This window comes from Poecilia reticulata, chromosome 16 (assembly GCF_904066995.2).
Source record: "Poecilia reticulata chromosome 16, P_reticulata-male-v2, whole genome shotgun sequence".
In the NCBI taxonomy this organism is placed as follows: domain Eukaryota; kingdom Metazoa; phylum Chordata; class Actinopteri; order Cyprinodontiformes; family Poeciliidae; genus Poecilia; species Poecilia reticulata.
Window position 1 is genome coordinate 14840047 of NC_088845.1, and position 236221 is coordinate 15076267.

A 236221-nucleotide genomic window follows, 5' to 3' on the forward strand; every position below is an offset into this window, starting at 1 on the left:
ATTGGAAACTTATTTTTGTCTTACTTCAAGTGTACAAAAGAAACTAGATGGAAAAATTTGTAAGATTGTGTTTTTGCAGTGACCATACTGACAGAATTACCAATAATTTGTTTATTAACCATGCTATCACTGACCTAGCCTAAATAAACCCCAGAGTATCTGTGGAGTTTTACCATGGAGATGATGACACTCCATGCCACTCTGCATTAATCCAGTAACTAAAGCAAATACTGTATAGTACATGGCAACATTTCTGTATTAAAACTTCTGAGAAAATGAATATTAGATCACAGAAAATGACCAGAAACAAACACTTGGCTTATATGTTCTCAGTTTTACTCTGATTTGTTGAGATGCACCTATGGCTGCATTGTGTACACTCTGAAATGTGTGGGTTTTTTGTTGCATTGAAGAGAAAATGCTGATGGTGAAAGAGTCAAACAGATCAAGCAGATAAAATGTCTCAAACCCTAATATTAAGATTTATTTTACATGTTTATTACGTCATCACAAACATGAAGGCGCCATAATATCTTTGAGAGGTTAACTTAAAAACATTTTATTTGTAAAGAGAGTCAGAGACCAGTTCAATTGCATAGCAATTTAATCCATGTCCAATAAGGACTCTTTCCCTTACACAGGGAGAGGCCCTGTGGTCACTCTCAATCACGTTTTAATCGACCAAGACAATATCAATAAAACTATTGATAAGCGCTCACTATCTTCAATAGTGACCATATTCAACAGGCATTGTAGGGTCTTAAAAGAAGCCGTTCCTACACACCATCACTAAATGTCCACTGAACGTCCCCGTTCTAAACCACCAAATTACAGAAAATACAAGATGGGCACCATAACAATCTAAATCCAAGGTTTGTTTCGTGTCGAGTCAAAAGGCTTCCAGGCTCATGTTGGGCAGGTGGTACAGAGAATCATTGTTGAAACGGAAAAAGGAAAAAAAATAAAAATAAAAATTATATGAGAAACATGCATGGGGGGGTAGAGGGAGGGTTGGGCAGGCTTTTCCTAATGCCACATACTGAGTGTGCACACAGACGCGGATCTCCAACGGGAGCCTTCCCAGCTCGTGCAGCGTGGCAACGTTTGATCGGACCCACAGGGTGTTTTTTTTTTTTGTTTGTTTTTTTGTTTGTTTTGTTTTTGTCGAAAAAGAAAAAGCACTACACGAGGAGCTAGGGCTTCACATTGAGATGCAGCCTATACAGACACCGGTCTCCGTGTCGGGAGAGGGTTTCTACTACACATCACAATCTCTATCCACAGTTTGGAGTTCAGTCTCGGAATGTCAACAGCAGCACGTTTTGTTTTTCTCTGTCCTTTTGCGTCCCTCTGTGTGTGTCACTGCAAGTCTCTGTCCTCGAGGTACCTGTACTCGAAGGTGAACCCCTCTTTTTTCCTCTGGCCCCATTTCTCATAGTCGAAGTAAATGTAAGTGCCCTGGATGGAGAGAGAGAGAAACAGAAAAGGACGTTAATAAGCAGGAGAATGAGAGAATCTCAGGTATAGGGAGTAGAGAAGGAAGTTATCAATTAAATCTCATTGATTAATTGATAAGTGGTCATTTTCTAGGGCTATTTTTCATAATATGCTGAATTAAAAAAATATTACATTTTATTATTTCGTGTATGCTGCGCCAGTCACAATAAGCATGCAATTAAATTAATCGGATGAAAAATTTAAACAAGCTCAATAATTTCCATTTGAATGATTTATCATTTCTTTTTCCACCAAAACCTGAATGACTAACATCTTCAGTCTGTGTCATTAGTGTATTTATCAACTAGCCCTTTTTTGAAGGACAATTTTTTTTACAGAGATTTCCTAATTCATATTACTAGACGTTTATGTTTTATTTTGGATATTTGAAATGTCTTTCACTTCCAGTGTTAAATGTTCATTCGAAATTAAAGTTTAATAATCTTTGAGAATGGGTTTTTGCTTTTTTTATGCCATCATCAAAATACTTGAAAATAGTCTCATTATATTTTTATTGCAAAAACTGTTGGGAAAAATTTGTTATCGTGCCATCTTTATTTCTGTACCAACTGACTCTGCGTAAGAGTGACAGGCTGCGCCCTCTTCTGGACAGCAGCCAGACTGCAACACTAAAAGAACATCTAAGCCGACATTATTAGTTAATCTATTGGAACCAATTTTAATCTCATAAACAATCGACAATCACAAGTCGATTAAGTGTTTGCATCCCTCTTAGGGAGGATGGCAATGAGCTTGGAAGCTGCACCTGTTCAAACTCATCAGTGATCGTCTTGGGCTCTTCGTGCCTCTGAAACCACATCATGTACTTGGTGTGAAACCTCCATGATTGTTTCTTCAGAGCCTTGGCAGATAGATACTGAGCCTTGGTGCCCTGATGGAGAAAGAGGAAACAGTGCATTAACATGCAGCGGACAAAAAAAAGAAACCAAGCACAGCTAGCCAAGTGTATGTTTACCTCCAGGTAGTAGAAGATGAAGAAGAGCGTTTCTGTGGAGAGCCTCTGGTAGAACTCGATGGTGTCAGAGTGGTGCGGCGGGACTTGATGGTGGTATGGCAAAGTAGGGCAGGGATTCCTCATCAAGTATTGTCTTTAACACAAAAAAACCCCCACAGAACTCATTACAGAATCTATTTCGAATCATACATTATTTTGATTCATTACACAAGGAGCTAAAGTGCTCATTTTTTAATATTTTGGATGATTATGGCTAATCAATAATTCAGCGTAAACTCAGAATACCCTTTTAAAATATATAATATGCTTGGATTAAAAAAGAAAAAAAAATTTTTTTCACATGGTTTCCTAAATGTTTGACTCTAAATGCGATTCTCGCTGCCATCTTTACTCCTGCATCAACTGGCTCCGCTTAATGATGACTAGTTGTGCCCTCTTATGGTCTGCAGCCAAACTACAACATTAAAAGAAAGTCTAAACTGATGTTATTAGTTAATCTATTGGAACTAATTTTCATCTAAAATATTTTCCTTCCACCTAACTTTCCAACTAGAATGGTTGGACATGACTCTGCACAGCCAGTTTGTTTAACAGCAGTATTTTGTGGCCCCACTGCTTGAGGAGCCGTTAACGGCTGAAAAACTGTAAAACTGTAAAACCCAGTTCTTGGTTTTCAGAAACAATTCTATAAATTAACAGGACTAATCAGATACTTTCCCATTATTATCTTTGCTTAATAATGTGGTAAAATCTGTAAGAAACGCGTCACTCTGATACGAGTCACATGTAGTACTTTTAAAATGGTAATTTTTCACTCTAGAAAAAGTTCAATTTAACAGTTTAAATTGGATGCAACAGCTTTAATTGGCAGAAAAGAAAGTCATTTATTCTGCGAGAGCCGTTGCGATGATGTGGAAAATACACGTACTAAATCATAAATTAAACTGGGACTGCAGGTGAAACCCTCACCTGATCCTCTCGGAGTCAGAAGGGTGTGGCATGTGTGTCCACGCCGCCTCCTGCATGGCCTGCTGGTACAGCTGGTCTTTGGAGAGAGGGGTCGGGCCCAGCGGACAGACCCCGAGCGAGGGGGGGATGCTGACCTCCGACACGGACGGCTGAGGAGCGGCGGGCGTGCCGGGCGCTGCCGACGAACCAGAGAAGATGTCTGCAGGTAAAGGGTTGACAATAAGGGACGGCATTGCTGAGGTCGAGCTTTATGCCTCTGAATAACCAAACCAGACATGATCACTGATTGGTTCATTCAAAAGTAAAACTCTTAACTTTAGGTCAACAGAACCAAAGATTGAACCTGAAGTATTTAACTTTACTCATTTCATTTCATTCACTAAAATATAAATAGTTAATGTAACAAAAAGAAATCATGAACAAAAAGGAGCAGAAAGATTAAACTTCTAATATCTGTCCTCTATTCACATGAAAAGAAAATTAGCAATTAAACACAAAAGACTATTAGACACATTTTAATACACAAAAAGCAACAAAAAGTACAAAAATATTTGTATTGTATCAATTCATGAAGTCTCAATAAGTGTATAAATATTATATATTTGTGTGATCTCTGTATTCACTTCCACTTATGACTAACAGCAAAAGTAAAATACAATATATCATATGAAACAATCAGTGAGTTAAACAAAATATAGTCTGTTTAATAATTCATTACTTTACTATATAAATAATATAATTCTTAATGTTTTTCTTTGGTAAATGTGCATATCATGAGGATTATCTGACACTTTTTCTTAAAAAGTGTTTAAAAAGTGAACAAAAATGTAACCATATCAACTCCAGAGTGTAGATAAATATAGGTCTAACTGCATCAATTTCCATCTATTCCTTTATATAAAAGGCAATTTGAGGTATGTCAAAAACTTGCTTTTGAATTAACTAATTCGTTTGTTTTCTATGTAAATGAAAAAAATAAAAATAACAGAACGGATGTATTGTACATAAAATGTTAATGTTGTCAGAGGAAAATATTTTCTGTTAACTGAGCGGATGAAGAGTGGAACTGCTGCCTGACCGTTTACATGCATGTTGGAAATCTCTCCGTCTAATCCCGATCCCAGCGCTGCTCTCTCAGCCATCGCCTTCAGAGAGCTGAGGGGCTCAGGAGCCTGAGAACGGAGAAAAAGATGCAAACTTACCGAAGGGAAAAATAAGCTCAACGCTGCTGACGTTTTGGAGCAGAAGGACTTCAGTTAGATCTGATTGATCTCAGATTATCATCTTGCTTAAACTAAATGTAATCTCAGGCTAATCCTTAGACATCAGTGACTGAAGCTGCAGTTTGTGAAGTAGAAAGATGCTTTCAGATCAAATCCAGAATTGTTTCCAGCTCTGTGTGCTGCTGCATAACTGCAGGTAATTAAACGTGTTTAGCAGCAGGAGTTTGGGATATTTTAGGTATAATATTTAAAGTTCAGCCTACAGATACTCATTTGTAAAGAAGCTAAGTAAAAACTACACGTCAGGAAGTTGATAATTAAAAAAAGGAAGCAATGTCTAGTGTCCAGTCCTGGAGAGACACCAGCCTGACACTTTTAGAGCCGGTTCTGGTCCCACACACCTGAACCACATGAGTGGCTAATCACCAGACCTCTGCAGAGCCCGGTGGAGTCCTGAGGAGGTAAATCAGCCATATTTGATTCAGGTGTGTCAGAGCAAAGCGGCAGGACTGGAGATCCCCGTTTCTTTTTGCTACAGGTGACTTTTACATAATTAAAACGGACCAAATTCAATCTACACGGCTCAGTTCAGCAGAGAAACCATCAAGCTGCTTCACAATTATTTATACTTGCCGGACCTGTGAGCTTTCTGCTGAGAAAAGATACAATGTCTGCTGGTGGAAACAACTGATCAGCTTGAAGAGGGTAATTCAGCAAAGCAACCTGGGATTCCTGACCACCGGCTGATCGTCTCCAAGCTGCAGTGATGCGGTCGTTCATGCAACAGGGCGCACATAATGAACTAATGTTTTCAGTAGGTTTCTGTCTTAGAATACTTATGTAATATTTGATTTTCTAAAATTATACTTTGGGTTTTCATGATTTAAATTAATAGAAGTAAACAGAACTCTGTCACTGTGAAATCTGTTAATTAAGTTCTCCCTTGTTAAAGTGGTGTTGTATTTTACTGATCACCTGAATGGCTAAAAGAAGTTTTTACTTTATAAATCACAAACTATTAACACATTTTCTTTCAAAAACTTTCCAGACTCCCACTTCTAGATTATTCTGACAGGTTTTATAATAATTTGGCATTTACTTCTGACTGCATCAAACACCACAAGGCTGCAGCTGAGGCAGCAGCATGTTCTGACCAGCTCTGTTGCACAATCTGTAACGCTTTGACCTGTCAAACCTGGACCAGACCGTCCCAACCTGCTCTGTAAATTGCAGGTTGTGTTGATATATCTCTATCTATGCTGACACAAAAAAGGACAGAGTTTCATTTCACCTAGATCCAATTTCAGAACCAAAGACTGAGTTTAAAGCCTTAATCTGAGAGGATATGATGCAAAGAAACTGACTTTTTTTGGCATTTTAATAATGGGGCTTTCAGTAACTAAAAAAACAAAAACTTGTTAATTGGATAAACATTTAAGTTATAAACTGACAGTAAAGGACCTCATATAAAAATGCAAAAAAATACTTCCCACTCTGAAAGTTAGGTATTTTAAAGCAAGAAAATATGGAATAAAGCTCCAAGACCCACATTTTATCCACATTTAGCTTGAGATAAAATCCTATTCCACGCATTTTCAAACTGCGTATTTGTGAAGATCGGTTCATATTTTTGAGCTAAAGACGAAGCAGACATCGGCTAAGTTCGCCCAGTTTAAATTCAGGCTGTCGCTGCTTCCTGGCTCACCTTGAGGCCCTCAGAGGCCTGCGGATACGAGTGGGGCCCGTTGAGGAGGCACCCTCCGCCCGGTGTGCTGTCTGAGAAGGAGGGCGAGGGAGAGCTGGGGGGCAGTGTGATGGAGCTGATTAAGCTGGGGCCGTTGTCCATCCTGCACAAAATGAGTTGGACCAGCACAAATAAAAAACATAGAATTTGAGAATTTAAACAGCAAAACGAGTAGGAAAATGAGGCTGGGTGATGTGGCTTGGAAATAAACTCTCCGATTTGATTTTCTTTGCTTTCTTTTCTAGAAAAATTGCTTTTATTTCTTTTAGCTGTACAGCGGAGCGTTAAGGCCAGGATATGAGAGTTTTTGTTAAATTACGAGAACAAAGTCATAATACCAGCAAAATAAAGATGCGTTTTATTCTGAAAAAAAAAAAAAACAGAAAAAAGTCCTGAAATTACAAGAAGTTATTTTAATGAGCTTCTAGAGTTAAGATCTGACATGACGAGCTCGTTGCTCAAACGTTTCAAAGTCCTGCTACTGATAATAAATTGATTGTGATGTGTTAAAAGATTAAGCATTTCTATAAGCGTTATCAGTAAAAACAGTACCATAGAGTAACTTCATAAAATGCTCTACAGTTTTCATTTTACTTTATTTTTTGTGTTGGAATTATAAAAGTATGGCTTTATTCTCACAATTAAAATTTTAAATTCTTAACTCGACCTTAATATTCTGTCAGAGTTGAACTGAACTCAAAGTCTAAATAAAAAGGAGCTATAAATCATGTTTGTCAAACAATATGGCGGGCTGACATCACACTGAACTACAGAAACCCCCAGAGCGCTTTGGTGAAAAATAATCCAGATTTTCTAAAAACGTAATCTCGATGTCCCAGGTCTGGAGGAAGGTAAAGAGGACGACTTACGGCTGGCTGGTTGAGGAACTGAGTGACGAGGTTTGGCTGCTCTGCGACTGGCTCGGTGTGCTTAGAGCTGATTCTGTGGAGCTCTCTGCCACTACAGCGCTGTAACCTGAGGGCGGGCGAGGGACAAGTTGGAGATCGCCTTTCTTCAGAAAATCCACAGTAAAAAGTCACAAATCAACACTTTGACCTACTTGGGCTTCCGTTCTGCTTCAGTCCGCTCGGTGGTCTGGCAGGAGCAGCGTTCACTCCAACCACACCGGCGCTCCCTCCGTTTCCCACCATCATGCCGACTGATCCGGGGGCGGAGCTGGCGGGACTTGAGGGCACCTGTGATGTGGCGGGGGTCACGCTCTGCCCAGGGACCAGACTCAGGATGCTGCCAGTGAGAGAGTTGTGGGCCGGGCTGGAGCCCAGCAAGCTGAGCCCCGACCCCGCTCCGTTGGTGGTGACCCCGCTGGAACTCGAATTGGAGATGGAAGTGCTACTCTCCGGCAAAATGCTGGACTGAGTGGTGCTGCTCAGACCCAGGCCCCCAGACGCCGCCGCATGCGCGTAGAGGGCCGACGTGGAGCCTTGGATCAGACTGGCCATTGTGTTTAAAGGAGTGCTGTGGCCAGCCAGGCCTAAACTCGGCATCTGGTTGGCACTGCTGGTCCCGCTCATGCCGCCTTTCCTTAAATCCAAGCCCAGCCCCAGTCCTAGGCTGGACGCCGGGGTCGGCCCGGTGCTGGACTGGGAGTTGGGAGCTGTCAAACTGGGTGTGCTGGGCGTGGAGAGTGACGGGGTGGTGGACGCTGGGAGAAGTGGGTTGCCAGGTGGGCTGGGATTGTTGTTGTTTGAGGGAGCTGACGGTTTTGTTTGAGGCAGCTGCTGTTGCTGCTGCTGCTGTTGCTGCTGCGACGGATTCGACGGCTGAGATTGTTGCTGCTGTTGTGCAGATTGATGCTGATGTTGCTGTACTGCGCTGCTGAAACTTCCTATGAGGCTGCTGCTGGTGGGAACGGCGGGAATGCCTCCGACGACGCTCGCCATGGAGAGGGAAGAGGAAGAAGAGGACCCGGAGGTGGCGGAAGAAGAGAAGGAAGATTGCAAGGATGGGGCACCGTTCTTCACAGGCGACTAAAAACAGAGGAGCAGAATCTTAATTAGTCATAAACCAACTGAGTCTGTAAGTTTGTTGTAATTATGATAGACTAGCAGTACAAACTAAATCAGGAATGTGCAGCCGTGGCTCTGTGAGCCTCTCACCTGACTAACTTGACTGTCTGTCGACCGTCCCCTTTTCTTATCGTCCTCTGAGTTCTCCTGTTGGAGGAAACACTTTGCTATGACAATCCGCTTTAAAAAGCTTCATTCAGCTTTGAGTTGATTAAATACAGCTGCCTCACAAAGGTTTGCATACCTATTGAACTTCACAATTCCTCAAGTAACTCAAGATAAATAAATTAATTATAATTAAATTAATTATCGACATCGCCAATGTAATGCAATTAATTTTGTTACATTTTGAAATTTTCTTGAGGCAAATTATCTGTCTGGAAGTTTTATTAAGTCATGTTTTACCACTTGTTCCAGCTGTATAATTAATCATGTTGCATAACGCTCTCACTTCCGCCAATGAGTTGTTGACGAATGCTAAGTGTTGTTAGCATGACACAGGGTGGCCCAACGTCCTCTTTTCCTCGGACATGCCCACTTTTCACATTCAGTCTGGGGGAGATTTCATTGATTGATAAAAATGTCTGGGCTTCCATCAGTTTTGGGGAACCAATAGGCATCCTTAAATCTTAAATTAACTGAAAATATACATGCAATACTGCTAGCCTCTGGTTCGGAGCGCTGCAGGTGTGACTTTTATTTACACACCTGCAGCGGAAACACAGCGGGCTTCGTTCCAGCTCTATAGCTGATACTCAGCACAAATGTAGCTTTAGTGACAAACTGGAAAATAAATTTCCCACCAACTCAGCTATGGAAAAATAAAGACTGGAGTATCCACATTTTGTGGAAGTGTCTTTGTGATCCTGCTGCTTTATTATTTTTATTGTTAAATTGAATATGATTTCAGATTTTTGTGTAATTTTGTCCAGGTTTGCTTAAACTGTGAGTCATTATTGATAAAGCTATAGAAAATTAATCGTTTGAGTTGCACAGAAATGAAAATTTGACATCCAATATTAATACAACTGTTATAGCAGTACTTAGCAATATTTTATCTATTTTTTTATTCAATTACTCAGTTAACTGTCAGAATAATCAAGATTAATCGATTACTAAAATAATGGTTTACAACAGCTCTTGTTAGGGCCAACACAACAAAAAGTGGAATGGTGAAATGGAAGAAAGGATTTTAGACTTATTTGCTACAAACCTTGAAAAACACATATTTTTCTTCCATCTCACATTTACACACTTCCTTGTGCTAAATATGAGGCAGTTCAAGGGTACTACTAGCTTTGCAAAGCATTGTACATACATAAAAGGGAGATAGCTGTAATATTACAAACTTTACCGCCACCAAAAAGCTCAAATGACGCAAAGCAGAACTTACAGCAGTGCAAGTGGCCGGAGATGGAGGGATGGGCGAAGAAGATGTTGTTGAGGTGGGAGTGCTGCTGGAGTGGAGATACATGTCATCTTCCACGTTGCCTGACGGAGACGTGGCGACTAACGCTGGAGCTGAAAGATAAATGAAACCGTAAGGAAGAAATAAGAGCATCTTCAGAATTGATCATTAGCGTTTCTCTCACGGATGTCTTCCAGGTCTAAGTCGTCATACAGGAACTCGTTCTCCTCAAAGTCCGGGTCTTGACAGGAATCAATGTAGTACTCGACGTCATCCTTGATCTTCTGGATAGAGTCCACCGGTACAGAGTCGTTGTCCAGCATCCGTAGAATAGTCTCCAACATGCGAATGTGGTATCTGTGCCTCTCAATCAACCGCTTTAGTTCATCGATGCGATCTTGCTTCTGCGAGACAAACGGAAGAAAAAGGCTGTTTGCAAAAAATGCTTACATCACAGTACGGAGTGTGTTTATATCTCTATGTATAGCATGGGTGTTAGCTGAAAGAGGAAGGAATTACCTCTTTGTCACCCTTCTTTTTTCGCGTCTGGACTGAAAGTGACTCCACTTCGCTCTCAAACTGATCCACCTGCATATTTAGTGTGTCTATTGTATTCTGAAGAGGACAGGAGAAAAGGGTTGATAGATTTCACAAATTGTTGAATTGTTTTTTTTTTTTTTTGGTCAACCTAGCAGGAAAAAAAATAATCCTTCAAGCCAAGAAAATATTGGATTTACCGTTAGCCACTGTCCCGTTTCCTCCTTTTCCCTCTGAGCCGGATCCACCTTCTGAGCAAGTCCTAAGCCTTCTTTAGAGTAGGCTTTTGTTTTTGTTTCACGTTCCACCACTTTGAACCGCTCCATTTGCTAAGGAAAGGAAAATCACACTGAATCTCAAATATTTTCACCCTGACAAAGTCTGCAGTAGGTTTTGAGATTACACTTTTACTCATGTAAAACTGGCGCTTTAATGGCCACTGAGCCATTTTTATAGTTTGGCTGCTGCACACACTTCTTTGTGAAAGCTCCTGATTTTTCAAACAGGCATAAAATAACAGCTGTGTTGCAAACAATCATACCATCAAAACTGATCAACTTCATAAAAGTGAAATTGTAGGAGAAATGCTTCATTGTTGAGCAACCATACTGTTGTATTTTTGACAGAACTGGTTACAACAATGACACGGTGAAGCATTTACAGAAACTGGATGTTCCTGTAAATGCTTTTTTTTTTAAATAAAACGTTTTTTTAGTCAAAAAAAAACTTTGTTTTTTTTAACTAAATCCAGTGCCAAAAAAAGCACTTATTGGCCACTTTATTAGGTACACTTTCGCAGCATAGGTTCAACCAGTTGTAAGAAACATTCCTCAAAGATTTTGACTTGTACTCATATGGTAGCTTCAGGATGCTACGGATTTGTTGGCTGCCTGTCTATGCTGCAAATCTTCCACTCCACTACATCCCAAAAATATTCTATAGGATTGAATGCTGTCATTGTCATCTTCCAGAAAATAGTTGATTAAGCTTTACGACATGGTGCATTATCCTGTTGGAAGCAGCCATCAGAAGATGGGTCCAATGTAGACTTAAAGGAATGGACCTGGTCAGCAGTGATGCGAAAGCAAGCTGTGGAGCTCAGTCACAAATAAGGAACCCAAAATGTGCCAAGAAAACATTCCTCACACCATTACAGCACCACCATCTGCCTGAGCTGTAGTTAACAGGTTGAAAAGATACATGCTTTCACCTTATTTAAAGATAATTTTGACTCTACTATCTGCATCACACAACATGCTAATTATTTCCAAAGACTTATATTCCAATTTGAAGCTTGCACAAAAATCTGCTTCAATTTCCAGTTTGTGTGGTTTCCTGCTGCTGGAGCCCGTCTGCTTCAAAACCCCACGTGTTGTAATTCATATTACTTGATTGTAATAAAAGGTTGTTTCAGCTACTATTATCTTTCCATCATCTTTCCATAATCGGTGCGTTCTCGTCTGTCATCAACAAGGCATTTCCGTCCACTCAGCTGCCGCTCACTGAGAGTACTTCAACCTGACTATATAAACCACAGGGATTACTGTGACTGAAAATCCCAGTAGATCAGCAATTTCTGAAATATTCAAAACATAACTTTCACCAACACCCATGAAACATTCCAAATCAGGAAAACACCCTATTTTTACACATTCTGCTGGACAGATTAAACTTCAGCATATCATCTTCACCACAAACAGATAGCCAAATTGCTGCCATGTGACTGGTTGAATCAGTATTGAGCAGATTTACCTAATAAAGTGGCCAGTGAGGGTATTTGCAAGTTGCTTTGAAAACACTCATGTTTGAGGAAAAGTGATGGAGTTATTATATTAATCATACTTCCAGAAAAAAACCTATGAACATATAACAAAAGGAGGCGTACCGTCTCTATTAGTTTTCGGTTCTCTACTAGCTGCCGTTTGTCTTTGATCTCGTTCGAGGCCACCCATGTTTTTATTTGATCTCTCAATCGCTACAGAAACACAAATCATTAAAATGCAAGTTTACACTCTGAATATTTTGTTTTTTCAGGTTTTTTTGTACTTTTCCAACTCTACCTGTAATTTTTTAATCTCTTTCTTGAGGTCAGCTTCATATTTTTCCTTCTGGTTCGCATTAGCTGCATTGTGGAGCTGAGAAGTAGAAAAAAACAAGTGGAAAGTTGCGCATATCTGAAGGCTTCAATCACAGCAGAGAATCCCAATAAAGCTTGAAAATCTCTTACTTTTTGCCAGATGTCCTCAAACTGTTCAACACCTTCTGCTACTTTTTTCAAACATCTGTCAATTTCACCTGCAAAAAATGAAAAAGAAGATTAGATTGCAGAAGTACAGTAACATTTAATCAAAATAAATGACAACAATAATAGATGACGTCTCTTTGTGGGGCAGCATGAACACTTTCACAGACAGAGATAGTTACCTTGTAGTTTTCTTTTATCAGCCATGGCTCTGACTACGACAATTTCCACATTCCGTCTGTCAAAAAGTGATCTAAGTAAATAAACCATACACGCATCACCTCACTGAACAAAAGCAAGCAGAAATCGGCAGACAACTGAAAAGCCGTACATCGGTTTGCAGAGACTGAAACTGACGTTAACACCGACTAAACGGACAGCTGACATTAGCCACACATATAAAACCCAGCCACAAAGCAATTAAACCACATTCACAATAAAATCCCACGCGACAGTCACTTCATCAGTATACTTCTTAAAGTTAAATGATCCCGCTAATACCAACGAATATGACTGGCTTGGCAGTCAGCTAAAATTAGCCAGCTAGCGAGCTAACGTTAATACTAGCCTAGCTCGTCCACTTCACTCGGTTACTTACTATCCCTTTCTAGAACAAACACCATAACTTATGTTGGCCGATTTAACTCATATACATGCATCATCATTCCGGGCTCCATCGGAGCTTTTATAAAGACAGTTTTGCGTGTTGAAAGGTAATATATAAGAGAAACCGTTCCAATCGCCGAAATGCTAGCTAATACCTAAAATGCTAGGTAGCAGCTCAGCTAGCCAAATTAAGGAAAAAGGGAAACTGGGTTAACCCGACCATGTATATTTATACTTGTGTGAGACATTTACCTAGGGTATGGGCTTTCGTTTGTCTTATTTCAAATAAAGCCAAAGCTAATTCCAGAAAATCTTCTTTACTTCCAAAATATATTTTCTTTTCGACAGGCTCGCTCACTGTAATGTAGCTGAAGATGGACGGTAGCTAAAATCCCACCTCCACGTTTAGGACCCGCCCTAAATCCATTCTACGAGATCTGATTGGACAGGAATCACGCCTGTCACCAGGGCACATCCGCTGGATTGGAGGCCGGTCATTGGTCGTACTGTTGGATGACTGATGATCGATTCTTCCTCTTTTCCCTCTGGTCCATTACCATTTCAAATCATTATCATATATTCAGAGGTGAGTCGAGTAACAAAAATTGTACTCAAGTAATAGTAGCACTACTTCACATATTTTTACTGAAGTAAAATTATAAAAAGTAGCCGTACAAGACATTAAGTAACAGTGAAAAATGTGTTGTAAAAAGGCTACTTAAATAACGAATCGAAACATCTGATCAAATTTTTCAAAATGAAGTCATCTGTGTCAAAATTATGAATTTCTGTGCAAATAATTTCTGAAGCCTAAAATTAATACAAAAATTTAACTACAAAATAATGAATGAGGTTTGTTTGTCAGACCTTTTAAAAATGATATTTTAGCAGGTATGCTTGTCTGTAATAACATTTATTTGTATTACTCTGATTTAATATTCCAATCTGATATGTTTATCAGCCTCTGTGTAATTAATCTTTATTACATTTCACTTAGTGAATGGGTTGCTGGAATAAACTTTTTAATAATCAAATCTGTTGAGATGCACCTCTAGAATGCATAACAGTTACGCTTAAGGAAATTGATATTTGATCAGTAATTTCATCCGTCATCAAATTTAAGCAGGGATTTTACGTTAAAAAATCATTCAGTTCTGAGGGGTTTCAATAATTTCCCTAGGATACAGAAAAATCTAGATCTAGTGTTTAGACTGCAAAGCGGTGGATGAAGACAAAACTGAAATAATTGAAATAATGTCTGAGTTAAAGGAGCCTCTTGTACTTCTTGGTTCTTTGGGAAAATAATTTTGGTACTTCAGATGAACATGTCAAACTTCTGGTTCTTTGTTTTTATCATCTGAGAAATTTTTGCCAAATTAAGTTCCATCATCTCACTTTCGAAATTGGAAATAATTCCTGCTTTTGATTGACTATGGTTGGATTATTGCCATGTACTTTACACATGTCTTAGTACAACATTCCTGGAACAGCTGCAAGTTGTCCAACATGTCTCTGCATTTGGACAAAAATCATCCAGTGTTTCAAATGTGACTCCAATCTTGATGCAACTACTCTGCCTTCTGGTGCAATGTAAGACTTTGTTTTGACTTGGAGAGCTCTTGGTGGTCTAGCACCAGACTATATCAGAGGACTGATAACATATAAATGCATCCCCATAACCGGATGCGGTCAAAAGGAGACAAAAATTAAGGCAAAATTAGACAAAATGCCTTTTGTTCAACACTTTTGATGGACTCTGTACAGTCTCTTGTAGACCCAGATTTAACAAATCTTTTTAAATTTGCTTGTGATCTTGTGAAACACTTAGTGATTTTATGTCTTAAAATGTGCTATATTGTCAGCATTAAATGCCTTCCATACATTCTTTAACTCAAAACTAAATCTAACATTGTTTATTTATCCTTTCCTCCAAGAAGGGATTCAATCGCACCTACCAGAGCTCTCGCCTCAGCTGTCCTGTTTTCTGATTTTGAACCAGAGGGATGAATTTAGCAAGGTCACCAGCACCCCAAAAGTAATTGTCTTTATTTTTACAGTGCTGTCATTATGACATTTAGCCACAAGCAGGTGGAATGCCTTTACATCTTGATCGTAATGATCTAACATTGAACGCGGTAGAAAAACAAAACTGGTGAATTTGCCTCAGTTGCTCAATGGAGTCATTTTAACACTTAAAAACATGAACTTTACAGTATCAATAACCAACATTCAAAAGATTATACATTTTAATCACTGCTACTAATGAAATAAATTTGTAATATTCATGGAAGTAGTGAGATAATTTCTGTTGTTCCATTTCGTCGTATCCTCTTTAACCTGAGCTGGTCACAATACTGTATATTGGTCATAATTAGGTCTTGTTGCACACAAGTCAACATACATACCAATACATATATACAAACCTTATAAATACAAAATCTGGGCTGAATTGAGTAAACATTAATTGTCTTACAAGAGTCCAGTCTGTTTGGTTTCTTCAAGGGAAACAACAAATAGTGCAGAGTCAGACTAAGGAAAGGCTGCATTATACAATTAAAGTTCAAGAAAAACATGCTGGCCACCATTCAGTGTGACAGAGATGTTGGGCTGGGCATTTCTCCAAAGTGAGTCTCTGCCAACACAGACACGCCAGGTTCAATCTGAAACATACAGGTAAAATTTTGTTTATTCATAAGCAATTTATTCAACACAGTCAGGGATTTAAAATTTTACTGAATCTTTTACTATCACAAGCAAACAGTGGAGTTATTCCAGTGTTGCCAATGACCAACATTCTGCATGTTTAATGTTTCTCTGGTTCAATACACCTAATACATGGAGTATGTGGTGAAGTTGGCAGTACTGTTGCCTCGCAGGAAGAAGGTCTTGGGTTTGAATCCCTGTCTGGTTTTCTTCTGCGTGGGTTCTCTCTGGATACTCCAGCTTCCTCCCACAGTCCAAAAACATGACTGTTTGCTTAAATGGTTACTCTAAATGGCTATCAAGTCTGGAAGAGTGTGTGGCTGCTTGTTCTGTGTGTCTGAGTGGCACAGTGATGGACTGGTGATCTGTCCAGGGTGAACCCTCACCTCTCACCCAATGATCACTCTAAAACATACAGGGAACTGGCCACTGAGGACCAAAACTGGACATCGTTTATTCACTGACCTGCTGATCTCTGTCCTTATCTTGCCGAGAAATTCTGTGTCTCTTCTTCTTCGGTCCGGCTGCATGATGGAGAGTTGCAGAGGAACCAGACAAACCATTGAGTCTTTCCTCCTCGACTCCGGCAGCAGAATCCAAGTGGGCTCCAGGCTCTTCCTGAAGCCAGCAGAGAACATATACATTTAGGTCAATTCAATTATGTTACAACAATCGTAGTGTTTTGTCATGGTGAAAGTGGGATGGTCTCAAGCAAATTATTGCACCGCATTTTGGCTTCAAATTGACTGATCAGCTACAATATTTTTGTTCATACTGCACATTTTTTGGCAATTCTGATATTCCTCAAGGACTACCAGATTAGCTTCGACTGCAGAAATTAGGAAGACAAAAATAATTCAGGGTTAAGTCTTTGTAAAATGTTTGCATTTTATAAGACTTTATAGTTGGTGTTCAGGTATTAATCTTCCAGTCTTTCAATAATGCATATTAACAAGTGATATTTTAAAATTTCCTGTCAATTAAAAAAAAAAATGTAACTCAAAAACACGACGGATCGCTGGATGAATGACTGCCCTAACACCAGAGCTTAGCAAGTTTTCTGGAGGAAACCTTGTAATTATTTTAAAAAGTAATTTATCTGTTAAGTTTGAGTGAATGGATGACCAGAAAAATATTTTATTATGAAAAAACAAAACACGTGAATTTTTTAAAATGAAAATAGAACTAAATTGCAGTGCAATAAACAAGACATAAGCTTATATTCTCTTGGATTTAAGAGAATAGAGAAATATTGCTGAACTACTTTCAGCAATATTTCACTAATACGCATTTCCCATTTCAATCCACTTTTATTACAAACTGAAGGGACAGTTAACTCTGTAAGACTCCATCTCCGTAATTCTTACTTCAAGCAGTATGGTGAGCTGGGAATTTCTGTAATCGTCTCCATGGGCATCTAAAGCTTTCATGAGGAACCTGCGGAAATCAGCAGAGCATTCAGGTAAGCCTTGAAGGTAGGTTCTGCAACAAAGCATAAAAACTTTATATAGACACTGAAGTTTCATACCGTCGCTCTTTCTTCAAGCGTCGCGTAATTCTTTGCACTTGGTGAAGGCGACCCAGGATTTTTTGATTCACCTGAACATAACACGGATTGACAATAAGGCAACTCAAAATGCTTTGCTTGCTTAAAAAGAAAATAAAACAACAAACCAGAAAAACATTACAGTGGGCAAAGTAAAGGAAACCACTGAAAAGTTGAAAAATGAACTGTACACTTTATGACGTTCCAGTTGTTATTAATCAAAGGAAACTATAGACAGGTGGGTTTAAGCCTTGTAATTGTCTTTATGTTTCTCTGAAAGTTCCAGTCTTTGGGCGTGGTGAATTCATCACCACACCCAGATTTCAAACCTGTTCGCTAGTTTCTAGCTGTAATAACTGAAGTTGTGTGTTGACTATAGATCGTTCCTCTTTATGTCCAAAGATAATAACTTCATTTTTTTTTCTGTTCAGCTGGATATAGTTAGGACACATCCATGCATTGATTTGTTCTAAGAATCTGTTCAGCTTTTGAACTGTTTCATGGTCACCTGGTTACATTGTAATATAGAGGTGTGTATTTTACGGTAAAGGTGAAACAGCAACATATTCATCAGACATTCAGTTTTATACTTCTAAACAAACCAACCAGTAAAACAGTAAAAGAACCTGTTGAAGAAAAAAAAAATTAAAAAGTCCATGTAGTATGACACCTAATGATGTCTTAAATAAGGCACTACATGGCTGTCAAGACACTTGATTCTTTTGTCACATTTCAAAGGAAATGCATTCAGGAAGTGACCCACAAACACACTACGCACACCTGTTCAATTTCCTTGCACCTCCTGCTCAGCACCAGACATTTCCTTTTGTCGAGAGCTCTCCTCTCTTCGTCTTCCTGAGCTGTGGTCTCTAGCAGCTCGCTGCCGCCTGGATCTGGGTCAAGCTCCACCTGACAGAAAGAAATACAACAACAAAAAATCTATAAAATATCTATAACCCTAATATCACAGAAGAAACTAATCTGCACAATTAACATAATTACATAATGAAGCTAAGTGGGTAGAAGAAAGCACAGCATGTTTTGTAGCCTTTGTGTTTCCTACAAATCTTTTTTTTCTCCTCACACTTACAGAGTTTCTGTGGTGGTCTATAAACTTAAGCTTCAGTGAATTACATCAACGTTTGACTTTTAGTTAAAGATGAATGATGTTAGAAATACACTGATACTATTGCTTAACATTAGTATGACAATAATAATTATAATTAAGCCAAACCATCCCTACTCTTTGCTGCCTTTTCCATTATTGTGATATGATGTTGAACATATTGAATCTGTGATTAGATATTTTGCAGTTCTGGCTGTAATGTGAGTAAATGTGCAGTAGTTCAATAAGAGGGATATTTTTGCAAGGGACTAATATTTATTAATACCTCTCCTGGTCCCAGCTCTACACCACCAGGCTCCAACTCAGCCTCTAGAATGTGTCCTCCAAAAAGAGGAGGTAGAGCCAACCCAGAGAAGTCCTCCATCATCTAAAGAGAACAAAAAACATCAACCCAACATCAAAACTACGTTGAAAAATATTTTTAAAGATACAGAACATACATTTTCAATTGCTATATAAATCCCAGTAAATGTCAGTATAACCACCAGCCAGTAATTTCTGAGATTATAAACAGCATAGCCGCGGCTCTAGCAGCAGCAGTTAAAAGCTGTTTCTTTCCCTTTAAACTTTCTACAAACTGCATGAAACACCTCCGTTTACCTAAATAAACTCTTTGGGGGGGAGGGGGGGTAATCATTAATAACACATTCAAAATGAATGAATTTAAAACAATAAGATCGTCACAAAATAAAAATAGCTCAATCTCACCTCGTTTTGTGTTTATGTGCGACCGACGCAGAAATTATACGTCATTTCTCCTTCTACTACATTTCCCATGAACACCCTCTGTCCTGAAGCTACACCGGACATGATGGCAGGTACGTGTTTATTTTCTCGCTTTTCTAAACTGCATTTATTAAAGTTAGCTTCAGTGTGTCACCTGTTGCTATTAATAGTACATTTACTGTTAGAATTAAGACAAACCTTATATCGGCGTGACTTTAAAGCACAGGTAGGCTTTTGAAAGGGAAGGAAAATTCTGACCTTGAATGTGTTGCTAACATGAGCTAATTCTGCTAGCCACACCGCAGTTGATGCGGATTTTAAACACTGCCGTGGGTTTTCCTGCAGGAATTGGAGCTTTCCTGAAAAATGCTTGGAATAAGGAGCCAGTTATCCTGGTCTCCTGTGGGATTGGCCTTGTAGGTAAGCAAGAAGCCTAGGTGTACTGCACAGTTTCAACATAACACTGTTTTATCAGATTTTTTTTAATGTTCATCCAACTTTTAAATGATTACCTGGAGTACTACTATTCCAGGTTCCGTTATGTGGTGAATTAATACATTTAAATGTAGGCATTGTGACAAAATAAAGAGATGTATATTTTCTGCTATTGTAATCATGCACATTTACAAATAATCTGTATTTTCAGGTATTATTCTTCCATTCATCAGCCCCTATGCAAAATACGCAGGAATGATAAATCAAGTCACGCCATACAATTATCCAGGTAAACTCGTCATTTCACAAAAGTCATGGTATAATTCTGTTTGTGAGTTGTGTGGAACAAGCTCTTGATATGTAATAATGCTGATCAATAAAGTGTGTGTGTTTCTTAATCATTCTTCTTTAGTTCCTGTGAGGGATGATGGAAACATGCCTGACGTTCCCTCACATCCCTGTGAAGCTAAAGGAAGAAGCTTGGAATGGCTTAAAAAGCTATAAAATGAGCAAAATACCTGTTGCTGCTCCTGTTTGTGTTTTTCTTCAGTTTTCCCAGTTGTAATTGCATCACAGTAAAGATTCTATTTAATCCTACTGTTGTCATGTTGATTTGTTGTGTATCTGACAAACTGTTTCTAACAGCTACGTCTGAATGTGTTTTTTCTTTTAATGGAAAGTGAAAGACGTTTGCTTTGGTTTTAGGGGCAGATGACTAACTTTTATCTCTGATTTGCTCATCCCAACTTTTTTTTTTTTTTAAAGATTTATGAGTTACTGATAAACATTCAAGTAAAGAAAAATCATGTTCAGTTCATACAAAGGCATACATCATCAATTTGAAGGCCAATAAATTAACATTTCAGCAACAAAGCTGAAAATGTAAATTTTATACATAAAAGCACATACATGAACTTAATGTTGAGTTTTGTGAACATCTCACTTTGCAAAGATACTGTCAGCATTTATCATAGAAACATTTATTTCACAGTATGTGAATAATCAGAAATCCATTGTTTTTCTTCACCATTCATCACAGTGTAATAATGTCATATTAGTACAGTTATATGCTGCATGTGTGTCATTTCAAGAGTTCATGTTTAGGTTTTAACACTGTTTCACTTCAGTTGAGTAATTTTAAACTTGTGATCAGTTCAGTTGTAACAGGAAAAAATAAGAATGGTGACCAACAGTAAATACTTTAAATTGTTAAACCCAAATACAAGTCAAGCTATGAGTTTCTGTTGACAATACAGGAATATGCAGTTTAACACCATGAAGGATCAGTTACAGCTGGTTTGTTACATGCATTTATATTTGCATATGAGTATATCTAATAAAACAACAAATGTAACACAAATTGTTCTCTCCCCATTAAAAAACATGCAGTCCTGGAGATATTCACTGTTGAGCTTGATAAAAATGTGCAACAAATCCTAAGAATATATTTTTTATTTCAGTAAGATAATTTCTCTCTGGAAAATGTAAAATTAATCCAAATAGATTCAGTTGCTCTGCAATAAAAATCTAAATCCAGAGACCCATCAGTGCAAATTTTGAATACCTAACAATTTGTTATGAAATAAAAGCAACCACAACATTATTTTAAAATTAAAATAAAGGTGGTCGTGTAGTTTCTGGGAACTTGGAATGATTTTCATAGATAAAAATATAACATGACATAGACCCAAATTTATGTTGCCTTGACACATAGCAATGAGGATCGTAAGAAAAATAAAAATTATCATGTTAAAGCTCACTAACAGAGAACTGCGACAGAGTGACCTCTTGGGGTCGCCACGTCTTCACAAGAGCTTTTCAACTGTAACTACTGTGTGTGAATTAAACGCATCGTGACATTCGGTGGAAGATTTGAGATGAGGAAGGACAAACACATTGTGATGCTAGAGAACTGTTTTTCTGGAACTTTATTGGAGTGTGTGGCATCAAGTACTCTTTGAAATATTATAACACTTTAACGAAAAGACTGATGGTCACGACCAATAAGCTGAAAATGTTGTCATGAGGTTTTGAAGGAGGATAATGTTCCAGAAATTAAAATAAAATAAACACAGAAAACGCTCTTACTGTGAGATTAAGCAACTGAAATAAAAGGTGGTTTTATTTCAGAGCTTTACAACCTCTACAGGCTGCAAAAGGAAATTTAAAATGTCAACTACTTGCAGTCAGTCAGTGATTTTGTGTCAAAGCGGCTTAGAAACTAAAATATTCAATCAAAGTGAAAATGTTGCAGTAAATGTGTTTGCATTGTAGCACAACATAAAGCAGAACATATTCTTGAAGAACGTAATTTTCCTGCAGTTTAGATGTTACTTTCCTGTAACTTTCATCAGACTTACTGGCTGCTTCCCCAGAACTTTCTTGGTGCTTTCCTTGAAATTCTCATGCAATGTGTGTCTGAAATTTACTCTTTATTTCCAGGAACCTACAGGGAACCTTCCTTAAGCTTTACAAAAAATACTGGTGACCTGAAAGAAACGTATTAGTTCAAAGAAAGTGACAAACACATCCCATGAATGTTCCTGGAAAGTACCTGGTTAGTTAAACACAGTTAAAGTTCCTTGGAAGTTACATGAAAGTGTCGGGTCACTTTCTGAAAGTAGCTGCTAAGTTATAGAAAACACAAGTTCTTGGTAAGGAAGCGGAAAGTTCAACAGAGTTTTAGGAAAGCACCTGTTTCAGGAAATGCTCTGGGAAAGTACTTTACATTACATTTTGTGTAGAAAAAAAAAGGTCTTAATTTGCGCAAAGTAACATCTTGGGTAAAGTGACCTCAGATTTGGATGAATTATGCAGTGCTACAACTTTTCAGCAACATTTACAAGCTAAAACAACCAGTATATCGTTTTGACATTCATTATTTTGTGTTAAAAATAATTTTGTGTTGTTATTGTTACACCTTCCATCTTTAAGGTGCTGAAATGTCACAGAGACTGAATACAGAAGAAAATAATACTTTTTACTTTGCACAAAGGATGTTTTAATTCTCACACATCCTTGAATATGACTTCAGTTTGACAAATACTTGCTTAGACATAGGTCAACTTCCTGTATGCTTTCTCCTTCACTTTCTTTGAAAACACTTCCACAGTGAGCTCAGTCATGTCCTCCTCCTTGGCTTTCACATCACTCTTTAAGATTCTGCTCAGTCTGACTCGTAAACACGCATCTACAATCAGCTAGTCTATAGATGGTGGAGAGCTTTAGATTTAGGTCTGAAAAGGAATCAAGACGTAAAGTCCAGACTAAAAATGCAAGCTCCTCGTTTCCTAAACTTTTAATCCTCCCCAACTTTCCATCTTCTAAATAAAAATTCACTTTTCCTTTTAACCTTCACCTGTTCAGCTTCACAGTGTGCAAGTTTATGAATACTGAATCGGAGCCACATTGTTATAGTTAAAAAATAATGCTGAAGGAGTTTCTGTTCTTTGCATCCTGATTATAGGAAGCAAGTTAAAATAATCTGAAAACCTTCACAAGCAACGACAAATAGAAAACATTACAGCAGCAGAAACATTAGTGTTAACTGGAATTAAGATTTGTGCGTTTAGTCACTTCCTATTCATGGTTATAAAAATTTAAACAAACCAACTTATTGTCTCAGTTTCATTAAAATATGCCCTGTGCTTTATCTAAACAATTAGCTTTATAAAATAAAATTTAAATGCCATCTTTCACTAAAATGCAACAAACATGGAAGCTTTTTTGAAAAATATTTAGGGCTGTAGAGAAGGAGCCGGTCCTCGTCCCGTTAATACTTCCGTGGTTGATGTGTAAAACCTTTTGTTACAGGATCCAGTCCATGTTGCACCAGAACGTTTTTGAATATGGCACAAATTAAAAATAAGACACAAAAGGCACCCTTCACGTCTAAGAGCTGACCAGGACAGCTTAGTCACATTTCTGAAGAGTAAAATGCAGCATGGTGCTCTCAAACAGAAACAAACAAATTTACAATTTATCTTAATTGGCACATTTCTGTTGCACTGGATTTCCATGTCTTACAATTACATCAAAATCAAATAAACATTTTCTTTTTTTTTTTTTTTTTTTTAGCTAAAATGCATTTTACATGATTCAACTGAGAAAAAAAAGACAAAAGTTAATCACACAGTTTGCAAGCACAGTGTGCAGCTTCCAGGACTGAACCTGAGGCTCGATGAACAGATGAACAGCAACGTCACTCGATTATGGGAGCCGAGCGATCGTTGGTGACCGTTTTTCTGAGGCGGACGTGAGCAAACGGATTGGGCCTGAAACAAGAAAGCATTCAGTTAGTTTATATCACATGTTTTTCTCAAAACTGACCAAACACATTAATTTAACCTCACTTGATGTCAAGTTATATATGTGACTGATACAGCAATTAATAAAAAGTCACATTTAACATAATTTATTAGTGCAAATATCGTAAAAATTCTTGACAAATATTCCTATTTTATCACTACAAAATCTATGATTTTGATTGCAAAAAAAACACAAAAACAATCACAAAGTCCTGGTTGGACTAATTAGTGTGAATATAATTTCACTTTAAGAAACACTTACTGGATGCTGAAACATCTACTTATTAATATTTTAACAATTTAATGGTTTTTATCAATATATTCTGGAACAACCGGCCCTTTGAGAACATTCAGATTTTCGATACGGCCCAAAATGAAAATGAGTTTGACACCGCTGGTTTGTATAAACTGGTTTGCTCTGACAGAATGTAGAAAACTAGCTTCTGTATCACAGGATTATGAAAACATCACTATATACCTACTGGGTAGAGTCAGCCACAGATTTTATAGATTCACATAAGACGTTTATAATTTTTTTACAAGCTGTGTTATATTTATTTTCAGTTTCTAAATGAAACTTCAGTTTCTCCAAACATTACCTGGTGGGTGACGGTGGTGAAGCTCTTAAGTCTGATGTGATCTGCAAACCAGAAGAAACTTGTCGTCACAAACATTAAATCACTAGAAAACACGAGGCTGTGAAACTCTACAACTTAAAACGCCTCACCTTGTTGCTGTCGGCCATGCTGTAGGGGCGCGGACGGAAGGTGCTGACCCTCTGAGGAGGGAGGGAGCGCTCCTCCTCAGACTCGGGGGTGAGGGCGGGAAGACCTGCAGACACCAGCTTGTCAAGTTGTCCGGTGCTGGTGCTGTTAGCCTTCGATAGCAAGAGAGAGCTACAGAGGAATGTCAAATGGAGAAGAAAGAACGACATGAGGAAGCAAAATGAAACCAGAGAAATGTTGATATTGAGTAAAATCGTCAACAGACTTTTGGAAATTGAAAAAAAAATTGGGGGCTGAAGATGACAGAAAGGAAAAAATGAACCAAAATCTATGACATAACCTGGTTTTCTGTGCTGCTTTTGTTATGAAAGATGTTCAGATCAAATGCAAGGTTCAACATCAAAATGAGCAACAATTACATTTGAGCCAAACACATAAATAACATAATATTGCAGCTAAACTGAAAATAGAAACTAGTGAACAGGAAGAGGGAAACTCCACTGTCAACATATATTCCAAATGTCTTGAGAAATCTTTGTTTTCTGTCTTCGTACCCCTCAAGGTGATCCGTTCTGCTGTGCTGCGGTTGGGTGTAGGAGAAAGGGAACCAGCCTTTCCTGGAAAAAAAGTCAATATTTGAGGCAGACTGACAAGCCAAACAGCAGAGGATGTTTTTTAATGAACATACGAGCAACCAAGCACAACAAATATACTCAAAAGCAAGTTTTCTATTACTTTTTTAAAAGTCAAATCAATGGAAAATGCTTCTCGATCCCAATTAAGGCTTAATTTAATAACTATTTATGTGATTAAAGAGTCCTGGCAACATTTAATAATCCTTAGTTCAAAATCTTGAATACTTAGCCTAGACAGATCTGAACAGGATAGTTTTTTTGGTAAAAAATATTTACATTTTGCCTTTTGTTTGTACTTCCATTTGGGTCTCTACTGTTTCTAAAAAAAAGAGCCCAAGCACATAAAAACCACCCAGCTGTTTGCTGGCAATAGGTTGATGTTTTATGGTGTCTGGAAAATGAGCCGTTTTAAAAACACCCAGATTGTTAAGTGACATTCGCAATTAGCAACCCCAGCCAAGCCCAGCCATGTTACCTAGCAACCCCCGCCAAGCCCAGCCATGTTACCTAGCAACTCAAATGGAGCTCCAGCATGTTTGGCCAACTGATTTTACTTCTGAAAAAGACGAGTGTTTTTCAAAGATATACTTGTACAATTGTGAATATGTGTAAATGTTGAGTTAGGGGGCGTGGCCAGCAGCAGCTGATCAGGATTTAAAGTGATAAGACTCCATAAAACATCTCATTCTGAAAAGAAGTCAAAATACACAGAACTGACCAGACTGTCATCAGATTATCTAAGCAAAAAATGTTATGAACATGTTCTGTATGGACCACAGATCCATCCTGACCTGTTCCAGGAAGCACAATAAGTCGCTTTTAAACAGTAGAAACTATCAGTTTTTTTGTGAAGCGGCAGAGCGTCGTACCGTCCGGTGCGTTCGTTTTGACCGTAGTGCCACCCGTCTCTGGGCTCAGAGATGAGGAGGGTGATGTTATCCCCGGGCAGGAAGTGAAGTAAGCAAGCCCCGCCTCCTAAACTTCCACCAGCACCGTCCAACGCTCCAGGTGTGTGAGCGAACAAGGCCTCCACGTGGGTCACTCCAGATAACGGAAGCACTCTGGGAAGACTGGAGCCTGGTAAAGAGTAAGATGGAGAAATCAGAAGGAAGATTCAAGGGAAGGGTGGATTTTTTTTATTATTTTTAATTAATATTGTTATTATTTTTCAATATTTAGCTTATAATTATCCAAAGAAACTCCTTCTAGCTTATAATTAAACATTGCTTAGTTTTAATTAGCTACAGTAGTAGTTTTAGATTTTTTCAAACTTTGGTTAATTTTTAGGTGCAGAATTCAAAACGGCAAAGTAACTTCTCCGGTTCCCTGATTGGCCCAGTGGAAAATTTAACACAGGAAATTAGTATCATCTGAGAAGAAAACCCAGATGATACTGTAAATGAGATTTGTTTTGAGCACAGGAAGCAATGGCCATTTCAGTTTTTGTTATTTTGTTAACTTCAGTTTGGGGACCAAACAAACATGCAGCAAATTAAAACCAGCATCTTACCCTGAAAGCCTCCCAGCCTCATTTCACTGACTGGTCTCCTTGGCAGAGGCAGCGTTGCAGTAGCAGAAACGTCCCCGGCTTTCAGCAGCCAGGGGTTGTGTGACGGAGACAGCGTGTGGCTCCCGCCGGGTCCGACCTGCTGGTGCAGCAGTTGCACCGGGGTCAAAGCCCTGGAGAGAGGAGCACTGTGGGACAGCGGTGGACTGTGGGGGGCGCTGTGCAGGATGGGGAGGGTCATGCCCTGAGAGGAGCTGCTGCTCTGAGAGATCTGACTGAGGGACATCACTGTGGAAGGGATGAGGCTTGGGGACAGGTTGGACGTGTTGGAGGCCAGGAGGAGAGAGGTGGCGGTGTCGGACGCTGATGGGCCGCCATCGGAGAGGGGGCTCGCTGAGGTGCTTAGGGGGGTGCTGGTGTGCTGAGGAGAAGCTCCCCGAGAAGACCCAGGAGCAGCTGCAGCGGTGGAGGAGGCAGTGCGGAAAGAGTGAGGGGAGCCCTGAGGAGGACCAGAGTCGCTGTGGGAGGAGGAGGAAGAGGGGAGCGATCGCTGCTGCTGCTGGGAGCGGCTTGAGTCTCCATTCAGCAGAGGAGGAACCTCCTGGACAGAAACTCTCTGAAAATCAAACAACATGAAAACTAGAGAAGAAGATGCAGAAATGCCATTCATTTTGTTCCTTTACAGCACGTGTGTCAAACTCAAGGCCCGGGGGCCAAATATGGCCCACCATAGCTTTTTATGTGGCCCTCTATGTGGCCCTCCAGATTGCATCAATAAGTCCCTCCAGTTTTTCACAAACACACAAAATTCACACAAAATCAACAGTTCCCCACATTTTTTCTGATTTTACTGACATTTTTTCTAAAAATTTGCCAAAAACTTTCGGTTTAACTAGTGGCTGCTGCCTCAGCCTCACTTGATGTCAAGTTATATATGTGACTGATACAGCAATTAATAAAAAGTCACAATTAACATCATATATTAGCTCAAACATTGTAGGAATTTCTTACAAATACTTCTAAATTATCACCACAAAAGCTATGATTTTGATTGCAAAACATCACAAAAACAATCACAAAGTCCTGGTTCGGCTGATCAGTGTGAAAGGATGTTCAACATAATTTCCATCCATCCATCCATCCATCCATCCATCCATCCATCCATCCATCCATCCATCCATCCATCCATCCATCCATCCATCCATCCATCCATCCATCCATCCATCCATCCATCCATCCATCCATCCATCCATCCATCCATCCATCCATCCATCCATCCATCCATCCATCCATCCATCCATCCATCCATCCATCCATCCATCCATCCATCCATCCATCCATCCATCCATCCATCCATCCATCCATCCATCCATCCATCCATCCATCCATCTTCTTTACACCCTAGTCCCTTAGTGGGGTCAGGAGGGTTGCTGGTGCCCATCTCCAGCTAACGTTCCGGGTGAGAGGCGGGGTCACCCTGGACAGGTCGCCAGTCTGTCGCAGGGCTCAACATAATTTCACCTTAAGAAACACTTATTGAATGCTGAAACAGCTATTTATAAATACTTTAACAATTGAATGTTTTTTATCGACCGGCTCTTTAAAAGTATTCAGATTTTTGATACAGCCTACAATTAAAACGAATTCGACACCGCTGGTTTACAGTTTTGTTGGACAGTTACTTCTGAATACAACAAGACAGATGTCGACAGAGAGAATAGTAGTAAACGAGTAAAATAAATTAAGGTGATCTCAACAACGTAAACAGAGTCATATGAAGCAGAAGGAGTAAAATGTTTCAAACATAAAACAATGCTATTTTTGACACTATCAGAAGTTGTTTTATTTTAAACATATTTAAATTGATAGTAAGTGAGTTCCAACCCAAGAATTAGGCTTTGAGAAAAAAAAAAACACAAGATCTGACCTGCTCTGGCTGAGCGGTGCCCAGCTTGGTGTGACGAAGGACCTCAGCTATCCCAGCAGCCCCTGGGGTTTGCGGCGCGGTGTGACGCAGCAGGTTGAGGGCCCGCTCCGGGAGCTTCGTGGGCTGAGAACATGACTGTTGCCAGGACGACAGTTTCTGCGACAGAAGCTCTCTCACCTGGATCACATCAGAAAACACATTTCAAAGCAGAGCTCAACGTTTTATTTTCCACTGTCAACTGTTTCTAAAAACAGTAAAAGCATTTAACAAAACCAACATGTTTTTTGGGATTAAGCCATGTCTTTTGGTGTGTGTAAAATGACCTGTTTCAAAAACCTCCTGATTATTAAGTCACAATCCAATGGCACTACACCGTTACTCAGCAACCCCAGCCCGTCACCTAGCAACCCAAGTGGAGCTCTAGCACGTTTGGTCTGCTGGTTTTTACCACTTTATGTGGGGAACAATGGCTGCTGGAAATGACAAGTGTTTTGCTGTTGACTTCCTATTCAGAAACTAGTTGCTGATTTTTTGTGTAGGTTGTGCAGGAGGTTCTACTTCTGCTTTTCAAAAATGTACGGTTATAAAATTGCTAATCTGTTTGCAGCCATTTTCACGTGCGAGTATAAAAGTTGAGAACTGACCAGACTAAAATCTCATTGTCTAAGAATAATTTTGTTCAAGAAATGCAATAAACCTATTTTGTAGCTCATAGGCCTACACTAACCTGTTCAATTAAGCATGATCGGTCACTTTTGCTTGACCGATCACGTAAAAGTGAAATTGGATTTGCTTTTTGAGGCAGACAGAAAGGAAAATCTATTAAGTGAATTTGCAGAAAGATGAAAACGTGTCTATGTTTGAGTGAGGACAGGTATAAAAACACACAGCGGTAAATAAACGTGAGCACATCACCTTGGAGTGGTAGTTAATGAGCAGCTTGGTGACGCAGCACTGTCTGTCCACCAGGAAGCAGTATCTTCTTCTCTCCTCTGTGAGTGCAGACTTGTAGCCTGTCGCCACCAGCGCGTCCAGCTCGCCTTGTCGACGGCTCATCAGCTCCACAAACTGAAGCAAAAGCCAACAGATTTCAATTTAAGCCCCAGTATATGCATACATTTCAAATAATAATAATAATAAAAAAACTTTAATGTCAACTATAAATAAAAAGGCAGGTCTTTCGTTTATCGTTTCATTGAAGTGTTTACAAAGTATTAGTTTTTTAATTTATTTCTCAGAAAGAAATGATTGAATGGCACTCAAACACCAAAAAAACAAAACAAATTTTACTCAGTAAACAAAAGAAAGCAACAAAAATATGTTTTCCAGTTTCCTCCTAATGGTGTCACCTCTTTTGGTTAACAAAGTGCTTTTAAAATGGGTCTGAAGAATCAGCTGTAGTCTCTGGGTTGCTTCTCTGAGGTTCTAAGTTTATGTGTAATGCTTTTACAGGTCAAAAATGTAATTAAGAGCTTGACCTGGCAAATCCCTAAACATTTCCAGCAGGATTTTAAAGTGAACTTTGACAGTATCTGGTAACCAGAGCAGAGGCTTTATGACATGAGGAAACCTTCTTTAAAGTGCAGAGAAACATTGCTGGATGTGATGAATCTGTGTGTGTGTGTCCTAATTTATTCCTCACCAGAAACAGTTTATATTTACACTAATGTTTAAAAATGTTTTCTACTCTATTTTTATTAGCTTAATTCTTTAATATAACTAAATATAATGATATATATTCATGTTAAACATGTTAGAAAAAACAGTTTTGTTCTGAGTTTCTTGTTTCCTGTAAATCCAGCTGAATCTGATTGTTTTAAAATCATATTCTGGCCCAATTCACACAGAAACACTCGCCTAATTCTGATTTATAATCTGTGGTAATCCTGAGAAATGTTTAGGATTTGTGAATGAGGGCTTTGTCTCCCTAATAAACATTGCTTTGCAGCTTTTCAGGAACCAATTTAGACCCAGTTAGGGCTGTAAATGTCGCTTTACCTGCATCTCTCTGTCTCCATATTTGTTTGGGTGACGGCTGCCCTGGCTCTTCCTGCGGAGTTTCTTCAGCTGGGACTGACAGCGCTCGATCGACTCCGACTGAGACCTTCGCTCACTCTGGTACTTCTTTAGAGTGGCCTGAAAACAGAGGCAGAGACAGGAGACACACACATTTAAAAATGTATATATATAAACTCATATCTGTCTGCAATGATACCAGCCTGTCAGTATGTGATTAAGTGAAGTTTTGTGCACCCTCTAGTAGTTTCTAACTATATTTCTTTTGTTTAAAACTGTGTAAAATACACACACTCTGCCTCATTATGACAGGGCAAAAACTGTTTTGTTCTGTTTTTTAAAAAGATAGGTTGTTAAGTCAGATAAATAAGAAATTGTGTTTCGGTTTTCAAATGCTCACATTTCTGTTATTCTCAACAATCAAAATAAACAACATTACTCCCGTTATTTCTGAGGAGATTCTGAAAAATGTGTTTATTATTCAGAGCTATCAACAATAACAGATCAGTAATCTCCAAATAATCTATTTATAGGTGAAAAAATGATTTTCACATTAACTTTTTCAAAAAGTATCCATACAAGAAGAAGAAAGCAAAAAAGTAACAACTACCAAGATTTAGTGTATTACAAGCCTGGCGGGTCACCAGGCTTTACTTGTGCCCCCACCAGGCTTAGCATTGTTTATTTATTTTAGTTTTTTTAATGATTGCCTTTTTTAAGATTTCATAGTTGGTGTTCAGGTGCTAATCCTCCAATAACACATAATTATCGAGCAATATTTTCAAATTTCATGTCAACTTTAAACATTTTTTAACTCCAAAACCCAGCGGACCGCTGGATGAATGACTTCTGCCCTGGTGCCCCGAGCTCCGGGCTTAGCAAGTTTTCAGGGGGAAACTGTGAACTACTCTATTATTCTTTTGTGGCTTTACTTCTTGAATAATTAAAAAGCAAAAGCACGAACTCACTGTGAGGTATTTAATGTCCAACTCCAGCTTCTGCTCCAGCTGTGCGAGCATCTCAGAGTGAAACAACTTCAGCTGCAACGAAGCAAAGCAACAAGTTTGATAAATGTCACAAGCATTTTACCAGAGAAATGTTTGCCTGTCAAAGATTTTAAGCATATTTATTCATAAAACTATATTTTTGTCCTTCTTCGAATGGTGGTTAAACAGTGCTAAATAAAAGTACAGTCATGATGTTTGACAATAACGAGGATGATTTCCTCACCACATCCTCCAGCTGCACCTGAATCTGCCTGTGAACCTCGGCCATCTGAAACAGCGTGTCCCCTAAACAGCAAAAACACACTGTCAACATTACACACAAAACAGAGATGCATTATCTCATGGAGTTAAACCCTTAAATATGAAAGTAAAAATCCAAACAGTAAACTGGTTCTATAGCCTCTCTTATCTTGTGATGGTTGAATTTCTGTACACAAACAGCAGCTAGTGCTGATGAGATGAAATACTAATGTTGTCATTGTGTTGCACTGCTATAGAGAAGGAAAAAACAGAATTATTAATTGATCATATTTACACACCAGTGTGAGCACTGCAGCACAGAAAACCCGCTGCAGGAAGTTAGAAAAGAAGTATTGTAATGAACTTTATGACCAATAATTAATCGCTAACTTGAGTACACAGACTTAAAAGAAAAGGTAATTTGCTGAAAGGACAATATTCTCAGAGCAGTAATTAAGCCACAACTGTACAAATAATCTGTACAATTTGTCATTAAGACAAAACAGAAACCTGTGTCTGTAAACAAGTTCTACCCAGAACTTCTTTAGAGGCGGCTTTAATTTCAGCTGCTTCAAATTCTGTGAAATAAATCTCTTCTACTAACCACCTTCAGCTATCCAATTATCGATGGGTTAATCTAAACAAATAATCTCCAGATTAACTTTACGCTGTGTTGATGTGAAGTCAAGCAGAAAGGACTGAGCTTTTCACATGTTGATGTTTAGCTGCAGGTGCATCTTTTACCACGAATGATCAAGTGTTCAGTAAAGGCATGCTATGTTGTTGCAATTTTATTTTCATCCAATTGACGGATTAATTGTTAGAATAATCAATAGAATAATCAATAACTAAAATAATTATTAGCTGCAGCCCTAACCTAGATGAACCAATAAGTTGTGCTTTTAGTTTAACTATAAAAGTATTTATTATATATTTAGATTTTATTATATTATATTATTTCTGTGTAAGATTTTCACAATTTTAGCAAAAATAGTGATTGATGTTTTATTTTATCTAGGTACTTTTAAATTTTTATTAAAAATATGATCTTTGTATTTCTACATTTACTGGTTATGTTTCCAGAGCTTTATCTTTAGTAACAAAAGTCATTTTTGTCACTAAGCTGTCCAGTTAAAGTTCTTCTTTGCTCCACTTTGTTTTGGTTCCAATAAAAAGCCCTGAAAGTTAATATTTACAGTGAAATGTGGACAAACTCAGTCTGGTTAAAATCTCCAACAGAACCTCTCCAAAGCAGCCTGACACGCCAGACAGGAAGCACCAGAAGTTGTTGCTCTGACACAGTTTCTCATGAACAAAGTGTTGGTCAGTGCTCGTCCCTCCCGCAGTCACACGGTGCTGTAGTATGTGGTCGCTGGCAGCTCGCCCTCCGACACTCCTGCCTGCCTCCCCCGCCGGTTTCAGCATTACAATGAGATCATGTGGTGTTGTTAATCTCCCAACAATGGCTCTTCTCTCTCCCTTTCCCCTCTGTTTCCCTCAGAGTTTCCCCATCTCACAAACACTCCCTACATGACGATCTTCTCCGGTTTAACGATCAAAAACTCCACCAGGTTCTTCAGCTGCAGACTCACCCAGCTCCTTGGAGCCCTGGCTGTCGCTGGCCAGCTCCCCAAGCTTCACTAGAGCATCAAAGTAGCCCTTTGCAGCCACCGTCACTCCTGCAGCACACAGAGTGAATGTCAGCCTATAAATGCTAAATGATTCTGACACATCCCAGGAAAATGGACCAACCTGTCAGAGCTTTCTCATAGTATTTTCCCATGGTGACAAAGTTCTTCAGACTGGGGTTGAACTGGTCCAGGACGCCCTGTTGGCACCAAAAACGGATTTCTTAAAGGGGAAGTTCAGGGTTTTTAGGGTGAGGTTCTGAATAGTTAATATCCGATCAGCAGGAGAATATAAAGCTCATCTTCTTTCAGTAAACCCAGATAAGTTGGACGCAGAGGCAGAATCTCTACCGTTTTAAAATTATGACAATCTAAATAAAGGTTTGGGACTAGAAATAAAATGTTTAATTTGATTTTCACCGATTAGCTTTAGCCTCCAGGACCAACTAACCTGAATGTGATACAATTACATGTTACAGTCTGTACTTTTAAAGAACCTAAACTGTCCTGGATCTTTGGAGGCAACTTTACAGAACATTTTAGTTTAATTTGCACAATTAAAATACAGATCAAAGATATTAGTAAAAAAAAAAATTAATGATAGCAATGCAGGAAGAGGCAAAAGCCCAATTAGTGTAGAATAAATACGTATTAAATCCAACAACCTTCATCAATTGATCATAAATTCATGAAATACAATCACATAGAGAAAATATGTAAAAACACACCTACAAAATATTAATGGGCTTTTCAGTAGAATATGAAACTATTAAATGTCTCACATACCTGGTATTTTATTTGGAGGTTTTACTGGTTATTTACCCAGAACTTACTGGCCAGTTTTTAAGATCGTACTGGTCCCTTTTTTAGAACGTGCTGTGTGGTTTCCTGGAAGTTATGATCTATTTTCATAAAACGTTTAAGGAACTTGATACTCACTTTTCCAGAATCTATCAAACATTACCTAAAAAACTAAAAGTCTCTTTCTAGATTCCCAAAATCTTAATTATTAACTAGTTATTACCCTGGATCTAAACAGGTATGTTCCCAAAACGTAGGGGTTATGTTTGTGGGTAAGAAATTGCCACAGAAAATATTACAATAAATTATAATATTGTCATTTTGAGACTATTTTCAATTAATAATGATGCAAGTTTGCCCCCTCAAAGACTAATAAACGTTAAATTTGTACTGATCACTCCACACTGGAGCTGGAAAACATTTTAAATATCCAAAATAAAGCACAGCAAGCAAAAACAACTAATAAAACAAATAATCTGAATGGAAATTATTAAGCTTATGTTAATTTATTATGCGATTAATTTCTTATTGTGAGAAGCTTACCAACAGATTTCATGAAGGTTTCAGGAAAACACTGTAAAACTGGAACCAAATATAAAAGGCGATGCAGTTTTACCTTGTAGACATTTTCTGTCATCTTGTTGATCTCTTCAGTTCGAGACATTGTTGCCGTTTATGGTTTGGTTCTCCTTTTTCTCAGTTGTTTGACTGTCTAAACTTCACAGATGATCTGAAAAAGAAGAGATGAACTTAAATCCAGAGACGTCTAGAGCATCTCCTACGAATCTACCAAAGAAACTTTTTCAGTTTTTCCTCGTAAATATCTTGACTTTTCTCTTTAAGGAGGGATTTAAATGAGAGGGCCGCCGCTGGAGCCATCAAAACAAGCGACAGGCAGCGTCTTGGGTTTCAACTGAGGACAATTTTATTTTCACACGGATCCCATCTCTGTTTTTCTGCATTATCACTTCACAACCCAAATATTTCTCCAAGATTTATGTGCCAATCGAGTTCAGATGAGAACAATGGGCTCCTCCAGTCCGAGTCACAGGTGTCAGAGCGCTGAACAAACAGGCGACGTCTACGTTTCCTATGCAGAGTTGGGGAACGAGCCGCCCAGAGGGGCCAGAGGATTTCCAGTCTGGACTGAATGGCAAAAAGACTCACCCGGTTTTCCCTGCGCCCCCTCCTTTGTAATCACAGCAAGATTACAGAGAAAATGTTGACCCAGATCAACTAATGCTACAGGACACAAAGAAAACATTTCCACAGTCTTGCTCATTAGGACCACCCTGGTGAAGTCTGTGGTGTCTAATTGGGGAGGGGAAAAAAGGTGGAGAAGTGGGAGCTTTGGTCAAATTTTATGTAACTGAAAAGGATGAAGCTTTTAGGTGAGGATGTTCTAGCTTCGTTGGGGTTAAATCTGAGAAATAAAGTGCTGCTTGTTTCAGGATCCGACAGGAAAGGTCTGCAGGTGGTTGGGAAGTGATACAGAAGATGCATTCATGTGATTTTTCTTCAAAAATTGAAAAGCAGCTTGATTTAGGTGCATGGTTATAAACTAAAACTAAAATATGTAGCTTTTGGATGAATTAACTTCATGCGCTTTCTGACCAAAATGCACACGCAAAGCCACTGACAGCAACAGTGAGAAATTCATGCACAAAATGGATGCAAAAATCATTAGTAATTTGGAGATCTTGCTTCCAACTTTTCATTTTCTACTATACCTTTCCACGAGATATTCATGCATTTACATTTTGCACCATCAATCAATGTTTTCGTATTAAAGCAAGAGCAGCGAGTTGCGTTAAATCCGTAATTTTTGCACCTGAGGCTGCATTGAGGCTGCATAAGTATATCAAAAATGTTGCTGCAAATAAACCTGCTTCTTCTACTCATTAACACAGCTGTGCAGGAAATGCTTGTGAAAACTATTTAAACAATTTTTTTTTTACTTTTTCAGAAAAGTAAAAGCTGATCTCCAGCTTTGAGCTCAAGAATTGAACTGCAATAATAAAAGAAGAAGAAGTTACATACCTTTTCTGGGTTCTTTGTATGAAAGGAAAAAAGCTTGCAGCATGTCTTTTAGGGGTTTAATGAACTATAACTCCCCCTCTTTTCTTCCTATTAGACTACTTTCCCTCTCCGTCAGTTTGTGGGGGGTTGTTTCATCCAGCAGAGCACTAAATCTCACCTCCCCTCCACCTCCTTTTTTCACATGGCCTTCTCCTTTCCTCTTTTTTTCTCCCCTGCCTTTGCCTCTTTTTTTACTCCCGGGAATTGGGGTCAGATATTCGGTGCCATTCAGTACCTTTTCCTCATTACTGAGCCGATTATCAACATGCCTTCACGCCTGCAGAGAGAGAGAGAGAGAAAGAGAGAGAGAGAAAAAAACTGACCAGAGAGCCACAACCAAAACCTGCACCAGTACAACCAGCAACCCAGCCGTTGGAAACCCCAGTCAGCCTCCCATTCTCTGAGTCCCCCTCTCTCACTTGGGCAGAATAACAATGAGCCAATGGGACTTCATCTGAATAGCAGCAGGAGGAGAATAATGACTTGAACTTTTTGAGCCAAAGACAGAGAGAGAGCAGCAGAGCCGGGCCTATTGCCGGCCCACATACAGCCGGCCCATCACACATTCCTGCTCCATACTCCGGGAGGTGGAAGAGGAGGGGGAGGAGAAGGAGGAGGAGGAGGAGGAGGAGGAGGAAGAGGAGGCCTGACACGGACACAGCCTGGCCTTTCATTTACAGCCACAAGCAGAGTCACAGATTAAGCACTCGCTCAGGAAATTAAGGCGACGCAGAGGACAGTTTGAAAAAAATGGAAGAATAATTGAGCAAGTCGGATTCTGCAGGAAAATCCCATTTTTAACTTTGTTCATATTTGTCCCTCATCAGTGTTTGATTTAGTTGATAATTCAGGAGAAAGAGGTCAAATTCTGCGATCTGTCCTGAAACATTTAAATAACGGATCATTTGTAGTCTAAAACACGTCAAATAAAATTCACTTAAAGCAATTTCAAAAGAAAAATACGAAGAAATAAGTAATAAAACAAGAGGCGCACCAATCGCAGTTTTCTGGCCGATCGTCGCTCATCATTCTTTAAGAAGCCTGATCTGCTGATTACAATTTATTTTTCTGAAATGTTGCTAAATATAGCAAGAAAGACGCTGAGGTGGTAACACTCGGTCTGTCAGTCAAACCTCTCTCACTGCAGAGAAAACGAGGACAGTGGCTCATTTTTACACCTTTGCTGATGATCAGTGGATAAGATCAGCTTCAAATATAAGTATCGGCCAATCACTGATCTCCCAAAATTAAGGAAATCGGATTCATCGGCTGGTCGATTTGTTGGTGCACCCCTAAAAAAGAAACACAAAAGTAGACCAAGAACAAAAATTTTTTTAAAACGGACTGAAATGTTGCTATGAATAAAAAATAAACCCTCTTTCCTGTTCAGACTGTTATTTGGGCCCATTTCCAATTTCATCCACCTTGACAAAAATCCAGGCTACACCTCCGGACCATGAGCATAATGAGGCCTCCACCATGCTTCACAATGTTCGCAGTGTTACTATGGCGATGCTCAGCAGCGTCTCTTTGCCATATCTTTTCATTCTGTGGCTCAAAGGTTCCAGTTTCATCAGACACATATTAATCATTTGGGAGAACATGCAAACTCCAGGCAGAAATACGGTACTGAACAGGTGATCAACTCTAAACCATTCGCACCTTTTTACTCTCTGTCTCTTTGTCGGTTAAGCACACCCGTTGCCGTGGCAACAGCTCGCTCCTCGAGCCGAGCACAGATTATGTTTAAAACATTTAGTCCGTTACGATATCAGGTTTTCAGGCTTGATATTTATTTTGCGACTAAACACAGCGGTGGTTGATTAGTTAATTTTAAACTCCTGCTCTGCTCATTATTTTGATAATGGAACCAAAACGCACAGAATTGCGCAACACCTTGTTGAAACAATAATTACTGAGATTATTATTGTTGTTGGGTCATTAATTTGAAAACGTTATGTTGACTTTTTTGTTGTTGTTCTTTAAGAAAGTTACGAACGTTTTAAGCGAGTCAGAGGAGGACGTGCTGCTCTCAGCCTCCTGGCGGCGTTCAGTTTGTCACCTAATGCCGAGATCGACTTCAGAACAGTTCAGAAACAATATGAAACGGGGGAGGAAAAGCTAATTATTCACTGATTAAGTCAGTGTTTTGAATTGTTCTTGAAAAACTAATCAATCACAGCTGATTAGTGGGTGCACTCACAGCTGCTCAGTGAACCCATTGATTTTTTACAGCAGACAGTCGTTCCCCTCTCTTGCAGGTACTGCGTACCCCCGCTAAATCTTTCAGGGGTACGCAGTACCCCGCCGTACCCCCCTACTTTCACCCCTGGAAATACCCCAGACCAAAATTTGACCTTCTTGCCCAAACGCAACAGCAGCTAACTGCACCACAGTGTAGCAGACTAACATAGTTATCAGATGATAATATTTTATTTTCTTGTTAGGGTCTCATACTATGGCATGTATCACAGAGATGCTCCCATTTCTGGCTGTATTAAATTAGTTTTTGTGAACTTACATCAGTTTCCCAGTAGGTGGCAGTGTTTGGCTGACTCTGTGAATCACCGTGCATTTCTGATGAGGAGGATCTGAGGATTAATTGCATCTAACAATGTGTCAATTTGTGGCACAAACTACCATTGCAGTGAATTACAGCTGGGTTTTTTGTTGGATTTTTATTTGTAACACTGTGTGCTTCTATGACATATGAAGAGCATTTCTGTCCTGCATTATGAATCTATTGCCTGAATATCAACTTAAAGTGATAGCTGCAAATATGCTTAAAACAAAATAATTGTATTTAAGTTGGTGGCTTGGAGAGGAAAACAGTTTGCCACTAAGACCTTTTTCTATTTCTGCTCTGATCGCCAGACATCAGCTTGACCTCTGGTTGAGCAGGCGGAGCAGATTTGGGGTTTCCAGAGGTACCTGGTCACATGGCGACATGTTTTTGGCAGCATTTGAGCTTCTGTGGTCTGGTGTCATTGCATGCAAGCCGTTGGTGAGCACTGACTTCCTCTGGACCTAATTTACACACGCTAAGGAGATTGAGAGGCAGGAGAACCCGACACGCACTGACATAATAAACAGCAAAGAAAAGATGAGTTAACCTCACCGCCCCGTCCGTACCCGTCACACATACTCCACTGCAAACCCTCACCGCAGGGTGGGTAATTGTCAAAAGGTTTCTTATTTAATCTAAAATGTAAGCTGGACAAAATCCATATGTCATATGCAGCTCTGGAAAAAACATTGAAGAGCCCACTGCATTGAAAACCTCCTGGCTGTTTCACCAAATATTGATTTCTGAACTCTTCCTGCAGTATTGTTGTTTCTAAATAAATGTGAACTTGTTTTCTTTGCATTATTTGAGGTCTGAAAGCTCTGCATCTTTTTTGTTATTTTGACCATTTTTCATTTTCTGCTAATAAACACACAATTTTTGCTTGGAATTTCAGAAACATGTCAGTAGTTCATAGAAAAAAAAAACAATGTCCATTTTACTCAAACATAACTATAAAAAGTAAAATCAGAGAAACTGATCAATTTCAGTGGTCTCTTATTTTTTTCCAAAGCTGAATGTGGAAGAATATGAACCTGCTTTAATTACACAAAATACTGAATTAAAATCAGGTCAAGGTTTCCAAATCATTTCCACAACAAAACCATTATACTTAGGCAATTATAAATAATTACAGAATGTGGATTTGTTGGAATTGCTCAATCTTTCGTTCTATATTATATAAACCTTTAATTTAAATGTTTCCCACCTCACGTTGTTGCTCCTGAGGGACACACTACTGCATCCTAGATGGAATAAGAGGCATGTTGTAGATCCTTCCTCCCTGCAGCTGTATGACTTTATGACCATCACTGCTCACAACAAACTCAACAAGTGTTTACATTCCTGCTACATCTGTACAACTTTACTCATTCTGAGGAATATTCCTGCTCTTATCTGCACATTTTATTGTCACTAACTGTAAATCAATGCTCAAATAGACATGCACATTTTGCAAATTAACTCAGTTGCATATTCCTTTGGACTGGAGTACACTATTTTTGTTTCACATTTAAGTGCTTTATAAATCAGAAAATGCTAAAATATTCAGTAATCTTTGTAGTTTTATAGATTGTTCCCACTTAAAAGTTTTGATGCATTTAGCAAGAACAAGTTAAAGTCTTATTTCTCAGTTCATGTTTTTTTTTTGCTGGTGCAATTGTTCAGTATATGATTAAAATGTTTTAAACGTTTTCAAAACACACAACTTAGTCCTCTGCAAATGTTGTTCAGACATAAATTTCTTACTCATTATACAAATCTAATTGTTTTTGACCCACTAATAATGATTTGTAGACAGATTACAAAATCCATTGTACTTTTTTACTTCTGTTTGTGACAAAAAACAAAAAATCAACAAGAAAACAATTCAAAATGGATGTTTTGACTGAATTCGGATGTGGTTCACAAATAAGTCCGTATTAGTGAACCACACGCATGCTGCTGTGTCATCCTCGCTGTATTTAAGTCTGTCTATCAATCAACATGTTTGTGTGTGATTTCTCTTGACCCTGCAGCAGCCGTCTGTCAGTCAGAGAGGAATTAATCAGGCCAATTCCTCCCATGCTGGGATGTAGGTGAGTGACGAGAGCAGCAGGAGCTGAGGGCCAACAATTGGATCCTGTTTTAAGGGATTTGGAAACCGCAAATCAAATAGTAAAAAAAAAAAACTATGTTCGTCAGAGCTGAAGATTTGATTAGGTCCTTGTGTCTAACAGAAAGGAATAGACGGCGGAGGGGGTGAGGTAACAGGTAACAGGGAGTGGCTTTTTAATGGGAACAATAACAAAGGAGGAGGAGGAGAAGAAAAAAGAAGGGAGCGACAATGAAGGAGAGGCAGAATGAGCTGAGCCCTCCTCTGGAGTAAATCTCTCTCAATCTGATCAGCAGGAGAGGAGAAGAACTATCTAACGAGTGTGGACACACCAACCCTCAGGTAAGCACTCTGGGCTTTAATAATGAAGCATTTACTTCTCTACAACTAGAAAAATTAAGGCGGAGGATACCAGAAGGTTATTCTTTGATTATTTACATTTTATTAATACATTAACATTTATTAAAGATGTAACAAAATAAGCTCGTTTACATATTTAATCAATCTGAACAATATTTATGCTTAAAGATCTATTCAAAAATATAAATCAGTTGAATATACTTTTGTTGTTCTTGATGTCGTTTGATGTGTTTTTTTTACAAAAGCAGATATATTACCATATGAAAAGCTTGATAAAAAAAAAACACAAGAGGATCCAATCACTACGAGTCAGAACTGAACAAAATGCTACACAAAAACTGTTTTTGGTTCATTTAGTTGATTGAGTTTTGATTCATTTTGAGTTTATGACTTTAAAATTTTGTTAAAAGTTTAATGAATTCAGTATTGGAGATTAATTTGAATGAAGAGAGCCAAAAACTGTAATAAGCAACATATTTTAGTAGGAATGTGTTGAAATAAACCCTGAAGTTTAAGCAAACAATCTCTGAGAAACCTGGTATTAAAGCTAACCTGAAGAGAACACTTTAGTGTTGTTTTGTTATTATTTATCAAAATCCAAACCCAATTCTGCATGTTTGAATGGTGTAATACTAATATTATTTTAAACTGAATTAGTCCTAAAAGTGTCTCTACCATTTTAAAAACTCAACAAGTGAGAAGATTAAACCTTGAAACTGCAAAAAAAAAAGGTTTTTAACTCCATCTTAAGTTTTTCAAATAAGCAGTCTTGATTAAAGGAGCAACTATTAAAGAGCTGGCCTTTAATTACATATCTCAGGGAACTTGTCAGTTTCTAACTTGAGACTAATCGCTCCGCTTTACCATCCACCCTGACCATATGTTGCTGGGATGATGCACGACCCTGCAGCCTGCGTCGGATTAACACCGACCCGCACACACCAACACACCAAGGAGTGTACAAGCCCACTTATCTCTGACTAAGATAGCAGAGCAACTGTCTGTAATTAGGTTAATTGGGGGAACCTGTGGGTGATAATAAACTTAGGTCTGAATGATGGAGATTGGGCGTGACACGATTTTGTGCCCCGACCATCTGTCTCCCTCTAAAGCCCTGCTAATCTCCAGGGGAAGCAGGAGAAGAACCAAAAAGATCCATTCGAAGCTTCAAACTACTTTTGCAACAAGCTGAAGATTGATCTGGTTTGTTTCTGCTTTGTTTTATGATTGATAAATCATAAGCCAAGCATGAAGTTTGAGCACAAATAGACTGAGAGCAACAGGTGGTCAGCGAGGTTTAGCGGCGCCTTCTCAGCTGTGCCATTTCAAAATGCCGACACTGTATAATGAAAGACGTCATGCAGGGAGGTCAGCTGCCTTTGTGGAAACACGCCGGGCATCGAAACCCTTTGAGCCTGTTTCCATTTCGTCACGTTGTAACATCAGTGAATTTCACCGGGATTTTATCTGATCGCTTTTATAGTTTCACAATTTCTACAAAGTGTCAATTGCATTGGTGTACCCTCTTAACTGTGATACCCCTAAATAAAATTCAATGCAACCAATCATCTATTGTGTAAATAGAGTTCATCTCAGTTCTGGAGTCCATTCAATCATTTAAAAGTGAACGTTGTAGGTCAGTAACGCCTTGTAAGTAAGTGTTCAGAAAACACTTTGAAAATGAATATCTGAGCTTGTAGGTCCGTCAATGTTTAGCCTAAACAAAGATGCTGAAATCCTGGCGTTGTTATGATTATCCCCAACACACCATTCAAAAACATTAAGACATTAGAAGATGTTTTATGTAGATGCTTTTCATAAACATTTTCATGTTGTTTATTCTTTGAGTATAGACAGGGCTGGCCCAGGTCTTTTTGGGGCCTTCGGCAGATTCTTATTTGCACCCCCCTTACTGGAGTAGCAAACTAAAAAAAATATAATACTTGGATTTTGAGATGCGAAGTGGTATTTACGTGTGCTATATTATTTTGATTATCTGAAAGTAACATCAGACAATAAACACTAAATTTACAGTAAAAAAAGTTAACAAGAATATCTTGCATTTCCGAACAGTGGCAGCAGCCAACAACAGAAAGAGATTAACTTACTATTTGTGGACCAACTATGAAAAATAATACAGAAATTATTCCACATTTCATAGTATTTAGTTTGTATCATTAAATATATTATTTAATCATAAATAACATATTATTTGCTCTTGAGGCCCCCCTATTGGTGTGGAGGATCTAAGCAGCAGTTTAACTCACATATGCTTTGGGCCGGCTCTGAGAATATTGTAACTGTAACTGTTGAGCTGCAAAGAAAATTAACTTTCTCCATCAAATGAGACTGAGCCTAAGCCAACTTCTGAAGAAAATTTCTAAATCATGCGTCATCTTTATTTATATCAACAGCTCTGCACTACTTTGTGTTGTATTACATAAAGTCCACCAATTGATAAGTTAAAGTTTGTGGTTTTGATAAGAGAAAATGAGAAAATGTGAAAAGCTCGATCGGTAAAAAACTTTGACATTAGCAATGACAAGCTATTTGATTCTTGACGTTACATTAATCTACTAAATGTAGAAGTTTGGGATGTTCCATGAGGGTATTTTCTCATCCTTTAAGGCTTCTAAAGAGTTAAAATGTTCCAGCTAAATGTTCGAGTCGGGATGTCTGACCTTTAACATGATCTAATCCTCCTCTGGAAGGACTTCCTAGTTCTTGGAACAGCCAAGGTTATTCGCCAGACGCTGGCCGAGTCCAAAGACGTCACATCCTGAAGAAGGTTTAGTTTAAAGTCTGACAGCGGAACAGCCAGCAGCTAAAAGAAGATTTTTTTCCAATGCCTTTTCACCTGTGTGGGCAAAGACAAAGAGAGTCCTGTAATGAAATAATAAGACTTAATTTATTTTTGTGTGAGTTTCCATAGGCTTAAAGACTTTCATTGAACAGTAGCTATGCCAGTATCCAAATAACAATGCTTGCCTAATGTTAATCAGCCAAGTTTATCTGTGTAGCACATTTAACCAACAACAGTTCATGAAAACATAAAAAACATCATAAGCACATCGTATAGCCAACAGTTGTAAAGATCAGTAACAAGCATCACATTTTATTGATTAAAATAATCAAATATGTGGTTAATTTTCCAAGAACTATGATTCAGTAGCAACTCTAAACAGGTGGGTTTTTAGCTTACATTTAAAGAAACTCAGTGTTTCAGCTGTTTTGCAGTCTTCTGGAAGTTTGTTCCAAATTTGCAGAAGCTGAATGCTCCACGTGTTGTTCTGGGGATGCAGACCAGAACCAGAAAGCCTGAGTGGTCTGGAATGTTTATACGACGACAACAACAAATATTTATTGAGGTGCTAAGCCGTCCAGTGAACAACAGTATTTCAGAGTCTACAGCAAGTGTTCTCACCCTGGAAATGTTCTTCAGGCGACAGAAGGCTGACTTTGTAATTGTCTTTATGTGACTGAAGGTTCATGTCTAATATTTTGTTTTACAGGTGTGTCTAACTGCTTCATGATTAAAAGTCTTCCAGAAGATTCTTCTTCATCTTTTTCTATCTTTTATCTTTCCATCGGAACATCTTTTCTTCCACCAACATCTCATATTGTGAAGTGAAGCCACGTTTTATGGTTTTTTAGATGGAGATTATGAGGAGCGCCATGTTCCTTCTTCCCCTGGTTCTTTCTCTATTTCACCCCACATCTGCCACATCAGGCCCAGACTTCAACTACGGAGCCCACCCGCGCTTCGTCTGCACCCCAATCCCTGCGGACGCAGACCCTTCCTGCTTCCACACAGCAGGCACGGGCGCCGGGTCGACGGGGCCTGGAGGATCAAACCATCAGAACGTCCCTCCCAGCGGCTGGTGGGGGGCCAGTGACGAGGCTAAAGCCACCATCCTCCACCTGAGGGAGAGCCTTGTGCAGCAGAAGGAGATCATCCTGGACCAGAGGGAGACCATCAGAGAGCTGACGGCCAAGCTGACCCTGTGTGAGGGCGCTGGGCGAGGCCCGTCGCTTCACGACGAGCACCACGGCTCTGTGTCATACTCGCATCACAAGGGACTGTCCGTTCACCACACATCGTACACCGACAACAGTCACTATGGCAACGACAGACTCATCCCAGACTCACAGCACCACCACTCCTCAGTCCAACGATCCGAAGGAGGGTACGGCGGCGGCCACAACCACGGGAAGGACAAACACGGGACGGCAGGGGACAGCACATCAACGATGGAGCAGCTGGAGAGGATGCTGCACGCGCTGAAAGAGAGACTAAGCAGCCTGCAGGTGAGCAGCTGGAGGAAGGGAAAAGTTCACTTTGGATAAAACTGCAGAAAGACTCTGCTGCTGCCACAACCAGGGTGATGTTTTCAGGGTGACGTGTAGAATTAGCTTTTTGTTGGAAGTAGGACAAATAGCTCAGTTTCGAACTTGTCTGTCCAGAGCATCTTGGATTGTGGAAAACTAAAAGTAGGAGTACTTATTTATTTTCCGTCTCCAGAATAAAACCCAGATTTGCGGAAGTCCATGTTATATACATTCTTAAAAGGTTTTTAATACTTAAAGTGGACATATTGTGCAAAATTAATGTTTCCATTTGGGTCTCGGCTGTTTCTAAAAACAGCCAAAATGCTTAAAAAACCACTCAGTCATTTTTGGAAATAAAGTAATGTTTTCTTGTTGTCTGTAAAACAAGCAGTTTCAAAACCGTCCTGATTATTAAGTCACATTCAATGAGCACTGTACCTCACCTAGCAACCCCAGTCAAGCCCAGATCATTACCCTAGCAAACCAAGTGGAGCTCCAGCATGTTTGGGCAGCTGGTTTTACCACTGTACAATGGCTGCTGGAAAAAAAAGTGTTTTGTTGCTGACTTGCCATCCAGAAACCACTTGCTGCTTTCTTGTTGGTTGTGCAGGAGACTCCACTTCTGCTTTTCAAAGATGTATGGTTTATACTTTCACATCTGTTTGCAGCCATTTTTTTTTAATTGCATGAATGTAAACGCTGAGTTTACAGCAGCAGCTTGTTTGGATTTAAACAAACTCAGACTTGATGTCTCTGAAAGAACATCCAAATAGGTACAATTGACTAGACTGAATCTCATTATCTAAGTATGGTTTTGTACAAAATATGTAATGAACTTGTTTTGCATAGCCCAGAGATAGACCAATGCTAACTTGTTCAAGGAAGAACAATAGGTCACGTTGGACAAAATGCGGAAGAAATTGGTATAAACTCTTATGCAAGAAACTGTAGAGGAGTGATGAGAAAAGGACGGGGATGGAGAGAGGATGCGATGTCCCCCTGTGGATTGAGACGCATTAACTCTGCTGTCACGAGGCTATTTGTTGAAGTCCCAGATCACTGCATCCTCTGAGCACTTAAGACAAAAGAACAATGAATTACTTAATCTCACAAAGCCATTCACTCGTTGGCAGGAGAGTCCGTCTGATGTCCATCAGTGGCCGCCTGACATCAACAAATGGCTCAAAGTTGCTACTCCACAAGGAGACAGGGTCGGTTTGCTCAAATGGCGGATGTATTAAATATGCATTTATGGCGCTGGTCTTCATAGACAAATGTCAACATCTGTGGGAGTGGGTGTGTGGAAGATCAGCTGCAATTATAGTGATCTCCCTTGACAGACAGTAATCAGGGCAAGCACCAGGACAAAGCCTGGATTACCTGAGAGGAGGAGCAGGAAGATAAAGGATATAAACGGGACAGAGCAGCTGCATCTCAGAAGACAAGATGATTAGTATGTGTTGACGCTATGTCAACAAGGCTCACCAACACCTGTTCATGTGCTACTTTAGGCCAGAGGTGTCAAATTCATTTTTATTTTGGGCCATGTCATGATCATGAATATTCCGGAAGGGCTGTTAGCAAACAGTTAGCAAACTGTTACAATATTTAGAAAGAGCTGTCTCTGCATTCGATAAGCACTTCTTAAAATGTAATAATATTCAACATCTTTTCAAACTGATTTTTTGCTAACAAAATCACTTATTTTGTGGAGCTAATTTAGAAATATTTGCAAGAAATTTTGTGATATTTGCATTCACATATGACTTTTTGTTACTTGCTGTATCAATTGCAAATTATGACTTGATATCAAGTAAGGCTGAGGCAGCAGTGAAGAAGTAAGAAAGTTAGCAGTCACATAAACACAATGCTTTGCAAAACATTTGTGGAACATTTTCAATAAACCCTCAATTATGCATTAGCACAAAAAAGTGGAGGGATTTTGCATGGATTTCGTCAATTGCGGAATTGTGAAAAACTGGAACTGATTGATCTAATTTTGCTGATTGCAGATAAAAACTGCTTTGATTTGATTAATGGCGTAATAGTTAAGCACACGTTATCTTGACGGTTCTATTGTTGCGTCAATCTGTAGTTCAGAGGGCCACGTAGAAAGCAATGGAAGGCCGGATTTGGCCCGCTAGAGTTTGACACATGTGCTTTAGGCTAATTTGCACCAGTGTGTGTTGTAATGTTTGCTGTTTTTTTATCTTCCTCAGAAGAGGAACAGCACCAGCACATACTCCAGCTCTCTGAAGGAGCTGCTGCAGAGGAAGATCAGCACCCTGGAGGAGCAGCTGCACCACCACACCGCCGCCCTGGGCAGCAGCGCCGACCAACACCACGATGACGACTCCGGCCACAGAGATGACGGAGACCACCACGACGACAACCACAAGCACGACCACGACGACGACCACGACGACGAACACCACGACGTCCACGACGACACAGGAGACCACACGGACCATCATGACGACAGCCACAGCGAAGACCACCATGACGGAGATCACGACGATCATGATGAAGATCAGGATAGTGATAGTGAGGAGGATGAAGATGAAGATGAGGATGACGAGGAGGAGGAGGAAGACGAAGAAGAGGAGGAGGAAGAGGATGATCACAGGAGCAATGAAACGGAGGATCACAGTTACCTCCCACACACTGGGTACAGAACTGGTTTCCACTCTAATAAACTGGAAACGATGCTCAACCAGCTGCACCTGACAGGTAAAGTTCACTTGATGCTCTGCTGATTCCCAGTTTAGATAAAAACTCTTTAGATGCAAAAAAACCCCAACATTTTATCTACTAATTTTTTGTCTAATTTCTAGTGCAAATATCTTAGAACACTTGACAAAAGACAATACTCACATAAGTAACTTTTCAGCAAGCGATAGGAGACTGTTTTAAGTCAATAATTAATCATACTGCTAGTTCTACTGGCAGATTATTTCGCTTCTAACATGGGAAAAATAGCTTATAAGCGAAATAATCTGCCAGTACAACTAGCACATTTTTAAATCAATATAATTAATACATTAAAAAATGTCAAAAAACAATGAATTCAATTCCTTTTTTAAACAAGAAAATACATATTTTATTGCCTAACATGCAGCAGCATAGCATTCCTCTAGTGAATGCTTGATCATTTGTAGCAAAGGAAGAATGTGCTCAACTCTAGTTGGATATAATTTGAATATTTTCACCGTCCTAAAAGAGCTGCCTAAGCCATTTTTGCCAAACGCAATTTTGTCAAAATAAAAAAATGTCCCCTTTTTATTGCTGAAAGATGATTTAGGCAAAAAAAAAAAAATCACTTTTGGCTAAAAATGACATAGGTGAGTATTTTGGAAAGGTGACCATTTTCAAGCTCCTAAATAAATCTAGTATGTTCCTCGTAGCAGAACAGTTAAAACTTTAAAAACAACTTAAATTTTCCTCCACAGCTTCCAACAAGAAACATTCCAAGAACCTGGACGCCTTCCAGATCAGCTTCCCAATGAGGACCAACTACATGTACGGACGGATGAAGAGGACTCTGCTGCAGGAGATCTTCGCTCTGACCTTGTGCCTCTGGATGAAGGCAGGCGTGGGACCCGGACTGGGGACTCCTTTCTCCTACTCTGCACCCGGACAGGCCAATGAGCTGGTGCTCATCGAGTGGGGGAACAACCCCATCGAGCTGCTGATCGATGACAAGGTGAGGAAGTGCAACAAAAAAGACACTCAAGTTGGTACATTATTAGCTTGTTATGGTTCTGAGATAAATACTAACACATTCCTTACAACACAGTTTGTGTGGCTGGGTGGCTCAGCTGGTAGAGCACGCAACATGTGCAGAGACTGTAATCATCGACGCGACCGTTCACTTTATTTTATTTTTTAAAATGCCAGAATCTGCATAGGTTTATGTTTCCTCTGTCTGATGACATTTTTCTAAAATATTAAATCAAATTTTGTGATCTGTTACTCTACTTGAGTTGCCTTTTGACCAAATACGTTTTTACTCTCACTTGAGCAAAAAAATGTTGAGCTAGTGCCACTCTTAGTTTGGTAGTTAAATTATCACGACTTGTTTCTATAAATGATGTTCTTGAATTTAACTATCATGTGACAACATGGCATCACCATCACACTTTTAAAAGAAAATGTTCTTGTCTGATCCACAGGCTGTGACGCTGCCCTTATCTCTGAGTGACGGAAAGTGGCACCATGTTTGTGTGACGTGGACAACAAGGGACGGACAGTGGGAGGCCTACCAGGATGGTGTGCAGCGGGGCTCTGGGACCAACCTCTCTCCCTGGCACTCCATCAAACCTGGAGGGGTCTTCATCCTGGGGCAGGAGCAGGTAAAAACGAAAAATATTTTTTGCTTTTGTGAGAACTTACAAAATTATTTGTGCATCCTTTTTTTCCCCCCTCATGAGCCAATGAGAAAAATCCCCCCTAAAGCTGGAGTAGTTTTTTCAATAAAAGTATGCAATTTTTAGAAAAAGTGTTATTACATAGTTGTCATGACGTCATGACAGCGTAGTAGTAGTGAAATACTAAAACTAAAAAAATCAAGCTCCTCTGCCTTCTCCCAGTGGTATCTAGAAACAGACAACTGAAGCCAGGAGGAGGTTCTTAGCGCTGTCAATCTCCCTGTGTTTGGTGCTGCTCATTCCTCCTCTCTCTAGCTGTGCTACTCTGCAGCTAGCACAGCCTGCCATGAATGCTAAGTCTAGTTAGCGTAGCCACGGATGACGGCGGATAAACGGTTTTCCTGGTAAGTTGTTAAAGTTGATTGACAGCGATAAAACCCGCCTCCTGGTTCTGATTGGTTGTTTGAGGTGGAGGAGCTCGATCGTTTCACAGATTATCCGTCTCATAGCAAACTGCCACAACATGGCGACAGTTTGAATATATATATATATATATATATATATATATATATATATATATATATATATATTGCAGCATTAAAGGTCAAAAGGTGACATTTTTACCCCCCCTATCGTACTTCAGGACACTCTTGGAGGCCGTTTTGATGCCACTCAGTCGTACGTGGGAGAGATGTCAGACCTCCACATGTGGTCGCACGCCCTTAGCGCCGCTGACATCTACAGCCTGGCCTCCTGCGGCAGCCACCTACGCGGTGACGTCATCGACTGGTCCGAGTCGGAGGTGGAGCTTCACGGCGGCGTTGCTAGGTACCCGTTCGACCCCTGCCACTGAAGGAAGGTTTACCCGCTCAAGAAGAAGAACGTCGAGAAATCATGAGATTTTGGACTTCAAGTTTTCAGACTGTTTGCCTTCCTTTAAACTATTTCTCAAATGACGCAAAAAGGAGGATGAAGTTGTAGCCTGATGACCGTATTTACAGAGAATGTGTTTGATGTTCTCTCTGTCTCTCTTTTAAAAAATAAATTAGTGTTTTATTATAAACAGACAAGTGCTGACTGTGACATATTGTCATAATGTGAATAAGATTTAATGAGTACAGTTCCGTGCTGATGTGAGCAGGACCTTAAAGGGTTCGGCTGTAGATTAGTTTAATGAAATTCATAGACATGTTTTCATACTTTGGATTCTCTTTTTTAAGGTTTCCATGAAACATACAGCTAATTTACCAAAGAAACCGTAGAACTCAAGTATGTTTTTCTTTTTTTAAGTTATTTAAATTTACATGTAAAGATAGAAGACTGCGGAGAGTTTAGTCTTATGCACTCTGGTTTGACTGCCTGTTTTTTGTTTTTTTAACATTTTAAAAATCTTCATTCTGTCGTTTTTCCTCAACTTTTTTGTCCTCACAATGCAAGGTTGTTCACAGAACAAACCCTTAATACTCATCACTTTTGTTTGGTTGAACAGTGAGTAACTTCTAACTTGTGTGTGTTGAGATTGTTGCAATGTGGCTTCTGAATTTGTCATTTTGGCCTTGATTGTATATTTATTATTGTAAAATATGTTATACATTGAAGCTATTAGAAAATGTTTAAACTCGGTGTGATTGTGTTTTTGTTGAAATGTAATAAAATTACAAAAATTAAGCATTTTGTTCTCGTTCAAGGTGCTTTCACCGAACACGCATTTCAGGGTTTTACGTCAATGCAGATAAATCAATTTCAACATTGCAGTCCTGTACAAAATTAAACACAAAGATTAAAAATATAACAAATGTATACATAACCACTGCTTAATTTTCAGAACGTTTTCTTTCTCTTTAAACAAGAGTGTGTTCTCCTGAAAGACCAAAACGTTGAAATAGTAGCCATGGTCAAGAGGAAACACTCTGGTGTAAGGATTTATTTACATTACCAAACTTCAAAAACATATTTTTTAAATCTTTAAATACCACTAATTTCATCCTAGACAAGTGTGACATCAAGAACGTGGCATAATTCCCCCCCATTTTCATGTCAACTTCAGATCTATTAGACTGACTTCACAACAGTCACACTCAGGCTCACTGTATTTATTCAAACATTCAAAAAAATAAAAGAGAAAATTAAGTTGATTAACATCAGTCCTGCAACTTCTGCACCTTTACAAATAAATTAAATAGAATAAACCTAAACTATAGAGAAAAGGTCTCCAATAGTGTTGACATAACAGCTAAACAACTAAAATGCCCATTAAGTTAAAAACATATACAATAAAACATGGTAAAGTTTCACATGAAACTGTATAATTAAATTTGTCTAAAATATGTTAAAATAGTACTTGTAGGGAAAATGCAACAAATCACAGCAACCGAAAAAAGGGGCCGAGCCCGTCAGTTACTGATTGCTATGGTAACCACCGACTGACAGCAACCGTAACCATAAGTCAGGAGACAATAACTGACTAAACAAAACGGAGTTGAATAAATAAACCAATTTTGACAAATAAAATACAATCCTGCTACAATCACAAAAGATGAAAGTACTTTGAAAAAGACTTAACTTTGAGACAAGTTTAAAAATAATTTAAATATCAAGCACTAAAGTTGTACCCTAAAGAGTGAGGTGGTGCAACAGGCCCCATTAAAAAAAGAGACAAGACACAACAAATCGTTTTTACTTTTACTTACTTTTTTATTTTTACACAGTATTTTACTGGCACCAATGTATCGTGGTTTTCCTTTTGCTACATGTACAGATGATGCATCCATCTTTACCTCCAAGTAAACAAAAATAAATAAATACAAAACAAACATTTTCTGAATGTAGTGGCTCTGCAGAGAGAAGCTTGACAGTATTCATTTTTTGTTTTTACCTGGAAACAGTTTCCATTTTTTGGCAACTTTGAATGTTAAAAATCATAAGGACGGACAGTCCTGGTGATGGACATAAAAATTAAAATGAAGCCAGAAAATTGGGACTTATGGCTTCATTTCAACACGTCTGTCAGCGAATCAAGTTCAAACAAAGTGGAAATTAAAAAAATTATTATAAGATTCCATCATGAAACCAGTTGGAGAGAAACTGTTTCTGCTGGTTGGACGAGAATGGACATACATTTCTCAGCATATTGCAGTGTGTGCGATTACCAGCAGAGGGCGCCATATTGAATTAGAGTACGGTAGGTCAGTAACAGCATTTTTCCTCAAAATGCTAAACTTGATAAAGTGCTGCATACAATAGTTTAATTTCCCCCAGAATCAAAAATACAAATACACTAAAGTAGGTCAAATCCATGACAGGAGACAAATCTAAACTTTTAATATGAGTGTTTTAAATCAATGGTTTATTAGTGTTCATCATTTAGCTGTCTTTTTATTTCAAACATAACATTAACATTTCAGCTCAAACAGCTTCCCCAGACTTTAAAGGGCATATGTCATCATATTGTTTTTATATACATTAATGTATTTTAAACAAATTATTGTTTTTATAGCAAAGTAGCATATTTAAATGTACTCTTAAAAAGCACATTCTTTGCAGAATTTCTTAAAAAGATTATTGATAACATGTCAATGAGATCTGTCATGTCAAATGAACAATTGCTGGGCACAAATCATGAACCGTTTTATTGAAGGGAAACTTTTTAAAGGGAATTTTCTTAGTGCCTTCCAAGCAATATGTTATATTGGAGGTAGCAATAAAAACAATATGCAGAAAATATGGCTGAACTCTGTTTAAAAATTTTTTTTAAATACAATCTTGGTTTTAAGCGAAGGAACAACTACAACATGGAGGAAGATGACAGAGACTGCGTCTATTTGTGAGCATAAAGATTAACATATGTTTTTGCTTTTTTTTTTTGCTGCAAAACATCGGTTGATATCCACAGTAAGAGTTAAATCAACATTTCCTCCCTGGGAACAACACATCTGGATGGTTAGCAACTACACATTATTCAGGTGGATGCGAAAACGTATATCTCTCTGTGGGGTGCTGGTTTGTTTGGTTTTCAGGTTCCCACACTCAACATTTCTCAACCTCTGAAGATAAATCACCATTAATAAATATTCACTTTATGAACTCAAATTCAAGTGGAAGACGTTGCTATCACGACTTATGCCTTGATGAATTGGTTTAGCTCCCGAAATGTAATTTACATGTTTTTTTTTTTCCATTTCTGAATTTCAGTCATAAAATGTAAACGAACATATTTGAATTTTATCAAAATGATGACATATGCCCTTTAAGTTCGACACTGGTTAGCAGAGTGTGGGAATCAAACTCTGTTTGTGCTTTACAGAGTTTGAATCCCTCAAGAAGAAGAAGAAAAAAAAAGTCAAACATATAATCTCATATTTTCTAAAGGTAAGCGGGATCACTCACTTGATGCACAAACCAACTTCAGTATTAAATGCTATCTTTCCATGTCACCAGGAAACACAAACACTTTCCAAATCAGTGCACTAACTTGGTCAACCATGCATCAGCACCTATGACTGATCCTTCCGTTCATCGACATGCAGTAAAACAGTAGCTCGTACAAAAAAAAAATCTGATTTTAACAAAAGATAAAGAATAAATTAAATTAAATCTATGTGTTTCGTAAACAAATATGCTAACGTCTATTTACAAAAAGTGTACAATGAAAAGAGCTGCCTTTGTGACTTCACAAAACCCATGTTGGTGGACAGAGTTAATTCAACAGATGTTGAATTGTTGTAGTGCTGCACAAAAAAAGAAAACTTGTGTTTCATGCCGTTACGTTAATTCTGAAAAGACACAATGAGAGCGGCTCTGTACAGATAAAGATTCAACAAGCCTCCAGACAAACGATACTCTACTCTGCTATTGCTCAAACATGTTGAGAAACATGCTAAAGTTCATACTGTATGCTGCGTTTCCACTATGAAATCCAGTGAAAATATACATTAATAACATTTAGCTGGCTAGAATTCAGTATTTAAGTTTGGATGTGAACTTTATGCCATTTGGAGTATTAAATTAGTTTGCAAATTCACAGCTCTAACAGAATAAAAATCTATTGTTAGTACTTCACATTTTGTCTTGGCTATGCACAATCAACAAAGGGAGTATCTTATTAAGGTGGCACTGATGATAATAAAATAGGACTTCATGAAACTGCAGCTTCTTGCAACCCTGAATAAAACTGTATTCACACCAACGTGGAAAAATCTTGATTTTTGACTTCTTGATTCACGCCAATTCTCAGCCCAGATGGAAAACCTTTTAAACACAGGAACTGCTGGACATCGTTCTCAAAAATTAAAGCAATCTGAAAAAACAAAACAATTACATTAAAGTGATTTGATGTGTATAAAATGCCAACAGACTCCAGCCACTGTGCAAAAGAAAGATAATTTCTAGTGTGAACACAGTCTTAAAGATCCTGTTTAAGTGGGAGTGATGGTGAGAAGACGGCAAAAGTTTTGTTTGTGCTCTGGGATTATTGTATTAAGTTGAGTGCAACAGCGGTACTGTGAACGGCAGCCTCAGCAGGTAAGCCATTCGCTCTGTTTGCAGCTTTTTCAAAGAGTCTGGGGGTCGGGACAGCATGGGGTCCTTGCAAGTGGAAGAGGAGGCGTTTTCAGGAAGAATGAGGAGGAAGAAGAAAGGTTAAAGAGAGGAGAGAGCAGCAGAGATGATGTGAGAGGAAGAGGAACATAGACGTAACCTAGGGCTGCTCCTCTTTCTTCTTCAGTGATATACGTTTCTTCCTGGCAGCAAGCATTTCATAGAACGGATCCACACTGACCGCAGATCTATAAAACAACAAGAAAAATAGGTCAGAAACAAATCTCCATCTTAGTACATGAAAATGTAGACGAGATTGAATTTTCTCAGCTGTAATTCAGATATTCTGTGAGAGAAAAACAAGAAATGTTTGTACACTTTCAAGCACTTTTCAAGAATTTTCAAGGCAAGTTTTCAAATTTCTCCTGGATCACACTTTGGAGATTAAATGAACTAAAGAAGACAGTTTCAATTCACTATTATATGATATTATTTATTACTGTTGATATGTTGTATTCTACATTTTACAACAGGGGCAATGTACTAAAATATAACAAAATGTTATACTTTGAAATGTTTCTCTCACACAAGGAAGGAAACCAAAAAGGCTTGATCCAAGTTTAAAAGACCAAATGTATGTAAACTTCTAGTTACAAAATACATTTCTAAAAAATGTTTGTCAAATAGAAATAATTTTGGTCATTTTAAGTGACAAAACAAGAGAAGTTTAGTCTGATTTATCTTCATAACAGTGAGAAAAAAATGTCTGTGTATTAATATACGTATCTGGGTTCAACTGTAAAAAATGTTTTCTAAATTTAAGCTTTTAATCAAGCGTTAGATTCCACTTTATTACAAAAACGTATAAAGCACTTTCCAAACTGAAAACAACCAACTGAAATTCAAGCATTTTCAACACTAAATTGTAAAGATAAGAAAATTATTTTAATAATAAGGAAATAAAATCGCATTGAAATACATGGACATTCACAAAGCACTGCATCTGTCATCTTTTTCTTACTTGATGCTGTGGATCCACTCGTCCTTCTCCTCCGGTGTGGGTGCAGAGATGCGGTACACCATGTGGTTTCCTTCCACCACCCTCCCATCAGCCTCCGTCTTACACGCCTTGATGAGCTGCCCACGGTTGTTGGGGATGTACAGCTCAAAGCAGTTCTGTTTAAAAAAAAGAGAAAGACTTTGTGACACTGGAGAAATTACAAAAACAATCTAACAAGATATATCAGTGAGGAAAAGAAGGCAACTCACAGGCTTTCTTGGGTCCTCTACTTCACGGATGCTAAGATTTTCCAAGGGAATAATACCTCGTGGTTCCTTATCCTGTTGGGGAAAATTCATTTAGCATCATTTTCAGTCACAAAGCATGTGCAGCAGATGCATAACTGGAGCTTTTACAGAGAAACGTTGTGCAGTGATGATCAGTTTCTCATTGGCGATACATTTCTATTCCACTTATCCTTGATAACACTGGCAAATGAATCCATCAAAAGTACAAGAAAGCATTATGATGCTACATGAGCATGCTGCTAGCATGTGCTTGTTCTAAATGAAAATGATCACTTTCTTCTTTGATTTCCAATTTTGACTTCGACTTCCTGCTAAAGAGCCCCCTGGTGGTTGAAGAAAAATCCACAGAAAAGCTGCACCAGGCTACAAGCCGCATGGTTCAAAGTATAGGAAAAAAGGAGCAGCTTATAGTCCAAAAGTATGGTAATTATTTAATCCTGCAGCGATGGCTGACATTGGTGACAAATACTGAGACTTACTGTGGTGTATTCAAAGTAATAAAGACAGTTGTCTGTGAGGATGAACCATCGGCGTTTCCAAGTTTTCACTCTTCCTCCTGCAAGATCAAAAATAAATAAGGTATTTAAAGAAAGCAGGGAGTTTATTTTTAAATAAGCACTGCTCTACAGTATCTACGTTCTACCTACTAATTAAGCTTCAAATTTCTTGTTTCTACGTTTTATTAAACACTGTTTCAGTACATACCTCCTGAGAAAACAAGCAGCAGCAGTAGAGCATGGAAATGGCAGGAAAGAAGCAGAGACACAGAGAAAAAGAGGAATTAGGGGGAGACAAAAGGAAACAGGGAAGGAGACCGTATTAGTGACACGGACCAGAGGCCCCCGTGATGCGAAAGGACAAAATCCAGACAGAGAGTGAGTCTGTGCTTCACCATCACATGCTATGGTAATGTTTTAATACCACAGCGGCGTTTGGAGGCCAGGAGGCAACAAACCTCAGAGACAGGAAGACAGACTCAACGTAGCACAAAGCCTTAGAGGTGATCAGAGAACAGTACAGAGCATGTTTTCTTCAGATCTCTGTAACACGAACCGCAACCATCAGTAACAGATTAACACAGTATCGGCGTTAAAGATCTAGACAAATCGTGTTTATTGCATTTTCTGCATAAAATCATTTTTAGATAAAGTTTTAGAAAACGGCTACAAAAACATACGCAATTATACAACCATACATTCTTGAAAAGCGAAAGTGGAGCCTCCTGCGCAACCAACAAGAATGCAGCAACTAAACACTAGTCTTTTCCAGCAGCCATTGTACACAGGTAAAACCAGCTGACCAAACGTGCTGGAGCTCAGCTTGGGTTGCTAGGTAATGGGGCTAGTCTCAGCTCAGGTTGCTAGGTAACGGGGCAGTGTCAGCTGATTCTGATTTAACAATAGGAAAGTTTCTGAAACAGATAATTTTCCAGACACCAATAAACATGAACTTATTTCCAAAAACCATGTGGGTGTTTTTCTTTTAAGTGCTTGGGCTGGTTTTTTTTTAGAAGCAGTTAAGACCCAAATGGAAGTATAAAGATGCTTAAAATATGAATTTTGTACATTAGAAACTCTTTCAAGGCAAGGTAAAGCAGGAACGGCCTCACTGGGAAAACTCTCACCAAGCTTAAGCAGCCAGCCCTCTCTGTCTGGGTTGAAGAACGTGTGCGTCAGGTCGTTGCCATCGTCCTCCGGGATCTTGAACGGTTCATTTTTAATGCTTTCATACAGATTCTGTAACACAACAAACCAGGAAAGATGAGATCGCTGCACACCAACTCCTAAACTACCAACACAACCGATCAGGTTGACCGTACTCTGAGCAGCTCCTCCGGCAGGTCTCCCCCGTCATTGATCCCGCGGTTCATCGAGATGAAACGGTCCAGTCCGGGTTTGTCTCTCACATTCGGGTTATGGAGGCTCGTGTTCAGCATAATTATGGCAAACGAAAGCACGTAACACGTGTCTGTGGACAGCGGAGAAAACAATAACTGACAGGAAATGAGTAGGAAGGAACCCATCAATACTTTATTACAACCCAGGCGCTCTCCAAGGAGCACTTAACTTTACATCAAACCACACAGTTTACTCCTTCCCATCAAACATCACTTACAGAAACATTTTATTAATGACACGCAGAGAATCTAAATCTAATCTAAATGAATGCTTTGTTCTTCAATACTGAATATTTTAAAACGTATACTGAATTATTACTTTCAACTACAATTTAGAATCATATTTAGTGGCAAAAGTCACATTAATGGTTCCTAAAAAGATAGAAAAAGACTGTCCAATACTTAAACAGCTAATACCAGCATGCTATAGTCCTTGGGTTACTTTACAAAGTGCAAAATGGCAAAAGCAATAATATTCAGAGCAATAAGTGCATTTAGTACATTAAAAGTGCTACTGAATTCAAACAAGTCAATATTTTAAATACTTTAAATACAGTCTGCTAAAAAATGTTTATGCCGTACACCGAGTTTCTTATTTTATCTAACACCAACTTTAAGTTTATCTCAATACTCGTATGTGAAGTAAAATTAATTCCTTGATTCTTATTAATATCAGACTGGTAAAACATTGTGACTGGTAAATATCTGGATAATTTAATCAGTGTCCTCTCATCCTCCACATGTGCGTCTACAAATGCATATCAAAAACAATGAAACAATAGCGGTGACATCAAATTAAATACATTTATTTTATCTGCAATCGTGAATAACTTCTTAACTTCTGATTCAAACTAACGCAATAGGATCATGTTATGCATTTTGGTTTTAAATCCGAGTGAAAACACTAACTATGGTGCTTTTCCTCAAGTTGATCATTCTGTAAAAATCTGGTCCAGACTAATGCCTCATCTTTACAAACTAAAAATGCAAACAATGAACGTAGTCTAGTCTGGACCTTTAAAGATAATCTCATTACCCTGAAAGTCAAACCAGGTCAAGTCATTTGATCGCTGCTTGATTTGATTAGAACTTGAGCAGCATCTACACTCGACTGAAGGCAAAGCACCAAGATAACCTGTGAAACGTGAAGAATCTACTTAAAACCAAAGTCATGCATCTTTAACACAAAGGATTGATTTTCTACCACAGAGTGGAAGGCTAGAGACAGTCTGCAACTCCCTGGTAGACATTCTTGTAAAAGCCGTCGACAGACAATCATGACAAGAAACATCTCACAGTTGACCTTCTAAATAATTACTTGTTTCCATATTGGGTACAGAAAATTAAGTTTCTAGTATAAGAAATCCGTTACACTTTAACACCAGCACATGTAAGACTTCTGTTGATACTGAAATAAAAGGAGACCTATTAATCTTCCTTGAACAGTTTAGGATACGTATATGAGCTACAAAACTTGTTCATTACCTTTTTTGCATAATGAGATTTTAGTCTGGTCAGTTATGAGCTCCTTCCAGAATGAGATGTTTTATGTTGTCTTGTCACTTTAAATCCTAATAAGCTGCTGCTGGCCACGCCCCCAAACTCAATGTTTACACTCAGATGTAAAAACGGCTGCAAACAGATGTGCAATTATAAATCCGTACGTCATTGAGAAGCAGAAGTGGAGCCTCCTGCACAACCATCAAGAATGCAGCAAGTTGTTTCTGGAATGTAATTCAACAACTAAACACTAAAAACCAGCTGACCAAACATGCTGGACCTCAGCATGGGTTGCATGGTAACGGTGCAGTGTCTATATATTGGGAGACTTAGAAACAGCTCCTTTTCCAGACACAAAAAAACATTTATTGCCAAAAACTGGCTGGGTGTTCTTTTTAAATGCTAGGTTGTTTTTAGAAGCAGTAGAAATCCTAATGGAAGTATAAAAATTTGAATTTTACTTAATAGGTCCTTTTTAGCCTACCTGCAATCTTAACAGACTTGGTCAATTGGACACTGCAAGCTTTTTACCCCCTGCGCGATCTGGTGGAGTCGTACTGACAAACCAGAGTTTTTTGTTTGTGTGGTTTTGGGAATCGATGGCAGGTTGCACATTTATTTGACTCATGGATGTTACTTTGTTTAGCTGTACAGTATTTAATAAAATTGTAAATATTCTCTTGCAGTACAGTCTATTATTCTTAGTCCTGTTGTATTCATTTATCATTTTTGTGTGACTTGTAATTTTTCTGTCACCTTGCTGCTGGTACACCTGAATTTCCCCAATGAGGGAAAATAAAGGTTATTTCTATTCAATTCTATTCATGCAACTCAAAGAAAACATCTGCATGACTGTATCAACATGTATTTAAACCGCAGAGCCTGCCAAACTACTTTTGCTTTACACAAAGGAAGACTGAAAGAATGTACCTCATCTCATAACAATTCAAGGAAGCAATGAAAACACAAACTGCTCTTATTGAAAGGTCCTGGGTATAAATACAAAGGCCTCTGTGGGTTAACATATTAGCAAATCATTACTGGTAAGGGAGGTAGAGTGTGAGGGCAGCATATTTGGAAAATGACTTTCACTTTGTTTGAACAAACAGGATTTTACAGAACTGGAAATGGTCCAAAAACGACACTCAAGACAGATTTCACAGCCACAAATGGTTGTGTCTTTTATAACCTGTGCTTTGGAAGACACCAGGGTTGCAGTGGCAGTATCTCTGAGCAAAGGCCTCCATCATTCTGTCAATCTTCTGCGCTTCGCCTGGCAAACGGAAACTCCACAGGAACTGTCTGCAGAAAACAGGACAGGGTTTAGATCCAGCCTAAAAGATCAGGTTCTGCAATCAAAGCAGGCTTCTGTTCTGTTGCATAAAGTTCCCTCAACCCAACCAGACACAAAGAAGGGATTTTCCATTACTGAGTATTTCTGCTCCCTGAATAATGACTGCATATAACTCAATGTGTTTCAGTAGTAAGCCAAGAAGAGGATGAAGTTTACCTAAGGGCCTGCACCAGGTTAAGGTCGGTGAACTCATGGAGGTCAACAAAAGCTTGAAGCACTTTGATGTTGAAGTCGTCTCTGCAAAAAGAAGTCAATTATATTTACAAATCGTCAGGACAACAAAACAGGAAAAGTGTGAGGTTTTTTTTACACGTCATGCACCTTTCTCCCAGGTAATCCCCTATAGCGGTCTTGTTGAGGCCTTCTCCCTTGTACAAGAACTGTGCAATGTCCTCTGCTGTGTGTCTGAGCAGCTCGTTTTCCACCAGGAACAAGATCCCCTGCAGAAAGAGTCGCTGAGTAAAAACTGCATGTGACAAAAACAGCTGCAAAAGTCCAACAAGGCATTCACCTTTTTTGGGTCCATATTGAATTTCTTCCGTCCCATAGCCACGTGTCTACTTTTCTGTAGAGTTTTGCTGAAGAAAGCATAAAAATGGTAAGAATCAGAACATTTTACAGCATAAAAATGTGATGCTTTTCTTAAAACACTTTGCATACACCGTCAAACCACATGAATTATAATTAGATGGTGGACTTTCTGTTGATTTAAACACAAAAATGAATCTACCTGCCCTCTGTACTGGTCTCCAGTCCCTCTACCTCTAAAATTGCCTCTCGTAATTCCTCCCTGAGCCTCTGGATCTCCTGTAAGAGGACACCCTTCCTCCTGCGGATGTCCTCCAGCTCGGAGCGCTCCTCTGGGCTCAGATCTACCGGGACTGCAGAGGAAGAGAAGAAGAATGATTGCATTGCAGCGCATTTCACAAATAGTCAAATAGTCTGACACTAACTCTATACAAAACACCAACATATGTGGAAAATTTCTTTGCGGACTTGAATGAGCTTCTATCTCTCATATGTATTGATTACGATTGTTTGATAATTGTCGGTGATTTCAACATTCATGTTGACAACCCCCAAGACCGAGGGGCTAAAAAAGCTCTGTAATATATTAGAGAGTTTTGGTTTAACACAACATGTCAAACAAGCAACACACACTCAGTAAGTGTGTTATCAGTAAGGGTGTGAATATTTCCAATGTCTCTGTAACTGATGTCGCCCTGTCGGATCATTTTGCTGTTTTCTTTGACAGTTCTTTATCCGTTAACCCACTTGGACAAACAGCTACTATCACAAAACGTACTTTCACAGAAAACACAGCAGAAACATTTAATCAAATCTACTCTTCTTCCTCACTCTTAAGTTATAGTGACATAGATAAGTTGGTGGATGATTTTCAGTGCAAACTTTCAGATATCATTGATTACATTGCCCCCACTAAAGTGAAGGTTGTGACTGGTAGGAAGAAATCTCCATGGAGAAATGCACAAGTAGTTCAATCTGCAAAACAACTCTGCCGTAGGGCCGAACGGAAATGGCGTAAAGGTCAACTGCACGTTTATTATGACATCTACAAGGAAAGACTACGTAACTATCACACAACACTAAAACATGCCAGAGAGGCTTTCTTTGCAGATGTCATAAACAAAAACATTAACAATGCTCGAGCTTTATTTGCCACTGTTGACAGGCTCACAAATCCTCCAATGACGTTGCCACCTGAACTTCAATCTATTGCCGCCTGCAACAAGTTTTCTAGTTTCTTTTCAGAGAAAATTCAAAAGATCAGAGGATTAATCTGCACATCCACTCCAAAGACAGTACCAATGCTGTGCCCAAACAAAACAAATGCAGGAAAAATGACCCAATTTCTACTACTAAATTATAAAACCCTAGAAGAAATTATAAGTCAATTAAGCTCCAGTTCCTGCTGTCTGGATGTCCTACCCACACATTTCTTTAAGAAAGTCCTGCCTGTTGTTGCTAATGATCTGATCCAAATAGTAAACTTATCGCTCTCTTCAGGTGTTTTCCCCCAGGCTTTGAAAACAGCAGTTATCAAACCACTTATAAAAAAGAACAATCTAGACAAATCCCTACTGCAGAATTACAGGCCGATCTCCAACCTCCCATTCATCAGCAAAATTATTGAAAAAGCTGTTTTTAAACAATTAAATAACTTCCTAACAATAACAAACTGCTTTGACTCCTTCCAGTCTGGTTTTCGTGCTCACCACAGCACGGAGACAGCCCTTGTAAAAGTGTTCAATGACATCCATATAAATACAGACTGTGGGAGAACCACAGTGCTGGTTCTGTTGGACCTCAGTGCAGCTTTCGACACTGTTGACCACGACATTTTACTGAATCGACTGGAGAGTTGGGTCGGACTCTCCGGTCCAGTGCTCCACTGGTTTGAATCTTACATAAAGAACAGGGATTTCTTTGTTTCAATCGGAAACTTCTCATCAGAGAGGTCAAAGGTCACATGTGGGGTACCCCAAGGTTCAATCCTAGGACCCCTTCTTTTCAATATTTATATGCTCCCACTGGCAAAGATTATAACAGGACATAGGATTAGCTACCACAATTATGCGGATGATACACAGCTCTACATCACGATGTCACCAGGTGACTCTGAACCCATCCAATCACTTAGAACAGATCAATGTGTGGATGTGCCAAAACTTTCTCCAGCTGAACAGAAACAAAACTGAAGTAATTATCTTTGGTCCTAAAGAGGAACGAACTAGAATCAATGCACAGCTTCAGTTATTACAACTAAAAACCAGCGATCAGGCCCGAAACCTGGGAGTAGTGATGGACTCTGACCTGAACCTTCAGAGCCACATTAAGACAGTCACAAAGTCGGCCTTCTATCACCTGAAGAACATCTCTAGGATTAGAGGACTTATGTCTCAGCACGATCTAGAGAAACTCATCCATGCGTTTATCTTTAGCCGCATTGATTACTGCAACAGCGTCTTCACAGGTCTGACTAATAAATCAATCAAACAGCTGCAGCTGATCCAGAATGCTGCTGCTCGGGTTCTCACTAAAACCAGGAAGATAGAGCACATAACACCAGTTTTAAAGTCCCTACACTGGCTCCCTGTAGCTCAGAGAATAGACTTTAAAATACTGATGTTAGTTTATAAATCACTGAACGGTTTAGCACCACAATACCTTAAAGATCTGTTATTGCTGTACCAACCGTCTAGACCCCTCAGATCTTCTGGTTCTGGTTCTGCTCTGCATCCCCAGAACCAGAACCAGACGAGGAGAAGCAGCATTCAGCTTCTATGCACCACAGATCTGGAACAAACTTCCAGAAAACTGTAAAACAGCTGAAACACTGGGTGCCTTTAAATCTCAACTTAAAACCCACCTGTTTAGAGTTGCTTATGGCTAAATTAGGGTTAGAGTGCGGGTTTTGATGTCTTCCATGTTTTTATGTCTTTAATGTTTTTAATTTCTTCTTCTTTCTTTTCGACGTTTTAATGATGTAATGTTTTTTGTTTATTTTATTTTTTTTTTAATTTTGTTTTTTTATTTTTTTTAATCTCTCTTTCTCACTGATTATTTCTGTTTTTATTTTAATTATGTAAAGCACTTTGAAATGCCTTGCTGCTGAAATGTGCTATACAAATAAAATTTGATCGATTGATTGATTGATAGTTAATGGGACTAAAATAATCTAGGTCAAAAGCAATCTATTCTGGCAAATAGATGGCAAAAATACAGAAACGAGGTGCATTGTTAGTCAATCTCCATTATCGTACAGAATCAAGAATGGACAACATTGAAGGAAGGAATAAAATATTTATTAATCATATATGAAACAGTAACTGAAAATCAGAAAGAATCCAATAACTGTGCCAATGAAATGTCATTAAATTAATAATCCATTGTCCTAATACAGCTCAAAGGAAATTAGTGATTAATCAAAACAGCTACATCACTGAATAAAAAACACAAATATCTCAAAATTGTCTGCAATACCAGGAAATTAGCTTTCTTATAGTTTTGTAGTGTCAAAGCATGTAGATTTAAGTACACTGTTTTTTAATACCCTGGTGTCATTTACCTTCTGTTTCTAAATAAAAGTGAGTACAGTTTGGTGAGACCAACCTGTCTAAGAAAATAAATCTGAACAATATTTTCTGCAACCAGAGTTAATGAACAAATAAGTCTTTGTTCACCTGCAGACACAGACTTTCACTGAAATTGCTTTAATTTGTCTAGAACTGGATTCTGTCAGCTACTGTAAAAGAAGGCATGAGGTTTTAGAGTATTCTTCTTCTTACCATTTATTTGACATTATGAAGTCCAACGTTTATTTTTTTCCCAAAAGAGGCTTTTCAGAACTGAATACCAGGAACTGAAACAATTCCAACTCAAACTCCTACCATATCAAGTCAAACTAACGTCTGATGCTGTGCAATTAATCACTTTTGTATTTTATTTTCAGATCAAACTGATCAGGAGAAACATTTACAGCAGACTTGCTCTAAAATGTTTTAGAGAGCATTGAAAGGCGTGACGTTATCCTGAGCCATCTGTAGCCATCTTGGTTTAGGCTACTGGAAGACAAACTGATCAGTTTTCTTCGCTTTGCTGCTTTCTTTTTCTACTGCTCTCCAATTTGCAATATTTTGACTTTTTCTCTCCACAGAAGCTACACCTGGTCTGATGCAGCTTGGTTGTGAAACCTTCCTGGCGGAAGACATCAGCTGATTTAATCCTGCAGCATTCTCCTTTTCCTGTTACCTTTTTGCTTTTCATCAACACTTAAAGCACTTCAACATCAGTTCTCCTGTATGTTTTATGCGTCTCTGCTCTGGCTAATCAAACAAAAACAAAACAGACGGCCGCTTGTCCTGATCCCGGTTCTGTTGAAGGTTTCTTCTCGTTAAAGGGAAGTTTTTCCTCTCCACTGTCGCTACATGTTCATCCAGAAGAAATGAACGCTGCAAGCCAATAACTAGATAGTCTGATTTGAATAATAACCTGAACTAAATGCATTGTTTGATAACTGGAATGAATGAATAATTGAGCTGAATTTATTAATTTTTTTTATTGCTTGAGATTACAATTCGTTATAGAATTGATGCTATAAGAATAAAATTAGTTTTAGTTTTTTTTTTTTGTAATTTATGTTAAATAAATGCAGTGTGTTTGGAAGTGTATCACATGAATCTCATACATGAAACATATTTTAATATTAACAAAATAACTAATTATGATACCCACCCCAATAATCAGGTAGTATTAATATTACTTTTAAAAAGCTGCATAAAAGTAAATAGTCTTGATAAAGTTGACAAGACAATTCTTAATAACCAAGTTGGACGAAACTTTACTTCTATTATGCGTTTGTTTCTACATGTAGAGTGATGTATTTAATGTTGAACATCCTAATGCACAATACAGTAAAAAAATAAATTTAAATAAATTAAAAAGACACAGGTGAATCAAATCCTGCCTGAGAAGCAGCAGCAAACAAAAGCACCAACAAGTTGAGCTGGAAAAACAATTTACAAAATGCTTAAAATGTTGTAAACTAATCAGTTTCGCCAAAAACGACAACAAAAGAATGCAAAAACTAGAATTATTGGCGCTCAAAGCAACAAATTGTTACAAGACGATTTATTTTAAACCACAAAACAATGAGCTGCCACGCCCACAGTCTCCCCTGTTAAAAAATAGAAAAAGCTGTACAATTAATTTAAACCAGCTGCAGTGTGCTTTCTAGGAAACGATTCCCTTTTAGGATAGACCAGCTGTAACTCAAAGGCTGGTGGCGATGCTAAACATCCACCGACATTAGCTGTAAAGTTCGCTCTGGGCAGCCATCGATACAATCAATATTTCATTAGCAAAGGTAGCATTACTGTTGCAATTTTATTCTGAATATGCACTGTAGTAAAAGCGTTGTCGGAGAAAGACAGTCATCTTGCAAATATGCTTCGGGATGAAGAGTTTCGTCAACCTGCGTGAATGATTAAATAAGCAACAAGCTACACCTGACTAGCCGCGGTTAGCCACCGGAACCACAGGCAAACAGCGACTTCATAAGAATACTTACTGTAGTCCAGGTCATCCATTTTTGGTGCTTTATTTTTAGGCATAAATAGCTCAGAGTCGACTGTCATTAAATGTCAGAAAATTGGGGATATATCGCGAAATATATCCTCAAAACTAGAGACAGAAAAAAAACAGAGAAACCCCCCCCACCGGTGTCGAAATGTTGGGCCGTAGACAAAGAAGGTGGCGACACGGGAAGAGGCGTCTGAGTGTACACCAGTCTACTTCCGGTCAGTTCATTTTCAAAATAAAACCAGAGTTCATCTTTTAATACTAGGAAAGAGCGGAGGGTGAAGGCAGATATGCCGCATTATTGCTGGTTTTGGAAATTACATTACATTTAAACAAATAATGACCCATAAAGATCTACATTATTTATTTTCGACTAATTTCATAGTTTAGCGAAAAAATAGGCTATTGTCAAATATGAAAATGGACTCGAGCAAACAAGTGTGCATGAACGTCTGAATTTGGCCTGTTCAACAGCACATCATTAGACGAACAATTTATTTCAGACACTAAGCTGAAATAAAAATGGTCACAACTGATATTATATAGTCTTTTAAATGAAAGCAAAATTTCACGACACCAATTTTTTAAATATTTTGCGAGCCATTTTGGGAGCATGTCGACCAGCTTTGCGGATATTAATCAGCTTGAATATCTGAATCATTAGCTTACATGTTGTACCGATTTATGGCATTTGACTAGGCCTTCCATTCCTTTACAGCTCTTGCTATTTGGTCCTATTCTACTGAAGTCTCAAATCTTTTTGCAGCTTCTCACAAGTTTTCTTCCAAGATTGAGCAATATTTACCTCCATGTATTCTCCCCATCAACTCTGATCAGTTTCTTTATCTCTGCTGCAAAAAATTAGCTCCTCAACATGATGCTGCCACCACTGTTTTATACAAAGCATGAGCAGTGTTTTTTAAATCTAAAACAGTATTTTGCATTTAAGCCAAAATATTCAGTTTAGCTCCCAAATAAGCAGCATTAAAAAAATTAAAAGCCTCGTATATTAGAAGGAATAATAAATTGTCACACCAGACAAATTTATGAAGTTACATTTATTTTTGAAACAATTTATAACCATTACCTGTACACTGTATATGTATACATTTCCACTGATTTAGTAATATTACCATTTAATTACAAGCAACCCACTAAAGACGATTTAATGGCATATATCCACTCAGAAGTTGCAGTCCAGGACTGTCCCATCAGATTGGTCTAGAAGACGCCATGGTCCCAGCTATGGCCACAGACAAAGCTGCTGCTCAAAGAAAGTAAACCATCAAAACTAGGCTCTGCAACATTAGTAAACATTTTGGCATATTTCTGTTCACACTGTGTGTATCAGTTCCTATTTAGTAATAGTACAAGCTGAGACTCAAAATGTAGTACTCGCATTCTGTAGCTGTGAAAGCAGTGTAAAAATCGTGGTGGACTACTTCAATTGTGCATTTGAAAGGGGGGGGAAAGGCAAAGAGAAAGATAAACCTCCTGTTGAGCACATCCTCAACAGCTGTCATTTACAGGCTTATTATACAAAGGCATTGATTAAAAAAGTACAGTATGCTGATGGTGATCCAAGCAGTTGGCACATCTTCTAACTGATTGATATATTGCACATGCTAATGATTCATCTTCAGCTCAGACCGAGTCAGCAGGCTCTACAGTAAGAAAATTAACCTCTGTAAGACAATTCAGGCTCAGAAAAACTCACTCACTTTATTTATCAGCTCAAATAACTATCAAAAAGTTTCAAATGAAAAAGTAACAGACAGTAATCTAACAGTCTGTTTCTGCAGCTGGTTTACTTTATCAACTTTAAGCTGGTATTTTTTATCTTATTTATCTCATGCTAAATCATTCGATCCACCAATATAGCCTTGATTTAGTTTAGTGTCGTCTCCTCTGGCTCTTGCAAAAGGCTTTTTAAACAGTCAGTTGTACCTTTCATACCTTATGAGTGTTTAAACTCCAACAATTCATTAAAGCAATGCGATTCAGTCCACAATCTCTGTACTAGGCAGTTAGTATTCATTAAATAGTTACTTTGCATCCAACTGATCTGTGCAGCTTAAATTCCAGTTTTTGTGTAGCATATCCAAGATAACCGAGGAATCCCATCTAACTACACTTTCAACTATTTCTTCTCAGACTGCTGAGGCAGTGATTGTTTTTATATCAAAGTGTCTGAAAGCAGTGAGAAATCAGCTAGTTTTATTCAGGCATTGCTATGTTCAACATGTTTCAACAACCAACATCACTGACATCATCAGCAGCGTGCATCCACTGGCTAAAAACAAGCAGGCAGAATGCAAATGTCAGCAACGCTTAACATTCAATCCAGAAATTATCAGGTTTTTTTTGTTGATGTTGCTTTAAACTGATTCACTTGTAGCAAGAGGATTTGATGTACAGTCGCATTACTCTGTTTGGAGAATCACAGTAGGCAGCTGGAGCTAAGGAAATGTATAACTAGTGTTAAATTTATGCATCTGATGTAATATTTCAGTTGAACAAAGGTTAAAGGGATTTGAGATGAGGTTACGTAAGCAGTTTATAAACAGTCAATATCTTATCTGCAGTAGGTAACTGGTATCTGCGTTTTGTACAAATCCAGTTTAGTTAGGCCTGAAGGCTGAGACTAACGGGTAGCCTTGTGAACTTCTACAGTCTTAAAATCTCCGCTTACAAAATGCCACAGTGGTTTATGTGCCGTTTCATGAACCTTTAAACTGTTGTCATGCTTGCACTTCTAAATGATTTGCACAAAGAACTACAATTACAAATATGAGTCAGGAATAATCTTCAATAATCTTCCTGCATGAAACATGTAGAAGCATTTCCAGTAAACATAACTGCCTGGTAACATTTGAGTGGTGTAAAAATCCATAAATTGTGTTCAATTAAACCCCTATAATATTTTTTTAAACCACTTTCCTTTGATTTCACAAAGTTTCTCTGATTAGAAATGCTGTAAATGTTTTGGGAGTAGGAATAAATTGCTAGCGCACCACCTCCAACCTCAATTTCGTGTGTGAATAATTATGAATTTCTGCATATATAACAATCTAAAACAAATGTGACGACAGTTTAAAGGTAAAAAAAACCCACTTAATTTTCTGATTCGAGCTTTTTTAATTAAATAGAAGAGCATTCTGAAACAGACTCTGATTGGACTAGCTATTAGCTTTAGCCTTATAGACCATCTAAATTTGATCTAAATTAAAAACATGAAGCGAATTGTCTACTGCAGGTAGGAAATTAGCCGTTTATACCGTTTCTAGCAAAACCTCACCTTAAAAACATCCCAAGCTTTCCCTCAAACAAGTTTCAAGCTTAGAACATAACAGAATGAGCAAATTGTAGATAAGGCATTAATTTAAAGGACACAAGTTTTTGTCCTTTAAAAGTTGAACACTGGTGGAAGAAAGAGTCCAGATATGGGATTGTGGATAATTTCTGTGTATTTTAAAAACCCCAGAACATCTTTGTCTTAGGTGGTAATTGTATTTCTCTCAGTCTAAGGCAAAATTCAGTTAGTGCTTCTCTGCATGCATACCAACATGTACACATTCAACTCATGCACTGTCTGCTCGAAAAAATCCACAAAACATTCAATTGGTATTGGTATTCCCTCTTCTTATCCAAGACTGTGTGGTTCCCCTTCTTACTATACATCATACAACACTTGTGCAACTAAGCGCATTTTTAAAAACAATTCTTGAACTTTAGTATTAATCCCTGCAGTCATTCTGCAATGACGCTTGGCTCGGTGTGTTATCCCTTTAAATCCCTACGAAAAGTGTTTCCTGCAAACAAAGCTAGTGTCTCAAACACTCCACCTTATCTTTCTCCCTCTGAGAGCTTAAGGGCGACAGAGAAATTCATTAGAGTATTGATATGTCAATATATGTATGTGTGTATCTATGTATGTATATATATAAGATCCATCATCCCTTATTAAAGTCTGGTAATTTTTTCTCCAGTGTCTCCAACAATGACGCGGGCCATGGCAGGATGAACCTGTGAAAGACCAGAAAAAACTGATGAGTAACTTATTGACACAATAAAGATATAATACAAATTACACAGCAAACTAATCAGAACCTGAACCAGAATGATAAGTACTCTATTTCCATTAATCTTTTCTAAATTCCCCCCACTTTGCCATTATTCGCCATGTTGGTGATCATTTCTATAAAAGCCCATGTCCATCTTCAACTTTTTGGCTTCACAAGACAAAATGTGGAAAATTTTAAAGCTTATCACAGATACTGTATGGTTATGTTCCATTACTGTTATTAATCTTTCTAACCTGCGCTTGTAGTGGCCCGTAGGGCACAAGTTCCCCGTCCACAGTGAGGGTTCCCCGCGGAGACAGCGGCTGCAGCCTGAAGGCCTTGCAGGAGACGTGGCTCACGTACGGCGAGTTGACTGAGTGGTGGGTTCCTTTTTCCATGGCAAAGAACAGTCTGAGTAGTGTGGTTCTGGAGATGCCGGCCCGGACAAAGGTCAGGTGGATCAGGCCGTCGTCAAATCTGGCCTGAGGTGCAGCATGGAGGTCAGCCCCGAGGTGGCTCTGGTAAAGGGCCAAGACCAAGACAAAGTCCCCTTCAATGGTGACCCAATCTCTGGTGGGGAGCGGCTGATCGAGTGGCGGTAGCAAGTCGTCCCTTGGCACATCAAAAGGCAGCGAGACAAACGGACGGTTCCTTTTAAGTCCTGCTGGTTCATTAAGGTCAAAGTTAAAAGACGAGGACGGCATTTGGAACGAGGGAGAGTTCAAGGTGGAGTTAGGGGTGTTAGGACGGGGGGCGAGGTAGGATGATGAGTCTGGGGAGGAAGAGGAAGGGGAAGAGGGCGGTGTGGGAGAAAAGGAGGGGGGAGTCATTTTAGGTGGGAGGGAGTGGGAGCTGGAGTGCTGGAGGAGTGAGTGGGGCCTTGGACGGGACGTGTTTTGGTTTTGGTCCAGAACTTTCTGCTTGTAGGAGAAGGGATTGTGACGGAAAGGGGAGGAGATGGTGAGAGATCGCTCCCGAGCCACATCCAGAGAGTAAGACTGTTTTTGGAACAATGTGTCGTTCAGATCCATGTCCTCCATGCTATAAGAAATTCCAGAATCTGTGCTGGATTCTTGACTGAGAGGCTGGCTCAGCAGAGAGTCGGCTATCTGGCTCGAAGGAGCCGAGTTCTTTCTCACCAGCTCTCTGGTGCTCTGAAGACTGTCCTGGCTAGAGAGGTCATCTCCAGTCTCTTCCTGTGCCTCTCTTCCCATGTCCACCCCGTAGCTCTCCCCCAACTCCCTGGCTCGCAACAGTCCGTCCGCCTCCTGGGAACCGCCACTGCCCTCCTCGTCCCTCTCATCGTCATCCTCCAACATTTCACAGGAGTCTGGCTCTGATGTTTCCTCGTCTTCCCTTTCATCCCTTATCCCTGCTAGCCTTTCATCTCTTCCCATATTGGATTCATCTGGTTCATTTGACGTAGAACTCGCTCCGGACTTCTCTTCAGCTTCCATCTCCATCTCCATCTGCCCCTCCTTCTCTCTGTCTTCTGCCAGACTGCTCGCTCTCACCACACCAGTTCCTTTACCTCTTCCCCTCTGTCGTCTCCTTGTCCTCTCTCTCTGCCTCTCTTCTCTTTCCATCTCGCCTCTGCGCATGAGGCTCCTCTGCTCACTGATGCCCATGTCGGAGCAAGTGCGATGGATGGGTGTTTTGCAGAATCCATCCAGGCCTTCAGTAATGCTGCGGGTGAGGGGTCTCCTGGGTGGAGGTGTCCCATTTGAAGACGTGGCAACTACAGAGGGAGGCATGTAGGACAGACGGCCCTTGTACGATCGAAGAGAAGCTATGCGCACCAAAGTGCCCAAAGTGAAGCGAGCTGAGCCCAAACCACGATACCTGGAACAAAGAAAACATTTAAAATTAAACTTTGTCTTGTGATGTTTGATTGTCCTAGAACTTCCCACACTTAGTCATGCTTTCAACCACACATTTAATGCATCTAATTGGGATTTTATATAACAGATAAGCACAAAAATACTTTCTTTTCAACTAAAAATCTGAACTCATGGCCTACACATCAGCCCTTTTTACTCTGGTGCCCATAAATAAAATCCAGACAGGTGACAGATAAGGTTTTGGGGAAGCTTGAGGTAGAGTCTGAGGAAGTGCACATCATCCTGAACCTCCTGATGGCGGTGGAAGAGAAACAGGAAGTGTCTCAGTTTGGTGAAGTTAAATACAAGACAATCCAGGAAGAGAGACTGTTAGGGGCTATGAGGTTGAGGCTGGGACGGCGGTTTCCTTTCCACCAGGACGGCGGCCCTAATTGTAGTCTGAGCTACAATTTAACAGTTTAGATCAAAGAATATTCATCTGTTGGTATGACCCAGTCAAAAGTCCAGAGCTGAACCAGGAATCTGTTGTAAGACTTGAAAATTGATGCTGAGATAATCTATTCCTCCAGTCTGAGTTTGAACTGTTGTGCAAATAAAAACGAGTGAAAGCATCTAGACGAGCAAAATTGGTTGGGAAAGGTGCTTCTACAAAATATTAACTCTCAGAGGGTGAATACAAGTGCACTTCACTATTTTTATTTTTTTAAGATTTTTATCACATAAAGTCCCCGAAAATACAAAGAATTTTGGGGCTTTAAAATGTCAAAGAATTCAACAGCACGAATACTTTTGCAAAAACGGCACCAACCAAATAACTTTAGCTTTGACATAAAACACACACCTTTCACTTTCGATGTCGACATCAGACACAAAGCCCCAGGCGACAGAAAGGAAGGAAAACAGCCTCCTGGGTGCTGCAGCACGGCTGTTTTTGGAGGGCGAAGGGCTTGTCGTTATAGAGACCACGTCCAGGGGTAGGATGCCGCCTCGACAGAGCAAGAAGCAGCAGTTTAAAAGGAGCGTCTCTCGAAGGCACATGTCATACCTGAGGAACGGAAGAAAAAGAAAAAAAAAAACAACTAACTCACCTCTGATAGATATAGTCTCAATTTACAAAGGACATACTGGGAAACTCAAATGGTGATTTTAAAATATTCCTTTCAGATTTGCAGGGAGAAAGTACAAATTTTGACTTTAAATAATGTTGCATCGGAAAAGCAGAAAAAAAAAAATCACAGTTGCTCCATCTCTTTTTTTAACTGCTAATAGCAAGTTGACCTGGGGCTGATTTCACAGTTTCAGCGTTTCATTTCAGTCGATATCAATAATTATTATTTAGTTTTTTTTGTTTTAAATATCTGAAATACTCCCAAACCAGCGACATGATTTTTCCTTTTTCAGTCCAGTTTTCACCTTGCGCCGTTGTTGTTTATTTCTAAGCAGGTATGAGAGATAAAACCTGAAACCGCTGCTAAGCAAGGTACTCAACAGGTTGTTGCTAGGTAACCACTAGCTACTCAACAAATTGTTGCTAGGTAACCAAAGAGTGACCTTGCTCAACTAATTGTGAAGCTTTGTCCTCTGCCTACATCTCCCAGAATGCAGTGCGGTTCTCGATCGGAGTTCAGTGAAATTATTAGATATTCTCTCTCTTTGTATTGATTGTATATTAACTATCTTGATGCATGTTGTTATTGACTTATTGTCCAGCTCTACGTTGATGACAGATAGAAATGGGTTGATGACGCCCGACCAGCCACTGCTCCCCTCACCCTGCGTAGTGGTTGATGGAGCCAGCCAGTGCATTCCCAGAGCCGCATGGCAGAATGCCAAGAGGAGTCTTTATTGCTTTTTCCCAGTCTGGACGCTCCATCAGTCCATTAATCACCTACAGATCCACAAGATATATATATTTAAAAAAAACTTCAGACGACCTAAAACTTTACCTGCACATCAATTTTTTCATCAGAACCTCACCTCATGCATCAGGCCGTCTCCAGAAACAATGATGATGCCGTCCCACTCTGGCAGCGATATCTCTCTGACGAGCTCTCTCGCGTGGTTCCTTCGCTCTAGGACAGATTAATGAAGATAAATTAACATTCATGCATTATCCTTGCTCACAGCTACGGTTTTCAGTTTCTTGTGTTACCTGTCTGTATGAGGTTGTAGCTGATGTTGGCCTCCTTAATCATTGGCAGGATGTAGGCCTGACACCACTGCATCGCCTGGCCTTTTCCGCTGAACGGATTGACCAATAACAGTAGTCGCCTGGGACGAGGTAGCAGACTTCTGGAAAACTCTGATGATGAGGAAGAAATGGCAAGTTGACAAGAAATTCAAATAGTAATTATTCAGGACATCTAGAAATCCTCAACATTTGTAACATGACCTAACTCCTACCGCTGGCTTTTATCGGATTGTTTGTCCTTTATTGTTTAATATTTCTAATAATGCAAATTTTCATTTGTTGCCTCAATAAATTTCAACTAATGTTAAAAGAACCGACTAAAATTGTATTTTCACTGTTTTTTTCCCCACAAGAATACATTCAAAAATATGAATAAATGTGCACAGGTTAGTCACGTTTCTTTAGGTGAGTGGTGTCCTGAAGAAGCTCATTTTAAATGGGTACGTTTTTCAGCTGCGGTGCAATGAATGATGCAGTCACAGAGATGCAGTTACCCAAAAAAGAAAGGTGATAAATTGTTCAAATTGTCACTTTTGTCATTGTCGCAATAGTACAATATCATGATAGAATTTTAAGCCCACATCGTCCACCACAAGCCGAGCTTTTGTTTCAGAGTTAGTCGACTCTAATTTGAGACTGAGCCTCTCTTATTTCACCAGGCAGTGTACTTCACTCCAATCACATGGCCGAAACTCAACGCTCTCTGTTTCTTGAGACACTTTGGCTCCCTTAGTATAACCTGACCATTGTTTAAACAACATGGAGTACCTGAGTGTCGTTTCTTTTCCTCTTTATGACTGCAGTGTACCCATCGTCTGATCGCTGCTTCTAAGGTCAAATTATTCCCAACGGGTTTCTTGAATGCAACAATGAACTCACTGTGCTTCAGTCACCAGATCTCGGTGCAACAGAGCGACTTTGGGATGAGGTGGATCGTGAATGAGCAGCCGACAAACTTTCAGCTGTTACATGATGCCATCATGTTAATATGAACCAAACGCCCTGAGAAATATTTTATAAAACTTTGTTGAACCTAAGCAATGCAGAGTAAGCAAGTGTAGGTAAAGATAATCATTTGCCATCCAACACCATGAACTGATTTTCAGATATTTTAAACTGTGCGACTCAGAAATGAAACACTTGCTCTGTTCACAAAATAATTCCAAAAATATTTTCCAGCAGTTTACAAAAGTCATAATTTTAAAGAAACTATATTTCTCTCCTAGAAATAGTTAACTGTGAACGACTAAAGGGAAGCTAAGTGATCACTAAAGCAGTAAAGCCCAACAGTACTACCATTCAGAGCAGGAAAAAGCTGATTCCTAAACTAATACAAAAGCAAGAACAAAGATGGAATGTAGCAGAATAATTCAATCACATGTTATGTAACGAGATAAGCAACAGAAAACATCTAGATAAGGAATGTTAACAGAGGCTACAGTGACAAAAAGGAGACTGAACATTGAACACTTATCTTCTGATAACCAAGTCTTATTAGTTGAAGGGAAGGAGTGGCATGCTGCAGCACCTTTGCCTTCTCTGCCTTTATATTTCAGGGCTTCCTCCAGTGTTTTGTAAGCCTGGTGGGCCAACAGGCTTTACTTGTGCCCCCACCAGGCTTAGCATTGCTTATTTATTTAAGTTTTTTTTTAATGTTTGCATTATTTTAAGACTTTATAGCTGGTGTTCAGATGTTCATTTTTTAATCTTTTAATAACACATAATTATCAAGTGATATTTTCCAATTTCCTGTCAACTTTAAACATTTTTTAACTCAAAAACACGGCGGGTGGCTGGATGAATGACTGCTGAGCAGCCCGGCCACCAGGCTTAGCAAGTTCTCTGGAGGAAACTTTGTATTTATTATAAATATGTAGACTCATGTGAGTGCAGAACAGACGAAGGAGAGGGTGAACAGTTTGATAAACGTCAAAGCTTACTTAATGAAGTGTTTAGGTATTGTGCAGCCTTTGAAAGCTGTGCAGAATAAAAACTTTCCAGACAGAATGAGTTGGCTGCACATGCAGGAAGACCCAGGGCCACCGTGACATTCAGCTATAATTAGCAAGAGTCTACAAAGGGAGGCATAAATGAAAGCAAACAAAACAACAAAATGTGGAGTTTCAGGCTAATTCCTGGAGCCAAACATAAAGGTCACAACAAGCAAAGGCGCAGAACAAGCATTCTTTAAATGCCCTTCAACGCAATCGGTTAAAAACAATCAAAGTCTCTAAATGGACACAAAGGAAAGATTCTCTGTTGTCAAGCTTAAAGACCCAGTGAGCCGAAAGATCTAACAGTGGATACTTTACAAAGAAATAACATTTTTACAGAGTCGCTCAAAGCTATAATACAGAACACATTTTTTCACCAGATTTGTATTAAAATCATTGGGAAAAACCTGCAGCTGAATTGCATTTTTCTGCAGATGATGTCGTTCTTTACAGATACGCTCCAGACGACTTAAAACTGCCTTCCACCTGCTATAACCATCACTGTTCTTACTGTGACTGATAATGAATTAATGTTATCTTCCAGTAGAGCAACACAAAATAACAAATTAGCATCACACTCGCAAAATAACTGTTAATTTACTATTTGGTAATGTAGTAAATTTCTGCATTTCATCTATTTGGCTGCTGGGATCGATGTGATGTCGACACTAAAGCTCATTAAGTGGATTGAGAGAAGATGTTATACAACGGCATAAAGACGAACGAATTCAGGAAAATGTGGATTGTAATCTGTAATATCATCGCAATTTCTAGCAGCAGCTTTGCTACTGAACACTTTCCTGATATTCGATACATCTAACAAGCTAAGTACATTCATTTTTTCATTAATTGTTCTTCTTTCACAAATGCAGATAGAAAATGTCAAAGACATAATTATTTATTTTGCAAAACCATTTCAATACTACCTAAATATATCTTTGTATGTTTTTTTTTTCATTTTTATTTATATAGATCGGTTCTGATAAAATAAAAAAAAAACAAACAGTAACAATACAAGTAATTAATCAAATTTGACTCAATTATATAAGCTGTTAAAATTTTGCCTCCTTCCTGAAATAATGTCCTAAGTCATTGTTTTGCCAAAAGTATTTTTGTTTACTGAATTTTTTTTTAGAAGGAAACAGTTTTGACTTAGGCCGTTATTTTAAGAAGGTGACATATGAGCTAAAACCAAGAGCAAGCTTCATAAGTTTTCTCTTTAAAAAAAAAGTAATAATACATTTGAATCGTCAAAAAGGATAATTTTGCAGAAATCCCATAGAAAATGATAAAACTTGAAGTGATGTAATGTTAATCTATCAATCTGCCAGGTAGGTTTGTAAAAACCAGCATTGTACAGCCAGATTGATTATGAATATTGTTTTCAGATATGAAAATCTAATTTTTAACATGAGTGAATATTAATGACTGCTTTGATACAGATGATCTGTGATTCTGTCTGGACAAAAAGGCTTTTCAGGTGAAAACGCTCACCTGTGTCAGCTGTAATGGGCACGTCTCTGAGCAAACACTGAATAGCGGCCGACCACCTCTCAGCTTCAGGCCGGCTTTCCGCCAGGAATGCCTTCACCTGCCTGCGCCTGGACGCCCCCTTCCTCCGCTTCCCTGGCGGATACCAGTACAGCACGAGCAGCGGCGGCGCAGGAGAGAGAGGACAGCTGCATCCCACCAGCTCAGACAGAGGCAGCAGGAGACGGGTTTCCTTCCCGGGCCGCGACGAGAACCGCTGAATGTGAATGTGGGTGTGGGTGAGGGTCAAGGCATAGTTGGGCGACGGACTCAGAACTGGTGAGGTGGTGGGGGAAAACCCTCCTGGGCTTCCAGGGCTCTCCGGGCAGCTGCAGCTGCAGCTACTGCCAGATTCCCAGATGGCAAAATGTCCGTGAAGGATTGCTTCTTCTGGAGAAGGCGAGGAGGAATCTGGGGAGCGCATCCTGACTTTTGGATCGGACGACGTCTGCCAGTCTGACGAAGCAAACGGTACGAGCTTCTGGATCCAGAAGCTCAAAGAGCTGTCAGTTTTTCAAGATGTGCAAGAAAAATTAAAATGGGTCGGAAAAGAACTTCATCCCTGAAATCACTTCAAAATTATTCTTCATGCAGGCAACAACAACAAAAAAAGAAGAAAAAAAAATAAAAATCTTCCAACTGGGTCTTCATTTGAAAAGCAAACTTCTTCCAGTATAAAGAGTAATTTTTCAAAAGAAATAATCCAGTGAAGATGAGGGGAAAAAAAGCAATCAAATCTAATCAAAGATGTCAGCTTCAACAGTTTCCTGCCAATTAAAACCTGGACAAGCAATACTTCAACACGTGTACGGGAAACTCAGTCAGAAATTGCATAAGTACAAAAAAGTTTACATTTCAGTTTGAAGCTGCCTTTGGTCTCAGCAAAACAAGGCAGCAGAGCAGCTAATTAATCTGTTATCTTTAAATAATCACACAAAGGTACAAAACTGAACCTCTCAAAAGAAGAAACGCATTCATCAATAAAGTATCAATAAGACAAGAAGCAAAACACACCTTTTCTGTGAAAGGAGGTCATTAAACTAATGTGCAGCGATTCCTTAAAGTATGTTGCATGTCGAGTGCAGCCTGCAGCGTGACGAATGCCCCGAAGATATGATGAGTGCAGCTTTTCTGAGACCTTTGAAACTTCTATTGCTATCTGAAATCTCAGAGATTACATACGACACAAGCAGGAGGAGTGACAAAAATCACGCTTTCAGGACGGTAGTGTGATAAATTAAAGATTTGTTGTAGAAAACACTCCTCCGAATGACATCTGACAAAAAACAAACACAGGGAATAAGCAAACTAAACAAAAAAAAAAGAGGAACAAAGCAAATACACAAAGGAATCAGTTCCAGGTGAGTCCTCAGTTCATGTCATCTTAATGTCCTTAAGTAAAGCCCCTGGAGTCACGTTCCCTCCCAAACACCTCTGCTCCTGTAGGAAAAGAAAAGCAACGTTAAGTGTTGATGTCAATAACGGAAAGTCACACATCTACAACGTGACCCTGTAAGGAGTTGAGAGTAAAAAAATATTGCTTATAGAAAAATGTATTTTTAGATCCCAGTTTTAGCAACAATCACTTCAATAAGCAGGAGAGACTTTTTTCAGAGTGAAGCAATATAGATCTGCCACGCTCCTTGACCTTAGGTGCGTCTGGGCTGCTACTGACTCACAGTCACACATCCTTAAACCGCCTTGCTGAGACGCCACATTACTGTGCATGAAATAGTTGCATGCCAATGACCGCAGCTTGCAAGCATTTACATACTCAGGAGTTTCAACCCTCAGGGCTGTGGGACAAAAGTGCCCTCTGTCACAATGGGGATCTTGAACTGCTGAGCTTTCTTGCTTTTACGTGATCACAGCATGTTCCCTCAATTCAGTTCCCATGACAACCACGACTTTATCATGGCCAGTTCATATGCATGACGCAAAACATTATCAGCCAACAAACTCTTATGATGATGCACACACTGACTTGATTCAAAACTACCAATTTAGACGTGCAATTAGAATTGAGGCATTATTTTTTTTTACCTTGTTTATCATAATAAACCACTTAAAGAACAACTTCAACACAGGTTTCATTCCTCCTGGTATCAAATCTTTCATAGATTAGGAGGTTTGCTTTTGGGATTGACCTATAAATATTTTAATTGTTTTGTCCGATCAACTTTGACCAGCTTCTCCGTCCCTGCAGAATGAACGTGTCCGCCGCAGCATGCTGCTACCACCACCGTGTTTTATTGTGTCAAATGGTGTTAATGGTGTACTCAGGGTACTGTGCTGTAGTTTTTAACAACAAAAGCCCAACATGTTCAATTTTGGACTCAGCTGACCACTTCCCTTCACGTCAGAGACATTCACAGAACAGCTGAACTTAAACAAAGATGATTAAATTTAATGCACTGCAAAAATATTACCAAGTATTTTTGATCTAGTTTCTAAAGCAAATATCTTAGTATACTTGAAAAAAGACAAAAAAAAAATAACTTGCAAGTAACTGTTCAGCAAGATATAGGAGCTTGTTTTGAGTAAATAATTCCTTAACATTGATGAAAAAATAGCTACATTGGCAGACTATTTCACTTACAAGGGAAAAATGTCTTTTTACAAGTGAAATAATCTACTTTTTTATCAACATTAAGTAATGATTGACCTAAAACAAGCCCCTATAGTTTGCTGAAGATTTACTTGCAAGTTAGTTTTGCATTAGTTCATATATATTAGCAGTAGAAACTAGACCAAAAATATGTTTGTAAGATTTTGTGTTTTTGTTGTTTAAAGATATAATCTATTTTTCTTCTGAGGGGAATTATTTAGAACCGCAAAGTATTTTCACAATTATGCATTTCTCTGATAGCCCACCACATAAACTCTAGATAAGTTCCAGTCACAGTGTTGGAAGTGTATTAAAACTTTTTCAAAGCCATGTATTCTAGGTAAAATGTCATATTTAGTATGCAATGAAATAGAACTGGCTTAGTAAATGTTCAATCTCAGATATTAACCTGGTCGCAGCTCTTTCCAAATGCAAGTACAGTGTGGAAACATTGTTCGAGCTGTAATGCAGACGAACCAACAGTTGGCCAGTGTCCTGCTCTGATTAAACACGCAGAAATGCACCTCACTGATGCCCATTGTTGCATTTTACGTCCTTGAAGTGCAGGGCGGGGACACCGAAATAATAACAAGCAGACTAAATTTGTCCCCCCCACACAAAGAGTTTGTAGAAATAACGGTAAAGAAAAAAACAGTTTGCTTCATTTCCTGAATACACGGAGGTATTCATCAATTTAGGGTGTAATTACGCAGTTTAAAGACACATTTTAAAGCCCTGGCCGGCAGTCAGGTTATCCTTGGCTTTACATGGAAACTTTGATCGATGCTGACCACCTAACCAAGCTAGCAGCAATCCGTCAGTTAGCCAGCTAACTTAATCTGAATTTCTTCAATTGCGGGACGAAAACAGTTATTAAAATATTATTAAAAAACAAACCCAAAACTGTGTTTGAAGAGTTTTAAACTACTAGAGTGTCAATTAACTTGGGGGCTAATGAAAGATGCCCCCCCCCCCAGTTTAATGTTAGCTAGTTCGAACTGTTGTCAGTTAGCTGAAGCTAACAGTTTTCTACTTCATATCCAGCTTAAGTTTAACTTACACTTGCCTTTTGTTCCCTTTAAAAATGTATCGATATATATTATCGCTAACTTTAGAGTCCTACTTAATCGTTCAAGTCAAATTGTTAGATAAGATGTACACAAACTAGCGTGTTAGCTACAGACCGCTGTGATTTACTATTCAAAGTAGCGGTAAAGAAATAAAAGTTAAGATTCAAATTTGGATCTTATATGGTAACTCAAGCCCAGCAGAACACAAAGCAGCGCTGAAACAAAGTACAAATTACCTCATCCTGTCCCCCTCTTCAGGACTGCGAAAACTGAGTCGGAGCAGGAAGTGTCTGGAGCCGAGGCAGCAGCAGGTCTGAGCGGCGGAGAGGAAACCCAATGACGGCAAGGAAAACACTGAAACACCCACCGACATTCTCCAATCATCAGCAGACCACCACTTCCGGTCCCAGTCATTTGTTATCAGGCAACTGATGAATACTCATCAAAAGACGGTCCCGGTGCAATTAAAAGCCCGCAGCGCGGTGCATTATGGGAGGTTTATTCATCTGCTTTCATCAACCCATTCTTGAGGTGTTCAATAAAACGCAGACAGGGTGTTTTTGGACAGCCAATCATCTTTTTATTTGTCAGACTGCATGAAAAACAAAAACGAGACTAGTTCTTGTAAGCACGGCTGGATCTGCGACCGCGGGCTCTCTCGAACTTCCTGCCCTTGGAGCGGACGTAGGGCCTGGAGAGGAGGAGAGAATAGAAATTAGGACAAATCAAAATCTCAAATAATCTTTGTTCCTGTAAACCAGTACAGTGAAACCCTCAATGCATTTTTCTCTGGAATTAGACTGAAATATTTGTGAAATATTTGTCCACTTGTGAAGACGACTGGCTGTAACTTGCAACTAGCTTCTACTGTAGTACTAATACAGTTTCCATTAATAAATAAAGGTATATTTGAGATATGAAGTATTAAAATAGACTTAAAATAATTTTTGGAGGGGGTGGTTTCAAGTATTCATGAATTTCAGTTATTGATTGTGGTTCCCTTTCCTCTAAAACACCGTATCTCAGTGAGGTGATGTGGATTTGATTCTCTTTATATCCACCTGTGATAACATCCCTTCCACTTTATACCAGTAAAGAAAACATTTCAAATCATTTCACTTTAGAAAATATCTCAGTTTAATTTGATTTCTACTTTAGATTATTCCCATTCCTATTTTGTGTTGGGTCAGCTGACTAAAAATATGACAAATTAGGACCCTCAGTAAAACCAAAATAACTACCCAACTACTGTATTTCACTTTATTTCTTCTTGATAATTATTCTTGATAAATTTTGTATTACACCCCATTTCTAGCATTTCAACACTCTTAGAAAACATAGATTATAACCAGTGATCAATTTGAAATACATATGATCGACTTCCTGCTGGGTAATATTAGATACAGAACCACATTCACCAGCAATCATGAATGAATTACTAAAATGTAGAAAATTGTTAGAAGTTTTCAAAGCAGGAGAAAACCTTTAATAAGTCACAGCTAGGACTGTCACAAAAGACAATAAATCAACTCATTGCATGATAAATGAAAAGAAACTCAATAATTTTCTTTTGCTTGATTTAGCGTTTCTTTTTTCCCTCTTTTTACCAAAATCTGGATGATCAAAGTCAGCAGTCTGGTGTTTTGGTCTCAACTATCCCTTCGTTTTTTGTTTTTTTTTATTATAGATAATTTTGTTTACAGAAACTTCATAATTTATTTTATTTGTTGTATCTGTTGCTTTCTTTATTTTGGATATTCCAAATATCTAACAGTTCCACTGTTTAAAAGTTCATGAGAATTTAAAGTTTATTGATCTTTCAGAAAGTGTTCTTGTATTTTTATGCTGCTATATTACTTGAAAATGTTCTCAAAACAATGTTATCGTTTATCGCAATAAGTTTAGGGACAATTTATTGTCCAGCAAAATTAGTTTTTGTGACAGGCCTAGAGGCAGCTTCATTTTACACCTGAAACGTTTGTGGTACAAAACGATTAAAACTGGAGAGATTTTAAGAGCAAAAAGCATCAGAACTTTTTCTCTGTTTCATAAGTCTAACACAATTTCATGTTAATCAAATGTTCAAAATAACTAAAATTTTATTGGTAAAATAAGATAAAACGTCACATTTTAGAGGCACTTTTGTGAAATAAAGATGTTTGAAAGCAGCAAAGAGAAACTCCAAAAGTTTCAAGATTGGACTGAAGACAATTTAGGTAAATTTAGAAAAAATGTCAAAAGGATCAGATTATAAAAGGTGCATTAAATTTTGCATTTTTTTTTAGCAAATGTTTCTCTACAATCACAGCACAGCATTAAAAGTATCAAAGGAAACTGTGTGGTTTCTGCTTTTAAGTGGAAACAATGTGGGGAAGTAAGAAACTAGGCACACCATGGTGTAATGCATTTACGTTCATCAGATGGAAATAGCTCAAATCTAAGCTGTTTTGATGACCCAGTACCTTTTGAATTTTGTAGTTTTACCAATTTGCAGTCAAAATATTGGACTTAAGAGGAATTGGTTAATAAACTAAACTGTGTTTAACCATGTGATGCTGTGTTGGTTTCATGTTGGGTGCAGACGTACTTGGTGTGGCTGTGAGGGGTTCCAGGAGCTTTTCCAAAGTGCCTGTACACCTCTCTGCCTTTACGGGGCCCTGAAAAGGAAAAGATGTATGTAACGTCAGATACAGACAGTAAAATCTCTGACATCATCATCAGTTTTAGATCTCTACATTAGCACAGATAATAATCCACATTTATAGCACACATGTGGAAACGCTACAACAGCAGAGAAGAAATGTCGGGTATAACAAGGAGCAACTTTGATTCATTTTGACAGGGAAATAAAACTCTTAAAGGCTTGATTAAAAGAACAATTTGCAATCATTCATGTTGTCAGGCTCCTAAGAGACTTGAGATTGTTTCAAAATGAAAAGAATAAATAAGATTTCTACACATTTTTCGTTTGAAAAAGCCAAACTTTCCATATTTTTCTGAATTTTTAGAACATTCTGGATATTTAAGTACTCAGTATTAGCACTGAACTTGTAACAGCAGACATGTCTCATCTACTAGTCGCACAAAAGTTCAACTACGTTAAACAGTAGATCTAGACCCTAGATCTACTGTTTATAGATCTATAACTCTTTAAAATATCAGATAAGGAATGGGTTATCTTGAACTAAATGCATTTTAAAGACATTTCCTTTTTTGACATTGATTTTGCAAGAAAAATCCCCCAAAATAGATGTATTGCTTTTAATTACAACATTTTGGACTCAGTTTGAGAAAAACACACCAGTTCAAACTAACTTTGAAGGTGCCTAGCGACAACATGTAAAGGGATAAAATGCTAAAACTAAAATCTGATTCAGCAAAGTTAAGCATACAAGACTAATTAGAATAAAAGTGAAAACTATACTTTATTGGGCATTATTAAGATTTGTCGAAATGAAAATGGAAGACAAGAGAAAGACTGGAAGAATCAAAATTTGTCCATAATCTTTCATTCAAAATGGTGAGCAAATTAAATCCTCAATCAAACAGAAAGTCTGACATAATGAGTAATTTGTCAAAGTAATTTAAAACAATATAATGTGGCTACCTGGTGTCAAGATTTCAAACAAGACCAAGTCAATTTTTTGTCTATTTTTGGCTGGTGTCATTTCTTTATTTCTGGTGAAGATTGTCAATCCAGAGACTTTGTTCTGACTCAGAGTCCTTTTATAACAGAGTTTATTAATGATTCTACTTTCTCAGATTAAACTGGCAGACTGTGGGAGGAAACAGGAGAAGTTCAGGTACCTGACAGCAGCACTGTGCCATGTCCTTTGGGAGAACTCAAAGCCAGCTGGTCAAATGTCATCACCTGACCTCCGGCCTTCACGATCCTGCGGCGGGCGCGGTCGGTAACCTTGAGAGCGCAGATCTACAGAACAAAACGCAGAACTTCAGAGGGTCACAATGCTGAAGGAACATTATCTAAATCTTTATAAGATCAAATACTTTGAAGGAAAACGTAGATTTAGTAATATCACTTACCTTGAGCTTGGGGATATCCTGAATCCTGATGTCATCAGTGACTGTTCCCACGACAACCGCAACTTTGTTATCACGACCAGCCATCTTCATCTTACGGATCTAATTAAAGACAAAACAGGCAGACCGGAAAACTGATGAGGACATATTTCAAACAGAGGAAGAGACATGTAGAAAATATACCTATAGATATGAATAGGAGAAAAGGATTTCAACTTTATTATGGTTGATCATTTTTCTTCCATAAATTATAAATTAAGATGTCAACATCTCTTTCAATTTCTTTTTTTAATCTCACTAAATATTAAGCACCAAAAGCATTAATTTTATGGTCAAAACCTTTCCAATTTTGGCATTAAAAGCTCCCAAACCCCCACATAACATTACAGCAAATCAGATTAAATGGTTTTGGATATTTTATTGTTGCCTTAGTTTTCTATCATAGTTTTTTTTCTAACCTTCTGACATGCTTTAAATGATCAGCTTTGTTTCAGATGAACACTAACATCAGAACAGTAAAGTGTAGGACTTTTAAGCAAGCATTTAATCAATGCAAGTTATTAAAAACTGCTTGCATGAACCACTAAGACATTTTGACAATTGAAGTTGCTTTTTCTTTACATAATAAAAAAATCTTTGTTTTTAAACTTGCATCAGCTTGAAAATAATGCTTCATCAAACCAGAACAATGCAACACATCTGTTGCTCCAGGTAAGATATTGACTACTCATAACCAACAGAACCCTACATTAAAAATGTTAATGATCCCCTTAATGAACTGAGTTTTTTCTTCTTGTTAAATGATAACCACTTGTTAAAAATAGCTTCTTTAACAAAAAGAAGGCAAGCTGGGACAATCTTAGTGTTCTTTACAACATCACATGCCGAAAGGCCTTTAAAAATATTTAAGTTTGAGTGTAGGAGGTGATAAAATGTGCTCTACTGCAGTATACCATCTCATAAAATAGGATCTCTAAACAAATTAATCACATTTCATACAGAAAAAAACAGACATTTCTGAACATACCAGCACCCACCTGAAAAGTTATGCCTTACAATACAGAAAAGTATTTTTAAACTATCTTTGACTAACCAGGCGAGAGATGGAGATGGGAGGCTTGTTGGTCCGGCTCATGAACAGCCTCCTCAGGACCACCTTGTTGAAGGGAGCATTTGTGCGGCGGGCAAGAAACCTGTACAACTGCAAGAAACCAATATGACAAGTTAGAAACCTGTACAACTGCAAGAAACCAATATGACAAGTTATGAGAGACTTAAGAGTCTGACAATCACAAGATTCATACTCAAAGTTTTATGCACCAATAAGTAGTATCAGTTATGGTTTTAAAGAGAGGAGAAAATTATTTACCTTAACCAAGAGCCTCAGATAGATATCCTCGCTCTTTGGCTCTTTCCTGTGCACCTTACGGTCCTTGTTGTGCCTGATGTCGACTCCCTTGAAGATTTGAACAAAATCACATTGAATCACCTGAAATCTTTGTTTCAAACTAATCATATGTAGGGTCCACCATTATCTTTACAGTATACATTGCTAAAGCCGAATTAAAGCAAAAACATTAAGTTAAATCATAATACAGATCAGAGCCCTTTAGCTAGCTGAAGCTAATTTACACGTTGACGCTACAGCGAACAGCTATCACCTAGCAAACAGCTATCACTGTCAGCAGCATTTTATTTGGCTCAGATTGATACTTAGAATCGCTATAAAAGTGAACAAATGCATTCTGAGTTTTAAAATAATATCCGGCTTTCAAAAAACCTCGCAAGGCTAACTTCAAGTCAGCAACATGACTGAAAGCGGCACCAATGTCGGCTTCAAAATAGCTATGCCAATATGAATAATATGGACAAATAATCGAAAATTACAGCAACAGTCCCACACTAAATACCTACGGGACATGTTTATGTACTAATCAGCAAGATACAATGGTTTGACAAAGAGGATGACAATGGATAAAACAGTTATATTTTACAATATCTGGTAGCAGTACCTACCATCTTGGACTCAGAGCGAAAAGGGAAAAGGAAGGAACAACGTCTCGCGATAACGCAATGTTCTGAAATCTCGGCCTTCTGATTGGCTGCGGAGCTTGTGTTTTCCGCTTGTTAATTTGAGGATGGAGCCTCTAGTGGTGTGTAGTGGAATTTGCAGGTGAGCTAAATCGGCTATTATTAACCAGTTGGATTATATATTATCGTATTAAAAGAGCTAATTCTAGATGTGAAGAGGATGGAGGATAAAGGAAAAGAACGTTTAAAAATAATGGGGTTTTTTTTAATATACCATTGAGTTCCAGATAGCTTTTACATTCCACAAGTACATTGGAGCATGCGTACCACCAAAAATATAATAGTTTTATAATTGTTAATGATAAACAGTGGTACATTTAGCTAATTATTTACCATTAATTGCATCAATTATCTGGAATGGACTGGCAGCCTGCCCTGGGTCTACCCCACCTTTCACCCAGCGTCTGGGGCATACTGCTATTTGTGCAGTTTTTCTCATTACAAATAACATTCCTGTTGTTATTTGCACCGTTTTTATCACTTCTTGTAAATGGTCAGCTGTAGTTTCTGTGTTGTACACCTTTTAAAAAAATTGATCCTCCTACTCACTTGCACATTTATTTGCATCAGAGTGTGCTATTTTAATGTTTTGTCCAATTAACAAAAATAAAGAATTGAAAACATCAGTCTGTGTGTATTTATCTATATATGGTGTTTCACTTATATGGTGATGGAGTTACTAAAATAAATGGACTTTTCAGTAATATTGACATTTATTATATATTGTGCATGTCTTTTCCATGCTTCAGAAATACATAAATTTCATGTGTTATGAGCTGCTTAAGACGAATTAAACAAAAAATGTCAGCAGTATGAATCTCAATAATCAAGTTTATAAGACAAATTAAAACAGACGTGACATAATAAAGATGGAGGAGTTTTTTGGTTACAAAGGGACAAAAAACCTACACACACAGGAGGCTGCATGAAATCATGTTTACTAGATTTAAAAGCCACAGGAACAGCAAAGATCAGGCATCTATGCATTCAGTTATTTAATATTTGTAAACAGATCACAGTGAACAACTTGGAAAGAGACTATCATCTGATTCACAAACGTGTGAATGTTATTCTTTCAGGGTTTTCACATATAACCTCCTCCTTAAATGAGCTTCAGTTAATGCCAGTATTTAACAATATGTCTCCTAAAAATGAATGTCTGAGGTTTAGTCAGGTTTGTGTCCGCGCTGCTGTCTGAGATGACACAGAAAGATGGTGAAAGTCAGAGCGATTCCTCCCACAAACGCAGTACGAGCCACAGGGGGCACAAAGGCAAAGTTCACAGCCTGACAAGAAGCAAACAGATTAAAAATCAAAACCCAGTGTTGAATAAATGAATAAAGTAAATGCATTAAGGAAAACAAAGTATCTGACCTGCATCGTTGACCAGTACACCACTCCTGCCTGCAGTGACAGACAGATATTTAAGAGCTACAGTGCATGATTGTCTCTTAGTCCAGTAAAGCTAAACATTAAATTTAAGACCTTGTAAGACATCCAGAATTTCTGTCGCCAGTCTTCAAGTAGGTCATCTCTGTTTTCTAAAAAGCTTAAACCTGAAAGACAGATCTGATAATTAAGATACTCATGTAGTGATTGTTTGTCCAGTTCTTCAAAATCAACAGCACAGCCATTTAACGATATTCAAATATTTCACAACAAAGGGAATTAAGATTTCAGTTTAGATATTAGTGTGTTTGTAAAATGAAAAATATAGTCATGAAGTAATTACAACATGTTTAAGTTAGAAATACATAAAAATATGTGCAATATATTTAGATTTATAGATTTGATGGCAATAAATTCTGAAAGATGTTGCAGTGCCTTCTACTATTTTTAAATAAAAATGCGTTACTGAGACTTGACAACCCATAAATGTCCCTCTTTCATCCATTCTACAAAGTATTTTTACATTGTCCTTTGATGGATAGATAAATGTAAGGTTTCAAACTAAACTGCCATGGCTCTTTTTATGGGCGAACTTTAGATGATTTACTGTTTTCTTTCTGCCATTTCTTGAATTACAAGGACCAACACTCGTTTCACCACATATGAATTACATGCTTTCTTATCTTCCCCACTTTGAGGAGTGGACATTTAAATAAGTGAAGCAGCAATTGTACAAGAAAAGCATTCTGTTATATTTAATTTACAGAAATTATTAGGTGTTCCAATATGTGTGGCACGGTCGTCGACTTAGCGAAAAATAAATTCACAATGTGGGATTTTCACAATGAATAATTTACTGAAATCAAAGGTTGGACCCTGTAAGTTATTCAGTGTGAAATTGTGCTGCAACATTAAAAGATTAACTAATTTTAAGGCTTTTTAACTGTATCTAAAAGGGCAGTGAAGGAGCTGTAGCTGATAAAATAGGCATATGACTTTTTCTTCTTGGTTTAGGGGTAAATGTTGTATATTATGTTGCTAAATGAGCTGTCTGGACTTTATGTTGTTCAGTAGAAAACAACCTGGCATCATCATCTGTATAGATTTAATAACTCCACGTTCACTGAACTCCAGAGGTGAAAATGTGTTGGAAAATTTATTGTGCTATTAAATTAGAAAAGTCTGATAAACAGTGACAGAGTTTGTTTAATGTGACTAATAAAGAAACAAAACACTCGTTGACCAGAGTTTGTTTTTGCATCTCAGCCAAGTCGTCCATGCCTACATTTGGCCTTTTTCTTTGCAGAGATATTCTAAATTTCCAATCAATAGTGAGTCAGCAGCGCCATTGTTCCACAAATACAAACATAGATCAACAAAATGTCAGAAAAACTAATGTGAATACTCAGTTATTTGTAATATACAGTATAACAAAAATGTTCTTGTGGTATTTTATCTAAAGTACACCGGGTTGGATAGTTCTGCTTACTTGAGTTACCTTTTTGAAAAAAATGTACTTTTAGGAATAATTTTACTTCGCTGTACTTTTTACTTTTACTTGAGTAATTTTATTATTAAGTATTTCTACTCTTACTACTTGAGTATAATGTCTGGATTCTTTATGAAGAACAAACATTGTTAACCAAAAACTCACCAGACAAAGACACACATCTGCAGTTTTTGATAAAGTTTTGTGTTGAAAGAAATTGATTTAGAATTATTGTATATTTTTTTGTTACTTATGTGAAATATTCTCATTTAGGTCCTTAAAACACCAACATTTCCGCTTAACTTAATATTTTGACCCGTCTGATGATGCAATTTTTAAAAACTAAATGATTGCTAATTTGATTTAATTATTCAGTGCTTGAGTAAACTTTTTACCTTTTGCTCTTGAGTGATTTCTTGGATGCCTACTTTTTATATCACTTGATTAAAAGTATGTTGAAGTAGTTCTATTTTTACTAGAGTACAGTTTTTGGGTACTCTGAGTCTGCCCACCTCTCAGACGCTTCAGATGAAGGTCAGAAATAGTTGGTTTTTAAAAGAAGCTCAATCTTTGAACAGCATTCTCACCGATATAAAAAGCGCTGATGGTAACCGGAGCAGCTACCAGCTGATCCAGCACCACTTTCCTCGTCACGGCCCGCAGCCCGCCGCCGGGCAGCATCCTCTCCAGCCCTCGCAGCCAGTGGTAGTTGAAGTTGGCGTGGAAACACAGGCCCACAGTCGCCACTCGAGCCGTCTGGTGCCAGTCGATCCTGGCGGACCGCTCGGACGCCGGGGCGGGATTTCTACCCAGGACTCTCTGCTGGATGAGGTCCGCTGAGGCAAACAGTGCCGTGTAACCCAGAACGTTGCTGATGTACGGGTGAGCCTGAAACAAGGCCCAGGCCCGGTTCATGGTGAAATGTCTGACCAGAAGGAACATGTTGGACTTCAGAACATTTAAAGGACAGTGGTCATTCATTGGTCATTTTAAACCAATGAATTTGGTTAAAAATTAATTGGTATCACTCTCATATTTACAATGAGAATGATATACGATTCTCATTGAAAATATTTAAAAATTGAAATGTGTGATATGTATTTACCTTTATGGTATGTGTGGCATAAATGCCAAAGTCTTATTTTAAAAAATAGGACAGGCAATTATGCTATTAGGCTAATGATAATTAACCTGCAGCGTAATCCATTCACTTCAGAAATTAATTTAAAAATCGGCCCAAATAATCCAATCCAGGTCCAAATATGATGAAAACAACAACACGTAGTTTTAGTCTAGTTTCGAGCGCAAATGTCTTAGTACACTTGAAATAATTAACTCAGTCACTCCTCTTAACATGGGAAAGCATTTTTCACTTTTCACCAGTACTTTTTGGTCAATATTAAGAAATAATTGACTTAACAAAAGTTCATATTTCTTGCTGATAAGTTAATTGAGCCAGTTAACAGAGAATATGAGCTGCATCACTGAGGATATTCAACCAATTAGAAATGCCGTCAGTTCACAAAGCTCCGCCCCAAAGGTTCAGCGTAATATAATATCACTTCCTGTTTTCAAAAAGAGGATTTCTACCAGAGCAATCTATCTTTACAATAACAGAAGTGGTGCAAAAAGAAGAGGATAGAGCAGCGTCTGAAAACAACCCGAGTTTTATGAAAAAATATGAATCATAACAATCAAACGTACCTCTTGAGTTTGGCTCCTCTTTAAACCCCCAAAGCCCCTGAAACAAACACCGTTCCCACTGGCTCTGCTCAACGTGGAGGAACCAAGAAAAGAGCAAAAGTAGCAGAAATGTTACTGCCGGGTCAAAGGTTAGCCGTGGTTGTCAGGAATGTGTGATAAAGCTTGTTATCATGTGGGAAAGCAGCACATGTGAACAGCTTCACACTGTCGCGCTTCTGAGTTCAGACATGACTTACCACAGATTTTATTTTCTAAAATGTTGTTGAAGTATAGGCTCAGTTATGGAGTAAACTCTGCAGCTTTCCGGTCAGAAGCACATGTGTTGTTTCTATAAATAGACGGGGCTCCGCAGCAGCAGTGGCTCCCTCTTCTGAGATGAAACACAAAGATTCACAGAAGAGTCAAGTTATTAAAGAAAGAAATAAAGATGTTATTTATTTTTTGCTATGAAGCAGGTGAAGTGAAGACACTTTGCAAAGCAGAAGGAACATAATATTTTAACCCCATCCTGTCTTTTCTGTCTTTATGTTTTGTGCAAAGTTGTCAGAAAATCAGTTACGTTGTACAAATTCATGGTTGTTGTTTGCGTAATGGTTTGTTGTGATATTTGTACATTATGTCAATTTGAAATCAGTGACTTGCTGACTTTCTCAGATTGTTGCGTTCTCAGAAAAAAAAAGTTCAAGTAACTTCCATTAGAAAAAAACATCACAGAATTAAATTAATTACATTTAATCAATACAGTACACAATGTTGAACAGGAAAGGGTAAAGCTCTTTTTCTTTTTAAATTTAATTTATAATAGATACAATAAAGAAAAGAGTTTGCATTTTGAAATTCCACACTCTTCCCAGATTTTTTAGATTTTTTTTCAATATTTAACTGCAAAACATCCACTCAGTTGTTTTCTTTTTTGTCCAGATCAATAATGAAACTATGATTTCTATAATATCTTAATTTCACAAAACTCCAGAAAACTAAACCCACTTCAAGAATCTTTGATCCAGTTTAAAAATAAAACTAAATGGACTTAGATACCAAAACAGCAGTGAAACAGGCATTTCTGATTTTTGGTTATTTGTTGGATCAGTGAGTTGGACAAAAATACAAGCTCTGATTGACAGATAATTAAAAGGTTAAAAATTCAATTTAAAACATCTGTTCTTTTTTTTTAATGCTTCTTTTAGACAAAATAATTAATACGGAAAGATTGAAATATTCAGTTTTGCTTGTACTTGTCGAGACTTGGAAAATAGTCAATTCCAGACGTTCAGACTAAGAAAGAAACTTGGAATTAGATTTTTATCCCGTTTCATGGATATTGACAGAATTACAGCTTGTGAGAAAATATCTCCCATCAAAAACAATAAGACCTGAAATTTGAAAGTAAAAATAAACAGAGATGGATTAAATGTTTTTTTCAATAAAAAAAAACAAAAAAAAAACTTCATTAAAAACCCAGGATGATTCACAATATCGTTTTTTTTTATGGAACCTCACATTGTTAATTTAAAAAATAAAACTGGAGAGAATTGACAGTAAATGAAGATAAAACGTTGTGTAACAGCGTTTCCTTTGTGATTAAACAGACTCCCACCTGCTGCCATAGATATGTAAAAACCTGCACTCGGAAGGCGCATTGAAGTGAAAAGGTCAATTAAAGCGAGTAGCAACCATCTGATCTCTTCCACCTGAGAATGTGATAACAAGGGGTCAGAGTTCAAACCAACCAATTAAAGCCTCGTTAGCAGCCATCACTGCGGTGTTTGCGCTTCTTGGTCTTAAACTGGCCGCTTTCTAATCGCAGCTCACAATGGAGACGACGTGGAGCCCACACGCTTCCTCCACAAGCAGCGGTTGACTTTTCACATAATTGCTGCTTTCGCCTCTCATCGGCTCCGTCAATTTGTGAAGGTGGAAACCAGGCGGAGCAAAGGGGGTGTGCGTGTCTGCAATCAGCGCTGATGACTGACTCTTGACTTAATCTGAAGCTACAATAACTGCTCTCTCTCTCTCTCTCTCTCTCTCTCTCTCTCTCTCTCTCTCTCTCTCTCTCTCTCTCTCTCTCTCTCTCTCTCACACACACACACACACACACACACACACACACACATCTCTGGAGAGCTGCACCTCGTCTTCCTTCAGTGCAGCTTGCACTTGCAGAGACTTTCTAACACATGCGGCAACATTCAGGCTGAACGGTAAGAGACATTTATTGCTATTATAATTATAAGACATAAGTTGGGACAGGAATCTGCAATCTTTACAATAAAAGTTTCATTTTTGCCTTCAGCCCAACAACATGAAAAGCAGTTTTATGTTGCTGATAAACAGCAACATATTTTTGATTAATATCTGATTAATTTGGAAGTAAAATAAGAAACAGTAACTTTTGCAATAAAATGATGGATATGGTTTCTTTTATGGCATAATGATGTTTGTGGACAATTTAAAAAAATCATAAGAATATTTCCAAACTAAAAATATAATATATGTATAAAACTGATTTTGTTCTGTTATTCAGTTGTGGGCATTAAATGTAAATTTTACATAAAAACATAAATAAAAGCAGCATATATCTATTTCTATCTAATGACCCTTTAAAGTGATTTATTATTGGAAAAACTGTCAAAATATTTGACATTATAAACCATTAATTTTTTTATGTTCTGCCTCTTCTAATCTCATTTCTCAAAACTGTGCTTAAATTGACATTATCTACTAATTAACATTAAATATTCTTATTTTAGCATTTGTTACATAGGAATTAAGATGGCAATGAACAAACCAGTAAATTATAAATATCAGTCCTCTCATCTATTTTTAATGTATAAAAAGGAAGTTGTATCACAGGAACAGAGAAAGGCAGGAATGTTTTTGAGTGAAATTAGATTGTTTTTGTTCTGGTAATTTTGTACATATAATTTTGACACCAGGAAATTTCTGTCATTTTTACACAAACTTTAATTGTGGACAGTGCAATTAAAAAATAAGACACAAGAGAGCAGAAATAGGAAAACATTAACCACATTATTTAAGGTACAAATAAAAATTCTTTGGCATTTTAAAGAATTCATGTTCATGAATATCTGAAGTACAACATGTTTTATTTAAATATGTATCTGTGTCGTACATGAGGAGCTTTTTGCTCCCTGAAAAGAGAAACGCTGCTTCTGAGAGTTATTTGGTTGTCAATGTTTGAATACTTTTTTATGATCAGAATGATGTTGGGAGAAAATGTTTGACGCTCTTCAAGCTTTTAGTTAAACTTCAGAAAACTCATGACTTTATTTTGCAGAGAAAACTGTTTTTGTTGATGTAGGTAAATAAAGCCACTTAGTACATTTTAATGAAAAGAACAAAATCCAAAACTATTTGCTTTCTGCAGCCATGCGGCCGTCCTTCTCTGCTAGTCTGGAGCCCGGTCTGGAGCGAGGTGTCCCGTGGGGCCGTGACCTCTTCACCTTTGTGACTTCAGCAGCAGGTCACATGATGCGGACTCTTCAAAAGCCCCGGAAGAGCCGTCCGTCCAAGCGGCAGGTCAACCACCGCCGCTTCCTGCACAACATGATCCAGAGGTACGTCAGTGCAATAAATAAACGAACAAATTCAGTTTCGATTTTAGCATCTTTTCAGCGAACAATTTCGTTAGATTTCCACTAAATAATGACACTAAAAGTACAGATCTGTTTTTATTAGGTTGGTAACTTTATGCTTTATTTTAGACGGTTGTCCACAAATATTAACATCCTGGAGATGTTAGGTGTCCATGCTCATTTAGCAAAAGTTTTGTTTTTCTTTGTTTTTAAAACCTCAAAATAGAAATTAAATGGCGGTTCTCTTTGGATTGTAAATGTCGCAGATTCCTGTGCCAAGCTAATATTACAAGAGGTTGCTGCAAAATTTTAACTCAAAGATACGTAAGCAATCAAAGCAGAGGTTCTGATCTGCTTTTACTTTATAAATACTTTATTTTGGATTTTACAATTACTAACCTACAAGACAAAATCAGCTCAGGATCCAGAACAATCTAAAGTAATTAGACAAAACCTAAAATAAAACACATTTACACTGATATAACAAAACAAAAAAAACAAACAGGGTGGAGGTGATGGAGGCTGATCTGCTTTTTAAAGAGGCAGTGTTATGTGTTTCCATAGCAACTGTTACCTTCATTTGCTAATAAAATGCTGTGTATGTCTAGTATGATTAAAGGAAATCTGACTTTGTAGTTTAACGCCTTGAAATTCGGCCTCTGTCTCTTTAAAAACTTCTGCTCTTTCTGAGATGTCGTCATAATAACAATGTTCCTCTATTAACAACATTTTTACCAGCGTTAAGTAGCTGCTACAATGAGCTCAGCTGATGTTTGCTAATTGCTGGTGGCTAGTCTGAAGGAGCTGAGTGGGCAAGTTGGAAGGGAAGGAATGCTCTGTGAGGCTCAAGCTTGGAAACTTCTAAACTGCAGCTCCAGAAGGAGGAGCTACGTCTTGAAGGCGGAGCTAGGTCCAACCAGGCGTTTTGCACAGCTGAATGGTTACCATGGAGATTCAAAGTTTTTCTCAAACATGCATGAAAGAATCAAAGCAACACTCCTTGATGAGGATATAATATTACAACAGGACGTAAAGCTAAAAAATATTTACTTAATATTGCCCCTTTAAGATCTGCACCGTAAAAAGAAAATGATTTTGTTCTCTGATGGTTATTTATCTCTCAACAGGAAATTTGCAGATATAGAAGCAGCGAACCATCGTCTGGCGTCAGCCCTTTATGTTAAGGACACACAGGAGCCTCTGGAGCCGCAGGGCTCCACGTCCCAGAGCGAGGCTCTGCAGGGTCCTGATCAGAGCGGAGGTCAAACAGATGCAAAGGGCATCTCAAAGTCGAGGAGCGACGCTTCTGTTGCCGGGGAACCAAAGGAGCTGGACGATAAACAAAGAAAATCCACCAACAACCAAAACAAGATGAGACAAACCAATGAAAAAAGAAGAAACAAAGCTGTTGAGTTCTCAGAGGTTTTTCTGGAGGCAGACCTCCTTCAGTCTGAATATCCCTGTCACCAAAACCATATGAATCCAATTGGCTACCGCAATGAAAACAACCAACACCCAAATGTTATTGTTCTCGCCCAAAACGAGGACGATTCTCCTCCTTTCTCCCCAGAGCTCTCTCCGCTGTCTCTCGACTCTTGTGATTTCTCAGCTCAGATGCTGACGGACCTCTCAACCAACACAGAACAAGAATCCATCCGGGACATAACCGAGCTCTTCACGGACCCAGTGGGTCACGTGGACGTAGAGTCCTACTTTGAAACCATCTGTCCGCGCCGGGTGGAAGACATGATTCTGTCTGATAACTTCACCGGGTTGGAGGAGAACATGGAGCCCGAACGCAGCTTTGGCTACAGCTGCGAAGAAGATCGAGGAGGGACCGCAGATTACGTCCAGCGTAACCCAGGAAACTCCCGTCAGCCGAGACAAAGTGAATACAAAGCGAGTGCCTCCATCTTCAGCGTCACTGAGCAGCAGGGGAGCTGCTGCATGCTGGGAAACGACCTGAACGTCGCACCGTTTGAAGGCGTGGCTCAATCTTTCCCCGTTCCGCCCCCTCAGCAGGAGCGTCGTCCCGTACCGACGCCTCCTCACGAGGACGACTGGCCGTTTCCTGACATCCTGAAGGACGGGCAACTCCCTTACTGCTGAAGCCACACGTTTACGGAGCTTCATTACGCTGAGGTTCATATTTAAACGTGAACATTTCTGCATGTTTTTAAACTTTTTACTGATTCTACAAAAAGCTTAAAAGAAAACGACCCAAACAGTTTTCAGGAAAAAGTTACGTTTTTTTAGTGTCTGGAAAATGAGCCGTTTCAAAAGCCTCTTGAGTCACCGTTACCTAGCAACTGCACACTGGAAAAAACTCCGGTAGTCCAACTTAATTTTTTTAAATTTGTTACAAGTAATCAAATTAAGTTTTTCCGAGTAAATATATGAAGTTGTATTATAATGAAAAGTAAGTACATTAAGGTTGACATACTTATGAATCAGAGGTTTCCCATTTTCACTTTGGGCCATATCAAAAATCTGAATGTTCCTAAAGGGCCGGTTGTGCCAGAATATATTGATAAAACCCATTAAATTGTTAAAATATCAATAAATTGGTGTTTGCTTCAGCATTCATTAAGTATTTCTTAAAATTAAATAATATTGAAAGTCTTTTCACACCGATCAGTGCATTCAGGATTTTTGTGATTGTGGTTTTTTTTAGCAATCAAAATCACTTATTTTGTGATGCCAGTTTAGAAAATTTGTAAGGAATTTTTTTACAAATTTTCATACATTATTTGCGCTAATATATGATGTTAAGCGTGACTTTCACGGACTATGATTTGATGTCAACTGGGACGGCAGTCACTTAAACCCAATGTTTTTGGCCAATTTTGAGGGAACTTTGCAGTAAAAATGTGAAAAGAATGTGGGGATGTGTTGATTTTGTGTTCATTTTACAGGTTTGTGAAAAACTTGAGGGAGTAATTGATGTAATTAGGAGTTTAAAGGGCCACATGTAATATATTAACAAATTTTCTTTAAGTTGAGTTCCATTTTTTTTTTTTTTCAGTGCAGCTGAGCTCACTGAAAAGCTCAGCTGGTTTTATCACTGCATGCTCAGAAGCACCTGTTTGGATTTAAAGTGACAAGACGCCCTAAAGCAGCTCTGTCTGAAAGGAACCAGAGTAAAATCTCATTATCTAAAAATAACTCTGTGCAAAAATATGTTGACATGTTTTGTAGCCGTAGCCTGTTAAGGAAGCATAAATGGTCACCTTTAAGTTGCTTTATAACTAAATAATATTTTGTAGACCATAAGACCTGGATTACATGGATAAGTTGAGATGTTTTTATTCATTTTTTTCTTAATCAGCAGGACAAGAAGAGCTTTGCAGAAGTATTCACAGTATTCATTTTGTCATAGTAGAACTACAAATGTGTTTTTATGAGGCATTATGTGATGCATTGTGTGCAACATAAACAATTTTCTTTGGAAAAAATGGCTCCAGCTCAGGTAGTTTAGATGGAAAGAAAATGTGAACATGCCTCACATTTTCAGTGTTCTCAATTAGCTTTGGTCCTGAACTTTGACTAGACCATGCAAACACGTGAATATGCTTTGATCTAAATTTTTCAAGTGTGGCTCTGAGCTGCTTATAAGTGCACGCCACACTTTTCAGAATTTTTTGCTCTTTTTTTTTTTTTTTTTTTTTATTTCACTAAGAAATGCCATGAATGGTTTTGTACCAGTTCTAGGCTTATTATTCATGCATTTGCAGCAGAACTTTAGTTTTCTGTGAGTATATTGAGGTTAAGTTAAACAAACGTTTCATTGTTTTGAAGGATGTATAATTTAATAGTTTACTCGGTGTCTTATGTTACATTGTTCTGTCTCTGCATGCTTTGGACCTTTAGTTCTTGACAACAAAAAGTAAATTGAATGGAAAAAAATGCAGGAGATTTGTTTCTACTTTTCCACAAACTCTAAATGTATTATTTATTCTAGGTCGGACATTTCTTAAAGGTGTGGCTGTAAAACTAAGCAGAAACGACTCTTAATTAGTTGATATTTGTATTGTTTGCATTAATAAACAAAATGTCAGCACATTACTAATAAAATCAGGCTCACATCACTGTCTTAATGTCAAATGTAATAGAAATATCAACAAAAAGATGCAGATTTAAAACTTATTTTAGATTTACAGTAAAAGTTTTAGAAAAAAACTGAAAAGTAATAAATTATAATTTTTTTAAATTATGACCATTAAGAGAAAAGTGAAATCCAAACCAATTAGACCCAATGTGATTCCCCCCCCCCCAATAAACCTAATAATATATGGTTGCGTCTACCTTGGCAGCAACAACTGAACTAACAACCTCCTTTCAAGGGGATGCCACAATAACTCCAGACTTTGACTAGGCCACTTCAAAGCAGCTTATTTTAGCTGTTCAGAGAGGAATTACTGGTGAGCATCAGATAACTTTCCTGCTGTATGCGCTTCAGCTTAAGATAAAAAAACTGACGCCAAAACATTTTCCAGAGACAAATTAATGTTTCCATTAATTACAGGAAGTTGTCCTGCAGAGCATGGCGCCTCACCACCATGTTTGATTGTCAGCAGGACATTTTCCTAAACAGATAATTCACCAGATGGATGATAAACGTGTGCTTTATTAGGTAAGCAGACTCTTTCACATTGTTAAATCATGAAAACTAATGCTTGGTGATGTAAAACAAACCTGCAGGGCTTTAGATATTGTTCTGGGTACTTTAGTGAATTCCTGGATAAAAAATCTTTAATGTGCTTTTGGAGTAATTTTGGTTGGTCAGCCACTTCTGGGAAGGTTTTCTCTTGTGGGTAATGTTTATAACTCTGGTCCTAAAGCCTTAAAATCATTTTTGGAACAAATTCCAGACTGATTACATTTGCTTCTTACCCGTTTCTATATTTCTTTATATTGAAACTTTTACCCTACTTCATGCTGTAAGGCAGGTTCTAATTGATTTCCTGTTTGCAGAGTGGCAACAGGAAAGCCCTGGGTTCGAATCCCTCTTTCTCCCAGGAGTTTGCATGTTCACACACGCACACACACACAAAGATAAAAAACAATCACATATAATAAAGTTAACCCCAGTCAGATGTTTAATAATTACAATATCATTAACAAAAAAAAGGCTAAAACAATAAAAACATATCTCCAAAATGCTTCAAGTTCCACAGTAGCCATAAACAAACACTCAGGAAAAAAAAAATAAAAAAATCAAAAACACCTCAGAAGAGCTCCGGCCTCATTTCTTGCTACAAGTGACCAGGACTCGTCTCGTCTCATTTTAGCGTCTTGAACCTGTTTGATCAAAGTCGCCGCTTTCAGACAGATTGCATCACTGCGACACGTGATCTCAGCTCGTTTGGCTTCATGCCTGATTTTTGTATCCCAACTGGTGGTGTGTAAAGTGCAACTTTTACACAAAAACAACAGCTTGCATATTGCTAAAGTAAAGACCTACACTTTTAGAAAAGAGAAATGAAAGTTGCTGTGACATTTTTGTTTCCACTTCACCTGTTGCTGTGAAACGGGGGGGAACATGGATGCACATGCAGCTGCTGAATTAATGTAAACAGAAGGAAAAAAAAACTACTGCAGAGGCCTTGAGATTTCTCAGTGGTAAACATTTTTCATTAAAACTGACAAAGAATAAACATTCAAAGCAACACAATCTTTAGTTTTCATTGGTTCCAGTTGAGTTAAGCAGGAAATAAATACTTTATTTTATTGTTCTAATAATTAGGAGGAGTCTTTGATTCACAACCTGGAAGTAAGTCTCCAGGTTTTTGCTTTTCAGTTCAGATTTAGTGGATATCGAGTTTTAAATGGCAAATTTCAGCCTCCGCTTCTTTTTCTAGATATTGATTTACAGCTGAGTTAATTGGATTTATGTTTTTATGTTATGCTGCGGTCAATTTGCCCCTTCACCATTCCACATGCTTTCCCATGTTTGGATCGAGAAATCGGTATCAAATCCAAAGGAAACACTTTTTCAATCAAATGTAACAGTTAAACGTTTTTATTATTTTTTTTTCTCCACATAATTCATCAAAATACACAACTACTGAGATAAATAAACTGATGGTTAAGTTCAGATGCTTTTTGGCATCTTTTAGCACACTTTGTGTTATTGTGCTATGGTTATTTTTAAGTGATATCTTGACTTTCCAGTGGAAAAACTCTTTGTCTTCACACTTGCATGTGACTCAACAACTGGGAAATAGCTGCAAAACTTCATGAGAATATTTAATGACAATACAACTGTGATGATCCTGCACCTCTTTATGAAGTTTTTATAGGAGTTTAATTCCATCCAGCTGCTCAAATATATGATCTATATGATGTGTGAAATATAAATATTGCATCCAAGCATTTTGTTGCGATGGCGATATTGCAGACAATGATACTGTAATCCACTCTAAAGGTTGGTTATTTCTTTTTCATGTAGTTAATAACTTGAATAGTTTGTAAAATGCTTTTTCATTTAGCAGCAAGTTAATTTGTTGGTCTGCAATACTTAAAGTGTGACAAAAAGCAAAAATAAGCAGAAATCTGTAAGGCAGCAAACTGTAGAAAGGTATTTAACATCAACAGATAAGGAGCAAAATGAGGAGGCGAATTGACCCAGATCTCGTTATTTACCATGAAAATGTAAATATGCTTAAAGGGGAATATGCCATCTAGCTTTTACAGGCGGAACTGGTTCCTATCAGGCAAACAAGTGCAAAAAAACCCTCATTTAGTAAAAACAAATACATGGAAACAATCTGAAGAGACGCGTGTTTCAAACCCGGTTTCACAGCAGAGTGTGTTCGGTTTGACCCACACAGATAATCTTGATCTCAGTAGATAAAGTAAAAAAACAGCTTAATAAAAATTCATCTGTCAGTGCCACCGTCGTCGTTTTCTTTAAACCTAACACTACAAGCATATGAAAAGTCTACGGTCGACCCAACCCGCCCCGCCCCGCCCTCCCTCTGCTTCGTTCTACTGCTACTCTATGTTTACTACAAATTTAAGTCCCTTTTCTCATCCGTACGCCCGCCGTTTGGTTAAACATAAAAGCTTTGTTTACACAGCTCATCATCAGTGCAGTCAAGTCAGACGTACAAAAAAAAAAAAAAAAAAAAGCAGTGTCTGTATCAGCGCAAGATAAGAAAGCTGATGCGCCGCTTCGGATAAATAAAAAGATGAAATAGCAGGATTCTCCACAGGGTGTTTCTGGCTCTTTTTTTTTCATATATTTTTTTTTCTCTTTCAACAGCAGTGATAAATCTCCCATGCACGTCCTGCAGGCGCAGAAATAACCAGACTCACACAAGACTGAGCCCCAAGCAGCATAAATTCATGTTGGATTTAAATTATAGAAGCAATATGTTAAGACTTAAGTTAAAGAAACTACCCCGACCCTCCGCCACATCCAACAACAAACACTTTCTAATCTAAGAAGAATCACAGAGTCATGCCTGATGGCAGGAGAACTGATGCATCCCACCATCTTACAGGTTATTTAGACAAATATTGCTCTTGTTATAATTTAAATGTGGTTTATCTTGTTCTTATTGGCTATTTTGTGTCGTGCTAGATTGTCGTTTTCAGCCTGAGCAGAACTTCAAGTCAGATCCATACAGTCAAACCCCACATGGCTTGGAAACATCTACTTCTGGAAAAGACGTGAACTTATTAAGTCTGCTCTCTGTGTCCTGAAACTGTCATGAAATTAGCAGATAATAACTTATTTTTCATTTAAAACCAGGAGTTTTTCAGTTTCATGGTTAGAAATTGCTCGTCTGTGTTATCTTACATAAAAAAAAACAAAAAAAATCTATTTTTACTGAACTAGCTGAGAAAGAAGAAGCATCGGCACATAGTTGTAGCACCACTTACACCCATCCTGTATGACTTTGATTTAAAACTAGAGCTGTTATGTGCGTGTCGCTCCTCCACCCCTGAGTGTTCGAGGCTGCGTCTGAGTCACTGCGAGCGTCACTCCGCGTTGTTGACGCTGTACGGTGGAGGCGGGTCCAGGCTTTGCTCCGAGGACGGGGTCAGGCTCTGTGGGAGTCCGGGGGTCGGGGTGGGGGAGGCGGGGAGCTCCTCCGAGTCGGAGTTCTCCAGCGAGAGGTCGTCCACCAGCGCTCTGCGCCCTCGCATCGACAGCGGCAGAGGAGCACGCCTGGAAGACAAGGGAGACGCTCACAACAAGCCCTGCATTTAGCCAGCTGAAATAATAACAAAATAATTATCAGACAATTTGTTGCACTGTGAAGAAGGCCTTTCTGAACTAGTAATTATTTTTCTTTGGACTTTGGCTGTTTTTTTTATTTTTGTGTGTGTTTTTCTTTTATTATTTGTTAAAGTGTTGGCCTGAGCTATGAAGTAATCCATAAAAAACGCAATAAATTTTAGGTAAGAGCTACAAACATACAGGACAACTAGACAGAGAACGACTTTAAATTAGGTCTGAAATGATTAGTTGGATTAATCATGTGAATCAATTACTTAAATAATCGTCAGCTAATTTAGTGACTGAATAATTGTTAACTTGACTATATGAATTCAAGAAAAGATAATTTGCTGAAAGAACAACCAACTCAGAGCAGAAATTAAGCCAAAATGCACAAAATGTCTATATTTTATTTTAAGATAAAAAACTTTTGTGGATATCTTCTACCCAGGTCTCCTCCTAGTTTTAGCTTCACCTGATTCAAATTTGGTAAAAAGAAAAAATCTCCTTATAATCAACATTTGTTATCCAATAATTAATCAGTTAATCTAAATATTCAACAGATACACAGTATTGATAAGTCAAGCAGAAAGGGATAAATTGTTGATGCTAACAGTTTTTTTAGTTGCAGATTCATTCTTTGCTACAAATAATGAAACGTTCACTAAAGGAATGTGATGTTGTTGAACTTTAGGTGCAATGATGCTTATTATTTAAGAAAAATAATTGAATTATTTGTTTAAAATAAACTTAAATGGTTACATGAGAAATCTGTAAAGGTGCCAATTTCTTGTATCCAGTTAATTGTCAGAATAATTAATGTATAAATATTTTTCTAAGTCTGACTTTTCTTCTTCTGTCTCTCGTTTCTTAATTTTACTTTTAAGCACACACTGAAGATTAATTAGAAGAAATCAGCCAAAGTTCAAGGAAAATCTTTGAAAGACAGATTCAACTGGCACGAATACTTTTGCAATGCGCTGCAAACAAACAGTCGATGAGGCAGACATGGGCGAAGCAGTGTGTTGGATTTCAAGTCGTCTTTGTCCTTCTGAAGACATGAACCGGACTAAATCCAACACGCTGCCCCTTCGAGGCCTTCAGATGACAGCACAGAGACAAACACACAGATTCTCAAAACGTACCACACACATTGACCTAGTTCTCTGCTCTCCAGTCGGGGACGCTGAGCGTTGGGACGCAGACAGATGGGGTAATGTGTCAGTGTTAGGTGGACGCAAATGGATGCAACAAAAGAGTAAAGCAAAACAAATCATATGGAGTTAACAGGGTGTTAAAGAAAGAAAAAACAAAACAACAACAACACACACAAAAAAAAAAAACGATGATCAGGTTAGGTGAAAACAGAAGATGGATGACGCTGCTCACCTGAGCTGGGTGCGGAGCGAGGAGATCTCCCGCGTCATCGTCTGGCTGCTGTCGGTGAGCTCCTCCAGCTCCCTCTGCAGCTTCCTCTTCTGAGCGTTGGAGCGGGAGTTTTCCTCCTCCACCTCCTCCAGCTGCCGCTTCAGCTGCTTCAGGCGAACCATCGACTTATCCAGCTGCAGCAGAAGGTCAGGTTCAGAGGTTGAGGTGACAATGAGATGAGAAATTTTTTATCCCACCCCCACCCAGAAGCAGGAGATTAGTCTGGGAAGGACAGGACTGATTGGGATCAGAAATCTGATTAAACCTGGTGGATTACTGCTTGGTGATGTTTTGGGAGGAGAGTGCATGTTTCTGCTGTGGGTGAGGATTTAGCTTCCAGTGGGAGGACAGAAGTCTCACTCCACAGAGACCAAACAGATGCCAGGACAGCATTAGGATTAGCTTGGACTGAGACGGATAAGTCGTTTCTATTTGGGGAGGATTTTTCTCTCTTTGTTCATCGGTGTGCTGAGATGACCTCAGTAAGCCAGAGGAAGTCATCATGTGAAGCTCTGCGTCTCTCTGACTGCTCACCTGCTCTCTGTACTGGTCTGCATGTCTCCTCTCGTCTTCTGCTTGCATCATCGCCTCCTTCAGCTTCTTCTCCGTCTTCCGCGTCAGTTTGTTGGCAATGGCTCTCTCCCTGTGGGATTTGGAAATGTTGTGATTGATTTAATTAATCTAAGATGATCTATGACTGTCGTGATAAAATCCTGCCTCCTGAAGCTGGACTAAACCTGAAAGTTGCTGATTTGGTGCATGTTATTATTAGATTATGTTGTCATTGACAGAAAATGTAAAAGTCTAGCTAAGAAAAGTTAAATTCACCCTTTATTGCATTTTGGGGAAAAATATTGTTTGGAATTATTTTTTTTAAATGTGATCTATTAACCTATTATCTATGTTAGCATAGGTCTCTGGGCTTTAAAAAAAACAAACTTTGATCATGAGATTTCTGGTCAGTTCTTTTAGAATGAGATGTTTTTTGTAACTTTAAACTCAAATAAGCTACTGCTGGCCCCGTCCCCCAACTCAACGGTTACACTCCTACCTCAAAATGGCTGCAAACAGACTTCTGCTTCTTTGAAAAGCAGAAGTAGAGCCTCCTGCACAGCCAACAAGAATAAAGCAAGTGGTTTCTGGATGGTAAGTCGGCAGCAAAACACTTGTTTTTTTTTCCAGCAGCCATTGTGCAGCACATACAGCAGTAAAACCAGCTGCAGGAGCTCAGCTTTGGTTGCTAAGTAACGGGTTACATAAGGGGCAGCGCATGCTGATTTGTGACGTTTTGGAAGCAGCTAATTTTTCAGACATAAACAAAAAACATGGACTTATCATCAAAAAAGACTGGGTGTTTTTTTTTTTTTTTTACTACTTGGTCTGTTTTTAGAGGCAGCTGATACCAAAATGGAAGCATGACAATTTTTAAAATGTGAGTTTTGTAAAAGAGGTCCTCTTTAAAAAATTATCTGTGGAATTATTACGTTTTTTTCTCTAATTTCTAGTATAAATATCCGAGTACACTTGAAATATGACAAAACTAACTTACAAGTAACATTTCAGTTAGATAAAGGAGCTTGTTTAAGTCAGTAATTCCTTTAAGTTCAACTTGCAGATTTTTTTACTTAAAACATGAGAAAAATGTTTTGCTAAGTGAACTAGTACTTTTTAAAATCAATATTAAGGAACTATTATCTTAAACAATTTCATACCAGTAATTATTCCATTTGTGATTTTATATAAATATATTCTAACATGGGATAATTTCCCCCTCTGTTTTCAGGTATACATTTCAAAAGTTATTTAAAGTAACAACATTAAAATGTGTTTCCCTTTTTTTATTTACCCAGTTTAATCCATTACTCCAGTTAAATGTGTGTTTAACTGCATTAAACACACATTTACTCCTGTAAAATATGTATTTGTTTTCCTCACTGTCTCTCTTGCTCCAGCTGCTCCTCCATGGTCTCAATCTTAGCCTCCAGGGCGGCGACGCTGAGCTTGTGTTTGCCCCTCACTGCTCCCTCCAGCTCCTCCAGTCGGCCCTTCAGGTCCTTGTTGTGCTTCTCCAGCTGCTCTCGGGACGACTCGGCCTTCTGGGCCAGAGTCCTCTCCCCCTGCAGCTGCACAGTCAGCGTCTCCACCTGCAGCCGGAGCGGAGCGGCAATTAGGGCAAATTTAAAGACGCTGCTAGAGAGATTCATGAATCCGAGTTCGTTCATCGCACCTGCAGAGCGGTCTTCCTTTGCCTTTCCACCAGCAGTTCAGAGTTGGCCTGCTCCTCCTCCAGATCCTCCTCCAGCTGGGTGACTCGAACCTCTAGCCTCCTCTTTTCGTCAAACAGAACGTTCCTGGAAGAACAGGAAATCTCAGGAGAACCAAGAAAAAGGCAGAACTGAATGGATAGGATGTAAAAAATGAGAACTACTAACTTTCCAGAGCTGCTGGAGACCATCTCCTCTGACATCTCATCTCTCTCCTGTTGCGCCTGCCTCCTCTGTCTGTCCGATACAGCCAGCTCCTGCACAAACACCAGGATGCAAACAGGAAATCCAAACATCAGGACTTATGTTTCCCCACAGTGAAATAAAAGCGCTTTTCAAGGTAAGATTTAAAACTTTTGGAGATAGAAACAATATTTTATCGTTTATTACTGTTAATAACATCGTGTGTTAGTATTCAACAAAAACAAATCCCTCGCTTTCAATAATATTGCTTATTGTATGAAATATAAGTGAACCTTTACTTCAACTATGCAGATCAATAAGCCATTGATCCATTAGGAATAATAAATATTCATTACACTGAAAGAATCCAAACAAATCGCGTTAAGGCAAATAACCTTCCTGTTCAAATGAATCGAAGAAAGTATCAAAAAACAAATGTCTTTGCTAAGTTTTCTAGCATTTAGTAATTCTAAATTATTTTAGTAATTCTAACTGACCTAAAACTAAAAAAAAAAATCTGATTTAACTTCAGACATTGAGGAAAAATGTGTCTGTCTTTTTAATAGCTGTATGAAAATATCTGGTTTCAACTGTACCTAATGGTTTCCAAATTTAGGCTTTTCAGTCAAAGGTTTGATTGCTCTTTATTACAAAACGCTGCAGTTTGAATATTAGGCACTTTCAAAGACTTTACACACAAGTCAAGTATTTTCCAAATCTTGAAAATGCCTGATCGAAATTTTTACATTTTCAAGTATTCCAAGTGAACATATGAACCCTAAAACAGAGAATACAGACTTCAAGATTTAGCATTCTGCATAAATTTAGAGTCATGCCTCGTTTTGCTTGCAGGCAGCCAGATGTTTGTGAAACCTTTTGAACTTGTGTTGCTTATTTGTTTCCTAAAGGCTTCCTGAAGTTCTCTCACAGATTTTTTTTGTTTTGTTTCGATTCAAAGTCTCAAAGCTCTTTAAAAAGCTAAAGGATCGTCTGTGACGTCCATATTGTATACTCTGAAACAAATCAACGTACCTCTGTGAGATGCAGCACTTCTGCTTCCAGTGTTTGCATTTTCTTCTCGGCATCTTTCGACTGTGCAACCACTTCATCTTTGGATAACTTGGTCTCATCTAGCTCGCGAAGAATCTCCTTCATTTGCCCCTGAGTTGAACAAAAATGGCAATTTAAACTCCCGTATGTCGACGTGTACAGAGGTTTCGATTGGCGTATGGATGGATTTCCACCTGCAGCCTGCGGAGCTGCTTGACAGAATCCTCTTTGCCGCGGCTGGCTGCCTCTAGTTGCGCCTCGGCTTCTTGCAGCTCCGCCTCAAGCTGCTTCTTGGTCGCTACGGCCTGCGAGCGCTGAGTTCGCTCCTCTTCCAAGTGGATCTCCAGCTCTTTCACCTGGTTTCAGAAAAAGTTAGAAGAAATTAAAACAGGGATAAAAAGCCGTGCCAGTGCTCTCCTCGCTCCTCCTCCGTACCTGCTTGCTGAGTGCTCTCCTCTTCTCCTCTCCCTTCTCCTCGTTGTTGCTTATCTCTCTTTCAAACTGAGCCTTGAGTGCCTGCAGGTTGACCTCCAGCCTCAGCCTCAAGTTCTCCGCCTCGCTCAGCTCCTCCTCCAGCTCCTGCGTCTGAGTGCGTAGGTTCTGAACTTCTGTTTCCAAGCTCCTCTTGCTGCGCTCCAGTTCGTGAACCTGCAGCCAGGTAAAGAAAGCTCAGTAAATCCCTGAGAGCAATACTGATGGATACCCTGAGCAAAGTGAACAGGAGGCGGGTTCCTACATTTTTGCCGACGTCATCCTGCTGGTTAACGAGTTGCTCCATTTCCAGACGGAGCTGCTTGTTGGCTCTCTCCAGCTCGTCTCGCTGGTCCTGCACCTCCTACATGTGGAAAACCACAGCAACAACCAATAGACTCAAACGTTACAAATATACAGCTTTGTGCAAAAGTATTTGTGGTTTTAAGTAGTTTTTTTGTCTTAATGATGCTGTTTGCTCTCTAATGTTCTTTATATTGAGAATATTTTACACAAATGTTGACTTTATTTACTGTGACTCCTGAAGGTAACTTGTTGCATTAGATTTTATTAAAGGGAGCTTAATTAAAATGCTCATCAAAGTTTTCAGATTTATATTTTCAAAAGAAAAAAAAAGGGAAACCACGTGTTATTGCTCTTCTACTTCACAATTAGATCGTATTTTGTTTTGTTTTGCCACTTAAAATCAAAAAAGCACAGAGAACTTTGTGGTTTTTATGAACTAGTTCACCTGCAGGGATCGAGACAGGAAGAGACATTTCGTTTCCTTCTCCCGGCTGTCTGCTTCTGCTCTGTCCCTCTCTTCTGCAAGACGAGCGCTCACTCCTTTCTCCTCTGCCAGGCACTGATAGGGGAATAGAAACGAGGTTACCCACGTGGCAATACGTCAAATAAATATGGTTACCGACGTGGCAATACGTCAAATAAATATGACCTTTGTTTACATTTTGAAGCCTGTGTCATTTCATTCACCTGGTCAAATTTCTTCTGCCTCTTTTCGAGGGCTGTGCAGTTCTGCCTCTCTCTCTGCAGGGCAATGGTCATGTCCTCCAGCTCTTCCCTCAGACGCTCCCTCTGCCTCTCGACTCGCTCCTTCTCCTCCTCCTTCTGTCGCTCCTTTTGGACGGTGCTGTCCAGCTCTCTCTGGAGCTTCCTGCGCGTCTCCTCTCCAGCTTCCACGGCGGTGCTCACCTCCTCAGACTGCTTACGGAGCTCTGCAAGCTGCACAACAAAACAGAGATCAGGATAGCAAATGTAACAGAAAGTCTAAAGAGCAAACCTCATCAGAGAAATGAAGACCTTTCTAAATAAATCAGATCTGTTCTATTGTTTTTCAAAGCATGCCAGTAATTTTACAGCATTTTTCTGACACAAAATGACATTTTTTGAGTCACTGTTTTGACTGTTTTACCTGTTGGCTGTGTGTTTGTATCTGACGGCTCAACTCTTTGGCTCTTTCTTCTTCTTCCTCCAGTCTTTCCATCAGTCCGTTCTTCTCCTCCTCCAGAGCTCGCACCCTGGAGGCCAGAGCCATCTTCTGGCGGGTCTCATCTTGGAGCAGCTCCTGAACACACAAGAAAAGACAAACACAAAACTATGTGAGAACTTTTTCCCATCAAAATATTTTATATAACTAGCAATTAAAAATAGATTTCTACTCTAAAAGTATCTGTGAAACGATCTTTACCTTTGCATCATGCAGCTGACTCTCCAGACTGGAGACTTCTTTAGCGAGCCGGAGAGATTTGGAGTCAGAGGAAGACAAATTGCCGGACAACCCTTCGATCTCACACTGAAAGAGACACAATTGGCTTTTAATGTGGATTTACAAACATCTAACACCCAAAAAGTGTCTGAACAGAGGGGAGACATTAGATGAACACATAGCATCAGTGACGGGTGTGTTACTGCACCTGCAGCTTGTGCATGCGCTCCTCCCTGTCCTCGCGTTCCCTGTCGGCCTGAGCCAGGCGAGCGCTGAGCTCCTGCAGCTGACCATCGGCCCTCTTCCGGCCTCGCTCGCTCTCCGAGCGGCTCGTCTGGAGGTTCTTGATTTCCTCGGTCAAATTCTGCCGCTCCTCCTCCAGGACAGTTTTGGCCTTCTCCAGGGACTGACGAGCCTGAAGGAAACGCCACAGCAGGCAACGATCAGAGGCGGCTAGAGAAGTCAAAGATTGTACTCAAGTAGCACTACTTCAACATATTTTTACTCAAGTTAAAGTGAAAAGTAGCTGTCCAAGAAATGAATGAAGTAAGAGTAGAAAATGTTTTGTGAAGTACTGAGTCAGTATTTAAAAATAACATCAGACGGATAAAAATATAAAGTTATGTGGAAATTTTGGTATTTTAAAGACCAAAATGAAAATGATTCATATAAATAGTATAATTACAAAATAACTACATCAGGCAATAGAAACATTTTTCAAAATCAATTTCTTTCAATTTAAAACGTATGAAACTTTAACAAAGACTGCAGGTTTGTGTCTGGTGAATTTCTGGTTACTACAGCGGGTAGTGCATGCAAAAACTTTACTCAATTAAGAGCAGAGATACTTCATAATAAAATGACTCAAGCAAAAGTAAAAAGTAAGCACAATAAAAACACTCTTAAAAGTACATTTTTAATAAAAGTTGTTATATTCAAGTAAATGTAACTAATTACTACTCATCTCTGGTAACAGTGCATGTTTACATATGGATATGTTGGTATGTGTGTGTTTCCTACCCTCTTGCTGTTGTCCAGTTGCTCCTGCAGGTTGTCTATGGCTGCGCTGTGTTTGATCCTGAGCTCTGAGAGCTGGACCTCGTGGCGACGCGTCTCCTCTTCAACACATCGCTGCAGCTCGCTTAGCTCCGCCTCCCGCCGAGATCTGTGGACAGGTAGGATTGTTGACAATAGCCAGTAGTAGCTTACTGTGCAAAATCTGGACAGTTTCCTTTATAAGGCTCTCAATAAGGAAAAACAGAAAACATTTCCTCTTTTCTTTCCTCTGCACATGAATGCGTATATGCCAATCTACTGCACGCCTGTTGCATCTACTGATTTTTGCATTTTTCATGCACTACTTGTGTGTGAAGATAACCCCATGCAGCACCTTACTAAAAACAGGGTTCGTACGCTTTTCCTGCAGTAAAAACTTTTCAAGCATTTTCAAGGTATATTTTCAAATTTTTTCAGCACCACACATTGGAGATAAAAACAATACAAATTAACTGAAAAATACATTTTGAATTGTAACAAAATTTTAGGTCTCATAAATTAATTTCTGTGACTTTAACTGACCTAAAACACGGGACGTTTCGTCAAATTTAACTTCAGACAATGAGGAATAAATGTCATGTGTCTTTTTATTAGGTGTGTGAAAATATCTGATTTTGACTGTAAATACCACTTTCCAAATCTAGGCTTTTTTTTGGTTTTAAGGATTTTTTCTGGCTCTAGTTGCCTTCATTTTTCAGTAGATTGACAGGAAGGTGGGCTGTGAGAGAAGGGAGGAGACGTGTGGCAAAGGTCAACAGGTTGGGACTTGAACCTGTCATCAACCGCATCACAGAGGTCTCTGTACATGGATAACACATTGTACTGCCTACGCCACAACTGCATCCCTACATTTACGCTTTTAATCTAACAAGAGATTGCACTTTATTACCAATCTGTGTGGTTTGAATATCAGTAACTTTCAGGGACTTTAGACAGAAATCAGGCACTTTACAAACACCTAAATGAATTTCAAGCATTTCCAAGGACAAACCCTGTGAAATATTTTCAAGACACAATTTGCCAGATGCTAAACTAACTAAATGTGTATTCAGAAGTTCCAGTTTGCCTGTATTTACCTGAGCTCTTGTTGTGTAGCCGTGGTGTCCAGCGTGTCCTCCAGCTCGGTTCTCAGAGCTTCCAGCTCCTCTCCCAGGTCTCTCCTCTGTTTCTCAGCTCTTTCCCTCATCCCTCGCTCATTTTCCACCTCCTCCTTTAGCTCAGACACTTGCGACAAGGCCTCCCTGAGAGATCTCTGAGCTTCAGCACGGCGTGCTCCTTCTTCTTCCAACCTGACAGAGAATTAATAGAAAATGAAAATTATTCAAAATTTCTCACAGGATGTTTGTATTATTATTATTATGCTGAGTCTCACCGGCCCTGCAGGGTGGTGATCTCCTTCTCCTTCTGAGCCAGGGTTCCTCTGAGCTCGGCGGTCAGCATGCCCAGGTCCGACAGCTGCTCCTGGGTCTCCAACGAGTCGCTCTCCATCCTCCTCTTCCACTTCTCCTGCTCTAGCCGGCCCTGCTCCTCACGTTTTAGACGTTCTGCAAAGGGACCGGGCACAAAGCAAGATCAACTTTTGAATCACTGAGCAACTGATTGAGTACTAACCTCCAAATGGTACCAACAATAACAAGGCTGATATAAAATGTTTCTGCTCTGGAACAGCAGGATTCAAAATGTGACTGAACATACAGCAACAAGTCTTTTAGACTCGAAGGAGCAATGGGAACGGATGACGATATCTACCTTCTAGATCAGCAATGACGGCCTCCTGCTTGTTCTTAAGTTTGTTAAGGCTTTTAGTCTTCTCCTCCTCCTCAGTGAGTTGGTCAGTCACTTCACTCAAATGTTCCTCCAGCAGCTTTTTCTCCTGCTCAGACACAATCAGGAAAAATGTCAGGAAAATGTACATGACACTTATTGAAATAATATGTAAGTTTAAATGTTTTTCATGGTCTAAATACTTTTTCCTTTGTACATTTTCTCATGGGATCCTTTTTGAGAAAACACAACTATCTACATATAAACACATGTGACTATTACAGGTATTACAATTTATTTTTACTAATTACATCAGAAAAGTGATCTATTAAACTTTCTCAGACAGGTTAGAATAGATCTATTGGCTATACAAAACATGCATTTTTTTGCACAAAATAATTCTTAGATAATGAGATTTCAGTCTGGTCAGTTCTGTCTATTTTGAGCTCCTTTCAGAATGAGCTGTTTTTGTTCTTTTTGTCACTTTAAATCCAAATAAGCTGCTGATGGCCATGTCCTACTAACTCAGGGTTTACGTTGCTGCAAACAGATGCGCAATTATACAACCTTACATCTTTGAAAAGCAGAAGTGGTGCTTCCAGTACAACCAACAAGAATGCAGCAAGTGGTCTCTGGGTGGTAAGTTAACAACAAAACTAATTTTACAGCTTAAGCCATTAAAGCCAGCTGACCAAACGTGCTGGAGCTTGGGTTGCTAGGTAACGGGCCAGTGTGATTCAACAATCGGGAGGATTTTGAAACAGTTCATTTTCCAGACATCAAAATCATTAACTTATTGATGGCTTTTTTAGGTGCTTTACTGTTTTTAGAAGCTTTTGAAACCCAAATGGAAGTATAAAAATGTGCAAATAGTGAATTTTGTATATGAGGTAGCCTGTAAAGTCTGTTTTCATCAACTTTTTGTTTACATTGAGACGGACATCTTAAATGTGCAAAGTACATAGCCTCCAGTGCAATGTGAAGCTGACCTTGCTGAGTCGGTCTCTCTGCTCCACGGCAGTCAGGAGGTCTGCCTCCAAACTCTTCGCTTTGGTCTCCAAGGTAACCTTCTCCAGCAGGAGGCGCTGTCTGGCACTTTCCTCCTCCTCTAGCTGCTCCTCCAGGTCCTGAACAAACACCAGGTCTGTTTAATCATCCTGTCCAGCATCCACTGATAGTTTCTTCAAAGGATTGTAGTTGCACGTCTATTACCTGTACATTCTGCTGCAGCCTCTTCTTCTCATTGCCCAGCTGCGCTCCCCTCTCCTCCTCCTCCACCAGCCGGCTCTCCATTTCGCTCAGAACCTCCTCCAGCTCCTGTTTCCGGCTGGCTAACCTGGCCCGCATCTCCTCCGCCTCTGCAAAGAGCTCTGCCTCTGCCTGCAGCTGGTCGGCCAGCACTGCCTTTTCCTCTATCAGCTAGAGGAGTGGGAGTATGAGTGATGAGTGAGGAGTGAGTCACGGTGGAAAGTAAACTCTCAGACCAGAGTAGAAACAAAGAGGAGGTCTGTTTGCACCTGAGCGTGCTTCCTGTCCAGCTCAGAGTATTCCTGCTCCACTCGGGTGAGGTTCTCCTTGGCCTTGTGGATCTCCGACTCTCTGGCTTGGATCTCCTCATCCTGGCGGGTCACCTGCAGCAACGGCTTCACCTGGTGGCCACAAAACACAAACCACAACTCTTGAGTCAAACTCCAGATTTTTGACAGTAATTATATAATTACAGGCAACTACCCACCCTGTTGTCTCATCAAAACAAACTGTTGTGTGTGTTAACTAAATCTTCTTCAAAAAGTAGGTGAAGTAGGTGACAGTAGGTGACCTAATATTGCTATCATTTAGTTGATTTCACTGTAAAAATTATGATAGGCTGCTGTGCCGTCGGCTGCACAGACAGACATGGATGCAAACCAAACTTGTCATTTAATCAAAAGCCTTTTGAAGAAGAAAGAAGGCGGTGATGAGCAGCAGAAGTGTTGGGTGTATTTGTGGACTTACAGCAAATACTTTTACGAGGTAAACAATTTAACATTCAAGTAAGTAGGTTTAGCAAGACGCAGTGAAATATGGCATCATCTAATAATAATGTCAGAGTATAGTGTGTCAGAGCTGTGATCTGTGTGCACCTTTGTAAACAGCCGCCACCACTGCCAGTTCCTGAGTTTGAGGTACGCAGCACAGTTCCTCTGCATCACCCTCAGAGCGCTCAGCTGCTGCTGCTTCTTCATAAAGGCCCTGAAACAAGAACAAACAGTCAGAGTCAACCACAAAACCCATCATAGAGAGGCTGCCCTCATTCATCAGTCTGGATCTAAATCATACTATTATGTATTTAAATGCCCATTAGTCAACAGCTGACTAAATGTTTTGACCTGTGCTCCACCACGCCTCCTGACAAATATTTACTTAATGTTGACGTGTTAGTGTCACATTTACCAGGAATAGCTCATTGTAGTCAGGTGAAAAGATAATCAACCAAGATTTTTTACAAGTTTTCACTTGCAAACGCTATGTGGAAAATCCCCAGGCGGGATTTGAACCCACAACTTTCTTGCTGCAATGCAACACACCACATTCAGGTTCTGACAAACAGAATCTTGACTTAATTGTTTCCCAGGTTTTGTGAGGCGCTCCAGTTTGGGGCAAGCTCATTAAATCAGCTTTATATTCACACATGAAACTAGATTAACTTAATTTTTGTTTTTTGAAGCCAGAATATGGATTTTTTTTCACCAATCCGCTCCTTGAGTTTCCATAGTTTACGCCCAAGGACGCCATCTTGCTTGAAAAGCGTTTTAACAAATTCTTTTTTGTTTGGATTTTGAATTCAGGTCAACTCTACAGCAAAATATAATGGTCAGGCTATGTTTTTTTTTTTTTTAACGAGAATAAATTCATAAAGTTACAAGAATACACTCATAGTAATATGAGGATAAAGTCATATGACAGTAGAATAAACTGTTAACATTACAAGAAGTGTTAATATTAGGAGAATGAAATCGTAATTTTATGAGAACACCAAAAATAGCGAAAAAAAATTATCACATTTTTTCCTCATTAAAATATTTTTTTCTGGTCATTTTAAGATGTTCTCCTAGTAAAAGACTATCTCCTCATAATTAAGCAATATTTCTCATAGCCTGGCCCTAATACTATGTCATACAACTCACAGAAGGGATTACTGAAACAAAAGTCACTTTTTGAAAATATAAATTTTTTTAGAAAAGTCGGGCAAAACAAAAATCAGAAATCGGATCTGATGTGAACAAAAATCTGAGATTTAACTTTCAAGCCATTTCACTCAGCCATATGTGAAACTATGTTCTGTAATATTAATATATCCAGTAGTGTCTATGGTATATAGTAATGTAAAAAATAAAATAAATTAACACCCACAAGGAATCAAAGTCATCATTTAAGGGACCAGTTTGGTTGCGTTGCAAGTAATTTCTTTTATTTTTGCACACAAGATTTAAATTTTTAGCCAAGTCAGATTAATTAATCTTGTTAAAATCTCTCTCTGCTTTCTGTGCAGCTAGGTAAAGCCTTACTTGCGAGCTAGAAACCCTCTGGAGGCGCTCTGGAAGCGTATGATGGTGTCTGTGATCTTCAGGTCTCTCTCTTCCTCTAGGTGAGCCAGGACTCCGGCTCTGAAGAAGACTTTACTCTGACCCACCCTGTACAGGTTGGGATCCAGCTCCAAAGCATTGATCTGAACGACAACAGCAACCATCAGTCAGCTTGTCTCACACCTCTCTGTGAGGTTCTGGTGTGTAAAATGTCACCTACCATTAGCTCTGACGCCTGTTTGCCGTCCATGAAGGTGCGAGGGATAGCGTTGGGAGTAAGAATCTCATATCTGGAGACAAATACAAAAATGTTTGTCCAAGAGAAACAACGACGATGACAGACAGGAAGAGTGACAGATGGCGATGAAACGCTTTTAATTTGTTGATTAAAAACTTGTGGAGCAGAGTTATAAATCCACACCTCTGTCTGAACTCCTGGAATGGGATGCGGTTGGGGAAACCCTGTCTGCAGATACGGATTCCCTCCAGAACGCCGTTACACCTCAGCTGGTCCAAAACGAGGTGCGGTGCCAGTTTGCCAGCCTGCGGAGACGTAAGGCAGGAAGAAAGGTCAGATATTTTCCCTTGCTCTCATCTTTTGTCTGCCTGATCTGGAGCTGGAGGTCTCACCCTCTTCTCGTGGTTGGGGATAATGCACCGCAGGAAGTTGGGGTTGGTGTTCCTGAGCGTGGCCATCAGCTTGGTCAGGGACTCTTTGTAGAGCTGACCAACGGTCCGGAACATCCCCTTCTTCGTCTTCAGCCCAGCGGCTCCAAACGGAACGGATCCGCTGCTCTCTCCTGTCGACACCTGGTCCAGACCCACAATCCTGTCGACTGGATGTGAGCAGAGAGCCGCGTCTCAGTTTCCCAGAATTTAGCTGCCGTGATGCGGCTCCATTGACATTTACTGGCACATTTTATAATATTGGAGTTTTGATCAGTGAACAAATGACCAAAAATCAAGAATTAGACTTTATAAAACTTTTCAGAATGCGTTTATGTTGCTGGTTATAAACTATTCATTTACATTAAAGCTTTCTACACATTTTTAGCAAGAGGATGCAAACAGGCTTAGAAGGTGCTGTAAACGTTTCGTAACACACATTAGTGCAACAAAGCCAGGAGAGGCTGCTGTTGACACAAATAGTGAAATTATGTGGATTTGTAGCTGAAATCGATCCAAAGAAAGTATCAACAGCAGTTGGTGAAAGACACACATAGACATTAATACAGCCTGTCATGCTAAACCTGTTAGCGTTGGACTTGTTCAGACAGGCATGGAACGTCTGCATAAAAGTGATTTATTCTGGTTTTGACCCGACTCTGTGAAAGTCTCCTCAGGCAACAATGAGGCATGTAGAAACTCTTAATACTTAGCAACTAATTTATGTCTTCTTGTTAATTATTAAACAGATCCATTAATTTAGGAGAGAATAAAGGAAATCAAAAAAATAAATAAATACAAAAATCATCATCTTGGTCCAGATTGAAGGAGAAAGTATTTAATCTGGAGCAGAAAGTATGCTCTGCACTATCAGATGCAATAATAGCAAAATTATTTCAAAATACCAACAATCAGACTAATAAAATATTTAAATGAGTGATTCTGAAAATTTGCCTCAGGATCCCTAAATGAATTAATTTTAACAAGATTTCAAAACAACAGGCCATAAATGGATACAATTCATGAAACATATTTGCTTGCTGTTATTTATTTAAGGGTTAAAAGTAGAAATTTATAGAACCACTGATTTAAATTCAAAAACAGAGAAAAGAAATCAGATCTATTTGCAACACAACGTCTCGCCAGAGTAAATTCAGGTTTTTGCTGTTTGATTGTGAAAACAATGAAAGCATCAATTTTGCCTTCAGCCTAATGGTAAATTAATTTAATAAAAGCTTCTAGTTGTAGACATATTGTCACTCTTCTACTTGCACAACATGACAGGAAATCAAACGTCAGTACAAACGCAAAGGCAACATCCCACAATCACAGCAAAAGTACTAAAAGTCAAATTCTAGATTTACAACTCTCAAAAATGTACACATTGTTGTTAAATATCCAGATTTTTGAGAAAATGTTTACAAACTTCTTCCACCTCTAATGAAACATTTTTCCTGCACAATTCAACTGAAAACCCCACAAATCAATGAGCGGGAAATCGAGTGGTTAAATGCTCACACCTTTAAACGGTTTTAATTTCACGTTCAGTCTTCTCGAGTTCAGACCTGCCATTAATTAAAGTGAATCGAATGAACTTGAACTAAAGTTCAGACTTCTTTGTCAAATTTACCTACTTAATCCTGGGGAACTAAAAGGGGAGGTTGCCAAGGATTTAAACAATTTATCTGTAAAAAGGTTAAAACTTAAATTATTGACACCCAGGACATATGCAGGTGCTAGATAAACTTTTCATTTCACCAATATTTCCTTTATTGACTTGATCTGATTAGGGTGATAGAAAGAAGACCTTCCAACCTCAAATCATCAAAATACCAGCAGAAACCTGCAAAAATTTGGTCAGCTGTTATAAACAACGGGTTTATCGATGTAATGCAAACAGAGATTTTTTACAGTGTTTACTGAAAAGGGTGCAAATATTTTTTGAGACATTATTTTATAATGGAATGTTAAGAAAAGCAGATCAATTATTCTTTTAAGTGGTATAAGATTGTTACATCTATTAAAAGGTTATACATACTTATGAAAACACTTTACTGCAGTTTTTGTACTATTTAAACTTTTCCTTCTAACAGGCTTATTTTCATTTTAGTTGGGTTGTGCAGGATATACGCCACAACCAAGGTAGAAAAAAATGAAAATGTTTTAAAACTGACGAACACCTTAAGACTCAAAAATCTGGAACTTATCAGGGATGTGTACATTCCTGAAAGCCACTACACACACACACACACACACACACACACACACACACACACACACACACACACACACACACACACACACACACACACAAACTAAACTAATATTGACAAGAAAAAGACGGAGCAAAGAACGATAAACGTCACACCACAATCACAAACTGGGCAGCCAGAAAACGACACAAACTGGGAGAGAAGAGGTAAAAATAAAACCTACTGTCGGAGCCATTAGTCTGTAGAGTGGCATAGGAGTCAAAGAAGTACACACGAGGAAGAGTTTGAATATCTGATGCAGGAAGCAGGACAGCATTGGAGGCGAGACAAGAAGGACAGGAAGAAGTGGGCACCAAAGTAGTGCCGAGGGAAGAGAAGAGGAAACGGCCGAAGAGCAAACGGGTAGAGGACGAGAAGAAGGAACACAAGAGGAAACAAAAAAGAGTAAAGAGAAGTGGAGTAAAGTTAATACATTGTTCACCAGAAAAATAATTGGAACGTGATTGGCCGACTGGGGATGAAAGTATTTTTCTGTAATTGTATTGCAAAAAACAAAATACAGAAATCCACAATCCCAAAGCTCTATGCAGTGTTTAGTCTCACCCTCCTTCCAGAGTTCAGACACAAAATGATCCGACGATTGATGAAGAAGAGACGCCACGTTGTCGTTCAGAGGATCCATGTTCTTTATTAACCAATCATTCGCCTTGTAGTCCACCTGTAGATCAGGACGCCACACAGTGGCAGAACAAGTGTGAAGGAACAGAAATGATAATATAAAATGCGGACAAGAAAGAAGAATATATACCTTTCCTGCATAGTGAATTATGGAGAAGTCAGCTTCTCCACGTGGCTGCTTTGATTTGTAGAACTTTGAATGGTTGCCTTGTTCGGAACAGAGCTTCTCCACAAATGTGCGATCCGTTGCCCGGGGAAACCAGCACTCTTCATCCAGCAGCGCCAGAACGCCAGGTGGGTGAGCCTGACAAATGAAAGCTAAGTAAGATCATCTTGCTTAACTTTATCTGGAAACATTCACCATTCGCAGTAACAAAAAGGAGCAATAAGTATAACCTATAAGGTGAGATATCTAGAAAATACTAAAATCTAAATTATTACAATTTAGTGATGTAGTGAAACTACAGACAGCTCTAATACTTTACAAAGACAACAATAGGCAATCACCGGAAAATATTAAAACATTGTTTCAGACTAAGGAGCAAATTTTTAAAATAAGGGAAAAATCAGAGTTTAAAATGTGCAAATCCAGAACAAGTAGAAATGTGTATTCTGTGTAAACTTTTGTGTATTCGTAAGTGGAGTCAAACTGGAATAATTTGAATATTGAACTTAGACAGTGTGCAAGCAAAACTGTTCAAAGTATCATATAAACATAATTTTCACTGTATAAATTATAAGTCAATTAATGTTTTTTAATCCTAGTCTTGCTTTTAGATCAAATTAAAAAAAATAATGATTGTTCATCTGGTGTAATTAAAATTAAATAGATAGAATATTGATAGTTTAAGTATTAAATATGGGTTTACTCAAATTCAAAAATACTTTATTGATCCCACAAGGAAATGAAAATTTCTAACTAATGAATTCAAAATTCTTCAAACAGTTGTTGATAACTTTATGTTTCAAGCAGCAAGTATTTTTTGTAAAAACAAATATAATTTGGGTGTGCTACTACGTACTGGTCTCTCAATGAGGTCAATGCAGGGCTGCAGGTCGAGGCCGAAGTCAATGAAGTTCCACTCGATGCCCTCTCTCTGGTACTCCTCCTGCTCCAGGATGAACATGGTGTGGTTGAAGAGCTGTTGCAGCTTCTCGTTGGTGTAGTTGATGCAAAGCTGCTCAAAGGAGTTCAGCTGCACAGGAAACAAAACAAGGATTCATGAGATAGCATCCAAAACCTGTCCATCATAGTATAATTATAACAAAAATGGTCGCTTGTGATGCTCCCATCTGCAATCAGAATCAGTGCTAGGAAAATCTGACATCGTCTTTCGACATTTCTGCATCATCACATGAATTTACCTGGAAGATCTCAAATCCAGCTATATCGAGGATGCCAATGAAGGACGCGCCTTGTCTCTGCCTGCGGTCCAGGGCTCTGTTGATCCTGTGGACCAGCCACCTGAACAGACGCTCATATGTTGCCTTCGCCAGCGCTTCAATGGCAAAGTCAGCCTAGAACAACAGACATATATGATTCATTATATAGCAATGATGCAAAAAAAAATTTGTTTATCTGGATTTTATGTGGTAGACTAGCACAAAGTAATGAAGGACAAGAAAGCACAGCAGAAAGGTTGGGGATAAAGGGATGGAGACCCATTGCTCATGTGAACTTTTTAGCCAACATGCAAAAAGGAAATGTGCCAAACATTGTCATGGGCTGGTCAGGGTTCATGGGAAAATGGTTTGAAGTAAATGCAGGGCAGTACTGGAGAACAATCTACTCGATTGAAACCCGAGGCAGATGTTCACCTTACAGCAGGACACACTCACCCTAAACATGCGGCACAAGCCACAATAGGATGTTTTGCAAGAGCATATCCATGTGTTCAAATGGCCCAAAGTGCAGAGCTAAATTTAACTGAGAATCTGATGCAAGACTTGAAAAGTGGAGTTAACAGATGCTCTCCATAAATGGGTTTCTGCAGAGCTTGATGATACGCTGAGAAGCTGATTCTGGATTGTGTTGAAGCGGCAACACATTTAAAACATGCAGAACATTGACTGAGGTAAAAAACTTGCAACTGGTTGATTCAAAAACCATGTATCATTTTTCTTCCATTTCCCGCTATTATTAAGTATAATTTAAAATCTCACCTGTTCTTTTGTCTGAGCTTTTTGCACGTACTCTCTCCCAACTTTGATCTTCGGTGTGAGGATGGCGCGGGTGAACTCCATTACATTGATGCCCAGCAGATGGCACAGCTTCTGAGCAGCCGTGTTGTCGGGCATGGAGGCCTGATCGTGATTCTTCTCCTTCGTGAAGGAAATGTTTCCAAACTGCAGCACGGCAGAGATCACCTTCAGCATGGCTGGAGGAGGGGGACACAACATAGAGAGAGCAGGAAGGATTTAAAAAGCAATCAAACAAGATAAAACATTTTCTATGCTTGCTCTCTGTCAGGCTCTTTCTTACACACTGACTCCTCGGGAGTGAAGCCCATTATCGCCACAGAGTCCATGGTCTGCGTGAAATTCTCTGCATCGCTCTGACCAGGAACAGGGATGGAGCCTCCGCTTAGGAAACGATAGTCATCCGCACTTCCAAGAAGCAATTCCGCTGAGAAACGGAAAAGAATATAGATTCAATTCCAAAAATAAATAATTTAAATTAAACAAAACTGGCTTATATTTAGTAGCTTTGCACTTTTCCCTCACCTCTAGTTTCTTCAGAAGCTCCACATAGCAACTGGTAAAATATGTGAAAGGTCCTCTCATCCTTGGCCTGACGGGTGGCCCGAGACTTTTCAAGGAGGTCTACATTTTTATTGTTAGGGACACCAACAGCGAAAAACAGGGTTGCAATAGTAGGATTTTCTATACTAGACAATAATCTGAATCCTATAAAACAAAAAAAAACAAAAAAAAAAAGAAAAACACTTATAATCTGCTTGTTGTAAAAACCAACAAGATTGAGATTCTAGAGAGCTACAAACTTTTATGCACATATAGCTGTGTTAGATAAAGCAATGCATTTCAATTTTACATCCAAAACAAGTCAGGATACAGGTCTCAATGTTGGCACCGACAATATACCCTGCCACGTCAAAATTAATGCGGATGAATTTACCCTGAAAGAGACGATAGGGCAGGTTAGAGCAGTTTTAAGATGCATGCTAACGGTGCAACATTTCCTGTTTGTCCAAAGACAGATCTTACAAATCTAGAGGAGTTGTCGTTCTTAACAGTCTTAGCGTTTCCAAAGGCCTCCAGTATGGGGTTGGCCTGCAGCAACTGTCTCTCCAGCTCACCCTGGGAAACATGGACAGACCTGATCAGCTTCAAAGCAGCAAAAAAAACAAAAAACATGGTAGCTCCTGTAGAGCCTTTCCACTATAAATGAAAAATTTAAACAATGGTGCCTTTCAAGTATTCCCATGTCTTGATTTGTTTACATCTTCTCGTGTTACGAAGACAAACACATATTTTATTAGATAAAAGAATACAAAGTTGCACATAACTGTGAAGTAGAAGGAAAATGATTGGGAAATGATGCTTAACAGTTTTTTTTACTCATTCAAATCTGAAAAGTGTGGTGTGCATTTGTATTTAGCCCCCTGTATCAAAACTTTGTAGAAATAGAAATTTCTGCCCATTCTTCTATGAAAATTATTCAATGAATTTAGATCTTACTTTGACTGGGCCATTCTAACAATCAAATGATCTTAACCACTCCACTACAGTGTGGTTAGGATTGTAAATCTACATCCTGTCCATCTTCTCATCAACTCTGACCATCCTTTGTATCACTGCTCAACATAAGCATAATCTTCTGATCTGCATGTTTCACTGTTGGGTTGGTGTGTTCAGGGCTAGTTTTCCACCAGACAGATAGTTTGGCATTGGCATTTTGCTTCTCTTATTTACAGATTCTCCCACCTGGGCTGTGGATTTTTGCCGCTGGATTTGATTTTTGGACTATGAATTAAAAAGTTCTGTGTGAGATGTTCAAATGTTGTAACATTGCTGGAAAGCAGCTTAAGAGAACGACTACATCTGAATAGGTTTGCTCTTAAGGGGAATAACAGTAAAGATTACTGAATAAAAATGCATGCGAGTTTTAAAAACCATGTGTCATTTTCCTTTCACTTTCACACAATGTACGCACCACTTTGTGTTGGTCTATTACATAAAATGCCAATGAAATACACTAAACTTTGTGGTTGTAATGTGACAAAATGTGAAAAGGCTCTTGGGGAAGAATACTGCAAGGCACTGCACTAATTTGTGATGCTAACAAAAAAAATTGCTATGGCACAAAGACACAAACTGATGCATTTTGCAAAGAAAATGACATCTACTCCAAATCACTTTGAGACAAAAGAACAAATGATTCTCAAACCAAAGGCATGTACTGCTCTTAATTGAATTAGCAATCAAGAAAAAAGAGCACTCATCAAGCTTGATCACGGGGGAGACTCCATTTCTCAAGGGCCAGTACCGTGCAAGTTCTGGATGTGACTGATTCAACACACCTGAATCAAAAACTACAGACTTCAGCAAAAACCCCAATTATTTATTTCAGGTGTTTGGAAGCAGAGACACATCTAAACCTTTCAGGACTCTGGCCCTCGAGGACTAAAGTTTGACAACCTAAAAGGTTGAGAAGAGCGATCTGGCTGCAGCGTAGAAACAGAAGCAGTATTCTGGAAGATTCAAACAAGCTGCAATGCATTACTGCAGTTGTTGTGTTGCCAATGCAGCAGCAGCCGTTGATGCAGCAGCAAAAGATGGGAATTAAAAGAGCCTTGCTGCACAGAGCGCTTATGCTTTAAAGATACTCAGGATGTGCAGACCAATCAACATCAAAGGCAGAAAAAACACTGAGAAAACAGAGCAAACAGAATATGGAAGTATGTGCATCTCACCCACACCCATTCACACACCCAAATCCGCACTCTTTCACAAGTGCTGTGCAGCTACAAAAGTCATGAAAATCTTCAGCAGAAAAAGCTCAGCCCAACACGTACACAAGGCTTTAGTAAGCAAAAGTAAAACCAAACATAAACCCCGTTAAAAGGAAGATTGTAGAAATATATGGCAATCTAGAAAACCAGGTAAAAGTCAGGAAAAAGTAAAAATTCACAAACATGATTTTCACTTTGTTTAGGATTCAGATCAGGTACAGAATGTGATTTTCCCAAGAGAAAATTTGCTGAATATGTTTATACTCACATATTGTAAACTCTGGTGAATTGTGGAAACAAATGAGGTATAATAAGGAGGGAACATTCATGGATGGGTAAAAGTGTGGATGGGATGAACAAACAAACAAAAAAAAGACAAATAAGACAACAATCAAAACAACAAAAACAGGTAAAGAATACACAGAAGAAAGCTACACTGTTAATAAGGAACAACATTGGCAGTGGCATTAACATGTTTTAAGTTTTATTGGACTCATTGTGGGGTTCATTAAGCAGAAAATAGGACAGACAGAAGCAAAGGGGGAGACAGAAGCAAAGGTGGATAAAATGGCAGCAGGACAGAGATAACTCACCCTGTTCGCCAGAGTGCTGCCTCTCGTTAGGGACCGAGAACCATCCATCTGAACATGAGGCAAGAAAGGAGGAAAGAGGAGGAAGAAGAAAATAAAGGAAAAAAGCGCAAGAAGGAACGAGGGTAGGAAATAATGAAGAAATGCAGAAAAAAGAAGAACTCCAACTCAGAGAGATCTATAACTATAACCTAATTTAATGAGCTTGAGAAAAAGTGGATTTCAAACAATTTTGGATTATTTAAGACAATTTCTGAATCTTTTGCATCAAACAGTAGTATTCTGTAATAGTGCTTTTATATTCAGATTTGATGCATATTCAGAAAAAAAAAAATGTTATGGAAGGACCTTGATACAATCCCAAGTGGTAGACTGAAGCGTTTTTGAATGATCAGTACTGGAATCCCCAACTAAACCCAAATCCCAATCCCTGCTGTAGGATGGGCTATCTCTATGGTAACGTACCTGTACAGCTTCCTTGTTTCTACCCAAAGTGCCACCTTTATGAGACGAGGCAACGTGAGCCAAATACTGGATGACTTTCTTGGTGTTTTCTGTTTTCCCAGCTCCAGATTCACCTCTGCAACACAAACACACACATGCATATGTATAAAAAACATACACAGCAAATACCACTGTTGGCTAATTCCTAAACATTCAGCCTGAAGCATGAATGATGTATAACTTTAGAGCAACAGAATACAAAGGAACAAGCGACCTAACAAAACAACAAACACAGAGGTCACGCAGAGTGTGATAAATCACAGGTTTGAACAGAAAGCAGGTGGAGGATATGATCTCTCTCTACTGACTGAAGGAAGTAGAGACAGAAAAAAGATCAAGGGGCAGCAGACTGAGGGATCTGACAATGGCAGGAAGATTATGGCAGGGAGACATGGACGACAGGAATGAAGACAGACAAGTGAGGAGTTCAAAGTTAAATTCGCATGACATGCCTCAGGTTAAACTTGTGATTTTATTCTTCACTTCCTTTTGATTTATGACAACGATTTTACAAAACTAAAGTTACATTCTGAAGGAAAAAGAACAGCTGCTTCAGATATAATGCCTGTGTGTAGCTTGAATGAAAAATAATTAGAAATGCATGGTCCGGATTTTGAAGGAGTCAAATCCAAATATGAAATGAGACAGACACTCCCATGCTGATAGTCAGACGACGAGAGGCATGCTCCTTATTTCGGCAAATGAGAATTAACACAGAGAGACATGCTGGAGGCTGAGTGTAGGTTACTCACGTGCAAAGGATTGACTGATCTTCTCTGTCTGTGAAAGAGAAGCACAGTTAAATAAACAGCAAAATGAACAAACAAGTCATATTTTATGAACTATCTGAGGTTGAATTTACCCAGACATTAAAAACTAAATAATTTTGCACTTCTTTCACTTTCTGATTTTGAGCAGATGTTTCTGTATTTAACACTCTGGTTCCAGTCACTCATTAACATGACAGCGCTGGGAGAGACAAGCCGCTCACCAGCTCAACTGGTCTCTCCAGGCAGCCGTATCGCACTCAGCGCTGGCAGTCAGTGGGTGGACACCGTTTGCGACGTCGGAGCTGTTTGCTTTTGCAGATTCTCACGCATTCGGTTAGCAGGAATTCATACTGGTCCTACAGGTTTAAACTCTGTAGTAACACACCTACAGCTGTTGCCACCCCCGACCCCCTTAGGGAGGGCAACTGAAGCCTCAGAGCCTCATCAGTCCTGTCCCATTATGTCAGCTAGACATGCAGAGGCATTGCACAATAAACCCTTAACTGCTTTTGAGCGGTTGCTGGGAATTCTCTCCGTCTCGTTTTGTAAAATCAACATGACAAGCAGGGCAGGGGCGGGGGGAGCCAGTCGTGTAGAGTTACAAAACGCTCACCACATCAAATGTACAATCAAATCACAGGATCCAGGTTTTTATAGGTGGGAGTGTTGCACTTCAACACTGCAGTCGTGAAAATCCTCTCACGTGTTTATTTTAAATTTTAAAAGGTCTTGATAACAAACCACAAGTCAAGAATCGACCACGCCTTGAAATAGCATTCATGTCGAGGCCAAGCGATCAAAGATCACGGAGGATATCGTGCAACAAAACGGAGCGAGGAGTCAGTCACAGGTCACGCAGTGTGTTGATTACCTTGAAGCATGCTGCGGTAGGCCGCCTCGGATATGGCGTAGATGTGCGGGGGCATCTCATGGCGCTTTTTGCCGCGATACATCTCCACGATGGACTCTGTGTAGATGGGCAGGTTTTTGTAGGGGTTCACCACCACACAGAACAGCCCTGAATATGTCTGAAAGACGACAGGACAGAGAGGGTTACGCTGCATGTTAAACCCAGAGAAATGTCTAGTTTACGTTGCTTAAACGTAAAAGTTTGACCAAGACAACATTTGCTTAATAAACAGAAAAAACTTAGAAATATAGCATGTTGAGTTTCTGCGAGGAAATTTGCCTTTCATGGAAAGCAAACAAATACTTTTGTTTCTGAAAAGTCACTCTTTCAGTGACGAGATGTTTTTTGGCTTATTCCCTCCAGCTTTAAGCTTTTGTACTGTCAAAACACGAGAACTGTCCAGAAGGAAGCATTCTGCTCCCAACATGAGACGCTCAGCATCTCCTACCAGTTTGGTCACTATTTCACAAGCATGAAGTTCAAAACTATCACATTAAGCAATTATTTTCAGTCTCTGATACACATGGCTCAACATGCAGTGCCTTACAAAAGAACTTATGAAGCTAAATGTTCCTACAAACCTTTGTGTAATTTATTGGATGTTTATGTGACAGACCAACATAACGTTGAAGTGAAGTAAAAAAAAACGATGCCAATTAACTCTGATCGCTCTGATGAAATACAGTATAACCAACTGTCTTTGAAAGTCAACTAATAAGTAAATAGTGAACAACTGGGACCAAAACTGAACTTCTGGGGTTAACACTGAACTACCACCTGAATATGCCACCCCCACTGGGACGCATGGTGGTGCCAACATCATGCTGTAATGATAATTTCCTTCACCAGGAATAAGGAAGTCGGTCAACACTGATTGCAAAAGATGGACCGAGTCAAATACAGAACAATCCTGGAGAAAAATCTTTTGGAGGCTGCAAAAGACTTGAAACGTGTCAAGAGATTTGTGTTCCAACTGCAGCACCCAAAATATATATTGAAATCCTTATCTATAATGTGAAAAAAAAATGTGCCAAAGTTCAAATTGTAACTACTTTTGTAAGGCAATACATGAATGACTGAGTTCACTGCTTTAATGAGATGACTCCTGACAAATAAGGAAGTAAGTTCAGCCTGTGAGTTTGAGATAGATTGGTGCCAGTAATGTTTTCATAATACACTCCAGTTGCAAGTCATAAAAGATTGATACACACTATTGTATCTTATCTCATATTGTTACACACCTCACCAAGGGACATCAATAATCTGTCTGCTTATCAGTTATCTCCAAACTGTTTCTGAATTATTTATCACATTAAAAGGAACTTCAACATCTAGTAACATTCATTTATTATTATGCTGCTTTAAATGCACATCCTGTCAAAATACATATTTTATGAATGCCTTGTTGCATCTACCATATCTCCTAACTACATTTTGGCCACTGTGATGGAACAGAAACTGAGAACATCCCTGTTACTACGCCTAACGTCTCTGTAAGCCGACTCCTTACTGGTCCTTTCTGGTCGCATCGGTTACAGTCAACGCGACTTGGCTCCGGTGCATCAGGTGTAAACGTCACAGAGCAGCGTTCATGCACTCACGTAGATCAGGCCCGAGTAGTATCGCTCTCTGAGGTTGTGCAGCACAGAGGCCTCGTTGAGGCAGGTGAGGTCGGCCATGTCCTCCACCTTACTGAAGCGCGGCGGGTTCATGCGTTGCACCTCCTCCCTGGACAGAGTCAGCTTCCGCTGGCTGTCTGTGAGCTCCACCTCCACCTCGTCGCCGCGCTCCTCCCGAATGCTGGCCGACTGGAAAAGATAAAGTAAAAAATAAGATGATGAGTGTTAAAGTTACTTTAAAGCGTTTTTTTATATTTTCCTTCCACCGAGCGTTTTTCTGTTTTAACATTAGAAAGTTTACATTATCAGCAGCTCTTTAGGGTTTCTGGACTTTTTCCCAACATTTTGGGGGGAATTTAGCAGCTTTATTTATTTTTTTGCTCCTTCCAGCTCTTCTATCTGCCTATGACAACAAACTTAATAGTTTCACTTGAAAGCACAAAAATAAAGATGAGACATCATACCTTAAAGTAAAGTTGTTTTAAAGGATTATTAGATTGCGAAAGCCGTGAATTATAAAATTCAGCGAAGTCCAAACAGGACTGAAGAGCTGCTTCATCTGTGGAAATCCCTTGGTCTGAGCTGAAATACTGCTAAACTGTGCTGCCTTTTGTTATGTTTCATGGATTTGACAAAGGTAAGGGGAACAATTAGTGTTTATGATTCAAATCAAATTTCAATTTTTCACAAAAATCTATTAATAATGAGTATGATTCACATCTGAATGATGTGAACCATAACTACACATTTTCCTCATTTGTCATCAATGCACTGCAATATCAAAATCTCTGTTGAAAAGTAAGTGCAGGAAGAAAAGAAAGTAAATTGCATATAAAATTGATATAATTGGTGATATTATTCACCAATAATATCGAAATGTCATGTTTTCCTAATTTTAGACTATTTTGGGTTATTAGATGATGCCTAATTGTAATGTGAGACACCTAAAACATCACACAAGATAGCGAATTTATAGTAAGTTTAAAGTGTTTAACAACTTAATCAGTTTTGGATAAAGTATGAGCTAAAAGATGCTTTAGGTAGAAATAAAGACAAAATGTATATGAATTATAACATAAACTGTAATAAAGGTTCCTATAAATTTTATAGGTTCCTATAAATAATGAACACATTTTAGACACATTTCTGAAACATTTACCACGTTGAGTTTGATCATCGTTATGATCTGCAAATCATTCAACCGTTTAAATCACATTTTGTGATATGTGGTAACAATATTTAAAATAAAATAAAATTATTATCTTGTTTGGTATCTAAAACAATATGTTTGGGTGAGAGGCGGGTTTCACCCTGGACAGTCCATCACAAGACAACACACAGACATACAGGACAAACAACCATGCATACACATCTAAGCACTAGGGGCTCCAATAACCAAACAGTCACGTTTTTAAACTGTGATAGGATGTTGGAGTACCCAGAGAAAACCCACACATGCACAGGGAGAATCTGTGTGTTACTCCATGCCAGGATTCAAACCGAGGACCTTCTTGTAAGGCAACAGTGCTCCCACTGTGCAACTCTGTAACTCAAAACCAAAATTATAAATGAGCCGAAAGTGTGGATGTGACAAATAACAGATGAAAGACGTCATCAAAATATAAATCAGTGTAAAAACCAACTTATTTTTTTAAACTTACATTTTTGTCTTTTAGATAATTAAAAACAAGGGAGTTTGGAAATGTAGACATTTTTTCAAGCTCAGGTTTAAATTTTTCACACCTTAACAAATATGGAAATGATAAAATAAGGTTATACTATGACATTTCCCTTCAGTACACTCTAAGCTTCATCTTCACAGAACAAAAGAACCTATATGCAACAGCCACTTTATTAGGTTCCCCCCACAGAACTTTTTGACCACAGAGCTGCCTTAATTTGTCATAGCACAGATTCAACATTGAGACACTCTGGTCCATTCTGACATGGCAGCATCATGCAGCTGCATATTGGGACGATTTTACAGTATTGCAACGACAGTTTTCAATGCTCTCTGTGACCTTTAGCTTCTTGGCCACTGTGATCTGTGCCAGACATGGGGAATTTGCTGCAGGGAGACTCCATCCATTTTTACAGAATTTGAATCAGGTGATGCTAAAACTATGCATCACCTGGACCTTGAGAAGTTCTAGGTCGAAAATATTTATTTGTTTATGTCTTTGTACAGTTTTGGCTTAATTACGTCTCTGGGTGTGGTGTTGTTTTAGCAAATTGCATGTTTTAGTCTGTATGCTCTAGTTAGCAATCACTTGATTACTAAATTAGTTAATGATTATTTCAACAATTGATTCACCATGATTAATCTGATTAATTGTCTCAGCCTTAGTCACATTCAGAGTCAGGGCTACTTTCTCATACTCAGCTGAACTTCAACAAGTCGTCTACATCACTTCAAGACACCTAAATGCACTGAGATGTTGCAGAGTTATTCAGTATTTGTTTTGCCAAGCAGCTGATCAGTTGTACCTGATGAAGTAGCCACTGTGTGCCCTCTTTTTGTTTCTGATCTTGCTGTGAATCTGTCTTAGGACCATTGCTTTGCTATTTCTGCTACTTAAAATGCATAACACATATAAATATGAGTCAGTGTCTCTAAAGTATGGTAGAAAAAAGCATGCCAAGATTATGAAACTACATGATGACGTGAACGTTTCTGACTTTTCCTCTAAGTTTGTGTGGTAATTTGTTGTTGTTTTTTTTATCACTGAGAACGTGACTGTAAGATGAAGTCAGTGTCTGCACTGGCCTCCTTAACATCACGGCGCTGAAGGAGCGTATTGTTCTATTCATAGAGCTTTTTATGAAACCAGTCCAGCAGAGAGAGGGACACTCAGAGACGGGACATTGAATTCATGAGTCACATCCTAAAATATGCTCTCTGAGAGCCTCAAATGAATGTTGATGGAACTGAAAAACATTAATTTTATATCAAGAGCCTTTTGAGTTGCTTATAATAGTTAATGTGCCAGTAAAGAATGAAACAATAAGAATAATAAAGAATGAAGTAGAAACTAGAGCATTGTCACAGGGATTAAAGAGCTCCTAACATAAAGACAAAAGCACACACACACCCTGTGTTTCTTTACGTCACCTGTCTGACACACCTGTAAGTCGAGGGAACAGACTTGGGGCAAATAATTTACAAGACGATTAAACTTAAGACAGTGAAAAGAAAGAATGTTGGGACAAGTTGTAAAAAGAAAAAATGGCTCTGAGCCCTGAAATGATGTCTTTCTGTCACATCGCCCTGCATGTTTTAACACATGGAGAGGTGATGCAATAAATGAGACAGTGAGTCAGGGTCCAGATGATGCTCGTGGATTAAATTTAATGTTTCGGGTAAACAGAACCGGCTGAAAAGTCGGGGTGTTCCCATGACAGCTCACCTCAAAGCCATGCTTCTCCGACGGCACCCACACCAGCCTCTTGGCAGCCCAGTCGGCCTGGCTGGCGGCGGAGAACATCGAGGAGTTGGCGGTGGGAGAACTCGTCCCCACGCCTGATGACAGGAAGCGGGTGACATCGTTGGCGACGCCCCCCATTGGCCTGGACATGGTACTGCTGGCACTGCAAGAAAACGAGAAGTGAGATTAAAAACTATTTCGTTCAGCGGACCGAGACGCTGATGGGATTCTGTGTCGAGAGATCACATGCTTCAGCACCCACGCGTACAGAAAGAGCTGCGGTAGCATGCAAGTAACATGCAGCCCATTTAAACCCGAGGCTGGGCAGAGGATGGCCTAAATGGGAGATGCGGGAAATCGAGAGGAAGACGAAAATGGAAGAGAAACTGGGAGATTTGCGGATGGAGAAGGAAGGAGGGAGGGAGGCTTGGAGAAACAGCGAGACACATCAATCGACCGAGTAAACTGACATGACAGTAAAGCTGGGGGAGGAATGGTGAGGAGAAAGTTCAAAACAAATCAAACTCCCAGTTTAAAGCACCTCCTTCCACTACAACCCATTGAACCCAGAAGAGATAAAACCCCAGAAAGGAATGCATGGAAGGCTATACTGGAAAGGCAAAACGCTGAATCGCCTCAGGGGCTGGTGGTCCAGGGAGACAGGAGGTGACAGTTGCTAAAAGTGGTTACAGCTTTGACACATGAAGGCAATCCAGAGTCAGACTGACTGCAGCACAACAACAGGATGTTTCTAAATTTATTCCAACAACTACAAAGCAGTAGTTCAATGAGAAAGCTTCTTATAATAGATGAAACAGTAGACAATGTGGACTTTATCATGCAAAACTGGGTGAGTTTAGGAGTTAAAGCTTTGGGGACTCAAAATATAATATTTTAAGTGAACATCACAGGCTCCTGGAATCTCTCCCGGCAGTCAATATGCAAAAGAGGTCTTAAAAAGATGCTAAAACAAGTAGACCAGCTTAAGATCTGGAGAAGGGAAATAACAAAAAGGATCATTGGAAAACATGCTTATGAAGAAATAGAAAAAAAAAAAGGTACTTAAAAAATGTATGCCGCTGATTGTCACTGTACCCCCTGTTTGTTGCATACTTAACCAATAATCTGGGTCACGAGTCTGTTTTCCTTGTAGGTCAGAAGCTGAAAAGTTCAGGAACCGCTGCTATAGGTTTATATTACAGGCCGGTATCCTGAAATACCTTTGAAATTTCCATCAGAATCTGATAAATTTGCTCTGAAAGGGATGAACCATGAGGATAACCACGCTTCAAAGGAAAAGGAGACACGAGGAGCACAAAAGGCACCAGCAGCAATGAGACAAACCTCATCTTTGATCCAACAGGCAGCTTAATGTCCAAATTTGTACAAGGAATGTGCTAGGTAATGTGGCATCTCTGTGCCTCTGCAGGTATGTCATCAGGCCTGATTCCTGCTATGTGCTTCAGTCTGACTCTTTTACGCTGCATCTTTATATTTCTGCTCCCAACCCATACCTGTAACTCCAATTCAACACTGGGCGTGGAGCAAACATGTCCACAAAAGAGCTGGCACCACCCAGACAGTCAGCATGGAGCTATGAAGTATTAAGAAACGCTCTCAGTCAGTTTACAGGCTGTCTTATTATGGTTTCTTTAAAAGCCTTTTATCAAAATTATTGTTAGAAACTACTGAACTCTCCTCTACCTGTTGCTGCTAACTGAAGGTCAGATGGCTGAAAAACAGCTACTACACCTTTACCGAGCTGACAAGGAAGAATATTTCTTGTCACAAAAAACCAAGGGAGTTGTGGTGTGGAAAACAAAGGAGTCACCCATCATTCTTATTAAGATATTTCTATTTAAGAAGCATATTGAAAATGTTTCTATTCAAATGGGTTTGCGCATCCTTTGTGGTTCCTCTAATTTCTTCTTGACACATCTCCCTGACAGCAAACTTCAAGTCTTCCTTCAATAACAACATCCACAACAAGGATTGTTATTGTAAGCATGGACTATTAGCACCTAGCTTAGGTACAACTTTTTGAACGACATACCATGACGTCACCGTTTGGGCTAAACAGGATGAAAAATGGCAGATTCTGGTTGTCATTTGGCTTTTTGGTGCAACTCTTTCGTGGTATTTTTTAAAATCCTACTAATACATAAAGATGCACTGATTATGAACTTTCAGTTTTCTTTGACGTATGACTAGATAATTTTTAATTCTGCTTTTTTATTGCTAATATTTAAAACATGTGCTGGAGCTTGTTTGATAAAAACAGGTTTGAATCTAACTGATATTGAATTACAAGACTGGCAGCATTAAAGTATGCTCCATATCTTAATTTGACCTTATCAAAATAAGGGAATCAAATTATGCTAGTGTATTTATAAATCCTAATTTAGATGCAGACAATAAATAGCGGGGGAAAAAAAATTATGTCTTTCAGTTCTGATAGGACTGATAAAGGGAAAAATGATTTGGATCTCTGAGTGAAACTGTTTTTATGAGAAGTTTTCTCCAGCTGCGCATGGTCAGTCAGCTGGCTGAACGAAGTCAGCTTCCCTCACCCACTAAAACACAAAATTGGCAGCTTGGAAATATTTCTGGTAGCAAAACTTGTGGGCAGTCATGGTTTGGAAACCCATTACATTTAACACAGGGATATATCTGCTCAGCAGGTGACAGTGAGTTGGCCACTCAAACAGACATCTAGACTGATAACCAGCTAGCTTCATATGCTTGCATTACTCTATTAGCATTCTCTTAATCTAAAACTCATAAATATACTGTTTGTATTTTTATTTTTATTATTATCTCAAATAATAAACATAACAGAAAACCTATCTTGACTGCAGTGTTTATGTTTATTATATATAACAGCAAGAGTAATTGTTTCTTTTTTATTAAAGAAACAATAAAAAATGTCATGTCATGTTGTCTTAGACCTTCATGTGAAAACCGTAATACCGTAGTATTTTTACACAAGGTTAAATACCTTGTGTAAAAGGTATTTAACCTTTTACACAGGTAAAAGGTTAAATACCTTTTACCTGTGTAATAATGTCATACATTATTACTGTATGACATTATTACATACAGTAATAATGTCATCCCAGCCCATGCCTTGTTTATGATTTTTGCTTGTGGTATTTGATTAAAAATAACGCTAAAATAAATGTATAACTGTAACAATCAATATTTTAACAAGTAATGGCAACAGTAAGAATAAGTCTTGATTTTTTTCGTTTTAAATAAAAGCAACTAGATCATATCATGAATTGCTATCTTTTTTTTAATTATTTTTTAAAATCAAGATTATAGTACCAGGCGGTGTGAATTTCCTACCAGCCCATGCCTGTTAGAAACATATCTTGATAAGGAAATGAAACAAAGCCACTGATGACATCATAAGTGAAAAGGCACTGCCTAAGTGAGTCACTAAATAATCTGAATACAAATCAGTGCTCTCTCATCAATCACAGTGGAAGACTTTGCATTATTTGCCATATAGCTGCAATGTATCCTCCTCCTAAAGGACACTCTCACACAGACAGAGACCTCAGGCTGTCGCAGTACAGCGTGGACTGAACAGCTAAACTCCTGCAGCAGCTGGAGTTGCCAAAAACCTGACTGCTCTCCTCCATAGCAACACCCCATAATAAAGCAGCCCACAGACAATACCCCCTGAGTTTGAACTGAGGTCATCCACTGCGGGGGTCCACCTCCTCTCTCTCCCTCTCTCTTGTCTGTCTGTCTTGCTGCGGGTGTGTAATTATTAGGTTGTTCGTGTATATTTAAAGGTGGCGATGTTGGAGCTGGAAACGCCTTTTTTCCTTTTTCCTCTCTCAGCTTTGATGCGAAGTGGCGACTTTTTCTTTTTCTTTTTTTAAAGCAGACACTGAGGGAAGGTGACATGATGAAGCCAGCGGCTGTGATAATGACACAGGCCGGGCTGCAGAGGCACACAGATGCGGCGTGGAGCCTAAAAATAACCGGCATAATTCAGAACTGAGACACAAAACTAACGAAGAGAACCACACCTTGGGTGGAAGACGTGAAACATCTCCAGCGTGTAATTGACAAAATCATCCATTTTCATTCGTAAATTATGTTATTCATATATTAGGAAAATAAACCAGCGTGGCCACAGCCTATTAATATATAGGTCGAGTTTCTAAGATGAAAGAGAGGGCATTTTTAAACCAATATGAACGTCGTCAGCCGCCTTAATGTTTCATGTTTAGGCTCTGAGATCACATTTACTAATCAAGCGAGGTTAGCCAGCTCCGTTGAAATATGAGACGTTAAAGGATATTGCCCCGGCTACTTACGAGTTGGATTAGGGTAAAGGTAATTAAATGTCTCACCTTCAGGTTCCGATGTGAGTAGTGGATAAGGCTGCGGTGTGAGGAGAAAACGGAGTGAGGTTGTTTCGTGGATATTTCCCTGCCTGGTAGGTGTGTAGCCTTACCGCATATGCGGTTTTTATCATCGCATTGCTCTATGAGCGGAGCCGCACACTCTCCGCGGTGGGAATAAAGTGGAGAGCACTGAGGGCGACGACGACGGCTTCAATCCCGAACAACTTTTTCCTGGTGGTGGACCAACCAAGTGCGAGCAGGCGGGTTTAAACGCGAGAGGACTCCAATGAAAGCCTTTATTTTAGCCGCAGACCCGCCTCATGAATGCGGCGGCAACTCTCCGCCCTAAAAGTGGCAGCTAACGGGCGTGGTGACCAATCACATTAACGTTGACACAAACGGCTGTACCATCAGCCAATGGTGAAAGGCGGAAGGCGGGGTCATGTTTGACTGACGTGTCAGTTAGCCAATCGGAGTATTGTAGCAGCAGCGCAGCAGGTGCCGTGCGGAGCTCTCGCGCTACAGTGGGGGGATTTGCGCGCTCTTTGTTTACCATTCTGTGGCTTCGAGGTCCGCAGTCACTGATCCTGGATCTGATTTTAATATTTTCACCAAGAAAACAGCAAAGAGTATTCGATTGGCATCTGACCCCAAGGCACGTGATTCAGATCATCCTTGAAAATCCGACTGAATCTGCATTTCTCCAGTGTACGGTTCACAGGGCTATTAATAAATATTTCCGACAGTTTAACTGAGTCATAGGAAAACAAATCCACCAGTTTATAGGCAGTCATTACATATAAATTCCGTGAGATATAAAATATAGTAAGATAGGATTTGACAATCCAATGAAAAGAAACACTGAATGTTAGTTTATTTCTTTAACTTTAACCATAATAATTAAAGTTAAATACATGAACCTCATGTTGAAATGTAAATGCAAATAAAATCCAGATATGCTACATACTGATTGTGTTTAAATTTGTAATCTAACAATGTGAGGAAAATATTCAACCACAAAAAAAGCATCATTGCAGTTGCATCTGTTTCTTTTATTTGTTCAACAAAACAATTGTGTTTGATTTGAAAGTACTCTGTGCCTGAGGCCACTCTAAATTACAAAGTAAAATAGAGCATCCCCATTCTTAAAACAGAAAAAAAAATTCACTGAAACCTTTGATGATTTCCTTTTTGCCCATTTAGTTTTAAAAAAAACAAATGATAGCGTCACACCATATCATGCAGTTACTACAAAGTATTAAAATGTGTTGAGCTGTATTGTGAGAAGTAAAGGTCAACCAAACACAGTTTCTTCTGAAGTTCAAAAGATGCTATGAAAGTGATGGTGCTTTGGGCTCAAGTTACATTTGGTGGCAGTGGAGGCAGGGTGAATAACACGAGCCACTGTGGAGACTATTAATAGGACATGGAAGAAGAAAAGTGAAGGGAAACAGTACCATGGAACAGTATTAACACTGATGTTAACAATTAAATTGTTAGTAGTTAAAAACACAGTCCCTCCTGACGTTACAAAGCCTCTTGTATGACGTGGCATCTGATTCTACAAAAATACTGGGACATTGCAGTTTGATCTATTATATAACAATAGATCAAGTAGATCTATTATATAGGCCATTTTAGTTTTGTGCAAAACTCAAAAAACAAAATTACAGGTTGTGCATTAGTCAGGCTAATTTAGAAAACTCTTCACATGCTGCTTCCATTTACACTTAAAACATTTAACAACTTAGGCCGTGTGATTCACATTAACCTGTAAAAGAATAAAACACACCCAAAAGTTCAAAGTGCTTTGAAAATAACTAGAAAGTGCACGTTCTATACTCTGTAGTATAATGAGGAAACAAAGCTTCTTATACATTCACTGTGTGCTCATTGTGTACCTGCTCAGTCGCTGAATGGATTAGCAAAAATTGGTGTTTCAACTACCTCTGAAATCAGGGCCTGGAATTACACCACAAACAATTCCACCTGAACTAGGAAGTCAGAACTACCAAGTGACAAGTTAGAAAAATTAAATATGAAATACAGCACCCTCCGAAGTCATAGCTTTTAATTGGGGAGTAAGAGAAAGGAGTAAATGTGGCTGCTCTGCATATTGACATGGTATAAGTTGCAAGAATAAATAGTATATCTGAATTTCTGATGGTTTGGATCTCATTGACCTATGGCACACACAGCATTGTGTGGCATTGATTTGCATATTTCATCTTTGTTTAAATGCATACAATGGACTTGTAGGACTGGTAGAAGCAAAACATTGCCTGTTTATCAGCTTTCTATAAAACAAGATTAACCCAGTGTTACATAATTCCCAAACAAAGGCTCCAATTTTAAATGTAGCATTGTTCCTGTCGTAAGGCAGAAAACCAGTGGAGTTTACCAACAGCCCTGGTTAAACACTACCTGCCAATAACATTTCACAAAACTTCATAAAATATTCTGTAAAATTTCTGCATGTACACACTGAAAGAACATCCATCCATTCAGTTTCTACACCATTTTCTGAAGTACAATCTGGACTGGTCACCAGTCTATCCCAGCAGCAAAACAAAGACAGAAACCACCATGCTCAATCCCAAAGGCAAGTTAAGGTAGCCATTTACACATAACATGCATATTTTTGGAGAATGGAGGAAGCAGGTATACCCGGAGAAAGCCCAAGCATGCTCAAGAAAAACATGCAAACACAACGCTACCTACTGCAGGGCACTACAGCAAACAACTGTTCCACCATGCAGCACTCATCATAACCCCAAAATAGATCTTATGCTGTACTATGCGAAGGACTGATTTAACAGAAAAGCAAATAAACTGATTACTTCTGCATGTTTCACGACATCTGACATGCAGAGCAGCCAAACTTCTCACTTTCCAATTAGAAGTTCGAACTTCATAGGGCATTCCAGAGCATTTCTTCTGTTTTGAAAACTGAAAATTCAAACTTTCAAGTACCATTGAAACAGGGAATATAATTTTACTAACCAAAAGTTGATCCTTTTGAAAAAAAAAATGGGTATAGCAAAAATATTCTTTTAAGCACAATGCATGAAATAAACAGCTGCAGATGAAGGGACTGTAGCTACATTTCTGAAGGCACCATGTTTTCACAGAGAACCCTTCTGCAATATATTTAAATTAGAAAGCTTTTACACAATTTATTGATCTTAAAATAAAGTAATATCTTATAAATGTTACTGATGTTTAAAGATGTTTCAGACCACTTGTGCAAATAAAAGACGGTTTTTACAGACGTAGAAACAGCAAGACACCAAAATCTTGCAATCATCACAAAATCTGTCTCACTCCATTCAGCTGAGTCACTGAAACATTTTCTGAGGTTGAAGTCATTTTGTGTCAAATTCAGAACCACCAGCAGCACCAGCAGTGACTGAAACGCTTCACAATTTATAACACCTTCGCTCAGACAGCACAGTTTCCAAAAACAACAAAAAGTTGTTCTTGTTGACATAACACATATCAGGATTCAGAAGATATTAGAGCAAGAAAAGTGCAAGATTAACAGATTATCTGGACAAAGTCAATATCATCTGTCTGGCTGTGCTTCAACACCTTTCCATAGACTCTCCTGAAAACAAATGAGTAATTTCAACTCAAAATGTATTAAATAAGTCAATAACATTATAGCAAGTAAAAAAAAAATGATTTCACAAAAACAAAACAAAAAAGAAGAAAGCATGCACTACAATCAGCAAGGAGAATCTGTTGAAAACTGCTGCTGGTTCCCAACAGTTTCTCCTTGTCACTTTTGTTCTGCAATGAGGATTTCTGTTCAAATACCAAAGTACCCGTTCTCAAGCATTACAGAAAGGACACTAGCAATACTTACCATTGGAAAGTGAAACACTGAAGTGATAAGTCAGCATAGTTTTGAAAATGCATTCCTGAGTAACAACAAACTTATGTCACAACAGCAGCTGAAAGAGAAGCAATATTTTCCAGTTCAGAATCACCGAGGCAATGGCGAGTTGTAGCCAGCAGGTGGAGCTGCTGCACATCCTTCTGATCAGCGATTAGAGTCAGATGACTGTGCTGTGGAAGTGATGGGCCAGTTGTGAGACTTGAACAAGTTTTCAATGATTCTGAAAGACTGCCAGGCCCAATCAGGCAACTAGGTCAGAGCTGTGACCAAACTCCCCAAACCCTTCTCTAACCCTTTCCTCTATTTTGTGTTTAACACTGGGTTCCCATGTAAATCTAGCAAATCTGGAAATAGTTGATTTTCACTTCTCCCTTGGTCTGCCCAAATAAACTTGCTTGACTCTGTCTTTTTCGTGTTATCCCCTGAAGCTCGGCTTTTTCTCTCTTTAGCAGACTGCTACCCTCTATGCTTAGTTACAGTGAAGATGTTCTTCCAAGGATGGTCTTCGGGTGGGTTGGGGGGAACAGCCATGTTCTCGAACTGCTTCCTCATCTGGGGAGGCGAGCTCCAGAGCCACTTCATTCTCATAACAAAAGGACGAGCATGAGCTTCCGATGTACCTCTGCTCAGTCAGCTCTTTTGCACTGCATGACGGAGTGTTTGGGATTTCATAGGTCCGGTGGAAAAATGAATAGTCAACCTAGAAAAAAAAGAGAGTTTTATTAGTTTAATCCTCATTTCAAAGTATTATTAAGCTGTGTCTAAGGAGCACAAAATGCAAAAGATAGGTCATTTTTATTTTAAGATATGAAAACAATATTCCTTTGACCAATAGAAAAAATACACAAATCTTTCCCTGTAGTGTATGAGAAGCATTAGCAAAATCTAAATCTGAAAAATGTTGGGACTCTTGATATCTTCAATTTGAGTACAATCATTTCAATTGAATTAAAATTTTGCTTTAGGAAATAATTGTTGTTTTACTAAACCATTAGTGCCCCAATCTTTGGCACCATGGCTGTTATTACTTTGAACAATTCATTTTTGCCAATAAATGAATTGGCAAAAATTCATTTATTGGCAAATAAATGAATTTCATTCTTCTCCTCTAAGACTTCAGATTTTACATCATCAAGAGTGCCATACGTCAGCTCATTTCACAGATTTTCTATCAGATTTAAGTCTGGGAACTGAAATGGACATGGAAGACAGCCGATTTAATGTCTGAATTAAAAAAATACATATCTTTTATGTTATCCTGCATTTCAAAAACAAGCTTCCAGGAACCTTTTGAACCTTTTTCATAAATCTTTACCAAGGCTGCCAAGCATTTCAACGGGCATTAATGAATTATTTCTCCTTTCTGACCTGGTAGCCGTTTTTCCTCTCAAACAGTACGGGCTCAAAACGGTGTCCCCAGAGGATTTCAGAAGCCAGATAGGAGCTGCGGCACTGAGTTGTCATTGATGTGGCCTCCACCATCCCCTCAAGTATGACCACCACCTCCAATTCAGAGTCATTCTTCAAGGTTTTTTTGTCTATCTCGAAAAAAGGTGACTCTTCATTGATTTCGTGCACTATAGTCACAGGAGAGACCAAAAAGATGCGATCGGTGCCAGTATCAAAACCCACGTTGATGTCTGCGTTGTCAAGTGGCAGATACTCCCCCTCTGGCGTCACCCTAGGCTGAAAACAGATTTAGGAAAACAGAGAAAGAGTAAGTATTCTTATTATACCTCAAATTCAAGAAAACTTTCAAAAGACTAAATGTTATATTTTGGAGCAAGACCAGTGTTTTTATTCACGCTGCCAGTCCAGAGGTTTATCTCTCAACCACTCATGTGAATATATGTATGCTCTGGCATGTAGAAGAGTATTCCTTTGATGTTTGCAATCTTGATCTCATCTGACCTGTTTGCACCTTGATATGGTTTTTCATTTCAAAGAGATCAAAATGTTTCTGAGATCTACTAATTTTGTTCTTTAGGAATATCTGGAGGGCACAGACTATACACAAGTCTACACAAAGCAATGGTGATATGAAAACATTGGAAAGCACTAAATAATTTTAACTCAAAGCCTTTAAAGAATTATATTTATATTTATAGACAAAGAACAATCATCAATATATGCAAGGGAAAATGGGTTGATGAAGGACAGTGGCTCTCAGTTAAAGAATTGTAGGCAAGTTAATCCATGGCAAATCTTCCAAACGCTAGAGGAGAATAAAACAAACTCTCATTAACTGGGCCTTGGCAGAATACAAGCCAGATGGTCTCTCTCTCTCTCTCTCTCTCTCTCTCTCTCTCTCTCTCTCTCTCTCTCTCTCTCTCTCTCTCTCTCTCTCTCTCTCCCCCTCCCCGCCGCCCTAACAATCTCTGGCTGTCTTTTTAACCCATCTCTTGTTAAGTCCACCTTTATAATTTGGTACACTACGCAAAACTGTCCAAGTTCAGTTTTTATTGTTTTTATAGTTCATCTTTTCTCTGCTTACCTTCAGTAGTTGTGCTCTGACATGCGCCTCAACCAGGTGGCTCTTCCGTAAATTTCCCACCCTCCACATCATGCACAGTTTTCCGTCTCTCAGGGCCACCACAGCAGTATCAGAGAACACCAGAGTCTCGTTGCGCTTCTTGGGCTTGGAAATCTTCGCCATGACTGCCCCAATGATGAAGGCGTCAATAATGCAGCCCACGATGCACTGCAAAACGACCGCCAACACCGCCAGGGGACATTCTTCGGTCACGCTTCTGAATCCGTAACCGATGGATGTCTGCGTCTCCAAGGAGAACAGGAAGGCTGCCATGAAGCTGTTTACTTGAAGGAAGCATGGCTCCTCTACCACTGCATCTCTATCAGATTCTCCCCCGGAGCCGGATTCTCCCGACCCAGGAGAAGAACCGGAACTGGGGGTGATCTGAATGGAGAGGTCACCGTGTGCAGAGGCAATGAGCCAGAAGGCAAAGCCAAAGAGAAGCCAGGAAAGAATAAAGGAGAGCGTGAAGATGACCAGCATCCAGCGCCATCGTACATCCACACACGTGGTGAAAAGGTCGGTGAGGTACCGCTGGCCCCTCTCGCTCATGTTGACGAAGGTGACGTTGCAGCGTCCGTCCTTGCCCACAAAGCGTTGTCGGGGCCGGCGGTTTGAGCGCTTGGTGCGTCGCCGACTGGTAGTGGAGGGGGAAGAGAGGGAGTCCCGGTCTGCTGAAGAACATCTTTCCCCTCTCCCACCTCCACTACCGCCTTTGGTATACCTTGGACCTGGGCACATTCCTCCTGCTCTCACTCTGCTTTCTCCTGCCGCATCTCCACCAGCTGGCTCACCGACAGCACTCTGCGTCTGTGCGTTGTTCGTGTTGCGCTGAAGAGGTAGAGCTTTGCCATTGAGGGCATGGATTGGAGAGGAGCTGGTTGGGCTTCCTGACCCGGTTGGACTCTCTCCTGCCCTTGCACTTTGTGCTAGCCTCATGACCTCCTCCTCCTCCACTGGCCCATCCACCACAGCACTGAAGCGACGTTTGACACGTGCTGCTCCCATCATCTGAAGTAAAATCTCTGTATATCTCAGTGTGGCTTGATATAGTCAGTAGGTTTATTAAGGGGTTTTACCCTCAAAGTTCTCCAGTCTTTCTTAAAAAATGAGATGTTTGCTGTCCAATCAATGACCACCAATCCAAACAGGCATTTGTTTCATCATCCACAACCGGTTGTTTGGTTCTCCAAAGTATGTAATTGTTCAGTTGTACAGAAAAAGTTGAGTCTTGTGTAATTATATTCGTTGGTAGACCCAATCTTTGAAGTAAATACAATCAGGTAATCTGAAGGGAAGGTTGTCAAAAGCAAGCCAAGGAGTCCCTATTTGGGGATTGCGCTCATGCGAAAGTTCATTCTGGGTGTTTCAGGGGAGAACTGACTTCAGCATGCAACACAAGAGCATGCAGGGCCGGTTATGTTCAGCTTAAACCAATGAGAAGAAGGTTTAGAGGTTTTGAGCGGGCATCATTTGATGAAGAATATAAACTGAAACTGCATTGCAGTTGGGTAATGCAAATAGAAGCATTTTAAGATCACTAAGCTCATGATGGCATACATTTCATAACAATGGAAATAAGTGCAAAACAAGACCTATTTGACTTTTGTTTGAGCAAACTATTCCAGAAAATAACATGCAGAAAAACAGAAGTAAAAAGCATGCAAAGTCTTACAATGAAAGATATTTCCAGGTTTACATCCACTTGGAATTAGCATGAGGTAAAAAAGACACAGTAGAATGAAAGTCCTGTTTTAGACTAGACATGTCATCACAAAAAGTAAATGGAAACCATAAAAACTAAAAGTATAGCACATTTGAACTATTATAATAAATTGATAAGTAGGAAGGTCACTTTTGCTGTAAAAGCCCAACTGAACTCTTATATATTGGTCATCATTCCCTATTGGATCATGTCACAGCTTTCACTATTTCACATTTACTTTCTAAAAGACTACAGATCTGTTTGGTGGACATTGTGAACTTGTTTAATGTACTGACTGTTTTACTGCATATATTAATGTTTAGATTTCTACTTCTAACGATCACCGGCAGGAGACAACACCTCAGAACGGACGTACCTCATTACAAAACTGCATTATGACTGGGAAATCACTTAACACCTGACAAAAGTGGGGAAGAAAACAAGGAAAGATTACTATGATCTATCTCAAGAGAAACCAATAATTTTAAGCTTTAAGTGATTAATTCAAATGTAAAGCAAAGGTAAGTACACAGATCACCTTTTTAAAGTTTTCTGCATTTGAGTGCAGGTGAGAAAGCTGGCAGTGGTAGAAGATAGACAAATTACTGAAAAAAAGGCTGCCATGAAGAGGCAACATTTCTGTGGATTTAGATCTCTTAAATCTTCATTGTTAGACAAAGGTAGCAGAAATGGTTGTTTGAGAACAAGATAATCATAATAAAATAAAATGCAATGTAAAAAAAACAATATGCACTAAATCTTTTAAATGAATCATGAAGATTAAATTAAAACTGTTATGCAAATACACTGTCCAAATAAAAATGTCCTTGTTGAATTACCTTGCTTAACCAGTTTATGCGGCAATAAAGGCTCCTGGTCAAAAATTGACCCCAGAACCAAAAGTCATACCACTAAAAAATAGAAAAACTACCCAAAACAACAGAGAGCAGCAGCTTTGATATTTGTGCAAATACAAAAAAAGAAAAAAAAAATATACAGGTTTATAACAAATAAAAATGGGGGAATAAATCCCTCCTGAAGTGAGAAATGACATAAGGGTTCATCTTGACTTGTGTGTTGACCTTGCTTTGTTATACATGATCAGTAAAAGCGAATTTTTGATGTGAAGGAGGGAGGATCACTGGGCAGTCTGCTGTCCGTCCCGTTCCCTTTGATCAGATGCCAGCATCGGATTTGCACTGCTCTGGTTTGGACTGTTGGGCCTGTCATGCAGCCAATCTTGAAAATAAATTTGGACAAACAAAAGGAGAAGAAATGTGAGAAATGCATCAGTTAAAATACTGTTTGCCAGAGAAAACTTATGAAAAACGGAGTGAAGCTCCATCAGCATTATTTTTGTTTTCATTAAATTCTTAACGACATAATATGACATATAATAAGATTAATGGCAAGGATGATGCCTACCAGTGCTCCATTGCTGGTTTCTCACGTCTGCTGATTGGATTATCTATCTGTCATCCTAACCATGAAGAATAAGTTCATCACAAGGATCCATGCAGGCACAGACTGTGAAGAAAAACATTAACACTAAATCTCTCTGCTTATTTAACCTTTGTATGTCATTTTTTACATTTTATCATGTTACAACCACAGACATCATTATGTTATTTTAAAAAGTGTTTTCTCTTTGTTGATAGAGACCAACACAAAATAGTATGATGATTCACGGTTTTCAAATGCTTTTTGAATAAAAATTTGTGTTTGTATTCAGACTCCCTATAAAAGGCATAAGCAAAGATTCCCATTTCTCATGTTTCCCTTTGGCCCAGACTTACAAAATTTATTTAGAGCTACAATAGAAATCTTTGAAACTAAATGGCTTAATTTTTTTTAAATGCCTCCAATAAGAAATTTCTTTAGCTTGTTAAATTAAATAACAGCAATTTTATTTTTCCAATACATCTTTTATTAAAGTACTATAGAAAATTCCAACAAAAAGTATGTAGTTTGTAATCTATCTTTTTTTTTGTGGAAACTTGCAGACATTGTGTGATGTACAGGGTGAAAAGCAGATGTGTGATTATAGTGGATGCTTAGGAGTCAGCTGACATTAAAACGCCACTAATAACTTTAATTAGAACAGTTTCTGTGGAGCTTATGAAAGCCAAACAGAAATTTATCAAATGTCTCATGTTTTTCCATAAAAGAAATGAACTGTTCTGCCAATACTTTTCAAGACTTTTTGACATAAAAGGCATCTAACCCAAAGCTTTCTAATACATTTGCTGTGTCTCCTACATGGTCTGTGAAAAACTATGTGGCTGTAATGTGATAAAGGTGAAAAGTTTGTAAAAATCTTACAGGGAGCACAACACCGACCAATTTATCGACAGAGTTTGAGGCTTAATTGGCAGAAGACTGAGATTGGGGCTGAGATGAAGAACCAGGACAAACTGTCTCCAAGAGATGAGACAGTGTTGATGTGCGAGAGATTACAGCTGGACTCCTGACTTGTGTAATGCTCACAGCAGGGTTTGCTAATCCTCAGCCCACTTGCATAACAAATAAACCATAAAAAAAGCAAACGGTATGGTATATATTAACATGTGCCAGATTTAGCTTAAGAAAAAAAAACCCACTGAATAAAAGAGTTTGGTTAAAACATGCAATGTAAGGTGAATCAACACACAAAATAAGAGTCATAAGAAGAACAACCAACTTGACACCCAGTTGCAGAGATGCAAGTTGTTAAAAAACACAAATTTTATGCCTAATACTTAAAACTGTATCACTGTGGTTCTATAAATGAAATAAATACTTAAAAAGACTTGGGCTCAAAAGCTAAATTGAAAAACAAAGTATTGATTTAGAGTGATGGCAGCGTAAAACTGCTTAAACATTTACACCGTCAATAAAATGTCTTCATTTTGAAGTCTTAACTTTTATAAAATAGTAACAATTTCATGGCCAGCTGTAATTACTTAAAAAAAAAGTATGAACAAATGCAAGATGAGGCTGTTATGACCTTTGTGTCTGAACTATCCTTCCATCCAGGAAACTGCCAAATAAACAATCTCTCAGGTCTGCAATCTGCCACTGGACAACCAGCAGGAGTGGTTGGAGGAGGTGATGAGGGACGATCATGCGTTTGTGTACAGCATAGGCGCTATGAGAGCGTCCTGCTGCAACAGCTTATCGTGTCAAGGTGGCAAATATCTCAAACTATTCCAGACACAAGAACATTCATGGAAGGGTACATTGGAAAATTGTTCAAGAGAAGCTGATGTGCTACTATCCAGAATCAAGCCATGAGGGAAAGAGTCAAAAGAAAAAATGTTAAAGTAATATGTTTTTCTTCATGTCATATTTTGTTTCATTTGTTGATGAAATTAGGACCTAACAATGCTTCATAAATCTATACACATTTCATTATTGTACAATTGATCAGCTTAACTAACAAAAAATACTATTAACTAATGCTTAATTGCTATTATTATTATTATTATTATTATTATTATTATTATTATTATTATTATATCTTATTAGTTGATATTAAAAAGAAGGATCAGTTCAGCCTCTAGTCTTTTAATGGTTCCTTTCAAAAAACACTTTGAGGCTGGATTAAAGTGGGGTAACATAATTTCATTGCACAAAGAGATCTGTGAGGACAAGAGTAAAAGAAAAAGCTGCATTTCCACAAATAAACATTTCCACTCATGTTTGACCCAAAACATTAAAGCAGTGGTGTTCAAAGTCAGTCCTGGAGGCCCGGCATCCTGCATGTTTCAGTTCTCTCTCTGGTTAAACATACCTAGATCCAATGGTGGCTCATTAGAAGGCCTAAGAAGAACATTAACCTACTGGTTGTTGCTACCACCAGAGAGAGAACTAAAACATGCAGGATGCTGGTCCTCCAGGACCGACTTTGGTACCACTGCCTTAAGGTATCTGCTTGAAATCAAAGGTGAATTATCACTGTAATTTCAATTATACATACAGAGAAAAACGCGAAAGAATGATTTCATGAGGATGTTTCAAATTTAAAGTTTTGAATTAGCTGCCAAATATCACCAAATCACTAAGTAAGATGCTATATAAAGTAGACTGAATCAATCAATCAATTATTTTGCATTTTCATATCTTAGCAGATTCCTAGTTGAATTTAAAAAAAATATTTTCTTGAAATTTACTTCTGAAAGAAAAAATTAAGCATCCCCTTGTGTTTATTTGACTTTTTTATTTGTTTTTTCTGTGGTTGCTTTGTAAAAATGTCTTTTAAATTTATTTTTAAAAAGGGTACATCTTTTACTTGTTTTTTAAAGATTTATCCAGATTATAATGATTTTATGCATCGAAAATCAGGTTTAAGAGTTGCTGAACTAGTTTTGAGTAAGATCCATTTAGCACTCTCTGTTTTATGCTAATGTTCATTGACTTAATCTGTCACATGGCTTTATATTCAAACAGTTTGACTTAATGCATATTTACAAACTGTTTGAAGTATTTGATTGTTTTAAATAGGGTGATGAAGGAAGAGTTGACTCAACAAGCAGGCACACATGTAAAAGACAGAAGAGTGAAGCCACAATGGAGACATCAATACCTAATATTGATCAGTGAAGGTCAGAAACCAGGCCACGTATCGGCTATCTGTCTCTCAAAGTCACGAGGCTCACAGCTGAACACATTTCCCTTCATCTCTTAAGTTTAGCTAACCTATGCAATTTCTCTTTACAAATCAAGATACTTTTTGTGCTTCATATACACAATTCAAGACTCAAACATCTAAAACAAAATTAATAAACATGAGATTTTCAAAGTCCCCTCACTTCAGCCTGTTTAAAAAATGTAACAGGAGCTTCCATTAAATGGAAATTGTGGCAGTTGTATCTTGCTTTATTCTTTAAACTGTATTTCTTGTCAAAACTAAAAGACTAATATACCCATAATGCCAGAGCTCATGAGGATCGCAGGTGATATGAATGCTTATGTAACCAACAAAAAGACTCAAATCCTGTCAGTACTTAATTTAAATAACCCCCAAATATACAAAGAGTCAAAAATCTTTATGCTAAACTAAGATTAGTCTAATTACAGGTTTAAAGGGAGTTGGTAACTTATAAAAAAAAACACATGCTGGCACAAAAGCTTTTCTCCACATCCTACAATAAACGCAAACAAGAAGTTAATTGAAACCATTTCTGCTGCTGCGTCTCCCTCAGTTGCGTGCAGAGATAAAGACAGAGTTTTAATCCGTAGGGGGTTAAGATGCTGCAGGTTGCAATGTATTAGTTAAAACTCTACACAATTCTAAGAAGATGCCCAAAGCACAAAAATGAATAAAAACAAAAACACTGAGAAATATTGCACTATTTAGTTTTCATTTGAATATTACAAATAACTTACATGGCACTTGTTGTTAAATTACTTGAAGGTTTCCTTACAAAGATTATGAATAAACGGTTTCTAACTTCCTAAAATACGTTTATGAAGTTTGTCATACTCAACATAAACATCCATTCTGTATGTTTTTTTAATAATGCCATAATTTCTGAACTTATCCCAACTGCTCAGTTTTAGCTTGACCCAAAAATTATGTTCCACCCTAAAACCTTTTTACCTTCAAAACTGGAGTGATGAAGGATTCATGCAGCACTAGATCATCTTTTTTTCCCCAACACCTTCAACTATGTGGCTTTAGTTTAGATGCCTTGAGTATTTATACCCATTGAATTTTTACACATTTATATCACGTTACTTTCTTCATCTTTAATGTATTTGACTGAGATTTTATGTGACAGACCGACACAAAGTCCTAGTGATAGAGAAATGGAGGAAAAGTGATCTTTTTAAATTATTTTTGCAAATAAGATCATAAGAATGAAGCTTTCAGTCCCTTTATACTTTGTAGTATTTTGCTTTTACAGCTGTGAGTATTTTGAAGGTCCTTCAGCTTTGCTAATCTAAAGGGATTTTTTTTTTGTCCATTCTTCTTTGCAAAATAGTTGAAGCTCAGTCAGGTTGGACAGAGAAAGTTGCAAACCTCACTTTTCAAGCCTGGAAACAGATTTTTAGTTAAACCTATCAGTGAACTTTGACTAGTTCTTTAAATATATGCATTTTCTTTGAATTAAACAGTTCAGTTATGGCTCAGATTGTAACTTTAGAGTCAATTTTCTGCTTCCATTTCAGGACTTTTACAGAATAGTGTGTGTTTTCTTTTAAGATTACCCTGTATGTATCTCCGTCCAAACTCTGACCAGCTTCCCTGTCCTTAATGTAGAAAGGCATCACCATCGCGATTTACAATCTTTCCCAGTGAGAATCATGTGGTCTGGGTGATGTGCACGGTTAGTTTCCCATCCAAATACAAATGCATGCCTCACTTTTCAAGGCTTTTGGAAAAAAGCCTTGATAATGACTAATTTATTTACCTTTATAATTATACTTTGTGTTGCTCTGTCACATTTTCTTCCTATGAAACATATTGAGCTTGCGGTACTTATGTAACAAAATACAAAAAAAGTTACTAAATGCTAAATGAAAAGTGTCAAGCCTTTTTTTGCTGCCTACAGTAGTTTGATAATTAATGGGAAGATCGTGTGTTGTTGGCAAAACTGATCTATAATTGTGAATGAACCAATGGGTGTGAATGGTTTTACCAGGAACAAAAGGTAAAAAAACAACAGGCAAATGTTAGTCCAAATTATGCAGCTGATTTAATCAGTCTCCTACATTTCAGTAGAAGATCTTATTCTTGAACATTGCTTTGGCTAACTGAAGCTTGCAGGAATTTGTTGCAAAACAGGCTGAACAGCTTTGCAGTCCTGGGTTCAAATCCTAACTGGGATCTTTTGGTGCTGAATTGACATGTTATCTCAACAACTTTATGCTTGTCAGATTAACTGGAGGTTATCCTTAGATATGAGTGTCTCTCCCTTGTGATGCACTTGTACAGTGTGTACCAGACCTCCAAGCCAGTGAACATTGGAGATAGTCACCAGCCGCATCGTGATGCTGGTGAGAAACAAGACTTATGGACGTTCCTGAACAGTTCTTCTAAGGTCCAGTCACAGCATTTCAAATGGTTTTAAATACTGCGACTTGTCCTGACTTCAAGTCAAGACAACACAACCTATGCACAGCTTTAAAACAGTCTGTATGTCTCTAAGCAACGTACGTCCTTGATGTTTCTCCAGATCAGTTCATTTAAACTGAGATCATAAAACAGTGCAGTGAAAGATTGCAAATCACGATGGTGATGCTTTTCTACGTTAAGGACAGGGAAGCTGGTCAGAGTTTGGATGGAGATACATACAGGGTAATCTTAAAAGAAAACACACACTATTCTGTAAAAGTCCTGAAATTGAAGCAGAAAATTGACTCTAAAGATACAATCTGAGCCATAACTGAACTGTTTAATTCAAAGAAAATGCATATATTTAAAGAACTAGTCAAAGTTCATTGATAGGTTTAACTAAAAATCTGTTTCCAGGCTTGAAAAGTGAGTGTCGCAGCCTTCTAGCGCTAAGATTTTTGGCCCTTTTTTGTCAGATAGGTTCCATCTGAGCGATTTCTTTATTGTATGGGACAGTCGAAATCAGGCAGTAATATTTTTAAAAGCAGGCAGGTTGGTGTGGTTGGTGTTTTGTTTTCGCTGAAGAAATAAAATAATCTTTTGTAAAAACATTTCTATGTCTCTGGTTATCTTTTGCTGAAATTAGTTTAGTAATCTGAAACATTTAAGGGTGGCAAAAAGGAAAAAAATTATTTTTATGCTATATTGTAAAAACACAATCTTGTGCAACATCAAGCATTTATAACGATAGTCTTTACAAAGAAACCACCACCCCTTCACAACGAGCTTCCCTAAAAAATCCTGAACCATGCATGCTCTGCCACTTGATATAAAGTCGCTTTATCTAAAAGTGCCAACACAACTGCTATGAATGGAACAGCATCCACTTCCTGCTTTATATAGGACATTCACCACCACGACAAGCTGCGGCTAACCACTGTCTCTCTGTTGAGAACAACTCTATCATTTTCAAACCAAATCTAAAACACAGCAGTGTTTCTGGGAGCTCAGAAAATAAAAAAGGGATTAACCTCCAAACCATCAGGGCATGTCAAACCCTGTGGCCACCTTATCCATCCAGCTACCTTTGGTTTGTTTACTGCAGCAATGATATCTACAAAGTTTTTTTCTTATTCATCAGATCACCACAGTTTACACATTTTAATGAAAGTAAACAAATACTTTTAGCATCAAACCGTATAACAGCAGTGCACACATTTTGTTGGGGGGAATAGTCTAAAAACAAATTTAAAATCCGCAAAAAAAATTAATACTGGATGTTTTCTTAATAAAGAAAAAAAATTACATTTTAGATATCACAATTTATGATATGTAAAATGTGTATACATCCAAAAGTCACATAATTACACATTGAAGGTTGTGTTTATTCAATTAGTTGTAAAATTTATTCAATTAGTTGAAAGAGAAACAACCAGGGGCTAATTAGAATATAATAAATAAATCTCCTTGTTATTCAGATATCAAAGAAGATCTTGCAGTTTATGGTGAAATGTAAATTGAAAAATTGACAGGTGGTCAAGATACAACAGTCAATTTTGGAAAAACATCAGATTTATTTCCTTGGCTGCGGTAATCTTTCTTTCCAGATCTCATCAGTGTCATCACTGAAGCTTCAGGAAAAGATAAAACTTAAGAGTTATTGTAAAAAAAATATGAATAAACCTTTAATACTTAATTTAAATGTACCACTTTAATACATTGATTTTAATGTATTATTTATTTATTATTGATTTATGATTGCTAATAATATTTAATATTTAGGCTAGAGTGAAGAATGGAGGGGAATATAGGAATATAGGATCGGTTCCTATTGATCCTATATCAATATGTGACATAGGATGTGACTGCGATGAATAGTCGCAGTCACAGATTTTTCCAATACTGACAGACAGACTGAATTAAACATGACAAAGACTCTAGAGCTGATATCACACAAACCAAAACCAATCGGCCAGTAAGCCGACACTCATGAGTTTAACAGCATTAAATCCCTAAACTATAAGAGTGAATTATCTTTTAATATCAGCTCTATTAAAAGTTTAGATTAGCAGAATTCACTCACCTCGATGTGGGATTTTTCGCAGTCAAACAAGCGCCAAACTCGGTCGTTTTTCATTGAAAATTAAGTTTACTTTTTGGGGAAAAAAGGTTGTAAAAGGAAAATAAATCAAAGTAAAAGCTCTGGGCGAGATATCCTGCACCGACGCTCTGTCCGCGTGCCCTGTCCGAGCGCGCTCGTCCAATCAGCGGCGTGCACGCGCCCGCGCGCAGCGGCTGCATTAGATCCTCCAGCTGCTGCAGCTGAATCACGAGGATTAAATCTGAATTTCTCTCGGAAAAGTGACGTAGAAACGCACCCATACGTGTACTTACATTTATAAGTATATACAATTTTCTCTTTAGTTTAAAAGGATGAAAAAGAAGAAAATGCAATTAGTATTTTAAAATCTGACATGAAAGCTATAAATAAAAAAGTAGGTCAATTTTCTTAGTTTCTTAATATCTTACAAAAATGTTCGACTTACTAAAGTTTACCATCGTATACTCACACCTGACAGTCTTCTTAACAAACAATGTAATAAGATTCAGATATGAAAAGTTACTGTTAATTTTGCCGTGCATTTATATTTCACAATAAGAACAAAAGTCAAAGACCTTTCAGACAGTTAGCTTTTTGTGAGTAACTGTGAAACAAAGACTGAAAGAGGGCGCCAGTATGTGTGTATGTGTTACTTAATCTGATTTAATCCCAGTCAAGAGAGCCAGGAGGTCCTATGATGTCATGGGCTCAGTGGTTCTGTAGAAAAGGGGATCAGACAGAGGATAACAAAGAACAAAACTGCAAAAAAGAAATGAAATACTGAAATAATCAAGATGCAATGGACAACTTATTGCTTTATCAATGCCAAGTAAACGTCATGTACAAGCTGCAGTGCAGGGGGCGTATTAAATTGCATCAGTGTTTGTGTGAAAACACTCTTGCAAATGTAATTGAACCATGGAAAACTGTCAGGGAGGAGGGACTGAAAGTGAAAGAATCACCCAGGCAGGAAAGTGAGGTGGGGAGGTTTGATTATGTCAGCAAATTACCACAATAAGAGATAACTGAACGAGGATCAAATTAGAATTTAGAAAATGTAATTTATATAAATACAAGAACATCTGTAGTCAACTTATTTCTGAAAGTGGAACTCATGTTTTGCATTTCTGCAGTCCATGCCTTACAATTCTCCCTGAAACTTTTCATTTGATTTTGCTTTGCAGTCAATTCAAGTCTGTTTCCCTGCTGCTTCTTTTCCTACCATACTTTTCCTTTTACTCAACTTTGCAATAATGTGCTTTTTCAGTCATCCTTGCTTGGCAAAATGCCCACATCATGAAACAACAGGTCCAGAAAATGGATTTTCATAATTCTACTTCTTAATGGGGTCTATAATATTAAGTGAAAAAACAAATGAGAAATGTTTCGAGCTGGTTATGTTTGATTGCTTTTGTTTAGCATGCAAAATTTGAAGCTGCAGTTTAAACCTAATGAACCTGGTTGTTGTAATGTTCTTGCTTTTTCTCATTAAACTAAATATTTTAAACAATGTGGCTTGAGTCCAGCCAACAAAGCTCATTTCTATCTGCTAAACTGTAAGCCAATTTATCATTTACTCATTTAAATGAGTATTTTATCATTTACTCATTTAGATGTGTAAATTATAAAACTTATCTTTTATATTAGCAGTTTAAGAAGATGGTCGACTCAGCAAAGGACAGCGCAATCCCTCTGTGTTTTAGATTTTCTGATTTTATTTTCTAAAAACAACATTTAAGAACATTTAACAATCACTGTTGAATAAGGATGTAGGAATGTAATACTGATCTCAGGCCACCAGTGGGCAGATTTAAACTAAATAAAGCAGAGACCCTCTAGTCAAAGAAACATGGAGGTTTTCCAGTCTGAACTAAGTTAATCAGGCTGGTTGGCTGCAGGATTGTCCACCTGGTTTCTGAGGACATCGTTACACGGATGGATTCGCAGTTAGATGCTGTGGTGACAGTAAAGGAGGAGGAGTTTTTACTTTGAGTGACTGACAATTTGAAGGATGTCGAATAGAGACGACAAGAGACACAGTGACTGTTAAACGTCTGATCTTATTCTTTAAAAACAACACATTATTTTCAAGTCTGTAACGTTGCCATATCTTCTTTTCTTGTTTTGTAACTTTAGAACCACATAATTCAACGTATTTTAATGGAGCTTTATGTGATGTAATTGATGAGTGTGTGTATGCATGGTTGTGTGTCCTGTGTGTCTGTGTTGCTCTGTCCATGGTGTGGCCTGTCTCTCTTCAAATGACTACAAGAGCTAGGCACCAGCCCCCTGTTGTCCACCAAGGACAAGAGAGTATTGAGGACTGATGAATCATTATAAAGCAGAAGTAAAATTACTTCTTTTTGTAAAAACATTTTTCAAAACAAAAACCTCAATATAATGGCAAGCATTTGAATTCTGTCTCTCCTGTTCAATACTTGGTTGGAGGACATCCTGCTACATCTGAGACTGACATTTTTGTGAATATGCATCATGATCCAAATCATTTCATTGTAGCTCTGGTTGTATTTTGTTGGACAATCTCAAGTATTTTGCAACAGGTTTGCTTCCAGGATCGACCTGGTTTTAGCTCTGTCCATCTTCCTATCAGCTCTGACCTGATTCCCTGAAAAGATCATCCCCACAGCATGATGCTGCAACTACCATACTTCATAATGCTATTCGGTGCAATGCACATTGCACAATGCACATTGCACAGTGAATAATGCTATTCGGTGCAATGTGCAGCGTTAATTTCCACCATCTTCTTTCACATGTTTGCTGATTCCCCTTCATAAATGTTGGCAAACAACAATCAGCCCAGGTTTGTAAGGTGCACAACTATTAGTTCAATAAATCAGACCGGTGCTTTTCAGATTGAAAATGATAAAAACAACAGCCTCTACTTTTAAAACACTTAGAAAGAACCTTTTCAAAACAACAACCTTTAAGTAGGTTTTAAACACACGTTTCATTAAGATGTGGTAATCAGTCTGATGTAACATGAAAATCTGCAGTACATGGTTAGGTTACAGAATGATAACCTAACCATTTTTTTCTGCAGTACATTTTAAAAAATCATCATAATTACCAGAAACAGATGTTTGAAACCATCCCTCTGTCATGACTGAGGTTAGTGAACATTACTGAACACTGAAAAACCAGGAGCTTAAATACTGAGACAGGGGTAGAAAATGACAAAGCAATCCAGATGAACTAATCAGAGGAAATGTTGTACAGAAAGCAGGGAAGCTGAGGGAAGGAGACTAATGAACACAGAGGCAGCTGAGCTGGGACTCAAAGGAGCTGGAAACCAAAAAGAGAAAAAGGATGACAATAATCTAAGATAAATACATTTAAACTTACGCAGAACAAAGGAACTAACTCATATGTAAACACCTTTCTAACAAAAGTGAACACAGAGAAATTAAATGAATATGACAAGACTTGAAAATGATCAAAATGCAAACAAATGAAAACCAAACAAGCCCATGTGGATGGACAAACAATGTGTCATTTATCTAAATATTATGTTTCACTCAGTGAAATGACACACTAAAATAAATTCAGTTTTCAATAATATCCTAATTTATTGAATATGGCTGTAGTTGTCCTGTCAACCTGAGCTGTAGATCTCTGTAGTTCCTCCATAAACACCACGGGCATCTTGGCTGCTTCTGTGATTAATGCTCTCCTTACAGTCTCTTAGTCAGTCTGCAGTTTCTATTCTCTGAAGCCCTTCAAAGCACCAGACATCATTCTGTAACCTAACCATGTAATAGTTCCTTGGAAAGTAAATTTCTTTTTTCTTCTTTTTTCATTTTCACAAAAAATCCTGAGTAATATTAACAAATGATCTCCTTGCTTCTGTTACGCTCCAGATAGACCTGAGACTGGCTGATCTGAACTCTGCAGATGGTACAAACTGAACCTCACGAGTAACACGTTCCAGACTGTATCACGGTAACACAAAGTCCAGATGAAATGCTGCAGAGTATGAGGGAAACGTGCATCCCTCAGAACACTGTGTGCTCTCTGCAGACTCACTTTAGGTTCAGGCCCACAAGGCAGATTTCCCTGATGGATCATTTTAGACAGCAGGTTCTGCTGAATCAACTCCAGAACAGAAAACAAAGAACTGCTGGAAATAAAAGTGAAGACTGGATGATCCATTTTTCATATTTAGGGTCAACACATCAAGGTGACCTTAGTTTGGTCGCTAATTTATATATCTGCATATATTTCAGGATGTTCTGCATCTCTTCAAACAATCAAAAATAGTGTAAAAATAATACAGCTGTTTCAATAATACAGCATGTCCAAAAAATGTCTTATGGCTCAATTTATAGCAAATCTACAATTTCAACTTTATTTGTGCCCACAGGTAAAATGTTACACTTTAATCCTTGCTTCATGACCTCATGTTGTAGCTCATGCAAAGCACAATAATATATAAAATAAATGTAAAAATATAGATTATGGTCTAAAAATAATTCTTATGAAACGTGTGATAAACTAAATTCACCTTCAAGAGTGAAAAATGTTTTTAAGAAATAAAAGTTGAACCACTTTGCCAATACATCCTTTAAAATCACATCAGAATGGAAACTTCCTCTTATGTGTTTCCATGAGGCGTCGTCATGGGTTTTCTGTAGTTACGCTCTGAATCTTTTAAAATTAATTTTACCTGCTTGAAAGAGAGCTAATCTTGTTAAACACTGCTTCTATCAATGCTGCAGGATAAACTCCCGATTTGGGCATTGAGGGGGCTGGAGGAGGGTAAAACCCGGGATCAATAACTCATCACAAGTTGAGATGCAGGTTGGTCCAGCAACCATTTGTCACCTGCAAAAATGTCCGCCCATTTAATCAAGTCTACTGTATGCCGAGGACAGTCAACCGGCTGGCAATTTGTCAGGCGGCTTGTTCAGAAACAGGCTAATTAATGAAATGAAAGAGGAAAGCAAAGACGGCCAGGAGGAGGTTAGGGAGCTGATAGGCGTTTACGTGAGGGAGGATTTGTCATATTGTGACTGTCTTCTTCTGATTGCTGATGCAGAAAATAAAGGCATGCAGAAAAATGAAGCTGATTTCCTGCAGAAAGACGGAGTCAAATCGTGACAACGCTAAACTCCGTCTTGCTCTTTCCAGACCATCTTCATCAAATCTGACAGAGCTTGGATGGAATGCTGATGGATGAAGCGACTTTTAGATTTGTATTTGTAAAAACTAAAATATATATATATATATATATATATATATATATATATATATATATATATATATATATATATATATATATATATATATATATATATATATATATTATTTTACTTAAACCTTATTGTGCTCTGCTATATGTTGGTCTAACAAATCCCTTCAACAAACATTATAGTGTGTGGCTGTAAAGTGGCAAAATGTGAAAAAATTAAAGAAAGATTCAGCTCACTATAAGTGGGATCTCAGCTTTAATTCTTTTTATTTATTCTTTGAGAGAACCCTCCTGACCCCGATGAGGGACAAGGGTGCAAGAAAATGGATGGATGGATGGATGGATGGATGGATGGATGGATGGATGGATGGATGGATGGATGGATGGATGGATGGATGGATGGATGGATGGATGGATGGATGGATGGATGGATGGATGGATGGATGGATGGATGGATATTCTTTGAGGGGCTGAAAGATTTTTTTTCTTTTATTTATTTCATATCTGACTGGAACTAAACATAGATTTGGTGGACATTTTATTTTGGTTTTACAAGCAAAAAATCAAAACAGCTAAATATTTCAGATTATTGGAGTCAACAGTTTAGTGTTACTCAAAGTTTAATTTGATTTCTATTTTTTCCCTAAAAGATAAATCACTTAGTGTGTATTATGTCTAAGATCATAATACTTAATTAACTGATTGGTAAATTGATCCACAGCTGCTCACATCATAACTATACATTTCTTTCAACAACTTACATACAATAGATGTTAACTGTTTGCTAACATTTTATAGTTTTACTAATTACATGAAAAAAGAAAACATCTACATATTTAGTAGCAACAGTGCTTTAATATATCAAAAGCAAGAAATAAAGATCACATTATATACATAATAACAACTCGCATTTTTGAATCGATCCATATCAGACCATAATTGCAGAAAAGCAAACTAAATTTGTTTTTAAATCAATTAATTAATCAATATGAATTTATGGAACACATTTAAACAGCAAAGTGTAACATAAGGTGTTTTTAGAGTGCCTACGAAACAAACATAAAACCATTAAAGCCACTCAATACACACACGCACACACACACACACACACACGCACACACACACACACACACGCACACACACACGCACACACACACACACACACGCACATACACACACACACACACAAACACGCACGCACACACGCATGCACACGCACTAAAAAAATTATGATTCATTAAAAGAGAGATAAATAAGCCAATCACAGGGGATGAAGAACACACAAATACAGCACAGATCAGCAAGGAAACACGTTACAAAGAAAGTGTTACATATACGTATATAATACTTTCATGCAAATATATAATATTTTTATAAGAATGAAAGAACTTACACAAACACAGAAGTTTTACACAAATAAAGCCAAAAGCTACCCTATTTAGAAAAACATATAATTTAGTTTTTTAGAAACATATTCCAAACATTCAGATTTAATTTGTTGGAGTGCTTAAGGTTAATAGAGCAAGCAGAAAATATATCTGCAGCTCAGATGAAACAATCATTCTTCCAGCCATTAATTTCACAAAAAAAAAAAAAAAACATCCTGATAATGTTTCCATCTCTCATCTTCAGACCTGATTTGCATATAAGACTGATGCAGGCTAATTAACTGAGAGAAACACACGCAGTCCAGGTCAAAGCTCCAACATGGAGCCCGTTGCTCAGATAAATGTAATTAAAAATTATACTGGTGGCCTCCACTGGCTGAGATTGATGTCCTCTGACAAATACAAATAAACAGCCTACAGCTCCAGCTTCTTTCCCTTCCATCCATATTTTTTCCCCCCATGACTACATGTGTTAGAAATAAACAAAAGTGGATGTATAATACCTCACGTCACAGTTTGTAAACATTTTCCTCCTATTTCCCCTCCTGATTTTACTTCTTCAGGCTTCTCGTTACGCCAGCCCTCCTACATTTCCATCCAATAAGCCTTTCTATAGGTGCGTGAGGGAGGCAGACCTTTCTCCCCTTTTTTGGCATGCCTGTGGCAGGTATTTGCACAGATTCCTCACACCCCGCGGGGATAGGTATGTCCACCTCTTCCCCCTCCAGCCCTCTTGAGTCTTTACTGCCTGTCTCTGTCTGTCTGTCTTTATGTACGAAGCGGACTAGAGCATGGACTCCCCACCGGCACCGACACGAGGCGCAGGCCTCACATTCTGCAGTCACAACTTAAATCATTTCCAAGCCGCCCAGCTTCTCGAAGCTGGCAGACCGCAGCTGTGGGTTTGACAACTGCTGAGCCAAAAACAACTCGGCTGGTAGCAGGCAGCTGGGAGCTGTTTCTGATATCTCCTGAAAGGCCGGTTTATTCAGCGATGCAGTCGGAGCGTCCACCAGGAAAGCTGCGCTGTCTCCCGCATGGAAAGATGTTGATCCGGGCCAGTACATTGGATAGTTAATTTCCTCTACAGTTTAAACACCAGATCACGGTATAAATCCCCTTGTGAGGGTTGGACAGATTGAGTGCGAACAAGAACTATTGTGGTATTGACATTGGGTCAGAGTTGAACTGTTAGTTATGGAGGTGCGTCACAAAATGACAGGAAATAACAGCAATACGAGGCCCCTTTCTGAACTTCACACATGCAATGAGGCGAAACTGAGCTTAAACTCCGTTTGAAAGTATTAAAAAAACAATTTCCATATCACAAAGAGTTCAATATGGTCTGAATCTGCTTCAGGTTGACTTTTCTGCCTTTGCGTTTTCCCAGAAATCCACCAAAAGGTCAGACTTTGTGTGAAAACAGCTACATTCAAGTGAATGCCTCTAATGAATCATGTATGTCTGAAACCTCACTTCCTGTTCATTTAAAGTCTGTAACCAGTTTTAGTACGTTCAAAAATCAAACAAAACTCTGGTTATGTCAAAAACAGAACTGTACCCATTTTTGATGTTTTACATTTTTCTGTTTGTATACATTATGTTGTGCTATTTTAAATGATCATCACTTTAATTTTTAGAGTCTTTTTTTTTAAAGCCCATCTAGGGACAAGTGCTGCGAATTAGCTGTTGCTATTGCACCATGATGCAAACATGGGACTGCTGTTTTATTCAGTTTGTCTATGTCGATGTGTGTCTGTCCCTATCAAATAAACTTTATAATATAAAAAAACTTTGCAACACTTTCACAGGGGTGACTTCAGAGAGAAACTGTTTTTAAAAAGAAATAGACATCTAAATGAATACATGTGTCTATTGATGGTGTACAGAAGTACAATGTCTTAGATCATCAAACTAAATTTAATTCCAAAGAAACATAACCTATTTAAACACAAATATATAATTTCATGCATTAAGAGAAAAAGCCTATTGCCATCCTTCTGAAATCTTGAATTAAGGGTGATTAAATATATTTATTTGGAAATAAATGAAATTAAATTTAATCAGACTCACCCAGGTCTGATTATCAGCCGTCTGACAACACAAAGTAGGCAAAAAGCTTTAAAAAAAAAAACTACATGTCTGGCCCTGATATTCAGCATCCATTAGTCTATAAGGGTGTTACAAATTTCAAAGTGAAAATCATCCACCACATGGAAAAACTGTGATCACTCCTAGGAGTTTACCAAAATTATTCCTGGAGAGCATTGTCGTCTAATCCAGGAAGTCACAGAAGAACCCAGAACAACAGCTAATCCCTGCAGGCCTCAGACATCTGAGTAATAAGAGGCCAATCTGCTGCCCAAAGCAAGCACTGCTTCATCAAATAATATTCATGTTTTCATAAAACATATTCTGAAAACTGACAAGAAACTTCTAATTTCTGAAATATAGAGGCTTACTTTGTTGACGCCGTGAATTCTACTTTCTAGCTGAAAACTCTGAAAATGGCCGACCATCAGTTTTGGATGTTTGGGTTATGCAGCAATAATCAGATTATCATCTAAATCCACAACACAGCCAAGTTCACAAACAATATTCACTACAGCAATATCCTGCTAATCTGAGACTCTTCTGATTCCCCTTTGGGAGGAAATTGCAATTAACAACCTGGACGTCATCCATCAATGGTTATATGTTACCTGAATTTTTTTTACTGCGTTCTTAAACATTAACATAAAGTGTTTAGGTAAAAAGATTACATATATTTTTCCTTATAAAAACTTTAAAAAATGTTTCATTAAGCAAATCAACACAGTTCCTCTTAATGAATGAGTTTCATACAAGAACGGAAACAAGCTTTCAGCTCAAAAATATTTCTATTTATAGTCATTTTCTAAATTCTTCCAGTAAATTCCCATTTAGATTTATGCTTCACTGAAACTATTAGAAAGTCATCGAACTATGATCAAGAGTATGATTTAATGAGGCTGTAAAGTACAGGAGAAAAAAGAAAACAGACGCTAATGCTACTTTAAGTGTATCAAATTCTTACAGGACAACTCAGAGGCAAAGCAGTGGAAAGAAAAGCTTCGCATGAGGCCATAACTCAGAAACAACCGAGATGTGCAAACCATAATTACATGAAACATTTAGGATTAAAGCGGTCAAAACATTAAAACAGATTTCAACAGATTCGAGGAGTAATTAAGTAAAACTCTTACTATAAACATATTTATTAAATTAAATATGTTCTCATACTTAGTTCACTCGGTGGGGGGGCTTCGCTGTGCCTAATATAAACATGGAGTCTGGATGCAGGAGAAGCCCCCTTGATTTCTCATCCCACCCCTTTGTGTGACTCTCGCTCTGGATCCTCGGACTGACTCAGACAAATCAGAGACTGAGGACGGAGAGCATCGCTGAGGACGGAACCGCACACCCCAAACTTCAACTTTAAATATTAAATACTAATCCTCCTCATCTGAACGAACCGAAATGAGAAGATTTCAGAATGGAAGCTGAGTGGTTTCAGCCCAGGAACGTTATTTTGTAACGTCCAGGATTTTACATCTCAGAAAGTAAGTTGAAAATGACTTCACTGTCGTAAAACGTATTGAATTCAAATGCATTTCAGCTAGAGTATTGGAAAATATAGGTTTTTTTTCCTTTCTCTCCCACAAATAAATTCAAAAGTGCACTTTACTACAACTACAGTCAATAAAATACATTATTTAGAACGGTTTTGACGTAAACATAATACAACCAGCATTATTTCTTTCCAACAGCAATGCGAGAGTTTAATTTAACAAGTAGATTATTTTTGATTCTTAAAATGTTAACTGTAAAAGGTAAAACACAGAGATGTGACGCGGTGTGTATTGTGTATGTAATTAGTCATGTAAAGGGAGCCGCAGAAAGCGCAGCAGCCGCCCGGGTCACAGGCCGCCTCTGTCAGCCTCATTTTGGTGTCACGAAGACATCTCTGCACAGAAGAACTGCGTGTATCGAAGCGAACATGCTGCTCTCCCCTCTCAAAATGAGTGTTTAATTTTTTTCCTAAGCAGAGCGCAGCGCCAGGCTTGAGTCCTGCTGCGTTATGACTCGGCAAATTTACACGCACCGGTCCCCATCCAAACCACCGGTGCGCAAAAGGAGCACAAGAAATCCAAACAAAAACCTTGGCCGTTTATAACCTGCTTGCTAATAAGATCGGCTGTCTTTCATGTTCCCGTACTGTTTCACCTAATTGCTGCCCAGCTGTTGACCCGAAGGGGGAGGTTTTTCCGTGCAGATTTACCGTCTTGAATTGAAGAACCCCCTCCACCCCATCCCTTTTAAAAAGCGGGCTCCCCGGGTAACAATAAAACCGTGATGGCTGTGCCAACCAGAGCAGGTTTCTGTTGGAACATAAACCATCCTGGATTTGCTGACATTTTTCATTTAATCATGTTTATGTGACTTTCTTTACATTGTCTACTGTCGGAGTTTGAATGGGGGCAAATCAAGCTGAAGCCGACAGAAACAGGATTTGCTGGACCATTGTTCACAGCATCCATGTGGTGACGCTCAGAGGTGCTCAAATCCCTTGGAGTTGAGCAAGTTTTGTCACAACACATCAAACTTCCACGCATTTAATTGAGGTTTTATGTTATACAAAAGTTTCACATTTAAATAGAAAAAATAGAAATAAATCAATGGTTATTTAAAAATGACTAATTATTTATGATAAATATTTATTTTTCTAGGTGGGCAGCCACGTTCTTGATGGTTTGTAGTTGTGCTTGATGCTCTTTCTATAATCAGGTGATGGGCTGAATACAGGGCTCTGATTTGTATTCATAAAAATTGTGAAAATGAATTACTTTATCCTCCATTTCACAATTAAGCATGATTTTGAGGTCATCCACCTTATAAAATCAAATTAAGATACCTTGAAGTGCGTGGCTGTAACATAAAACACAAAAAGTACAATATAGGCACTCTTAATTTCTCTAGAATCTACAGAAAATAACTCATGTCATGTTCTTCTCTCCATCTGCTTTTATATTTTGATTTGCTCCACATCGCCTGTTTGTCTTTCTTCCTCTTCTACACAGCAGTCTGACTTTTCCCCCTAACCTGCTGACCTTTTGGCATAATGGACCCGTCTTTAGCTCCCACAGCTCTCTACACCCTCACTCCCATCCAGAACCTCTCAACGCCCTCCCCCTCTCCCTCTGTCTCTCCATCGCCCAGCTTTGCCTCCACCGCTCTCTTCTGCTCCCTCCTCTCGCTCCTCTCCCTGCTGGGCATCACAGGAAACCTTTACACTTTGGTTCTCCTTCTGAGGCGCAGCAGAGTTAGGAGAAGACGTGGAGCCGGACTGGCCTGCTGCCTAACAAGAATACCCGTTCCTTCCTGTCTCGCGAACTCTGCCTCTCCTTCCTCCCCCTCCTCCTCGCCCTCCTCCACCTCTCTTCACCTCCAGGTGCTGAGCCTGGCGCTTGCCGACCTGCTCTACCTTTTCACCGCTCCCTTCATCGTGTACGACAGCCTGGCGTCCGGATGGGCCTTCGGGGAGCTGGGCTGCCGCCTCCTACTGAGTCTGGACCTCCTCACCATGCACGCCTCCATCTTCACCCTCACCGCCATGAGCATGGACCGCTACAGAGCTGTAGCCCATCCCCTGCGCACCTCCTCCTCCAGCTCCTCCAACCTGCTGCGGGTCACCCTGGCGTGGGGTCTGGCGGTGGCTCTTAGCCTGCCCATGATGATCACCTTGCACCTGGAGGACGGGGAGAACGGTGAGGGACAGCTGTGTGTCCCGGCGTGGGACGAGCAGAGCTCCAAGGCCTATCTGAGTGTGCTTTTCTGCACCAGCATCCTCGGCCCTGGGCTGGCCATCGGAGGACTTTACGCCACTCTGGGCCGGCTCTACTGGGTTTCACAGACCCAGCCGGCCTGGGCGAACGGAACCGGCGCGGCGTGCACTCCCCGAGCACCAAAACCCAAAGTTCTGCTTCTCATCCTGGGTATCGTCCTGGCCTTTTGGGCCTGTTTCCTCCCCTTCTGGATCTGGCAGCTGCTCCCCCTCTACCAGCCCGACATGCTTCGGACATTACCGGTGGGGACCCAGGTGACGGTGAACCGCATCCTGACAGGACTCACTTATGGAAACTCCTGCGTCAATCCCTTCTTCTACACGTTACTGACTGGGAAGCGGAAACCGAACAGGCAGGTGCTCGCATCAGCCAATCAGCTCTGCCGCAAGGGCAGCCCCCTGCAGTGATGTCCCATCCTGACCAACATCCTGAGTGGAGTTGACCGTCCACTGTCTTCAGATCAAACCACATTGGTGTCAAATGTTTGTGCAGCAAAAATCTTCATTTTTGTTTCACTATAATTTTAAAGATATTAATAAATATTTCCAGAGGTCATCAAAGGTCAAACAGCTCCCCACATTTACAAAATCTAACTAATTTGGTCTCAATCAGTTGTGCTTTTCATTGCACATTTTTGAGGCAGTTGATTGACATCAAATTTGTTAGATTTTGTAGATGTGGGGGGAGCTTATTGACCTCTGGAAACTTTTATTAATATCTTTAAAAAGATAGCAACACAAACAAAAACGTTTGCTGCCCAAAGTTTGGCACCAATTTTGTTTAATTTGAAGAAGGTGGAATGCACTAAAAAGACATAAGGATGCTTTGAAGTGCCAGTTTTGGCTACCAAAGACGAAAGCAATGAGGATGCTGAAGAAATTATAGCACTTTGTACGAAAGCTTTATGGAAGGACAATGTTTGCTTTATCAGAGGAAATAGTTGATATAGAATTTTACCTGAGAAAGATGAAAATGTTTCTCAAAAATAAATAAAATAAAAAAATTTTAATGATTCACTGTCTTGCAAAAATAGCTTTTCCACTTTCTTTGCAGAACCACAGACGTCAGCGTATGTTTGTTGGGACGTCGTGTGAAAAATCAACACAAAACAGGGATTAACTGTGAGCTAGAAGGAAAGTGTGCAGAGCCAATGCATTGTAGAGACTGAAAGTTTTCAATCATTTTTTAATTCTTGCTAATAATTATCAGTAAGATTTAGGTCTAATCCATTCCAAGATTTCAACAGGCTTTGATCTAAACATTTTTAATTTTCATTGTCCTGCTTGGAGGTGAACATTCAACATACTCTCAAATCTTTTGCAGCCTCTAACAGGTTTTCTACCCTGCAGTTGGCTCCATCCGTCTTCCCACAGACTCTGACCAACTTCCCGGTCCCACAGCATTACACTGCCACTGCCATTTACATGGCCGATGCATTGCTTTGGATAAAGTTTACAACGTTGTCTCTGCTGGGTTTCTTGGTCTTTACGATGCTGATTATTGTCCAATGCTCTTAAGACTTCACAGAACAGATGGATTTAGATTAAGAAAAAGCCACAAACTGCTGGGCTCTGTTCACTGAAGATTTCAAAAGGCATTTGGTTGCATTGAATTTTATTTTGGATTATTGGAGTGAAAGGGGATGAACAAATATGAAGACTACAACTTTTAGAGTTTTATTTGCAGGACATTTTAAGAGTCATGTACCATTTTCCTTCCACTTCACGAGTACGCTCAGAGGTTTGTGATTTTAACGAGAAAAATGTGAAAAAGTTCAAGGTGTGAATATATAGTTGAAAGGCACACATTTATCTCAACGGATGGAATTGCTTATATATTTTTTAATTTGTTCAATATTTAACATAGCAATAATTCAGATCTACGGAAATTAAATGTACAAAGGAATGGAGTTAACCGGTTTATTATGCAAATAAAAACAATAATATTAAGACTGCAGACCAGATATCACATGTTGCAAATATGTTGCATTTCCACTGAAGCCTCTGACACATTTCTGCTTGGTTTTTTTTTAGAAAAACCTCAATGAAAATGTTTATTTTTAGACAACTGGTTGTGTCTGGCCAGGAACTCAGAGGGATATTTTTCTGAAACATTGTTTGTTGACATAATAAATTATGTTTAAGCATGTCTGCAGGGTTTTTGTTTTCTGCTCCTAAACTTTGACATATATAAAAAAAAAAAAGAGTTTTCTGTATTGTTGACCTGCATGTTTGGGTTTTAAAATGTACTTATTGTCATTAATCACACAATGTGCTGCATGGCCTTACCTGCAATTGATGCTGAAATAGGTTTATATTGTTGCATATATTCCTGAATAAAGGATTTGCTCTCTATATTTCATAAAGTCATTTCCTCTTTAGTACAGAAGTTATTTCCAAGGTTTGGATCTCTAACAAACAATGCACCATGACACAAAAGGTTACCAAGAGAGCGGTCAAGGCTATCCATCACAGTAACAGAAACAACAAGGGAAGAAAAAGAGAAAAATGGAAAGTTTTGTTTTTTAGTTGCCCTACGTTGCCCTGTAAGGGCAAAACCCAAATCTGTCTGTCTGACTCAAAGGCTGCACTGCAGATCCTGCTGCTCTGTGACACAGATGAGCAAATACTGTTGTTTGACAGCAAGCAGAAAGGATGGGGTGGAGATGCTAGGACAAGTGGGATAGTGGCGTCCCACTTGCACAGTCAGATGCGCTAAATGTTTGGACGGATGGTGTCTGGGAGGAGACGTCGTGGGGTTTAAGAAGTTGACCGTGGGATGAGATGTTTGCTGGTTTTATATATTTACGCCTCATATCCGTCTCCCACACTGGACTACTGCATACCTCTGAGAATTTTTAAGACGAAAAAAACACACAAGATAATTAATCGGCTCCCAAAAAAATGTACCTTTAAAACTGAGTCAGTCTGACAAAAAAAGACTTTACTGCTACACTTACTGGTAGACGTCTACTAAAAGGTTTTGATAAAAAAAACTGTGTATTTTATTGTAGCTCTGAGCTAAATACTAGAAGAAAACCTCACACAAAAAAGTTCATTACATGATTCTTTTAAAATAATCTGAATACTGCTCATTTTTCAATAATAATTAGGGTAAAAGTGTTATTCAAATCTACATATTTGCAGTATTTGGAGGGAAAAAGTGACATAAATAACAGATCATAATATCTGGGATTTAATTAGTCTAATTTTTTCTTGACTAATCCAAAAGAAGTGACTGAGAATGAACATTTAGATCTACTAGCAGGATCTAGGTGTGTGTTGACATCAGCCTCCAGGAGTCTTGTCTAAAATTTACATGCGTTTATCAGAAACATGAAAATCAAAATAATTTTGGGGCATTTGATGTTGAATTCAATCAGATCTTTTTCCCACAGTAAGATAATTATACGAGTAAGAACTAAAATGACTCTTTAAAACAAGAATTGAGTGAATAAGATTGAATTTATTGAGGATTTTGTCTAAGACTCATGTTCAAATTATAGTCAAGCTCGGTGGTGACATCTTCATTAGGGTCTTGTTTAGTTTTTAAATTTTAATTCTCAAAAGGTTGATTATTCCATCAAAATTGGTGAAAAATTGAGAATTATCTCCAAGTTCTTTAACCTCACCTTAAATCCACAAAGCTTCAATAAGACAGTTATGTCCAAAACACATAAAACTGGGTTTTAAATTGATAAGGTCAGCTATTATTACGACATTTGTATATTTATTTCAAAGTATCTGGGCAAAATTTGTGTTGCGGACTTTGTTGATGTCTACTAAACGTGGTTTAAGTTAACATGTGAACCGTTTGCAAATATTTGATTCTGCATAGATTAGAAAAAACGCACAATAAATTCAAACGCACGTGCATTTCTGATTTAAAAATGAATCAAAGTGAAGAACTTGACAGTTCAAATAGATCATTAATTTCATGCATGTATATCTGTTGCACTTGCATTTGAACAAGAGCGTTACATGACGAATCATGGCACCAGGAGAAGCTACAGAGGCCGTTATTCCAGTGTGCCATGTGTTTCCAGTTACCTCCGAACATAACGTTCCAGATGCATTCATATTCTCCACAGCCGTGTGCAGGCACACCACAGGGGGCGCTTCTGTTGTGAAGTTAATGCAAAATCCATTCACCTTTAGCAGACAGCTGAGACTTGCACAGCACATTTGTCCATTTGAATGGAATTTCTCGCAGACGAAGAGCCAACTTCATTTGAAATCACGAGCTTCCAAGTGAAGCCTTGTGATTCTTGGACCCCTGGGTCATACCACAACGACAGAAGATGGAGGCTTCCACCTCATGTAAAGGTGAAATGCTTCCAAAGATCATACGTTGCAGATATTAAAGCACACAGAGTGGTTTAATTTCTCTGAGTCTGCACACAGGACAGGTTTTTGGGCAGAACTCCATACATCGTGTGATTAAACTCCCTTCAGGTCTGCAGGGATGACTGAGTGTTTGATAAACTTTGAATACATGATGTTTGGTCAACCAAACAAAATGGATGGAAAATATTGTCTCAGTGAGGAGACCGCCTGATCCATAAACTTGGTGTTGTTCTTGGTTCGCACGTTGCCAGCGCCAGCCGACCTGCTCCAATAATAACTTTCGTCCTCCCCTGGAACAGAAGCTTTTGATTTCACCCTGAGACCGAAAGCGGCGTCTTCCTCTCGCGGCCGCTGGGAAACGCAAGAGCAAATATTTTCCTTCAGAGCGACGTTGCTGTGTTCTACCTGAAGATTTCATAACTCCAGCACATGTCAGTTCCTGGAACCACCGAGCCTCTTTCCATTCCAGCTCCGTCCCATCCCGCCCACCAGGCTCTCCCTCCTGGCCAGTGTCGGAGAGGCGGCTGCAGGTGCCCCTCCCCTGGGCGGCCCGGTCAGGAAAGCACCCCGCTGTGCAGGCGAGACAAGGCCAAAGCCCGGGCCAAATTCATGCTGTGAGGTGTAGAAGAGGCTCCCACTCTAGACATACACAAAAAAGATTCCCCTCTGGTAAATTCAATCCCCCACTCATCTGTTTTTTGTCTTTTCTGCACCGACTCCTTTGGTACAAAGATGACAGTTCAAATGGTCACAGTGGGATTTACAGACGCACAACTTTGCAGCTTGCCTTAACTTGCAAAAGTATTCACACCTCTTAAACTTTTTTTCGTTGCATTTTATTGGAATATTTTACGACCAACACAAGGCCACTCGTGACTAGGTGGAGGGTGAATCATACAAGGATTTCTTTTCTTCTTCTTTCTTTCTTTCTTTCTTTCTTTCTTTCTTTCTTTCTTTCTTTCTTTTTTTAATAAAATCAATTTTAATCTGACCCCCTTTACCTACAAGTAAAATCAGGTGTGACCAGTCGGATTGCATTGTCAGAGGTCACATATTTAGTAATAAAGAACAATTTAAACTCATTGTAAATCCAGCTGCTCTGTGAAGCTGGATTCACATTCAATGAACAAACATGAAGACCAAGAAATGCAGCAAACAACTCAGGGAGAAAGATGTGGAGAAACTGAAAGCAATTTCATAAGCTTTGAACAATCTTTGTAAACATAAGCTTTAAAAGTACCTACAATATAAAACTTGTTACTTAAAGAACCTCTATTTTACTTCTTATTTTGTTTTAAGAAAAACAAAGTAAGGATTCAATATAGTACATTATCCCAAACAGAAATTAAATATTTCTGAAGCAAAAAAACAACAACAAAAAAACAAAGGACATACTTTAAAGCCAAATGATAAAAAAGAAAACTTACCATATTTTATTTACCCAGTGTTAATCTATATAATTGGTGCATCTTATTTCAAATGAAAGTCCCTTACTGATCCAGTTTGGGCAAAAGAATTGTGCTTGTTACTCTCTACTGTGAACAATTATAGTGTCTTTAGGTCTAAAACAAATATTTGTGGTCAAAATCTGAAGTTTTTCTGTTTGCAAATTGCAAACAGATTAAATAAAGCGATTTGCTCACTAGCAGACATTTGACGTTAAATAAATCTCAAACAATATGGACCTTTAAACATGAAGTCTGAGAACCCAGACCGAAAAAGTTCAGATCTGTGTTAAGAGTTGGAAATGAATTCCTACCAATGCTCTCAGTGTGACTGAGCTTGGTGTATTTTACAAAGAAGGTTTGACAAAAAAGTAAATCTCTAGATGTGCAAAGCTGGAAAATATCTCCAACACACCACACTTTTCAGATTTTCCCGCATTAATAAAATTGAAAACCATTTGTTATTTTTCTTCAACATCACAATCATTCACCATTGTGTTGGTCTATGACAAAAAAAAAAATCCCAGTAAAGTACACTGGCATTGTTGTGCAATGCGACAAAATGAGGAAATGTTCAAGAGGTATGAATAATTTTTCACAGTCGTGTAAATCAGTTCCAGGAAAACCAGCCAGCCTCTCGTGTGAAACACACACCCACATTAAAGAAAAAACAGTTTGCAATTACCAGCCTGACGGCAAACAGTGAAAACCAGGTTCTCACACTGAGTCTTTGTCCAACGCCTGGCACTGCCTCCGAGAGGCGCCCTCCTCCCGTCACGTCCCCTGATCTCACACCCCGGCGTCAGCCGCTGGGATCAGGTGGACCCCTCCAGAGGTCAGGGGTTACATTAACCAACACACAAGTTACAGTTCGCACTCCTGCTCCCACCACAGAACGCCTCTCTTACACCGTCTCCCTCTCAGCGTTTGCTCTGAACTTTTTACTCTCGCAATGTACCGCCTGCAAGTTGTCACTCCTTGTTAAAGCAGGCGTCAAGGGTCTGCTGACCTCTGACCCCACATGAACCCCAGGGTTTCACTGCTAGACCAAATATCTGAGACAAAAAACTGACCTGTAGTAGCTATTTCCGTTGAAATTTTACCAAAATGTATCAATGCCTGGAACACGAAATTAGAGGAGGAGCTTACGAAACACCAGAGAAGCGTCTTCACGCTGCAAATCACACTCTATGGGGGGAGAACAAAGGTGATGAAGAACACCCTCTGAAATTTACAGCACATTTCAAACCAGACAAACATTTTGTTACTACAAACATTTAAAAAGGATTTTAAGAATTTGAATGTCTTTTTAAGGACTTTAAAAGACATAAATGGTCCTTGTATCAAAACTGTTTTTGTCATATTAGCTGTCTGTCTGTCTGTAATATATATTTTTGACTATATGTGTTTGACAGTGAAGACTGGCCTGTTATCTGCACAGAAACAGTAATTTAGCTGCTTTTGTAACACAAGAAAAGAATTGGAACTAAATATTTAAAGACAGTTCCCACAGTCCCCACAAATGGGGACTGATCCGTTTTTGCAAGCGGTATAGAATGCAATGCGTAATATTTCGCAAAGTTTATTATTTTTTCAGCTGGTGCAGTTCCTGCAGATTAACGCAAATCCAACCTACTTAATTTGTCATCACTGTTGCTGTTTTTTTTTAATGTTGATGAGAATGAGCATCAGACCGAAAAAAAATGTTGTTGACATGTTTGTGCCTCTCTGTCATTTGTGGGGACTGTGGGAACTGTAAGGCACTGTTTCTACTCCTGTAAGCAACACATTAGACTTTGTCATCTCACAAAGTCTAAAATAACTTTGGATCAAAGTGTTTATCATCTAGTCATAATTCCCAGATAAATGATTTGCCTTCAAATGTCTGCACAGCATGCGCAGTATGTAACTCAACAAGTTCTTCCACTCGTCTGTCTGTGACTGAACTTGCAGCTCAGGTGGCTGAGTAACTGACCCAACCTGCTACCTGTTGTCCCAGACAGGAGGGACTCCTATAATCTCGATGGCTCATTGCTGCAGAAGACGCTCTGGTCATAAGCAATGAAGTGTTTACACACTGATTCAAACAAATTAGTTCAGTTCAGATGAAACTAAATAAAATGTTAATTTGCTGTTGCATAAAGTTATTTTTAAAATATTCTAGAACTTTATGCACAGAACTGAAAGGAAAATTAATATTAGGTGAGCTGTGGTGGTAAAGTGCAGCCATTATTTAGAAAAGAAGCTTTGCTATTCTCAGATACAGATACCCGGAGCTGCAGGTTGTTCAATCATGTCACTCCCCCCTATACAGCGCTCTCGCTTTTCAGGGTAACTTGGACCTTTCTATGAGCTCCTGGGTGGCCAGTAATCGCACACCAGCCAGGGTGACTTTGCATAAACAAGCAACCTGCGCAATCTTAAAATGTGCAAGCATGAGGCTGCAGCCTGTGGCCCTGAACTGGCTGTATGTTGGTGACAGCCGTCAGGAAGAGACTGTCAGCAATTGCATCTTGAATCTGCGTTTTAATTATGATTTTATGAAATAACTGCAAAGACGATGTAATAAAAATGACTAAATTCTTAAAATGATGTAGCCAATTTCTGCTCTGCAAGAATACTCCTTTTATCTTTATATCAAATGTAACAAGTTTCCAAGCTTAATCAGATATAAGTGAAAATAATAATAATTTTAAAAAATTATAATAAGGAAGCAGCTGATCACTTTTAAGTTCTGGCAAAAGGTTTAAACCTGTTCTTAAAAACCAAATTCAAATGAAAAACATTTATAAGTCAACTTTATGATAACAAACCCAATAAAAATACAAATCAAGCAGGAACAAGCCACTTACAATGCAGTTGATTTTTAGATTTTAAGATTAAACTTCGTTATAATTTAGGGGAAAAAAAGCTAACTAAAGTTGCATGCATTTTGAAGACATTTAAAGTTGTAGCAAGTGGTAAAACTTACCTGAACCCTGAAGCAAGTCCGACAACGAAATCCTTCCCCTTTTTATTGCACTACAGGTTTTTATTTCACCTCGCCAAGTGTGACCCAAAGGCGACGAGAAGGGGGTCAGAAGTAGCCGTGGCAGTCGCAGCCTACTGGAACGTCGAGGACTTTTTGTTTGTGTTTATCGCCATCTAGTGGAATTATTTGGGAACTGTGTTGATCTGGGACAAGACCGGAGGCGGAAACGACGGGGGAAAGAAAGCAGCGGAGAGCAAACAGCCACTGCCAGCTGAAGGAACCGTGCAGAACCCGAAGGAGGTTCCAAGCATACAATTTTGTTTGCGTTGTGAGACGAATTAGGATTTGACGTGACATTAATGTCCTTTTGTGGAACCCAAAGCAGCGGGTAGGTGTACAAGCTAACTGTTTATGTGTATTTCTGTGGAATATTACATGAAATTTAAATGCCTTCAGTTAGCCGCGGCTAACCTGCTAATGTTAGCCTTATTATGTAATCATGTCGGTGTTCTGTCTGACTTCTTCTATTGTGATTCACGTTAGGGGCCCTTGAATAACAATAAAACTAACGCCATTGTGATTCATTTAAAGGCAATCTTAGACCAGCTTTTACATCAATACTAATATCAATTTACCGTTTTAGTTATTAGCAGGAGCTAATGCTAGCATACTAAAGTTACAGCTGTTCCTAGAAATGATTTCCCCCACTTTCTGCTTTCTCAGGCGCCGCAGCAAGTGGGACCAGCCCGACGCTGGGACTGGAGGCTCCGGCGGGATGAGGGAGGCTGAGGCTGCGCCTTGCGGGGCTCTGGATGCTGCAGCGGCCGTGGCTGCCAAGATCAACGCTATGCTGGTGGCCAAAGGGAAACTCAAACCGTCTCAAATTAGCTCCCCGCTACCATCTGACAAGGTAAAGAAATACATGCCTGTTGGAAATCTACGAGTAAATTGATAAAAAAACCAAAAAAAAACAGCAACTTTGAGATGGTTTGTATTTCTGTTTACATTGAATTGCATTTATTTCAGATCATAGTAAACACTTGGCAACATTTGAGATAAGATTTTGAAATGCTGATTTTAACATGTACACATTATCTCATAACCTTGCAACTTGACTGTTGATTAATATTTGCTACTAAGTTTTTTAAAGTATGTAGTCTACGCTATCTACACATAACTTATACATTATCTGTGTCAAAGTTAAGGTTGATGTTGATGATATGGGAATTAAAGCGTTGGAATATACATCTATATATTTAGCGCTTTAGCTATAAATATTTTATTTGGTGACTTTATGTGTTTGAGAGTGAAGCCTGACTTGTTGTTTGCACAAATGCAGTAATTTGTAGATTTGTAACACAGGAAAAAAACTGGGAAATAATTTATTTGTCCATTTATTACAGTAATCTACCCATTCGTTTGTTTGTTCCCCCTTTTTAGTCCATTCATTCATAAGGTGTCTTAGTTTATCCACCAATTCGTTCATACTTCCTTCTGTTCATTATCCATTCATTAGGCCTTCAGTACTATTTTATTTTCTTCTACATGCAAAGAATGACCACTATAGAAATATCATCAAGTTCCTGACAAACCTTTGTTCTAAAAATTCTGCTACTTTGGGTTTACTAAAGTATTATATGTGAATAAAGTGTCTGGAATTGTATGGTGCTGAAGAAATCATCTGGACTTAATTTTGAGGAACATCTTTGATTCTTACGCAGTAGATTGAGATGTTGTAAAGAAGCTGGTGATCTTTGCCTGGATGCACAAATATGTGCCTGACTCCAGATGTAAAGCTAGACGTGGATAATTCATAAGTGGGGGACTTTGACTCATTTATTTGGGCAGCTGTACAAACATGATATACATATTCAGGGTTGTAAGCCTGGCGGGCCACCAGGCTTTACTTGTGCCCCCACCCAGACTAAGCATTGCTTATTTACTTAAGTCTTTTTAAAATGTTTGCATTTTTCAAGACTTTATAGATGGTGTTCAGGTGTTAATCTGCCAGTCTTTCAATGACACATAATTATCAAGTGATATTTTCAAATTTCCTGTAAAATTTAAACATTTTTTAACTCAAAAACACGGCGGGCTGCTGGATGAATGACTGCCCTAGCGCCCAGCCACATATTTGCTCATATTCATATTTGAAACAGAGGAATCAGTTTTATGATAGAAAATGCTGTAAGGCCAGAGATGCAGAGTTGGGTCTTTCCTGAAGTTTCTGCCTTCTTTCAAACATTAGCAGCTACTTTCTCTAAAAATAGGTAAATTAAAATAAATATTTAAAATATTTCTTAGAAGTACAGTTTTATATTTTGCATCGTTGTCCTTCTTTTGTCAGATTGTTGGTGCTGGGAAGCCTCCTGCCCCAACAAAAGCCAAAGACGACCTGGTGGTCGCCGAAGTCGAGATCAACGATGTCCCTCTGTCCTGTCGAAATCTCCTCACACGCGGACAGACGCAGGAAGAGGTTGGCAGGAAATCTTACGTGTTGAAGTCGACTGTTCTCTGACGTCTTTGTTACCAACCATGTGACTTGATTGCAGATCAGTAAAGTGAGCGGAGCTGCAGTTTCAACCAGAGGGCGGTACATGACTGCAGATGAAAAGAACAAAGCATTGTTAGGGTGAATAATCTAGTCATTTGTTTTCACTACTACTTAACACTTTCCATGCTTATTCATTCGGTGTGTTTCTGCACATTCCTCACAGGGACCGACCGTTGTATCTGCATGTTCAAGGACAGACGAGAGAGCTTGTCGACAGTTAGTACTCTGCAAATACACCGTGGCCTATTTTTGTGAATGTATGTCAGATTCAGGTGGTAATTCAGATCTTTTTTTTTCTCCCCTCATTTTTCAGGAGCAGTTAATAGAATCAAGGAAATCATCACTAACGGTGTCGTAAAAGCTGCAACGGCTTCATCAGCCGCCCCATCTTTCTCCCCCAGTGGAGCCTCGGTCACCGTCTACCAACAACACAACCCACCTGCACCCACGCTGCCCCCGGCGACAAACCACAAACCTCACTTTCAGTCAGGGGTGAGTTGGTTTGTCAGCAGACGGCTGAGTTTTAGTTCAGCTTTGCAGCTGCTGGTTATAAAACTTATTTATTTTCAAAATCAAACTCTTTTGTGAAGAGAGGTGGAGGTGGACTGTTTTTGTTCTGTGGCTTAAAATCCTTGAAAATACTTGAATTTCAATGAGGCGTTTTCAAGGTTTGGAAAGTACTTGATTTCTGTTTAAAATCCTTGAAATGCTTGATACTCAAACTGCACACTTTTGCAATAAAGTGCAATTGAATGGTTGATTAAATGCTTAAATTTAGAAAACATTTATCAGGTGTGTGTTCATACACCTAGTAAAGAGAGACATTCAAATTTTTTTCTGGAGATAAATCAAACTAAACTTTTCTTGTTTTAGGTCAGCTGGCATCATCAAAAGTGTTTTTATTTGCAAAATGCCAGAAAACTTGGCGAGAGCGTTTTTGTTTAAGCATATAATTTAATTGACACAGTTTTAGATTGTTTTAATGTAATCAATGAGTTATTAATCATCTTATGTTGTACGTCTCAAACATTCCCGAGGTTGTAACGTCCTGTTACAAATGTCTTCCATTTTTAAAAGTTCTGCAATTCTGAAAGAAACAGCTTATTGTAATCATTTGTTGTTCTTTTTAAAAAAAATTATTCCTTCTATGTCTTTTGTTCTTCCTTGTTTTTAGATGCATTACGTTCAGGATAAGATCTTTGTGGGCCTGGAGCACGCCGTCCCGGGGTTTGTGGTCAAAGAACGGGTGGAGGGCCCCGCCTGCTCCTATCTGCAGCACATTCAGGCCGAGACTGGGGCCAAAGTTTTCCTCAGAGGAAAAGGATCGGGCTGTTTAGAGCCTGCATCTGGACGCGAGGCTTTTGAACCCATGTACATTTACATTAGGTGAGTCTGGATCGCAGAACGTTTCGTAAAATAACATTAAACTGTGAATTATCTCACTCTAATGTGAGGCTCTTGGTATCAAGCTATACCTAAGTTAAGAAAAAAGAAAGCTGAACTAATGAATCAGTCAAAATGTTAAATGATTAGTCAATGATTTTAATCCCCCTCTGCTTTCTGCAGCATCACCTTCTGCTCTAAATTTATTAAGTTGCCTTCATTTTCACATAAACGCCCACATAATAAAATGACTACAGATGTAAATGTGACACATCAAAAATGTAAAAGATTAGATCTACTAACCGCCCTGATGAGAGAGTCTCCAGTGAATAATACTTTTTAATGAGTAATAACTTTAGAAAGAGGAGAGAGCTTAAATTAGTCTAAATTATTTATGTATTTATGTTGATCTTTGACCTTCATGGTGTGAGTCTGGTGTCTGTCTCTTGGTTTAAGCCTCATCCTCTTTGTGGTCCACCTCTTCTTTCTGTCTGGCTTTCTATCTTAGTGACATCAAGATCGTCACTGGCCTCCATTTATCTGCCTTTAAAAATTTACTGGATCCAAACTCAGCAGTCTGAAGGAGGCATATTTAATCTTGCATAACCATGAATATTGCAGGACTAATACTTTGACTATAATGCACTAAATTGAAACCTCTTTAAGGGATAAACACAGTGGCTCTGATGCACATGAAATAATTTCGTTATTAATTCAAACGCAGAGGAGTCTCTCAGTTTGTTTCTGATTTGGCAGCAGCTGATTTTTGTTTGCGTTTGTTCTTCCTCTGAAAAATCTCTGTGAAGTCCATGAAGCTGCTCTGCCTCTGTCATCAATGCTGTTTTCTTTTTCCCCTCAGCTTCACCAAAAACCTGCAGCACAGAGCTCTGAAAAAGGCTCATTTGTATTTTATTATGTGTGCATCTGTAGTTGTTTGTTCTGCCTTGCAAAGGGAAAATAGAGCTCTGCTCTCGCCACAAACCGCTCGGCGTGGATGCGCTTCACTCACAGTGTGCTTGACACAGCTGATAGAAATACAGAATCCTGGCAAGGAAAGCTGCATCATGGAAACAGATTTAAATCCTGGAGGATTCAGCATGGTGTAATAAAAAATCTGCAACTCCAGCTCTGGTCAGCTTTGCTCACAAATCGGCAACACACCGATTTGTGTCTGAATTAAATTGGCTCGATAATTCAGACTGTTTTAGATGAAACTGTTGTAGCGTAGATACCCTGCATGAAAATATCATTTTTGAAGTTCATCACACTTCAGAAGTGATTATCGTAAAGGTTTGTAGGAAGTTCTGTCTCAGTTAATCTGCTGTATCCGTATTCATCACTATTTCAGACAAAAAAAAAAAAACCGGTAACACTTTATTTGAAGGGGGGTGAATAAAATGACAAACACTTTCATAAACATCACATAACACATGTCATGAACATGAATAAGCCTTCATGAATATTTATGACTGTTGTCATAAAGCGTCATTCGGTAAATTATGACACTTTTGATACAAAGTTGACATTATTCAAAATGTTTTTGTTATGACAACTTGACATTAACCAAGAAATCATTACTGTTTAAACTTTACCTTTAATAACATAATAACTAATTTTTTAAGTGCAATCAGTAATACTTTTATAACAAATTTATATCAGTAATGATTTATTGGTTAATGTCAAGTTGTCATAACAAAGACATTTTGAATAATGTCAACTTTGTATCAAAAGTGTCATAATTTACCGAATGACGCTTTATGACAACAGTCATAAATATTCATGAAGGCTTATTCATGTTCATGACATGTGTTATGTCAGTCTTATTCACCCCCCTTCAAATAAAGTGTTACCAAAAAAACTTTAGTTTTGACAGTCCTGTGGAGCAATCTAGGAAGTTAAAAACAAGTGAAATTAGTTTTAAAACAGATTATTTGGAAACATCAACAATTCTGTTAAGGAGCTAGTGTGGCAGATCAGTCGACTACTCAGGCTGGTTTCTGCAAAGTCATAAACATTTTTTAAAAAGTCTTCCTTGCTCAACTAAATCTACATTTATTCCGTTTTTTTACTCAGTGTTTTTAATATTGCAATTACCACACACAGGTTTAATATTAATTTAATTTTAAAGTGAAAATATTATCACGATAATAAGAGTAATAATCTTTTCATTCCTAAGCATCATGCCAACTGCAGACTCTGCATCTAATGAACCATTTATTTATTATCAACTACTACTAAATTTAGAAGATGGTTTGTGTGGATCTTTGTTACAAGACCTAATTATAAGTAATAAAACAAGTATTTTATCTTTTTAAATAAAAGCAGTTAGTCTGTATTATGTTTTTATTTTAAGTTTAATGTTCATTTTGTATTTTATACTCGGGTTTATGATGCTTTGAGAACCTTCCTGTCCATTCCTTCACTGTTAATTTATCCATCCCAAGGTTTTCCCCAGAAAACTTACTAAGCCTGCTGGTTGGGCGCTAGGGCAGTCATTCATCCAGCGGCCCATCATGTTTTAGAGTTAAACATTTTTTAAAGTTGACGGGACATTTGAAAATATCACTTGATAATTATGGGTTGTTAAAAGATTGGAAGATTAATACCTGAAAACCAACTATAAAGTCTTCAAAAATGCAAACATTTTAAAATAAACGTAAATAAATACACAATGCTATGCCTGGTGGGGGGCACAAGTAAAGCCTGGTGGCCCGCCAGGCTTATAATACACTGGGGGAAATCGTGCATCCATTGAGCAGTGAAACTAAATGTTGACGTTTTCCTCCACAGTCATCCTAAACCAGAAGGACTGGCTGCAGCAAAAACCCTGTGTGAGAATCTCCTTCTGACGGTGAGTGCAGCAATTACTGACACTGTCAAATGTTTTGTACGTTTCGTTTACACCTCGCATTTCCCATGTAATTATGAGTCATTAAGTACTAAGTCAACAATTTGCTTTGCCTTGTTTTTAGTGATAATTAAGTCTTAATTAGAGGGTTATTAGGGCCCTTTGATGGGGTGAATTCATTGAATTAATAGAAGCGTCCGGTTACATGAATGTACCAGAATGTTTTGAATGGATGGGTCAATATTTTCAAGTTTAGTTTCACAGTCGAAAACTGGTAAAGGATTACAAATAAATGCTAAAATTACCTTAAAGTGAATTTTCACAAACTGATAATGGGACAATTCCCCGAATTTTGACGCTTCTTACTATCATCTTGTGCAACGCCCCATTCTAGTTTGTGACATTGAAAGGTCAAGTTTACACTTAGACTTGAAAACGGGGCGTAAAAATCGTAGAGGTGTATTTCCTAAAGCGAACATTTGTTCTTACCTCTGTGTAGGAGGCGTCGCCAAGCCAAATATTACATGAAAGTTCTCCGAAGCGATATTTCAAACATGACAGTCATTACTCGGCAGACCTAGTTAAGAACTATAAGCAATAAAAAATACATTGCTAAGCATTATTTCTGTGGATTTATCAAATATCATCAACCTCAGTTTACCTCTGAATAGCCACACTGACATTTCAAACACTGTTTTAAACTATTATTTGTGGCTACTGTTGGAGGGTTTCTTACAAAGTTGTTTTAAAAAAAAAAGGTCCTGTGGCTTCTACAGATCTTCCACTGAGATAATAATTTGCACACATCATTTACAGAAGCATTTTCGTTCCTCTGCCTGAAACCACAGGTATTTTCTGCAAACACAGCCTTCTGCAAAACGCAGCATGAATTGTAGAGGTTTAGAGGAAGTGTGAGTTCTCTGCTATGTTCTCTTAAATGCCAGTTGGTTGAATCTAAAAGCAATTTTTTCCTCGCAGGTTCATGCAGAGTATTCCCGTTACCTTAGTCAAATGAACACAATGATGCCAACGCAACAAGGTACTCCCAGCTTTTCTGCGCAACGTAAAGTCCTAGCTCAAATTTGGAAAATGTTACTTTCGTTTCTTTAAAGTGATTCGTATTGGTCTGCTGTAAATCTCAATTCAACTCAGTATTTATTTTATGAAGCCAGTTTACTGTTTGCTCATGTGTCTAACACATGTAGCATCCTCGGTGCATCAAAGCCATTGACTTGGTGTGTGCCTCTCCTCTTCCTCCACCAGGGTTTTCGCAGCCTCCAGTAGTGAACGGGATTCCCCCTCAGCCCCCTTACTATCCTCCAGCTGGATTCCAGCCGAGCTACAGCGTGCCTGGCCCACCGCCCCAGCCCCAACCTGTCCCACCTACCTACACGGTCCCACCTCCTGTACCTCCAGTCATGCCTGCCGGTGTGCCTTCTCAGTACCCCATACGTCCAAGCTCCTCCCCTCTACCTGCGCCGATTCCTGCTCCTGTTGCTGTTTCCATCCCTGCTCCTACTCTGGCGCCTGTCCCTGCTCCCATTCTGGCTCCAATTCCCACTTCAGCTCCAGACTCTCTGCATCAGGTAGGAGCGCATTTAAACTGCAGCTTGAAAAACTCACAGCTCTCTTCAGCCTCTTTCAAACCAGCAGAGAGAAGCCCATGTGCAAACATTTAATGACTAATTGTGGATTAATGATTTAGTACATTAAAATTTGTTACAACCAATTAGCCTCTTAGACCTTCTTTTAGTGTTGTAATTTGGCCTCCATCCAGCTGAGGGCGCAACTGGCCATCCTGAAGCGAAGTCAGTTTATACAGAAACAAATGTGGAGGGATTCTAGAACGGGAAAGAAAAACGGTCCAAGTAGAGATGCAAAATGCACTTTATGAGTTTCTGTTTAGAAATTTACACACTTTACAAACTCCTCAAACTTCACCTTATTAGTGATCATTCAGCTGAGCTGCATGACGGAGCAGCAGAAACTTGAAGGCGAGGATGTGGCAACAAAGATGGAGAGCAACACAGAAAAACTGTAACATGTTAAAAAAAATTTTGATGCCAATAAAAACGATTGATTTTGAGTTCTGTTGTGAATTAGTGCTCTGTATGGAGCAAAGTTTCTTCAAGAGCAACCACAGACTACTGCTGTATGAACATCTCTCTGTTCATGGGGTCTGAATTGTTTCACGCAAATTATTTAAATGATCAGAAATAGCTTACACACATCCAAACTGCAGACACAAGCAAAGTGAGTATAGTGGAGATACAAGTTGATTAATCCTCTTCATTCACTAACAATTGATAAGCAGCCATTTTCTTAAAAGCTTAAGTTTTCTCTTGTCTCAAAAGGGTCGACCGTCTTTCCATAACATAAAGGGCTAAATTTCCCTTAACATAAAAAAAATTTATCAGTTTTGCTTCACTTAAACAGAAAATTACGGTTTTCTCATGTTATTAAACTTGGACATATTTATCAAAAATAACAAAACGGAAACCTCTCAAGTTGCTGTAAAATAAAAGATGGAAAGAATAAAATGTAAGAAATTCAACTGAATCATTGATCTGATACAACTCATCGTTAGATGTCTGTAGGCTGCAGTGTTATGAGGGTCTCTTAAAAGGTCATAAAAGGTTGTAAATACCACCTCATCCAGCACCTACAGCTTTATCACAATCATCAGTACTAATCATCTTAAATTAGACTTACTGAAACCAGATCAATTAACTTTGAAATGGAAAGACTGTAATTTGATTTAAGTACCGTATTTTCTGCACTATAAGGCGCACCGAATTATAAGGCGCATAGAATAGACACTACAGTTTGGGTTGCCAATTTGATCCGTACTCTATTATTACACATCCACATTGTAAAGAAGTGGTCCCCCAGTACTTTATATAGTAGGCTGCCCCAGTCATTGTTTCACTCACGGTGTTGGTGTTGCGATATTGTGCCCAACTGCTTTCTGGGTAACACAGATCAACCGACACGCTGCCGCCGCAGTCTCTGTCTCTCTTCCCCCGAACCCCCAGGCTTTAAATGTATAGAGGCTGGTCCCTTGGTAACTCTAGTCGAAGCACCCCGGATGAATGTCTCAAGCCACTTTGTTGACATAAAGAATGACTCCGGTCAGCGAGGAGAGCCTTCCACGACTGGGCCGGGGCATGGGCGGACGATGGTCACCCTTCTCCGTTTGCGCACAGCATGTTCGTGGAGAACTTGGTGCTAAATGACCTGCAGACGACCTGATTACCAGGTCGGTAGGTAGCTAGGTCAGTCAAACGTTATTAACAAACCAGCGTTCTGACAACTAACCCAGCATGCACCGCGCACTTCTTCTTCTACGGGCGAAAACGAAGTCGGCGGCTGCTTACCGTAGTTGCTAGACCTGTTGTGGCTCAATATTGGTCCATATATAAAGCGCACCAGATTATAAGGCGCACTGTCGGCTTTTGAGGAAATTGAAGGTTTTTAGGTGCTCCTTATAGTGCGGAAAATACGGTAGTACTGGTTTGTTGTTGTTGTTTTTGTCAGTGGATTTGTTTTCCTCCTCTCTGCAGACTCTTCCTCCTCTACATTTCGCTCCTCCTGCGGCGCCTCCCAAGCTGCCGCTCCAAGCTGCTCCGATCAACCCCCCTCAGAAGAGACGCTTCACAGAGGAAGTGCCGGACGAGAGGGACAGCGGCCTGCTCGGGTACCAGGTAGCAGAAAACTTTGCTGCATCTCATCGTTTTTAACACTTCTCTCCTTTGCTCCTCTCTCCATCTGTAAAATCTTTCACTTTAATCTTGCCTCCTTTTCGATGCTTTAATGTAGCTTGATTGAAATGGTACGGCATGCTGTTTACTTCATTTCCAGTGTTATTCATCAATTTCTACTGTATGGATTTTCAGACAAAGGTATCAGTTCAAATAAAACCAATAATCAGGCTCTGGGAAATCTCCTGATAGGTGAAGTGATGAAGTGTCAGGACAGGGCTTAGTAGATGTCTGCTAATGGTGACTGTGTGTTTTTCTGCTCATAGCATGGACCCATTCATATGACTAATTTAGGTGCAGGCTTCTCAGTGGGCAGCACAGAGACTTCAGGACCCGCACAGCAGAGTTCCTCTGGCCCGGCGAGTGAGAGGGACAGGTACTCCTTACTTTTTATGTTTTGGTGTGTACACATTCAGAAGTCTGATTCTTCTAAAAAAAACAGTAAATAAATGAATGAAGAAATAATAATTCAATATAAACGTAAAATTTGTAATAAATTAATATACAGCTCTGGAAAATAAATTAAGAGCCAGCTACTCTGAACCCATTGAAAACCTCCTGGTTTTTCCACCAAATATTGATTTCTTAAGCTAAAATGTTAGTGTTGTTGCTTCTACATGAATATTATTTTGTTTTATTTGAGGTCTGAAAGCACTGCATCTTTTTCGTTATTTTTATCATTTCTCATTTTACACAAATAGTAAATTTTTGCATAGAATAAAAGAACAATGTTCATTTTACTCAAACATATACCTATAAAAAGTAAAATCAGAGAAACTGATCATTTTACGTGGTCTCTTAATTTTTTCCAGAGGTGTATATGGTGTAATCATTTTTTTCATTTATTTCTTATCACACTTATTCAGTAATTAATTTATTTAAACTTTTGTTCCAACGAGTGCATGGTTAAGAGGCAGGCGTTTCTAGATTGCTAATTGGTCTGCTCAACCAATCAGGTTCCAAGAAACTTCCTGGCAATAATAAATATGGAAATTAATAACATTTATTTATTTACTTCAAAATATACTTATTATCAAGTATATAATCATATATCTATTGTATTTTCCCAATTAATACATTTTTTAGTGTGAATTTTGGCAGGATCAGTCCTCCATATACACAAGTCAAAGAGTGGAGATTATTTACGCCATCTTGTTTTTTTTCCAGTCGGCACATGATGCCTCCACCAACATCCCTGCGTGTGAACGGAGTGAGACACCAGATGGAGGAAAGGAGACTACACCAAGCCTTTGTGGGTAAGAACGTTATCCTGCGGATTCACAAATCCCTGCCCAAATCCAGGACTCGGACTGTAACACTTTATAAGATCGGTCCCGTTTTTTTCTCCTCCATTATGTAGAGGTAAAAAGGAGAATGATGTAATCTTTCCTAAAACTCTTGTGTCCAAATGTTTGTGGTTTTACTGGAGATTGATGAGCTGATGGGTCACAGAAACCAAACAAATCCACGTTGTTGCTAAATTGTTAAATATTTTAGCTCATTCAGCCTGAAACCAGCCTCTCCTTAGAGGATTTTGCTGATGTGACTCAAAATCTCCAGATATGTTGTTACGGCTCGACGTACCTTCTGAGTAGAGATGCACCAATCAGGATTTTGAAGCCTAAATCCAACCTATGGAGCTGCGGTTCTGACTTTGGCCTATCTTTGATTTTTATTTAAGAATTATAATAATAAGAAAACATCTAATTTATTTCCTTTTAGCCTTTCTCTGTGTGTGATTTTAAAACTAAGATAAAATTATTGCAGTAGGGATAGGTTGTCATTTAAATCCATTAGTGAGATAAGATGAGATTTCCAAGACAGTTTCAAAGCTCAAAAGGTTTCAACTGAAAAGCTTTTAGCCTTCCTGTTATCTGCTGAAGTCTCTTGCTCTCCTGCAATCTGAATGATGTCACACATTATAGGAAGTAATGGCTTCTTGTTGTGCTTCCTCTGACAGCTACACCAGCTAACTTTGAGTATTATTGCTTCAGTAAAAGTGCCAGATTTGCCTCACAGCGAATCTGGCACTGGTGAACGCACCACTCAAGTGTGGTGCGTTCACTGACTACTAAAAAGATCAGCATTTTGGGTTCAAATGAATCCTTTAAAACCTGATTTTAAAAAAGTATCAGTCGAACAAAATCCTTTATTTTATTTTACAAACTGAGTCGTTATTAGATGCTTTTGAGAAAATATGCATCCACGCTTGTTAAATTAAAACATTAATAAATAATGTATTGACAATTTGTAATATATATATACATGTCACTGGAATAAAAACTTCCAGTATATGAAAACCTAAATGAAGTTATGAATATATTGCAGTCTTTATTTTGTGCAAATTAAATCATGGGGTCCACTATAAAACATTATATGCATTGCTCTGTAAGACACATTAGTATGACGGTTATTATTTGATGTTTTCTGTTAAAAGATAATTTTATAAAACTACCGTATTTTCCGCACTATAAGGCGCACCTAAAAAACCTTCAATTTCCTCAAAAGCCGACAGTGGTCCTTATAATCCGGTGCATCTTATATATGGACCAATATTGAGCCACAACAGGACTAGCAACTACGGTAAGCAACCACCGACTTCATTTTCGCCCGTAGAAGAAGCGCGCGGTGCATGCTGGGATAGTTGTCAGAACACTGATTTGTTAATAAAGTTTGACTGACCTAGCTACCTACCGACCTGATAATCAGGTCGTCTGCAGGTCATTTAGGACCACATTCTCCACCAACATGCTGTGCGAGAATGGAGAAGGGTGACCATCGTCCGCCCACGCCCCGGCCTAGTCGCGGAAGCCTCTCCTCGCCGACTCTAGTCGGACTGTTTTGTTGACATTCTTTCTGCCAACAAAGTGGCTTTAGACATTCATCGGGGGTGCTTCGACTAGGGTTACCATGGGACCAGCCACTATACATTTAAAGCCTAGGGGGGCAGGGCAAGAGAGACGGAGACAGTGGCGGCAGCGTGTCAATTGGTCTGTCTTACCCAGAAAGCAGTTGGGCACAATATCGCAACACCAACACTGTGAGTGAAACAATGACTGGGGCAGCCTACTATATAAAGTACTGGGGGACCACTTCTTTATTATTACACATCCACATTTGTAGAGCACGGAACAAATCGCGAGGCAACCCGAACTGTAGCGTCTATTCTATGCGCCTTATATATGAAAAACATTTTAAAATAGGCCATTCGTTGAAGGTGCGCCTTATAATCCGGTACGCCTTATAGTGTGGAAAATCCGGTAATCTGCTTTTTTACCTTTGATTCCTGTAAGCAGTCAAGTAAAAGGAGTTTGTACTCCACAGAAACAAACAAAAACTGGACTTTTCAGTAAAGTTGTCACTAGTGCACATGCAGAGGGGTTAAATGTGGCGACGGGTTTGATGCAGCAGATTTTACCAGCTTTATTTGAGAAGGTGGAGGACTCAGAAACACACAGATCAGCAATGACGAATTCTCTACTTTTAAGCATTTGTGAGTCATTTGTTTAAAACTGTAATGCAACTGTAATGTTGCGTTCTGATGACATCATCAGTCTGGACTGTTTGTAGTTTTTCTTCTGTCCTTGCTAATAAGAACCTCTCCTGTTTTTGTGTTCTTCTCTTTTTCTCTGTGTTTTTCCTCTCTTCCATATGTCTCTGTGGCGATGCCGGACGCTGATTGGGGTCCTCTGGTGCCGTCCCGCTACTCGAACGGACGGGGCGCCCCCCCCATCCTCTGCTCTTCTGACATAAACATTAACTTGTCTATTGTTTCTCCAAAACGTGTTTGAAATGATTGACTTGCCACTTTTGAAATCTGCCTGTTGTTTTCTCCTCTCTCCTCCTCGTTGCGCTGCTTGTGTCTCTTGTTGTTGCTCTCCTCCTTCCTGCAGAGCCGCCGGTGAAAAGACTACGATCCGGTTTAGTTGCGTACTCCGGCGACTCCTCTGATGAAGAGGAAGACCACCCTTCGTCCAAAGCTTCGTGGCTTGGTAACCATGGGGCAGGTAACCACCCACCCACCTCTACTGCTTCGAGCTGGGCTCAGGGCTACCGGGGCCCTCCGCCTCTGCCGACTCGTGCCAAAACGCAGCCACAGCAGCAGTCCATTCCTTTCTGGATGGCGCCGTGAAACTGAAATGTCTCTCAGTGCTTTCTTCAATCCTACAGGACCTCATTTTTTCTCACCACTTATCTCTCTGATGGAGGACAGCTTCTTGACAGCTGCGTCTCTATTTTGAACAATGAATTCAGCTCTTGGAAGCAAGTGGACGTACTAATGTTTTATAGGTTGAAGATGAACATTTGCACGACTTCCTTTTCTTTTTGGATGTATAGAGGCTCAGATGAGCGGCAGTCTGCCTCACGTTTTACTTTGAATTCAATCAGAACAGCAGCAGATTAAAAAAAAAATGGTCTAAAGCTATAAAAAAAATATCAGTTTGATGTTATACATCAATGACCATTTTATTTTAGAGTAGTTTTTCCTACCTTTTGGCCCTTTTTTGTGTCTCTCCCTGTTTGTTTGTTGGTTTTCTTTCCTAATTCCTCTTTTGTACAGGTCATACGTTACATGTGGTAAACTTACAAAATTTCATCCTTTTATGAAATAAACCTAAATTATTGGGGTGATTGTGTGTTTATTGGATTTCTATTAAGCTCATTGCAGACAGATAAGGAACTAAATGCCATATGCTTCAGAAACTGGCTGAATTCAATAGTTTCCTAAAGCTTTTAGCTTCAAAAATAATTTATAACTTGGATTTCTTTTACTATTGTGTTGGATAAAATGCAGGAAACTTCCCAGCTCAGATCATCTCAATCTCCTGCTTCCTTGGAGGCTTTTTCTGTTTATGCTGAGCAATGCGGTTTTCCATGTCCGTCCGAAAGTGGCGTATTAGACCCTAAAGATGTGGAGATTCAATAATAATAATAATTTTTAAAAAAATTGTCCCATGTTGAATTTATTTAATTGTAAGCACTCGATGCGTCACCTGAACAGGCCAAGCCGCTCCGTCTCCCAGGGCACAAATGGTGTGTCCCTCGATCTGTTTGCTGAGCTCCCAGATCATGTCGATTTCTGACACGGCTGCGTCTCCTCGCACAAAGCGCCACATCATTTTGTCCATCCAGTCCACTCCTGAAGGAGAGAGCGGTGAAAGCAAATCACTGAGAAGTGACCGAATATTAGAAATTAAAGCTTTACACGAATCAAAATATAACATGATGTTATATATAACATGAATTAAGTTCTGTTCCTGCAGAAGTTGTTTCTTGAAAGAGATTAACTGCACACATTTGAGTTTCCCAAGCCTGGTTTTGGGTAGAAGTCACTGGATGTTTGTCTTATTAAGTATAAAATTAAACTGAAGGCAAAAAAATAAATAAATAAAATGAATGTTTTGTGCTTTTCATTTTGGGAAAATTACAATCTTTAGCACTCCTACGTTGAGCTATAGCTCAACAAGAGACATGACATTAAACGCAGCATCACATTGCAGTTCCTTACCTTCCCTGCAGGGGGTGCACTGGCCACAGCTCTCGTGCTTATAAAACTCAACCAGACGTGCAATAGCTCGAATCACATCCGTCTGCAAGAAGTAAAAAAGAAACAAATCACACTCTCTGTAAGCACCAACAGTGTGTTCAGCGTGAGATCATTCAGTCCGTTTACCGATTTGTCCATGACGATAACCGCTGCAGTACCCAGAGCCGTCTGCGCGCGGACCAGGTCATCAAAATCCATCAAAACGTCGCTGCATACATGCTGAGGGATGATGGGAGTGGAGGACCCTCCTGGGATCACTCCTAATAGATTGCCCCAGCCTCCCCTCACTCCTCCTGCATCAAGCACCAACTCATTTTGAAGCTCAGTAAAGCAGACATCGACAAAGATCTGGACTGAACACACACCTGCATGTCTCTCGATGAGCTCTCTCAAAGGAATCGACATCTCTTCCTCCACGGTGCACGGGAAGTTCACGTGACCCGAGATGTTGAACAGCTTTGTCCCAGAGTTCCTCTCCCTCCCAAAGCTGGCAAACCAAGCTCCGCCACGGCGACAGATCGCAGGCGCCACAGCAACGGTCTCCACGTTGGCCACTGTTGTTGGGCATCCGAAGACGCCTTGATGTGAAACACAGAGATGTAGCAGCTACAGTTTTATAATTTTACCCAGTTTGCTGTTTCTTCAGTCATTAGTGGACGTGATTAGAGGCTGTGGAGCGTTTACCTCACCTATATCTGCAGGGAAAGGTGGCTTTAGACGAGGTTTGCCTTGCTTGCCCTCAAGAGACTCAATGAGTGCCGTCTCCTCTCCACAGATGTAAGCGCCGGCCCCGCGCATCACAAACACATCAAAGTTATACCCTGAGCCACAGGCATTCTTCCCAATCAGCCTGGCCTTGTATGCCTCATTAATAGCCACCTTTTCAAAAGAAAAAGAAAGGAAACCTTTCTTTAAAATGTAAGGGCCGGGTAAGAGATCACAGGTTTTGAATTTTGTGCCAGTGGATCAGTGCAAAGTTTAAGTGGAGGCTCACAATGCAAAAAGAAGAAACGGGAGCAAGAGACAGAAATGTTTAAATGCCATTTCCAAAAAAATTGCCTCCTGTATTCTTTTTTTTTTTGTATTTGCTTATGATTCTGCAGTGAAAATATGAACAGTTGTAATTTTTCCAAGGTTTTTTTAAAATCGAGTGTTTGTATTCCTACCTGCAGATTTGATGATTCATTGTAAAACTCTCCTCTGATGTAAATGTACGCCGCCCGAGCCCCCATGGCTCTTCCAGCAACTAGGCAGCCCTCGATGAGCTTGTGGGGGTCGTGACGCAGGATCTCTCTGTCTTTACACGTCCCAGGTTCCCCCTCATCTGCATTCACTACCAGGTACTTTGGCCTGGACAGGGGAAAGAAGGAAATGCACCTGAATGTTGGGAAAGCATTAAGGCTGTATGTGGTGAAAGATGTCCTTTTTACCTGCCGTCACTGGGTTTGTTCATGAAGCTCCACTTCATCCCAGTGGGGAATCCTGCACCCCCTCTGCCTCTGAGGCCCGAGATCTTCACCTCGTTCAGGATCCATTCGGGTCCTTTCAGGATTATCTCTTTGGTCTTATACCAGTCTCCTCTTTTGAGCGCTCCTTTGAGTCTAAAACGAATAAAAACAAATTGAAATCAACATATTTTTTTACTGTGTTTTTGTTCTTTATGTGCCTGAGGATGAGCTGAGCATGAATGTTTGCTAACCTCCAGTCATGCCGGCCATAAAGGTTCGTAAAGATTCGGTCCTGATCACTCAGAGGACCAAACTTTGTCCTTATGGGTTTCGTCTGTGAAAGGGAAAGAGAGCTAGAAATGTATGTATACATGTCATTTTTATAAAATGAACTTTAACCTTCGCCACTCCGAGCTACAATTGCTGCAGAATGGACGAGTTAAAGGAAATGGTGCTTGAAGTCGCTCTTTGGCAAAGGAAACGTGAACTGGCATCAAAATAGTTTTATAGCTAAGGATAGTGTTGTTGGCAACACTGCACCAAAATTAATTTATTGAACCATCAAGAACTTCATGCAGAGGTTCAACTGCTGTTGAGGAACATTTAGGTCCAGCTGGGACCTGGGCGTCTTTTAAAAGCAAGATGAAGCGATCACGTTGCCACCAGGGCAGAGCTTGCTGAATGTGTTTCTGCTCTCCAGCCTCGAGAAGGGAAGCAAATAAGCCTCTACTGTCCAAGAAAAACTTCAAAACCTGCTGTTAGGAAATTCCTGCTGTTAGCCCATAAGCTGCAGTCTTTCACCTTATTTGAACCTTGTTTTAAAATAATCAACTGGTTTGTGGAGTGGCGCTTCACCAAGTTAACTGTTTATCAGGTTTATGTAACATTTATAGATTTTTGTTCGCACCAGTTGCTAATAAACTGACCAAAGGTTTATAAAAAAAAAACTAATATTTTTATTTGCATGTTTAGTAATTGTTTTCTAAAATGTACAACAGCAACATTTTTGCTTTACATTAGTCTTTTCGATTTTGTGTTGATTTCGTATTGCTTTCTGAAAAACTAAACAAATTTCATAAATTTGCCTCATACACATTTTGTTTACGCACATAAATGCTTACGTTTTTCCAAAATGTGCGATACAACCAAGTAAAAAAGAAGCATGCTTTAGTATACTAAATTTTAACATACTTTAGCATACCTTGATTGATGTACTTAAACTGTACTATTTTAGAACAACTTTTTTTGTGCTTAGTATACTTTAGTAGTATTTAAATAGTATTAAATTACAACTTTTAGTATACTTTAGTATACTCAACGTACTTTTTTTGGAACAACTTCAAGTTGTACTTAGTATACTTTAAGTATACTTTTTTTATGTAGTATTCAAGAGAAATATTCCAAAAATATTCCATATTGAGTGTACTATTTCTATCCTAGAATTATATTAAAAATATACTTTTAATATATTTTTAATATACTACTAATATATTAGTAATGTATTTAAATTACACTTAATTTTTATTTTTGATTTGCTAATAAAGTACAATTTTAATTACTCATAAGTCTTTATTCATACTTTGTGCATGACATGCATAACTACACTACAGTACTTACGAGGGGCTACCCAAAAGTTTCCAGAATGACGCTGCTGCACGCGCAGTTTTCGTAGTACACGATTCTGCCGCTAGGTATTTGTTCAACCACGCCTTCTCAATCAGTGTGCCAAGCGGCGTTGATGTGGATGGTTTCATCTACCCGCAGTGAATTTTTTTGGAAGCGCTGTTTTGTCCAGTCGTCGTTTTTCTTCATGGAGAAGTTCTATGAGCAGCGCGCGGCTGAAGTTTGCTTCCTGCTCGGGGAAAAAAAAAAAAAAAAAAAAAGCATCGGAAACCGTTCAAATGTTAAAGACCGCTTACAAGGATGACGCTATGTGTCAAGCTCAAGTTTACTCGTGGTTCACCTGCTTTAAAAATGGTGAAATGTCAATTGATGATCAACCGGCTTTTTTGCGGCTTCACAGCGCGGCTGTGAAGTTTTGCTTCCTGCTCCGGAAAAAAAGCCGTACTGAAATTAATAATCTAAAGTTAATAATCTAAAGTAGTGTTAAATGAATTTTTAAAAAAATTCTATTTTGAGCATATATTTTTTAACACAAAATATATTTTAAATATACTTGAGAAAGTGTATATTTACACTTGGGCAAATATATATTTTGTTCCATTAAAGTATACTTTTATTTAATATATTAAAAGCGTATTTTGGTACAATTAGGTATAGGCTAAGTGAGTTTAAAGTTCTAATTTCGAAATTGGTACAAGTATACTTTTAGTACTTCAGATATAATTATAGGTACTACACTTAATACTTACTATACTTAAAGTGTACTTTCACAAATTTAAGTATGTTTGAAATATGCTAAACTATACTTTTTTTCACCTGGGCAAACCAACAATAATAAACACATTGTTAATATTATGACTTTCTTATAAAGTGGAAACAATTGTGCTGAAGTTTGCAATAATACTTTTAACAATTGTGTCTTTGAATCATTCGCTGTGAAGAGTAAAGGCCAAACAAAGTCTAAAGATACTTTGGTGCTCCTCTGCGCAGTGCACTAGAGCAGACCTTACCTGCGCATGCGCCGCTGAGCTGTATGTCAGCCTCGGAGCGACCTGTCGCGCCGCAGCGCCCCGAAACATCCGCGGAGGCAGCAGCAGCAGCGGCAGCAGCATCCTGCGGGGAGACGACCGCTTTCAGATCACTCCAACCTGTTGAAGTTTCAGCTTCTGCTCCTCTCAGGCTCTCAGATATCTCTCCATGCACCCAAATCCACTTTTAAATCTGTTGCGGCTGAAGAAGCGGAGCTCCGGGCCTCCTGGACCAGATTAATTAAACTAAGAAGATTAGGAAACCACCTACGTCACATCCTGTTCTAAGTCAGCGTTCAGCAGCAGACGAATAAGTTTGAATTAGGCACTTAAATTGTAGCCCAGGCAGCTAAAGGCTGATTAACAAGATCATGCTTTTCAGGAACAATGAAATGTAAAATTATATGCGGCTCACTTAATCCTATATACAAAAACAATTTTAAAAATGTCACTTTGACTTTTTAGAGAAGCACAGATGTTACTGGTTTTCACTTTTTCACTTAATCTTTGCAGTAATGAAAGCAATTTCCATATTCATACTCCTCAAAATGTTTTGCATTTTACTTTACAGTCAGAAATGTCAATGCATTTCATTTTGGTTTCATGTGGTTGTTCATTACAGTGAGATTGATGGGAATTGAGGACAGGTTTTTCACATTTTATACAGGCTTTGCAAAAATAGAGACGGACAGATGTTGCAGAGCATCTGTGAATATCAATTTTCAAGTCTTGTTACAGATTCTCAGCTATTTTTAGTTCTTAAAAATAACATTTTTAATGTTTTAACTTGTCAGCTGGTTGGTGAAGCTCCACCTAAGTCCCAAATCTTTTTCACACTCTAATATGCTTTCTTTCAGGATTGGCCTTAATTTAGTTTCATCAAGCTCACATGTTTTTTTTTGTTTGTTTTTTTTTGCTGAAGAAAAGCAACCCCACATTCTGCTGCTGCCACCACCATGTGAATGGTGCTTTCAAGGTTTTATAGCTGATCCAGAAAGTTTAACGTTTGTCCCAACTAACCAGTAAAACCTTCTTCCACATGTTTGTTGTGTTCAGTATATGGTGGCAAACTGCAAACGCATCTTAATCAACAGCTTTTATTCATAAAAGCTCCTGACTGGCTGATCATTCTGACATATTCAGTAAAAACTGCCTTAAAGAATTTCTCTTTCTCATTATTCTGGCATTTAGCAAACAGGAAAACATTTGGTCATCCTGACCGACTTAACACAGAAAAAAGTTTATTCTGATTTCACATCAGACAATGTGAACAAAATTATGTCTGTCTTTATGTAGTGCATGTCAAGTTCTGGTTTCAACTATAATATCAGCCCAACTTTGGAGATTTTGTGAAGTCACGTCTTTACAGTATGGGTTCCTTTACATGTGATGTGTTCAGCTGCCTCTTAACTGGAGACATTGTTTTTTTAATGACATAATCTTAATTTTTTTATGTTGATAAAAATAAAATAAGCCGTCTGGGAATACAGTTTCAGCAGTCAAGTCCCGTCAAATGATCAGATAATTGGTCAAAGTAATCAGACAGTAGGTGATGCCATTTTCACTTTCAAGCTTCCAGCAACCGGAGGGGAGCGTAGCATAGTGAAATTCTGAAATGTTATTGGGAAATCACTGACATTTGAGTTCCTATTGCATCAGATCTACAACAGTGGTGAGGTGAACATTGTATGTGTGAGCTGCTGCGCTTATGCAAATGAATTTTTAGAAGCATCCGGAAATAACTTTCATTTAGCAAGTGACATATGTACGTGTACACCACTGTGTGAAATCACAGGAAACTGAGCTGGAAAAAAGGTCGATGTGCTTTTAATATGATCTCATCTGAAAATTATTAAGTTTGGTTTTAAAAAGAAGTCTTGTGTTTTCTACAATAATCATTTTGTGGCATGTTTAAGACTCAGTAGTAATAAAACATGTTAAACAGTTGCATAGTTTGCTCACCAGAGGGCGCAAACCTGACTAATGTTAGACTTTTGAGGAGTAAGATGAAAAGTACACACAAAAAGTCAAGCTTAGATAACTTTATTTTCTTTACATCATCTGAAACAAATCATGGGAAAATGAATTTGTATCTCTGAGAAGGAGTCCTCTAAAAACTGACAGAAAAAAAAAATGCATCCCTGATAGCGGGGTCTCTATTCAGACTGTACCCCTTAAAGTCCCCTCACCAAAGCCAGGAAAAAAACAAAAAAAAAAACAAACAGCTCACATATAAACACACACTTCACAGCTGACATCAGTTTAACCGTCATTCATTCACAAAGCTTTTCATTGGGAGCACCAACACCCTTCATGCACAGGACCAACCGTCATACTGCCATTCCAGTACGACAGGTTCCAGCAAGGCCAGGAGTTTACTGTCATTACCTTTATCTGCACATAAGATTTCCTTCATTACAAAATCTACAAGAAAAAAAATATATTTCAAACTACTGGATTCCCACTTGCATGAAGAGTATCAATCCTCCTACAGCACCGCTTGCTTCCCATTTGACATTTTGTATAATCACTTAGTGCATTGCTCAAGATTTCCTGAGAATAGTTGCAGCACAAAAAAACCCTAAGGCAACTTCATCCCAAAATATATATGTATATATATTTGTATGTATATAACTCCACTAATGTCATGAAGTGTGTATGAGGGCTGTACAGAAGTACCGTCCACTTAATCAGAATTTTAAATAGTTACGAGAGAGTTAAAGGATAAGATGTTGAAAGTTGGACAAAAAGCTTGAAGCTCTCCAATCTCATAGTGCAAATAAAATGGAAACAGAGAGTTCCAAAACAGCAAAGACAGGGTATAGTGCACCCAAGGCCAGAAAAGCACATATGCTACATGATGGATTTCATTGAGAAAAAACAGAAAATAAAGCCATTAATGTTTGCACAACATGAGACAAGACAGCCATGGAAAGCATGAAGTTTTTGGTCAGAGATGAATAAACTCAAAAAGGTAATGGCCCCTTTTAGTCACAGCCAAACTACAAGAACTGCAATGTGCGCGAAGCATATTGTCCACACTTAGTTAACGACAGGAAAATTGATCTGTGTTCAAGTTCCAGGAGTTTTTAACCCCGCCACCCACCGCCGATGTCTTTGCTCTGGTCCGTTGTGTTACCTTCTGAAGGGAGGAATGTGCCGGTTTTACTGCAGAACCTGGTGGGTTAAATGTGCAAAGAATGCGTTTGAGGAAGAATGGCTTAAAAGAAGACAATCAGCCTTTTAAAAAAACAAGGCGTTCGGGGATACGGGGGTTGCTGAGCAAAAATCATCAGTGTGGGTTCTCATAGGTTTTTGACAAAGACTGGGCTCTGATCTGGGTTCAGGATGGATGTGGTCTCAAGACGGCCATAATAAATAGCAATAAATAAATAAATACACAGGAGGGGTGTATATTGTCTCAGTAATCCCAACATTTTGCCACACTTATTTGTTTTAAGAACATAAATGAGCACAGGAAGACTGATAAAAGCTGCATGTTTTACCAGAATCAACCCACTGGTCGAGACTTTGTCATTTTGTTTTTGGTCAGGCATTTAGCTCAGAGCACCTTGGCTCTGAAAAACTAAGTAGAGTCTTTCTCATGGCTTTTCAAAAGAGTTGGGAAGAATCTTCTCTTCAAACCCAACATTGGCTACAACTCATCCACTCTCTTTTTCTGCAAAACAAGAAAAAAAACCCCAGCAGATCTTTGGTTTAAGCACCAAAATAAAGCATAGGTCGAACCACTAAAAAACTAAATTATTGCTTTTAACCCAAGGAATAAGCTTGATTAAATTACACTGTATTTCCACTGATAGCCACCAGAGGACAGCGGACACACAAACCTTACTGTGATCTTTTAGGCGATATGAATTTCAAACTGCATCTGGATCAACAAAAATACATATCTTTAAATATTTCTCCATTCTGAAGCCCTGGATTTTAGTTTGCATAGTGAGAAGCGTCCTGGTGAGCAGAAATTCAACAAACACCAGCAAGAAAAGAAGTATTAGAGACAAGTCAAACCTAAAATACTTGAACAGCAAACATAAACAGACAAATAAGTCAATAAAATGCCAAAAACCAGAAGACCAACATTAAGAATATCTCAGAAAACCCGTTTTTCCTTTTTTTAAAATGTATTTTGGTAAGTTTTAAATGCTCTCTGTATGGAGCAGCAGATCATTAGTCCAGCCACCTGAGATAATTATATTTATTTTTTTACTGTGGATATTTACCACATAAAGTTCTTTTTCTACTATTCCCCTTCTTCTACTTCTTCGTCTTCCACTTCATCAGCCCATCTGTCATGCTGCAGCGCCGGAGAGCGAGTTCCTCCAGGATCTTCCCTCTCCGAATCTCTTCCGCCTTGCATTTCGAGACCTCGCAGAAAAAGCTCGGGGTAGCTGGCCAGCCTCTGCGGGGCGAGTTGAGCCAGAGCCTGGAGGGCCAGTGACCTTTCCCTGTCGATGCCGCTTGGGAATATCAGTGAAGGTCCGCCGATGGAGCCGCTCCCACCTCCGCCTTCCAGAACCGAGCGGGGGTGAAACATGGAGGGGTGCGCCTGTAGAGATAGAGGGCTGCCTTCTTTCTCACCGCCGTCCTCTCCCAGCTCCGGGCCTCGCCTGGGCCGACGAGTGCGCAGCTCCAGGCAGCTGTGGCCCTTGCGGTGGCGCTGAAGGTGGTCCTCTCGGGCAAAGGCCTTGTGGCAGAGCGGGCACTCGAAGGGCCGCGCCCCGCTGTGGAGCGACAGGTGGTTTTTGAGGTCGTATGAGTGGAGAAACCGCGCCGGGCAGTGGGAACAGGTGTAAGGGCGCTCGCCGGTGTGTTTCCTCATGTGGATCTTCAACTTGTCATTGCTAAACAAGAGGAAATTAATGATCAGAAGGCATAAAGAGAAGAGGTGAAACAACACAACAAATTTGCGTGAACCTGTCATACCGTGTGAAGCGGACTCCACAGGCGGAGCACTGGAAGGGCTTCTCCCCGGTGTGCGTCCTCATGTGGCGTGGCAGCTTCCCGGCTCCGTGAATAATCTTCTGACAGACTGGACACTGCTGGGGGGTTTGAGATTTCCTCTTCCTCCCGCCTCCTGCTACTGACGTGGCGGCACCTCGGTCTGCTACGGAGCTGGGGAAGGAGTTGGATCTCATCATGTCGCCGTCCAAGCCCTCCATGTCGTCATCCTCAGACAGCTTGTCGTTCTGGGTCGGAGGTGGGTGGGCTATGAGAGATCGCTCTTGTGCCCAGTGGAGGAGCCCTCCATTTAGTGTGGCCCCTCTCCCATGTTCTCGGATGGCTCTCGGATCCCCGTTTTGCCCGAGTTTGGGGTGAAGCTCCTCTGGTTCGGGGCTGGGAGGCTGGGTGGGTGGCAAGGAGCGAAAGCTGTCGGATGCTGGTGAAGGGTGGGAGGCAGGAGAGGCGGGCAGCGGGTTCAAAGGTGAGAAGTTGTGAGGTAAGCCAACTTTTTTTACCTTCTTTCTGTCCGTTTTTCTTCTGGATATTTTCTCTACAACATTTGCTATCTCTACCGTCCTCTCACAAGTCGCCTGCAGAGGTCTCTGCTCCCCCGCGGAGACCTCCTGCCCCTCGGCCTCCGCCGTCTCTCCGAGAATGTCTCTGCAGGCGTCGGCCACGCACTGGATGCCCAGAAGTTGAGCACCTCGCAGCACGTCTCTCATCCCGGAGCTGGGGATGGTGAGCGTGGCAGTGTAGGCGAACTCCAGCAGGGCGTCCAAAGCGTCTGGAGCCACGCAATCCAGCTGGCAAACGCTGAACCCCCCGCCGCCCTCGCCGCCGCCTTCCTCCGCTCCAAACAGCCGGCGGAAGTAGAGGCTGACAGCTGCCATGACGGAGCGATGCGTAGGGTAGCGAGCCCCGTGCGAGGTAAGGGTGAGGTCACATAGGAGTCCCGTCCTGCGCTGGTCATTGAGGTGGGACAAAAGCTCGTTGCTGTGCTCCGGGAAGGGGATCCCAATCAGGCCGTCCTCTCCTGGAGACATCGCCACCTACAGCACAGGAAAGGAATATTATGTAAGCAAAAGAACTGAGGGAGGTCAGTAAAAAAATGGCATGCAGTTTTATGACAAGTGTGATGTTTGGAAAAGGTTTTTCTACTCCTTGAACTAAATATTTAATTATGGCTGGGCAACGTGGACATGGATTTTGTGGTACAATGAAGATAATTACTTAATTTGTAAGTAACTGTATGGCTGTGAATGCATGGCACAATATTCATAAACATTCACATTTGAAATAGACTTATTCAGGTGGCCACTTAACTGTTATTTCTATTAGTAAAATGCAAACAGTAGCTGCATTTAATCAAACTTACTGATATTTATTGACGCTCTTGAGGAAAAGCAGTGGAAAAAAATAGCAAAAATAACATTTCCAATGATGCTGTCAGTTCTGTTTTTTATTTACCATTAATAACTCAAATTTATCATGACGACAAATCAAGAGTCTTAATTTGATTAGAAATGTCTCACGATAAAAAATAAGCGCTATGGTACCCCTATATTTAAATAGTGTTTTGTAAGGAAGTTAATCAGAGAAGCAGATTAAATTTGGAGGAGTTGCAGAGATCTAAAGGGACAAATTTGTTTTGCATTTCGCAAATCTGACCTAAACGAATGCCTAAGTAAAAAAAAGTAAAAAATGTGAAAGAATGTGCTCTGGTTAGATAAAACAAAAGAAAAAATTAAAACATTTGGTCTTCACAATAGAAAAAAAAAATCTATATTTTGTGGAGAAGTAACACTGCACATCATCCTGAACATCCCCACTGTGAAACACGGTGTTGGCAGCATTATTGTGTGGGGATTATTTCCTTCAGCAGGAGCAGAGAGGCTGCAGAACCAAAAGAAAAACTTTTAGAAAAACTCTTGAGATTGAAGTTGAATTTCACCTTCCAGTAGAGCAAAAAACATAAATAAAAACTGTAATAAGGATGTTTAGATCAACACATAGCCATGTGTTAGAATGGTCTAGTCAAAGTCAGATCTAAATCCAATTGAGATCATGTATAAAGACTGACTGAGCCTGAGCTATTTTGCAAAGATGAAACAATTTCCATCAAATTGATCAAAGTTTTTATTACTTATTTTTTTAGGTAATTTTATGATATCGTTCTTGAGAAACATTCCCATTTGAAATGCGTTTCTTCAGGATATTTGTTGCTGAAAGAAGTATGATTTATATCAGTAATCAGATTTAATATTTTTTTAGAGTTTACTGATATTTATTGATACTCTTGTCGAACGAACAGAAGAGAAAATGTAAAAATAACTTTTGTTTTGCATTTAACGTCATTAATTGTAATTTATCAAGTTATTAATGAGTTTTGTCAAAAATGTTTTCACCATAAATGTTCTAGGGGCTGTTATGTTGAATATTACTTATTTCTTTGCAGTTTCTAAGACAGAGAGCTTACCCAGACCTCTGCTTAGCCTGTTCTAAAAGTAAATCTTTATTAGCGTGACTGACATGAGCAGTTCTCCTTCACGTGAGGGACAATTTAAACAGGGCTTAGCAACCACTCTGCCCCCCATGATCATCCTGTATTTTCCATCCAGATTACCAAATCAGGAGGAGGCGATTTCAGCCCATCAGGAGGGGGCTGGTTAAGCGGAAGGAGAACGGAGACGATGGAGCGAGGCGAAACATTGAAGCAAGAGGAAAAGAAAAAAAAAGTAGAAGTAATTCTTGAGACAGAGGGTGATATAAAGCCAGATGACTGGCGGTGATGTGGAAAGGATAGAGGGTTGTGCAATGCCCTGTGGGCGCTGTAGCCAAGGGGCAGTAGGTTAATTCGTGTGTGAAACCTTTATAGCATTAGCCAACTGATTAAAATACCTGGAGAAGAACTTGCAAAGGGTTATTAGAGGAGGAAGAGACGAAAAGCAAGCAGGGGAGAGGGAGGAAGTAGCAGAGTAGAGTGGGTGAAAGGGGGAGAACCAGCAAAAGAATGAGGAAGGAAAACAGCAAGAGGAGGCCTCATATAAATGTCCGCCACTCGGATATTCAAAAGCACGGTAGGTCTCTTAAGCGACGTTGTTTCGATCTAATGAAGACCTTTGAAAAGCCGGTTTTTCAACATGCATCATGAGTGATGGGCTGGTGATAAACTCCAGAAATGAAAGCCAAGCAGGGACAATAAGTTTATTTCCTCCTGAAGAGTCCTGGCAGAAACGAGACCCAAGTACTCCCTGCTTTGGATCTCCAAGCACGCACTGCGCGCCGTCCGCATTGTACCTGGCTGATGGTACATCTCCCACACACCTGAGCAGACCAGATTTTCCACAAACAACTCATCCTCCACTCCCCCTTGCGCTCTGTCTCCCTCCCATAGCAACCAGCAGCCCCCCCAGGCCATCCAATGACAGCGCTCACGCCGTGCCCAGAGGGCTCCGCACAACAACAGCACACCCACCTGAATAACCTGCTCCAAAACACACCTTATTAAACACACACACGCATGCACATGTACTGAACACATGCACGCATACTCTTCCATGTAAGTCGGTGGCTCCCCCCACCCACCATTGTTCGTCGTAACTGGTGACGAACTTAACAACGGACTATTTATAAAAAAAAAAAACAGAAATAAAAAAAAGAGGTTGGCACCCCACCCTTACAATTAAAAGAAGTTAACATTGGTTCTTAAAATACGCTTTTAGAAACCCTTCCCAACCCACAGGACTCATCTAAAATATATTTTCCACATGAAGTCCAACTCAGAGGTTTGAAATGTCAGTCCTACCTTGCCCATCTTTATGGGCACAGTCCCTTGGAGATGAAGCAGCCTCTGTCTCGTGGTATCCATTTCTACGTCTTCACTCTTTGCTCGTTTTCTCGCTGCCTTTCAAAACCACCTGTTTCCTTACAGGTTGGAGGTTTGATCTGGTTGTCAGAGGTCGAGAACAAGTGCTCGTCCTTGGGGATGTCTACCGCTCTCGAGCATTCTGTCACTCACTCTCCTTCCTGTTGTATCAAAAGAGGGTGCACGCTGACTGACGGAGAGATCTAGAGACACCCCTCCCCCCCAATGATCGTCGCCTACGCGCCCCCTCTCTCCAAAACTAAACGGTCCATTTTCCGAATACTTTCCGATAAACACCATCTCCTTTCCTTCCTCGAAGCAGAGGAGACCCAACAGGTAGATGGATGGCGGCGCAGCAGAAGGTAAAGCGGGGACCTCGGTTGAAACAAGCTTTGGGGTTAAAACCCAAACATGAGTTTAACGGGTTTAGCAGGAAGGAAACCTGCATACGCAACCAAAAGCACATTAAAAATAATTTCCAGGTAAATAATGTCAGAGCTAAAAAAAAAAAAAACTAAGTAAGAACAGAAATCATATTGTCGTTCTGAGTCATTTTGCACCTCAATCAAACATTCAGGTAGGTGCAATATGAGAGTTAACCTATATTATACCGCACCTCAGAGACGACCTGCTGCACACAGCTCTTCCTTTGAAACCAAACGTTTGCTCCTCCGACAATAACACCACCAAGCCCGTAAAGCAAATATTTACAGCCATTTTCTAACTGAAAGTGAGTTTTTAAGGGTTTTTTTCTCTTCAATGTGAGGCGACAACAGTGAACAACTGAGATAGATAAGTGAGAAAGTCCATTTAATTTCTCGCACGCCGTTTCTCTAATTCTCAGCAGAATAAATCGTCTGAATTGGAGAATTTAGAAAACAAAATGTGAGGATTTCTCGTTTCCCTCTGTTGCACTCGGCACGGTGTTATCTCTGGCCTTTTGTGAAGATGTCACACTGCCCTTGAAAAGTAAAACTTTATCACCATGGACATAATACTTCAGTTAAAATAAAAATCATTTACCAAAATTGTTATTTGCTTCAGCCTTATATATTAGTCTTGTTAAAAAAAAACCCAAAGAAAAACAAGAAGAGGTAAATCCAAGAGGCAACTTGGTGCTTAAATCTCTGTAGGGCAGAGTGCAAATACTTGACCTGACCTTGCATGGGTACACCGAGTCCTGCACGATAATGGCCAACATTACGACAACTACAGTTTACTAAATGCATCCATGGTATCAGGATGAATTCAGACAGGAGGCCTAAGTTTATAAAATTAATCTCAAAGCGTGAAACGAATCATAGAAAAAGAAGCAGCGCAAAGCAGCAAGAGACAAAAGGGGTTTTAGGAGGAGCACACAACAATGCACGTTAAGTTTCCGGCTCTGGGGAAGAAAAAAAAACACAACACACACACGCACACACACACACACACACATACACACATCATGGGTAGTTGGTGGTTCAAGCTCGTTATTTTAGGCTATTCCTTAGAACTCCGACGTGTTCGGAAAATTACAAAACAAACTTAAAAAAAAAAGATGCAATGATTCCCATCAATTTTCTGTCTGGCTGTGAGTCACTCAATGCTGACAAAAGCATACGGTGATGAGGTTCGGATCCTCTACCGACTCCTTCCTTCGTCACTTTGTTTCTGTAGCTTGCCAAGGACATGTCTGCCTGAGATGCAGAATCTTGCAACACATGGTAAGTAAGTCAGAAACGGCCCACGAGAAGATGTTACAAACACTCACGGCTAATGAAATTACCACATTTTTCAAATTTGCTCTCGTTAACGAGGCTGGATATGTTTAAAATTTAACCCGTTTTTCTCCAAATGACTCAAAATGTTTTTAAATAGCCCAAAATGATTCTGCTGTGTGTTCATTTCAATGCTTCCGAAGCCATCTTTCCAACAATTATCTCTGTCTTTGCATTTTCACTCATCCTCCCACTCTTTTTGTCGACGGCAGAGGAATTAATCAGCCCTGAACCTTTACGCTGCCTTCACCCCTTGCTTTCGTTATGCGAACCCTCTTCCTTTCTCTCTTAACACCCAAAATTGTGCATCTCTTCTGAAGATCTGACGCTAACAGAGATTGAAAACTGCATTTGGGTTGTGTGTTGATGTCAAATATAAGTGCAGGGCTAGAAAATCCCGACGTGTTTTGGAAGATGCAGATGTGTAACTCGAGGGGAAATGGAAACTTAATAAGAAAAAAAGCACCGTAGATGACCCGAGAGAAAAACGGGACAGGTTTGCATCTGGGCCTGAGTACAAACACAAAGCGTACAGCCTAAAAACAAAGCTCAACCTCACACACAACTGGGACTGTTGGTATAATTTTTATGGCTGCTATTTTCCATTTAAGGCTGTAAGTTTTCCCAGTCCGCCTCAATTATATCGAGCTCCAGCTCTAAAAGGGGGGAAAATATGACTTTATGCTTTTCACACAAAAAACCCAGTCTGAGCGGGAGATGGAGAAAAACTCTTATAAATTCTGATGTCAGATGTTTTCCAAAGAGGCCTTTTGTATATGTGTGTGCAGCACACATGGTTGGTTGAAGGCTTCCTCATCCAAACCCCACTAAACTAACTAAACCAGATTCTTTTTTTAATTTTAGCTCATACAAACTGTCTGAGATCTTTACAGCAGAAACACATTTTTGCAGAAGTTAAGAAGTCCTTTAGGGAACCACAAACACATTTACGCTGCTGTTTCTCTTATAAAACGTACTAATCAGAGAAGAACAGAAACAATGTTCTCGTCTGCGTCCATTTGTCAATCGAAACACCCGGTGACTAACATCCTTGTCATAGTGATTCTCATCCGTTATTCCTAACCACAGCGTAACATATCAGGGCGTTAAGCAGCATCCACTGCCCCCAAAAAACATCAAAAGCACGGAAAGTAAAAATTCAAGCTCATACCCGTTTCTCCTCCTCACTCTCGCCTTCCTCACAACACTCTCCTTCAGTTTAGTGCTTACGATAAAAAGAGAAAACTTTGCACTTCACTCATTTAAGAGTAGAGAGCAAAGCAGTGGGACACCTTCAGTGAGGAAGAGTAGGGGAGGAGGAGGAAACTGGGGGATGAGAAGAGAGGATGAGAGCACGTATGCCTGCCAAACCAAAACTAAAAATTCACCTTAACATCTCTAAACGGAGCTGAAACACGCAGCCCGTTTCTGCGGGGAGATAAAACACAAAGTCCACCTGCTGTGCGTCCCTCCAGACTGCACATTTGCATCCCACCAGCAGATATAAAAAAACAGACCCAACCAGGCAGAATTTGAATCACCATTTGAATTTGTCAAAGACAAGACTTGAGACAGCATCATGATAATTACACTGGCTGTCCCCCTGTGATGACAGAGCTCAAAAAAGAGAAGTCCGCTGAGCAGATGTTACTCAGCAAATGCATTTTTTATTTTTTTAGGTTATATTTCAAGAAAGCCCCTGCGAGAAGCGAGCCCTCCTCCTTTCTTACTGCAACTGGGGCATTATGGTGTCTCTTTCTGTGTGCGTGTGAGAAGTTTGACGCATGCGCGCGGTGTGGTCTTCGTTCCAGAAACACATTACATTATTCATTTGGCTGGCAGAGCAGAGGCCCTTATCCCCTCGCCCTCCCACACCACAGCACTCGGCTGCACGCTGCAGCAGCAGCAGCAGCCAGTTTGCATGCCAGACCTGGACACCATGCGAATCTGCAGGAGGATTATCAGCTTATCAGCACATGGGGCAAGACATTTGGGTGCACATATATATATGCTCTGTCCTTTAATAACACCAGACAACTTCTAACCTGAACTCAAGATATAATGAAGTTTTTATAACCAGATGCTGTGTAGAATAGTGCATTTTGAGATCACCTGAAATTGATCCCAAAATTATTCACACTCCTGACTGATTTGGAGCAATCAAAACCTCCTTATGGCTGCTGAAGAGCTTTTTGCAGGTTCCTGCTGGTAATTTTTGATCAATGAGCTCCACAACTTTGAAGGCGTCTTTCCCGTCACCCTGATCTTTAGTTTAAATATCATTACTTCCTGGATTATATAATAAAGTAGAGCAACACTGCCATCCCCTCCCCAGCTGGTTCACAGAAGGCCATTAAACGTTTTCCTCACCTCCAGTAAAGAAAAATTTGGATATTTGTAATATTTCTTGTGGTGTGAAAACTGATATTTTGGAAACTACAGCATTACCAGCCATGACACTCATTATGACAACAGCGTTTTAAAACTGCAGCCAACAGTCCAACTATTTAATGTGATAAATTAGCATTTTGAACTCTCAACTCCAGAGGTGTAAAACTTATCAGGTGTTCATTCTGTTTCATATATGGATCAAAAATAATTAACGGGAAAGAAAATATATCTGCAGTTCAATCATGAACGATTTTGTTAATGTAAATACCATTAAACTGAGGTATATTTTCTCACTTTAGACCATTAGTATATTATAAAACGGCATCAGTGATTTGTATTTTAATATTTACCACTCACTCAGTCAAAAACGTTTATTTACTTCAGCGACTTAAATACTTTCTGGAGCCGACACATTTTTATGTCTAAAACTGCAATAAACACAACATTTTATAAAATGTTTGGTAACACTTTATTTGAAGGGCAGTGAATAAGACTGTCATAAACACCTGTCATGAACATGAATAAGCCTTCATGAATATTTATGACTGTTGTTATAAAGCGTCATTCGATAAATTATGACACTTTTAATACAAAGTTGACATTATTCAAAATGTCTTTGTTATGTCAACTTGACATTAACCAAGAAATCATTACTGACATAAATTTGTTATAAAAATATTACTGATTGCACTTTAAAAATTAGGTAACTTTATGTTATTAAAGATAAAGTTTAAACAGTCAATTTGTCATAACAAAGACATTTTGAATAATGTCAACTTTGTATTAAAAGAGTCATAATTTACCGAATGACACTTTATGACAACAGTCATAAATATTCATGAAGGCTTATTCATGTTCATGACAGATGCTTATGACAGTGTCATGTCAGTCTTATTCACACCCCTTCAAATAAAGTGTCACCAAATGTTTTATTATAATTTTGTACAATTTTATAATTATTAAAGATTGAAATCAACCTTAATTTTCAGTTTTTGGCAAACAAAAAAACGATAAAAAAAAAAAGCTCAGCGAGTTTGAGACAGATTTTTTTCAAACTGTATTTTCTGATTTTTACTGTGTGTTTTATTTTATTTTTCAGCTTGTCATTTCAAGTCTAATTGTGGTAAATTTATTTTATGCTTCACATAAAAGTGTAAAATCTGACAAATAATTTCTCTTCTACAATCTGTTGAGAAAACCTGACTTTGAAACTTACCAAAAGTCATGAAAACCTGTTTTAGCTCTGGCTGTGTTTCTTTTTTAAAATCACTGTAAACAAAAACATTTACGCTCAGCTTCTTACGGTGAAACACTGAGGGAAGCAGCAGCAGGAAAGGAAATCAATCTGAGGTTGGAAAGAGGAAAAATGGTCTGAGATTTGAGACGATATGACAGAGGTAACAAAGGAACGCGAGGGAGGAACGTCTTCTAAAAACACACATATTCTTAGAAATCACAAAAATAAGGAGGTTATGGGGGAGGAGAAACACATGAGAGTGAGTGAGTGAGAGAATGGGGAGTGGGTGTAGAGATACTCCAAAAGATAAAGTGGAGAAGAGGGGAGGTTAAGACAGGAAAATCTAGTCCCGGCCTCGAACAATCTGTGTTGGCAACGAGACGTGAAACAAGAGTCGACAGAGTTGAGTTACAAGGGGAGAGGAAGGGGGTGAGAGAGAGAGAGAGAGAGAGAGAAGCTGTGACATGACGGCTGGAAGATAAACACAACGATCGAGCAAGAGGTGAACACATGCACGCAGCCACAGGAAGTAGCAAGAGTCCTTGCAGGTGTATGCTTGTGTGTGTGTGTGTGTGTGTGTGTGTGTATGTGGGTGCGTGTGTGTGTGTGCGCGTGCGTGTGTGCGTGCAGATGTCTGAGGGAGCGATGTGGTAGCAGCCACCTCTATCATTAGCATCACCAGAAGGGAGTTTCACCATTAGATGGAGAACAAGCACAGATGTGAGAGAGAAAGCCTGCTGACGGCGTGGTTTCACACTTTGCTTCCCCCCTTTTCTTCTAGCTCCTTATCTGGTCAGCAGTTTCTACCCCTCAGCGCTTCACAGCTGTGTGAGAACGTCGGGGCATCAAGGTGTGTGTAGGCGAACCAGCCACTGCATGGAACTTGATTCTTTTATAACACCGCTAACAGTACGTGTGAACGCCCGAAAAGAATCAACAAAAGTCGAGTTTTTAAGCTTTGTTACGGTCAAACATGAGTAATTTATAAGCACAGTTGCAGTAATTGAGTGGGGGTGTTTTAGCAGGTCGGGCTGTGGTACAAACAGGGAACTGTGGGGGTGTAACTGTGGACCAAGAAACTCATAATACAAACTTGGTTCATTTTCACACTCCTTTGCAGAAAAACAAAGCTTGCAAAAGGAATGGTTATTTAGTAAAATCTGTAATTTTAGAAGCTTCTTGTTGCCTTTTCGGCTGATTAAACCAATGTTTTCAATTTGCATCATTTCGAGCAGAGTTATCAGAAGGCATCCAGAGCTTTCCGAAGAGTTTTAGCGCCCCAGTAAACGTGGGCTAAAGCATTCAAGTAAACTGTTATGGAAACTTTGTGACACCCAGATGCGATTCTCTGCAGCGGATCTACCTGCAGTGGTTTTTGGCGATTATTTTACCTCCTCTATCGCCTTCCTCACCATGTACAGTGGAAAGATAAACTTTGGTCCCGTGTGTTACAGCTCTACTTCCTCTAAACATCTGAATTACTTTTCCAGCTGCAGCAGGACTTCTGCAAGCTTCACCCAGTTAAACGTGTTCCTAAGATCATCATCATTTACGTCACTTATATTTAGCATACTTCATAGCAAGTTACGATACGCAGTAACTTTGTCAATTTAAATGAGTGTTTTTCAGCTCTTGCATGACTCACTGCCTTCCTGCACTACATTGTTAACCTCATAACAGTTATTGAAATCCATACTTCTCTGCAAACCTCTTCAAATACACACTTTCCCATAGAGAAAGGACTGGTATGTGGATAATGCAACATGAATATTTTGATCCTCTAAACATAATTTTTAAAGCCAGAAGCCAGTTTAGGAGCAGAAATATTATGCAGGTTTGCAGAGAAGGTAAATAAATATGAGAATAATTTCCTTTATTGGTTCCGTTATGTAGTTTTGCACCACACAAAACCAAAAATGAGGGAAGAAATGACTAATTTAAGACATAACTAATTGTAATTTAAGACCTAAAATGGAAAGACTTCATAGATCCATTATTAAGACAGAAGATCTTGCAAAACCGTGTAAAATGTCCAAATAATAAACTTATTTAAATGCGCCCTGATTTTCATAAATTATATTTAAGTTGATCTTAAATTTGTGCTTTTGTTCAGCGAGAATTGTGTAGTTCTGGCTGAAAAGATGTGACAAAAACTACAAGCTCTTTGATGCAATAAGCCTTGTTGAAAGGAGTTCAGAAATTCAGCTTTCAGCCACAAACCTGCAAAACAATCCAGCTCCTGGAAACGGCTCGCTGAACGTTTACACCATTTAAATCTGAATGCTTTTGAATGTGAGTTTAAAGAGGTTTGGATCATCAGTAACTTATGAAGCTTAATGTTTAAGACCTATTCATACTCTCCAAGGACAGATAAATTTGTTCCGTCTCCTTTGGAGTCCTTGCAGCCTGATCTGGAAGCTCATTGTGGGCAGAACTTATTTTTTCTTGCTGCAGTGTGAAAGACCTCTGAGGACTTGCTATGAGCTTTTCACATGAGTTCTTGTGAAGCACGAAATGTCCTGGGCAGAAAGAACTTTGTTCTTGCAACCTTGGGTAAAAGAACAAATCATCTGTTCCTGCAGGGTATTTATTGGTCCATATTGTCTGTGTCAAAGGTCTGCAGCTAGTCTGCAGCTACGAATGCCAGAAAACACAGATTTCATGGCACTGTTATTAAATTTGCTTAAATTAAATAAAACTTATTAAGTTACTGGTTCAGTTTTTAGTAATATTTTTAACAGTGAACTTCCTCAAACTTGTACAAACTCTGATGTCGACATGGGAAGGTTTTGGTAAAGCAGCTGTATTTTCATGGCCATGAATAGAAGTGGTTTGTTTAGACTTAGTTTAGAAATCACTGAATGGACCACTCAGGTCTCCTGGTTCTGGGGATGCAGAACCAGAACCAGGAGAAGCAGCATTCAGTTTTAATGCTCCTCTGATCTGTAACAAACTTCAAGAAAACTGCAAAACAGCCTAAACACTGAGTGTCTTTAAACTAAAGCAGTTTAGAGTTGCCTTTTTTTTTTTATTTAACAAAAACACTGATTTGAGGCATTTGATGATTATTTTTGATAATGGCATTTGACAAAATGTAAAATTGTTTCATAGTTACGTTTTTATTATTTAAAGCATTTTGAACCGTCTTGTTGCTGAAATGTGCTGTGCAGATATGCTTAACTCGTGAAAACATCCATCCATCCATCCATTTTCTTTACACCATTGTCCCTTAGTGGGGTCGGGAGAGGTGCTGGTGCCTATCTCCAGCTAACGTTCAGGGCGAGAGGCGGGGTCACCTGGACAGGTCACCAGTCTGTCGCAGGGCAACACAGACACACAGGACAAACAACCATGCACACACACACACACAGGGACAATTTAGACAGAAATAGAACCGGGAATCGAACCCAGAACCTTCTTGCTGCAAGGCAACAGCTCTACCAACTGCCCCACTGTGCAGCTCCTCATGAAAACAAATTAACACAATAGAAAGTTCTCATGTCTTTGCTATGTTGAATCCTGACAAACTGCTGTAATATTATATTTAGATCTCTGCGTCTAAATATAAAGTCACACATTTTTAATTAAAAGATTTTTTGACACTCAGATGAACTTAAGAGCAAAATAAAAATGTTACATTTATTCTACATGAATACTGCAGAGCCCCATACAGTGTCGGCTCTCAAGTGCAATTACTATGTATGCAAAACCTGATTTATATATCATGTAAGGTGAAATTAATGTACTAAGTTTAGAGTTAAAGGAAAAAGTAAAAATGTTTGTTTAAAATACATCAACACCAGTTAAATTTTACAATTTTTTTTGTCGTATAAAAACAATAATTTGTGTTAGTAGTGCTGATGAACCTTTAAAAGAGGAGATTTCTTCAGTTTGATCCACTTTTCTCAGAGTGTTGTTTAGTGCGGCTTTATCACCCAGAGGTTTTGTTTGTGTGTTCATAACCGAACAAAACAAAACTGTAACGTCACGTTAAAAACGACTAGATGACTAATTTTCTCGTTTCCTTTAAGATCCTTCCAGAAAACGTGTCAAATGTGACTGAATATTGTAGCTTTATTTATATTTGCTAGACTGTTCAACATGTTAGTGTAGCTTTTTTTTATTTGGCTTTAAATGCTATTCAGTCGAAGTGTGCAGCACAACAAATTGCAACTGCAAAATAATTTCCAACCTAAAATGAAAACCTTTTTGATGATATCTTCAGAAAGTTAGCATAAAGAGTTATTTTTGTGCTTTTTTCTCAGTACTGAGTCGAGATGAGTGTCGATCCCTGTGTGTGTTATGAAGTTCAGGTAGAGTGGGTGTCGAAGAGCATGTGGGGGTTTTTATGAAGGCAACATGAAAGGTGCATTAACAATTCATGTGTACAATTTGAGCGATATATTTATTTAAAGCAATGATTTGTAAAATAAGATGAATAAAGTGATTTTTCTGCGCTTTGTTGCTCCTTTTATGTCGGTTTTCCTGGGTCTTAAACAAACTTTTTAGTGTTCAGGGCAGACGACAATAACAAAAACACAAAGTGCGAGTTTATAAGTGTGCATCCTGTATTTAAAGTTGCCACATCAAAAGGGAGGATCTGAACAGCAGCAGTGCTCCTGCACAAACAGCCTCTCACTTTAAAAAGGAAGAGCTTGCAAAAGTACTGGACACACACAGAAACACACAGCAGTGTCGCAAAACTAACTGATCCTGATCAGTTTCCTCTTCCTGTGCTCAGTGAAGATGGTCGACCACGAGAGCAGATGGAAAGATTAAAGCGAACGACACGCAGAAATGTCTCGGAGGAAAAGTTAAAGCAGAAGAGCAACAATCCCTTCCCGACAGGTAGAAACAGAAAGAAGGGAGAGAGAAGAGGGAGAGAGAAGAATGCAACCAGAGGAGATGAGGGAAAGATGTGTCAACTTCCTGACAAATCAGCTGCGCAGAATGAGAAGTGGAGGAGTGTTGTCCGTTTTTACTTCACTTACAGGCAACTAAACGCATCAAAGCAAATTTAGGAAGAGGATTTAGAGTCATGCTGCTGGTAAAGCACCAGCATTAATCTCAGTGGAAGGGCTGGACAAGCTGTTTATTGTTCTGTGTATCTTCCTTTAAAACGCCAGGAGCATGAAAAGTTAAAACCACATGTCAGATACACTAAGAATCATTTTTAATTGCTGCCTGACCATAAATCAAACTGAAGATTTCCTGGTTTAGGTCAGCTGGGTTTACCAAGATTACTTCAATTTGCTAAATACAAAAATAACAGAATCTTGAGATTTTTCTTTTACAACATACAAATCTAAAAGGTTGCATGCATTTCCTAAAAATCTGGAAGGAGTGCAGTTTATATTACATACATTGCTGGGATTGTGGCCCATTCCTCCTAACAGAACTGGTGTAACTGGGTCACATCTGTAGGTCGCCTTACTTTTTAGGTCTAATCAGAAACTTCCTGTCAGGTTGAGATCATTGACTTTCTCATCGATATTAAATTTAGCTGCCTGCTTGAGGTCGTTATCATAATTTGTGTTTAGTAAAATGTACTAGTCTCTCCTGCGGTGAGGAATAATCACAACATGCAGCTTTAATCCTGTTGCTTCCCAGTTCAGATGTTGTTCTTTGACTTGCTTCACACTTTTTCCTCTAAATGTAGCGATAATCTTTATAAGCAGACACTTTAATTTCAGTTTTGTAAGACAGCAGCTCGGTTCTTCAAAATGTAAGGCTTTTGGCCTGCACTGAATTTGGAAACTAACTTTTTTTAATCTTAAATGCTGAGTGGCTCTTTTCTGCAGTTAATGACAATTTCTCAGCAGCATGTTCAGGTTTTATTCTTTTATTTTATATTTGCACGGCTCAAACTAAACTACGCTCATCCCTGGAATGTGGGTATCTAGAAACTGGACCCGAAAAGGAACCCGACTTTGCTGGTTTCTTTCTCAGAATGCGACGCACGGACGCAGTGTTCGAGGTGTGGCCTTTAATTACACCCACAGGCGTGTCTCAAACTCAAATATGTTGATATCAACTGGACTTTTCCAAAGAGTTCAAAGGCATAAACATATTTGTGTATGTAAAACCAAAATATTTAAAAAAATAATCTCTACACTTGTCTTATTATTTTTGACAAATATAAATAATCTTTTGTAGCCGACCTAAACCAGAAGAAGTCTGATTTAAATAAAAAGCTCCTGGGTCTTTTTGCACAGTGTACATAGATGTCTGGCTCCAACTGTATTTTTCAAGAAGCAAACAAATAAGCTGCATGTTATTTCACATAAATAATTGATTTGTTTTTAAACATTAACAAAGACGATTCGATCTTTTTTTCCATGAAGGGATAACAAGCAGCCCCTCTGGAATACAAGCCTCCGTCTGCTGCTGGAGTTCCCCCTCTGAGCGACACACATGAAAGGGGTCACTTTCAGCAGCGCCGAGTCCCTTTTGCCTGCTCATGTTTGGGTGTTTATTCTCACTTTCCCTGAAGTGTTGTCTCACTGTACCTATTTATGATAACCGCCCGCTCAGTGTGTACAGAAACAATTGCAGTGTTACTAGAAGAGCTGAATCACTGCCACTCCTTCAGAACTGTGTAGCCGTTTTCTTGAGTCTCCATTTCTCTGACGCTTTGCAAGAAGAAGAAGAAGGAGAAGAAGATGACAGAGAGCCGAGGCCTTGTTGGTTAACCCTTCGGTGGCGTGGGCTGCGAGGCTGGTGGTCGAGAGCAAGGGAGGGCTGTCAAATGTTACAGAAACTCATGACTGAAAAGAGGAAATGGCAGATACAGAACTTCCTCTATTGACACAGAACGAGTGGGGGCAAGACTCGACGACGACAGCAGCAGCAGTAGCCTGGATTACGGACAGCGTGTAGTCATCCCTGAGTTATTACAGTTTCAGTGTGGAGAAACAACCGACAAGGGCGGCCGAGAAATCCGGGCCTCGACTTATTAATAAGGTTTAAAACGAAGGCGGGAAAGACATAAGAAGTTCCTAGTGGCCTAACAGGGAAGGTGCCATCACATCAAACCACCGAGCCGCCGTGACCCTCATGCAAACGATGACGCATTAGCCTGAGCACCGAGGTGTAATTTCTCATTATTTTCGCATGAATACAGTTCAGAGTAATACAAGAGATATTCTCAGAACGACAGGAGCAACTACAACACAAGACCATGATTGGGGGGGAGAAACAAAAAGAAAAAACTCCCATTCTCCTCCTCCTCCTCCTCCTCCTCCTCTCTCTCGTCTCTCCCCACCTTCCTCCCACTCACTTGGTTCATGTGAAACTGAAAGACCCAGGTCTGAAAAGGGGGAATTTATAAGGCCTCACATGCCCTAATTAAAGCAGTTCCTGGAACTGTGTGCATGCATGCATGTGTGCATGTGTGTGCGCACATGCACGGCTGCGCGTGTGCTCCTTGCCTGACAGACCACTCAATATGTCACTTCCCTCTATCCACCGGTTCACGGACACATGGCTGTCACCAGTGCAGCGAGGCCACGGTCACATGAGCCGTCACGCAAGTTTGCCCACGACAGACACAAACGAAAGAAATCAAACCTGAACGAAGATTTTAGGAAACGCTGGAACAAAAACAGATCCTCCTTTCAGACTCTGGACTCTTTACAGATCAGGTCGACACAAGTCAGTCTGCCGAGTTAAAACGGGTTTATGCCGAAATAAAGCCGCAGCTATTAGAGATTTACACTGAAAGAGTCGCAAAACTAATTACTATATCAGAGTATCAAGGTAATACACCCATTTCTTTTTTTTTTTTATAAAAAATGTTAAATAATATGATTTATATTCAAAACAACAAAGCAAAGATTGCTAATATATTATAGCTAAATACAACTACTGATGTTATACATGTTTATTATTTTAATCTCAATAGAATTAAAGTATAAAATTAACTCCAATTAAATGTATTGATAGTTTCTAATTGCTTATTGCACTCAATATTTTTGCTTTTCTGCTCTGTAAAGAGAACCTCCCCCCCCGTGCCCCCCCAAAAAAAAAGCTGCTCCAGCTCAAAAGGCTCAAAAGATATTTTAAAAAGAAAACTGTCTTTAACATTGTTTTCTTAATGGACAAACACACCAATCAGAAACAATTTAACAAACTACCAAATGTAAAAATTGCTATATATTGTGCATAAAACTTCATACATTCATACATTTTAATTAAAAGCATTTTTTTCTCTTTGAAATTTAGCAGAAAAATATTAAAATTCAGGCATAAAGATTTCTAGGAGGAATTTAGGTAATTATTAAATAATTTGCCTGTTTGTTGTAATTCTTTTCAGACTGAGCTGCGTTGGCAGCTCTGATAATCAGGTGTTTTATTCCGAAAGAATAATCTCACACTGCTTTATGTCAATGCCATGTTTTCTTGTCTTTCCTATTTTGAAGAGTGTACTAATTAAACAATTAGAAAACAATAGTATAATTCAAACATGCCTCAGTCAAATTTATTTTATAGGAATGGAGTTGTTGTTGTTTTTCCAGGGCTTAGAAAATATCACAATTAAAACATTTGCTTGTGTAAATAAAAGATATGTCAATGTTTAATTTATTAACCGATCCATTAGATTTTCTTATGTATTTATATTACAATCTACAACACAGAACATCAAAATCTCTAATAAGCAAATTAACCAACAAAAAAATTAATCTGTAAACATTTTCTTCTTCTTCTTCTTCTTTTTCTTCTAAAGCCAGCTGGAGTTATAGAGCGACTGCAGGCAGCAAACCACAGAGGAGTTAACTTCCAGGTTGCCTATAAAATATTCAAGTGCTTGACCACTTTATTCAGCTCATATTTTGTTCCAAGGACGGCGATGTCTCCAGGAAGCTCCTCCCTCCCGGCGTTTATCAAAGTTTGACCACCACAAAGTGTTTGTGGTGTAAACGATGCCAGAGAAGCAAAGAATGTGCAACGACCTCGATAATAACGTCAATATCAGGAAAGCTGGTGGAGCTCTGAACTAAGTGTTCCCCCTGATAAACGAGCACAAATGGATTTCAGATTATCTCCGTCTGTTTGCAACCGGAGGCATGAAAACCAGAATGGATAGAGTAAAGAAGGCGAGGGCTGCTTACATTTTTTAATTAAATGTTATCAGGTTTATATTTATGCTGAAGGATCATTAAAGTTGTTGGAATGGTGCTGCTTCAGGGTAAGATCAAGAAGTAAGAAAAACTACTAAACCTGCCAGGTGTCTTTGGGTTTGCTGATTTTGTGCTTAAAGTTGAACATTTATTATCACTTCCTGATATGAAACAGCATCGGGTACATGCAGAATGTAAATAATCAGCCTTGAACAAGAAAAATGTTAGCTCAAGAACGCCTCCAATCTCAATTGTTTTATTATTATTATTATTCATGGCAGGATTTTTAATGACTGCAAATCTTAAAAAGGGAAAATGCAAAACTAAACGCACCAAATATCTGCAGTTTATTTGGCATGTTCTTTGCTTTTCTGATAGTGAACAGGATCAAAATAATCTAAAAACTGTTTTATAAACTAAGAATATTGGAAAGTAGAAGTATCTAATTGTCTTTCTTTTAAAAAGGCAAACATATTCTGGACTGTTTAACAACAAATTTTTCTTCTAAATCAAGATGCTTTATCTTCAGTAAAATATTATGTGCTGATATTTCATAGAAAAATTACAATAAAATTAGTTTTCCATTTTTAATTTATTAACTTGGTTTTTTCCCGCATGATAAAAAGTGACACCGTTCTAGTGCAACGTCATCATTAGACTCCAAAAACTTTCCCCCAGAAAATCTTTTGGACAATAACTCTAAAAAATATGATCACATGATTGATCATATGATTAATAACTATTGCGGAAGGGTTGAGTGAAAACTCTTGATTCATTAGAAATATAAATATATTTGTTTGTCACCTGGATGATAATCTTCATGTTATCTTCATAAATATACTTGTACTATCACTGCTTTCTTCTTAAATGTCAGAGGTGTAACATGTAAAACCTCAAAGTTCAACCTAAAGAAAGCTGCACAGCAAATATACAACATAAAAAAGATTTTTTATAATGTGAGAATCTTTTATTCTCACATTTGATTTGGATTTTTAGTCACCAAAAGAAGAAACCAAGACTCAAAAGCTCAGAGAAAGTGATGAAGAAACCAATGAAAGGAAACAAAAGAGGAGAATAAGGACTGACCTATTTAAACATCATGTATTCTGATAATCAGATGTATCAATAAAGTGTTTTCCTAAACTGATGCTGCCTCACATAAAACTCTCTAAATGCCTAAAATTTCTCTTTTAGTCAAGTCTGCCAGTGTTCTTGTACTACAATCTACTGTAATAACACGTTTGGTCCAACCAAAGCAAACAGCAAACTGTGAGAAAGTTAACTGGGTGAAGAATACAGAGTTTTAATTTTGTGTCCATCAGTTCCCAGTTGGAAACCAGTGGGAACTGGTTGGACTTGTTGATTGTTGTGTTCAATCAATCCAAGTCAAAATAATGTTTTTTTTCTGCTTTTTATGCATCCACACTCAACATGTTAACCATCAGATGGTGATTTAATAAGCTGCAGTTCAATGTCAGTGCATTTATTTCTAAATTTGTACAAGGAGAAGCCATATTGGATTTTGATTTTAGACTTGCTAAGCAACCTTTGATTTTTGAAGTTGGTCTTCCAGCCGTGGGAGATGATCCAGTTGATTTTTTTCTGAACTACATTATGAATATTCTGACTTTTCAGTCAGTGTAGAAAGCACCATCGTAAGGATATCATCTAAAACAAGCGTTTTACTATAGAAAAGTCCATTTTAGACTAGAAAAGCTTTAAAATTTAAGCTTCATGTAAAGTTTATATGTCAAAAATTAAATACCCTCAATTGAAAAGTTCCTTTACATCCATCCATCTGTTGTTGGTTTGTCTTTGACAACTTGTTCATGCTGTTTATTCAGCTGTGATAATTTTCTCAGACATATTCAACCCTGAACTTTCAATCAAAACTTTATGAATGCGCAGGCAGAATATAAGTGACGATAAATGTTTTTAATTAAAAGGTGAAACCTTTTAATTACCCCAGTAAGACCATCAGCAGCAGTCATACTGGAAACATGCTGGTTTTGATGAGACTCTGCATGAGTTTTCCTTATATTCGGACTGTTTACAACTCAAAGTACATTTGACATAACCACAAAACTGCAACATTAAACTTTGGACGAGTGAGTGGAGATCGAGCTCATAAAAGATCGTAATGGCTTTCCACAAGTGAACAAAAAAAAAAGCCCTGAAAGCTCTATTTGGCCGCAAATTTAACAATTTATCCCTCCATTTCAACTCCAGTTATACCAAACTGTCTGAGCATCAACTAGAGACTGGTTCCAAGGAAAAGAAAAGACGAAACGGGAAATGACCAGAGTTCCCTATTATTTAAAACGTCCTGCCTCAGTGGAGGAGGCAGGTTTCTTGGAATTTGGCTTTTTGGGTTTGAATCACTGGGCAATTTTTCTCTCCCCATAGAGGAAAAAAAACAAAACATCCTCAATTATTGTATCCTTCATCTTTATCTTAAGAAAGCAGATGGCGATAAAGTGGAAACAAGTTGTAATTGAGCTTCTTATGCTGGAAAAAATTAACTCCCATGACATATCACAAGTTCAATGCTTATTTCACTCCTGCTGTGTCATGTGGCCACAAAACCACCATGCAGTCATGTCAGAAAGGTTATAAACATGAGTATGACATTTCGTTCAAAGCCTGGGGGAAATGTCATTTACCCTATTAAACGTCCCCAAACCTCAAAAACAAAGAGTTTTGCCAAAAAGGCAGAATTTAAATCCTTGAAAACGTTCTTACCTCCAGTCCATAAACCCAGGAGACGATGCTGCCTGCTGTCAGTCTCTCACACTGCTGTCCCTTCCTCCTTTGTCCTTCACCGAGAGGCCAGAGATCACAAACCTACAGGGAAGCAAAAGGAATAAAGTGAAAATAACAACAAATATTGATTATCCAGATCTGGTGGAAGTTGAGTGTGTCCTAACAGAGACATTATGTCACAAAAACTAGAAATGAAACATGTTGAAGTTTGCAAAGATGCAAATAGATTCACATGCACACCCACACACTATCATATGATATATCACATTAATCTGGAGCATGAAGGGTGGTTCTCAAAGAACAGAAAAAACTGATAGAAACTGGCTGCTTCCCCTTTTGACTTCTTTCTCAAAGAAGCCCTCCTGCAGCAGGTTGGGTCAGGAAAGCCCACACAGACGCACAGATGAACACGACTCTCACACGCCACACCGAGCTGCTGGCCCGTGGTCAGCATTTGTATTTTCCTGATGTTTACGAATCTCTTAGAAAACATCGAAATTAAAGACGAGCATGTTTATGCAGATTAGACACAGACCAGTTACTGGTATCAAGGCTTGCAGGGTACTGACCTAAAAAGTTATGGTTTCAAAACTGCAAAAAAAGCAGAATAAGGGTTTTCTTTGGCTATACAGAACATACAGTACAGCAACATTGCTCCTCCTTCGCTTGTTATTGGCAATTAACTGCCTGAAGAGGGCCGCTGCACTCTTTTCTCACTCACAAAAAACGACAAATTCAGCTACTTGGAACAAGACGGAACGTCATTGTGTGGAAACTAAAGGAGCTACACACAAATTACAGTAATTCTGTTTGTTTTCGTACAAAAACAAACAAAACAACTATAATTCAGAAAGCTTTTTTTATTCCAAGAGGTTTTAGTTTCCACTGAAAAGGAGATTAGTTTTTACAGGCATAGTAAAACGTGATATCAGTAAAGTCAGAGTAAAATACATGTTACGCATAAAAACACATCTAAACAACCATAATTTAAAGGATCAACAAAGTGCTGCTGGGTCAAAGTGCAAATTAAGAGTTTTGTAAATTGGCTGTAGTAACGATGTTGGAAAAAAGGAGGTGAGAAATTTTAAATAGCCAACTGCAGGCTAGTTGCACAAGCAAACACTTTGTCTATTTAATTTAATATTGTCTTGTTACACTTGTACTGATAAAAAAAAAAAAAGGATTATATTTTGTCCCAAACCTTTTTACTTATTTCTGCTGAGTTCATTGGTTGTTTATGTAACCTGGTTGTATTTCTCTTTTGTTATAATTACACAAAATGTCTTTTTTGGTTATTTGCATTGTTCCTTATCTGACTGAAACAACTCTGTCATTGTTTTAACCGTGTTACTTTAAGATCGGAAGCCCCTCCTTTTTATTTCTTCTTCTGTGGTATTGTCTTTAAATTGTTTGTGCCCCTTAGACCCTCCCCTTTTGTCATGTTGTCCTGCGGGAGAGGTGTGTGCTGTTTATTTTTCATCTAAATACATTCAGTTTATTTATAGATCTATTAAGTTAATTTTTGTTATGTACTTTTGTTTTGTGTAGGACTTGGAGCGGGCAGCCTTTAACACGGTTGTTTTCTGTATTTTGTTCTCGTCAAAATAAATCAAGAAATCACCCATTTTAAAGACGAACTGTGCCACGGCCTGATCACTCAATAACCAGCACAACGCAGAAAGGATCCCGTTACATTTAGTCTGTTTTTATGTTGCAAAACTAAAATAACAACAATAAATGTCAAAGATAACATTCATATAACTGCAATTATTAATAATTTATTTTAGCAGCAACATGAGTGATGTTGTTCTGATGTTCTACATACATCTGTACAACCTAATGACTGCTGCAGGTGCAAATCAGCCTTTCCTCACAATCGTGCAATTGTAAAATTAAATTTATTTTTTTTATTTTACTGGCTGATGCAAGGATCGAGTTTTTCCTGGCTGATGGCAACTGTTTCTTTTTACAGTCTGATCTGACAACTCAGATTTCCTCAGGGCTATGACATATAGAAAGAGGAAAAACTTTGCTGCAGCTGCTTTCTTAGAGGCAATAGTTTAACCAACAGAAAATGAAGTAATGTTGTTTGTGCATTGAAACTTGATCTGCTTTTATCAAACTGCATAATGTTTCATTCACTTCTGTTGGCGCTTTTAAGTTTCAATGCATTTAATAAACAGCAAAAAAGTAAGATTTTTCAGTATTTAACATGCAGATCAAAGATAAGAGACAATTCTGGTCAGTGACTCTTTAATTTTTTCTCCAGGTTTTCATACCGTGAAAGTCTCATTCTGGCCAATGCCTAACGCAGATGAAGTGTAAATAAACGTGTGAAGCAAGCAGGCCTGCAGACAGCAAAGCGTGACGGAGTCAGATCAGGACACCAGAGGTGAGGGATGAAACACAACCGTCTAGTTGGGTTGCACATAAATGTTTGCTGGCTTAACAAAGCTGGTGTTAAGAATTTGTTGCAAAATCCTGAGCATGTGTCAGTTCTGAAAAGTTCTGCCACATGATAATGAATGGTGCTTTCTTTTTTTTTTATTCCCCTTTCCAAATTTCAGTTTTACTCACAAGTGGAAGCGATAATTTCCCAGCATGAAGGCCTAAAGATTTAAACGACAGGCTGCGGCCAAGATGAGGAAACCAAACCCAAACGAGTTGAGCTAGTCAGGCCGGTCTGTCAGAGGGGCGAGTCAGCAACACATCTACCTCTATAATGAACACACACACACACACACACACACACACAAGCCCACTGGCTTGACAGTCTTCTCCCCACCCAGTGTGGCAGGCAGAAGCCTTAACCTAACATTACAGCCTGAGCATGTATCCTGCTGTAACACAGGATTGGGTCAGGATTAAAATAAAACACTGGGTGCGCCTTGGGGATGATGATGATAATGATGATGATGATGATGATTAACAGACCACTGTTGGGAGATCTTTTATTGGCACAGAATGCTAAATCCAGCAGACCTATGGCAAGCCAATACGGACAAATATTAGCCAACCTGTCAGCTACAGAAATTGTGTAAAAGTTGTTATTAAATAAATGAATTAAAACAACACGGACAAAGATAGACACACGTCTATTCTATTAATTCTGGAAGAGTTAAAACAGCGCTTTGCTAGGAGATGCACAAGTTTTATGACTTGTATATTGCCCAGTAATGAAAAAGAAGTGATCAGAAATAAAGAAATAAACAATTTTTTTTGACAGAAAATCCCTGAGAGATAGCTTTCGTACAAAACAGAAATCAGAATCTTTTTCTTCAAATACCAAAGATCTGACTCACGGTTTTCTTTAAGGGCAATGTCTCTGGCACCACCCTTTGAATGGGAGTCTTGTTGTGGTGCTCACATTAATCCCTGGTCTACTGCAAAGGGCAGGTGCAGATGATAAAAATTCAGCACACACGGGTTTTCAGGTCAAGTATACTGATAGGGAAGCAGGAACCTGGATGCAAAGTTAGCAATCAAAGTTAGCAATTTACTTGGACTCCAGTGCTCTTAGTCTTTTTTCCTATTCTTAACTAATAACTTCTAACCTTTACTCCACCTTAAACACAAACTACACTAAGTTATATATTCTTCTTATAAACTGGAAGAGAACTGGAAAGGTTTGTGAACGAACCAACCGGAAAGAACATTATGTTCAACCCGGAAAGAGTTAGGTTGGGTCTCCAGCTACATGCACTATGTGAAATAACAGTATGTTTGTGGTCACCAAACACCATTCAGGAAAAAAACAAAAAACTATTGCTCGGTGTAAAATTTAACCTCAGTCATCAAATAAAACATCAGGTTATTTTATCGGTCATAAACGGGTGTTAGAAAACAACGTTCACTGGCACAAAATACTGCATCCCAGAAAGTTTTCCCACCAACTTTTATGGCATCCCAACTCTTCCGATGAGATCTCTGATGACTTTTAAACCATCTAGATTTAATCAACGTTTGGCTTATAAGAATTAAATGACCATATAAAACATGTCTTTTGCCAGTCATAACAGGTGTTCAAAGCATCATTTGCTGGGGGAAAAAACAGGGCATTCTGAAGGGTTTTCAGGTGGGAAATCCATCAACTATTACAGCATCTTGACTTATTAAAAGTTGTTCAAGTTCATTATTGAACACCACTTTTATGCAGTTCAGAAACAGCAGGTAAAGTGGTGTAAGCTGAGGTTTAAAAAGTAATTCAATGACAGGCTAAAAAAAAAGCATCAAAATGTTATAAAGAATAGGTTTTAAAATACATATTTGCATCATTTCCCTTCCTGGAAAAGCGCCGACATTTGCCACTAATGTCTTGCCATACATATCTAGTGGACTGCGCGCGTCCAGGTGGATGTGCGTGAGAGCAGGTTAGGTTTTGGATGTCAGCCGGTGTTCTCGGCTATAATTAGCAGCCCGGTGTTCAGAAATGTACTCGCCGACCCCGCTCTTCTCCTGTCTCACCTGAAAGCGAAGCGCTCATCTCTCACAGCCTCACCGGCAGAAATATTTCATTTCCTTTAGTTTAAAAGGTGAAAAAGATCTAAATTATGTCGACAGAGAATTCATCGGTGAGAAGGACAGTCACTTCTGTCACCCTGCTAAAGAAGTGGGAGGTTTATCCTCGCTACGACTAAAGCGGACTAATAATTCATTTTTAATTATTATGTTTTGTAGTTTCATGTCATTTCGAGAGGAACCAGGAGAAGAGGTTACCTGAGTGCCGGTGTGTCACCTGTCCCCAACTCGTCGCCTCCCACCTGACCGACACTTCCTGGATTATTCCGTCCCACCCTGACGACTTCTTAGAGCTTTAAATTCCCCTTTTTTAAATCCTCCCAGCGCTTGTCTTCTTAAATGTAGACTCCGTCCTCACTTCAGCGCACGGTAGGGGCTTTATTCCTCACCAAATGTCCTCTCTCTTGCCTCCTGTCCTGCTGTCTCTGCGGACCGCCGGCTCTCTGGCGCTCTGACCCCCCCACGGTGCTCTGCCTCCGCTCGCCCACTCCGTTTCCCAGCTCCTCCTTTCTGAGAACCAGGAAGCGGCTTGTCCTACTTATTACACCCGGTCGCCGGATTGGCTCTGGCAGGGCTGGGAGAGGAGACCGCCGGGGTGGGCAGGGCACACGGGGAGGGGTCCGGCCGAGGTCCGATAGGACCGAAGCAGTGCCTGTCGGAGAGAGGTGGGCTCCTCCTCCTCCTCCTCCTCCTCTGGGCATATCTGCGCAGAGGTGGGCAGTGAAAGCGGATTGAGGGATATCTGCCACCAGCTTACCTGTCAGATGCAAAAGCATTTTCAGTCGAAACAGAATTAATAAACTCATGACTCAGCTGTTTTCCGACCCAGAAACCATCTGGCGGTGACCATGGATAGAGAGTTAGAGCTCCAGAGCCATGCGCCTTGCAGATCAGTCAAGTAAAAAGGAAACTGTACCGTGATAAATGAAACTCACACAGAGGATGTATCATATCCAGTGTGGAGGCTCAAAGGGCAACAGTAGGGACTTTTGTAGAATGACTTTTTTTATGAATCACTTAAAAAAAAGGAAACAACAGAGTGCTGAGAGAATCACATCTATTACAAGATGTTTTATTGTTCATTACATTTGCATAAAATTGAGACTTCTCATTTGCATATAGCATATAGCAAGAGAAGCTCATAGAAAAACGAAATACACAAAGCAAAACACCTAAATATGATGCCTATATATATATATATATATATATATATTATTTTTTTTTTTTTTTGTTTTTTTTTGAGGGGTTGAGAACAAAATCCTACTGCACTGAACCCCATTGAAACCTCCTAATTATTCCACCGAATATTCCTGACTTAAAACATTAGTATTGTTGTTTCTTTGCATTATTTGAGGTCTGAAAGCACTGCGTCTTTTTTGTTATGACCATTTCTCATTTTCTGCAGATAAAAACGGAATTTTTGCTTGACATTTCGGAGACATCAGTCAGTAGTTCATAGAATAAAAGAACAATGTTCATTTTGCTCAGAGATATACCTATAAAAGGTAAAATCTGAGAAATTGATCATTTTAAATGCTCTTCTAATTTTTTACAGAGCTGTATTTGTCTGACTGTTTTCCAGGATTGTTCTTTATTTACCTGGTCTTGAGGACAGATTGTACCTGGGATGTTTCGTCACAGTGAACTATTGTTCTCTAACAAACACCTGTTGCTTTCACGGAGCAGGTGAACAAGGTTTCCACACTCTAATTTGGCTACTTTTGAAGATAATTGGTTGCACTGCATTTTATTGAGGGATATTTGAATAAAAGGGGTTGAGAACAAATGAACACTACAGTTTTCAGATTTTTATTTATATGAAAAAATGTGGCTATCCATTTTTAAATAAATTTGGTGTAAGATGCACATTATTTCATAATTTCCTTGTCAAAAACATTACAGCAGAAGACTGACTTCCTTGTTAGAGTAACTTTAATTATTCTGACTGAAGCAATAATTCAAGAGGATAACCTGCAGTAAATTGGTTAATTTCTTCAGTGAGCTCTGTTTTGATCATCTGATTCAGTGTGTTTCAGTGTCTACCTGAGAGGTTTCTACCATCTAATTAGCTATAAAACATGATCAATATGCGCTCACTGATGATTCCCAGTTGTATAAAAATAGAAACGTTTTGCAGGGTTACATTGTGATTTCTTTCTGCATGCAGTTTGCCTGTTCTCTTTGTGAGAGGTGCCAAATCTTCAGAGTAGAGTTACTTCAAAGTAATATTTCTAAAGTACAATTAAAATATGACGCAATAAAACTACTTCCAGAAGCACTTTTTTCAGAATTACTCAACTAAATGTATCTAGTTTCACGTCTGCTCCATTTGCATGCATGACTTTTTCTCTTAATTGATCTCTGTAAATTGCCTTTAGGTGTGTGTGCATATACTAGCAGCCCATCCAAGGCGTTCACCGCCTCTTCACAAATCACCATGGAGACAGACTCAAGCCCCTTTGCGACGCTACAGGGATGAACCGCAAAGGTTTTGCCTTGATTTTTAGACATGTTAAAAACTGTCTTTTAAAATTTGTATCCTAAGTACCAAACCGGCGGTAGCGCCGCCTTCCCACACTCCCTCCCCAGACGCATCTGTTTGGTCTTTAAATGTAACTAAAAAGCAGCCTCGTTCCCCTGCTGAAGAACTTTGAAGACTCGTTCGTTTTTGAAGTGGTTATGGGGATGGGAATCACCTTGCTTTCTCAGCCTGAATCTCATTCTCATCTTCTGTCATGTAGCTCCTGCAGTGTGTGTGTGAGAGAGTTGGTGGGTTTTGTATCAAGGGTGCAGGAAGTCTAAATATAATTCTGCGGTGAACTCAGACAGCCCACCTGTATTACCACCCCCCCAAACCCTAAATCTGTGCTTGCGGTTGTGCTACCAGAACAAAAAGTTACACGGCACATGTGAACAATATGCGTCATCAATGTACCTTTTTTCCAGTGAGGTGTGCAGCAGGGGTCAGGACTCCTAAAAGGACGGGAGCTCACTAATCACAGTGATTTAAAATAATAAAAACGGCATTAATTTGTGTTTTATCACCATTCACATCCTGGATTATTCAAAAAGGATTGCTTTCTATTATAATATCATAGACTGTGCATGTGAATGACATATACAATCTCCACAGTGGTAAAACTAATACTTTTTAACAATTTATTAAAGCAGTGATCTCAGTGTCTATCTATGCTGGTTTGCTGTACAACAGAAAAAAATGTGACTATTTATTGCTATATTAACTCTAATGCAAAGGGCAATAAAAGTGACAAGTTTGTCTTTAAAATCTGTACAAATTACAAATACAACAAATCCTGGAAAGCTATTGAAAATCCGCAAAGATAAATTCTTATTTCGTAGTTTTAACCCAGAGCTAAAGACGTTATTTACCTGCTTCTCAACCGTGATTTTATTGAGAGCAATGCACCAATTTACAAACCCACAACTGAAAAAGAAAGGTTTATTGTCCTCAATTCAACAAACTTGTGGAACAATCAACCTCAAGAAACTTTATCTAAGCTTTATTTCTTCATTAATTACATTTTCATTTAGAAATAGATGCAATTTGCAACGCAAAACATATGAATATGTTCCTTAACCCTTATTCTGTGTTGTGACACCTGATCTGTTGTGAAATTCGTGTTACCTCCTGTAAAGCCTCTCAGCCGACTCAGTCTGGAGGAGTTACCCTCAGCCTGTGGTTGAACTTGCAGCAGCAAATGCAACCTGTTTTAAAGCAGAGCAGGAAGGATCCCGCCGTCTGTTTGTGGATTGACTGCTGCTTTTACTCTCTCTCTCTCTCTCTATAAATGTCTACATTACAACACTGTGGTACAGCAAAGGATGAAAACAGTCATTATTTGTCTTCTGCCTGGTGGTCTAGTTTGTTTCCAGAGGATAAAGACTTCCCTTTGAGTCTATTTCAGAGCCAAAATGACAGGCAGCAATTACAAGGCCTGTTTTTCTGCGCACCACCTCTATTCATGGCTGCAGATCCAGGCTACTTCTGGCATCATTAACCTCTGCGGTGCGTTATTTGGGCTTCACGGTGGCCTCTAATATTCAGTTCACAAAGTAGAATTTCTCTAAAAGTATTTGTTTTCTCTCCTGTTACGATAAAGTTGGTTTAAAGCAATAAAACGGCACTTTTAACTCATATTTCTCCTTCCGGTTGTGTGTAAGTGATTTTTAAAGCACTTCCGCCATCTAGTGGTCACTGTGAAATCTACAACTCAGATTTTCCTGAAGGTGAATAACAAAAAATATAAATATTAACATCTACACTCAATTTGCAAAAGTTTAACAGCATCCCTGACTGTTCCAAATTTAACGCCAATTACAATTTGTTTTTATTTAATTCATGTGAATAATTCAAACAATGTATGTACAAAAATGATTGTGGCCTCAACGTAACATTTTGTAGGCAGTACCTTTTGAAGGAACAAGTGATTTTACGGTGCCTGGAAAAGTCGGAAGAAATTTCATGTCAATATTTTCCAGATCCGAGAAGAAAATAAAAATATCACATTAATTTTTGCCTAACTTCAGCAGATGCAGAATAAACCTCTTACTTTATGAAATTCAGCTCTACTGTATCACAATGCTGTACTTTCTGTTTGCCCTGCATTGACTTTTATCAAGATTTTTATCAAGCTAAGCATAATTTTTTATCATACATCTGAAATTAAAGAAGTTATTACACTTCATACCAACAAATCTGCCTGCACTATCTGCAATTTTATTGGTTTTCCATGTGTTAAAGGCATTCAAAATGAGATTAGATGAGGGTTTCTGAAGGAAAATTCAGCATCACAGATTGTGTCTGTAAATAAATTGTGGTGGTATTCATACAGCAATTTATTCTACAGCTACTTTACTGTACATGAATTTGTAATCGGTAGTTTCAAGCATGACGAGAAGCTGCTACAGACTCCCTGACTTCTAATGAGAGCAGAGAGAGAACAAATGTGAAACAGTGGCATTGCAAAGGAAGGAGAAGCAGGTGTGTCTCTACAAATCGAAGGTTGGGATTCAATTTGTTTCATTCAGCAGCAGCTGAATCAAACAAACCTTCAAGGTTCCCAAATTGAACCTTGAATCTGAATGAGTCTAGTCTCTGCTGGGAGGAGAATGATTAAGGTTCCAGGAGAAAGAGCATCATGACAATCTGCGGAGGGTTTTCGTTAATACACACTGGAAGCTGTTTTATCGCATATTGGTGAGGCTGAGTCACAGCCTCAGTTTCTTAAAGATCACGTCGGAGACTGAGTCACAAGGGTCACACTCAAGTTTGAAGTGGTACTCCATGTGAATCCACCCTGACGACGCAGAGAAAATGAAGTGAAAATGTGTAATCATTGGGTAATTTTAGGGAAACCAAAGGTCGTGGTGACGGGTAGTTTTCGTTCAATGTGTACTTGAGCTTAAATCTTCACTCAAACAATATTCTGTCTCTACATTTTAACCAATTTTTGTGTTATTTTGATTCATTGAAATGGAGGTTTTGTGGCAGAGGGTGGGTTGTGTTTTATATTTTTCTCTGTTGCAGCATACAGGAGATTCAATGAAATATTTAGAAACTCTTATCTGAACAGAATCTGAAATGTGGAGAATCTAAGGTGCTTGTTTGGTTTCAGATCAGATATCCTTGAGCTGTGCAGATATAAAGCAGTATGTTTTTCACAACATCCTTGGAAATGCACGAATCACCAGTATTTTTCTTAAACCCTTACCTTGCTCCCTTAGAAATATGACTATATTGTGTTTTACTGAAAAGACCTAGCCTTTATTTTATGGGTGAGTAATATCAAATGACTTTTTCAGCTGCATATGAGTCAGGGTTGAAGTAACCTTTACCATACTGACAAATAATGTTAAAATTAAAGCCACGTCCTCAGCAACACCCTGAACACTACTCACTGTATTGATCATGTGTCAAAACAGCTGCTTATGTATGGATTCTGATTTACAGGATTATCATTAAACACTGCCAGTCCATTCCATTTCACACATGTACAAAGCAAAAACTAATTTAACACCTGGAAATGTTGCTTGTTTCCTGACAGGATTAATTAGGGTTGTGGGGACGGCATGAGAGCAAATATGTTCTGATGCTAAACCAGAAAACATGAGTTGAATGGTGCTTACAACCATAAATTTCCTCAAAGTGGACTTTTAGAACTTTTTAGAGTTTTGAGTTTCTCCTTCTCTAACTTCCTGTAGCAGACACCTGTGCTACAGTGGAAGTGATACCTTGTAAATTAGCAGGAAGAACAGTGTTGCAATTGACACCTTGTTTTCACCTCTGCTTATGGTAATTTGTGTTCTTTGCAGACGCTTTCACACTTTAGCCTGAGTGAAGAACGCACTCTGCAAGTTTATTAGGTAGGCTGCTTTTTAAATAAATAAATAAATAAATAAAAAAGGGATTTATTTATCTGAAGTTAAACTCTTTTAGCAATCTAAGCCTCATCAAAAACAACCTTTTTAAAAATATTTAAACATCCAAGAATGACAAGTTAATCTGAAAGAAGATCAAACAACTAAACACTTTCTGCAACAAATAGAGCGACTTTGGCTGCAGTTTGCAATTTTAAACAATGTTGATCAATCAGAGCAATTGTTTTATCAAGATTTAAAATAAAGATAAACAAGAGTCAACCGCTATCTGGAGGTTGATGTTGCATCTGGAACGACGGCATGGTGGAAGTGTAAAGACAATTTAAAAAAAGTGGCTTAAACTTTAATGTTTTTGAGTGGAAACCTTAAACCTTAGAAAATTTGATTAAAAAGGAAAACCTCCA

The 236221-nt window shown here is 38.9% G+C and overlaps 16 protein-coding genes across 34 annotated transcripts; 5 read left to right on the top strand and 11 right to left on the bottom strand.

The window, feature by feature from the left end:
* Window positions 1-476: 476 nt before the first annotated feature.
* cnot3a (CCR4-NOT transcription complex, subunit 3a) lies at window positions 477-13641 on the bottom strand. Of its 2 annotated transcripts, none has more exons than XM_008431581.3 (18): window positions 13482-13641; window positions 12806-12861; window positions 12609-12676; window positions 12442-12516; window positions 12267-12356; window positions 10582-10710; window positions 10364-10459; window positions 10029-10248; window positions 9830-9957; window positions 8527-8583; window positions 7470-8397; window positions 7279-7384; window positions 6371-6512; window positions 4521-4614; window positions 3443-3641; window positions 2474-2606; window positions 2264-2389; window positions 477-1458 (listed from the first exon to the last, which is right to left on the bottom strand). In XM_008431581.3, the coding sequence occupies exons 2-18, from the start codon at window positions 12828-12830 to the stop codon at window positions 1360-1362; spliced, it is 2715 nt and encodes a 904-aa protein (XP_008429803.2). In that variant the 5' UTR covers window positions 12831-12861; window positions 13482-13641; the 3' UTR covers window positions 477-1359. The 2 variants fall into 2 exon arrangements, with proteins under 2 accessions (XP_008429803.2, XP_008429802.2); XM_008431580.3 differs by having other exon boundaries at window positions 12806-12876.
* Window positions 13642-15258: 1617 nt separating this feature from the next.
* Window positions 15259-19412, bottom strand: tfpt (TCF3 (E2A) fusion partner). 2 transcript variants are annotated; one of them, XM_008431583.2, is made up of 7 exons: window positions 19313-19412; window positions 18870-18971; window positions 18259-18387; window positions 17461-17531; window positions 17300-17369; window positions 16398-16550; window positions 15259-15889 (listed from the first exon to the last, which is right to left on the bottom strand). In XM_008431583.2, the coding sequence occupies exons 2-7, from the start codon at window positions 18969-18971 to the stop codon at window positions 15815-15817; spliced, it is 600 nt and encodes a 199-aa protein (XP_008429805.1). In that variant the 5' UTR covers window positions 19313-19412; the 3' UTR covers window positions 15259-15814. The 2 variants fall into 2 exon arrangements, with proteins under 2 accessions (XP_008429805.1, XP_008429807.1); XM_008431585.3 differs by lacking the exon at window positions 19313-19412 and adding an exon at window positions 19045-19185.
* Window positions 19327-20362, top strand: ndufa3 (NADH:ubiquinone oxidoreductase subunit A3). The gene is made up of 4 exons (XM_008431582.3): window positions 19327-19422; window positions 19676-19750; window positions 19977-20054; window positions 20178-20362. Exons 1-4 carry the CDS (start codon window positions 19380-19382, stop codon window positions 20267-20269), a joined length of 288 nt encoding a protein of 95 aa, XP_008429804.2. The 5' UTR covers window positions 19327-19379; the 3' UTR covers window positions 20270-20362.
* A 361-nt stretch (window positions 20363-20723) lies between these two features.
* On the bottom strand, window positions 20724-37049 carry LOC103478092 (BAR/IMD domain-containing adapter protein 2). The gene is made up of 15 exons (XM_008431587.3): window positions 36599-37049; window positions 35175-35288; window positions 33882-33957; window positions 33722-33808; window positions 32113-32174; window positions 31851-31922; window positions 30865-31002; window positions 29782-29934; window positions 28867-29043; window positions 26943-27555; window positions 26302-26509; window positions 25352-25414; window positions 24800-24968; window positions 24672-24712; window positions 20724-24039 (listed from the first exon to the last, which is right to left on the bottom strand). Exons 2-15 carry the CDS (start codon window positions 35220-35222, stop codon window positions 23967-23969), a joined length of 1980 nt encoding a protein of 659 aa, XP_008429809.1. The 5' UTR covers window positions 35223-35288; window positions 36599-37049; the 3' UTR covers window positions 20724-23966.
* Window positions 37050-41490: 4441 nt separating this feature from the next.
* On the top strand, window positions 41491-52019 carry LOC103478091 (neuronal pentraxin-2). The gene is made up of 6 exons (XM_008431586.3): window positions 41491-41637; window positions 45168-45963; window positions 48204-48714; window positions 49434-49687; window positions 50157-50336; window positions 50995-52019. The coding sequence occupies exons 2-6, from the start codon at window positions 45310-45312 to the stop codon at window positions 51202-51204; spliced, it is 1809 nt and encodes a 602-aa protein (XP_008429808.2). The 5' UTR covers window positions 41491-41637; window positions 45168-45309; the 3' UTR covers window positions 51205-52019.
* Window positions 52020-53021: 1002 nt separating this feature from the next.
* On the bottom strand, window positions 53022-68235 carry cyth2 (cytohesin 2). Its single transcript, XM_008431590.3, has 12 exons — window positions 68037-68235; window positions 62676-62826; window positions 62457-62523; window positions 62267-62385; window positions 62102-62182; window positions 61781-61893; window positions 59014-59162; window positions 58819-58930; window positions 57674-57750; window positions 57156-57227; window positions 56908-57062; window positions 53022-56134 (listed from the first exon to the last, which is right to left on the bottom strand). The coding sequence occupies exons 1-12, from the start codon at window positions 68101-68103 to the stop codon at window positions 56047-56049; spliced, it is 1251 nt and encodes a 416-aa protein (XP_008429812.1). The 5' UTR covers window positions 68104-68235; the 3' UTR covers window positions 53022-56046.
* An 855-nt stretch (window positions 68236-69090) lies between these two features.
* On the bottom strand, window positions 69091-83774 carry sphk2 (sphingosine kinase 2). Of its 2 annotated transcripts, XM_008431592.3 has the most exons (9): window positions 83582-83774; window positions 80682-81107; window positions 79632-80170; window positions 76105-76254; window positions 75930-76024; window positions 75725-75840; window positions 74794-74997; window positions 72366-73953; window positions 69091-72073 (listed from the first exon to the last, which is right to left on the bottom strand). In XM_008431592.3, the coding sequence occupies exons 3-9, from the start codon at window positions 80089-80091 to the stop codon at window positions 72011-72013; spliced, it is 2676 nt and encodes an 891-aa protein (XP_008429814.2). In that variant the 5' UTR covers window positions 80092-80170; window positions 80682-81107; window positions 83582-83774; the 3' UTR covers window positions 69091-72010. The 2 variants fall into 2 exon arrangements, with proteins under 2 accessions (XP_008429814.2, XP_081453769.1); XM_081597643.1 differs by having other exon boundaries at window positions 79632-81107; window positions 83582-83773.
* Window positions 83775-83902: 128 nt separating this feature from the next.
* On the bottom strand, window positions 83903-89533 carry rpl18 (ribosomal protein L18). The gene is made up of 7 exons (XM_008431593.3): window positions 89403-89533; window positions 88756-88842; window positions 88480-88587; window positions 87390-87488; window positions 87153-87276; window positions 85933-86002; window positions 83903-84036 (listed from the first exon to the last, which is right to left on the bottom strand). The coding sequence occupies exons 1-7, from the start codon at window positions 89403-89405 to the stop codon at window positions 83961-83963; spliced, it is 567 nt and encodes a 188-aa protein (XP_008429815.1). The 5' UTR covers window positions 89406-89533; the 3' UTR covers window positions 83903-83960.
* An 866-nt stretch (window positions 89534-90399) lies between these two features.
* On the bottom strand, window positions 90400-95912 carry LOC103478098 (mpv17-like protein). 2 transcript variants are annotated; one of them, XM_081597483.1, is made up of 6 exons: window positions 95790-95912; window positions 94060-94429; window positions 92943-93280; window positions 90963-91033; window positions 90852-90881; window positions 90400-90763 (listed from the first exon to the last, which is right to left on the bottom strand). In XM_081597483.1, the coding sequence occupies exons 3-6, from the start codon at window positions 93268-93270 to the stop codon at window positions 90644-90646; spliced, it is 549 nt and encodes a 182-aa protein (XP_081453609.1). In that variant the 5' UTR covers window positions 93271-93280; window positions 94060-94429; window positions 95790-95912; the 3' UTR covers window positions 90400-90643. The 2 variants fall into 2 exon arrangements, with proteins under 2 accessions (XP_081453609.1, XP_081453608.1); XM_081597482.1 differs by lacking the exon at window positions 95790-95912 and adding an exon at window positions 95657-95750.
* A 230-nt stretch (window positions 95913-96142) lies between these two features.
* Window positions 96143-102446, top strand: c16h19orf85 (chromosome 16 C19orf85 homolog). The gene is made up of 4 exons (XM_008431608.2): window positions 96143-96260; window positions 97448-97637; window positions 98783-99797; window positions 102181-102446. Exons 2-3 carry the CDS (start codon window positions 97450-97452, stop codon window positions 99762-99764), a joined length of 1170 nt encoding a protein of 389 aa, XP_008429830.2. The 5' UTR covers window positions 96143-96260; window positions 97448-97449; the 3' UTR covers window positions 99765-99797; window positions 102181-102446.
* Window positions 102447-102731: 285 nt separating this feature from the next.
* On the bottom strand, window positions 102732-140447 carry myh14 (myosin, heavy chain 14, non-muscle). Of its 7 annotated transcripts, XM_008431605.3 has the most exons (46): window positions 140112-140447; window positions 135724-135904; window positions 132299-132505; window positions 130659-130815; window positions 129770-129797; window positions 128979-129093; window positions 128517-128564; window positions 128192-128203; window positions 126176-126268; window positions 126024-126087; window positions 125675-125773; window positions 125433-125576; window positions 125114-125328; window positions 124316-124468; window positions 123973-124146; window positions 123081-123254; window positions 122876-122990; window positions 122496-122564; window positions 120024-120229; window positions 119815-119936; window positions 119614-119683; window positions 119376-119536; window positions 117951-118059; window positions 117345-117476; window positions 117040-117246; window positions 116817-116954; window positions 115813-115936; window positions 115436-115607; window positions 115140-115352; window positions 114028-114172; window positions 113216-113422; window positions 112990-113094; window positions 112714-112866; window positions 112275-112523; window positions 112033-112146; window positions 111547-111645; window positions 111246-111458; window positions 111005-111166; window positions 110793-110921; window positions 109746-109834; window positions 109541-109664; window positions 109249-109457; window positions 107848-107956; window positions 107275-107447; window positions 107031-107071; window positions 105696-105834 (listed from the first exon to the last, which is right to left on the bottom strand). In XM_008431605.3, exons 2-45 carry the CDS (start codon window positions 135889-135891, stop codon window positions 107044-107046), a joined length of 5997 nt encoding a protein of 1998 aa, XP_008429827.2. In that variant the 5' UTR covers window positions 135892-135904; window positions 140112-140447; the 3' UTR covers window positions 105696-105834; window positions 107031-107043. The 7 variants fall into 7 exon arrangements, with proteins under 7 accessions (XP_008429819.2, XP_008429822.2, XP_008429821.2 ...); XM_008431597.3 differs by lacking the exon at window positions 107031-107071 and having other exon boundaries at window positions 102732-105834; XM_008431600.3 differs by lacking the exons at window positions 107031-107071; window positions 128517-128564 and having other exon boundaries at window positions 102732-105834.
* Window positions 140448-141136: 689 nt separating this feature from the next.
* Window positions 141137-178700, bottom strand: kcnj14 (potassium inwardly rectifying channel subfamily J member 14). Of its 3 annotated transcripts, XM_008431613.2 has the most exons (6): window positions 157367-157570; window positions 149670-149771; window positions 148621-149483; window positions 146501-148243; window positions 145375-145692; window positions 141137-144706 (listed from the first exon to the last, which is right to left on the bottom strand). In XM_008431613.2, the coding sequence occupies exons 4-6, from the start codon at window positions 147548-147550 to the stop codon at window positions 144476-144478; spliced, it is 1599 nt and encodes a 532-aa protein (XP_008429835.1). In that variant the 5' UTR covers window positions 147551-148243; window positions 148621-149483; window positions 149670-149771; window positions 157367-157570; the 3' UTR covers window positions 141137-144475. The 3 variants fall into 3 exon arrangements, with proteins under 3 accessions (XP_008429835.1, XP_008429836.1, XP_081453605.1); XM_008431614.3 differs by lacking the exon at window positions 157367-157570 and adding an exon at window positions 178611-178700 and having other exon boundaries at window positions 146501-149483; XM_081597479.1 differs by having other exon boundaries at window positions 146501-149483.
* Window positions 167293-172204, top strand: uts2r3 (urotensin-2 receptor 3). Of its 2 annotated transcripts, none has more exons than XM_008431609.2 (2): window positions 167293-167565; window positions 169084-172204. In XM_008431609.2, the coding sequence occupies exon 2, from the start codon at window positions 169125-169127 to the stop codon at window positions 170253-170255; it is 1131 nt and encodes a 376-aa protein (XP_008429831.2). In that variant the 5' UTR covers window positions 167293-167565; window positions 169084-169124; the 3' UTR covers window positions 170256-172204. The 2 variants fall into 2 exon arrangements, with proteins under 2 accessions (XP_008429831.2, XP_008429833.2); XM_008431611.2 differs by having other exon boundaries at window positions 169087-172204.
* Window positions 178701-178845: 145 nt separating the features above from the next.
* Window positions 178846-193784, top strand: khdc4 (KH domain containing 4, pre-mRNA splicing factor). 3 transcript variants are annotated; one of them, XR_014083973.1, is made up of 14 exons: window positions 178846-178998; window positions 179334-179520; window positions 180958-181086; window positions 181163-181242; window positions 181328-181380; window positions 181478-181656; window positions 182339-182550; window positions 185338-185398; window positions 186374-186434; window positions 186659-186981; window positions 188959-189099; window positions 189451-189532; window positions 190324-190412; window positions 193050-193102. XR_014083973.1 is itself a non-coding variant. In XM_008431624.3 (14 exons), the coding sequence occupies exons 1-14, from the start codon at window positions 178970-178972 to the stop codon at window positions 193286-193288; spliced, it is 1893 nt and encodes a 630-aa protein (XP_008429846.2). In that variant the 5' UTR covers window positions 178847-178969; the 3' UTR covers window positions 193289-193784. The 3 variants fall into 3 exon arrangements, 2 of the variants coding, with proteins under 2 accessions (XP_017164924.2, XP_008429846.2); XM_008431624.3 differs by having other exon boundaries at window positions 178847-178998; window positions 189423-189532; window positions 193050-193784; XM_017309435.2 differs by lacking the exon at window positions 193050-193102 and having other exon boundaries at window positions 190324-190466.
* LOC103478105 (NADH dehydrogenase [ubiquinone] flavoprotein 1, mitochondrial-like) lies at window positions 192555-199053 on the bottom strand. Of its 2 annotated transcripts, none has more exons than XM_008431623.3 (10): window positions 198786-199053; window positions 196404-196486; window positions 196135-196305; window positions 195871-196054; window positions 195394-195583; window positions 195145-195282; window positions 194831-195057; window positions 194666-194747; window positions 194151-194296; window positions 192555-194060 (listed from the first exon to the last, which is right to left on the bottom strand). In XM_008431623.3, exons 1-10 carry the CDS (start codon window positions 198885-198887, stop codon window positions 193965-193967), a joined length of 1419 nt encoding a protein of 472 aa, XP_008429845.2. In that variant the 5' UTR covers window positions 198888-199053; the 3' UTR covers window positions 192555-193964. The 2 variants fall into 2 exon arrangements, with proteins under 2 accessions (XP_008429845.2, XP_081453607.1); XM_081597481.1 differs by having other exon boundaries at window positions 194831-194997; window positions 195070-195282.
* A 1777-nt stretch (window positions 199054-200830) lies between these two features.
* zbtb7b (zinc finger and BTB domain containing 7B) lies at window positions 200831-230030 on the bottom strand. Of its 3 annotated transcripts, none has more exons than XM_008431626.3 (4): window positions 229617-230030; window positions 224880-224981; window positions 203748-204814; window positions 200831-203665 (listed from the first exon to the last, which is right to left on the bottom strand). In XM_008431626.3, the coding sequence occupies exons 3-4, from the start codon at window positions 204806-204808 to the stop codon at window positions 203065-203067; spliced, it is 1662 nt and encodes a 553-aa protein (XP_008429848.1). In that variant the 5' UTR covers window positions 204809-204814; window positions 224880-224981; window positions 229617-230030; the 3' UTR covers window positions 200831-203064. The 3 variants fall into 3 exon arrangements, with proteins under 3 accessions (XP_008429848.1, XP_017164735.1, XP_008429847.1); XM_017309246.2 differs by lacking the exon at window positions 229617-230030 and adding an exon at window positions 228203-229343; XM_008431625.3 differs by lacking the exons at window positions 224880-224981; window positions 229617-230030 and adding an exon at window positions 207571-210983.
* Between the last annotated feature and the right edge of the window lie 6191 nt (window positions 230031-236221).

Bases quoted from the DNA above. Each gene is read 5' to 3' on its own strand.
- cyth2 (XM_008431590.3), bottom strand. From the start codon at position 68,103: ATGACAGTCGACTCTGAGCTATTTATGCCTAAAAATAAAGCACCAAAA. The intron at 57,751-58,818 runs GTGAGAGTTTTC...TTGATCTTGCAG, and splicing joins GGGCTGGCTGCTTAAGCTTG to GAGGAAGAGTGAAAACTTGG. The intron at 57,063-57,155 runs GTGAGTTGCCTT...TTTTTTAAACAG, and splicing joins TAGAGGACCCAAGAAAGCCT to AACTGCTTTGAGCTGTACAT.
- cnot3a (XM_008431581.3), bottom strand. From the start codon at position 12,830: ATGGCTGATAAAAGAAAACTACAAG. The intron at 12,357-12,441 runs GTAGAGTTGGAA...GTGTTTCTGTAG, and splicing joins AAGAGATTAAAAAATTACAG to CGATTGAGAGATCAAATAAA. The intron at 6,513-7,278 runs GTAAGTCGTCCT...CATTTTGTGCAG, and splicing joins AGTTCCTCAACCAGCCAGCC to GATGGACAACGGCCCCAGCT.
- c16h19orf85 (XM_008431608.2), top strand. From the start codon at position 97,450: ATGCGGCCGTCCTTCTCTGCTAGTCTGGAGCCCGGTCTGGAGCGAGGT. The intron at 97,638-98,782 runs GTACGTCAGTGC...ATCTCTCAACAG, and splicing joins CTGCACAACATGATCCAGAG to GAAATTTGCAGATATAGAAG.
- LOC103478105 (XM_081597481.1), bottom strand. From the start codon at position 198,887: ATGCTGCTGCCGCTGCTGCTGCTGCCTCCGCGGATGTTTCGGGGCGCT. The intron at 195,283-195,393 runs GTGAGGTAAACG...TTTCACATCAAG, and splicing joins ACCTTTCCCTGCAGATATAG to GCGTCTTCGGATGCCCAACA. The intron at 194,297-194,665 runs GTAAGGAACTGC...TCTCTCCTTCAG, and splicing joins GTGCACCCCCTGCAGGGAAG to GAGTGGACTGGATGGACAAA.
- LOC103478091 (XM_008431586.3), top strand. From the start codon at position 45,310: ATGGAGATTATGAGGAGCGCCATGTTCCTTCTTCCCCTGGTTCTTTCT. The intron at 49,688-50,156 runs GTGAGGAAGTGC...TCTGATCCACAG, and splicing joins AGCTGCTGATCGATGACAAG to GCTGTGACGCTGCCCTTATC. The intron at 50,337-50,994 runs GTAAAAACGAAA...ATCGTACTTCAG, and splicing joins TCATCCTGGGGCAGGAGCAG to GACACTCTTGGAGGCCGTTT.
- tfpt (XM_008431583.2), bottom strand. From the start codon at position 18,971: ATGATGGAGGACTTCTCTGGGTTGGCTCTACCTCCTCTTTTTGGAGGA. The intron at 18,388-18,869 runs GTATTAATAAAT...TCTTTCTGTCAG, and splicing joins TAGAGCTGGGACCAGGAGAG to GTGGAGCTTGACCCAGATCC. The intron at 16,551-17,299 runs GTAAGAATTACG...TGCTGGCTTCAG, and splicing joins AGCTCACCATACTGCTTGAA to GAAGAGCCTGGAGCCCACTT.
- myh14 (XM_008431597.3), bottom strand. From the start codon at position 135,891: ATGTCCAGGCCAATGGGGGGCGTCGCCAACGATGTCACCCGCTTCCTG. The intron at 132,506-135,723 runs GTGAGCTGTCAT...TATCTTTTCCAG, and splicing joins CGGAGAAGCATGGCTTTGAG to TCGGCCAGCATTCGGGAGGA. The intron at 118,060-119,375 runs GTAAGGCTTTAC...TTCTTGTTTCAG, and splicing joins AGAGGGTTTCTAGCTCGCAA to GGCCTTTATGAAGAAGCAGC.
- LOC103478092 (XM_008431587.3), bottom strand. From the start codon at position 35,222: ATGTCTCGAACTGAAGAGATCAACAAGATGACAGAAAATGTCTACAAG. The intron at 33,958-35,174 runs GTAAAACTGCAT...TGGTGCCAACAG, and splicing joins TGACAGAAAATGTCTACAAG to GGCGTCCTGGACCAGTTCAA. The intron at 31,923-32,112 runs GTGAGGAAATCA...GCTTCGTTGCAG, and splicing joins AGGTGCAGCTGGAGGATGTG to CTGAAGTTGTTTCACTCTGA.
- khdc4 (XM_008431624.3), top strand. From the start codon at position 178,970: ATGTCCTTTTGTGGAACCCAAAGCAGCGG. The intron at 182,551-185,337 runs GTGAGTCTGGAT...TTTCCTCCACAG, and splicing joins CCCATGTACATTTACATTAG to TCATCCTAAACCAGAAGGAC. The intron at 186,982-188,958 runs GTAGGAGCGCAT...TCCTCTCTGCAG, and splicing joins CTCCAGACTCTCTGCATCAG to ACTCTTCCTCCTCTACATTT.
- ndufa3 (XM_008431582.3), top strand. From the start codon at position 19,380: ATGAACACCCTCTGTCCTGAAGCTACACCGGACATGATGGCAG. The intron at 19,423-19,675 runs GTACGTGTTTAT...GTTTTCCTGCAG, and splicing joins TACACCGGACATGATGGCAG to GAATTGGAGCTTTCCTGAAA. The intron at 20,055-20,177 runs GTAAACTCGTCA...ATTCTTCTTTAG, and splicing joins CACGCCATACAATTATCCAG to TTCCTGTGAGGGATGATGGA.
- zbtb7b (XM_008431625.3), bottom strand. From the start codon at position 207,633: ATGGATACCACGAGACAGAGGCTGCTTCATCTCCAAGGGACTGTGCCC. The intron at 204,815-207,570 runs GTAGGACTGACA...CCTGTGCTGTAG, and splicing joins TGCCCATAAAGATGGGCAAG to GTGGCGATGTCTCCAGGAGA. The intron at 203,666-203,747 runs GTATGACAGGTT...CCTCTTGTTTAG, and splicing joins TGTGGAGTCCGCTTCACACG to CAATGACAAGTTGAAGATCC.
- kcnj14 (XM_008431614.3), bottom strand. From the start codon at position 147,550: ATGATGGGAGCAGCACGTGTCAAACGTCGCTTCAGTGCTGTGGTGGAT. The intron at 145,693-146,500 runs GTAAGCAGAGAA...ATCTGTTTTCAG, and splicing joins TCAGAGCACAACTACTGAAG to CCTAGGGTGACGCCAGAGGG. The intron at 144,707-145,374 runs GTCAGAAAGGAG...TTTTTTTTCTAG, and splicing joins AGAGGAAAAACGGCTACCAG to GTTGACTATTCATTTTTCCA.
- sphk2 (XM_008431592.3), bottom strand. From the start codon at position 80,091: ATGCGCTCCCCAGATTCCTCCTCGCCTTCTCCAGAAGAAGCAATCCTT. The intron at 76,255-79,631 runs GTGAGCGTTTTC...CCTCATCATCAG, and splicing joins GCCCATTACAGCTGACACAG to AGTTTTCCAGAAGTCTGCTA. The intron at 73,954-74,793 runs GTGTGTGTTTTA...TCTTTGTTCCAG, and splicing joins GTCGACATCGAAAGTGAAAG to GTATCGTGGTTTGGGCTCAG.
- LOC103478098 (XM_081597483.1), bottom strand. From the start codon at position 93,270: ATGAACCGGGCCTGGGCCTTGTTTCAGGCTCACCCGTACATCAGCAAC. The intron at 90,882-90,962 runs GTCTTAAATTTA...CTGTCACTGCAG, and splicing joins AATTCTGGATGTCTTACAAG to GCAGGAGTGGTGTACTGGTC. The intron at 90,764-90,851 runs GTCAGATACTTT...GCTTCTTGTCAG, and splicing joins TGTACTGGTCAACGATGCAG to GCTGTGAACTTTGCCTTTGT.
- uts2r3 (XM_008431609.2), top strand. From the start codon at position 169,125: ATGGACCCGTCTTTAGCTCCCACAGCTCTCTACACCCTCACTCCCATC.
- rpl18 (XM_008431593.3), bottom strand. The intron at 88,588-88,755 runs GTAAATAATTTT...GGTTTCTTGCAG, and splicing joins ATCTGAGGCTCTTGGTTAAG to TTGTACAGGTTTCTTGCCCG. The intron at 84,037-85,932 runs GTACGTCTGCAC...CCTCCTCTCCAG, and splicing joins ACCCCTCACAGCCACACCAA to GCCCTACGTCCGCTCCAAGG.